The 288,358-nt window shown below is 37.2% G+C and overlaps 1 protein-coding gene across 3 annotated transcripts; it reads right to left on the bottom strand.

The window, feature by feature from the left end:
- Window positions 1-126,019: 126,019 nt before the first annotated feature.
- On the bottom strand, window positions 126,020-237,004 carry LOC139743843 (rab-like protein 6). 3 transcript variants are annotated; one of them, XM_071654300.1, is made up of 15 exons: window positions 236,941-237,004; window positions 222,971-223,132; window positions 219,293-219,427; window positions 216,754-216,955; window positions 203,102-203,242; window positions 195,669-195,774; window positions 189,677-189,780; window positions 185,093-185,178; window positions 163,857-164,126; window positions 156,629-156,866; window positions 153,549-154,200; window positions 138,700-138,820; window positions 130,423-130,565; window positions 128,650-128,935; window positions 126,020-126,498 (listed from the first exon to the last, which is right to left on the bottom strand). In XM_071654300.1, the coding sequence occupies exons 2-15, from the start codon at window positions 223,095-223,097 to the stop codon at window positions 126,491-126,493; spliced, it is 2,619 nt and encodes an 872-aa protein (XP_071510401.1). In that variant the 5' UTR covers window positions 223,098-223,132; window positions 236,941-237,004; the 3' UTR covers window positions 126,020-126,490. The 3 variants fall into 3 exon arrangements, with proteins under 3 accessions (XP_071510401.1, XP_071510398.1, XP_071510400.1); XM_071654297.1 differs by having other exon boundaries at window positions 126,020-128,935; XM_071654299.1 differs by lacking the exon at window positions 236,941-237,004 and adding an exon at window positions 236,755-236,887 and having other exon boundaries at window positions 126,020-128,935.
- Window positions 237,005-288,358: the final 51,354 nt, after the last annotated feature.

Raw genomic sequence — 288,358 nt, 5'->3', positions numbered from 1 at the left:
ATCCCAAGCTATATATTTATACCGACGCAAATATAAGAAAACCATAGCACACGCGATTAAAGATCAAGAAGAAAAAAGACATTTTATTCATTCTGCTATTTTCAAATACTTTGGTACTTGTTTCAAACTAAAGTAATTAGACTGTCAAGCATCTTAAATTGCTCAGTTGTCAGTCACTTGATTTCATAATACACTCTGTTTTGAAATTCAAGCTTCTTTTAAACTTCTGAATTCCGTCATAATAAGAAATGAAAGTTTTGTTTGTTTTGAACAAAACTAGCTTTGATTTCAGATTGACAAAATTGACGGGTGTGTTACAAATCATTTTCAATACATTGCGTCATTAGCAGTAATGACGCAAAGATAAGACACCATAGCACACGCGATTAAAGATCAACAAGAAAAAAGACATTTTATTCATTCTTCTACTCTCAAGTAGTTTGGTACTCGTTTCAAACTGCAATTAGACTATCAAGCATCTTAAATTGGTCATGTATCAGTCATTTGATTTCATAACATACTCTTTCTTGAAGTTCCTGAAGTTTCTTAAGTTTCTTTTTTTAATTTCTGATTTCCGCCATAACAAGAAATGAAAGTTTTTGTTTCTTTTGAACAAAATAGCTTTGTAATCAGATTGACAAAATTGACGGGTTTGTTACAAATCATTTTCAATACATTGCGTCATTAGTAGTAATGACGCAAAGACAAGCGATTAAAGATTAAGAAGAAAAAGACATTTCATTCCTTCTGCTACTTTCAAATACTTTGGTACTTGTTTCAAACTTCAAATGATTAGACTATCGAGCATCCTAAATTGGTCATTTATCAGTGACTTGGTCTCATTACATACTGTTTCTTGAAAACCAATGATTTCGTTTAACCTTGCACGAAAATTTGACGGTTTTACGTTGTAAACGAACTCCCACCCGTTTGCAATGTAATGGTACGATTTAACCAATAACGAACAAAATAGCTTTGGAATCAGATTGACAAAATTGACGGCTTTGTTACGAATAATTTTCAATACATTCAATACAAATGACGCAAAAATAAGAAACCATAGGACGCGCAATTAAAGAGCAAGAAGGAAAAAGGCATTTCATTCGTTCTATTACTTTTAAATACTTTGGTAATTGTGGCAAGCTGCGAGTAACTAGACTATCAAGCATCTTAAATTGGTCATTTATCATTCACTTGAATTCATAACATCCTGTTTTTTTGAAAACCAATGATTTCGTTTCCTTTGCATAAATAAAGGCATTACAAAGTTATGTAGCATTTTATATATGCGACCTTTGTAAATGGCAAGAAGCACCTACATTGCCACTTTAACTGTCAGGCTCCTACAGACTGGGCCACTATGTGAGTGTTCAGATGAGGTTGGTATCATTTTAAGCTACACATTTATACCCACCCCAATATGGCCCAGGCCGTTTCAATGTCTCAAAATAACGAAAAGACAAGGATATGTAGCATTTGATATATAACGTTTGTAAAGTGCAAGAAAACCTATATTGTCACTTTAACTGTCAGGCCCTTACGGCCTGGGCCACTATGTGAGTGGTCAGATGACGTTGTTAACATCCCAAGCTATATATTTATACCGATTTATACTAGTCATTTATACTGATACATTACATTTCAATACATTGTGTCACTTGATTTCCTAACATACGCTTTCTTGAAGTTCCTGAAGTTTCTTAGTTTCTTTTCAACTTCTGAATTCCGTCATTATAAGAAATGACAATTTTGTTTCTTTGGAACAAAATAGCTTTCTAATTAGTTTGACAATATTGACGGGTTTGTTAAAAATCATTTTCAATACATTGCGTCATTAGTAGTAATGACGCAAATATAAGAAACCATAGCACACGCGATTAAATATTAAGAAGAAAAAAGACATTTCATTCCTTCTGCTACTTTCAAATAGTTTGGTACTTGTTTCAAACTGCAAATGATTAGACTATCAAGCATCTTAAATAACGAATAAAATAGCTTTGGAACCAGACTGACAAAATTGACGGGTTTGTTACGAATCGTTTTCAATGCATTGCGTCAGACATTACTAGTAATGTCGCAAAGATAAGAAACCATAGCACACGCGATTAAAGATCAAGAAGAAAAAAGACATTTTATTCATTCTGCTATTTTCAAATACTTTGGTACTTGTTTCAAACTAAAGTAATTAGACTGTCAAGCATCTTAAATTGCTCAGTTGTCAGTCACTTGATTTCATAATACACTCTGTTTTGAAATTCAAGCTTCTTTTAAACTTCTGAATTCCGTCATAATAAGAAATGAAAGTTTTGTTTGTTTTGAACAAAATAGCTTTGATTTCAGATTGACAAAATTGACGGGTGTGTTACAAATCATTTTCAATACATTGCGTCATTAGCAGTAATGACGCATCGCGTCATTGGTAGTAATGACGCAAAGATAAGACACCATAGCACACGCGATTAAAGATCAACAAGAAAAAAGACATTTTATTCATTCTTCTACTCTCAAGTAGTTTGGTACTCGTTTCTCAGTCATTTGATTTCATAACATACTCTTTCTTGAAGTTCCTGAAGTTTCTTAAGTTTCTTTTTTTAATTTCTGATTTCCGCCATAACAAGAAATGAAAGTTTTTGTTTCTTTTGAACAAAATAGCTTTGTAATCAGATTGACAAAATTGACGGGTTTGTTACAAATCATTTTCAATACATTGCGTCATTAGTAGTAATGACGCAAAGACAAGCGATTAAAGATTAAGAAGAAAAAGACATTTCATTCCTTCTGCTACTTTCAAATACTTTGGTACTTGTTTCAAACTTCAAATGATTAGACTATCGAGCATCCTAAATTGGTCATTTATCAGTGACTTGGTCTCATTACATACTGTTTCTTGAAAACCAATGATTTCGTTTAACCTTGCACGAAAATTTGACGGTTTTACGTTGTAAACGAACTCCCACCCGTTTGCAATGTAATGGTACGATTTAACCAATAACGAACAAAATAGCTTTGGAATCAGATTGACAAAATTGACGGCTTTGTTACGAATAATTTTCAATACATTCAATACAAATGACGCAAAAATAAGAAACCATAGGACGCGCAATTAAAGAGCAAGAAGGAAAAAGGCATTTCATTCGTTCTATTACTTTTAAATACTTTGGTAATTGTGGCAAACTGCGAGTAACTAGACTATCAAGCATCTTAAATTGGTCATTTATCATTCACTTGAATTCATAACATCCTGTTTTTTTGAAAACCAATGATTTCGTTTCCTTTGCATAAATAAAGGCATTACAAAGTTATGTAGCATTTTATATATGCGACCTTTGTAAATGGCAAGAAGCACCTACATTGCCACTTTAACTGTCAGGCTCCTACAGACTGGGCCACTATGTGAGTGTTCAGATGAGGTTGGTATCATTTTAAGCTACACATTTATACCCACCCCAATATGGCCCAGGCCGTTTCAATGTCTCAAAATAACGAAAAGACAAGGATATGTAGCATTTGATATATAACGTTTGTAAAGTGCAAGAAAACCTATATTGTCACTTTAACTGTCAGGCCCTTACGGCCTGGGCCACTATGTGAGTGGTCAGATGACGTTGTTAACATCCCAAGCTATATATTTATACCGATTTATACTGGTCATTTATACTGATACATTACATTTCAATACATTGTGTCACTTGATTTCCTAACATACGCTTTCTTGAAGTTCCTGAAGTTTCTTAGTTTCTTTTCAACTTCTGAATTCCGTCATTATAAGAAATGACAATTTTGTTTCTTTGGAACAAAATAGCTTTCTAATTAGTTTGACAATATTAACGGGTTTGTTAAAAATCATTTTCAATACATTGCGTCATTAGTAGTAATGACGCAAATATAAGAAACCATAGCACACGCGATTAAATATTAAGAAGAAAAAAGACATTTCATTCCTTCTGCTACTTTCAAATAGTTTGGTACTTGTTTCAAACTGCAAATGATTAGACTATCAAGCATCTTAAATAACGAATAAAATAGCTTTGGAACCAGACTGACAAAATTGACGGGTTTGTTACGAATCGTTTTCAATGCATTGCGTCAGACATTACTAGTAATGTCGCAAAGATAAGAAACCATAGCACACGCGATTAAAGATCAAGAAGAAAAAAGACATTTTATTCATTCTGCTATTTTCAAATACTTTGGTACTTGTTTCAAACTAAAGTAATTAGACTGTCAAGCATCTTAAATTGCTCAGTTGTCAGTCACTTGATTTCATAATACACTCTGTTTTGAAATTCAAGCTTCTTTTAAACTTCTGAATTCCGTCATAATAAGAAATGAAAGTTTTGTTTGTTTTGAACAAAATAGCTTTGATTTCAGATTGACAAAATTGACGGGTGTGTTACAAATCATTTTCAATACATTGCGTCATTAGCAGTAATGACGCATCGCGTCATTGGTAGTAATGACGCAAAGATAAGACACCATAGCACACGCGATTAAAGATCAACAAGAAAAAAGACATTTTATTCATTCTTCTACTCTCAAGTAGTTTGGTACTCGTTTCAAACTGCAATTAATTAGACTATCAAGCATCTTAAATTGGTCATGTATCAGTCATTTGATTTCATAACATACTCTTTCTTGAAGTTCCTGAAGTTTCTTAAGTTTCTTTTTTTAATTTCTGATTTCCGCCATAACAAGAAATGAAAGTTTTTGTTTCTTTTGAACAAAATAGCTTTGTAATCAGATTGACAAAATTGACGGGTTTGTTACAAATCATTTTCAATACATTGCGTCATTAGTAGTAATGACGCAAAGACAAGCGATTAAAGATTAAGAAGAAAAAGACATTTCATTCCTTCTGCTACTTTCAAATACTTTGGTACTTGTTTCAAACTTCAAATGATTAGACTATCGAGCATCCTAAATTGGTCATTTATCAGTGACTTGGTCTCATTACATACTGTTTCTTGAAAACCAATGATTTCGTTTAACCTTGCACGAAAATTTGACGGTTTTACGTTGTAAACGAACTCCCACCCGTTTGCAATGTAATGGTACGATTTAACCAATAACGAACAAAATAGCTTTGGAATCAGATTGACAAAATTGACGGCTTTGTTACGAATAATTTTCAATACATTCAATACAAATGACGCAAAAATAAGAAACCATAGGACGCGCAATTAAAGAGCAAGAAGGAAAAAGGCATTTCATTCGTTCTATTACTTTTAAATACTTTGGTAATTGTGGCAAACTGCGAGTAACTAGACTATCAAGCATCTTAAATTGGTCATTTATCATTCACTTGAATTCATAACATCCTGTTTTTTTGAAAACCAATGATTTCGTTTCCTTTGCATAAATAAAGGCATTACAAAGTTATGTAGCATTTTATATATGCGACCTTTGTAAATGGCAAGAAGCACCTACATTGCCACTTTAACTGTCAGGCTCCTACAGACTGGGCCACTATGTGAGTGTTCAGATGAGGTTGGTATCATTTTAAGCTACACATTTATACCCACCCCAATATGGCCCAGGCCGTTTCAATGTCTCAAAATAACGAAAAGACAAGGATATGTAGCATTTGATATATAACGTTTGTAAAGTGCAAGAAAACCTATATTGTCACTTTAACTGTCAGGCCCTTACGGCCTGGGCCACTATGTGAGTGGTCAGATGACGTTGTTAACATCCCAAGCTATATATTTATACCGATTTATACTGGTCATTTATACTGATACATTACATTTCAATACATTGTGTCACTTGATTTCCTAACATACGCTTTCTTGAAGTTCCTGAAGTTTCTTAGTTTCTTTTCAACTTCTGAATTCCGTCATTATAAGAAATGACAATTTTGTTTCTTTGGAACAAAATAGCTTTCTAATTAGTTTGACAATATTGACGGGTTTGTTAAAAATCATTTTCAATACATTGCGTCATTAGTAGTAATGACGCAAATATAAGAAACCATAGCACACGCGATTAAATATTAAGAAGAAAAAAGACATTTCATTCCTTCTGCTACTTTCAAATAGTTTGGTACTTGTTTCAAACTGCAAATGATTAGACTAACAAGCATCTTAAATAACGAATAAAATAGCTTTGGAACCAGACTGACAAAATTGACGGGTTTGTTACGAATCGTTTTCAATGCATTGCGTCAGACATTACTAGTAATGTCGCAAAGATAAGAAACCATAGCACACGCGATTAAAGATCAAGAAGAAAAAAGACATTTTATTCATTCTGCTATTTTCAAATACTTTGGTACTTGTTTCAAACTAAAGTAATTAGACTGTCAAGCATCTTAAATTGCTCAGTTGTCAGTCACTTGATTTCATAATACACTCTTTTCTGAAATTCAAGTTTCTTTTAAACTTCTGAAATCCGTCATAATAAGAAATTAAAGTTTTGTTTCTTTTGAACAAAATAGCTTTGTAATCAGATTTACAAAATTGACGGGTTTGTTACAAATCATTTTCAATACATTGCGTCATTTGTAGTAATGACGCAAAGATAAGAAACCATAGCACACGAGATTAAAGATCAAGAAGAAAAAAGACATTTCATTCCTTCTGCTGCTTTCAAATTCTTTGGTACTTGTTTTAAAATGTCAGTAATTAGACTATCAAGCATCTTAAAACGGTCATTTATCAGTCACTTAATTCCTTAACATACTCTTTCTTGAAGTACCTGAAGTTTTTTAAAGTTTCTTTTAAACTTCTCAATTCCGTCATAATAAGAGATGAAAGTTTTGTTTCTTTTCAACAAAATAGCTTTGTAATGAGATTGACAAAATTGACGGCTTTGTTACAAATAATTTTCAATACATTGCGTCATTTACTAATGACGCAAATGACGCAAAAATAAGAAACCATAGGAAGCGCAATTAAAGAGCAAGATGGAAAAAGGCATTTCATTCGTTCTATTACTTTTAATTACTTTGGTACTTGTGGCAAGCTGCGAGTAACTTGACTATCAAGTATCTTAAATTGGTCATTTATCATTCACTTGAATTCATAACATCCTGTTTTTTTGAAAACCAATGATTTCGTTTCCCTTGCACGAAAATTTGACGGTTTTACTTTGGAAATGGTTTCAATCCCGTTGGCAATGTAATGTACGATTTCCCCAATAACAGATTCTTTATTTCGTCGAACCTTCCCCGGATTTCTAGCGAGTAACAAAAATCGACATAACAAATACAAGGAATTTTCTCTCCTTGTACAACACATCGAATATACTGCCCGATGTTTCTTTACTTTGCGTTGTTACTGCCAAATACCCAATTTACTGGGAATTCAATGAAACTTTCAGTATGGACTAATTTGATTTCATCACCGTTATAATGCCGAGACTCATTACACACACTAATTTCTCAACTGGTTTCAACTGGTTTGAACTAGTCTCAACTGGTTTTAACTGCTTTCATCTGGTTTCAACTGAATTGAACTGATCGCAACTGGTTTTAACTGGTTTCGTCTAGTTAAACTGGTTTTAACTGGGTTCAACTGGTGTTAACTAGTTTCAACTGATCTCAAGTATTCAAAAAGTTCAACCCACAAAAACAAAAGGTTTACAAAATAGAGCGTTCATTAAAAGACAATGGAAGGGAAGAAGAGAAACTTGTATTATAAAGCAAAGCAAGGGAGAGATGGATAAGTTTGAAAAGAAATGATGAAAGCAATTACTATAAAGAAATGCAAATTGAAAACAAAAAAGATGAATCAAACCTGGATGAATGCAAAGATGAATATCAAGGAAAGAAGTTGAAACAAGTTAAAACCAGTTGAGATCAGTTTAAACCAGTTCAAACCAGATGAAACCAGTTGAAACCAGTTGCGACCAGTTGAAACTAGTTAAAACCAGTTAAAATCAGTTGAAAACAGTTGAAACTAGTTGAAACCAGTTGAGACCACTTGAAACTAGTTAAAACCGGTTAAAACCAGTTGAAACCGGTCAAAATCAGTTGAAACCAGTTGAGATCAGTTGAAACCCGTTGAAAACAGTCGAGAACAGTTCAAATCAGTTGAAACCAGTTGAGATCAGTTGAAACTAGTTAAAACCAGTTAAAATCAGTTGAAAACAGTTGAAACTAGTTGAAACCAGTTGAGACCATTTGAAACTAGTTAAAACCGGTTAAAACCAGTTGAAACCGGTCAAAATCAATTGAAACCAGTGGAGATCAGTTGAAACCCGTTGAAAACAGTCGAGAACAGTTGAAATCAGTCGAGAACAGTTCAAATCAGTTGAAACCAGTTGAGATCAGTTGAAACCAGTCGAAAAAAATCGAGAACAATTGAAACCAGATGACCCAGTGGAAACTAGTTTAAATCAGTTGAAACCAGTCAAAATCAATTGAAACCAGTTTAGATCAGTCGAAACCTGTTAAAATTACTTGAAACTAGTTAAAACCAGTTGAAACCAGTTGAAAAAGTTAAAACTACTTGAAACCAGTTGAAATTAGTTAGAAACAGAGACCAGTTGAAAACCAGTGAAAACCTGTTAAAACCAGTTGAGACATTTCATACAAGTTGAAACCAGTTGAAACCAAATGAAACCACTTGAGATCAGTTGAAACTACGTACTTAAAACCAGTGAAAACCAGTTGAGAGTAGTTGCACCCAGCTGAGAACCATTGAACCAGTTAAAACCAGTTGAGACCAGTTTAAACCAGTTCAAACCAGATGAAACCAGTTGAAACCAGTTGCGACCAGTTGAAACTAGTTAAAACCAGTTAAAATCAGTTGAAAACAGTTGAAACTAGTTGAAACCAGTTGAGACCACTTGAAACTAGTTAAAACCGGTTAAAACCAGTTGAAACCGGTCAAAATCAGTTGAAACCAGTTGAGATCAGTTCAAACCAGTTGAAACCAGCTAAAACCAGTTGAGAACAGATCAAATCAGTTGAAACCAGTTGAGATCAGTTGAAATAACTTGAGATTAGTTGAAACTAGTCCATACCGGTTGAGACCAGTTCTAACCAGTTGAGACCAGTTCAAAAAAAGTTGAAACCAGTTGAAACGAGTTAAAACCAGTTGAAACTAGTCAAGAACAGTTGAAACCAGTTGAGACCATTTGAAACTAGTTAAAACCAGTTAAAATCAGTTGAAAACAGTTGAAACTAGTTGAAACCAGTTGAGACCACTTGAAACTAGTTAAAGCCGGTTAAAACCAGTTGAAACCGGTCAAAATCAGTTGAAACCAGTTGAGATCAGTTGAAACCCGTTGAAAACAGTCGAGAACAGTTCAAATCAGTTGAAACCAGTTGAGATCAGTTGAAACTAGTTAAAACCAGTTAAAATCAGTTGAAAACAGTTGAAACTAGTTGAAACCTGTTGAGACCACTGGAAACTAGTTAAAACCGGTTAAAATTAGTTGAAACCGGTCAAAATCAGTTGAAACCAGTTGAGATCAGTTGAAACCCGTTGAAAACAGTCGAGAACAGTTGAAATCAGTCGAGAACAGTTCAAATCAGTTGAAACCAGTTGAGATCAGTTGAAACCAGTTGAAAAAAATCGAGAACAATTGAAACCAGATGAGACCAGTGGAAACTAGTTTAAATCAGTTAAAACCAGTTGAAACCAGTCAAAATCAGTTGAAACCAGTTGAGATCAGTTGAAACATGTTGAAACTACTTGAAACTAGCTAAAACCAGTTGAAACCAGTTACAAATAGAGACCAGTTGAAACCAGTTGAAATTGCTTACCCCACCCCCACTTTAAATGTCAGGCCCCTAAGGCCTGGGCCACTATGTGAGTCGTCAGATGAGGTTGCTAACCTCCTAAGCTACACATTTATACCGACCCCAGTGTGGCCCACGCCGTTTCAATGTCTCAAAATAACGAAAATACAAGGATATGTAGCATTTTATATATAACGTTTGTAAATGGCAGGAAACACCTATATTGTCACTTTAACTGTCAGGCCATTTTACAGCCTGGGCCACTATGTGAGTGGTCAGATGAGGTTGCTAACATCCTACGCTCCACATTTACAGCGTTTCAACTTACAACTAGTTCCAACTGATCTCAACTGGTTTCAACTGATTTGAACTGTTCTCGACTGTTTTCATTGTTTTCAACGGGTTTCAACTGATCTCAACTGGTTTCAACTGATTTTGACCGGTTTCAACTGGTTTTAACCGGTTTTAACTAGTTTCAAGTGGTCTCAAGTGGTTTCAACTAGTTTCAACTGTTTTCAACTGATTTTAACTGGTTTTAACTAGTTTCAACTGATCTCAACTGGTTTCAACTGATTTGAACTGTTCTCGACTATTTTCAACGGGTTTCAACTGATCTCAACTGGTTTCAACTGATTTTAACTGGTTTTAACTAGTTTCAACTGGTTTTAACTAGTTTCAAATGGTCTCAACTGGTTTCAACTGTTCTTGACTAGTTTCAACTGGTTTCACCTTTTTTCGAACTGGTCTCAACTGCTTAGAACTGGTCTCAACCGGTATGGACTAGTTTCAACTAATCTCAAGTTATTTCAACTGGTCTCAACTGGTTTCAACTGGGTTGATCTGTTCTCAACTGGTTTTAGCTGGTTTCAACTGGTTTCAACTGATCTCAAGTGGTTTCAACTGATTTTGACCGGTTTCAACTGGTTTTAACCGGTTTTAACTAATTTCAAATTGTCTCAACTGGTTTCAACTAGTTTCAACTGTTTTCAACTGATTTTAACTGGTTTTAACTAGTTTCAACTGGTCGCAACTGGTTTCAACTGGTTTCATCTGGTTTGAACTGGTTTAAACTGGTCTCAACTGGTTTTAACTGGTTCAATGGTTCTCAGCTGGGTTCAACTACTCTCAACTGGTTGTCACTGGTTTTAAGTACGTAGTTTCAACTGAACCCAAGTGGTTTCATTTGGTTTCAACTGGTTTCAACTTGTATGAAATGTCTCAACTGGTTTTAACAGATTTTCACTGGTTTTCAACAGGTCTCTGTTTCTAACTAATTTCAACTGGTTTCAAGTAGTTTTAACTTTTTCAACTGGTTTCAACTGGTTTTAACTAGTTTCAAGTAATTTTAACAGGTTTCGACTGATCTAAACTGGTTTCAACTGATTTTGACTGGTTTCAACTGATTTAAACTAGTTTCCACTGGTCTCATCTGGTTTCAATTGTTCTCGATTTTTTTCAACTGGTTTCAACTGATCTCAACTGGTTTCAGCTGATTTGAACTGTTCTCGACTGATTTCAACTGTTCTCGACTGTTTTCAACGGGTTTCAACTGATCTCAACTGGTTTCAACTGATTTTGACCGGTTTCAACTGGTTTTAACCGGTTTTAACTAGTTTCAAGTGGTCTCAACTGGTTTCAACTAGTTTCAACTGTTTTCAACTGATTTTAACTGGTTTTAACTAGTTTCAACTGATCTCAACTGGTTTCAACTGATTTGAACTGTTCTCGACTGTTTTCAACGGGTTTCAACTGATCTCAACTGGTTTCAACTGATTTTGAACGGTTTCAACTGGTTTTAACCGGTTTTAACTAGTTTCAAGTGGTCTCAACTGGTTTCAACTAGTTTCAACTGTTTTCAACTGATTTTAACTGGTTTTAACTAGTTTCAACTGGTTTCATCTGGTTTGAACTGGTTTAAACTGGTCTCAACTGGTTTTAACTTGTTTCATCTTCTTTTCTTGATATTCATCTTTGCATTCATCCAGGTTTGATTCATCTTTTTTGTTTTCAATTTGCATTTCTTTATAGTAATTGCTTTCATCATTTCTTTTCAAACTTATCCATCTCTCCCTTGCTTTGCTTTATAATACAAGTTTCTCTTCTTCCCTTCCATTGTCTTTTAATGAACGCTCTATTTTGTAAACCTTTTGTTTTTGTGGGTTGAACTTTTTGAATACTTGAGATCAGTTGAAACTAGTTAACACCAGTTGAACCCAGTTAAAACCAGTTTAACTAGACGAAACCAGTTAAAACCAGTTGAGATCAGTTCAATTCAGTTGAAACCAGATGAAAGCAGTTAAAACCAGTTGAGACTAGTTCAAACCAGTTGAAACCAGTTGAGAAATTAGTGTGTGTAATGAGTCTCGGCATTATAACGGTGATGAAATCAAATTAGTCCATACTGAAAGTTTCATTGAATTCCCAGTAAATTGGGTATTTGGCAGTAACAACGCAAAGTAAAGAAACATCGGGCAGTATATTCGATGTATTGTACAAGGAGAGAAAATTCCTTGTATTTGTTATGTTGATTTCGTCGATTTTTGTTACTGGCTAGAAATCCGGGGAAGGTTCGACGAAATAAAGAATCTGTGATTGGGGAAATCGTACATTACATTGCCAACGGGATTGAAACCGTTTCCAACGTAAAACCGTCAAACTTTTTATGCAAAGGAAACGAAATCATTGGTTTTCAAAAAAACAGGATGTTATGAATTCAAGTGAATGATAAATGACCAATTTAAGATGCTTGATAGTCTAGTTACTCGCAGTTTGCCACAAGTACCAAAGTATTTAAAAGTAATAGAACGAATGAAATGCCTTTTTCCTTCTTGCTCTTTAATTGCGCGTCCTATGGTTTCTTATTTTTGCGTCATTTGCGTCATTAGTAAATGACGCAATGTATTAAAAATTATTCGTAACAAAGCCGTCAATTTTGTCAATCTGATTCCAAAGCTATTTTGTTCGTTATTGGTTAAATCGTACCATTACATTGCAAACGGGTGGGAGTTCGTTTACAACGTAAAACCGTCAAATTTTCGTGCAAGGTTAAACGAAATCATTGGTTTTCAAGAAACAGTATGTAATGAGACCAAGTCACTGATAAATGACCAATTTAGGAAGCTCGATAGTCTAATCATTTGAAGTTTGAAACAACTGCCAAAGTATTTGAAAGTAGCAGAAGGAATGAAATGTCTTTTTCTTCTTAATCTTTAATCGCTTGTCTTTGCGTCATTACTACTAATGTCGCAATGTATTGAAAATGATTTGTAACAAACCCGTCAATTTTGTCAATCTGATTACAAAGCTATTTTGTTCAAAAGAAACAAAAACTTTCATTTCTTGTTATGGCGGAAATCAGAAATTAAAAAAAGAAACTTAAGAAACTTCAGGAACTTCAAGAAAGAGTATGTTATGAAATCAAATGACTGATAAATGACCAATTTAAGATGCTTGATAGTCTAATTAATTGCAGTTTGAAACAAGTACCAAACTACTTGAGAGTAGAAGAATGAATAAAATGTCTTTTTTCTTGTTGATCTTTAATCGCGTGTGCTATGGTGTCTTATCTTTGCGTCATTACTACCAATGACGCGATGCGTCATTACTGCTAATGACGCAATGTATTGAAAATGATTTGTAACACACCCGTCAATTTTGTCATTCTGAAATCAAAGCTATTTTGTTCAAAACAAACAAAACTTTCATTTCTTATTATGACGGAATTCAGAAGTTTAAAAGAAGCTTGAATTTCAAAAAAAGAGTGTATTATGAAATCAAGTGACTGACAACTGAGCAATTTAAGATGCTTGACAGTCTAATTACTTTAGTTTGAAACAAGTACCAAAGTACTTGAAAATAGCAGAATGAATAAAATGTCTTTTTTCTTCTTGATCTTTAATCGCGTGTGCTATGGTTTCTTATCTTTGCGACATTACTAGTAATGTATGACGCAATGCATTGAAAACGATTCGTAACAAACCCGTCAGTTTTGTCAGTCTGCTTCCAAAGCTATTTTATTCGTTATTGGTTAAATCGTACATTACATTGCAAACGGGTGGGAGTTCGTTTGCAACGTAAAACCATCAAATTTTCGTGCAAGGTAAGCGAAATCATTGGTTTTCAAGAAAGAGTATGTTATGAAAATGGCAAGAAGCACCTACATTGCCACTTTAACTGTCAAGCTCCTACAGACTGGGCCACTATGTGAGTGTTCACATGAGGTTGGTATCATTTTAAGCTACACATCTATACCCAACCCAATATGGCCCAGGCCGTTTCAATGTCTCAAAATAACGAAAAGACAAGGATATGTAGCATTTGATATATAACGTTTGTAAAGTGCAAGAAAACCTATATTGTCACTTTAACTGTCAGGCCCTTACGGCCTGGGCCACTATGTGAGTGGTCAGATGAGGTTGCTAACATCCTACGCTCCACATTTACAGCGACCCCAATGTGGCCCAGGCCGTTTCAGTGTTTGTTTGGAATAAAGGCAGTATAAGGTTATGTATATATCATTTAATATGCGATCTCTGTAAAAGCTACACAGTTATACCGACCAAAATGTGGCTAGGCCGTTTTAGTATTTCTTTTTTAAAATAAAGGCATTACAAAGTTACGTAGCATTTTATATATGCGACCTTTGTAAATGGCAAGAAGCACCTACATTGCCACTTTAACTGTCAGGCTCCTACAAACTGGGCGGCCACTACGGAGTGGTCAGATGAGGTTGGTATCATTTTAAACTACACATTTATACCCACCCCAACATGGCCCAGGCCGCTTCAATGTCTCAAAATAACGAAAATACAAGGATATGTAGCATTTGATATAATAACGTTTGTAAAGTGCAAGAAAACCTATATTGTCACTTTAGCTGTCAGGCCCTTACGGCCTGGGCCACTATGTGAGTGGTCAGATGACGTTGTTAACATCCCAAGCTATATATTTATACCGATTTATACTGGTGATTTATACTGATACATTACATTTCAATACATTGTGTCACTTGATTTCCTAACATACGCTTTCTTGAAGTTCCTGAAGTTTCTTAGTTTCTTTTAAACTTCTGGGGGGCATTTCATGAAGCATTTTGTCCGACAACTTGTCGGACAAAATTTGCCTTCAGCCAATCAGAAGCAAGGATTTCAGTAGCTTTTAACAGTTTGTCAGACGAAATATCTGACAAATTGCTTCATGAAATGCCCCCCTGAATTCCGTCATTATAAGAAATGACAATTTTGTTTCTTTGGAACAAAATAGCTTTCTAATTAGTTTGACAATATTGACGGGTTTGTTAAAAATCATTTTCAATACATTGCGTCATTAGTAGTAATGACGCAAATATAAGAAACCATAGCACACGCGATTAAATATTAAGAAGAAAAAAGACATTTCATTCCTTCTGCTACTTTCAAATAGTTTGGTACTTGTTTCAAACTGCAAATGATTAGACTATCAAGCATCTTAAATTGGTCATTAATCAGTCACTTGATTTCATAACATACTCTTTCTTGAAAACCAATGATTTCGCTTACCTTGCACGAAAATTTGATGGTTTTACGTTGCAACCGAACTCACACCCGTTTGCAATGTAATGTACGATTTAACCAATAACGAATAAAATAGCTTTGGAACCAGACTGACAAAATTGACGGGTATGTTACGAATCGTTTTCAATGCATTGCGTCATACATTACTAGTAATGTCGCAAAGATAAGAAACCATAGCACACGCGATTAAAGATCTAGAAGAAAAAAGACATTTTATTCATTCTGCTATTTTCAAATACTTTGGTACTTGTTTCAAACTAAAGTAATTAGACTGTCAAGCATCTTAAATTGCTCAGTTGTCAGTCACTTGATTTCACAATACACTCTTTTTTGAAATTCAAGCTTCTTTTAAACTTCTGAATTCCGTCATAATAAGAAATGAAAGTTGTGTTTGTTTTGAACAAAATAGCTTTGATTTCAGAATGACAAAATTGACGGGTGTGTTACAAATCATTTTCAATACATTGCGTCATTAGCAGTAATGACGCATCGCGTCATTGGTAGTAATGACGCAAAGATAAGACACCATAGCACACGCGATTAAAGATCAACAAGAAAAAAGACATTTTATTCATTCTTCTACTCTCAAGTAGTTTGGTACTTGTTTCAAACTGCAATTAATTAGACTATCAAGCATCTTAAATTGGTCATTTATCAGTCATTTGATTTCATAACATGCTCTTTCTTGAAGTTCCTGAAGTTTCTTAAGTTTCTTTTTTTAATTTCTGATTTCCCCCATAACAAGAAATGAAAGTTTTTGTTTCTTTTGAACAAAATAGCTTTGTAATCAGATTGACAAAATTGACGGGTTTGTTACAAATCATTTTCAATACATTGCGTCATTAGTAGTAATGACGCAAAGACAAGCGATTAAAGATTAAGAAGAAAAAGACATTTCATTCCTTCTGCTACTTTCAAATACTTTGGCACTTGTTTCAAACTTCAAATGATTAGACTATCGAGCTTCCTAAATTGGTCATTTATCAGTGACTTGGTCTCATTACATACTGTTTCTTGAAAACCAATGATTTCGTTTAACCTTGCACGAAAATTTGACGGTTTTACGTTGTAAACGAACTCCCACCCGTTTGCAATGTAATGGTACGATTTAACCAATAACGAACAAAATAGCTTTGGAATCAGATTGACAAAATTGACGGCTTTGTTACGAATAATTTTCAATACATTGCGTCATTTACTAATGACGCAAATGACGCAAAAATAAGAAACCATAGGACGCGCAATTAAAGAGCAAGAAGGAAAAAGGCATTTCATTCGTTCTATTACTTTTAAATACTTTGGTACTTGTGGCAAACTGCGAGTAACTAGACTATCAAGCATCTTAAATTGGTCATTTATCATTCACTTGAATTCATAAAATCCTGTTTTTTTGAAAACCAATGATTTCGTTTCCTTTGCATAAATAAAGGCATTACAAAGTTATGTAGCATTTTATATATGCGACCTTTGTAAATGGCAAGAAGCACCTACATTGCCACTTTAACTGTCAGGCTCCTACAGACTGGGCCACTATGTGAGTGTTCAGATGAGGTTGGTATCATTTTAAGCTACACATTTATACCCACCCCAATATGGCCCAGGCCGTTTCAATGTCTCAAAATAACGAAAAGACAAGGATATGTAGCATTTGATATATAACGTTTGTAAAGTGCAAGAAAACCTATATTGTCACTTTAACTGTCAGGCCCTTACGGCCTGGGCCACTATGTGAGTGGTCAGATGACGTTGTTAACATCCCAAGCTATATATTTATACCGATTTATACTGGTCATTTATACTGATACATTACATTTCAATACATTGTGTCACTTGATTTCCTAACATACGCTTTCTTGAAGTTCCTGAAGTTTCTTAGTTTCTTTTCAACTTCTGAATTCCGTCATTATAAGAAATGACAATTTTGTTTCTTTGGAACAAAATAGCTTTCTAATTAGTTTGACAATATTGACGGGTTTGTTAAAAATCATTTTCAATACATTGCGTCATTAGTAGTAATGACGCAAATATAAGAAACCATAGCACACGCGATTAAATATTAAGAAGAAAAAAGACATTTCATTCCTTCTGCTACTTTCAAATAGTTTGGTACTTGTTTCAAACTGCAAATGATTAGACTATCAAGCATCTTAAATAACGAATAAAATAGCTTTGGAACCAGACAAAATTGACGGGTTTGTTACGAATCGTTTTCAATGCATTGCGTCAGACATTACTAGTAATGTCGCAAAGATAAGAAACCATAGCACACGCGATTAAAGATCAAGAAGAAAACAGACATTTTATTCATTCTGCTATTTTCAAATACTTTGGTACTTGTTTCAAACTAAAGTAATTAGACTGTCAAGCATCTTAAATTGCTCAGTTGTCAGTCACTTGATTTCATAATACACTCTGTTTTGAAATTCAAGCTTCTTTTAAACTTCTGAATTCCGTCATAATAAGAAATGAAAGTTTTGTTTGTTTTGAACAAAATAGCTTTGATTTCAGATTGACAAAATTGACGGGTGTGTTACAAATCATTTTCAATACATTGCGTCATTAGCAGTAATGACGCATCGCGTCATTGGTAGTAATGACGCAAAGATAAGACACCATAGCACACGCGATTAAAGATCAACAAGAAAAAAGACATTTTATTCATTCTTCTACTCTCAAGTAGTTTGGTACTTGTTTCAAACTGCAATTAATTAGACTATCAAGCATCTTAAATTGGTCATTTATCAGTCATTTGATTTCATAACATACTCTTTCTTGAAGTTCCTGAAGTTTCTTAAGTTTCTTTTTTTAATTTCTGATTTCCGCCATAACAAGAAATGAAAGTTTTTGTTTCTTTTGAACAAAATAGCTTTGTAATCAGATTGACAAAATTGACGGGTTTGTTACAAATCATTTTCAATACATTGCGTCATTAGTAGTAATGACGCAAAGACAAGCGATTAAAGATTAAGAAGAAAAAGACATTTCATTCCTTCTGCTACTTTCAAATACTTTGGCAGTTGTTTCAAACTTCAAATGATTAGACTATCGAGCTTCCTAAATTGGTCATTTATCAGTGACTTGGTCTCATTACATACTGTTTCTTGAAAACCAATGATTTCGTTTAACCTTGCACGAAAATTTGACGGTTTTACGTTGTAAACGAACTCCCACCCGTTTGCAATGTAATGGTACGATTTAACCAATAACGAACAAAATAGCTTTGGAATCAGATTGACAAAATTGACGGCTTTGTTACGAATAATTTTCAATACATTGCGTCATTTACTAATGACGCAAGTGACGCAAAAATAAGAAACCATAGGACGCGCAATTAAAGAGCAAGAAGGAAAAAGGCATTTCATTCGTTCTATTACTTTTAAATACTTTGGTACTTGTGGCAAACTGCGAGTAACTAGACTATCAAGCATCTTAAATTTGTCATTTATCATTCACTTGAATTCATAACATCCTGTTTTTTTGAAAACCAATGATTTCGTTTCCTTTGCATAAATAAAGGCATTACAAAGTTATGTAGCATTTTATATATGCGACCTTTGTAAATGGCAAGAAGCACCTACATTGCCACTTTAACTGTCAGGCTCCTACAGACTGGGCCACTATGTGAGTGTTCAGATGAGGTTGGTATCATTTTAAGCTACACATTTATACCCACCCCAATATGGCCCAGGCCGTTTCAATGTCTCAAAATAACGAAAAGACAAGGATATGTAGCATTTGATATATAACGTTTGTAAAGTGCAAGAAAACCTATATTGTCACTTTAACTGTCAGGCCCTTACGGCCTGGGCCACTATGTGAGTGGTCAGATGACGTTGTTAACATCCCAAGCTATATATTTATACCGATTTATACTGGTCATTTATACTGATACATTACATTTCAATACATTGTGTCACTTGATTTCCTAACATACGCTTTCTTGAAGTTCCTGAAGTTTCTTAGTTTCTTTTCAACTTCTGAATTCCGTCATTATAAGAAATGACAATTTTGTTTCTTTGGAACAAAATAGCTTTCTAATTAGTTTAATATTGACAGGTTTGTTAAAAATCATTTTCAATACATTGCGTCATTAGTAGTAATGACGCAAATATAAGAAACCATAGCACACGCGATTAAATATTAAGAAGAAAAAAGACATTTCATTCCTTCTGCTACTTTCAAATAGTTTGGTACTTGTTTCAAACTGCAAATGATTAGACTATCAAGCATCTTAAATAACGAATAAAATAGCTTTGGAACCAGACTGACAAAATTGACGGGTTTGTTACGAATCGTTTTCAATGCATTGCGTCAGACATTACTAGTAATGTCGCAAAGATAAGAAACCATAGCACACGCGATTAAAGATCAAGAAGAAAAAAGACATTTTATTCATTCTGCTATTTTCAAATACTTTGGTACTTGTTTCAAACTAAAGTAATTAGACTGTCAAGCATCTTAAATTGCTCAGTTGTCAGTCACTTGATTTCATAATACACTCTGTTTTGAAATTCAAGCTTCTTTTAAACTTCTGAATTCCGTCATAATAAGAAATGAAAGTTTTGTTTGTTTTGAACAAAATAGCTTTGATTTCAGATTGACAAAATTGACGGGTGTGTTACAAATCATTTTCAATACATTGCGTCATTAGCAGTAATGACGCATCGCGTCATTGGTAGTAATGACGCAAAGATAAGACACCATAGCACACGCGATTAAAGATCAACAAGAAAAAAGACATTTTATTCATTCTTCTACTCTCAAGTAGTTTGGTACTCGTTTCAAACTGCAATTAATTAGACTATCAAGCATCTTAAATTGGTCATGTATCAGTCATTTGATTTCATAACATACTCTTTCTTGAAGTTCCTGAAGTTTCTTAAGTTTCTTTTTTTAATTTCTGATTTCCGCCATAACAAGAAATGAAAGTTTTTGTTTCTTTTGAACAAAATAGCTTTGTAATCAGATTGACAAAATTGACGGGTTTGTTACAAATCATTTTCAATACATTGCGTCATTAGTAGTAATGACGCAAAGACAAGCGATTAAAGATTAAGAAGAAAAAGACATTTCATTCCTTCTGCTACTTTCAAATACTTTGGTACTTGTTTCAAACTTCAAATGATTAGACTATCGAGCATCCTAAATTGGTCATTTATCAGTGACTTGGTCTCATTACATACTGTTTCTTGAAAACCAATGATTTCGTTTAACCTTGCACGAAAATTTGACGGTTTTACGTTGTAAACGAACTCCCACCCGTTTGCAATGTAATGGTACGATTTAACCAATAACGAACAAAATAGCTTTGGAATCAGATTGACAAAATTGACGGCTTTGTTACGAATAATTTTCAATACATTCAATACAAATGACGCAAAAATAAGAAACCATAGGACGCGCAATTAAAGAGCAAGAAGGAAAAAGGCATTTCATTCGTTCTATTACTTTTAAATACTTTGGTAATTGTGGCAAGCTGCGAGTAACTAGACTATCAAGCATCTTAAATTGGTCATTTATCATTCACTTGAATTCATAACATCCTGTTTTTTTGAAAACCAATGATTTCGTTTCCTTTGCATAAATAAAGGCATTACAAAGTTATGTAGCATTTTATATATGCGACCTTTGTAAATGGCAAGAAGCACCTACATTGCCACTTTAACTGTCAGGCTCCTACAGACTGGGCCACTATGTGAGTGTTCAGATGAGGTTGGTATCATTTTAAGCTACACATTTATACCCACCCCAATATGGCCCAGGCCGTTTCAATGTCTCAAAATAACGAAAAGACAAGGATATGTAGCATTTGATATATAACGTTTGTAAAGTGCAAGAAAACCTATATTGTCACTTTAACTGTCAGGCCCTTACGGCCTGGGCCACTATGTGAGTGGTCAGATGACGTTGTTAACATCCCAAGCTATATATTTATACCGATTTATACTGGTCATTTATACTGATACATTACATTTCAATACATTGTGTCACTTGATTTCCTAACATACGCTTTCTTGAAGTTCCTGAAGTTTCTTAGTTTCTTTTCAACTTCTGAATTCCGTCATTATAAGAAATGACAATTTTGTTTCTTTGGAACAAAATAGCTTTCTAATTAGTTTGACAATATTGACGGGTTTGTTAAAAATCATTTTCAATACATTGCGTCATTAGTAGTAATGACGCAAATATAAGAAACCATAGCACACGCGATTAAATATTAAGAAGAAAAAAGACATTTCATTCCTTCTGCTACTTTCAAATAGTTTGGTACTTGTTTCAAACTGCAAATGATTAGACTAACAAGCATCTTAAATAACGAATAAAATAGCTTTGGAACCAGACTGACAAAATTGACGGGTTTGTTACGAATCGTTTTCAATGCATTGCGTCAGACATTACTAGTAATGTCGCAAAGATAAGAAACCATAGCACACGCGATTAAAGATCAAGAAGAAAAAAGACATTTTATTCATTCTGCTATTTTCAAATACTTTGGTACTTGTTTCAAACTAAAGTAATTAGACTGTCAAGCATCTTAAATTGCTCAGTTGTCAGTCACTTGATTTCATAATACACTCTGTTTTGAAATTCAAGCTTCTTTTAAACTTCTGAATTCCGTCATAATAAGAAATGAAAGTTTTGTTTGTTTTGAACAAAATAGCTTTGATTTCAGATTGACAAAATTGACGGGTGTGTTACAAATCATTTTCAATACATTGCGTCATTAGCAGTAATGACGCATCGCGTCATTGGTAGTAATGACGCAAAGATAAGACACCATAGCACACGCGATTAAAGATCAACAAGAAAAAAGACATTTTATTCATTCTTCTACTCTCAAGTAGTTTGGTACTCGTTTCAAACTGCAATTAATTAGACTATCAAGCATCTTAAATTGGTCATGTATCAGTCATTTGATTTCATAACATACTCTTTCTTGAAGTTCCTGAAGTTTCTTAAGTTTCTTTTTTTAATTTCTGATTTCCGCCATAACAAGAAATGAAAGTTTTTGTTTCTTTTGAACAAAATAGCTTTGTAATCAGATTGACAAAATTGACGGGTTTGTTACAAATCATTTTCAATACATTGCGTCATTAGTAGTAATGACGCAAAGACAAGCGATTAAAGATTAAGAAGAAAAAGACATTTCATTCCTTCTGCTACTTTCAAATACTTTGGTACTTGTTTCAAACTTCAAATGATTAGACTATCGAGCATCCTAAATTGGTCATTTATCAGTGACTTGGTCTCATTACATACTGTTTCTTGAAAACCAATGATTTCGTTTAAAGGGATTGTACAGTTATGGTTGCGACCTAATTTCAGGTTTCTATCAATTTTTGGTGAGATAAGGAGAAACCTCTTATAAAATGTGAAAGAGCATGTAATTCTATGAGGAATTCAACGTTTATTTGATGAAAATTGGTTTTGAAATGGCTGAGATATAAAAAAAGAGCGATTCTAATAAAGTGTGGGACCCACACTTTATTACGATCGCTTTGTTTTACTTTGTTTTTTGATGATTCAGTCATTCCAAACCCGATCTTCGTCAAATAAACTTTGAATTCCTCTTAAAATGGTATTTTCTGTACTATATCATAAGTGTTTTCTTGGTATCTTGCAAAAAGTCGAAAACCCAATTCTCATCTCCACCAAAACTGTACTATCCCTTTAACCTTGCACGAAAATTTGACGGTTTTACGTTGTAAACGAACTCCCACCCGTTTGCAATGTAATGGTACGATTTAACCAATAACGAACAAAATAGCTTTGGAATCAGATTGACAAAATTGACGGCTTTGTTACGAATAATTTTCAATACATTCAATACAAATGACGCAAAAATAAGAAACCATAGGACGCGCAATTAAAGAGCAAGAAGGAAAAAGGCATTTCATTCGTTCTATTACTTTTAAATACTTTGGTAATTGTGGCAAACTGCGAGTAACTAGACTATCAAGCATCTTAAATTGGTCATTTATCATTCACTTGAATTCATAACATCCTGTTTTTTTGAAAACCAATGATTTCGTTTCCTTTGCATAAATAAAGGCATTACAAAGTTATGTAGCATTTTATATATGCGACCTTTGTAAATGGCAAGAAGCACCTACATTGCCACTTTAACTGTCAGGCTCCTACAGACTGGGCCACTATGTGAGTGTTCAGATGAGGTTGGTATCATTTTAAGCTACACATTTATACCCACCCCAATATGGCCCAGGCCGTTTCAATGTCTCAAAATAACGAAAAGACAAGGATATGTAGCATTTGATATATAACGTTTGTAAAGTGCAAGAAAACCTATATTGTCACTTTAACTGTCAGGCCCTTACGGCCTGGGCCACTATGTGAGTGGTCAGATGACGTTGTTAACATCCCAAGCTATATATTTATACCGATTTATACTGGTCATTTATACTGATACATTACATTTCAATACATTGTGTCACTTGATTTCCTAACATACGCTTTCTTGAAGTTCCTGAAGTTTCTTAGTTTCTTTTCAACTTCTGAATTCCGTCATTATAAGAAATGACAATTTTGTTTCTTTGGAACAAAATAGCTTTCTAATTAGTTTGACAATATTGACGGGTTTGTTAAAAATCATTTTCAATACATTGCGTCATTAGTAGTAATGACGCAAATATAAGAAACCATAGCACACGCGATTAAATATTAAGAAGAAAAAAGACATTTCATTCCTTCTGCTACTTTCAAATAGTTTGGTACTTGTTTCAAACTGCAAATGATTAGACTAACAAGCATCTTAAATAACGAATAAAATAGCTTTGGAACCAGACTGACAAAATTGACGGGTTTGTTACGAATCGTTTTCAATGCATTGCGTCAGACATTACTAGTAATGTCGCAAAGATAAGAAACCATAGCACACGCGATTAAAGATCAAGAAGAAAAAAGACATTTTATTCATTCTGCTATTTTCAAATACTTTGGTACTTGTTTCAAACTAAAGTAATTAGACTGTCAAGCATCTTAAATTGCTCAGTTGTCAGTCACTTGATTTCATAATACACTCTGTTTTGAAATTCAAGCTTCTTTTAAACTTCTGAATTCCGTCATAATAAGAAATGAAAGTTTTGTTTGTTTTGAACAAAATAGCTTTGATTTCAGATTGACAAAATTGACGGGTGTGTTACAAATCATTTTCAATACATTGCGTCATTAGCAGTAATGACGCATCGCGTCATTGGTAGTAATGACGCAAAGATAAGACACCATAGCACACGCGATTAAAGATCAACAAGAAAAAAGACATTTTATTCATTCTTCTACTCTCAAGTAGTTTGGTACTCGTTTCAAACTGCAATTAATTAGACTATCAAGCATCTTAAATTGGTCATGTATCAGTCATTTGATTTCATAACATACTCTTTCTTGAAGTTCCTGAAGTTTCTTAAGTTTCTTTTTTTAATTTCTGATTTCCGCCATAACAAGAAATGAAAGTTTTTGTTTCTTTTGAACAAAATAGCTTTGTAATCAGATTGACAAAATTGACGGGTTTGTTACAAATCATTTTCAATACATTGCGTCATTAGTAGTAATGACGCAAAGACAAGCGATTAAAGATTAAGAAGAAAAAGACATTTCATTCCTTCTGCTACTTTCAAATACTTTGGTACTTGTTTCAAACTTCAAATGATTAGACTATCGAGCATCCTAAATTGGTCATTTATCAGTGACTTGGTCTCATTACATACTGTTTCTTGAAAACCAATGATTTCGTTTAACCTTGCACGAAAATTTGACGGTTTTACGTTGTAAACGAACTCCCACCCGTTTGCAATGTAATGGTACGATTTAACCAATAACGAACAAAATAGCTTTGGAATCAGATTGACAAAATTGACGGCTTTGTTACGAATAATTTTCAATACATTCAATACAAATGACGCAAAAATAAGAAACCATAGGACGCGCAATTAAAGAGCAAGAAGGAAAAAGGCATTTCATTCGTTCTATTACTTTTAAATACTTTGGTAATTGTGGCAAACTGCGAGTAACTAGACTATCAAGCATCTTAAATTGGTCATTTATCATTCACTTGAATTCATAACATCCTGTTTTTTTGAAAACCAATGATTTCGTTTCCTTTGCATAAATAAAGGCATTACAAAGTTATGTAGCATTTTATATATGCGACCTTTGTAAATGGCAAGAAGCACCTACATTGCCACTTTAACTGTCAGGCTCCTACAGACTGGGCCACTATGTGAGTGTTCAGATGAGGTTGGTATCATTTTAAGCTACACATTTATACCCACCCCAATATGGCCCAGGCCGTTTCAATGTCTCAAAATAACGAAAAGACAAGGATATGTAGCATTTGATATATAACGTTTGTAAAGTGCAAGAAAACCTATATTGTCACTTTAACTGTCAGGCCCTTACGGCCTGGGCCACTATGTGAGTGGTCAGATGACGTTGTTAACATCCCAAGCTATATATTTATACCGATTTATACTGGTCATTTATACTGATACATTACATTTCAATACATTGTGTCACTTGATTTCCTAACATACGCTTTCTTGAAGTTCCTGAAGTTTCTTAGTTTCTTTTCAACTTCTGAATTCCGTCATTATAAGAAATGACAATTTTGTTTCTTTGGAACAAAATAGCTTTCTAATTAGTTTGACAATATTGACGGGTTTGTTAAAAATCATTTTCAATACATTGCGTCATTAGTAGTAATGACGCAAATATAAGAAACCATAGCACACGCGATTAAATATTAAGAAGAAAAAAGACATTTCATTCCTTCTGCTACTTTCAAATAGTTTGGTACTTGTTTCAAACTGCAAATGATTAGACTAACAAGCATCTTAAATAACGAATAAAATAGCTTTGGAACCAGACTGACAAAATTGACGGGTTTGTTACGAATCGTTTTCAATGCATTGCGTCAGACATTACTAGTAATGTCGCAAAGATAAGAAACCATAGCACACGCGATTAAAGATCAAGAAGAAAAAAGACATTTTATTCATTCTGCTATTTTCAAATACTTTGGTACTTGTTTCAAACTAAAGTAATTAGACTGTCAAGCATCTTAAATTGCTCAGTTGTCAGTCACTTGATTTCATAATACACTCTGTTTTGAAATTCAAGCTTCTTTTAAACTTCTGAATTCCGTCATAATAAGAAATGAAAGTTTTGTTTGTTTTGAACAAAATAGCTTTGATTTCAGATTGACAAAATTGACGGGTGTGTTACAAATCATTTTCAATACATTGCGTCATTAGCAGTAATGACGCATCGCGTCATTGGTAGTAATGACGCAAAGATAAGACACCATAGCACACGCGATTAAAGATCAACAAGAAAAAAGACATTTTATTCATTCTTCTACTCTCAAGTAGTTTGGTACTCGTTTCAAACTGCAATTAATTAGACTATCAAGCATCTTAAATTGGTCATGTATCAGTCATTTGATTTCATAACATACTCTTTCTTGAAGTTCCTGAAGTTTCTTAAGTTTCTTTTTTTAATTTCTGATTTCCGCCATAACAAGAAATGAAAGTTTTTGTTTCTTTTGAACAAAATAGCTTTGTAATCAGATTGACAAAATTGACGGGTTTGTTACAAATCATTTTCAATACATTGCGTCATTAGTAGTAATGACGCAAAGACAAGCGATTAAAGATTAAGAAGAAAAAGACATTTCATTCCTTCTGCTACTTTCAAATACTTTGGTACTTGTTTCAAACTTCAAATGATTAGACTATCGAGCATCCTAAATTGGTCATTTATCAGTGACTTGGTCTCATTACATACTGTTTCTTGAAAACCAATGATTTCGTTTAAAGGGATTGTACAGTTATGGTTGCGACCTAATTTCAGGTTTCTATCAATTTTTGGTGAGATAAGGAGAAACCTCTTATAAAATGTGAAAGAGCATGTAATTCTATGAGGAATTCAACGTTTATTTGATGAAAATTGGTTTTGAAATGGCTGAGATATAAAAAAAGAGCGATTCTAATAAAGTGTGGGACCCACACTTTATTACGATCGCTTTGTTTTACTTTGTTTTTTGATGATTCAGTCATTCCAAACCCGATCTTCGTCAAATAAACTTTGAATTCCTCTTAAAATGGTATTTTCTGTACTATATCATAAGTGTTTTCTTGGTATCTTGCAAAAAGTCGAAAACCCAATTCTCATCTCCACCAAAACTGTACTATCCCTTTAACCTTGCACGAAAATTTGACGGTTTTACGTTGTAAACGAACTCCCACCCGTTTGCAATGTAATGGTACGATTTAACCAATAACGAACAAAATAGCTTTGGAATCAGATTGACAAAATTGACGGCTTTGTTACGAATAATTTTCAATACATTCAATACAAATGACGCAAAAATAAGAAACCATAGGACGCGCAATTAAAGAGCAAGAAGGAAAAAGGCATTTCATTCGTTCTATTACTTTTAAATACTTTGGTAATTGTGGCAAACTGCGAGTAACTAGACTATCAAGCATCTTAAATTGGTCATTTATCATTCACTTGAATTCATAACATCCTGTTTTTTTGAAAACCAATGATTTCGTTTCCTTTGCATAAATAAAGGCATTACAAAGTTATGTAGCATTTTATATATGCGACCTTTGTAAATGGCAAGAAGCACCTACATTGCCACTTTAACTGTCAGGCTCCTACAGACTGGGCCACTATGTGAGTGTTCAGATGAGGTTGGTATCATTTTAAGCTACACATTTATACCCACCCCAATATGGCCCAGGCCGTTTCAATGTCTCAAAATAACGAAAAGACAAGGATATGTAGCATTTGATATATAACGTTTGTAAAGTGCAAGAAAACCTATATTGTCACTTTAACTGTCAGGCCCTTACGGCCTGGGCCACTATGTGAGTGGTCAGATGACGTTGTTAACATCCCAAGCTATATATTTATACCGATTTATACTGGTCATTTATACTGATACATTACATTTCAATACATTGTGTCACTTGATTTCCTAACATACGCTTTCTTGAAGTTCCTGAAGTTTCTTAGTTTCTTTTCAACTTCTGAATTCCGTCATTATAAGAAATGACAATTTTGTTTCTTTGGAACAAAATAGCTTTCTAATTAGTTTGACAATATTGACGGGTTTGTTAAAAATCATTTTCAATACATTGCGTCATTAGTAGTAATGACGCAAATATAAGAAACCATAGCACACGCGATTAAATATTAAGAAGAAAAAAGACATTTCATTCCTTCTGCTACTTTCAAATAGTTTGGTACTTGTTTCAAACTGCAAATGATTAGACTAACAAGCATCTTAAATAACGAATAAAATAGCTTTGGAACCAGACTGACAAAATTGACGGGTTTGTTACGAATCGTTTTCAATGCATTGCGTCAGACATTACTAGTAATGTCGCAAAGATAAGAAACCATAGCACACGCGATTAAAGATCAAGAAGAAAAAAGACATTTTATTCATTCTGCTATTTTCAAATACTTTGGTACTTGTTTCAAACTAAAGTAATTAGACTGTCAAGCATCTTAAATTGCTCAGTTGTCAGTCACTTGATTTCATAATACACTCTGTTTTGAAATTCAAGCTTCTTTTAAACTTCTGAATTCCGTCATAATAAGAAATGAAAGTTTTGTTTGTTTTGAACAAAATAGCTTTGATTTCAGATTGACAAAATTGACGGGTGTGTTACAAATCATTTTCAATACATTGCGTCATTAGCAGTAATGACGCATCGCGTCATTGGTAGTAATGACGCAAAGATAAGACACCATAGCACACGCGATTAAAGATCAACAAGAAAAAAGACATTTTATTCATTCTTCTACTCTCAAGTAGTTTGGTACTCGTTTCAAACTGCAATTAATTAGACTATCAAGCATCTTAAATTGGTCATGTATCAGTCATTTGATTTCATAACATACTCTTTCTTGAAGTTCCTGAAGTTTCTTAAGTTTCTTTTTTTAATTTCTGATTTCCGCCATAACAAGAAATGAAAGTTTTTGTTTCTTTTGAACAAAATAGCTTTGTAATCAGATTGACAAAATTGACGGGTTTGTTACAAATCATTTTCAATACATTGCGTCATTAGTAGTAATGACGCAAAGACAAGCGATTAAAGATTAAGAAGAAAAAGACATTTCATTCCTTCTGCTACTTTCAAATACTTTGGTACTTGTTTCAAACTTCAAATGATTAGACTATCGAGCATCCTAAATTGGTCATTTATCAGTGACTTGGTCTCATTACATACTGTTTCTTGAAAACCAATGATTTCGTTTAACCTTGCACGAAAATTTGACGGTTTTACGTTGTAAACGAACTCCCACCCGTTTGCAATGTAATGGTACGATTTAACCAATAACGAACAAAATAGCTTTGGAATCAGATTGACAAAATTGACGGCTTTGTTACGAATAATTTTCAATACATTCAATACAAATGACGCAAAAATAAGAAACCATAGGACGCGCAATTAAAGAGCAAGAAGGAAAAAGGCATTTCATTCGTTCTATTACTTTTAAATACTTTGGTAATTGTGGCAAACTGCGAGTAACTAGACTATCAAGCATCTTAAATTGGTCATTTATCATTCACTTGAATTCATAACATCCTGTTTTTTTGAAAACCAATGATTTCGTTTCCTTTGCATAAATAAAGGCATTACAAAGTTATGTAGCATTTTATATATGCGACCTTTGTAAATGGCAAGAAGCACCTACATTGCCACTTTAACTGTCAGGCTCCTACAGACTGGGCCACTATGTGAGTGTTCAGATGAGGTTGGTATCATTTTAAGCTACACATTTATACCCACCCCAATATGGCCCAGGCCGTTTCAATGTCTCAAAATAACGAAAAGACAAGGATATGTAGCATTTGATATATAACGTTTGTAAAGTGCAAGAAAACCTATATTGTCACTTTAACTGTCAGGCCCTTACGGCCTGGGCCACTATGTGAGTGGTCAGATGACGTTGTTAACATCCCAAGCTATATATTTATACCGATTTATACTGGTCATTTATACTGATACATTACATTTCAATACATTGTGTCACTTGATTTCCTAACATACGCTTTCTTGAAGTTCCTGAAGTTTCTTAGTTTCTTTTCAACTTCTGAATTCCGTCATTATAAGAAATGACAATTTTGTTTCTTTGGAACAAAATAGCTTTCTAATTAGTTTGACAATATTGACGGGTTTGTTAAAAATCATTTTCAATACATTGCGTCATTAGTAGTAATGACGCAAATATAAGAAACCATAGCACACGCGATTAAATATTAAGAAGAAAAAAGACATTTCATTCCTTCTGCTACTTTCAAATAGTTTGGTACTTGTTTCAAACTGCAAATGATTAGACTAACAAGCATCTTAAATAACGAATAAAATAGCTTTGGAACCAGACTGACAAAATTGACGGGTTTGTTACGAATCGTTTTCAATGCATTGCGTCAGACATTACTAGTAATGTCGCAAAGATAAGAAACCATAGCACACGCGATTAAAGATCAAGAAGAAAAAAGACATTTTATTCATTCTGCTATTTTCAAATACTTTGGTACTTGTTTCAAACTAAAGTAATTAGACTGTCAAGCATCTTAAATTGCTCAGTTGTCAGTCACTTGATTTCATAATACACTCTGTTTTGAAATTCAAGCTTCTTTTAAACTTCTGAATTCCGTCATAATAAGAAATGAAAGTTTTGTTTGTTTTGAACAAAATAGCTTTGATTTCAGATTGACAAAATTGACGGGTGTGTTACAAATCATTTTCAATACATTGCGTCATTAGCAGTAATGACGCATCGCGTCATTGGTAGTAATGACGCAAAGATAAGACACCATAGCACACGCGATTAAAGATCAACAAGAAAAAAGACATTTTATTCATTCTTCTACTCTCAAGTAGTTTGGTACTCGTTTCAAACTGCAATTAATTAGACTATCAAGCATCTTAAATTGGTCATGTATCAGTCATTTGATTTCATAACATACTCTTTCTTGAAGTTCCTGAAGTTTCTTAAGTTTCTTTTTTTAATTTCTGATTTCCGCCATAACAAGAAATGAAAGTTTTTGTTTCTTTTGAACAAAATAGCTTTGTAATCAGATTGACAAAATTGACGGGTTTGTTACAAATCATTTTCAATACATTGCGTCATTAGTAGTAATGACGCAAAGACAAGCGATTAAAGATTAAGAAGAAAAAGACATTTCATTCCTTCTGCTACTTTCAAATACTTTGGTACTTGTTTCAAACTTCAAATGATTAGACTATCGAGCATCCTAAATTGGTCATTTATCAGTGACTTGGTCTCATTACATACTGTTTCTTGAAAACCAATGATTTCGTTTAACCTTGCACGAAAATTTGACGGTTTTACGTTGTAAACGAACTCCCACCCGTTTGCAATGTAATGGTACGATTTAACCAATAACGAACAAAATAGCTTTGGAATCAGATTGACAAAATTGACGGCTTTGTTACGAATAATTTTCAATACATTCAATACAAATGACGCAAAAATAAGAAACCATAGGACGCGCAATTAAAGAGCAAGAAGGAAAAAGGCATTTCATTCGTTCTATTACTTTTAAATACTTTGGTAATTGTGGCAAACTGCGAGTAACTAGACTATTAAGCATCTTAAATTGGTCATTTATCATTCACTTGAATTCATAACATCCTGTTTTTTTGAAAACCAATGATTTCGTTTCCTTTGCATAAATAAAGGCATTACAAAGTTATGTAGCATTTTATATATGCGACCTTTGTAAATGGCAAGAAGCACCTACATTGCCACTTTAACTGTCAGGCTCCTACAGACTGGGCCACTATGTGAGTGTTCAGATGAGGTTGGTATCATTTTAAGCTACACATTTATACCCACCCCAATATGGCCCAGGCCGTTTCAATGTCTCAAAATAACGAAAAGACAAGGATATGTAGCATTTGATATATAACGTTTGTAAAGTGCAAGAAAACCTATATTGTCACTTTAACTGTCAGGCCCTTACGGCCTGGGCCACTATGTGAGTGGTCAGATGACGTTGTTAACATCCCAAGCTATATATTTATACCGATTTATACTGGTCATTTATACTGATACATTACATTTCAATACATTGTGTCACTTGATTTCCTAACATACGCTTTCTTGAAGTTCCTGAAGTTTCTTAGTTTCTTTTCAACTTCTGAATTCCGTCATTATAAGAAATGACAATTTTGTTTCTTTGGAACAAAATAGCTTTCTAATTAGTTTGACAATATTGACGGGTTTGTTAAAAATCATTTTCAATACATTGCGTCATTAGTAGTAATGACGCAAATATAAGAAACCATAGCACACGCGATTAAATATTAAGAAGAAAAAAGACATTTCATTCCTTCTGCTACTTTCAAATAGTTTGGTACTTGTTTCAAACTGCAAATGATTAGACTAACAAGCATCTTAAATAACGAATAAAATAGCTTTGGAACCAGACTGACAAAATTGACGGGTTTGTTACGAATCGTTTTCAATGCATTGCGTCAGACATTACTAGTAATGTCGCAAAGATAAGAAACCATAGCACACGCGATTAAAGATCAAGAAGAAAAAAGACATTTTATTCATTCTGCTATTTTCAAATACTTTGGTACTTGTTTCAAACTAAAGTAATTAGACTGTCAAGCATCTTAAATTGCTCAGTTGTCAGTCACTTGATTTCATAATACACTCTTTTTTTGAAATTCAAGCTTCTTTTTAAACTTCTGAATTCCGTCATAATAAGAAATGAAAGTTTTGTTTGTTTTGAACAAAATAGCTTTGATATCAGATTGACAAAATTGACGGGTGTGTTATAAATAATTTTCAATACATTGCGTCATTAGTAGTAATGACGCAAAGATAAGACACCATAGCACACGCGATTATAGATCAACAAGAAAAAAGACATTTTCTTCATTCTTCTACTCTCAAGTAGTTTGGTACTCGTTTCAAACTGCAATTAATTAGACTATCAAGCATCTTAAATTGGTCATGTATCAGTCATTTGATTTCATAACATACTCTTTCTTGAAGTTCCTGAAGTTTCTTAAGTTTCTTTTTTTAATTTCTGATTTCCGCCATAACAAGAAATGAAAGTTTTTGTTTCTTTTGAACAAAATAGCTTTGTAATCAGATTGACAAAATTGACGGGTTTGTTACAAATCATTTTCAATACATTGCGTCATTAGTAGTAATGACGCAAAGACAAGCGATTAAAGATTAAGAAGAAAAAGACATTTCATTCCTTCTGCTACTTTCAAATACTTTGGTACTTGTTTCAAACTTCAAATGATTAGACTATCGAGCATCCTAAATTGGTCATTTATCAGTGACTTGGTCTCATTACATACTGTTTCTTGAAAACCAATGATTTCGTTTAACCTTGCACGAAAATTTGACGGTTTTACGTTGTAAACGAACTCCCACCCGTTTGCAATGTAATGGTACGATTTAACCAATAACGAACAAAATAGCTTTGGAATCAGATTGACAAAATTGACGGCTTTGTTACGAATAATTTTCAATACATTCAATACAAATGACGCAAAAATAAGAAACCATAGGACGCGCAATTAAAGAGCAAGAAGGAAAAAGGCATTTCATTCGTTCTATTACTTTTAAATACTTTGGTAATTGTGGCAAACTGCGAGTAACTAGACTATCAAGCATCTTAAATTGGTCATTTATCATTCACTTGAATTCATAACATCCTGTTTTTTTGAAAACCAATGATTTCGTTTCCTTTGCATAAATAAAGGCATTACAAAGTTATGTAGCATTTTATATATGCGACCTTTGTAAATGGCAAGAAGCACCTACATTGCCACTTTAACTGTCAGGCTCCTACAGACTGGGCCACTATGTGAGTGTTCAGATGAGGTTGGTATCATTTTAAGCTACACATTTATACCCACCCCAATATGGCCCAGGCCGTTTCAATGTCTCAAAATAACGAAAAGACAAGGATATGTAGCATTTGATATATAACGTTTGTAAAGTGCAAGAAAACCTATATTGTCACTTTAACTGTCAGGCCCTTACGGCCTGGGCCACTATGTGAGTGGTCAGATGACGTTGTTAACATCCCAAGCTATATATTTATACCGATTTATACTGGTCATTTATACTGATACATTACATTTCAATACATTGTGTCACTTGATTTCCTAACATACGCTTTCTTGAAGTTCCTGAAGTTTCTTAGTTTCTTTTCAACTTCTGAATTCCGTCATTATAAGAAATGACAATTTTGTTTCTTTGGAACAAAATAGCTTTCTAATTAGTTTGACAATATTGACGGGTTTGTTAAAAATCATTTTCAATACATTGCGTCATTAGTAGTAATGACGCAAATATAAGAAACCATAGCACACGCGATTAAATATTAAGAAGAAAAAAGACATTTCATTCCTTCTGCTACTTTCAAATAGTTTGGTACTTGTTTCAAACTGCAAATGATTAGACTAACAAGCATCTTAAATAACGAATAAAATAGCTTTGGAACCAGACTGACAAAATTGACGGGTTTGTTACGAATCGTTTTCAATGCATTGCGTCAGACATTACTAGTAATGTCGCAAAGATAAGAAACCATAGCACACGCGATTAAAGATCAAGAAGAAAAAAGACATTTTATTCATTCTGCTATTTTCAAATACTTTGGTACTTGTTTCAAACTAAAGTAATTAGACTGTCAAGCATCTTAAATTGCTCAGTTGTCAGTCACTTGATTTCATAATACACTCTGTTTTGAAATTCAAGCTTCTTTTAAACTTCTGAATTCCGTCATAATAAGAAATGAAAGTTTTGTTTGTTTTGAACAAAATAGCTTTGATTTCAGATTGACAAAATTGACGGGTGTGTTACAAATCATTTTCAATACATTGCGTCATTAGCAGTAATGACGCATCGCGTCATTGGTAGTAATGACGCAAAGATAAGACACCATAGCACACGCGATTAAAGATCAACAAGAAAAAAGACATTTTATTCATTCTTCTACTCTCAAGTAGTTTGGTACTTGTTTCAAACTGCAATTAATTAGACTATCAAGCATCTTAAATTGGTCATTTATCAGTCATTTGATTTCATAACATACTCTTTCTTGAAGTTCCTGAAGTTTCTTAAGTTTCTTTTTTTAATTTCTGATTTCCGCCATAACAAGAAATGAAAGTTTTTGTTTCTTTTGAACAAAATAGCTTTGTAATTAGTTTGACAATATTGACGGGTTTGTTAAAAATCATTTTCAATACATTGCGTCATTAGTAGTAATGACGCAAATATAAGAAACCATAGCACACGCGATTAAATATTAAGAAGAAAAAAGACATTTTATTCATTCTGCTATTTTCAAATACTTTGGTACTTGTTTCAAACTGCAAATGATTAGACTAACAAGCATCTTAAATTGCTCAGTTGTCAGTCACTTGATTTCATAATACACTCTGTTTTGAAATTCAAGCTTCTTTTAAACTTCTGAATTCCGTCATAATAAGAAATGAAAGTTTTGTTTGTTTTGAACAAAATAGCTTTGATTTCAGATTGACAAAATTGACGGGTGTGTTACAAATCATTTTCAATACATTGCGTCATTAGCAGTAATGACGCATCGCGTCATTGGTAGTAATGACGCAAAGATAAGACACCATAGCACACGCGATTAAAGATCAACAAGAAAAAAGACATTTTATTCATTCTTCTACTCTCAAGTAGTTTGGTACTCGTTTCAAACTGCAATTAATTAGACTATCAAGCATCTTAAATTGGTCATGTATCAGTCATTTGATTTCATAACATACTCTTTCTTGAAGTTCCTGAAGTTTCTTAAGTTTCTTTTTTTAATTTCTGATTTCCGTCATTATAAGAAATGACAATTTTGTTTCTTTGGAACAAAATAGCTTTCTAATTAGTTTGACAAAATTGACGGGTTTGTTACAAATCATTTTCAATACATTGCGTCATTAGTAGTAATGACGCAAAGACAAGCGATTAAAGATTAAGAAGAAAAAGACATTTCATTCCTTCTGCTACTTTCAAATACTTTGGCACTTGTTTCAAACTTCAAATGATTAGACTATCGAGCTTCCTAAATTGGTCATTTATCAGTGACTTGGTCTCATTACATACTGTTTCTTGAAAACCAATGATTTCGTTTAACCTTGCACGAAAATTTGACGGTTTTACGTTGTAAACGAACTCCCACCCGTTTGCAATGTAATGGTACGATTTAACCAATAACGAACAAAATAGCTTTGGAATCAGATTGACAAAATTGACGGCTTTGTTACGAATAATTTTCAATACATTCAATACAAATGACGCAAAAATAAGAAACCATAGGACGCGCAATTAAAGAGCAAGAAGGAAAAAGGCATTTCATTCGTTCTATTACTTTTAAATACTTTGGTAATTGTGGCAAACTGCGAGTAACTAGACTATCAAGCATCTTAAATTGGTCATTTATCATTCACTTGAATTCATAACATCCTGTTTTTTTGAAAACCAATGATTTCGTTTCCTTTGCATAAATAAAGGCATTACAAAGTTATGTAGCATTTTATATATGCGACCTTTGTAAATGGCAAGAAGCACCTACATTGCCACTTTAACTGTCAGGCTCCTACAGACTGGGCCACTATGTGAGTGTTCAGATGAGGTTGGTATCATTTTAAGCTACACATTTATACCCACCCCAATATGGCCCAGGCCGTTTCAATGTCTCAAAATAACGAAAAGACAAGGATATGTAGCATTTGATATATAACGTTTGTAAAGTGCAAGAAAACCTATATTGTCACTTTAACTGTCAGGCCCTTACGGCCTGGGCCACTATGTGAGTGGTCAGATGACGTTGTTAACATCCCAAGCTATATATTTATACCGATTTATACTGGTCATTTATACTGATACATTACATTTCAATACATTGTGTCACTTGATTTCCTAACATACGCTTTCTTGAAGTTCCTGAAGTTTCTTAGTTTCTTTTCAACTTCTGAATTCCGTCATTATAAGAAATGACAATTTTGTTTCTTTGGAACAAAATAGCTTTGTAATTAGTTTGACAATATTGACGGGTTTGTTAAAAATCATTTTCAATACATTGCGTCATTAGTAGTAATGACGCAAATATAAGAAACCATAGCACACGCGATTAAAGATCAAGAAGAAAAAAGACATTTTATTCATTCTGCTATTTTCAAATACTTTGGTACTTGTTTCAAACTAAAGTAATTAGACTGTCAAGCATCTTAAATTGCTCAGTTGTCAGTCACTTGATTTCATAATACACTCTGTTTTGAAATTCAAGCTTCTTTTAAACTTCTGAATTCCGTCATAATAAGAAATGAAAGTTTTGTTTGTTTTGAACAAAATAGCTTTGATTTCAGATTGACAAAATTGACGGGTGTGTTACAAATCATTTTCAATACATTGCGTCATTAGCAGTAATGACGCATCGCGTCATTGGTAGTAATGACGCAAAGATAAGACACCATAGCACACGCGATTAAAGATCAACAAGAAAAAAGACATTTTATTCATTCTTCTACTCTCAAGTAGTTTGGTACTCGTTTCAAACTGCAATTAGACTATCAAGCATCTTAAATTGGTCATGTATCAGTCATTTGATTTCATAACATACTCTTTCTTGAAGTTCCTGAAGTTTCTTAAGTTTCTTTTTTTAATTTCTGATTTCCGCCATAACAAGAAATGAAAGTTTTTGTTTCTTTTGAACAAAATAGCTTTGTAATCAGATTGACAAAATTGACGGGTTTGTTACAAATCATTTTCAATACATTGCGTCATTAGTAGTAATGACGCAAAGACAAGCGATTAAAGATTAAGAAGAAAAAGACATTTCATTCCTTCTGCTACTTTCAAATACTTTGGTACTTGTTTCAAACTTCAAATGATTAGACTATCGAGCATCCTAAATTGGTCATTTATCAGTGACTTGGTCTCATTACATACTGTTTCTTGAAAACCAATGATTTCGTTTAACCTTGCACGAAAATTTGACGGTTTTACGTTGTAAACGAACTCCCACCCGTTTGCAATGTAATGGTACGATTTAACCAATAACGAACAAAATAGCTTTGGAATCAGATTGACAAAATTGACGGCTTTGTTACGAATAATTTTCAATACATTCAATACAAATGACGCAAAAATAAGAAACCATAGGACGCGCAATTAAAGAGCAAGAAGGAAAAAGGCATTTCATTCGTTCTATTACTTTTAAATACTTTGGTAATTGTGGCAAACTGCGAGTAACTAGACTATCAAGCATCTTAAATTGGTCATTTATCATTCACTTGAATTCATAACATCCTGTTTTTTTGAAAACCAATGATTTCGTTTCCTTTGCATAAATAAAGGCATTACAAAGTTATGTAGCATTTTATATATGCGACCTTTGTAAATGGCAAGAAGCACCTACATTGCCACTTTAACTGTCAGGCTCCTACAGACTGGGCCACTATGTGAGTGTTCAGATGAGGTTGGTATCATTTTAAGCTACACATTTATACCCACCCCAATATGGCCCAGGCCGTTTCAATGTCTCAAAATAACGAAAAGACAAGGATATGTAGCATTTGATATATAACGTTTGTAAAGTGCAAGAAAACCTATATTGTCACTTTAACTGTCAGGCCCTTACGGCCTGGGCCACTATGTGAGTGGTCAGATGACGTTGTTAACATCCCAAGCTATATATTTATACCGATTTATACTGGTCATTTATACTGATACATTACATTTCAATACATTGTGTCACTTGATTTCCTAACATACGCTTTCTTGAAGTTCCTGAAGTTTCTTAGTTTCTTTTCAACTTCTGAATTCCGTCATTATAAGAAATGACAATTTTGTTTCTTTGGAACAAAATAGCTTTCTAATTAGTTTGACAATATTGACGGGTTTGTTAAAAATCATTTTCAATACATTGCGTCATTAGTAGTAATGACGCAAATATAAGAAACCATAGCACACGCGATTAAATATTAAGAAGAAAAAAGACATTTCATTCCTTCTGCTACTTTCAAATAGTTTGGTACTTGTTTCAAACTGCAAATGATTAGACTAACAAGCATCTTAAATAACGAATAAAATAGCTTTGGAACCAGACTGACAAAATTGACGGGTTTGTTACGAATCGTTTTCAATGCATTGCGTCAGACATTACTAGTAATGTCGCAAAGATAAGAAACCATAGCACACGCGATTAAAGATCAAGAAGAAAAAAGACATTTTATTCATTCTGCTATTTTCAAATACTTTGGTACTTGTTTCAAACTAAAGTAATTAGACTGTCAAGCATCTTAAATTGCTCAGTTGTCAGTCACTTGATTTCATAATACACTCTGTTTTGAAATTCAAGCTTCTTTTAAACTTCTGAATTCCGTCATAATAAGAAATGAAAGTTTTGTTTGTTTTGAACAAAATAGCTTTGATTTCAGATTGACAAAATTGACGGGTGTGTTACAAATCATTTTCAATACATTGCGTCATTAGCAGTAATGACGCATCGCGTCATTGGTAGTAATGACGCAAAGATAAGACACCATAGCACACGCGATTAAAGATCAACAAGAAAAAAGACATTTTATTCATTCTTCTACTCTCAAGTAGTTTGGTACTCGTTTCAAACTGCAATTAATTAGACTATCAAGCATCTTAAATTGGTCATGTATCAGTCATTTGATTTCATAACATACTCTTTCTTGAAGTTCCTGAAGTTTCTTAAGTTTCTTTTTTTAATTTCTGATTTCCGCCATAACAAGAAATGAAAGTTTTTGTTTCTTTTGAACAAAATAGCTTTGTAATCAGATTGACAAAATTGACGGGTTTGTTACAAATCATTTTCAATACATTGCGTCATTAGTAGTAATGACGCAAAGACAAGCGATTAAAGATTAAGAAGAAAAAGACATTTCATTCCTTCTGCTACTTTCAAATACTTTGGTACTTGTTTCAAACTTCAAATGATTAGACTATCGAGCATCCTAAATTGGTCATTTATCAGTGACTTGGTCTCATTACATACTGTTTCTTGAAAACCAATGATTTCGTTTAACCTTGCACGAAAATTTGACGGTTTTACGTTGTAAACGAACTCCCACCCGTTTGCAATGTAATGGTACGATTTAACCAATAACGAACAAAATAGCTTTGGAATCAGATTGACAAAATTGACGGCTTTGTTACGAATAATTTTCAATACATTCAATACAAATGACGCAAAAATAAGAAACCATAGGACGCGCAATTAAAGAGCAAGAAGGAAAAAGGCATTTCATTCGTTCTATTACTTTTAAATACTTTGGTAATTGTGGCAAACTGCGAGTAACTAGACTATCAAGCATCTTAAATTGGTCATTTATCATTCACTTGAATTCATAACATCCTGTTTTTTTGAAAACCAATGATTTCGTTTCCTTTGCATAAATAAAGGCATTACAAAGTTATGTAGCATTTTATATATGCGACCTTTGTAAATGGCAAGAAGCACCTACATTGCCACTTTAACTGTCAGGCTCCTACAGACTGGGCCACTATGTGAGTGTTCAGATGAGGTTGGTATCATTTTAAGCTACACATTTATACCCACCCCAATATGGCCCAGGCCGTTTCAATGTCTCAAAATAACGAAAAGACAAGGATATGTAGCATTTGATATATAACGTTTGTAAAGTGCAAGAAAACCTATATTGTCACTTTAACTGTCAGGCCCTTACGGCCTGGGCCACTATGTGAGTGGTCAGATGACGTTGTTAACATCCCAAGCTATATATTTATACCGATTTATACTGGTCATTTATACTGATACATTACATTTCAATACATTGTGTCACTTGATTTCCTAACATACGCTTTCTTGAAGTTCCTGAAGTTTCTTAGTTTCTTTTCAACTTCTGAATTCCGTCATTATAAGAAATGACAATTTTGTTTCTTTGGAACAAAATAGCTTTCTAATTAGTTTGACAATATTGACGGGTTTGTTAAAAATCATTTTCAATACATTGCGTCATTAGTAGTAATGACGCAAATATAAGAAACCATAGCACACGCGATTAAATATTAAGAAGAAAAAAGACATTTCATTCCTTCTGCTACTTTCAAATAGTTTGGTACTTGTTTCAAACTGCAAATGATTAGACTAACAAGCATCTTAAATAACGAATAAAATAGCTTTGGAACCAGACTGACAAAATTGACGGGTTTGTTACGAATCGTTTTCAATGCATTGCGTCAGACATTACTAGTAATGTCGCAAAGATAAGAAACCATAGCACACGCGATTAAAGATCAAGAAGAAAAAAGACATTTTATTCATTCTGCTATTTTCAAATACTTTGGTACTTGTTTCAAACTAAAGTAATTAGACTGTCAAGCATCTTAAATTGCTCAGTTGTCAGTCACTTGATTTCATAATACACTCTTTTTTTGAAATTCAAGCTTCTTTTTAAACTTCTGAATTCCGTCATAATAAGAAATGAAAGTTTTGTTTGTTTTGAACAAAATAGCTTTGATATCAGATTGACAAAATTGACGGGTGTGTTATAAATAATTTTCAATACATTGCGTCATTAGTAGTAATGACGCAAAGATAAGACACCATAGCACACGCGATTATAGATCAACAAGAAAAAAGACATTTTCTTCATTCTTCTACTCTCAAGTAGTTTGGTACTCGTTTCAAACTGCAATTAATTAGACTATCAAGCATCTTAAATTGGTCATGTATCAGTCATTTGATTTCATAACATACTCTTTCTTGAAGTTCCTGAAGTTTCTTAAGTTTCTTTTTTTAATTTCTGATTTCCGCCATAACAAGAAATGAAAGTTTTTGTTTCTTTTGAACAAAATAGCTTTGTAATCAGATTGACAAAATTGACGGGTTTGTTACAAATCATTTTCAATACATTGCGTCATTAGTAGTAATGACGCAAAGACAAGCGATTAAAGATTAAGAAGAAAAAGACATTTCATTCCTTCTGCTACTTTCAAATACTTTGGTACTTGTTTCAAACTTCAAATGATTAGACTATCGAGCATCCTAAATTGGTCATTTATCAGTGACTTGGTCTCATTACATACTGTTTCTTGAAAACCAATGATTTCGTTTAACCTTGCACGAAAATTTGACGGTTTTACGTTGTAAACGAACTCCCACCCGTTTGCAATGTAATGGTACGATTTAACCAATAACGAACAAAATAGCTTTGGAATCAGATTGACAAAATTGACGGCTTTGTTACGAATAATTTTCAATACATTCAATACAAATGACGCAAAAATAAGAAACCATAGGACGCGCAATTAAAGAGCAAGAAGGAAAAAGGCATTTCATTCGTTCTATTACTTTTAAATACTTTGGTAATTGTGGCAAACTGCGAGTAACTAGACTATCAAGCATCTTAAATTGGTCATTTATCATTCACTTGAATTCATAACATCCTGTTTTTTTGAAAACCAATGATTTCGTTTCCTTTGCATAAATAAAGGCATTACAAAGTTATGTAGCATTTTATATATGCGACCTTTGTAAATGGCAAGAAGCACCTACATTGCCACTTTAACTGTCAGGCTCCTACAGACTGGGCCACTATGTGAGTGTTCAGATGAGGTTGGTATCATTTTAAGCTACACATTTATACCCACCCCAATATGGCCCAGGCCGTTTCAATGTCTCAAAATAACGAAAAGACAAGGATATGTAGCATTTGATATATAACGTTTGTAAAGTGCAAGAAAACCTATATTGTCACTTTAACTGTCAGGCCCTTACGGCCTGGGCCACTATGTGAGTGGTCAGATGACGTTGTTAACATCCCAAGCTATATATTTATACCGATTTATACTGGTCATTTATACTGATACATTACATTTCAATACATTGTGTCACTTGATTTCCTAACATACGCTTTCTTGAAGTTCCTGAAGTTTCTTAGTTTCTTTTCAACTTCTGAATTCCGTCATTATAAGAAATGACAATTTTGTTTCTTTGGAACAAAATAGCTTTCTAATTAGTTTGACAATATTGACGGGTTTGTTAAAAATCATTTTCAATACATTGCGTCATTAGTAGTAATGACGCAAATATAAGAAACCATAGCACACGCGATTAAATATTAAGAAGAAAAAAGACATTTCATTCCTTCTGCTACTTTCAAATAGTTTGGTACTTGTTTCAAACTGCAAATGATTAGACTAACAAGCATCTTAAATAACGAATAAAATAGCTTTGGAACCAGACTGACAAAATTGACGGGTTTGTTACGAATCGTTTTCAATGCATTGCGTCAGACATTACTAGTAATGTCGCAAAGATAAGAAACCATAGCACACGCGATTAAAGATCAAGAAGAAAAAAGACATTTTATTCATTCTGCTATTTTCAAATACTTTGGTACTTGTTTCAAACTAAAGTAATTAGACTGTCAAGCATCTTAAATTGCTCAGTTGTCAGTCACTTGATTTCATAATACACTCTGTTTTGAAATTCAAGCTTCTTTTAAACTTCTGAATTCCGTCATAATAAGAAATGAAAGTTTTGTTTGTTTTGAACAAAATAGCTTTGATTTCAGATTGACAAAATTGACGGGTGTGTTACAAATCATTTTCAATACATTGCGTCATTAGCAGTAATGACGCATCGCGTCATTGGTAGTAATCACGCAAAGATAAGACACCATAGCACACGCGATTAAAGATCAACAAGAAAAAGGACATTTTATTCATTCTTCTACTCTCAAGTAGTTTGGTACTTGTTTCAAACTGCAATTAATTAGACTATCAAGCATCTTAAATTGGTCATTTATCAGTCATTTGATTTCATAACATACTCTTTCTTGAAGTTCCTGAAGTTTCTTAAGTTTCTTTTTTTAATTTCTGATTTCCGCCATAACAAGAAATGAAAGTTTTTGTTTCTTTTGAACAAAATAGCTTTGTAATTAGTTTGACAATATTGACGGGTTTGTTAAAAATCATTTTCAATACATTGCGTCATTAGTAGTAATGACGCAAATATAAGAAACCATAGCACACGCGATTAAATATTAAGAAGAAAAAAGACATTTTATTCATTCTGCTATTTTCAAATACTTTGGTACTTGTTTCAAACTGCAAATGATTAGACTAACAAGCATCTTAAATTGCTCAGTTGTCAGTCACTTGATTTCATAATACACTCTGTTTTGAAATTCAAGCTTCTTTTAAACTTCTGAATTCCGTCATAATAAGAAATGAAAGTTTTGTTTGTTTTGAACAAAATAGCTTTGATTTCAGATTGACAAAATTGACGGGTGTGTTACAAATCATTTTCAATACATTGCGTCATTAGCAGTAATGACGCATCGCGTCATTGGTAGTAATGACGCAAAGATAAGACACCATAGCACACGCGATTAAAGATCAACAAGAAAAAAGACATTTTATTCATTCTTCTACTCTCAAGTAGTTTGGTACTCGTTTCAAACTGCAATTAATTAGACTATCAAGCATCTTAAATTGGTCATGTATCAGTCATTTGATTTCATAACATACTCTTTCTTGAAGTTCCTGAAGTTTCTTAAGTTTCTTTTTTTAATTTCTGATTTCCGTCATTATAAGAAATGACAATTTTGTTTCTTTGGAACAAAATAGCTTTCTAATTAGTTTGACAAAATTGACGGGTTTGTTACAAATCATTTTCAATACATTGCGTCATTAGTAGTAATGACGCAAAGACAAGCGATTAAAGATTAAGAAGAAAAAGACATTTCATTCCTTCTGCTACTTTCAAATACTTTGGCACTTGTTTCAAACTTCAAATGATTAGACTATCGAGCTTCCTAAATTGGTCATTTATCAGTGACTTGGTCTCATTACATACTGTTTCTTGAAAACCAATGATTTCGTTTAACCTTGCACGAAAATTTGACGGTTTTACGTTGTAAACGAACTCCCACCCGTTTGCAATGTAATGGTACGATTTAACCAATAACGAACAAAATAGCTTTGGAATCAGATTGACAAAATTGACGGCTTTGTTACGAATAATTTTCAATACATTCAATACAAATGACGCAAAAATAAGAAACCATAGGACGCGCAATTAAAGAGCAAGAAGGAAAAAGGCATTTCATTCGTTCTATTACTTTTAAATACTTTGGTAATTGTGGCAAACTGCGAGTAACTAGACTATCAAGCATCTTAAATTGGTCATTTATCATTCACTTGAATTCATAACATCCTGTTTTTTTGAAAACCAATGATTTCGTTTCCTTTGCATAAATAAAGGCATTACAAAGTTATGTAGCATTTTATATATGCGACCTTTGTAAATGGCAAGAAGCACCTACATTGCCACTTTAACTGTCAGGCTCCTACAGACTGGGCCACTATGTGAGTGTTCAGATGAGGTTGGTATCATTTTAAGCTACACATTTATACCCACCCCAATATGGCCCAGGCCGTTTCAATGTCTCAAAATAACGAAAAGACAAGGATATGTAGCATTTGATATATAACGTTTGTAAAGTGCAAGAAAACCTATATTGTCACTTTAACTGTCAGGCCCTTACGGCCTGGGCCACTATGTGAGTGGTCAGATGACGTTGTTAACATCCCAAGCTATATATTTATACCGATTTATACTGGTCATTTATACTGATACATTACATTTCAATACATTGTGTCACTTGATTTCCTAACATACGCTTTCTTGAAGTTCCTGAAGTTTCTTAGTTTCTTTTCAACTTCTGAATTCCGTCATTATAAGAAATGACAATTTTGTTTCTTTGGAACAAAATAGCTTTGTAATTAGTTTGACAATATTGACGGGTTTGTTAAAAATCATTTTCAATACATTGCGTCATTAGTAGTAATGACGCAAATATAAGAAACCATAGCACACGCGATTAAAGATCAAGAAGAAAAAAGACATTTTATTCATTCTGCTATTTTCAAATACTTTGGTACTTGTTTCAAACTAAAGTAATTAGACTGTCAAGCATCTTAAATTGCTCAGTTGTCAGTCACTTGATTTCATAATACACTCTGTTTTGAAATTCAAGCTTCTTTTAAACTTCTGAATTCCGTCATAATAAGAAATGAAAGTTTTGTTTGTTTTGAACAAAATAGCTTTGATTTCAGATTGACAAAATTGACGGGTGTGTTACAAATCATTTTCAATACATTGCGTCATTAGCAGTAATGACGCATCGCGTCATTGGTAGTAATGACGCAAAGATAAGACACCATAGCACACGCGATTAAAGATCAACAAGAAAAAAGACATTTTATTCATTCTTCTACTCTCAAGTAGTTTGGTACTCGTTTCAAACTGCAATTAGACTATCAAGCATCTTAAATTGGTCATGTATCAGTCATTTGATTTCATAACATACTCTTTCTTGAAGTTCCTGAAGTTTCTTAAGTTTCTTTTTTTAATTTCTGATTTCCGCCATAACAAGAAATGAAAGTTTTTGTTTCTTTTGAACAAAATAGCTTTGTAATCAGATTGACAAAATTGACGGGTTTGTTACAAATCATTTTCAATACATTGCGTCATTAGTAGTAATGACGCAAAGACAAGCGATTAAAGATTAAGAAGAAAAAGACATTTCATTCCTTCTGCTACTTTCAAATACTTTGGTACTTGTTTCAAACTTCAAATGATTAGACTATCGAGCATCCTAAATTGGTCATTTATCAGTGACTTGGTCTCATTACATACTGTTTCTTGAAAACCAATGATTTCGTTTAACCTTGCACGAAAATTTGACGGTTTTACGTTGTAAACGAACTCCCACCCGTTTGCAATGTAATGGTACGATTTAACCAATAACGAACAAAATAGCTTTGGAATCAGATTGACAAAATTGACGGCTTTGTTACGAATAATTTTCAATACATTCAATACAAATGACGCAAAAATAAGAAACCATAGGACGCGCAATTAAAGAGCAAGAAGGAAAAAGGCATTTCATTCGTTCTATTACTTTTAAATACTTTGGTAATTGTGGCAAACTGCGAGTAACTAGACTATCAAGCATCTTAAATTGGTCATTTATCATTCACTTGAATTCATAACATCCTGTTTTTTTGAAAACCAATGATTTCGTTTCCTTTGCATAAATAAAGGCATTACAAAGTTATGTAGCATTTTATATATGCGACCTTTGTAAATGGCAAGAAGCACCTACATTGCCACTTTAACTGTCAGGCTCCTACAGACTGGGCCACTATGTGAGTGTTCAGATGAGGTTGGTATCATTTTAAGCTACACATTTATACCCACCCCAATATGGCCCAGGCCGTTTCAATGTCTCAAAATAACGAAAAGACAAGGATATGTAGCATTTGATATATAACGTTTGTAAAGTGCAAGAAAACCTATATTGTCACTTTAACTGTCAGGCCCTTACGGCCTGGGCCACTATGTGAGTGGTCAGATGACGTTGTTAACATCCCAAGCTATATATTTATACCGATTTATACTGGTCATTTATACTGATACATTACATTTCAATACATTGTGTCACTTGATTTCCTAACATACGCTTTCTTGAAGTTCCTGAAGTTTCTTAGTTTCTTTTCAACTTCTGAATTCCGTCATTATAAGAAATGACAATTTTGTTTCTTTGGAACAAAATAGCTTTCTAATTAGTTTGACAATATTGACGGGTTTGTTAAAAATCATTTTCAATACATTGCGTCATTAGTAGTAATGACGCAAATATAAGAAACCATAGCACACGCGATTAAATATTAAGAAGAAAAAAGACATTTCATTCCTTCTGCTACTTTCAAATAGTTTGGTACTTGTTTCAAACTGCAAATGATTAGACTAACAAGCATCTTAAATAACGAATAAAATAGCTTTGGAACCAGACTGACAAAATTGACGGGTTTGTTACGAATCGTTTTCAATGCATTGCGTCAGACATTACTAGTAATGTCGCAAAGATAAGAAACCATAGCACACGCGATTAAAGATCAAGAAGAAAAAAGACATTTTATTCATTCTGCTATTTTCAAATACTTTGGTACTTGTTTCAAACTAAAGTAATTAGACTGTCAAGCATCTTAAATTGCTCAGTTGTCAGTCACTTGATTTCATAATACACTCTGTTTTGAAATTCAAGCTTCTTTTAAACTTCTGAATTCCGTCATAATAAGAAATGAAAGTTTTGTTTGTTTTGAACAAAATAGCTTTGATTTCAGATTGACAAAATTGACGGGTGTGTTACAAATCATTTTCAATACATTGCGTCATTAGCAGTAATGACGCATCGCGTCATTGGTAGTAATGACGCAAAGATAAGACACCATAGCACACGCGATTAAAGATCAACAAGAAAAAAGACATTTTATTCATTCTTCTACTCTCAAGTAGTTTGGTACTTGTTTCAAACTGCAATTAATTAGACTATCAAGCATCTTAAATTGGTCATTTATCAGTCATTTGATTTCATAACATACTCTTTCTTGAAGTTCCTGAAGTTTCTTAAGTTTCTTTTTTTAATTTCTGATTTCCGCCATAACAAGAAATGAAAGTTTTTGTTTCTTTTGAACAAAATAGCTTTGTAATTAGTTTGACAATATTGACGGGTTTGTTAAAAATCATTTTCAATACATTGCGTCATTAGTAGTAATGACGCAAATATAAGAAACCATAGCACACGCGATTAAATATTAAGAAGAAAAAAGACATTTTATTCATTCTGCTATTTTCAAATACTTTAGTACTTGTTTCAAACTGCAAATGATTAGACTAACAAGCATCTTAAATTGCTCAGTTGTCAGTCACTTGATTTCATAATACACTCTGTTTTGAAATTCAAGCTTCTTTTAAACTTCTGAATTCCGTCATAATAAGAAATGAAAGTTTTGTTTGTTTTGAACAAAATAGCTTTGATTTCAGATTGACAAAATTGACGGGTGTGTTACAAATCATTTTCAATACATTGCGTCATTAGCAGTAATGACGCATCGCGTCATTGGTAGTAATGACGCAAAGATAAGACACCATAGCACACGCGATTAAAGATCAACAAGAAAAAAGACATTTTATTCATTCTTCTACTCTCAAGTAGTTTGGTACTCGTTTCAAACTGCAATTAATTAGACTATCAAGCATCTTAAATTGGTCATGTATCAGTCATTTGATTTCATAACATACTCTTTCTTGAAGTTCCTGAAGTTTCTTAAGTTTCTTTTTTTAATTTCTGATTTCCGTCATTATAAGAAATGACAATTTTGTTTCTTTGGAACAAAATAGCTTTCTAATTAGTTTGACAAAATTGACGGGTTTGTTACAAATCATTTTCAATACATTGCGTCATTAGTAGTAATGACGCAAAGACAAGCGATTAAAGATTAAGAAGAAAAAGACATTTCATTCCTTCTGCTACTTTCAAATACTTTGGCACTTGTTTCAAACTTCAAATGATTAGACTATCGAGCTTCCTAAATTGGTCATTTATCAGTGACTTGGTCTCATTACATACTGTTTCTTGAAAACCAATGATTTCGTTTAACCTTGCACGAAAATTTGACGGTTTTACGTTGTAAACGAACTCCCACCCGTTTGCAATGTAATGGTACGATTTAACCAATAACGAACAAAATAGCTTTGGAATCAGATTGACAAAATTGACGGCTTTGTTACGAATAATTTTCAATACATTCAATACAAATGACGCAAAAATAAGAAACCATAGGACGCGCAATTAAAGAGCAAGAAGGAAAAAGGCATTTCATTCGTTCTATTACTTTTAAATACTTTGGTAATTGTGGCAAACTGCGAGTAACTAGACTATCAAGCATCTTAAATTGGTCATTTATCATTCACTTGAATTCATAACATCCTGTTTTTTTGAAAACCAATGATTTCGTTTCCTTTGCATAAATAAAGGCATTACAAAGTTATGTAGCATTTTATATATGCGACCTTTGTAAATGGCAAGAAGCACCTACATTGCCACTTTAACTGTCAGGCTCCTACAGACTGGGCCACTATGTGAGTGTTCAGATGAGGTTGGTATCATTTTAAGCTACACATTTATACCCACCCCAATATGGCCCAGGCCGTTTCAATGTCTCAAAATAACGAAAAGACAAGGATATGTAGCATTTGATATATAACGTTTGTAAAGTGCAAGAAAACCTATATTGTCACTTTAACTGTCAGGCCCTTACGGCCTGGGCCACTATGTGAGTGGTCAGATGACGTTGTTAACATCCCAAGCTATATATTTATACCGATTTATACTGGTCATTTATACTGATACATTACATTTCAATACATTGTGTCACTTGATTTCCTAACATACGCTTTCTTGAAGTTCCTGAAGTTTCTTAGTTTCTTTTCAACTTCTGAATTCCGTCATTATAAGAAATGACAATTTTGTTTCTTTGGAACAAAATAGCTTTGTAATTAGTTTGACAATATTGACGGGTTTGTTAAAAATCATTTTCAATACATTGCGTCATTAGTAGTAATGACGCAAATATAAGAAACCATAGCACACGCGATTAAAGATCAAGAAGAAAAAAGACATTTTATTCATTCTGCTATTTTCAAATACTTTGGTACTTGTTTCAAACTAAAGTAATTAGACTGTCAAGCATCTTAAATTGCTCAGTTGTCAGTCACTTGATTTCATAATACACTCTGTTTTGAAATTCAAGCTTCTTTTAAACTTCTGAATTCCGTCATAATAAGAAATGAAAGTTTTGTTTGTTTTGAACAAAATAGCTTTGATTTCAGATTGACAAAATTGACGGGTGTGTTACAAATCATTTTCAATACATTGCGTCATTAGCAGTAATGACGCATCGCGTCATTGGTAGTAATGACGCAAAGATAAGACACCATAGCACACGCGATTAAAGATCAACAAGAAAAAAGACATTTTATTCATTCTTCTACTCTCAAGTAGTTTGGTACTCGTTTCAAACTGCAATTAGACTATCAAGCATCTTAAATTGGTCATGTATCAGTCATTTGATTTCATAACATACTCTTTCTTGAAGTTCCTGAAGTTTCTTAAGTTTCTTTTTTTAATTTCTGATTTCCGCCATAACAAGAAATGAAAGTTTTTGTTTCTTTTGAACAAAATAGCTTTGTAATCAGATTGACAAAATTGACGGGTTTGTTACAAATCATTTTCAATACATTGCGTCATTAGTCGTAATGACGCAAAGACAAGCGATTAAAGATTAAGAAGAAAAAGACATTTCATTCCTTCTGCTACTTTCAAATACTTTGGTACTTGTTTCAAACTTCAAATGATTAGACTATCGAGCATCCTAAATTGGTCATTTATCAGTGACTTGGTCTCATTACATACTGTTTCTTGAAAACCAATGATTTCGTTTAACCTTGCACGAAAATTTGACGGTTTTACGTTGTAAACGAACTCCCACCCGTTTGCAATGTAATGGTACGATTTAACCAATAACGAACAAAATAGCTTTGGAATCAGATTGACAAAATTGACGGCTTTGTTACGAATAATTTTCAATACATTCAATACAAATGACGCAAAAATAAGAAACCATAGGACGCGCAATTAAAGAGCAAGAAGGAAAAAGGCATTTCATTCGTTCTATTACTTTTAAATACTTTGGTAATTGTGGCAAACTGCGAGTAACTAGACTATCAAGCATCTTAAATTGGTCATTTATCATTCACTTGAATTCATAACATCCTGTTTTTTTGAAAACCAATGATTTCGTTTCCTTTGCATAAATAAAGGCATTACAAAGTTATGTAGCATTTTATATATGCGACCTTTGTAAATGGCAAGAAGCACCTACATTGCCACTTTAACTGTCAGGCTCCTACAGACTGGGCCACTATGTGAGTGTTCAGATGAGGTTGGTATCATTTTAAGCTACACATTTATACCCACCCCAATATGGCCCAGGCCGTTTCAATGTCTCAAAATAACGAAAAGACAAGGATATGTAGCATTTGATATATAACGTTTGTAAAGTGCAAGAAAACCTATATTGTCACTTTAACTGTCAGGCCCTTACGGCCTGGGCCACTATGTGAGTGGTCAGATGACGTTGTTAACATCCCAAGCTATATATTTATACCGATTTATACTGGTCATTTATACTGATACATTACATTTCAATACATTGTGTCACTTGATTTCCTAACATACGCTTTCTTGAAGTTCCTGAAGTTTCTTAGTTTCTTTTCAACTTCTGAATTCCGTCATTATAAGAAATGACAATTTTGTTTCTTTGGAACAAAATAGCTTTCTAATTAGTTTGACAATATTGACGGGTTTGTTAAAAATCATTTTCAATACATTGCGTCATTAGTAGTAATGACGCAAATATAAGAAACCATAGCACACGCGATTAAATATTAAGAAGAAAAAAGACATTTCATTCCTTCTGCTACTTTCAAATAGTTTGGTACTTGTTTCAAACTGCAAATGATTAGACTAACAAGCATCTTAAATAACGAATAAAATAGCTTTGGAACCAGACTGACAAAATTGACGGGTTTGTTACGAATCGTTTTCAATGCATTGCGTCAGACATTACTAGTAATGTCGCAAAGATAAGAAACCATAGCACACGCGATTAAAGATCAAGAAGAAAAAAGACATTTTATTCATTCTGCTATTTTCAAATACTTTGGTACTTGTTTCAAACTAAAGTAATTAGACTGTCAAGCATCTTAAATTGCTCAGTTGTCAGTCACTTGATTTCATAATACACTCTTTTTTTGAAATTCAAGCTTCTTTTTAAACTTCTGAATTCCGTCATAATAAGAAATGAAAGTTTTGTTTGTTTTGAACAAAATAGCTTTGATATCAGATTGACAAAATTGACGGGTGTGTTATAAATAATTTTCAATACATTGCGTCATTAGTAGTAATGACGCAAAGATAAGACACCATAGCACACGCGATTATAGATCAACAAGAAAAAAGACATTTTCTTCATTCTTCTACTCTCAAGTAGTTTGGTACTCGTTTCAAACTGCAATTAATTAGACTATCAAGCATCTTAAATTGGTCATGTATCAGTCATTTGATTTCATAACATACTCTTTCTTGAAGTTCCTGAAGTTTCTTAAGTTTCTTTTTTTAATTTCTGATTTCCGCCATAACAAGAAATGAAAGTTTTTGTTTCTTTTGAACAAAATAGCTTTGTAATCAGATTGACAAAATTGACGGGTTTGTTACAAATCATTTTCAATACATTGCGTCATTAGTAGTAATGACGCAAAGACAAGCGATTAAAGATTAAGAAGAAAAAGACATTTCATTCCTTCTGCTACTTTCAAATACTTTGGTACTTGTTTCAAACTTCAAATGATTAGACTATCGAGCATCCTAAATTGGTCATTTATCAGTGACTTGGTCTCATTACATACTGTTTCTTGAAAACCAATGATTTCGTTTAACCTTGCACGAAAATTTGACGGTTTTACGTTGTAAACGAACTCCCACCCGTTTGCAATGTAATGGTACGATTTAACCAATAACGAACAAAATAGCTTTGGAATCAGATTGACAAAATTGACGGCTTTGTTACGAATAATTTTCAATACATTCAATACAAATGACGCAAAAATAAGAAACCATAGGACGCGCAATTAAAGAGCAAGAAGGAAAAAGGCATTTCATTCGTTCTATTACTTTTAAATACTTTGGTAATTGTGGCAAACTGCGAGTAACTAGACTATCAAGCATCTTAAATTGGTCATTTATCATTCACTTGAATTCATAACATCCTGTTTTTTTGAAAACCAATGATTTCGTTTCCTTTGCATAAATAAAGGCATTACAAAGTTATGTAGCATTTTATATATGCGACCTTTGTAAATGGCAAGAAGCACCTACATTGCCACTTTAACTGTCAGGCTCCTACAGACTGGGCCACTATGTGAGTGTTCAGATGAGGTTGGTATCATTTTAAGCTACACATTTATACCCACCCCAATATGGCCCAGGCCGTTTCAATGTCTCAAAATAACGAAAAGACAAGGATATGTAGCATTTGATATATAACGTTTGTAAAGTGCAAGAAAACCTATATTGTCACTTTAACTGTCAGGCCCTTACGGCCTGGGCCACTATGTGAGTGGTCAGATGACGTTGTTAACATCCCAAGCTATATATTTATACCGATTTATACTGGTCATTTATACTGATACATTACATTTCAATACATTGTGTCACTTGATTTCCTAACATACGCTTTCTTGAAGTTCCTGAAGTTTCTTAGTTTCTTTTCAACTTCTGAATTCCGTCATTATAAGAAATGACAATTTTGTTTCTTTGGAACAAAATAGCTTTCTAATTAGTTTGACAATATTGACGGGTTTGTTAAAAATCATTTTCAATACATTGCGTCATTAGTAGTAATGACGCAAATATAAGAAACCATAGCACACGCGATTAAATATTAAGAAGAAAAAAGACATTTCATTCCTTCTGCTACTTTCAAATAGTTTGGTACTTGTTTCAAACTGCAAATGATTAGACTAACAAGCATCTTAAATAACGAATAAAATAGCTTTGGAACCAGACTGACAAAATTGACGGGTTTGTTACGAATCGTTTTCAATGCATTGCGTCAGACATTACTAGTAATGTCGCAAAGATAAGAAACCATAGCACACGCGATTAAAGATCAAGAAGAAAAAAGACATTTTATTCATTCTGCTATTTTCAAATACTTTGGTACTTGTTTCAAACTAAAGTAATTAGACTGTCAAGCATCTTAAATTGCTCAGTTGTCAGTCACTTGATTTCATAATACACTCTGTTTTGAAATTCAAGCTTCTTTTAAACTTCTGAATTCCGTCATAATAAGAAATGAAAGTTTTGTTTGTTTTGAACAAAATAGCTTTGATTTCAGATTGACAAAATTGACGGGTGTGTTACAAATCATTTTCAATACATTGCGTCATTAGCAGTAATGACGCATCGCGTCATTGGTAGTAATGACGCAAAGATAAGACACCATAGCACACGCGATTAAAGATCAACAAGAAAAAAGACATTTTATTCATTCTTCTACTCTCAAGTAGTTTGGTACTTGTTTCAAACTGCAATTAATTAGACTATCAAGCATCTTAAATTGGTCATTTATCAGTCATTTGATTTCATAACATACTCTTTCTTGAAGTTCCTGAAGTTTCTTAAGTTTCTTTTTTTAATTTCTGATTTCCGCCATAACAAGAAATGAAAGTTTTTGTTTCTTTTGAACAAAATAGCTTTGTAATCAGATTGACAAAATTGACGGGTTTGTTACAAATCATTTTCAATACATTGCGTCATTAGTAGTAATGACGCAAAGACAAGCGATTAAAGATTAAGAAGAAAAAGACATTTCATTCCTTCTGCTACTTTCAAATACTTTGGTACTTGTTTCAAACTTCAAATGATTAGACTATCGAGCATCCTAAATTGGTCATTTATCAGTGACTTGGTCTCATTACATACTGTTTCTTGAAAACCAATGATTTCGTTTAACCTTGCACGAAAATTTGACGGTTTTACGTTGTAAACGAACTCCCACCCGTTTGCAATGTAATGGTACGATTTAACCAATAACGAACAAAATAGCTTTGGAATCAGATTGACAAAATTGACGGCTTTGTTACGAATAATTTTCAATACATTCAATACAAATGACGCAAAAATAAGAAACCATAGGACGCGCAATTAAAGAGCAAGAAGGAAAAAGGCATTTCATTCGTTCTATTACTTTTAAATACTTTGGTAATTGTGGCAAACTGCGAGTAACTAGACTATCAAGCATCTTAAATTGGTCATTTATCATTCACTTGAATTCATAACATCCTGTTTTTTTGAAAACCAATGATTTCGTTTCCTTTGCATAAATAAAGGCATTACAAAGTTATGTAGCATTTTATATATGCGACCTTTGTAAATGGCAAGAAGCACCTACATTGCCACTTTAACTGTCAGGCTCCTACAGACTGGGCCACTATGTGAGTGTTCAGATGAGGTTGGTATCATTTTAAGCTACACATTTATACCCACCCCAATATGGCCCAGGCCGTTTCAATGTCTCAAAATAACGAAAAGACAAGGATATGTAGCATTTGATATATAACGTTTGTAAAGTGCAAGAAAACCTATATTGTCACTTTAACTGTCAGGCCCTTACGGCCTGGGCCACTATGTGAGTGGTCAGATGACGTTGTTAACATCCCAAGCTATATATTTATACCGATTTATACTGGTCATTTATACTGATACATTACATTTCAATACATTGTGTCACTTGATTTCCTAACATACGCTTTCTTGAAGTTCCTGAAGTTTCTTAGTTTCTTTTCAACTTCTGAATTCCGTCATTATAAGAAATGACAATTTTGTTTCTTTGGAACAAAATAGCTTTCTAATTAGTTTGACAATATTGACGGGTTTGTTAAAAATCATTTTCAATACATTGCGTCATTAGTAGTAATGACGCAAATATAAGAAACCATAGCACACGCGATTAAATATTAAGAAGAAAAAAGACATTTCATTCCTTCTGCTACTTTCAAATAGTTTGGTACTTGTTTCAAACTGCAAATGATTAGACTATCAAGCATCTTAAATAACGAATAAAATAGCTTTGGAACCAGACTGACAAAATTGACGGGTTTGTTACGAATCGTTTTCAATGCATTGCGTCAGACATTACTAGTAATGTCGCAAAGATAAGAAACCATAGCACACGCGATTAAAGATCAAGAAGAAAAAAGACATTTTATTCATTCTGCTATTTTCAAATACTTTGGTACTTGTTTCAAACTAAAGTAATTAGACTGTCAAGCATCTTAAATTGCTCAGTTGTCAGTCACTTGATTTCATAATACACTCTGTTTTGAAATTCAAGCTTCTTTTAAACTTCTGAATTCCGTCATAATAAGAAATGAAAGTTTTGTTTGTTTTGAACAAAATAGCTTTGATTTCAGATTGACAAAATTGACGGGTGTGTTACAAATCATTTTCAATACATTGCGTCATTAGCAGTAATGACGCATCGCGTCATTGGTAGTAATGACGCAAAGATAAGACACCATAGCACACGCGATTAAAGATCAACAAGAAAAAAGACATTTTATTCATTCTTCTACTCTCAAGTAGTTTGGTACTCGTTTCAAACTGCAATTAGACTATCAAGCATCTTAAATTGGTCATGTATCAGTCATTTGATTTCATAACATACTCTTTCTTGAAGTTCCTGAAGTTTCTTAAGTTTCTTTTTTTAATTTCTGATTTCCGCCATAACAAGAAATGAAAGTTTTTGTTTCTTTTGAACAAAATAGCTTTGTAATCAGATTGACAAAATTGACGGGTTTGTTACAAATCATTTTCAATACATTGCGTCATTAGTCGTAATGACGCAAAGACAAGCGATTAAAGATTAAGAAGAAAAAGACATTTCATTCCTTCTGCTACTTTCAAATACTTTGGTACTTGTTTCAAACTTCAAATGATTAGACTATCGAGCATCCTAAATTGGTCATTTATCAGTGACTTGGTCTCATTACATACTGTTTCTTGAAAACCAATGATTTCGTTTAACCTTGCACGAAAATTTGACGGTTTTACGTTGTAAACGAACTCCCACCCGTTTGCAATGTAATGGTACGATTTAACCAATAACGAACAAAATAGCTTTGGAATCAGATTGACAAAATTGACGGCTTTGTTACGAATAATTTTCAATACATTCAATACAAATGACGCAAAAATAAGAAACCATAGGACGCGCAATTAAAGAGCAAGAAGGAAAAAGGCATTTCATTCGTTCTATTACTTTTAAATACTTTGGTAATTGTGGCAAACTGCGAGTAACTAGACTATCAAGCATCTTAAATTGGTCATTTATCATTCACTTGAATTCATAACATCCTGTTTTTTTGAAAACCAATGATTTCGTTTCCTTTGCATAAATAAAGGCATTACAAAGTTATGTAGCATTTTATATATGCGACCTTTGTAAATGGCAAGAAGCACCTACATTGCCACTTTAACTGTCAGGCTCCTACAGACTGGGCCACTATGTGAGTGTTCAGATGAGGTTGGTATCATTTTAAGCTACACATTTATACCCACCCCAATATGGCCCAGGCCGTTTCAATGTCTCAAAATAACGAAAAGACAAGGATATGTAGCATTTGATATATAACGTTTGTAAAGTGCAAGAAAACCTATATTGTCACTTTAACTGTCAGGCCCTTACGGCCTGGGCCACTATGTGAGTGGTCAGATGACGTTGTTAACATCCCAAGCTATATATTTATACCGATTTATACTGGTCATTTATACTGATACATTACATTTCAATACATTGTGTCACTTGATTTCCTAACATACGCTTTCTTGAAGTTCCTGAAGTTTCTTAGTTTCTTTTCAACTTCTGAATTCCGTCATTATAAGAAATGACAATTTTGTTTCTTTGGAACAAAATAGCTTTCTAATTAGTTTGACAATATTAACGGGTTTGTTAAAAATCATTTTCAATACATTGCGTCATTAGTAGTAATGACGCAAATATAAGAAACCATAGCACACGCGATTAAATATTAAGAAGAAAAAAGACATTTCATTCCTTCTGCTACTTTCAAATAGTTTGGTACTTGTTTCAAACTGCAAATGATTAGACTATCAAGCATCTTAAATAACGAATAAAATAGCTTTGGAACCAGACTGACAAAATTGACGGGTTTGTTACGAATCGTTTTCAATGCATTGCGTCAGACATTACTAGTAATGTCGCAAAGATAAGAAACCATAGCACACGCGATTAAAGATCAAGAAGAAAAAAGACATTTTATTCATTCTGCTATTTTCAAATACTTTGGTACTTGTTTCAAACTAAAGTAATTAGACTGTCAAGCATCTTAAATTGCTCAGTTGTCAGTCACTTGATTTCATAATACACTCTGTTTTGAAATTCAAGCTTCTTTTAAACTTCTGAATTCCGTCATAATAAGAAATGAAAGTTTTGTTTGTTTTGAACAAAATAGCTTTGATTTCAGATTGACAAAATTGACGGGTGTGTTACAAATCATTTTCAATACATTGCGTCATTAGCAGTAATGACGCATCGCGTCATTGGTAGTAATGACGCAAAGATAAGACACCATAGCACACGCGATTAAAGATCAACAAGAAAAAAGACATTTTATTCATTCTTCTACTCTCAAGTAGTTTGGTACTCGTTTCAAACTGCAATTAATTAGACTATCAAGCATCTTAAATTGGTCATGTATCAGTCATTTGATTTCATAACATACTCTTTCTTGAAGTTCCTGAAGTTTCTTAAGTTTCTTTTTTTAATTTCTGATTTCCGCCATAACAAGAAATGAAAGTTTTTGTTTCTTTTGAACAAAATAGCTTTGTAATCAGATTGACAAAATTGACGGGTGTGTTATTTGATTTTTATTCATTCTTCTACTCTCAAGTAGTTTGGTACTCGTTTCAAACTGCAATTAGACTATCAAGCATCTTAAATTGGTCATGTATCAGTCAATTTCATAACATACTCTTTCTTGAAGTTCCTGAAGTTTCTTAAGTTTCTTTTTTTAATTTCTGATTTCCGCCATAACAAGAAATGAAAGTTTTTGTTTCTTTTGAACAAAATAGCTTTGTAATCAGATTGACAAAATTGACGGGTTTGTTACAAATCATTTTCAATACATTGCGTCATTAGTAGTAATGACGCAAAGACAAGCGATTAAAGATTAAGAAGAAAAAGACATTTCATTCCTTCTGCTACTTTCAAATACTTTGGTACTTGTTTCAAACTTCAAATGATTAGACTATCGAGCATCCTAAATTGGTCATTTATCAGTGACTTGGTCTCATTACATACTGTTTCTTGAAAACCAATGATTTCGTTTAACCTTGCACGAAAATTTGACGGTTTTACGTTGTAAACGAACTCCCACCCGTTTGCAATGTAATGGTACGATTTAACCAATAACGAACAAAATAGCTTTGGAATCAGATTGACAAAATTGACGGCTTTGTTACGAATAATTTTCAATACATTCAATACAAATGACGCAAAAATAAGAAACCATAGGACGCGCAATTAAAGAGCAAGAAGGAAAAAGGCATTTCATTCGTTCTATTACTTTTAAATACTTTGGTAATTGTGGCAAACTGCGAGTAACTAGACTATCAAGCATCTTAAATTGGTCATTTATCATTCACTTGAATTCATAACATCCTGTTTTTTTGAAAACCAATGATTTCGTTTCCTTTGCATAAATAAAGGCATTACAAAGTTATGTAGCATTTTATATATGCGACCTTTGTAAATGGCAAGAAGCACCTACATTGCCACTTTAACTGTCAGGCTCCTACAGACTGGGCCACTATGTGAGTGTTCAGATGAGGTTGGTATCATTTTAAGCTACACATTTATACCCACCCCAATATGGCCCAGGCCGTTTCAATGTCTCAAAATAACGAAAAGACAAGGATATGTAGCATTTGATATATAACGTTTGTAAAGTGCAAGAAAACCTATATTGTCACTTTAACTGTCAGGCCCTTACGGCCTGGGCCACTATGTGAGTGGTCAGATGACGTTGTTAACATCCCAAGCTATATATTTATACCGATTTATACTGGTCATTTATACTGATACATTACATTTCAATACATTGTGTCACTTGATTTCCTAACATACGCTTTCTTGAAGTTCCTGAAGTTTCTTAGTTTCTTTTCAACTTCTGAATTCCGTCATTATAAGAAATGACAATTTTGTTTCTTTGGAACAAAATAGCTTTCTAATTAGTTTGACAATATTAACGGGTTTGTTAAAAATCATTTTCAATACATTGCGTCATTAGTAGTAATGACGCAAATATAAGAAACCATAGCACACGCGATTAAATATTAAGAAGAAAAAAGACATTTCATTCCTTCTGCTACTTTCAAATAGTTTGGTACTTGTTTCAAACTGCAAATGATTAGACTATCAAGCATCTTAAATAACGAATAAAATAGCTTTGGAACCAGACTGACAAAATTGACGGGTTTGTTACGAATCGTTTTCAATGCATTGCGTCAGACATTACTAGTAATGTCGCAAAGATAAGAAACCATAGCACACGCGATTAAAGATCAAGAAGAAAAAAGACATTTTATTCATTCTGCTATTTTCAAATACTTTGGTACTTGTTTCAAACTAAAGTAATTAGACTGTCAAGCATCTTAAATTGCTCAGTTGTCAGTCACTTGATTTCATAATACACTCTGTTTTGAAATTCAAGCTTCTTTTAAACTTCTGAATTCCGTCATAATAAGAAATGAAAGTTTTGTTTGTTTTGAACAAAATAGCTTTGATTTCAGATTGACAAAATTGACGGGTGTGTTACAAATCATTTTCAATACATTGCGTCATTAGCAGTAATGACGCATCGCGTCATTGGTAGTAATGACGCAAAGATAAGACACCATAGCACACGCGATTAAAGATCAACAAGAAAAAAGACATTTTATTCATTCTTCTACTCTCAAGTAGTTTGGTACTCGTTTCAAACTGCAATTAATTAGACTATCAAGCATCTTAAATTGGTCATGTATCAGTCATTTGATTTCATAACATACTCTTTCTTGAAGTTCCTGAAGTTTCTTAAGTTTCTTTTTTTAATTTCTGATTTCCGCCATAACAAGAAATGAAAGTTTTTGTTTCTTTTGAACAAAATAGCTTTGTAATCAGATTGACAAAATTGACGGGTTTGTTACAAATCATTTTCAATACATTGCGTCATTAGTAGTAATGACGCAAAGACAAGCGATTAAAGATTAAGAAGAAAAAGACATTTCATTCCTTCTGCTACTTTCAAATACTTTGGTACTTGTTTCAAACTTCAAATGATTAGACTATCGAGCATCCTAAATTGGTCATTTATCAGTGACTTGGTCTCATTACATACTGTTTCTTGAAAACCAATGATTTCGTTTAACCTTGCACGAAAATTTGACGGTTTTACGTTGTAAACGAACTCCCACCCGTTTGCAATGTAATGGTACGATTTAACCAATAACGAACAAAATAGCTTTGGAATCAGATTGACAAAATTGACGGCTTTGTTACGAATAATTTTCAATACATTCAATACAAATGACGCAAAAATAAGAAACCATAGGACGCGCAATTAAAGAGCAAGAAGGAAAAAGGCATTTCATTCGTTCTATTACTTTTAAATACTTTGGTAATTGTGGCAAACTGCGAGTAACTAGACTATCAAGCATCTTAAATTGGTCATTTATCATTCACTTGAATTCATAACATCCTGTTTTTTTGAAAACCAATGATTTCGTTTCCTTTGCATAAATAAAGGCATTACAAAGTTATGTAGCATTTTATATATGCGACCTTTGTAAATGGCAAGAAGCACCTACATTGCCACTTTAACTGTCAGGCTCCTACAGACTGGGCCACTATGTGAGTGTTCAGATGAGGTTGGTATCATTTTAAGCTACACATTTATACCCACCCCAATATGGCCCAGGCCGTTTCAATGTCTCAAAATAACGAAAAGACAAGGATATGTAGCATTTGATATATAACGTTTGTAAAGTGCAAGAAAACCTATATTGTCACTTTAACTGTCAGGCCCTTACGGCCTGGGCCACTATGTGAGTGGTCAGATGACGTTGTTAACATCCCAAGCTATATATTTATACCGATTTATACTGGTCATTTATACTGATACATTACATTTCAATACATTGTGTCACTTGATTTCCTAACATACGCTTTCTTGAAGTTCCTGAAGTTTCTTAGTTTCTTTTCAACTTCTGAATTCCGTCATTATAAGAAATGACAATTTTGTTTCTTTGGAACAAAATAGCTTTCTAATTAGTTTGACAATATTAACGGGTTTGTTAAAAATCATTTTCAATACATTGCGTCATTAGTAGTAATGACGCAAATATAAGAAACCATAGCACACGCGATTAAATATTAAGAAGAAAAAAGACATTTCATTCCTTCTGCTACTTTCAAATAGTTTGGTACTTGTTTCAAACTGCAAATGATTAGACTATCAAGCATCTTAAATAACGAATAAAATAGCTTTGGAACCAGACTGACAAAATTGACGGGTTTGTTACGAATCGTTTTCAATGCATTGCGTCAGACATTACTAGTAATGTCGCAAAGATAAGAAACCATAGCACACGCGATTAAAGATCAAGAAGAAAAAAGACATTTTATTCATTCTGCTATTTTCAAATACTTTGGTACTTGTTTCAAACTAAAGTAATTAGACTGTCAAGCATCTTAAATTGCTCAGTTGTCAGTCACTTGATTTCATAATACACTCTGTTTTGAAATTCAAGCTTCTTTTAAACTTCTGAATTCCGTCATAATAAGAAATGAAAGTTTTGTTTGTTTTGAACAAAATAGCTTTGATTTCAGATTGACAAAATTGACGGGTGTGTTACAAATCATTTTCAATACATTGCGTCATTAGCAGTAATGACGCATCGCGTCATTGGTAGTAATGACGCAAAGATAAGACACCATAGCACACGCGATTAAAGATCAACAAGAAAAAAGACATTTTATTCATTCTTCTACTCTCAAGTAGTTTGGTACTCGTTTCAAACTGCAATTAATTAGACTATCAAGCATCTTAAATTGGTCATGTATCAGTCATTTGATTTCATAACATACTCTTTCTTGAAGTTCCTGAAGTTTCTTAAGTTTCTTTTTTTAATTTCTGATTTCCGCCATAACAAGAAATGAAAGTTTTTGTTTCTTTTGAACAAAATAGCTTTGTAATCAGATTGACAAAATTGACGGGTTTGTTACAAATCATTTTCAATACATTGCGTCATTAGTAGTAATGACGCAAAGACAAGCGATTAAAGATTAAGAAGAAAAAGACATTTCATTCCTTCTGCTACTTTCAAATACTTTGGTACTTGTTTCAAACTTCAAATGATTAGACTATCGAGCATCCTAAATTGGTCATTTATCAGTGACTTGGTCTCATTACATACTGTTTCTTGAAAACCAATGATTTCGTTTAACCTTGCACGAAAATTTGACGGTTTTACGTTGTAAACGAACTCCCACCCGTTTGCAATGTAATGGTACGATTTAACCAATAACGAACAAAATAGCTTTGGAATCAGATTGACAAAATTGACGGCTTTGTTACGAATAATTTTCAATACATTCAATACAAATGACGCAAAAATAAGAAACCATAGGACGCGCAATTAAAGAGCAAGAAGGAAAAAGGCATTTCATTCGTTCTATTACTTTTAAATACTTTGGTAATTGTGGCAAACTGCGAGTAACTAGACTATCAAGCATCTTAAATTGGTCATTTATCATTCACTTGAATTCATAACATCCTGTTTTTTTGAAAACCAATGATTTCGTTTCCTTTGCATAAATAAAGGCATTACAAAGTTATGTAGCATTTTATATATGCGACCTTTGTAAATGGCAAGAAGCACCTACATTGCCACTTTAACTGTCAGGCTCCTACAGACTGGGCCACTATGTGAGTGTTCAGATGAGGTTGGTATCATTTTAAGCTACACATTTATACCCACCCCAATATGGCCCAGGCCGTTTCAATGTCTCAAAATAACGAAAAGACAAGGATATGTAGCATTTGATATATAACGTTTGTAAAGTGCAAGAAAACCTATATTGTCACTTTAACTGTCAGGCCCTTACGGCCTGGGCCACTATGTGAGTGGTCAGATGACGTTGTTAACATCCCAAGCTATATATTTATACCGATTTATACTGGTCATTTATACTGATACATTACATTTCAATACATTGTGTCACTTGATTTCCTAACATACGCTTTCTTGAAGTTCCTGAAGTTTCTTAGTTTCTTTTCAACTTCTGAATTCCGTCATTATAAGAAATGACAATTTTGTTTCTTTGGAACAAAATAGCTTTCTAATTAGTTTGACAATATTGACGGGTTTGTTAAAAATCATTTTCAATACATTGCGTCATTAGTAGTAATGACGCAAATATAAGAAACCATAGCACACGCGATTAAATATTAAGAAGAAAAAAGACATTTCATTCCTTCTGCTACTTTCAAATAGTTTGGTACTTGTTTCAAACTGCAAATGATTAGACTAACAAGCATCTTAAATAACGAATAAAATAGCTTTGGAACCAGACTGACAAAATTGACGGGTTTGTTACGAATCGTTTTCAATGCATTGCGTCAGACATTACTAGTAATGTCGCAAAGATAAGAAACCATAGCACACGCGATTAAAGATCAAGAAGAAAAAAGACATTTTATTCATTCTGCTATTTTCAAATACTTTGGTACTTGTTTCAAACTAAAGTAATTAGACTGTCAAGCATCTTAAATTGCTCAGTTGTCAGTCACTTGATTTCATAATACACTCTTTTTTTGAAATTCAAGCTTCTTTTTAAACTTCTGAATTCCGTCATAATAAGAAATGAAAGTTTTGTTTGTTTTGAACAAAATAGCTTTGATATCAGATTGACAAAATTGACGGGTGTGTTATAAATAATTTTCAATACATTGCGTCATTAGTAGTAATGACGCAAAGATAAGACACCATAGCACACGCGATTATAGATCAACAAGAAAAAAGACATTTTCTTCATTCTTCTACTCTCAAGTAGTTTGGTACTCGTTTCAAACTGTAATTAATTAGACTATCAAGCATCTTAAATTGGTCATGTATCAGTCATTTGATTTCATAACATACTCTTTCTTGAAGTTCCTGAAGTTTCTTAAGTTTCTTTTTTTAATTTCTGATTTCCGCCATAACAAGAAATGAAAGTTTTTGTTTCTTTTGAACAAAATAGCTTTGTAATCAGATTGACAAAATTGACGGGTTTGTTACAAATCATTTTCAATACATTGCGTCATTAGTAGTAATGACGCAAAGACAAGCGATTAAAGATTAAGAAGAAAAAGACATTTCATTCCTTCTGCTACTTTCAAATACTTTGGTACTTGTTTCAAACTTCAAATGATTAGACTATCGAGCATCCTAAATTGGTCATTTATCAGTGACTTGGTCTCATTACATACTGTTTCTTGAAAACCAATGATTTCGTTTAACCTTGCACGAAAATTTGACGGTTTTACGTTGTAAACGAACTCCCACCCGTTTGCAATGTAATGGTACGATTTAACCAATAACGAACAAAATAGCTTTGGAATCAGATTGACAAAATTGACGGCTTTGTTACGAATAATTTTCAATACATTCAATACAAATGACGCAAAAATAAGAAACCATAGGACGCGCAATTAAAGAGCAAGAAGGAAAAAGGCATTTCATTCGTTCTATTACTTTTAAATACTTTGGTAATTGTGGCAAACTGCGAGTAACTAGACTATCAAGCATCTTAAATTGGTCATTTATCATTCACTTGAATTCATAACATCCTGTTTTTTTGAAAACCAATGATTTCGTTTCCTTTGCATAAATAAAGGCATTACAAAGTTATGTAGCATTTTATATATGCGACCTTTGTAAATGGCAAGAAGCACCTACATTGCCACTTTAACTGTCAGGCTCCTACAGACTGGGCCACTATGTGAGTGTTCAGATGAGGTTGGTATCATTTTAAGCTACACATTTATACCCACCCCAATATGGCCCAGGCCGTTTCAATGTCTCAAAATAACGAAAAGACAAGGATATGTAGCATTTGATATATAACGTTTGTAAAGTGCAAGAAAACCTATATTGTCACTTTAACTGTCAGGCCCTTACGGCCTGGGCCACTATGTGAGTGGTCAGATGACGTTGTTAACATCCCAAGCTATATATTTATACCGATTTATACTGGTCATTTATACTGATACATTACATTTCAATACATTGTGTCACTTGATTTCCTAACATACGCTTTCTTGAAGTTCCTGAAGTTTCTTAGTTTCTTTTCAACTTCTGAATTCCGTCATTATAAGAAATGACAATTTTGTTTCTTTGGAACAAAATAGCTTTCTAATTAGTTTGACAATATTGACGGGTTTGTTAAAAATCATTTTCAATACATTGCGTCATTAGTAGTAATGACGCAAATATAAGAAACCATAGCACACGCGATTAAATATTAAGAAGAAAAAAGACATTTCATTCCTTCTGCTACTTTTAAATAGTTTGGTACTTGTTTCAAACTGCAAATGATTAGACTAACAAGCATCTTAAATAACGAATAAAATAGCTTTGGAACCAGACTGACAAAATTGACGGGTTTGTTACGAATCGTTTTCAATGCATTGCGTCAGACATTACTAGTAATGTCGCAAAGATAAGAAACCATAGCACACGCGATTAAAGATCAAGAAGAAAAAAGACATTTTATTCATTCTGCTATTTTCAAATACTTTGGTACTTGTTTCAAACTAAAGTAATTAGACTGTCAAGCATCTTAAATTGCTCAGTTGTCAGTCACTTGATTTCATAATACACTCTTTTTTTGAAATTCAAGCTTCTTTTTAAACTTCTGAATTCCGTCATAATAAGAAATGAAAGTTTTGTTTGTTTTGAACAAAATAGCTTTGATATCAGATTGACAAAATTGACGGGTGTGTTATAAATAATTTTCAATACATTGCGTCATTAGTAGTAATGACGCAAAGATAAGACACCATAGCACACGCGATTATAGATCAACAAGAAAAAAGACATTTTCTTCATTCTTCTACTCTCAAGTAGTTTGGTACTCGTTTCAAACTGCAATTAATTAGACTATCAAGCATCTTAAATTGGTCATGTATCAGTCATTTGATTTCATAACATACTCTTTCTTGAAGTTCCTGAAGTTTCTTAAGTTTCTTTTTTTAATTTCTGATTTCCGCCATAACAAGAAATGAAAGTTTTTGTTTCTTTTGAACAAAATAGCTTTGTAATCAGATTGACAAAATTGACGGGTTTGTTACAAATCATTTTCAATACATTGCGTCATTAGTAGTAATGACGCAAAGACAAGCGATTAAAGATTAAGAAGAAAAAGACATTTCATTCCTTCTGCTACTTTCAAATACTTTGGTACTTGTTTCAAACTTCAAATGATTAGACTATCGAGCATCCTAAATTAGTCATTTATCAGTGACTTGGTCTCATTACATACTGTTTCTTGAAAACCAATGATTTCGTTTAACCTTGCACGAAAATTTGACGGTTTTACGTTGTAAACGAACTCCCACCCGTAATGTAATGGTACGATTTAACCAATAACGAACAAAATAGCTTTGGAATCAGATTGACAAAATTGACGGCTTTGTTACGAATAATTTTCAATACATTGCGTCATTTACTAATGACGCAAATGACGCAAAAATAAGAAACCATAGGACGCGCAATTAAAGAGCAAGAAGGAAAAAGGCATTTCATTCGTTCTATTACTTTTAAATACTTTGGTACTTGTGGCAAACTGCGAGTAACTAGACTATCAAGCATCTTAAATTGGTCATTTATCATTCACTTGAATTCATAACATCCTGTTTTTTTTGAAAACCAATGATTTCGTTTCCTTTGCATAAAAAGTTTGACGGTTTTACGTTGGAAACGGTTTCAATCCCGTTGGCAATGTAATGTACGATTTCCCCAATCACAGATTCTTTATTTCGTCGAACCTTCCCCGGATTTCTAGCGAGTAACAAAAATCGACGAAATCGACATAACAAATACAAGGAATTTTCTCTCCTTGTACAACACATCGAATATACTGCCCGATGTTTCTTTACTTTGCGTTGTTACTGCCAAATACCCAATTTACTGGGAATTCAATGAAACTTTCAGTATGGACTAATTTGATTTCATCACCGTTATAATGCCGAGACTCATTACACACACTAATTTCTCAACTGGTTTCAACTGGTTTGAACTAGTCTCAACTGGTTTTAACTGGTTTCGTCTAGTTGAACTGGTTTTAACTGGGTTCAACTGGTGTTAACTAGTTTCAACTGATCTCAAGTATTCAAAAAGTTCAACCCACAAAAACAAAAGGTTTACAAAATAGAGCGTTCATTAAAAGACAATGGAAGGGAAGAAGAGAAACTTGTATTATAAAGCAAAGCAAGGGAGAGATGGATAAGTTTGAAAAGAAATGATGAAAGCAATTACTATAAAGAAATGCAAATTGAAAACAAAAAAGATGAATCAAACCTGGATGAATGCAAAGATGAATATCAAGGAAAGAAGTTGAAACAAGTTAAAACCAGTTGAGACCAGTTTAAACCAGTTCAAACCAGATGAAACCAGTTGAAACCAGTTGCGACCAGTTGAAACTAGTTAAAACCAGTTAAAATCAGTTGAAAACAGTTGAAACTAGTTGAAACCAGTTGAGACCACTTGAAACTAGTTAAAACCGGTTGAAACCAGTTGAAACCGGTCAAAATCAGTTGAAACCAGTTGAGATCAGTTGAAACCCGTTGAAAACAGTCGAGAACAGTTCAAATCAGTTGAAACCAGTTGAGATCAGTTGAAACTAGTTAAAACCAGTTAAAATCAGTTGAAAACAGTTGAAACTAGTTGAAACCAGTTGAGACCACTTGAAACTAGTTAAAACCGGTTAAAATTAGTTGAAACCGGTCAAAATCAGTTGAAACCAGTTGAGATCAGTTGAAACCCGTTGAAAACAATCGAGAACAGTTGAAATCAGTCGAGAACAGTTCAAATCAGTTGAAACCAGTTGAGATCAGTTGAAACCAGTTGAAAAAAATCGAGAACAATTGAAACCAGATGAGACCAGTGGAAACTAGTTTAAATCAGTTAAAACCAGTTGAAACCAGTCAAAATCAGTTGAAACCAGTTTAGATCAGTCGAAACCTGTTAAAATTACTTGAAACTAGTTAAAACCAGTTGAAACCAGTTGAAAAAGTTAAAACTACTTGAAACCAGTTGAAATTAGTTAGAAACAGAGACCAGTTGAAAACCAGTGAAAACCTGTTAAAACCAGTTGAGACATTTCATACAAGTTGAAACCAGTTGAAACCAAATGAAACCACTTGAGATCAGTTGGAACTACGTACTTAAAACCAGTGAAAACCAGTTGAGACTAGTTGAACCCAGTTGAGAACCATTGAACCAGTTAAAACCAGTTGAGACCAGTTCAAAGCAGTTGAAACTAGCTAAAACCAGTTGAGACCAGTTCAAACCAGTTGACAACAGATCAAACCAGTTGAAACCAGTTGAGACCAGTTGATATAACTTGAGATCAGTTGAAACTAGTCCATACCGGTTGAGACCAGTTTTAACCAGTTTAGAGCAGTTCAAAAAAGTTGAAACCACTTGAAACGAGTTAAAACCAGTTGAAACTAGTCAAGAACAGTTGAAACCAGTTGAGACCATTTGAAACTAGTTAAAACCAGTTGAAACCAGTTAAAATCAGTTGAAACCAGTTGAGATCAGTTGAAACATGTTGAAACTACTTGAAACTAGTTAAAACCAGTTGAAACCAGTTACAAATAGAGACCAGTTGAAACCAGTTGAAATTGCTTACCCCACCCGCACTTTAAATGTCAGGCCCCTAAGGCCTGGGCCACTATGTGAGTGGTCAGATGAGGTTGCTAACCTCCTAAGCTACACATTTATACCGACCCCAGTGTGGCCCACGCCGTTTCAATGTCTCAAAATAACGAAAATACAAGGATATGTAGCATTTTATATATAACGTTTGTAAATGGCAGGAAACACCTATATTGTCACTTTAACTGTCAGGCCATTTTACAGCCTGGGCCACTATGTGAGTGGTCAGATGAGGTTGCTAACATCCTACGCTACACATTTACAGCGACCCCAATGTGGCCCAGGCCGTTTCAGTGTTTGTTTGAAATAAAGGCAGTATAAGGTTATGTATATATCATTTTATATGCGATTTTTGTAAAAGCTACACAGTTATACCGACGCAAATGTGGCTAGGCCGTTTTAGTATTTCTTTTTTTAAATAAAGGCATTACAAAGTTATGTAGCATTTTATATATGCGACCTTTGTAAATGGCAAGAAGCACCTACATTGCCACTTTAACTCTCAGGCTCCTACAGACTGGGCCACTATGTGAGTGTTCAGATGAGGTTGGTATCATTTTAAGCTACACATTTATACCCACCCCAATATGGAACAGGCCGTTTCAATGTCTCAAAATAACGAAAAGACAAGGATATGTAGCATTTGATATATAACGTTTGTAAAGTGCAAGAAAACCTATATTGTCACTTTAACTGTCAGGCCCTTACGGCCTGGGCCACTAGGTGAGTGGTCAGATGACGTTGTTAACATCCCAAGCTATATATTTATACCGATTTATACTGGTCATTTATACTGATAATTACATTTCAATACATTGTGTCACTCGATTTCCTAACATACGCTTTCTTGAAGTTCCTGAAGTTTCTTAGTTTCTTTTCAACTTCTGAATTCCGTCATTATAAGAAATGACAATTTTGTTTCTTTGGAACAAAATAGCTTTCTAATTAGTTTGACAATATTGACGGGTTTGTTAAAAATCATTTTCAATACATTGCGTCATTAGTAGTAATGACGCAAATATAAGAAACCATAGCACACGCGATTAAATATTAAGAAGAAAAAAGACATTTCATTCCTTCTGCTACTTTCAAATAGTTTGGTACTTGTTTCAAACTGCAAATGATTAGACTATCAAGCATCTTAAATTGGGCATTAATCAGTCACTTGATTTCATAACATACTCTTTCTTGAAAACCAATGATTTCGCTTACCTTGCACGAAAATTTGATGGTTTTACGTTGCAAACGAACTCCCACCCGTTTGCAATGTAATGTACGATTTAACCAATAACGAATAAAATAGCTTTGGAACCAGACTGACAAAACTGACGGGTTTGTTACGAATCGTTTTCAATGCATTGCGTCATACATTACTAGTAATGTCGCAAAGATAAGAAACCATAGCACACGCGATTAAAGATCAAGAAGAAAAAAGACATTTTATTCATTCTGCTATTTTCAAATACTTTGGTACTTGTTTCAAACTAAAGTAATTAGACTGTCAAGCATCTTAAATTGCTCAGTTGTCAGTCACTTGATTTCATAATACACTCTTTTTTTGAAATTCAAGCTTCTTTTAAACTTCTGAATTCCGTCATAATAAGAAATGAAAGTTTTGTTTGTTTTGAACAAAATAGCTTTGATATCAGATTGACAAAATTGACGGGTGTGTTATAAATAATTTTCAATACATTGCGTCATTAGTAGTAATGACGCAAAGATAAGACACCATAGCACACGCGATTATAGATCAACAAGAAAAAAGACATTTTCTTCATTCTTCTACTCTCAAGTAGTTTGGTACTCGTTTCAAACTGCAATTAATTAGACTATCAAGCATCTTAAATTGGTCATTTATCAGTCACTTGATTTTATAACATACTCTTTCTTGAAGTTCCTGAAGTTTCTTAAGTTTTTTTTTTTAAATTTCTGATTTCCGCTATAACAAGAAATGAAAGTTTTTGTTTCTTTTGAACAAAATAGCTTTGTAACGAGATTGACAAAACTGACGGGTTTGTTACAAATCATTTTCAATACATTGCGTCATTAGTAGTAATGACGCAAAGACAAGCGATTAAAGATTAAGAAGAAAAAGACATTTCGTTCCTTCTGCTACTTTCAAATACTTTGGTACTTGTTTCAAACTTCAAATGATGAGACTATCAAGCATCCTAAATTGGTCATTTATCAGTGACTTGGTCTCATTACATACTGTTTCTTGAAAACCAATGATTTCGTTTAACCTTGCACGAACATTTGACGGTTTTACGTTGTAAACGAACTCCCACCCGTTTGCAATGTAATAGTACTATTTAACCAATAACGAACAAAATAGCTTTGGCATCAGATTGACAAAATTGACGGGTTTGTTACAAATCATTTTCAATGCATTGCGTCATTTGTAGTAATGACGCAAAGATAAGAAACCATAGCACACGAGATTAAAGATCAAGAAGAAAAAAGACATTTCATTCCTTCTGCTGCTTTCAAATACTTTGGTACTTGTTTTAAACTGCCAGTAATTAGACTATCAAGCATCTTAAAACGGTCATTTATCAGTCACTTAATTCCTTAACATACTCTTTCTTGAAGTACCTGAAGTTTCTTAAAGTTTCTTTTAAACTTCTCAATTCCGTCATAATAAGAAATGAAAGTTTTGTTTCTTTTGAACAGAATAGCTTTGTAATCAGATTTACAAAATTGACGGCTTTGTTACGAATAATTTTCAATACATTGCGTCATTTACTTATGACGCAAATGACGCAAAAATAAGAAACCATAGGACGCGCAATTGAAGAGCAAGATGGAAAAAGGCATTTCATTCGTTCTATTACTTTTAAATACTTTGGTACTTGTGGCAAGCTGCGAGTAACTAGACTATCAAGCATCTTAAATTGGTCATTTATCATTCACTTGAATTCATAACATCCTGTTTTTTTGAAAACCAATGATTTCGTTTCCTTTGCACGAAAATTTGACGGTTTTACGTTTGAAACGGTTTCAATGCCGTTGGCAATGTCATATACGATTTCCCCAATAACAGATTCTTTATTTCGTCGAACCTTCCCCGGATTTCTAGCGAGTAACAAAACTCGACGAAATCGACATAACAAATACAAGGAATTTTCTCTCCTTGTACAACACATCGAATATACTGCCCGATGTTTCTTTACTTTGCGTTGTTACTGCCAAATACCCAATTTACTGGGAATTCAATGAAACTTTCAGTATGGACTAATTTGATTTCATCACCGTTATAATGCCGAGACTCATTACACACACTAATTTCTCAACTGGTTTCAACTGGTTTCAACTATATAGTCTCAACTGGTTTTAACTGGTTTCATCTGGTTTCAACTGAATTGAACTGATCTCAACTGGTTTTAACTGGTTTCGTCTAGTTAAACTGGTTTTAACTGGGTTCAACTGGTGTCAACTAGTTTCAACTGATCTCAAGTATTCAAAAAGTTCAACCCACAAAAACAAAAGGTTTACAAAATATAGCGTTCATTAAAAGACAATGGAAGGGAAGAAGAGAAACTTGTATCATAAAGGAAAGCAAGGGAGAGATGGATAAGTTTAAAAAGAAATGATGAAAGCAATTACTATAAAGAAATGCAAATTGAAAACAAAAAAGATGAATCAAACCTGGATGAATGCAAAGATGAATATCAAGGAAAGAAGTTGAAACCAGTTAAAACCAGTTGAGACCAGTTTAAACAAGTTCAAACCAGATGAAACCAGTTGAAAACCAGTTGCGACCAGTTGAAACTAGTTAAAACCAGTTAAAATCAGTTGAAAACAGTTGAAACTAGTTGAAACCAGTTGAGACCACTTGAAACTAGTTAAAACCGCTTAAAACCAGTTGAAACCGGTCAAAATCAGTTGAAACCAGTTGAGCTCAGTTGAAACCCGTTGAAAACAGTCGAGAACAGTTGAAATCAGTCTAGAACAGTTGAAACCAGTTGAAAAAAATCGAGAACAGTTGAAACCAGATGAGACCAGTGGAAACTAGTTAAAATCAGTTAAAACCAGTTGAAACCAGTCAAAATCAGTTGAAACCAGTTTAGATCAGTCGAAACCTGTTAAAATTACTTGAAACTAGTTAAAACCAGTTGGAACTAGTTGAAAAAAGTTAAAACTACTTGAAACCAGTTGAAATTGGTTAGAAACAGAGACCAGTTGAAAACCAGTGAAAACCTGTTAAAACCAGTTGAGACATTTCAAACAAGTTGAAACCAGTTGAAACCAAATGAAACCACTTGAGATCAGTTGAAACTACGTACTTAAAACCAGTGAAAACCAGTTGAGACTAGTTGAACCCAGTTGAGAACCATTGAACCAGTTAAAACCAGTTGAGACCAGTTCAAAGCAGTTGAAACTAGCTAAAACAAGTTGAGACCAGTTCAAACCAGTTGAAAACAGCTAAAACCAGTTGACAACAGATCAAACCAGTTGAAACCAGTTGAGACCAGTTGAAATAACTTGAGATCAGCTGAAACTAGTCCATACCGGTTGAGACCAATTCTAACCAGTTGAGACCAGTTCAAAAAAAGTTGAAACCACTTGAAACGAGTTAAAACCAGTTGAAACTAGTCAAGAACAGTTGAAACCAGTTGAGACCATTAGAAACTAGTTAAAACCAGTTGAAACCAGTTAAAATCAGTTGAAACCAGTTGAGATCAGTTGAAACATGTTGAAACTACTTGAAACTAGTTAAAACCAGTGGAAACCAGTTACAAATAGAGACCAGTTGAAACCAGTTGAAATTGCTTACCCTACTCCCATTTTAAATGTCAGGCCCCTAAGGCCTGGGCCACTATGTGAGTGGTCAGATGAGGTTGCAAACCTCCTAAGCTACACATTTATACCGACCCCAGTGTGGCCCACGCCGTTTCAATGTCTCAAAATAACGAAAATACAAGGATATGTAGCATTTTATATATAACGTTTGTAAATGGTAGGAAACACCTATATTGTCACTTTAACTGTCAGGCCATTTTACAGTCTGGGCCACTATGTGAGTGGTCAGATGAGGTTGCTAACATCCTACGCTACACATTTACAGCGACCCCAATGTGGCCCAGGCCGTTTCAGTGTTTGTTTGAAATAAAGGCAGTATAAGGTTATGTATATATCATTTTATATGCGATCTTTGTAAAAGCTACACAGTTATACCGACGCAAATGTGGCTAGGCCGTTTTAGTATTTCTTTTTTTAAATAAAGGCATTACAAAGTTATGTAGCATTTTATATATGCGACCTTTGTAAATGGCAAGAAGCACCTACATTGCCACTTTAACTGTCAGGCTCCTACAGACTGGGCCACTATGTGAGTGGTCAGATGAGGTTGGTATCATTTTAAGCTACACATTTATACCCACCCCAACATGGCCCATTTTGTTTCTTTTGAACAAAATAGCTCTTTAATTAGTTTGACAATATTGACGGGTTTGTTAAAAATCATTTTCAATACATTGCGTCATACATTAGTAGTAATGTCGCAAATATCAGAAACCATAGCACACGCGATTAAATATTAAGAAGAAAAAAGACATTTCATTCCTTCTGCTACTTTCAAATAGTTTGGTACTTGTTTCAAACTGCAAATGATTAGACTATCAAGCATCTTAAATTGGTCATTAATCAGTCACTTGATTTCATAACATGCTCTTTCTTGAAAACCAATGATTTCGCTTACCTTGCACGAAAATTTGATGGTTTTACGTTGCAAACGAACTCCCACCCGTTTGCAATGTAATGTACGATTTAACCAATAACGAACAAAATAGCTTTGGAACCAGATTGACAAAATTGACGGGTTTGTTACGAATCGTTTTCAATACATTGCGTCATACATTAGTAGTAATGTCGCAAAGATAAGAAACCATAGCACACGCGATTAAAAATCAAGAAGAAAAAAAAACATTTTATTCATTTTGCTATTTTCAAATACTTTGGTACTTGTTTCAAATTAAAGTAATTAGACTGTCAAGCATCTTAAATTGCTCAGTTGTTAGTCACTTGATTTCATAATACACTCTTTTTTGAAATTCAAGTTTCTTTTAAACTTCTGAATTCCGTCATAATAAGAAATGAAAGTTTTGTTTCTTTTGAACAAAATAGCTTTGCAATCAGATTGACAAAATTGACGTGTGTGTTACAAATCATTTTCAATACATTGCGTCATTAGTAGTAATGACGCAAAGATAAGACACCATAGCACACGCGATTAAAGACCAACAAGAAAAAAAGACATTTTATTCATTCTTCTACTCTCAAGTAGTTTGGTACTCGTTTCAAACTGCAATTAATTAGACTATCAAGCATCACAAGTTTTAAAAAAATTGAGTGAATACAAGAAAATAGTGATTCTATAGCCTGATTTTGATTTTCCAAATTATAATGAAAGTAGAGAATTTGGTTCACGATCATGTTTTAAATCGAAATTAGTCTGCGTAATGAGTCTCTGCATTATTACGGTGATGAAATTGAATTCGAAGAATTTTGAAAGTTTCATTGAATTCCCAGTAAATTGGGTATTTGGCAGTAACAACGCAAAGTAAAGAAACATTGGACAAGTATATTCGATGTGTTCTACAAGGAGAGAAAATTCCTTGTATTTGTTCTGTCGATTTAGTCGATTTTGTTACTCGCTAGAAATCCGGGAAAGGTGCGACAAAATAAAGAATCCGTTATTGGGGAAATCGTTCATTACATTGGAAACGGGTTTGAAACCGTTTCCAGCGCAAAACCGTCAAATTTTCGTGCAAGGTAAACGAAATCATTGGTTTTCAAGAAAAAGAACGTTATGAATTCAATAAACGACCAATTTAAGATGTTTGATAATCTAATTACTTGTAGTTTGCCACAAGTATCAAAGTATTTGAAAGTAATAGAACGAATGAAATGCCTTTTTCTCCTTGATCTTTAAATGCGTGTCCTATTGTTTCTTATCTTTGCGTCATTACTACTAATGACACAAAGTATTTTAATGATTTGTAACAAACCCGCCAATATTATTTCTTATGATGGCGTAACTCACAAGTTTCCAAGAAACTAACAGATTTCGATCTTAGCTATTTCTACATACGGGTCATTCAAGGAAACTCCTCAACTCAAAATTGAAATGAATGTGTAGAATGACGTTTTATCGCAAAAAGATGCCAATAAGCGCGCAACGGTGACGAGGCTTCCTCAGACCATAGTAACCCACATTCGTACAATTCGCCTTTGGTAAATTTCTTTTCAATGTGACAGCTTTAAACGCCTTTTCCTCAGAAACTTGTGCGTTCGATACCTGCGTAAGGGAAATTGATATAACGGTGATGAAATCGAATTAGCGTTTTACTAATGTTTCCCTGAATTTCCTGCAAATTTTGTATTTGAGAGTAATAACTGGAAGGAAAGAAACTAGAAATCCGGGGAAAGTTCGACAAAAAAAAAAAAAAATCCGTTATTGGGTAAATAGTACATTACATTGCAAACGGGTTTGAAACCGTTTCCAAAGGAAAACCGTCAAATTTTCGTGCAAGGTAAACGAAATCATTGGTTTTCAAGAAAGAACGGTTTTGCGTTTGAAACGGTTTCAAACGCAAAACCGTCAAATTTTCGTGCAAGGTAAACGAAATCATTGGTTTTCAAGAAAGAGAACGTTATGAATTCAAGTGAGTGATAAACGACCAATGTAGGATGTTAGATAGTCTCATGACTTGCAGTTTGCCACAAGCACCAAAGTATTTGAAAGTAGTAGGACGAATGAAATGCCTTTTTCTTCTTGATCTTTAATTGTTTCTTATCTTTGCGTCATTACTACTAATGACGCCATATATTTTAAATGATTTGTAACAAACCCGCCAATTTTATTTCTTATCATGGCGTAACTCACAAGTTTAAAAGAAACTTTTACAGATTTCGATCAAAGTAGACAGTTTGGGCCACGATAATGTTTCAAAGAGAAATTAGTATGTGTAATGAGTTTCTTCATTCTTAATATACAATATTGTGCTCCTTTCTCCAAACTACTTCAAATCGAATTAGCGTTTAATGAAAGTTTCCCTGAATTTCCTGAAGATTTTACATTTGACAGGAATAACGCAAGGACAGAAACATCGAGGAAGCATTTTCGATGTGTTCTTTAAGGAGAGAAAATTCCTTTGATTCGTTCTGTCGATTTTTTTCTACTTTGTTACTCTCTCTAAATCCAGGGAAGGTTCGACAAAATAAAGAAATCCATTATTGGGGAAATCGGACATTACATTGAAAATGGGTTTGTGAACCGTTTCCAACGTAAAATCGTCAAATTTCCCTACAAGGTAAACAAAATAATTGGTGTTCAAGTATAAAAAAAAGTAATAGAACGAATGAAATGTTTTTTTTCTTCTTGATCTGTTATTGCGTGTCCTATGGTTTCTTATCTTTGCGTCGTAATGACGCAAAGATAAGAAATCATAGGACACAATAAATTAAATGTCAAAATGTTTTCACACACCCTGAATTTTGTGAATCTGGTACAAAACTCCTCCTTCTTTGTTGAAAGGAAACAAATCATTAAATTGTGATTTTTGTTTTTCATTTCTTATGACGCAATTCACAAGTTTTAAAGAAAGTGAGTGAATACAAGAAAATAGTGATTCATGTTTTAAATCGAAATAAGTCTATGTAATGAGTCTCTGCATTATTACGGTAATGAAATCGAATTCGCAGAATTTTTAAAGTTTCATTGAATTCCCAGTAAATTTGGTATTTGGCAGTAACGACGCAAAGTAAAGAAACATTGGACAAGTATATTCGATGTGTTCTACAAGGAGAGAAAATTCCTTGTATTTGTTCTGTCGATTTCGTCGATTTTGTTACTCGCTAGAAATCGGGAAAAGGTTCGACAAAATAAAAAATCCGTTATTGGGGAAATCGTACATTACATTGGAAATGGGTTTGAAACCGTTTCCAACGCAAAACCGTCAAATTTTCGTGCAAGGTAAACGAAATCAAGAAAAAGAACATTATGAATTCAATAAACGACCAATTTAAGATGTTTGATAGTCTTATTACTTGCAGTTTGCCACAAGTACCAAAGTGTTTGAAAGTAATAGAACGAATGAAATGACCTTTTCTTCTTGATCTTTAATTCCATGTCCTATTGTTTCTTATCTTTGCGTCGTTACTACTAATGACGCAAAGTATTTTAATGATTTGTAACAAACCCGCCAATTTTATTTCTCAGAAGTTTAAAAGATACTTCTACAGATTTCGATCAAAGTAGGCAGTTTGGACCACGATAATGTTTGAAAACGAAATAAGTCTCTACATTCTTAATATACGAAATTGTGATACTTTCTCCAAACTATTTAGAATTGCCGTAACAATTAGAAATCAAGCTATCCTGATTACAAGAATAAATAACTTATTCACTTGTTAAACCAGATTTCATTTGTTACGTGTTGAAGTCTTAGCTATTTCTACATACAGGTCATTCAAGGAAACTCCTCAACTCAAAATTGAAATGAATGTGTAGATTGACATTTTGTTGCAAAAAGATGCCAATAAGCGCGCAACGGTGACGAAGTTTCCTCAGACCATAGTAACCCAAATTCGTACAATTCGCCTTTGGTGAGTTTTTTTCAATGTGACAGCTTTAAACGCCTTTTCCTCAAAAACTTGTGCGTTCGATACTTGCGTAAGGGAAATTATTATATAACGGTGATGAATTCGAATTTTCAAGTAAAAAAAAAAAGTAATAGAACGAATGAAATACTTTTTTCTTCTTGATCTCTAATTGCGTGTCCTATGGTTTTCTTATCTTTACGTCATTATGGTTGTAATGACGCAAAGATAAGACATCATAGGACACAATAAATTAAATGTCAAAATGTTTTCACACACTGCCAATTTTGTGAATCTGGTACAAAACTTCTTCGTTGAAAGGATACAAATCATTAAATTGTGAATTTTGTTTTTCATTTCTTATGACGCAATTCACAAGTTTAAAAAAGAACTGAGTGAATACAAGAAAATAGTGATTCTATAGCCTGATTTTGATTTTCCAAATTATAATGAAAGTAGAGAATTTTGTTCACGATCATGTTTTAAATCGAAATTAGTCTGTGTAATGAGTCTGTGCATTATTACGGTGATGAAATTGAATTCGAAGAATTTTGAAAGTTTCATTGAATTCCCAGTAAATTGGGTATTTGGCAGTAACAACGGAAAGTAAAGAAACATTGGACAAGTATATTCGATGTGTTCTACAAGGAGAGAAAATTCCTTGTATTTGTTCTGTCGATTTCGTCGATTTTGTTACTCGCTAGAAATCAGGGAAAGGTTCGACAAAATAAAGAATCCGTTATTGGGGAAATCGTTCATTACATTGGAAACGGGTTCGAAACCGTTTCCAACGCAAAACCGTCATATTTTCGTGCAAGGTAGACGAAATCATTGGTTTTCAAGAAAAAGAACGTTATGAATTCAATAAACGACCAATTTGAGATGTTTGATAGTCTAATTACTTGCAGTTTGCCACAAGTACCAAACTATTGAAAGTAATAGAACGAATGAAATGCCTTTTTCTTCTTGATCTTTAATTGCGTGTCCTATTGTTTCTTATCTTTGCGTCATTACTACTAATGATGCAAAGTATTTTAATGATTTGTAACAAACCCGCCAATTTTATTTCTTATAATGGCGTAACTCACAAGTCTAAAAGAAACTTACAGATTTCGATGAAAGTAGGCAGTTTGGGCCACGATTATGTTTGAAAACGAAATTAGTCTCTACATTCTTAATATACGAAATTGTGATACTTTCTCCAAACTACTTAGGATTGCCGTAACAATTAGAAATTAAGCTATCCTGATAACAAGAATAAATAACTTATTCACTTGTTAAACCAGTTTTCATTTGTTACGTGTTGAAGTCCTTAGCTATTTCTACATACGGGTCATTCAAGGAAACTCCTCAACTCAAAATTGAAATGAATGTGCAGAATGACGTTTTGTCGCAAAACGATGCCAATAAGCGCGCAACGGTGACGAAGTTTCCTCAGACCATAGTAACCCAAATTCGTACAATTCGCCTTTGGTGAATTTCTCTTCAAAGTGACAGCTTTAAACGCCTTTTCCTCAGAAACTTGTGCGTTCGATACTTGCGTAAGGGAAATTGATATAACGGTGATGAAATCGAATTAGCGTTTTACTAATGTTTCCCTGCATTTCCTGCAAATTTTGTATTTGAGAGCATCAACTGGAAGGAGAGAAACTAGAAATCCGGGGAAGGTTCGACAAAAAAAAAAAAAAAAAGTTATTAGGAAAATCGTACATTACATTGCAAACGGGTTTGAAACCGTTTCCAACGGAAAACCGTCAAATTTTCGTGCAGGGTAAACGAAATCATTGGTTTTCAAGAAAGAACGGTTTTGCGTTTGAAACGGTTTCAAACGCAAAACCGTCAAATTTTCGTGCAAAGTAAACGAAATCATTGGTTTTCAAGAAAGAGAACGTTTTGAATTCAAGTGAGTGATAAACGACCCATTTAGGATGTTTGATAGTCTCATGACTTGCAGTCTGCCACAAGTACCACAGTATTTGAAAGTAATAGGACGAATGAAATGCCTTTTTCTTCTTGATCTTTAATTGCGTGTCCTATTGTTTCTTATCTTTGCGTCATTACTACTAATGACGCCCTATATTTTAAATGATTTGTAACAAACCCGCCAATTTCATTTCTTATAATGGCGTAACTCACAAGTTTAAAAGAAACTTTTACAGATTTCGATCAAAGTAGACAGTTTGGGCCACGATAATGTTTCAAAGAGAAATTAGTATGTGTAATGAGTTTCTTCATTCTTAATATACAAAATTGTGCTACTTTCTCCAAACTACTTCAAATCGAATTAGCGTTTAATGAAAGTTTCAACGAGGAAGCATTTTCGATGTGTTCTTTAAGGAGAGAAAATTCCTTTGATTCGTTCTGTCGATTTTTTCTACTTTGTTACTCGCTGGAAATCCGGGGAAGGTTCGACAAAATAAAGAAATCCGTTATTGGGGAAATTGTACATTACATTGAAAATGGGTTTGTGAACCGTTTGCAACGTAAAATCGTCAAATTTTCCTACAAGGTAAACGAAATAATTGGTTTTCAAGTAAAAAAAAAAGTAATAGAACGAATGAAATACTTTTTTCTTCTTGATCTCTAATTGCGTGTCCTATGGTTTTCTTATCTTTACGTCATTACGGTTGTAATGACGCAAAGATAAGACATCATAGGACACAATAAATTAAATGTCAAAATGTTTTCACACACTGTCAATTTTGTGAATCTGGTACAAAACTCCTTCTTCGTTGAAAGGATACAAATCATTAAATTGGGTATTTGGCAGTAACGACGCAAAGTAAAGAAACATTGGACAAGTATATTCGATGTTTTCTACAAGGAGAGAAAATTCCTCGTATTTGTTCTGTCGATTTCGTCGATTTTGTTACTCTCTAGAAATCAGGGAAAGGTTCGACAAAATTAAGAATCCGTTATTGGGGAAATCGTTCATTACATTGGAAACGGGTTCGAAACCGTTTCCAACGCAAAACCGTCATATTTTCGTGCAAGGTAGACGAAATCATTGGTTTTCAAGAAAAAGAACGTTATGAATTCAATAAACGACCAATTTGAGATGTTTGATAGTCTAATTACTTGCAGTTTGCCACAAGTACCAAAGTATTGAAAGTAATAGAACGAATGAAATGCCTTTTTCTTCTTGATCTTTAATTGCGTGTCCTATTGTTTCTTATCTTTGCGTCATTACTACTAATGATGCAAAGTATTTTAATGATTTGTAACAAACCCGCCAATTTTATTTCTTATAATGGCGTAACTCACAAGTTTAAAAGAAACTTACAGATTTCCATGAAAGTAGGCAGTTTGGGCCACGATTATGTTTGAAAACGAAATTAGTCTCTACATTCTTAATATACGAAATTGTGATACTTTCTCCAAACTACTTAGGATTGCCGTAACAATTAGAAATCAAGCTATCCTGATTACAAGAATAAATAACTTATTCACTTGTTAAACCAGTTTTCATTTGTTACGTGTTGAAGTCCTTAGCTATTTCTACATACGGGTCATTCAAGGAAACTCCTCAACTCAAAATTGAAATGAATGTGTAGAATGACGTTTTGTCGCAAAACGATGCCAATAAGCGCGCAACATTGACGAAGTTTCCTCAGACCATAGTAACCCAAATTCGTACAATTCGCCTTTGGTGAATTTCTCTTCAATGTGACAGCTTTAAATGCCTTTTCCTCAGAAACTTGTGCGTTCGATACCTGCGTAAGGGAAATTGATATAACGGTGATGAAATCGAATTAGCGTTTTACTAATGTTTCCCTGAATTTCCTGCAAATTTTGTATTTGAGAGCATTAACTGGAAGGAGAGAAACTAGAAATCCGGGAAAGGTTCAACAAAAAAAAAAAAAAAAAAACCGTTATTGGGAAAATCGTACATTACATTGCAAACGGGTTTGAAACCGTTTCCAAAGGAAAACCGTCAAATTTTCGTGCAAGGTAAACGAAATCATTGGTTTTCAAGAGAGAACGGTTTTGCGTTTGAAACGGTTTCAAACGCAAAACCGTCAAATTTTCGTGCAAGGTAAACGAAATCATTGGTTTTCAAGAAAGAGAACGTTTTGAATTCAAGTGAGTGATAAACGACCAATTAGGATGTTTGATAGTCTCATGACTTGCAGTTTGCCACAAGTACCACAGTATTTGAAAGTAATAGGACGAATGAAATGCCTTTTTCTTCTTGATCTTTAATTGCGTGTCCTATTGTTTCTTATCTTTGCGTCATTACTACTAATGACGCCATATATTTTAAATGATTTGTAACAAACCCGCCAATTTCAATTCTTATAATGGCGTAACTCACAAGTTTAAAAGAAACTTTTACAGATTTCGATCAAAGTAGACAGTTTGGGCCACGATAATGTTTCAAAGAGAAATTAGTATGTGTAATGAGTTTCTTCATTCTTAATATACAAAATTGTGCTACTTTCTCCAAACTACTTCAAATCGAATTAGCGTTTAATGAAAGTTTCAACGAGGAAGCATTTTCGATGTGTTCTTTAAGGAGAGAAAATTCCTTTGATTCGTTCTGTCGATTTTTTCTACTTTGTTACTCGCTGGAAATCCGGGGAAGGTTCGACAAAATAAAGAAATTCGTTATTGGGGAAATTGTACATTACATTGAAAATGGGTTTGTGAACCGTTTCCAACGTAAAATCGTCAAATTTTCCTACAAGGTAAACGAAATAATTGGTTTTCAAGTAAAAAAAAAGTAATAGAACGAATGAAATACTTTTTTCTTCTTGATCTCTAATTGCGTGTCCTATGGTTTTCTTATCTTTACGTCATTACGGTTGTAATGACGCAAAGATGAAACATCATAGGACACAATAAATAAAATGTCAAAATGTTTTCACACACTGCCAATTTTGTGAATCTGGTACAAAACTCCTTCTTCGTTGAAAGGATACAAATCATTAAATTGTGAATTTTGTTTTTCATTTCTTATGACGCAATTCACAAGTTTAAAAAAGAACTGAGTGAATACAAGAAAATAGTGATTCTATAGCCTGATTTTGATTTTCCAAATTATAATGAAAGTAGAGAATTTGGTTCACGATCATGTTTTAAATCGAAATTAGTCTGCGTAATGAGTCTCTGCATTATTACGGTGATGAAATTGAATTCGAAGAATTTTGAAAGTTTCATTGAATTCCCAGTAAATTGGGTATTTGGCAGTAACAACGCAAAGTAAAGAAACATTGGACAAGTATATTCGATGTGTTCTACAAGGAGAGAAAATTCCTTGTATTTGTTCTGTCGATTTAGTCGATTTTGTTACTCGCTAGAAATCCGGGAAAGGTGCGACAAAATAAAGAATCCGTTATTGGGGAAATCGTTCATTACATTGGAAACGGGTTTGAAACCGTTTCCAGCGCAAAACCGTCAAATTTTCGTGCAAGGTAAACGAAATCATTGGTTTTCAAGAAAAAGAACGTTATGAATTCAATAAACGACCAATTTAAGATGTTTGATAATCTAATTACTTGTAGTTTGCCACAAGTATCAAAGTATTTGAAAGTAATAGAACGAATGAAATGCCTTTTTCTCCTTGATCTTTAAATGCGTGTCCTATTGTTTCTTATCTTTGCGTCATTACTACTAATGACACAAAGTATTTTAATGATTTGTAACAAACCCGCCAATATTATTTCTTATGATGGCGTAACTCACAAGTTTCCAAGAAACTAACAGATTTCGATCTTAGCTATTTCTACATACGGGTCATTCAAGGAAACTCCTCAACTCAAAATTGAAATGAATGTGTAGAATGACGTTTTATCGCAAAAAGATGCCAATAAGCGCGCAACGGTGACGAGGCTTCCTCAGACCATAGTAACCCACATTCGTACAATTCGCCTTTGGTAAATTTCTTTTCAATGTGACAGCTTTAAACGCCTTTTCCTCAGAAACTTGTGCGTTCGATACCTGCGTAAGGGAAATTGATATAACGGTGATGAAATCGAATTAGCGTTTTACTAATGTTTCCCTGAATTTCCTGCAAATTTTGTATTTGAGAGTAATAACTGGAAGGAAAGAAACTAGAAATCCGGGGAAAGTTCGACAAAAAAAAAAAAAAATCCGTTATTGGGTAAATAGTACATTACATTGCAAACGGGTTTGAAACCGTTTCCAAAGGAAAACCGTCAAATTTTCGTGCAAGGTAAACGAAATCATTGGTTTTCAAGAAAGAACGGTTTTGCGTTTGAAACGGTTTCAAACGCAAAACCGTCAAATTTTCGTGCAAGGTAAACGAAATCATTGGTTTTCAAGAAAGAGAACGTTATGAATTCAAGTGAGTGATAAACGACCAATGTAGGATGTTAGATAGTCTCATGACTTGCAGTTTGCCACAAGCACCAAAGTATTTGAAAGTAGTAGGACGAATGAAATGCCTTTTTCTTCTTGATCTTTAATTGTTTCTTATCTTTGCGTCATTACTACTAATGACGCCATATATTTTAAATGATTTGTAACAAACCCGCCAATTTTATTTCTTATCATGGCGTAACTCACAAGTTTAAAAGAAACTTTTACAGATTTCGATCAAAGTAGACAGTTTGGGCCACGATAATGTTTCAAAGAGAAATTAGTATGTGTAATGAGTTTCTTCATTCTTAATATACAATATTGTGCTCCTTTCTCCAAACTACTTCAAATCGAATTAGCGTTTAATGAAAGTTTCCCTGAATTTCCTGAAGATTTTACATTTGACAGGAATAACGCAAGGACAGAAACATCGAGGAAGCATTTTCGATGTGTTCTTTAAGGAGAGAAAATTCCTTTGATTCGTTCTGTCGATTTTTTTCTACTTTGTTACTCTCTCTAAATCCAGGGAAGGTTCGACAAAATAAAGAAATCCATTATTGGGGAAATCGGACATTACATTGAAAATGGGTTTGTGAACCGTTTCCAACGTAAAATCGTCAAATTTCCCTACAAGGTAAACAAAATAATTGGTGTTCAAGTATAAAAAAAAGTAATAGAACGAATGAAATGTTTTTTTTCTTCTTGATCTGTTATTGCGTGTCCTATGGTTTCTTATCTTTGCGTCGTAATGACGCAAAGATAAGAAATCATAGGACACAATAAATTAAATGTCAAAATGTTTTCACACACCCTGAATTTTGTGAATCTGGTACAAAACTCCTCCTTCTTTGTTGAAAGGAAACAAATCATTAAATTGTGATTTTTGTTTTTCATTTCTTATGACGCAATTCACAAGTTTTAAAGAAAGTGAGTGAATACAAGAAAATAGTGATTCATGTTTTAAATCGAAATAAGTCTATGTAATGAGTCTCTGCATTATTACGGTGATGAAATCGAATTCGCAGAATTTTTAAAGTTTCATTGAATTCCCAGTAAATTGGGTATTTGGCAGTAACGACGCAAAGTAAAGAAACATTGGACAAGTATATTCGATGTGTTCTACAAGGAGAGAAAATTCCTTGTATTTGTTCTGTCGATTTCGTCGATTTTGTTACTCGCTAGAAATCGGGAAAAGGTTCGACAAAATAAAAAATCCGTTATTGGGGAAATCGTACATTACATTGGAAATGGGTTTGAAACCGTTTCCAACGCAAAACCGTCAAATTTTCGTGCAAGGTAAACGAAATCAAGAAAAAGAACATTATGAATTCAATAAACGACCAATTTAAGATGTTTGATAGTCTTATTACTTGCAGTTTGCCACAAGTACCAAAGTGTTTGAAAGTAATAGAACGAATGAAATGACCTTTTCTTCTTGATCTTTAATTCCATGTCCTATTGTTTCTTATCTTTGCGTCGTTACTACTAATGACGCAAAGTATTTTAATGATTTGTAACAAACCCGCCAATTTTATTTCTCAGAAGTTTAAAAGATACTTCTACAGATTTCGATCAAAGTAGGCAGTTTGGACCACGATAATGTTTGAAAACGAAATAAGTCTCTACATTCTTAATATACGAAATTGTGATACTTTCTCCAAACTATTTAGAATTGCCGTAACAATTAGAAATCAAGCTATCCTGATTACAAGAATAAATAACTTATTCACTTGTTAAACCAGATTTCATTTGTTACGTGTTGAAGTCTTAGCTATTTCTACATACAGGTCATTCAAGGAAACTCCTCAACTCAAAATTGAAATGAATGTGTAGATTGACATTTTGTTGCAAAAAGATGCCAATAAGCGCGCAACGGTGACGAAGTTTCCTCAGACCATAGTAACCCAAATTCGTACAATTCGCCTTTGGTGAGTTTTTTTCAATGTGACAGCTTTAAACGCCTTTTCCTCAAAAACTTGTGCGTTCGATACTTGCGTAAGGGAAATTATTATATAACGGTGATGAATTCGAATTTTCAAGTAAAAAAAAAAAGTAATAGAACGAATGAAATACTTTTTTCTTCTTGATCTCTAATTGCGTGTCCTATGGTTTTCTTATCTTTACGTCATTATGGTTGTAATGACGCAAAGATAAGACATCATAGGACACAATAAATTAAATGTCAAAATGTTTTCACACACTGCCAATTTTGTGAATCTGGTACAAAACTTCTTCGTTGAAAGGATACAAATCATTAAATTGTGAATTTTGTTTTTCATTTCTTATGACGCAATTCACAAGTTTAAAAAAGAACTGAGTGAATACAAGAAAATAGTGATTCTATAGCCTGATTTTGATTTTCCAAATTATAATGAAAGTAGAGAATTTTGTTCACGATCATGTTTTAAATCGAAATTAGTCTGTGTAATGAGTCTGTGCATTATTACGGTGATGAAATTGAATTCGAAGAATTTTGAAAGTTTCATTGAATTCCCAGTAAATTGGGTATTTGGCAGTAACAACGGAAAGTAAAGAAACATTGGACAAGTATATTCGATGTGTTCTACAAGGAGAGAAAATTCCTTGTATTTGTTCTGTCGATTTCGTCGATTTTGTTACTCGCTAGAAATCAGGGAAAGGTTCGACAAAATAAAGAATCCGTTATTGGGGAAATCGTTCATTACATTGGAAACGGGTTCGAAACCGTTTCCAACGCAAAACCGTCATATTTTCGTGCAAGGTAGACGAAATCATTGGTTTTCAAGAAAAAGAACGTTATGAATTCAATAAACGACCAATTTGAGATGTTTGATAGTCTAATTACTTGCAGTTTGCCACAAGTACCAAACTATTGAAAGTAATAGAACGAATGAAATGCCTTTTTCTTCTTGATCTTTAATTGCGTGTCCTATTGTTTCTTATCTTTGCGTCATTACTACTAATGATGCAAAGTATTTTAATGATTTGTAACAAACCCGCCAATTTTATTTCTTATAATGGCGTAACTCACAAGTCTAAAAGAAACTTACAGATTTCGATGAAAGTAGGCAGTTTGGGCCACGATTATGTTTGAAAACGAAATTAGTCTCTACATTCTTAATATACGAAATTGTGATACTTTCTCCAAACTACTTAGGATTGCCGTAACAATTAGAAATTAAGCTATCCTGATAACAAGAATAAATAACTTATTCACTTGTTAAACCAGTTTTCATTTGTTACGTGTTGAAGTCCTTAGCTATTTCTACATACGGGTCATTCAAGGAAACTCCTCAACTCAAAATTGAAATGAATGTGCAGAATGACGTTTTGTCGCAAAACGATGCCAATAAGCGCGCAACGGTGACGAAGTTTCCTCAGACCATAGTAACCCAAATTCGTACAATTCGCCTTTGGTGAATTTCTCTTCAAAGTGACAGCTTTAAACGCCTTTTCCTCAGAAACTTGTGCGTTCGATACTTGCGTAAGGGAAATTGATATAACGGTGATGAAATCGAATTAGCGTTTTACTAATGTTTCCCTGCATTTCCTGCAAATTTTGTATTTGAGAGCATCAACTGGAAGGAGAGAAACTAGAAATCCGGGGAAGGTTCGACAAAAAAAAAAAAAAAAAGTTATTAGGAAAATCGTACATTACATTGCAAACGGGTTTGAAACCGTTTCCAACGGAAAACCGTCAAATTTTCGTGCAGGGTAAACGAAATCATTGGTTTTCAAGAAAGAACGGTTTTGCGTTTGAAACGGTTTCAAACGCAAAACCGTCAAATTTTCGTGCAAAGTAAACGAAATCATTGGTTTTCAAGAAAGAGAACGTTTTGAATTCAAGTGAGTGATAAACGACCCATTTAGGATGTTTGATAGTCTCATGACTTGCAGTCTGCCACAAGTACCACAGTATTTGAAAGTAATAGGACGAATGAAATGCCTTTTTCTTCTTGATCTTTAATTGCGTGTCCTATTGTTTCTTATCTTTGCGTCATTACTACTAATGACGCCCTATATTTTAAATGATTTGTAACAAACCCGCCAATTTCATTTCTTATAATGGCGTAACTCACAAGTTTAAAAGAAACTTTTACAGATTTCGATCAAAGTAGACAGTTTGGGCCACGATAATGTTTCAAAGAGAAATTAGTATGTGTAATGAGTTTCTTCATTCTTAATATACAAAATTGTGCTACTTTCTCCAAACTACTTCAAATCGAATTAGCGTTTAATGAAAGTTTCAACGAGGAAGCATTTTCGATGTGTTCTTTAAGGAGAGAAAATTCCTTTGATTCGTTCTGTCGATTTTTTCTACTTTGTTACTCGCTGGAAATCCGGGGAAGGTTCGACAAAATAAAGAAATCCGTTATTGGGGAAATTGTACATTACATTGAAAATGGGTTTGTGAACCGTTTGCAACGTAAAATCGTCAAATTTTCCTACAAGGTAAACGAAATAATTGGTTTTCAAGTAAAAAAAAAAGTAATAGAACGAATGAAATACTTTTTTCTTCTTGATCTCTAATTGCGTGTCCTATGGTTTTCTTATCTTTACGTCATTACGGTTGTAATGACGCAAAGATAAGACATCATAGGACACAATAAATTAAATGTCAAAATGTTTTCACACACTGTCAATTTTGTGAATCTGGTACAAAACTCCTTCTTCGTTGAAAGGATACAAATCATTAAATTGGGTATTTGGCAGTAACGACGCAAAGTAAAGAAACATTGGACAAGTATATTCGATGTTTTCTACAAGGAGAGAAAATTCCTCGTATTTGTTCTGTCGATTTCGTCGATTTTGTTACTCTCTAGAAATCAGGGAAAGGTTCGACAAAATTAAGAATCCGTTATTGGGGAAATCGTTCATTACATTGGAAACGGGTTCGAAACCGTTTCCAACGCAAAACCGTCATATTTTCGTGCAAGGTAGACGAAATCATTGGTTTTCAAGAAAAAGAACGTTATGAATTCAATAAACGACCAATTTGAGATGTTTGATAGTCTAATTACTTGCAGTTTGCCACAAGTACCAAAGTATTGAAAGTAATAGAACGAATGAAATGCCTTTTTCTTCTTGATCTTTAATTGCGTGTCCTATTGTTTCTTATCTTTGCGTCATTACTACTAATGATGCAAAGTATTTTAATGATTTGTAACAAACCCGCCAATTTTATTTCTTATAATGGCGTAACTCACAAGTTTAAAAGAAACTTACAGATTTCCATGAAAGTAGGCAGTTTGGGCCACGATTATGTTTGAAAACGAAATTAGTCTCTACATTCTTAATATACGAAATTGTGATACTTTCTCCAAACTACTTAGGATTGCCGTAACAATTAGAAATCAAGCTATCCTGATTACAAGAATAAATAACTTATTCACTTGTTAAACCAGTTTTCATTTGTTACGTGTTGAAGTCCTTAGCTATTTCTACATACGGGTCATTCAAGGAAACTCCTCAACTCAAAATTGAAATGAATGTGTAGAATGACGTTTTGTCGCAAAACGATGCCAATAAGCGCGCAACATTGACGAAGTTTCCTCAGACCATAGTAACCCAAATTCGTACAATTCGCCTTTGGTGAATTTCTCTTCAATGTGACAGCTTTAAATGCCTTTTCCTCAGAAACTTGTGCGTTCGATACCTGCGTAAGGGAAATTGATATAACGGTGATGAAATCGAATTAGCGTTTTACTAATGTTTCCCTGAATTTCCTGCAAATTTTGTATTTGAGAGCATTAACTGGAAGGAGAGAAACTAGAAATCCGGGAAAGGTTCAACAAAAAAAAAAAAAAAAAACCGTTATTGGGAAAATCGTACATTACATTGCAAACGGGTTTGAAACCGTTTCCAAAGGAAAACCGTCAAATTTTCGTGCAAGGTAAACGAAATCATTGGTTTTCAAGAGAGAACGGTTTTGCGTTTGAAACGGTTTCAAACGCAAAACCGTCAAATTTTCGTGCAAGGTAAACGAAATCATTGGTTTTCAAGAAAGAGAACGTTTTGAATTCAAGTGAGTGATAAACGACCAATTAGGATGTTTGATAGTCTCATGACTTGCAGTTTGCCACAAGTACCACAGTATTTGAAAGTAATAGGACGAATGAAATGCCTTTTTCTTCTTGATCTTTAATTGCGTGTCCTATTGTTTCTTATCTTTGCGTCATTACTACTAATGACGCCATATATTTTAAATGATTTGTAACAAACCCGCCAATTTCAATTCTTATAATGGCGTAACTCACAAGTTTAAAAGAAACTTTTACAGATTTCGATCAAAGTAGACAGTTTGGGCCACGATAATGTTTCAAAGAGAAATTAGTATGTGTAATGAGTTTCTTCATTCTTAATATACAAAATTGTGCTACTTTCTCCAAACTACTTCAAATCGAATTAGCGTTTAATGAAAGTTTCAACGAGGAAGCATTTTCGATGTGTTCTTTAAGGAGAGAAAATTCCTTTGATTCGTTCTGTCGATTTTTTCTACTTTGTTACTCGCTGGAAATCCGGGGAAGGTTCGACAAAATAAAGAAATTCGTTATTGGGGAAATTGTACATTACATTGAAAATGGGTTTGTGAACCGTTTCCAACGTAAAATCGTCAAATTTTCCTACAAGGTAAACGAAATAATTGGTTTTCAAGTAAAAAAAAAGTAATAGAACGAATGAAATACTTTTTTCTTCTTGATCTCTAATTGCGTGTCCTATGGTTTTCTTATCTTTACGTCATTACGGTTGTAATGACGCAAAGATGAAACATCATAGGACACAATAAATAAAATGTCAAAATGTTTTCACACACTGCCAATTTTGTGAATCTGGTACAAAACTCCTTCTTCGTTGAAAGGATACAAATCATTAAATTGTGAATTTTGTTTTTCATTTCTTATGACGCAATTCACAAGTTTAAAAAAGAACTGAGTGAATACAAGAAAATAGTGATTCTATAGCCTGATTTTGATTTTCCAAATTATAATGAAAGTAGAGAATTTGGTTCACGATCATGTTTTAAATCGAAATTAGTCTGCGTAATGAGTCTCTGCATTATTACGGTGATGAAATTGAATTCGAAGAATTTTGAAAGTTTCATTGAATTCCCAGTAAATTGGGTATTTGGCAGTAACAACGCAAAGTAAAGAAACATTGGACAAGTATATTCGATGTGTTCTACAAGGAGAGAAAATTCCTTGTATTTGTTCTGTCGATTTAGTCGATTTTGTTACTCGCTAGAAATCCGGGAAAGGTGCGACAAAATAAAGAATCCGTTATTGGGGAAATCGTTCATTACATTGGAAACGGGTTTGAAACCGTTTCCAGCGCAAAACCGTCAAATTTTCGTGCAAGGTAAACGAAATCATTGGTTTTCAAGAAAAAGAACGTTATGAATTCAATAAACGACCAATTTAAGATGTTTGATAATCTAATTACTTGTAGTTTGCCACAAGTATCAAAGTATTTGAAAGTAATAGAACGAATGAAATGCCTTTTTCTCCTTGATCTTTAAATGCGTGTCCTATTGTTTCTTATCTTTGCGTCATTACTACTAATGACACAAAGTATTTTAATGATTTGTAACAAACCCGCCAATATTATTTCTTATGATGGCGTAACTCACAAGTTTCCAAGAAACTAACAGATTTCGATCTTAGCTATTTCTACATACGGGTCATTCAAGGAAACTCCTCAACTCAAAATTGAAATGAATGTGTAGAATGACGTTTTATCGCAAAAAGATGCCAATAAGCGCGCAACGGTGACGAGGCTTCCTCAGACCATAGTAACCCACATTCGTACAATTCGCCTTTGGTAAATTTCTTTTCAATGTGACAGCTTTAAACGCCTTTTCCTCAGAAACTTGTGCGTTCGATACCTGCGTAAGGGAAATTGATATAACGGTGATGAAATCGAATTAGCGTTTTACTAATGTTTCCCTGAATTTCCTGCAAATTTTGTATTTGAGAGTAATAACTGGAAGGAAAGAAACTAGAAATCCGGGGAAAGTTCGACAAAAAAAAAAAAAAATCCGTTATTGGGTAAATAGTACATTACATTGCAAACGGGTTTGAAACCGTTTCCAAAGGAAAACCGTCAAATTTTCGTGCAAGGTAAACGAAATCATTGGTTTTCAAGAAAGAACGGTTTTGCGTTTGAAACGGTTTCAAACGCAAAACCGTCAAATTTTCGTGCAAGGTAAACGAAATCATTGGTTTTCAAGAAAGAGAACGTTATGAATTCAAGTGAGTGATAAACGACCAATGTAGGATGTTAGATAGTCTCATGACTTGCAGTTTGCCACAAGCACCAAAGTATTTGAAAGTAGTAGGACGAATGAAATGCCTTTTTCTTCTTGATCTTTAATTGTTTCTTATCTTTGCGTCATTACTACTAATGACGCCATATATTTTAAATGATTTGTAACAAACCCGCCAATTTTATTTCTTATCATGGCGTAACTCACAAGTTTAAAAGAAACTTTTACAGATTTCGATCAAAGTAGACAGTTTGGGCCACGATAATGTTTCAAAGAGAAATTAGTATGTGTAATGAGTTTCTTCATTCTTAATATACAATATTGTGCTCCTTTCTCCAAACTACTTCAAATCGAATTAGCGTTTAATGAAAGTTTCCCTGAATTTCCTGAAGATTTTACATTTGACAGGAATAACGCAAGGACAGAAACATCGAGGAAGCATTTTCGATGTGTTCTTTAAGGAGAGAAAATTCCTTTGATTCGTTCTGTCGATTTTTTTCTACTTTGTTACTCTCTCTAAATCCAGGGAAGGTTCGACAAAATAAAGAAATCCATTATTGGGGAAATCGGACATTACATTGAAAATGGGTTTGTGAACCGTTTCCAACGTAAAATCGTCAAATTTCCCTACAAGGTAAACAAAATAATTGGTGTTCAAGTATAAAAAAAAAGTAATAGAACGAATGAAATGTTTTTTTTCTTCTTGATCTGTTATTGCGTGTCCTATGGTTTCTTATCTTTGCGTCGTAATGACGCAAAGATAAGAAATCATAGGACACAATAAATTAAATGTCAAAATGTTTTCACACACCCTGAATTTTGTGAATCTGGTACAAAACTCCTCCTTCTTTGTTGAAAGGAAACAAATCATTAAATTGTGATTTTTGTTTTTCATTTCTTATGACGCAATTCACAAGTTTTAAAGAAAGTGAGTGAATACAAGAAAATAGTGATTCATGTTTTAAATCGAAATAAGTCTATGTAATGAGTCTCTGCATTATTACGGTGATGAAATCGAATTCGCAGAATTTTTAAAGTTTCATTGAATTCCCAGTAAATTGGGTATTTGGCAGTAACGACGCAAAGTAAAGAAACATTGGACAAGTATATTCGATGTGTTCTACAAGGAGAGAAAATTCCTTGTATTTGTTCTGTCGATTTCGTCGATTTTGTTACTCGCTAGAAATCGGGAAAAGGTTCGACAAAATAAAAAATCCGTTATTGGGGAAATCGTACATTACATTGGAAATGGGTTTGAAACCGTTTCCAACGCAAAACCGTCAAATTTTCGTGCAAGGTAAACGAAATCAAGAAAAAGAACATTATGAATTCAATAAACGACCAATTTAAGATGTTTGATAGTCTTATTACTTGCAGTTTGCCACAAGTACCAAAGTGTTTGAAAGTAATAGAACGAATGAAATGACCTTTTCTTCTTGATCTTTAATTCCATGTCCTATTGTTTCTTATCTTTGCGTCGTTACTACTAATGACGCAAAGTATTTTAATGATTTGTAACAAACCCGCCAATTTTATTTCTCAGAAGTTTAAAAGATACTTCTACAGATTTCGATCAAAGTAGGCAGTTTGGACCACGATAATGTTTGAAAACGAAATAAGTCTCTACATTCTTAATATACGAAATTGTGATACTTTCTCCAAACTATTTAGAATTGCCGTAACAATTAGAAATCAAGCTATCCTGATTACAAGAATAAATAACTTATTCACTTGTTAAACCAGATTTCATTTGTTACGTGTTGAAGTCTTAGCTATTTCTACATACAGGTCATTCAAGGAAACTCCTCAACTCAAAATTGAAATGAATGTGTAGATTGACATTTTGTTGCAAAAAGATGCCAATAAGCGCGCAACGGTGACGAAGTTTCCTCAGACCATAGTAACCCAAATTCGTACAATTCGCCTTTGGTGAGTTTTTTTCAATGTGACAGCTTTAAACGCCTTTTCCTCAAAAACTTGTGCGTTCGATACTTGCGTAAGGGAAATTATTATATAACGGTGATGAATTCGAATTTTCAAGTAAAAAAAAAAAGTAATAGAACGAATGAAATACTTTTTTCTTCTTGATCTCTAATTGCGTGTCCTATGGTTTTCTTATCTTTACGTCATTATGGTTGTAATGACGCAAAGATAAGACATCATAGGACACAATAAATTAAATGTCAAAATGTTTTCACACACTGCCAATTTTGTGAATCTGGTACAAAACTTCTTCGTTGAAAGGATACAAATCATTAAATTGTGAATTTTGTTTTTCATTTCTTATGACGCAATTCACAAGTTTAAAAAAGAACTGAGTGAATACAAGAAAATAGTGATTCTATAGCCTGATTTTGATTTTCCAAATTATAATGAAAGTAGAGAATTTTGTTCACGATCATGTTTTAAATCGAAATTAGTCTGTGTAATGAGTCTGTGCATTATTACGGTGATGAAATTGAATTCGAAGAATTTTGAAAGTTTCATTGAATTCCCAGTAAATTGGGTATTTGGCAGTAACAACGGAAAGTAAAGAAACATTGGACAAGTATATTCGATGTGTTCTACAAGGAGAGAAAATTCCTTGTATTTGTTCTGTCGATTTCGTCGATTTTGTTACTCGCTAGAAATCAGGGAAAGGTTCGACAAAATAAAGAATCCGTTATTGGGGAAATCGTTCATTACATTGGAAACGGGTTCGAAACCGTTTCCAACGCAAAACCGTCATATTTTCGTGCAAGGTAGACGAAATCATTGGTTTTCAAGAAAAAGAACGTTATGAATTCAATAAACGACCAATTTGAGATGTTTGATAGTCTAATTACTTGCAGTTTGCCACAAGTACCAAACTATTGAAAGTAATAGAACGAATGAAATGCCTTTTTCTTCTTGATCTTTAATTGCGTGTCCTATTGTTTCTTATCTTTGCGTCATTACTACTAATGATGCAAAGTATTTTAATGATTTGTAACAAACCCGCCAATTTTATTTCTTATAATGGCGTAACTCACAAGTCTAAAAGAAACTTACAGATTTCGATGAAAGTAGGCAGTTTGGGCCACGATTATGTTTGAAAACGAAATTAGTCTCTACATTCTTAATATACGAAATTGTGATACTTTCTCCAAACTACTTAGGATTGCCGTAACAATTAGAAATTAAGCTATCCTGATAACAAGAATAAATAACTTATTCACTTGTTAAACCAGTTTTCATTTGTTACGTGTTGAAGTCCTTAGCTATTTCTACATACGGGTCATTCAAGGAAACTCCTCAACTCAAAATTGAAATGAATGTGCAGAATGACGTTTTGTCGCAAAACGATGCCAATAAGCGCGCAACGGTGACGAAGTTTCCTCAGACCATAGTAACCCAAATTCGTACAATTCGCCTTTGGTGAATTTCTCTTCAAAGTGACAGCTTTAAACGCCTTTTCCTCAGAAACTTGTGCGTTCGATACTTGCGTAAGGGAAATTGATATAACGGTGATGAAATCGAATTAGCGTTTTACTAATGTTTCCCTGCATTTCCTGCAAATTTTGTATTTGAGAGCATCAACTGGAAGGAGAGAAACTAGAAATCCGGGGAAGGTTCGACAAAAAAAAAAAAAAAAAGTTATTAGGAAAATCGTACATTACATTGCAAACGGGTTTGAAACCGTTTCCAACGGAAAACCGTCAAATTTTCGTGCAGGGTAAACGAAATCATTGGTTTTCAAGAAAGAACGGTTTTGCGTTTGAAACGGTTTCAAACGCAAAACCGTCAAATTTTCGTGCAAAGTAAACGAAATCATTGGTTTTCAAGAAAGAGAACGTTTTGAATTCAAGTGAGTGATAAACGACCCATTTAGGATGTTTGATAGTCTCATGACTTGCAGTCTGCCACAAGTACCACAGTATTTGAAAGTAATAGGACGAATGAAATGCCTTTTTCTTCTTGATCTTTAATTGCGTGTCCTATTGTTTCTTATCTTTGCGTCATTACTACTAATGACGCCCTATATTTTAAATGATTTGTAACAAACCCGCCAATTTCATTTCTTATAATGGCGTAACTCACAAGTTTAAAAGAAACTTTTACAGATTTCGATCAAAGTAGACAGTTTGGGCCACGATAATGTTTCAAAGAGAAATTAGTATGTGTAATGAGTTTCTTCATTCTTAATATACAAAATTGTGCTACTTTCTCCAAACTACTTCAAATCGAATTAGCGTTTAATGAAAGTTTCAACGAGGAAGCATTTTCGATGTGTTCTTTAAGGAGAGAAAATTCCTTTGATTCGTTCTGTCGATTTTTTCTACTTTGTTACTCGCTGGAAATCCGGGGAAGGTTCGACAAAATAAAGAAATCCGTTATTGGGGAAATTGTACATTACATTGAAAATGGGTTTGTGAACCGTTTGCAACGTAAAATCGTCAAATTTTCCTACAAGGTAAACGAAATAATTGGTTTTCAAGTAAAAAAAAAAGTAATAGAACGAATGAAATACTTTTTTCTTCTTGATCTCTAATTGCGTGTCCTATGGTTTTCTTATCTTTACGTCATTACGGTTGTAATGACGCAAAGATAAGACATCATAGGACACAATAAATTAAATGTCAAAATGTTTTCACACACTGTCAATTTTGTGAATCTGGTACAAAACTCCTTCTTCGTTGAAAGGATACAAATCATTAAATTGGGTATTTGGCAGTAACGACGCAAAGTAAAGAAACATTGGACAAGTATATTCGATGTTTTCTACAAGGAGAGAAAATTCCTCGTATTTGTTCTGTCGATTTCGTCGATTTTGTTACTCTCTAGAAATCAGGGAAAGGTTCGACAAAATTAAGAATCCGTTATTGGGGAAATCGTTCATTACATTGGAAACGGGTTCGAAACCGTTTCCAACGCAAAACCGTCATATTTTCGTGCAAGGTAGACGAAATCATTGGTTTTCAAGAAAAAGAACGTTATGAATTCAATAAACGACCAATTTGAGATGTTTGATAGTCTAATTACTTGCAGTTTGCCACAAGTACCAAAGTATTGAAAGTAATAGAACGAATGAAATGCCTTTTTCTTCTTGATCTTTAATTGCGTGTCCTATTGTTTCTTATCTTTGCGTCATTACTACTAATGATGCAAAGTATTTTAATGATTTGTAACAAACCCGCCAATTTTATTTCTTATAATGGCGTAACTCACAAGTTTAAAAGAAACTTACAGATTTCCATGAAAGTAGGCAGTTTGGGCCACGATTATGTTTGAAAACGAAATTAGTCTCTACATTCTTAATATACGAAATTGTGATACTTTCTCCAAACTACTTAGGATTGCCGTAACAATTAGAAATCAAGCTATCCTGATTACAAGAATAAATAACTTATTCACTTGTTAAACCAGTTTTCATTTGTTACGTGTTGAAGTCCTTAGCTATTTCTACATACGGGTCATTCAAGGAAACTCCTCAACTCAAAATTGAAATGAATGTGTAGAATGACGTTTTGTCGCAAAACGATGCCAATAAGCGCGCAACATTGACGAAGTTTCCTCAGACCATAGTAACCCAAATTCGTACAATTCGCCTTTGGTGAATTTCTCTTCAATGTGACAGCTTTAAATGCCTTTTCCTCAGAAACTTGTGCGTTCGATACCTGCGTAAGGGAAATTGATATAACGGTGATGAAATCGAATTAGCGTTTTACTAATGTTTCCCTGAATTTCCTGCAAATTTTGTATTTGAGAGCATTAACTGGAAGGAGAGAAACTAGAAATCCGGGAAAGGTTCAACAAAAAAAAAAAAAAAAAACCGTTATTGGGAAAATCGTACATTACATTGCAAACGGGTTTGAAACCGTTTCCAAAGGAAAACCGTCAAATTTTCGTGCAAGGTAAACGAAATCATTGGTTTTCAAGAGAGAACGGTTTTGCGTTTGAAACGGTTTCAAACGCAAAACCGTCAAATTTTCGTGCAAGGTAAACGAAATCATTGGTTTTCAAGAAAGAGAACGTATTGAATTCAAGTGAGTGATAAACGACCAATTAGGATGTTTGATAGTCTCATGACTTGCAGTTTGCCACAAGTACCACAGTATTTGAAAGTAATAGGACGAATGAAATGCCTTTTTCTTCTTGATCTTTAATTGCGTGTCCTATTGTTTCTTATCTTTGCGTCATTACTACTAATGACGCCATATATTTTAAATGATTTGTAACAAACCCGCCAATTTCAATTCTTATAATGGCGTAACTCACAAGTTTAAAAGAAACTTTTACAGATTTCGATCAAAGTAGACAGTTTGGGCCACGATAATGTTTCAAAGAGAAATTAGTATGTGTAATGAGTTTCTTCATTCTTAATATACAAAATTGTGCTACTTTCTCCAAACTACTTCAAATCGAATTAGCGTTTAATGAAAGTTTCAACGAGGAAGCATTTTCGATGTGTTCTTTAAGGAGAGAAAATTCCTTTGATTCGTTCTGTCGATTTTTTCTACTTTGTTACTCGCTGGAAATCCGGGGAAGGTTCGACAAAATAAAGAAATTCGTTATTGGGGAAATTGTACATTACATTGAAAATGGGTTTGTGAACCGTTTCCAACGTAAAATCGTCAAATTTTCCTACAAGGTAAACGAAATAATTGGTTTTCAAGTAAAAAAAAAGTAATAGAACGAATGAAATACTTTTTTCTTCTTGATCTCTAATTGCGTGTCCTATGGTTTTCTTATCTTTACGTCATTACGGTTGTAATGACGCAAAGATGAAACATCATAGGACACAATAAATAAAATGTCAAAATGTTTTCACACACTGCCAATTTTGTGAATCTGGTACAAAACTCCTTCTTCGTTGAAAGGATACAAATCATTAAATTGTGAATTTTGTTTTTCATTTCTTATGACGCAATTCACAAGTTTAAAAAAGAACTGAGTGAATACAAGAAAATAGTGATTCTATAGCCTGATTTTGATTTTCCAAATTATAATGAAAGTAGAGAATTTGGTTCACGATCATGTTTTAAATCGAAATTAGTCTGTGCAATGAGTCTGTGCATTATTACGGTGATGAAATTGAATTCGAAAAATTTTGAAAGTTTCATTGAATTCCCAGTAAATTGGGTATTTGCCAGTAGCAACGCAAAGTAAAGAAACATTGGACAAGTATATTCGATGTGTTCTACAAGGAGAGAAAATTCCTTGTATTTGTTCTGTCGATTTCGTCGATTTTGTTACTCGCTAGAAATCAGGGAAAGGTTCGACAAAATAAAGAATCCGTTATTGGGGAAATCGTTCATTATATTGGAAACGGGTTCGAAACCGTTTCCAACGCAAAACCGTCATATTTTCGTGCAAGGTAGACGAAATCATTGGTTTTCAAGAAAAAGAACGTTATGAATTCAATAAACGACCAATTTGAGATGTGTGATAGTCCAATTACTTGCAGTTTGCCACAAGTACCAAAGTATTGAAAGTAATAGAACGAATGAAATGCCTTTTTCTTCTTGATCTTTAATTGCGTGTCCTATTGTTTCTTATCTTTGCGTCATTACTACTAATGATGCAAAGTATTTTAATGATTTGTAACAAACCCGCCAATTTTATTTCTTATAATGGCGTAACTCACAAGTTTAAAAGAAACTTACAGATTTCCATGAAAGTAGGCAGTTTGGGCCACGATTATGTTTGAAAACGAAATTAGTCTCTACATTCTTAATATACGAAATTGTGATACTTTCTCCAAACTACTTAGGATTGCCGTAACAATTAGAAATCAAGCTATCCTGATTACAAGAATAAATAACTTATTCACTTGTTAAACCAGTTTTCATTTGTTACGTGTTGAAGTCCTTAGCTATTTCTACATACGGGTCATTCAAGGAAACTCCTCAACTCAAAATTGAAATGAATGTGTAGAATGACGTTTTGTCGCAAAACAATGCCAATAAGCGCGCAACGGTGACGAAGTTTTCTCAGACCATAGTAACCCAAATTCGTACAATTCGCCTTTGGTGAATTTCTCTTCAATGTGACAGCTTTAAACGCCTTTTCCTCAGAAACTTGTGCGTTCGATACCTGCGTAAGGGAAATTGATATAACGGTGATGAAATCGAATTAGTGTTTTACTAATGTTTCCCTGAATTTCCTGCAAATTTTGTATTTGAGAGCATTAACTGGAAGGAGAGAAACTAGAAATCCGGGGAAGGTTCGACAAAAAAAAAAAAAAAAAACCGTTATTGGGAAAATCGTACATTACATTGCAAACGGGTTTGAAACCGTTTCCAACGGAAAACCGTCAAATTTTCGTGCAAGGTAAACGAAATCATTGGTTTTCAAGAAAGAACGGTTTTGGGTTTGAAACGGTTTCAAACGCAAAACCGTCAAATTTTCGTGCAAGGTAAACGAAATAATTGGTTTTCAAGAAAGAGAACGTTTTGAATTCAAGTGAGTGATAAACGACCAATTTAGGATGTTTGATAGTCTCATGACTTGCAGTTTGCCACAAGTACCACAGTATTTGAAAGTAATAGGACGAATGAAATGCCTTTTTCTTCTTGATCTTTAATTGCGTGTCCTATTGTTTCTTATCTTTGCGTCATTACTACTAATGACGCCATATATTTTAAATGATTTGTAACAAACTCGCCAATTTCATTTCTTATAATGGCGTAACTCACAAGTTTAAAAGAAACTTTTACAGATTTCGATCAAAGTAGACAGTTTGGGCCACGATAATGTTTCAAAGAGAAATTAGTATGTGTAATGAGTTTCTTCATTCTTAATATACAAAATTGTGCTACTTTCTCCAAACTACTTCAAATCGAATTAGCGTTTAATGAAAGTTTCAACGAGGAAATTTTTTCTACTTTGTTACTCGCTGGAAATCCGGGGAAGGTTCGACAAAATAAAGAAATCCGTTATTGGGGAAATTGTACATTACATTAAAAAATGGGTTTGTGAACCGTTTCCAACGTAAAATCGTCAAATTTTCCTACAAGGTAAACGAAATAATTGGTTTTCAAGTAAAAAAAAAGTAATAGAACGAATGAAATGCCTTTTTCTTCTTGATCTTTAATTGCGTGTCCTATTGTTTCTTATCTTTGCGTCATTACTACTAATGACGCCCTATATTTTTAATGATTTGTAACAAACCCGCCAATTTCATTTCTTATAATGGCGTAACTCACAAGTTTAAAAGAAACTTTTACAGATTTCGATCAAAGTAGACAGTTTGGGCCACGATAATGTTTCAAAGAGAAATTAGTGTGTGTAATGAGTTTCTTCATTCTTAATATACAAAATTGTGCTACTTTCTCCAAACTACTTCAAATCGAATTAGCGTTTAATGAAAGTTTCAACGAGGAAGCATTTTCGATGTGTTCTTTAAGGAGAGAAAATTCCTTTGATTCGTTCTGTCGATTTTTTCTACTTTGTTACTCGCTGGAAATCCGGGGAAGGTTCGACAAAATAAAGAAATCCGTTATTGGGGAAATTGTACATTACATTGAAAATGGGTTTGTGAACCGTTTGCAACGTAAAATCGTCAAATTTTCCTACAAGGTAAACGAAATAATTGGTTTTCAAGTAAAAAAAAAAGTAATAGAACGAATGAAATACTTTTTTCTTCTTGATCTCTAATTGCGTGTCCTATGGTTTTCTTATCTTTACGTCATTACGGTTGTAATGACGCAAAGATAAGACATCATAGGACACAATAAATTAAATGTCAAAATGTTTTCACACACTGCCAATTTTGTGAATCTGGTACAAAACTCCTTCTTCGTTGAAAGGATACAAATCATTAAATTGTGAATTTTGTTTTTCATTTCTTATGACGCAATTCACAAGTTTAAAAAAGAACCGAGTGAATACAAGAAAATAGTGATTCTATAGCCTGATTTTGATTTTCCAAATTATAATGAAAGTAGAGAATTTGTTTCACAATCATGTTTTAAATCGAAATTAGTCTGTGCAATGAGTCTGTGCATTATTACGGTGATGAAATTGAATTCGAAAAATTTTGAAAGTTTCATTGAATTCCCAGTAAATTGGGTATTTGGCAGTAACGACGCAAAGTAAAGAAACATTGGACAAGTATATTCGATGTGTTCTACAAGGAGAGAAAATTCCTCGTATTTGTTCTGTCGATTTCGTCGATTTTGTTACTCGCTAGAAATCAGGGAAAGGTTCGACAAAATTAAGAATCCGTTATTGGGGAAATCGTTCATTACATTGGAAACGGGTTCGAAACCGTTTCCAACGCAAAACCGTCATATTTTCGTGCAAGGTAGACGAAATCATTGGTTTTCAAGAAAAAGAACGTTATGAATTCAATAAACGACCAATTTGAGATGTTTGATAGTCTAATTACTTGCAGTTTGCCACAAGTACCAAAGTATTGAAAGTAATAGAACGAATGAAATGCCTTTTTCTTCTTGATCTTTAATTGCGTGTCCTATTGTTTCTTATCTTTGCGTCATTACTACTAATGATGCAAAGTATTTTAATGATTTGTAACAAACCCGCCAATTTTATTTCTTATAATGGCGTAACTCACAAGTTTAAAAGAAACTTACAGATTTCCATGAAAGTAGGCAGTTTGGGCCACGATTATGTTTGAAAACGAAATTAGTCTCTACATTCTTAATATACGAAATTGTGATACTTTCTCCAAACTACTTAGGATTGCCGTAACAATTAGAAATCAAGCTATCCTGATTACAAGAATAAATAACTTATTCACTTGTTAAACCAGTTTTCATTTGTTACGTGTTGAAGTCCTTAGCTATTTCTACATACGGGTCATTCAAGGAAACTCCTCAACTCAAAATTGAAATGAATGTGCAGAATGACGTTTTGTCGCAAAACAATGCCAATAAGCGCGCAACGGTGACGAAGTTTTCTCAGACCATAGTAACCCAAATTCGTACAATTCGCCTTTGGTGAATTTCTCTTCAATGTGACAGCTTTAAACGCCTTTTCCTCAGAAATTTGTGCGTTCGATACCTGCGTAAGGGAAATTGATATAACGGTGATGAAATCGAATTAGTGTTTTACTAATGTTTCCCTGAATTTCCTGCAAATTTTGTATTTGAGAGCATTAACTGGAAGGAGAGAAACTAGAAATCCGGGGAAGGTTCGACAAAAAAAAAAAAAAAACCCGTTATTGGGAAAATCGTACATTACATTGCAAACGGGTTTGAAACCGTTTCCAACGGAAAACGTCAAATTTTCGTGCAAGGTAAACGAAATCATTGGTTTTCAAGAAAGAACGGTTTTGGGTTTGAAACGGTTTCAAACGCAAAACCGTCAAATTTTCGTGCAAGGTAAACGAAATAATTGGTTTTCAAGAAAGAGAACGTTTTGAATTCAAGTGAGTGATAAACGACCAATTTAGGATGTTTGATAGTCTCATGACTTGCAGTTTGCCACAAGTACCACAGTATTTGAAAGTAATAGGACGAATGAAATGCCTTTTTCTTCTTGATCTTTAATTGCGTGTCCTATTGTTTCTCATCTTTGCGTCATTACTACTAATGACGCCATATATTTTAAATGATTTGTAACAAACTCGCCAATTTCATTTCTTATAATGGCGTAACTCACAAGTTTAAAAGAAACTTTTACAGATTTCGATCAAAGTAGACAGTTTGGGCCACGATAATGTTTCAAAGAGAAATTAGTATGTGTAATGAGTTTCTTCATTCTTAATATACAAAATTGTGCTACTTTCTCCAAACTACTTCAAATCGAATTAGCGTTTAATGAAAGTTTCAACGAGGAAGCATTTTCGATGTGTTCTTTAAGGAGAGAAAATTCCTTTGATTCGTTCTGTCGATTTTTTCTACTTTGTTACTCGCTGGAAATCCGGGGAAGGTTCGACAAAATAAAGAAATCCGTTATTGGGGAAATTGTACATTACATTGAAAATGGGTTTGTGAACCGTTTCCAACGTAAAATCGTCAAATTTTCCTACAAGGTAAACGAAATAATTGGTTTTCAAGTAAAAAAAAAGTAATAGAACGAATGAAATACTTTTTTCTTCTTGATCTCTAATTGCGTGTCCTATGGTTTTCTTATCTTTACGTCATTACGGTTGTAATGACGCAAAGATAAGACATCATAGGACACAATAAATTAAATGTCAAAATGTTTTCACACACTGCCAATTTTGTGAATCTGGTACAAAACTCCTTCTTCGTTGAAAGGATACAAATCATTAAATTGTGAATTTTGTTTTTCATTTCGTATGACGCAATTCACAAGTTTAAAAAAGAACTGAGTGAATACAAGAAAATAGTAATTCTATAGCCTGATTTTGATTTTCCAAATTATAATGAAAGTAGAGAATTTGGTTCACGATCATGTTTTAAATCGAAATTAGTCTGTGTAATGAGTCTGTGCATTATTACGGCGATGAAATTGAATTCGAAGAATTTTGAAAGTTTCATTGAATTCCCAGTAAATTGGGTATTTGGCAGTAACAACGCAAAGTAAAGAAACATTGGACAAGTATATTCGATGTGTTCTACAAGTAGAGAAAATTCCTTGTATTTGTTCTGTCGATTTCGTCGATTTTGTTACTCGCTAGAAATCAGGGAAAGGTTCGACAAAATAAAGAATCCGTTATTGGGGAAGTCGTTCATTACATTGGAAACGGGTTCGAAACCATTTCCAACGCAAAACCGTCATATTTTCGTGCAAGGTAGACGAAATCATTGGTTTTCAAGAAAAAGAACGTTATGAATTCAATAAACGACCAATTTGAGATGTTTGATAGTCTAATTACTTGCAGTTTGCCACAAGTACCAAAGTATTGAAAGTAATAGAACGAATGAAATGTCTTTTTCTTCTTGATCTTTAATTGCGTGTCGTATTGTTTCTTATATTTGCGTCATTACTACTAATGATGCAAAGTATTTTAATGATTTGTAACAAACCCGCCAATTTTATTTCTTATAATGGCGTAACTCACAAGTTTAAAAGAAACTTACAGATTTCGATGAAAGTAGGCAGTTTGGGCCACGATTATGTTTGAAAACGAAATTAGTCTCTACATTATACGAAATTGTGATACTTTCTCCAAACTACTTAGGATTGCCGTAACAATTAGAAATCAAGCTATCCTGATTACAAGAATAAATAACTTATTCACTTGTTAAACCAGTTTTCATTTGTTACGTGTTGAAGTCCTTAGCTATTTCTACATACGGGTCATTCAAGGAAACTCCTCAACTCAAAATTGAAATGAATGTGCAGAATGACGTTTTGTCGCAAAACGATGCCAATAAGCGCGCAACGGTGACGAAGTTTTCTCAGACCACATAGTAACCCAAATTCGTACAATTCGCCTTTGGTGAATTTCTCTTCAATGTGACAGCTTTAAACGCCTTTTCCTCAGAAACTTGTGCGTTCGATACCTGCGTAAGGGAAATTGATATCACGGTGATGAAATCGAATTAGCGTTTTACTAATGTTTCCCTGAATTTCCTGCAAATTTTGTATTTGAGAGCATTAACTGGAAGGAGAGAAACTAGAAATCCGGGGAAGGTTCGACAAAACAAAACAAAAAAAAACCCGTTATTGGGAAAATCGTACATTACATTGCAAACGGGTTTGAAACCGTTTCCAACGGAAAACCGTCAAATTTTCGTGCAAGGTAAACGAAATCATTGGTTTTCAAGAAAGAACGGTTTTGCGTTTGAAACGGTTTCAAACGCAAAACCGTCAAATTTTCGTGCAAGGTAAACGAAATCATTGGTTTTCAAGAAAGAGAACGTTTTGAATTCAAGTGAGTGATAAACGACCCATTTAGGATGTTTGATAGTCTCATGACTTGCAGTTTGCCACAAGTACCACAGTATTTGAAAGTAATAGGACGAATGAAATGCCTTTTTCTTCTTGATCTTTAATTGCGTGTCCTATTGTTTCTTATCTTTGCGTCATTACTACTAATGACGCCATATATTTTAAATGATTTGTAACAAACCCGCCAATTTCATTTCTTATAATGGCGTAACTCACAAGTTTAAAAGAAACTTTTACAGATTTCGATCAAAGTAGACAGTTTGGGCCACGATAATGTTTCAAAGAGAAATTAGTATGTGTAATGAGTTTCTTCAATCTTAATATACAAAATTGTGCTACTTTCTCCAAACTACTTCAAATCGAATTAGCGTTTAATGAAAGTTTCAACGAGGAAGCATTTTCGATGTGTTCTTTAAGGAGAGAAAATTCCTTTGATTCGTTCTGTCGATTTTTTCTACTTTGTTACTCGCTGGAAATCCGGGGAAGGTTCGACAAAATAAAGAAATCCGTTATTGGGGAAATTGTACATTACATTGAAAATGGGTTTGTGAACCGTTTCCAACGTAAAATCGTCAAATTTTCCTACAAGGTAAACAAAATAATTGGTTTTCAAGTAAAAAAAAAAAGTAATCGAACGAATGAAATGCTTTTTTCTTCTTGATCTCTAATTGCGTGTCCTATGGTTTTCTTATCTTTGCGTCATTACGGTTGTAATGACGCAAAGATAAGACATCATAGGACACAATAAATTAAATGTCAAAATGTTTTCACACACTGCCAATTTTGTGAATCTGGTACAAAACTCCTTCTTTGTTGAAAGGAAACAAATCATTAAATTGTGAATTTTGTTTTTCATTTCTTATGACGCAATTCACAAGTTTAAAAGAAACTGAGTGAATACAAGAAAATAGTGATTCTTTAGACTGATTTTGATTTTCCAAATTATAATGAAAGTAGAGAATTTAGTTCACGATCATGTTTTAAATCGAAATTAGTCTGTATAATGAGTCTCTGCATTATTAAGGTGATGAAATCGAATTCGAAGAATTTTGAAAGTTTCATTGAATTCCCAGTAAATTGAGTATTTGGCAGTAACGACGCAAAGTAAAGAAACATTGGACAAGTATATTCGATGTGTTCTACAAGGAGAGAAAATTCCTTGTATTTGTTCTGTCGATTTCGTCGATTTGGTTACTCGCTAGAAATCAGGGAAAGGTTCGACAAAATAAAGAATCCGTTATTGGGGAAATCGTTCATTACATTGGAAACGGGTTCGAAACCGTTTCCAACGCAAAACCGTCAAATTTTCGTGCAAGGTAGACGAAATCATTCATTTCAAGAAAAAGAACGTTATGAATTCAATAAACGACCAATTTAAGATGTTTGATAGTCTAATTACTTGCAGTTTGCCACAAGTACCAAAGTATTGAAAGTAATAGAACGAATGAAATGTCTTTTTCTTCTTGATCTTTAATTGCATGTCCTATTGTTTCTTTTCTTTGCGTCATTACTACTAATGACGCAAAGTATTTTAATGATTTGTAACAAACCCGCCAATTTTATTTCTTATAATGGCGTAGCTCACAAGTTTAAAAGAAACTTACAGATTTCGATGAAAGTAGGCAGTTTGGGCCACGATTATGTTTGAAAACGAAATTAGTCTCTACATTCTTAATATACGAAATTGTGATACTTTCTCCAAACTACTTAGGATTGCCGTAACAATTAGAAATCAAGCTATCCTGATTACAAGAATAAATAACTTATTCACTCGTTAAACCAGTTTTCATTTGTTACGTGTTGAAGTCCTTAGCTATTTCTACATACGGGTCATTCAAGGAAACTCCTCAACTCAAAATTGAAATGAATGTGTAGAATGACGTTTTGTCGCAAAACGATGCCAATAAGCGCGCAACGGTGACGAAGTTTTCTCAGACCATAGTAACCCAAATTCGTACAATTCGCAGTTGGTGAATTTCTTTTCAATGTGACAGCTTTAAACGCTTTTTCCTCAGAAACTTGTGCGTTCGATACCTGCGTAAGGGAAATTGATATAACGGTGATGAAATCGAATTAGCGTTTTACTAATGTTTCCCTGAATTTCCTGCAAATTTTGTATTTGAGAGTAATAACTGGAAGGAGAGAAACTAGAAATCCGGGGAAGGTTCGACAAAAAAAAAAAAAATTGTTATTGGGGAAATCGTACATTACATTGGAAACGGTTTTGAAACCGTTTCCAACGGAAAACCGTCAAATTTTCGTGCAAGGTAAACGAAATCATTGGTTTTCAAGAAAGAACGGTTTTGCGTTTGAAACGGTTTCAAACGCAAAACCGTCAAATTTTCGTGCAAGGTAAACGAAATCATTGGTTTTCAAGAAAGAGAACGTTATGAATTCAAGTGAGTGATTAACGACCAATTTAGGATGTTTGATAGTCTCATGATTGCAGTTTGCCACAAGTACCAAAGTATTTGAAAGTAATAGGACGAATGAAATGCCTTTTTCTTCTTGATCTTTAATTGCGTGTCCTATTGTTTCTTATCTTTGCGTCATTACTACTATTGACGCCATATCTTTTAAATGATTTGTAACAAACCCGCCAATTTTATTTCTTATCATGGCGTAACTCACAAGTTTAAAAGAAACTTTTACAGATTTCGATCAAAGTAGACAGTTTGGGCCACGATAATGTTTCAAAGAGAAATTAGTATGTGTAATGAGTTTCTTCATTCTTAATATATAAAATTGTGCTACTTTCTCCAAACTACTTCAAATCGAATTAGCGTTTAATGAAAGTTTCAACGAGGAAGCATTTTCGATGTGTTCTTTAAGGAGAGAAAATTCCTTTGATTCGTTCTGTCGATTTTTTCTACTTTGTTACTCGCTGGAAATCCGGGGAAGGTTCGACAAAATAAAGAAATCCGTTATTGGGGAAATCGTACATTAGATTGAAAATGGGTTTGTGAACCGTTTCCAACGTAAAATCGTCAAATTTTCCTACAAGGTAAACGAAATAATTGGTTTTCAAGTAAAAAAAAAAGTAATAGAACGAATGAAATACTTTTTTCTTCTTGATCTCTAATTGCGTGTCCTATGGTTTTCTTATCTTTACGTCATTACGGTTGTAATGACGCAAAGATAAGACATCATAGGACACAATAAATTAAATGTCAAAATATTTTCACACACTGCCAATTTTGTGAATCTGGTACAAAACTCCTTCTTCGTTGAAAGGATACAAATCATTAAATTGTGAATTTTGTTTTTCATTTCTTATGACGCAATTCACAAGTTTAAAAAAGAACTGAGTGAATATAAGAAAATAGTGATTCTATAGCCTGATTTTGATTTTCCAAATTATAATGAAAGTAGAGAATTTGGTTCACAATCATGTTTTAAATCGAAATTAGTCTGTGTAATGAGTCTGTGCATTATTACGGTGATGAAATTGAATTCGAAGAATTTTGAAAGTTTCATTGAATTCCCAGTAAATTGGGTATTTGGCAGTAACAACGCAAAGTAAAGAAACATTGGACAAGTATATTCGATGTGTTCTACAAGGAGAGAAAATTCCTTGTATTTGTTCTGTCGATTTCGTCGATTTGGTTACTCGCTAGAAATCAGGGAAAGGTTCGACAAAATAAAGAATCCGTTATTGGGGAAATCGTTCATTACATTGGAAACGGGTTCGAAACCGTTTCCAACGCAAAACCGTCATATTTTCGTGCAAGGTAGACGAAATCATTGGTTTTCAAGAAAAAGAACGTTATGAATTCAATAAACGACCAATTTAAGATGTTTGATAGTCTAATAACTTGCAGTTTGCCACAAGTACCAAAGTATTTGAAAGTAATAGAACGAATGAAATGTCTTTTTCTTCTTGATCTTTAATTGCGTGTCCTATTGTTTCTTATCTTTGCGTCATTACTACTAATGACGCAAAGTATTTTAATGATTTGTAACAAACCCGCCAATTTTATTTCTTATAATGGCGTAGCTCACAAGTTTAAAAGAAACTTACAGATTTCGATGAAAGTAGGCAGTTTGGGCCACGATTATGTTTGAAAACGAAATTAGTCTCTACATTCTTAATATACGAAATTGTGATACTTTCTCCAAACTACTTGCAGTAACAATTAGAAATCAAGCTATCCTGATTACAAGAATAAATAACTTATTCACTTATTAAACCAGTTTTCATTTGTTACGTGTTAAAGTCTTTAGCTATTTCTACATACAGATCATTTAAGGAAACTCCTCAACTCAAAATTGAAATTAATGTGTAGAATGACGTTTTATCGCAAAAAGAAACCAATAAGCGCGCAACGTTGACGAAGTTTCCTCAGACCATAGTAACCAAAATTCGTACAATTCGCCTTTGGTGAATTTCTTTTTAATGTGAAAGCTTTAAACGCCTTTTCCTCAGAAACTTGTGCGTTCCATACTTGCGTAAGGGAAATTGATATAACGGTGATGAAATCGAATTAGCGTTTTACTAAAGTTTCTCTGAATTTCCTGCAAATTTTGCATTTGAGAGTAATAACTGGAAGGAGAGAAACTAGAAATCCGGGGAAGGTTCGACAAAATAAAAGAAATCCGTTATTGGGGAAATCGTACATTACATTGTGAACGTGTTTGAAACCGTTTCGAACGCAAAACCGTCAAATTTTTGTGCAAGGTAAACGAAATCATTTGTTTTCAAGAAAGAGAACGTTATAAATTCAAGTGAGTGATAAACGACCAATTTAAGATGTTTGATAGTCTCATGACTTGCAGTTTGCCACAAGTACCACAGTATTTGAAAGTAATAAGACGAATGAAATGCCTTTTTCTTCTTGATCTTCAATTGCTTGTCCTATTGTTTATCTTTGCGTCATTACTACTAATGACGCAATGTATTTTAAATGATTTATAACAATCCCGCCAATTCTATTTCTTATCATGGCGTAACTCAAAGGTTTAAAAGAAACTTTTACAGATTTCGATCAAAGTAGACAGTTTGGGCCACGATAATGTGTAACGAGTGTCTTCATTCTTAATATACGAAATTGTGCTACTTTCTCCAAACTACTTCAAATCGAATTAGCGTTTAATGAAAGCTTCCCTGAATTTCCTGAAGATTTTATATATGACAGGAATAACGCAAGGACAGAAACATCGAGGAAGCATTTTCGATGTGTTCTTTAAGAAGAAAAAATTCCTGGTATTGTGACAAAGCAAGAGCATTTCAACCTACTATTGTAAATGCGGAAATTTTTGTGGTACATTAATTTGCTACTTTTTTGTGACGCAAAATCTAAAGCCTGTGAAAACATGTTCACAAGTTTCTCTGCACAATATGAATAGGTTAAATTGTCAGTAGTTCCTCTCTGGTACCAGCGTAGTGTATGTGTGTGTGTCTGTGTGTGTGTGTGTGTGTGTGCACGTGCACTGGTAATGTTCATTTGAGCGCATAATATGTATGCATGCAGTACTCAAGCAGTAAATGGTCACAAGCTTTTCCGAACGAAGCACAGTGTTTCATTGGTCATAAGAATGACACATCCAGCATTCAGATAACCAATAGACAAAGTTCTTAGCCACTTTTGCTGTCTTTATTTTATGTATGAGGAGGCACAGTGGGAGGAAACATTTACACCACAGTCTGCAGAATTAAAGTAATAATTTAATGATATTCCTGTTAATCTGAACTTGTTTTTAGTGTGTACATTCTTATCTGTAGATATTTCAATCTGTACATGTCCATCTCCATTTGTTGTCTAGAAATCAGTTACATATTAGAATATTTCCCCAAATGAACCTCTGTATCAATTTTCCATTTCTGTACAACTCGTGAAACTCCAGGCTTTTCTAAGATTCAAAATGAATTTGTATTAGAAATGAATTTGTTTTGAAAGGGAATGACAGTAATTTAAAATTATTGCTTGAGTGCTATTGTATTAACTTCCTACAAATATTGGAGAGAGGCACCTTCCTCTCTTTTTTAATCTCTATACTTCATCACTATTCTCTTTTCTCTTTCTCTTCCATTCTCCTCTCTTCATCCTATCAATTCTTATCTGTTCTTCAAGCTCCTCCCCATCCTTGACATGTTTTCCTTATTTCTGCCACCCTTTTTCTGCATCACATGGGTACATTCAATTTATTGGTGTATTGACTGCACCTGTGTGTAATTAATATATTCCAGGATTCTGGCAAGTCTACTGAAACTTGTAACACCTTCATTTACACTTTATGGTGAAAATTTCATTTCATCCAGATTTAGTTCAATGGTAATTGAGTTTTATTACTTACAGTCATGAACGCAGTACACAACACATGGTAGTCAAAATCTCATTGGAAATGGAAAGTGGTTGGCAATTCTTAACCTTTAGATCACAAAATAGTATTATTCGATATGCCACTAATGAGCATTAGAGAGCTAACTTTTGTTAACAAAAAGTACTATAGGCATATATACCACGATGATCTCCTGTATACATAGACAAATTAAGTGGCGTATACATCTTTTTTTGTGTGAATGTGCACTACCGGTAACAGCATTCTCATTGAGGGTCATTCAGTCTGCACATAAGTGTTGGCAATATTGTAAAAAGCTGTTATTTTCATGAGGGATGCAAACTTAACAACACACCAAATATCGCGAATGGGCAGGCATTAGTGCACTTTCACATTTTTGTAAGATAGCCTAGGTGTCAAATCACAAAAAACAACATCTCACAAAAATGGCTGTAACCTACTCATTCGCAAAAATATCTTCATGTGATAACAGCTTTTACAGTACACTGAAACATACAGCATATCTTTCTTATGTACACAATTCATTGATTCATATTGTTGTCTAGATGATGTCTTCGAGGACCTTACTTGTAGGATTATGCTTCTACACTGGAAATCATCGTGGATGGTATTTTGTTTGCTAGTTCTGATATTTTCTGTATGAAACAAGATTTGTTTAGCATTTTCTGGACACGAACTGTGTTATCAGCAATGTACTTAAATAAGATTGTATCAATTCTGCCATGCTAAATAAATAAAGCAAACACCAAGTGATGTCTCGCCTCGCCTCGCCACAATTGGTAAGCACATTTTTTCATGTGAGTTCATTGACCTATTGACCTTGTCAGACTTCACCAATATTTGAACTCAACTGGCATCATAAGGTAATGCACCTGTGGTGTGAGTTTCATGCTCATAGCTCAAAATTGTGGAAAATTATTGAGAGCATATCACAATACTGCCAAAGCGTGCATATCAGGGAAAGTTCATTGACCATTTGACCTTCGAACTTGTCAGACTTCACCTATATTCAAACTGGCAGCTTTAGGTTATGTACTTAGGGTGTTTGCATTTGGTGGTCATACATGTAGCTCAAAGCTGTGGAAAGCTATTGAGTATGCCATAAGACTAAGAGTACAGTGCATCCCAAGCAAAGTTGAATGACCTTTTGACCTTTTACATTGTCAGATTTCATCTATGTTGGAACATGACTAGCATCTTAAGGTGATACACCTGCAGTACAAATTTGGTGGTCATAGCTCAAATCTGTCAAAATTTACTGAGTATACCACAATTCTGTGATGTACAGTGCATATTTGGTAAAACTCATGCAAACCATTTGACCTTTGAACTTGTTGGACTTAACCAATATTTGAACTTTACCAGTATCATTAGGTGATGTACATGTACCTGTGGTGTGAATTTCATGGTCATATCAAACTTTTGGAAAGTTATGGAGCATACACCACATTACTGTGAGTAAAGTCCATATTACGGAAAGTCTATTGACTTTTTGGCCTTTGACGTACAATTTGTAGTCAGACTTCACCCATATTCAAACTTGGCCTGCATTTTTAGCACATGTACCTGTGGTGAGTGTGGTTGTTACAGCTGCAACCCACAGAAAGTTTCTGAGAGTACACCATAACACTGTATACTCTATACACCATATATTTCGTGAGGTTTTTATTTTTGCAAATTTCGTGAGTTGGGTGCTATTTGCCACATGAACAACAGGCAAAAATATTAACTGTGATCCTGACATGAATGTAACATGCACGGATACATTTTTCCCATTCATCACTGTACATCCTGATTGCGAATTTAACCCCTTGCGACTGTCCGGGTCTCCTGATTTGCAAAAATTTAGACTTACTAAATATATGGCATATACAGTATGCAGTGCTCATCAGGGAAAGTTCATTCACCTTAGAACCTTGTCAGATTTTACCCATATTTGAACTTGATCTGTATTTTCAGGTTATGCAACTGTGGCGTATGTTTGGTGGTCATAGCCCAAAGCTGTGGAAAGTTATCGAGTGTACACCACATTGTTTATGGCACCGACACCAGAATAGAGACAAAAATCAAATCAAGTACATCAAAATTTAAGCAGCTATCAATTAAAAATTCACCTAGATATACAGGATTTGAATAGTTATATTTCACTTCATTTAAATTCAGGTTTTGGTAAAAAGGTTTATCAGCCTTTGTTTTGCACTGAAAATATCACGTGGCATTGAAGTGGAAGTCTATACTTTGATAATTTTCCAAAGGAATACATGAAATGGTAGTGAGACAAATTTGAATTTCACCCTTCTCCATATAATGTGCCAAAAATTACAACATACAATTCCAACCATATACATTGTATACTGTTCTTCAGATGCTGCAACATTGAAATAATACTTGCAAACATACTTGAATAGAAGGGTATATGAACAAGATGTACAAGAAATATTCATTACGTTCCCTTCAGGTAGGGTATATACATGATATGCTTCACATAATTATACTTACGTACTCTTATGCACATGTACAGATGTACTTATTGACTAAAAAGAACATTGATGCCCCTTGATAATATTTGAGAAAAAGGAAGGAGAAGACATAAACAGATTATGCATGGATATGCCATCAAGTGATATGAGCTATGTGCAGCAGTAGTGTTCATTACCAAACAAAATTTCCACTGCATGGACATTGTGATGATAGAAGTGACTTGAGCTAATAATCAATCATTCCAAATGAAGAGATTAAACAAAAGAACGTCTACATGGATACAACAATCACTCACAATTTGACAATGACAGATTGGACGGAATGTAACGGAACTTAATAGTGGATAATAGTATGCTTGATGACAATGGGAAGAGAGCCTCAGGGCAATTCCTGCATCAATCACAATCTTTATTCTAAAGCAAACAATATGAAAGAGATGAGGGCAATCCCTCTGATATTGAACATACATACAGGACTTGAAACTGGCGATGGCCCGAGGCCACTACAAATTGATGTCGGGAGACCAAGTTTTCAAAAAGGTTATCTTTTGGTGGCTTGATTGGGCAGCCCAAATTTGAAATGAATTTTCATGTTTCCTATTATTTAGGGCCAGTACAATAACAGATTCAAAGAGTGTAGTGGGCTGAATGGGCCACCAGAGAAAATGAAGGTTATAGTGTCAAACCTGATATCTATCTACTTATCTATCTATATATCTATATTTATACATATATGTATATACATATATATATATATATATATATATATATATATATATATATATACACATGTGTATATATACATACATGTATATATACGTAATATATATATAAATTGCATTTGCTCCACATATTGGCAGTACTAGAAATAGCAATAGTAAAGTCAAAATAGAGGAATGCATTAAATGCCAATTGCCTTGGTTTTTATTCAAAATCCAATTTTTGGGGCCTCCCTCTTCATCCAGGATGAAAGTGCTTTCATCCTTGATGAAGAGGGAGGCCCCTGAAAATTTGGATTTGAAATAAAAACCAAGGCAATTGGCATTTTAATGCATTCCTCTATTTTGACTTTACTATTACTATATATATATATATATATGTATAGATATATATGGGCCATGACGCGAGAAAAGGGCCCTTAGCGCCCCTGCGCGCAAACGCCAGAAAACGGCGCGGAAGTTTAACAAAGCAATACGCGCAAAAAAGATAAACTAGCTAACTACGCGGAAATGCACAGACGCATCAAAAAGTGACATGATTTTGGACAAAACATGCTGTTTTGAATGTCGTAATTGGAGCATTTAGGAGTAGAATTTCAGACAAAGGTTTGCATATCCAAATACGTCAGAGTTTCCTCTACAATATGGAGGTGAAAACTCATTTTCGGTATATAATGCCCTAAGGGCCCTTTTCTCGCGTCACAGCCCATATGTATATATACGTGTATATCTGAAAAATGATTACATTGTATTTTCAATACTTGAGTAAAGTGGATGGTACATCTGAATCCACTCTTTTTTTTATTACAGAAACATGAGAACAATGTGACAGTCTTGCACTCTTACAGTTTGTAAATTAAAGTTACACATTACAGCAAAACTTGCTGTCAGAATGATACATGTTTTGACACAGAAATGCATACACACAATTTGTCATACCAGAACTAATTCTATGTTTATATAAAAAGTGTTAGCTTAGGCTATTGTATATTGTTGCACATCATCAAAGAATAGCTCAAAGAGAATGAACTGCTGCATAAATCTTGTATGACTACTCCAGAAACTACAAACACAGAAAAATTCAATGTGCTTATTTCTGTAAGGTTACTAAGTCTTGCATTAATTTTGTTATGAACTTAACAGTGGCGGATCCAAAGGGGGGTGTACTGGGCGCACCCCCTCTTAATTTTTGGTTAAAACAAAAGAAAAAGAAACAAATGGGGGGTGCGGGGTGCGTGCGCCCCCTTTAATTTTGCAAAGGTGTCTCCCCTTCACAGAATTCCTGGATCTGCCCCTACTTAATATGAATAATGGGGAATTCATACTCAATCATCATTCAATCACTTATAGTCCTTATAGACATTTTACTTTTATTATTTGCCTTAGCAGGATTGGAGACAAATCTGTTGACACACAGTAAAAGGCTTCAACATCATGACATGGAGGTAAAAAAAAAAAGAAGAGAGAAGCAAAAGACAGATCTTCATTCAAATCTAATCTTAACTTACATGTGACAACCAACATGCAATACTACTTCCTGAAGAGAGTGCTTAATGCCCCCCTAAAAAAAGAAAAAAAATGCAACATCACACTATGCCAGCTACATTTACTGGTGTTATAATGATGCTACAGTGACAGTAGACTGTTTCTTTTTTTTTTTTGCATTTTTTTTCTTCAACATGATTGCAGCTTGCCTCATAAAGCACACATCACTTCTTTGAGGATTTGTTTGTTTTTCCCACAAATAATTCTTAAATATTATAATGGGACTGCCTTAGTACAAGCCTGATTTCTATTTGATTTCTTGATTAGATGCAGCAATTGGTCTATGATTGATGATCACAGAAAAAATGAAGTTCTTTATAGTGAAGACTCAGAAAACTAAAACATGCAAATGCACAGGCAATGGCATATTCCCATACACACCTGGCTAATGGTTGTTCAATGTCAAATTGGATTGCTGTATATCAAGGCTTTGTTTGTATTCAGTTTGATTTAAAATAAAGCAAGAAAACTTTCAAAAGATTCAACAAGATAGCTATACATAGCAGATAGTACTTTAAAAATGATAATCTGAGGATTGCTGACATATTTGGTAATGGCTAATTATCTGCCAAATGCAGATGGTGCTATTTTGGAGTAACATTACAACTAGAGAAGATTGGAAATAATGTACATTTTCTCCATTGAATTTTGCATGTAGTGCAAGCAAAAGTATAGACCGATTCAAGCTACTGTTCATGGAAGTGCGCCCTCTTAAGACGACGCCATAACTGGGGGCCAAACAGGCCGGGTCGGCAAGCGTCCTGCGTGCGTGGCAAGGGTGCCAGCGGCAGCCAGTGCTTTTGCCACCCGGTGCCAGCCGGCCAGATAGCTATCTCTGGCGCTGGCAGCGATCGACGCATCTGGCTTTGTGACAACTAGAGTCTACTTTTTTTTTTTTGCTAGCTAATTAAAAATAAATAAAATCAAACAACTTATACTGACTATGAGCGAATGGGTAGGTGACATACGGCTGTAGCCAAAACTTGAATTTCAAGGTAAATATTGGTACGATCCGTGAATGTTTGTAGACTCTATTTCTTTGGTGATGACTTGGGTACTCGCGTGTAAGCCCGTTTATTCACATTTGTGTAAGAGAATAAAAACCGCTGGGGAGAATTATTGCTAGGCGCAGGCAGACGTCTTGCTAATAAGCCTGGGCTGTTGACAAGTTAACTGATATAACCAAATACAAATAATGAATAAGAATCTTGAGCTAGATAAGGCGCAATAAATTGCCAGCTATCAGTTAACTTAACCTTTTTAGGGCAGGCTTTTGCCTTTACTCAGGAGTGTCGGGCCAGCAGGGTAGAATCTGTCTAACGTTAGATCTTGTCTAGAAATCTAGGCAAGAGTCCAGAATCGATCTAGACCTATTGACTTCTAGAACCCTACATCCTATATCATTTTCGGTTGTCGAACTTCAGGCAAGCCTAGCTAAGTTAGGTAAACCAAACGGAATATAAATCTAGGCGTTTCTAGGCCGTATATGCCTAAACTTACGTTACGACTACGTCGCCTGATGTCTACAACCAAAACTTCTACTGTTTTAGGTCTAAGTAACCTTGCATAACATCACGCTAACGCCTAATATTATAATCTACAGAGGTGATTTCTAAATCATACTTTCTTAGTACGATTATGAAACGGATGTTTGCCACCATCCATGGTTTAATATTTATAAGTATCACTTTATCAAAAGTCAAATTCAGAGTTCCAGGCCAAAATTGAATAGGCCTATGGTCAATTCAGTGCTGAGCATTGAAGAAGTGAAAACAATATTATAAGAATTCAACGCATCTTGAAACATTTATTTAGCTGTAGTGTAGGCTGTAAAATGTTTGTCATAATAATAAAGTCCAGCTGTGTTTTTCTGATCCTTCCTTTGAAGCTTTCAAAGTAGATCAATATGTCTGAATCACTCAATTTGTCCAAAAGAAAGGCATTGAAAGCCGCTGAATGACTTTTCCACAGTGAGTAAACAATCACAATATTAGCGGTTGCCGGCCGCGGCACAGAGGCCGCGCCCAACTAACTATGCGCGATGGGTACGCTAGGCTGCTGAGCTGCCAGTGCAACTTGCTGGGTAGCTAGCTCGCTGGAAGCCCCCATTGGCCCCCAGTTATGGCGACCATTATAGCGCCGCTAGCGGCGGTAGGTGAATAGGTCATCAAAATTGAATTGGTCTATAGATAAGACATTAACGCAAATAGTGCATGAAAAGTTATTAATAGGGCATTTACCTTTGCAGATAGGGTGGTCAAAATCACCAATGGTAATGGGTACAAAGTGCAACCAACTTTGCTTGTGAAACACCCATGAGCTAAATTAGAGCATTCAAGTTGCAAAGCGTAACATGCAAAGCGAAATTTGAACTTAAAGAATACAGTGCAACATTCATGAAGAAACAAAAAATATTTGTTGCCACGTAATTAAGTGTATCCCTCAGGACATTAAACTATAGGTGTTAATGGTATAACATAATGGATTTGCATTCAAGTAAAAAAGTCAAGAGTGTGGGCCAGTATCTAAAGTGCATACAAGTCAACACCCTGAACATGACCTCTGACCACATAATAGGTGGAACACTTGAGGACAGCATCACTGAAAATGATTAGGGTCTCACACCTGTAAATAATCTCTTCACTTTTTAATACTTGAGGACAGTATCATTTAAAAAAAAAAAAGTGAGGAAAAAAAATCTACAAAATATAACATTCAAGCAATTACATGATTGGTTTCCAAATAAACAAATTTGTTTCAATATGGTAATCAGAACTGCAAATATTTCTTTTTGCTCAAATCCTGCAAAGAGGTACTAAAAGCTGGACTACCAGTATGTGCTGTTTCACTCACACTTCCCAATACAGTCAAACCTGCCTCAGTCAGCACCTAGCTGCGCAGTATGCGACCACTGAACCCCCACCCCGAGAGAAAAGCCCTGTTAAAGACCCTGTGTATAGCGCCCACCTGTTTAACGCAGCCAGCAGCCACACATAAAAAATCTTTTTTTATTTTTTTAAATATACTTTTTTATAATTTTTATTGCTATATACAGTCCGACCACCTCTCTATCTGGTCTCTCTTTATCCGGACCCCTCTGTTATCCAGATGCAATCTCGGCATAGGGGGATTTCGAAATCAAATGAAATTCCTACACAAACTCATATGAATTACATATCAAACCCAACATTATTAACGTATATCCACATCTAATTTCATATAAATAAAACGCAAACAGACATTCACTACCCCCAAACCACTGCAGTATATGCTACGCGACTGGTATTCTGTAACACCGCACGTAGGAGGAGAAATAGGATAGTGACGTCAGGGATCCTTATTTCTCTCCCAGTTTAGGATAGGGGCGTAACTTGATATGTAAATTAGATGCAATTAGATGTTAATGAGCTCTTAAGATAAGTGGTATTCTGTAAGCACAAGTAGGATCAAGTTTAGGAGCAAAAGTAAGGATAGCCTCTAGGCAATCTTTCTCTGGCGCTTTATGCCGGGCTATTGAGTGTATAGGCCTGCTGACGACCTACTGTCTCTTATTTTGTATGTTCATGAACAAGAAAATAAATACATGAATCGTATAACAGAGTTATCTGTTCCTTTCATACTGAGGATTCTAAAACTGCAGTCTATGATGTTCGAAACAATTGTATTCTTTATCTAGCTGGTACGTGACATTTATTTGTTTGTTGTTCTCCATTTTCAATTCAATTAACACTTCATTTTATTCGGCACAAAATAAATAAAAAGTACATTATGTACACAATAACAACAAAAGCTATAAAATAATTTTTATTAATATTGTAATAATGATAGTAGTAATTTTTATTATCATTATTAATATCATTGTTATTATTATTATTATTATGGTTATCAATTATTATTATTATTATTATTACTATTATTATTATTACTATTATCATCATTATCAATTATTATTATTATTATCATTATTAATATTATTATTATTATTACTGTCATTATTGTTGTTATCATTATTCCTATGCTCAACGTCTGCCCGAACGTCATGCGGACGCAGTGCAAGTAGCCTTTCTCCGCCGCCGACATTACGTGACCCTCGAAGTCGTTGCTATGAAGATCTAGTAACCAAAGAAAGAGAAACGTACGCAGTGTGCTTCTAGGTCGCGTGAGGAATAAAAGTACTAGTAACGCAATGATCCATACGCGCACTTTATTGTTAAGACGTACGTAGTGTGTGACGCAACCCAGTGACCTAACAGTCCATGTGCATGGGTTAACATTTTTTTTTCAAAATGTTGTGAACTTACATGTTAATACAAGGATATCATGGAGCTATAGTAGCTCCATGTTTATATCTTCGTTTAATCTGTCAGTAATCTCCTTCATTCATTCTGTTATCATTGCCCTGCATGTAAGTCTATACTACCATAAAGGTAGGGGAGAGCTAGCGGGGTGAATTAAGTGGGACAAAAATTGTGATTAGATGAAGTTTCTCGAATAACTTTCTGATATTTAGAATGGGGCACACATGTTCTGGACCAAAAGACTTTTGATGCTAGCCACATAACGGGTTGCTACGCTATATTCCTATAAGCGCCATATTTGTGTTATCATTGGTTTTTTTTTCCCCCTGGGAGAAGCCACATGGTTTGGTTTAAAAACAGTAACTATAAGCAAGATATTATTATTACAAGCATATATCGATCATAGAATAATGTGAGCGCATGTGTGTGTGTGTGCATCTATTATCATTATTATTCTTTATAATTATTTAAGAAAATCTTATATATTTCATAATAACTTTGAATTAAGGGCGAAGTTTGGCATGCAGTGATGATATCCCAGTTTACCCCAACATCCTCCAAAAGTTCAAAACTTGAGCTAATTTCTGCAAAAACTTAAAATGCAAATAACTGGAACTCGTAAGGTCACATTTATTATGGTGGGCTAAATGCGTGCTAAAGCTTTGATTATCAAACTTGTATTCTTAACTGTAAAATTAGACTAGCCATGTCTACACCTATCCAAAAACTTGTAGTTATACTAACTACAAGCGCAAAAATTCCTTCCCCTAACCACGACAAAACTTCGATGCCGTTCACACCTACATGCAGTTAGCAAAACCTCAAGGTAATGCTAACTACGATAGAAAATACAGGGTGCCTAGTTCGCACATAGGGTTGCGCGCTATTGTGGAAAAAATTGAGCGTCGTGGTTAACAAAACTCCGTTCACATCTGTCATAGTTTAAGCGCGCTGTGGGGGGCATTCCTAAAACCACGACGAAACTACGACAAAACCCTAAGAAATCTTATGGTGTTGTTGTGGTTTTCAAAACTACATGCGTCTACATCTACGCTAACTTGGAGTTTAGTGCCTCGTAGTTTACAAAACCTCCAGGTAAAGGGATCTAGGTGTGAACCTCACTACTGACAATACATTTTTAGCTCCTCGCACAGTAGAGCTGCGTGAAGCGCACTCTTGAGCAATGTAGATCTTGGGCGCGCATTGCGTAAAATTAGCCAGATGATTGGCTTATAGATCCTGCATCGGGCGTGTCCTGTCTTTCCTCATTAATATTCATTATTCATAAATGACTGTCCTAGGATAGGCTTAGGACAGGCTTACAGAATACCAATTTTGCCTGTCCTAAGGGTATCCTATTTTCTCTCTTACGCGCGCTCCTAGGATCGAAATAAGGATCGCGCTTACAGAATACCACCCCAGTTTTCTAGGATCTTCACATTCACAGAGAGAAAAAAAGACACTCTTAATTAAAAATATCAGCTGACAATCTGAACAACTGAAGTATGTGCTACTGATGGCATGCAGGCTGTTGCTTCTGTTAGGATGCTAAGAAGCACTTAATGCAGGCATTTTGATGGTGCTGAAGCTTAATCTAAGTATACCTCATGCTAGGACAACATAATACACCTCAGGCATGCAGTGAGAGAACAGAGTGTGTTGTTAGTACCAAAAAAAATATACACATCCATCATTAGGTCTATCTTTTAGCCTCTCCTTTTAAATGAAATTACAAGGGGGAAAAGCAAAATAAACCTGGGGGGTGTTTCATAAAGCTGTTCATAAAGTTACGAACAACTTACGAGCAACTGGTGATCAGTTCTTGTGCTGAATTATTGAAATTCTGATAAGTATAGCACATCAGAACTGATCACCAGTCGCTAGTAAGTTGTTCGTAACTTTACGAACAGCTTTATGAAACACCCCCCTGGTATTTATGAAACTACTATATTGTATAATGTGACAAGATTTAAACACCCTGTTACTGAAAAACCCCACCACACAAGCCAGAAATTGACCAATAATACCGGCTGATTAAAAAACATGGAACTCATAAATGTGAGCAATACAATGAAAATGTAAAGCAAAAGGGTGCCATACAAAAGAGTTAGTATATACTAGCTTTGGCAATACCTTGTGTCAGAACTATCGGTATAATGCTGTGTTAAATTAATTGGCTTAATAAAGAAAGATTAATTATACGTAATGCACAACAAATCAAAATGTAAGTAATAACTATGGAAGGCAATGAAAGAGCATTAAACATCTCCCACAAGTACACACACACACACACACGCACACACACCTACACCATATTGTATAAAATTTGTCTGGTGAGCTGACGTAAAAGCATATTATACCTCTTTCACACCCAAAATCAAAAACCTGCAACAAGACAGAAGGAAAATGGAAAGGACAAAAAAAATGGTAAGATGAAAATCTTTGCATGTGGTAAACAGATGCAGAGATGATCACTGTCTGTAACACTGCTTTGGTGGCCACTAAAACCAAGGATTTTATTACACTTGATTTGTTGCACACATATCATTTGTTTATGTGACACTATCTGAATGTTCTTAGCTTACAAAAGTGCTTTCCATCTTTGACAAGAGAAAGGTCAAAATTAATTAGCTTTAGAAATAACAAATAAAAATGTCACTATGGCGACTGGTATGCCTCCGCCATAATGCATGGTTTTCCCACTAGGTCTATGTATGACTTGACAATGTGTGATGACATTTTCACATGAATGGCAAAAAAATTTAAATGACATGATTATCACAAATGTGTTGAGTACTTACTTTTCTGGAACTAAATTTAATTTTGGATGAATGGGTATACCAGGTATTTGGGATTTGATGAATTTTTTACTTTACCTCTGACTCTTTTATAAGTTTATGCATTCAGTAATCTCCAAGTTATGGAAAAAGCGTAATTTCAGCATTACAAAGTGGAATTATTTAGCATTATAACCTGCCCTCTGACCCTTGACCTTTGACCACATGACCCTTTAATTCCCAAGAGATTCACTCTAAGGCAGTACATGCATACAAATGTATGAACTACACTTTAGTACAGGTAAGTTTTATGACGATAACTTCAGCCACTTCCAAGATATCGGGGAAGAGGAGAGATTTAGCATTTTCACTTGACATGGCTTTTTGGTCAAAAAACTTTCCAGAGAATCTCTAGCTGGTAATACATGTATACAATAGGTTTCAAGAAAATACCTTCAGACATAGCATAGATGTAGGGGAAATGGTGAAATTTTGAGGATTTGACCTTCACCTTTGACCCAATAACCCCCACATTCCCAAGAAAATCACTGTCAGGCAGCACATGCACATGTACCAAGTTCCATGAAGATACTCTGAACTATTTCCAAGATATAGAGAAAAAGTAAAATTTTAGCATTTTCACTTGACTTTTGACCTCATGGCCTGAACTTTCTCTAAAGAATCCTTGGTGGGTAGTACATGTATTCACTACAAAGTTTCAAAAAATACCTTCAGGGATTGCAGAGATATGGGGGGAATAGTGAAATTTTGAGCAATTGACATTGATCTTTGACCTCCAGCATGTGCACCCAAAAGTTGAAAGGCACGACTTTGTCCACTAATACACATATATGCTAAGTTTCATCAGGATACCTCAAACGGTTTTTGAGTTGCACTGTCCACAAAATTGAATACGGACGGAAGAGCGGACGGAAGGATGGACAGACAGCCCGAAAACATAATGCCTCCGGTGACACTTCATGGCAAAGGCATAGAAGATAATGATAATTGACACCAATCAATTTGTCTATTTGCTCATAAATCTCCATTGCAAGGAATGGATTCTGATGCTTTGATAGTATCTTGTACATGAAAGACAATGCAACAGCATAAAAGTAAAAAGATACATTGTATGAAGAGGTATGAAGTATGACTACACAAATTCACTCTAAGTAGTGCAATGTGTCTCCCTTCAAAGTAAAGAAAAGTGAAAAAAGAACAGTTAAGAAAGAAAACAGCAGTTCAGACAAAGGTATTTTGCTTTACATTACATCACAATACAGTGTATGTCATTGTCTAGTAAAGGTTGTATTTGCAAGAGTATGAGCAACTTCATAACTGTTGAAAATTACATACAAACTTACACAGCCATTAGATTCTTTGAAGTCAAATAGAAGTCAAAAAGGTGTTGGCACAGCAGAATGTGATATGGGAGTACTGTACAACCATCTCAAAACTTACTAATATATATAACAAAACTGTAGAGGAAATTTGTGATATTGCACAATGCAAAATTCCCAGCATCTTTCCACAGACCATGCAGAGTGTTTACCACTTGCATTGATTCCTACATTACCCAGTGGTTGAATATCTCTTGGTGCACTCCAGTGTCAATTTCCACCCTTTGTCTTGCTTGATCCCTACAAAAATATTCCACATAAATGAGCTATGACTCACTGTCAAAGTATTAAAGGGAAGGTGACAATGATTACAATGTTTCAAAACTGCTCATAATTCCCCATTGTTGCCTCATCCATACCTTCTAGAAAGGCCTCTAAGGCAGCTGTGTCTTCCATTTCTCTGCCCCCTGCTGCTTCTTCAACTCCTCCAGCTTCACTTCCTCTTTTTTCCTTCTTCTCAGAAGAGTTCTTCCTTTTGCTGCTCTTGCTTGAATTGCTCACACTGCTGCTGCTGTTTTTCTTCTTCCTCCTTTTCTGAGCATCATCATGAACAGCCTCCTGACCATGCCCCTCTACTGTATCCCGTTTTCTATCATGATCACGATGCTTTTTGTGCTTCTCTTTCTTATGGCTTTTCTCTTGATCCTGGCAGTTGAAGAGAAAGTTTTTATCTAGCTTGTTGTTTTATTTTCATGAATTAAAGAATGTTTGACATAAGAGTAACTGCTGTCATTGCAAAAATCTAAAAAAGACATTTTAAGGAGTTATGAACACTGTATTTTAAACACATCCACTAGCACTTTCTGATGGGCAGAAAATATTATGTATTTTTACATGAATCACAAATTCACATAAATGTATTAAAAAGCACTTGACAGCAGTAAAACAGGAAAATCAAATGAGCAGAAAGAGAAAGAAAAAATCTAAATGAAATTTTTGAAAATGCTCATTATAACTGCACTCTATAGGCCCACAGCTCCTTGGCGTATTTAATTCATCCAAACATTTGTAGTAAAGAGTTTCAAGATTTCGAATATGGATGTAGAGGACTCTGACTTCTTCCCTCTCTCTAAGAGCAATAGTGTTGAAAACAAGCCACAAGAAAAAGCACGGTCAGACTGGCAAAAGATTGAGAAGTTTAAAGGGACCCTGAAATCCGAATACATGTTGATTTGTGTTGCTTTATGATACCCTCAACATCACTTTTGCGGTGAAAAGAATATCTAGAAACATTCCATACATTTTTAAAGATTTTTTTCTTCTATTTTTCTTCAGATTACTTGGGAAAGCCCACAAAAAATCCTTCCAAACCAATATTCCTTTAACAAAAGACATTGGAATGCACCTTCCCCATCGACTCAGCATATTAAGTTACATGTTTTTGTGATATTAATATGAGTAACAAAAGACATGGCGAGGGAACAATGGTCATGTAACTTATGCTGAGTCGAGGGTAAGGTGCATTCCAATGTCTTTTGTTAAACATTTCAGTACTTTAGCAATGATTGACAGATGAGGTCATCTGAGGAATATTGGTTTGCAAGGATTTTTTGTGGGCGTTCCCAAGTAATCTGAAGAAAAATAGAAGAAAAAAAAATCGTTAAAAATATATGGAACGTTTCTAGATATTTGTTTCGCCGCAAAAGTGATGTTGACGGTATCATAAATCAACACAAATCAACATGCATTTGGATTTCAGGGCCCCTTTAAGATTGCGAAGTTTGGGCCATTGGTACGGGCCCAAGCAAGAGTGCGCTGTCTGATGGCTAGTGAATGTGACGTGACACTGCACATCTGTACATGAGAAGTTTCGCTGAAGTTTGCAGTCACACTGGCAAAACTTAGAGATCTTAAAGATTGCAATCTTAAACTTTTCGATCTTTTGCCAGTCTGACCGTGCCTAAAGAGTGCTTAAACTTCTGTGAGTCATACCTTGGAAAATACTTAAAGATTGCCATTTACACATTATATATCAATGATAAGCAGCTGGTGTACGTTACTGAAATGCAGAATGCTATACATGTATTGGCACAACAATTTTCATCAGGGAGAGAACCAAAACTGTCATGCCACTATTTCTTTATGTGAATAGTCAATATGTGTGTGTGTGTGTGTGGGTGTTTTTTTTTTACCTTTTCTCTGTCCTTGCTCTTGTGCTTTTTCTTTCTAGCAGAGCTGCTGGTGCTAGTACTGGTATTTGTCTCACTCTCACTGATGTCATCTTGTACCACATCAACTAAGACATCAAACTCATCACTGGCCCTTGAAACATTTCCTGCAAGTAAGTGAAAGCCACAGATCTCATTGCCACAGGAATGATGACATGTAAGTTTTCGAGACAAATGTCTAGAATGTCAAGAATGAACAATGGAAAAAAGATTCTTAGCTTTAAAATATCATACTTGTCAAAATTGGATGTTCGTACTTCTTGCATTAAGAGACAAAACAAAATTAGAACGAGATATGAAACTCATCCCTTTAAGACGAGTTAGGTGATGCTCTGGAGGGTCATCAGATATCGGTCGCCCATGATCGACACATCTTAAAAGGGGACAGTTAGCAATCGAAGCAGTACTATGTACATGTATGGTGTTATTAATTAAAAAGCAATGACACTCTTATATATTAAAGCAAATCTCAAAGTCGACTCTCATTTTCACGGAAAGGATGTGATATACAGACTTGAGGTATACTGAAAAATGTTAATAACAATTTAGGTGAGTCTATGTAAATGCAAAAGTTACAATATGTTTAGACAAGTTGTTTCTGTAATGCAAGACAAAAGAAAATTATGTAATCATATGTGTGTGTAGATGTGGGAGTAATTTACAAGCTACCTAACTGTATATTTACCAAGAGATCTTCGACACGAACAAAATGAAGCATGACAATAAAATGTTTTCAGGGCATTCTCAGCTTTAAAGGGACTGTTTACCATTGTGAGCAGTAATTTAAAAATGTTCAAGTTAACACATTTACTAACCAATATTTATACAGCCCTTATTCTATACAGACTCAAAGCGCTTCAAGAATTTTAACAAAATATATGAAATCAACATTTACAAAACAAAACAAAACAAAACAGAGAAAGGACAAAGCAAAACAAATAAATAGTGACTTTAAACTGTCAGATCACTTGCACTGGAATTAAGTAAGAGCTATAATGAGGTCTTACTTTTGAAAAAAAAAAAAAGGTTTTCGACATTTTTTTTTTTAAAATTGATCTGTGTTAACTGCTGATTGGATGTTTATGGGGAGAGTGTTCAGGATTGTGGTGCTGCAATACTTAACCCTATTCTAACTGGGGGGGGGTCAAATTGACCCCCCCCCTCGACGCTTCGCGCCACGATTTCGCAACGTGCAAAGCTTTTGCCACGTCGTTTCACGACTTTTTTCATTGAAGTCTCCCGCATATTTTGAGACCGAATTTGCGACGTCCGCGTACACCGTTTTGAAGTTACGTAATGTTTTGCATATGCATGTCAACCAAAAAACAGCTCAAATTCATGATATCGTGTGCAAATCCAATGCAAATTGTGTTTTTTGGTTAAATTGATATAAATTAGATTATTTCAACTTTTAACCATTGAAATTAATCAATTCTAGTGTAGATAAGCCTGAAAAAGTGCCTGCAACAAGTTTTGGCAAAAACACAATAGAAAACAAAAGGTTGAAAAAACAATAAAATACATAAGAAATTAACAAAACAATGAAAAACAAAAGAAATTAATTTCAATTGAGCTATTTTTTTACACAAAAATTGTTTGATGTGTCTTGAGGAATTCTGACACAAAAATTTAGCAATCCTCCAGTCTTTTTAATGGAGTTATAGGTGAAAATATGATTTCATGCACAAATTTGCATAATTAATTTATTAAAAATAGAAAGGCAATATTTTTCTATTGTATGACAATGTAATCTTGTAGTTGACATCCAGCTCTATCTTAAGGCAAAATTTCGCAGCGATCGCGTGATCGGTGGCCGAGATCTGAAGGGGGGGTCAAATTGACCCCCCCTCAGTAAAAACTTGGTCTCAAATAGCCCAGTTTAGGCCATGGGGTGAGCTGGTTTTTTCGCTTGTTTCGTTCCGACAACTGCGGCACTAAAATTTCTCCACAGCTACATGTAAACAAATAACCAAAAAGGATACAGGAAAAAGTTCGACACAAACCCTCCTGCAGTATTTTGGTAATTTAGGGGGAAACAGTGAACTTTTTTGTCACTGAGGAGCTGAATATGTACACTTTGCCGCGTACGATATTCATCCGCGAACGATCATGTGATGTATGTTATCCAATCCGAATCGAGAATTATTGTTTACGAGTCAAAATGGCCGCCCCCTGTGAGCCTGTCGACGCGTCTACGTCGTCTGCTCTGCCGAAACTTTTAAGATGCGTTATCATGCATGTAACATCGATGAAGTTTGAAAATTTCACGGCTATGACAAACCTAAGATAGACGAAACCTATTTTGTGTGCCAAAGAGTGGATCAAATTGAGTGGGGGAGACCGTGAAATCGCAGACCAGAACGAAGTGATTCAGCTGCTCAGGGGGACTGACTGCAACCTACATAGGATAATTTACGGGTTAGTTTACGTGCGTACAGTCGTAGCAGTCGACACTGCAGTGCAGTCTCTCTCATATGCATAATGTTAATGACCATGATGACTACAAGTACAACGTTAGCTATGTTATGAACGTTGCTTGTGTATGTTATAATGGGCGCTAATGCAGTAGCTTAGCCGTTAGCCTGTCTGTTACATTTTAGATAAATTATCTTGAATTTCACCTTGGCATGGCATAGCCCCGTTATAATGTAGCCTAGATGTAATTTTACATGTTGTTCTATGTACAGCCCAGGTTGTAGGTTGATGTAGCTGATCGGTGATATTGTTTTGTAAAAGCCTTGACACACAGGACTGGATTGAAAAAGGTTTAAACTGCATGTAAATTTATATTTTCATAATCATGGCCATGGAGTATTAATATTAAATATCCATCCTGTTTCTCTCACCCCGAAATTGGCGAATCTCCCCTCAAAACACACATTTAGCATCTCATTAAATTAACTTATTAATATTTGATATAAATAGGTCTAAAAAACCAACAATGACAATAACATAATTTCAACAATTAAACTCCCTAAAACATATGATTACCATTATGTTGTGCCAAACTATAAAGCAGTGGGTGGTGGTGATAGTGAAAGGCCAAGGATTACTAGTATTAATGATGATAAGGCAGTTGTATTCATAATTATGATAATTGATATTGCATGTGATCAGGTGCTGAAAGCTGTAGATGTAATTTAAAATCAGTAATTGCACTGCAAGTACAAGTTGAAGTAGTTGATGATGACAATGATCATGAGGTGTTAACGATTACCTGGCATAGTACTAGGGCTTATTGGTAATTACAAGATTCAAATATATTTGCAGTCAATAGTCTACTGTACATTTAATGATATATTGAGTGTAATGTTCAACCCCTCCCTCTAGCGTTTAGCCTTTTTTTCCCCCTAACAAAATCCAACGGCTAATCATTGCTGTTCATTTCTCCATTGTATTAAATAGGATTCCATGAAACGTGCTACAAGAGGTTTATAGATAGCAAACGCCTGAATCTCGCTAGGAAACGAAAGCTGAAGGAGGAGCCTGGTCCGTCAGCAGGAGCATCTGTTTCCTCCCCTAAGACGCTCACAGCAAGATCAAGATTTTCTTCTGGAAGCTGTTCAGGTTCTGCTGTGTTGCCTGTAAAATGCATCATTTGCAACAGAGTCAACCTGCTCATTACCGGTACTTGCCAAGGGAAATAGGTTAATATGATTGATATTGAAGCATGAAAACATCGTCATGTTACTATAAGTTGTCCTTGATAAAATGGAGCAATATATATATACACCACTGAAACATTCACACACATACACAAAGAACTTCAGTGCAAAGTTCAGAAACAACAGAATGTACTGTATATGCACCAATGCTTTGGTCAATGTGATTGATATTCAAGAATTGACATCTTACCAAAGTTGTGCATGATAAAATGTCTTTGTAATACAGATTGCTTCCTGTATTTTGAATGCCAATGTTTATGCAACATGTTTTGACTCCTTGCCTCAGTATGTGATTGTTCGCCCTTTAGCAAACATTTCTGCCCACTATTATGATTTGATTAGGGTTGAATTATTTTAAGAACAAAGATGTTTTCCTAAGTGTGGTTTTTTCATAAAACTGAATGACTACGATTAAAATTTGTTTCTCCCACTCTGGGGAAAAAAAATGTAACTATTATTGATACTGAAACAGAATGTTCATGTAGAAAGGTCAGTACAATGTAGGTGTGAGTACAAAATCAGTTTGCTAAAACTAATACCAGCCAAATGAAAATTGTGCATAAGTTGAGTCAGGTTTGCACAGATCCTCTGATATTGGAAGTTAATTGCAATGTTATCATAATTTTTAATGCCAAACCTGTTTTATTCTCTCCAAGATTTTCAGGTACACATTGCCTCCAATACAGAATCCTACATGTTTCACTCATGAATGGGTAAACTATAATTTTGCCTTTATTTTATATATTGGCATTTTTCAAAACTTTTACACCCTTTCAAGGATATTTGGACCATGGAATGTTCCAGGAAATTTATTAAAACTAGAAAATTTGACTGATTATCATTTTGAGCTATCTTACATGAAAGGAGGTAGTGTCCCACCATGTTGTAACCTAATAATAGCAATGAAAACTTCAGGAAATTTTATGAAGATTAAATTTTCTAAAGTACTGTATAATATTTCATGAACAACGTGATTGCTATGTGATCTAAGTATATTAAAGCTTCTTAAGAAGAAGAAGAAGAAGAAGAAAATAAAAACATGTTTACTGATAAACAATATGATCTGTTTAATAGTAATGTCTCATGTGTGTAAATGAGTTTGTATGTGTGCGTGTGAGTGTATATAATATGTCAGCGTTTTTATGCACCTGTGTATGTGTAATGCACTGATCAATACATGTATTATATCATTGTGTGTGTTCATGTTTATGATAATCTTTTTTATGATGCTGATGTGATAAATGGCAAAGGCATGTAGAATAATATTTTAATACACTTGGGTATATTGAATCTTCATAACTATGTGTGTGCGTATGTGTGTGTGCATGTGAGGGTGTGTGTGTGTGTGTGTGTGTGTACAATAAGATTCTCCCACATGCACGCGGACACACACACAAACAAACGCACTGATTTTTTTTTCTTTCTTTTTTTGCCTTGAATGATTAGTCATTTGATTAATAACATGTCTTTGAACAGAATATAAGGCATTTGCCTTGACCTCTGACGGTCAGTCAGTGCTCTCTCTCATACGGTCTCGAACCACTTTGCTCTTGTCCTCCTTTGCATAGCCAGCATCAGGAAAAACTGAAACATGAGATACAATGCAACTATTAAACCAAAACTTCACTTTTTTTTCTAGGTATATGGCTAAAAGCAGTGCTTTACAAATGTGCATATGTATTTCAGCTTAGAAACACTATGGGAACTATACTGCGGCGAGCAGCCCCATACGCATAACTGCGGCCAGCAGCCCCATACGCATAGCGTCATGGGGCTGTGAACTGTAGCATACAGGATCATGACGGATGTTTTATCGCGGACAAATATCAACTTAAAATCCGGAAAAAATCTTCAATTTGAAGACTTATTAATAAATTTGAAGTATTGATAACAGAGTTCGTGCAAGGTTTGCTTCTGCAAATAGTTCCTTTCTGTTCAAATTGATGACTAAATGTGACTCGGTCGAGAGGAAACTGGCAGAGCTACACTGAATTGACGGCCAGCGCATGCACACACAGACATCTACATCCAGTCAATGGATTCGAAATTTGTGCGCAGTGATGTGTGCGCCTGCGCTGACCGTCAATTCTGCGTAGCTCTCCCAGATTCCTCTCGACCTAGTCATATTAAGTCATCAATTCGAACAGAAAATGACTATTTGTAGAACCAAACCTTGCACGAACCCTGTTGTCAATACTTCAACCTTACTTGTAAGTCTTCAAATTGAAGAATTTTTGTTCGATTTAAGGTTGACATTTGTCCGCGATACTATTCTGTCATAATCCTAAATGCTACAATCCGCAGCCCCATTACGATATGTGTATTGGGCTGCTGGTCGCAGTTTATAAAATATGGATTTTCGCAAAAACTGCAGGATATTTCGAGGAGAACTTTTTACAGTATATTTAGGATGTACAAAACATCACATTTCCGCATTCAGAAAGTAGTGCCAGTGTTGCTGGAACGAAACCCATTTTCTAAGCCTCTTTTTCAGCTTCACCCCATGGCCTAGTTAGAATAGGGTTAAGGCTGACGTCAAGCTGTTATTCAGGTTCTTGGGATGGTAAGCACAGTACGTGTGGTGGGCCTAAGGTTATATGTTGCCTGACGGATGTGGAGGAGCTCAGAAAGATACGCTGGTATTTATTATGAAGGGCTTTACATGCAAGTGTAGCAGTCTTGAATTCAGTTCTCTTAGAGATGGAAAGCCAATGCAGATTATTCATAAGGGGTGTCACATGGATAAACCTCGGTTTGTTATACACTAGTTTAGCAGTATGATTTTGGAGAAGCTGTAAACATTAGAGATTTTGTGATGTAGTGCCATGTAGCTTTACACTATAATCTAGTCTGGAGAGTACAAGCCCTCTCACTGCATCATGCACAGAAGACTCATCAAGATATTTTATAATGTGACCCAGGTTCTTCAAATGATATCTGATAGTACACGACATATTGGTGACCTCGTTATCTAATTATCGGTAGTCATTTGGCTGTTAAAGACAACTCCCAGTCCCAGTATGCGAACAGATGGCGAAGGCTTCAGCACTACATCATCCAGTCAAATGCTCACATTTTGCAGATGTGTTTGGTGTGATCTGGAAAATATGACAAAGAACTGCTTCTTCTCTTGGTTCAATTTCCAATTATTCCTCAGCATCCACTTTCTAATCTCAGACATAACAGTTGACATCTTCCTTAATGTCTGGTTTACATTGTCTCTCTGAGATGGGTCACATGTCAGGTAGATTTGTATGTCATCTGCATACATGTGATAACGAATTTTATGCTTATAAAAAATATCAGCTACAGGTTTGAGATACAACGTAAACAGGAGAGGATCCATCATCGAGCCCTGTGGGACTCCAAATTCAAGTGGAACATCCACTGATGATTTGCCATCAATTCGCACGTTGGACCTTCTGTGAGCGAGATATGTCTTGAGCCAATTCTAAGCAAGATCTCTTACACCATAAACTTCTTAAATTCTGGTCAACAACAAGGAATGATCATTTGATGCATATGTGTAGGTCAATTGTATCACTAAAAGTTTTACCATATAAATATTTTGTAATAAGGCTTTACGATAAAATCCTAACTGTAGACGGTTTTACAAGTCTAGAAACAAATTTAAAATAACTACATGTATTGGTCACATTTTGTATAATTATTTAACAATACCTAACAATGATTATATTGATTACCTTTTTTTACAATGGTAGTTTCTATCCTAACTCACATTTTAGAACTATTTTGAAGCACTACAGCTGGGTTTTTGTTTTATCTGCAAATGGTAAATGACTTAACATTGACCTTTTCAAATAAGAACTTTGACCCTTATTTGCATAATCAAGATGACTGTATAATCTTGCCGTCATTATACACTTGTAGTGTGTTATTCTAGACATATTTGTGGACCTCTCCTGAAAAAATCAGCTTTTTACTAAAAATATCCAGGTTAAAGCTTATGCTCTTCGCTGATATGCGGATAGCCTATCACCTAAAACACTGCTAACCCTTTGCATGCCAGATCAATCTCCTGTCCATAGGTTTGTGTGTGAAATGTGTGCACATTTGACTCTATGGCACATAAAAGGTTAAATTAACTGGTATGTGATACTTGTATAAGAAAGATCAATATAGCTGCCTACAAATGTATGTCTGTGTTGGATATATCATAGAAGCCTCATTTGCAATTTCATGAACTATCCACATGATTTTATTTGCTACGTAACTAGTAAGAGTTTAACTTGTAATCTTTTTCTTCTGAATATATTCATGTCAAACTGATATTAACGCATATACCTTTATAGATGTGGTTCTCTACCACACTGAGAAGAGATGTCATGCTGAGGTATTGGTAAAATATCCTCTCTTTTTTTCCAGGAGCCCTGCCTTCCAGGTGATTTGATCAAGGAGGAAGCTTTTCTACACATACGAGCTCATACAAGACATACATCACACATCCCAATTGAGTATATTCTCATAGAAAATGTGCAGTATAAAATTCACAATTTACAATCACTAAAGAGACTATAAGTTTCTCAGAGTATTTGTAGACATATGATGTTCTTACGTGAAACAGGTTTCTTAGCAGGATTTGAGGTAACACTCTCCAGGAAGTTCAGATCTGCCAACTCGAGTGTCAGACCAAGGCTTGTAGGAGAGGACATTCCCTGACTGGACATTCTTGATGCCTGTAGGTACTCCATAACAATAAGAGACAAAGCGGGGAAGAAGAGAGGGAGATAGAGGGAAAGAGAAAAGTTGGAGAGAGGAAAGAGTTTGTCAACACAATGCTGGCAGTGTTTTGTCAGTAGCATAATGTATGAGCCATACATTTTGCTAGCATAAGATTTCACTAGTAAGAACTCATCAGACAATTTCACAAGTGGTTAAAGTTGTGACCACAGCAATGACACAAGCCAATAAATACTATCCTTATTCAAGAGACAAAGCAACAGTGTCCCACTTTCATTGACAACTGCATTTCTCCTACAAGAGGCTACACTGAAGTAAGCTGTTAAAGGGGAAGTCTAGGCAATTTTTATAATTTCACATCATGTAGTACATAACTTGACAGCTCTATGTTTAGATTTGTGGGAGTTTATTGTGGCCTTTGAGCAGAGAACCAAGGCTCTAAAAAATGAAATCAAATTACACTGAACAAGGATGATTACATAGCAGCTTCCCTCTACGAATGCATGAGCAGGATGTTTACATATTTTAGAAAATATATTGCAGCAATGTAATTACTTTACGATACCGCTTGTGTAAGAAGGCCACCTGTGTAGAATATATGCATGCTTTCTTTTGTTCTGCTTCATAGAGCCAACACTCATGCATTCTCATGGTGAAGCTACTTTGTTATCCTCCTTGTTCATTATGATTTGTCATCAATTCTGAAAACATTCTTATTCCTTATTCACATAGCAAATCACTATAAATTCTGTAACTCTGTATCCACTATAACCAATTTATAGTTGTTCAAATGTGAAAGTGTGAAAATTATCCGGAGTTCTCCTTTAAATTTGAATATATAAGCTGACCCACAAAATTAACAATAAAAGCAGTACAAAGTACATAACATGTACAGTATGTACAGCTACAAAATATCTTAAGGGTGTTTAAAAAAAAAAATCTATTTGTGTACCTACACTTCTTTCCTTTCAGCTACAAATTAATGGAGACACAAATCAGTTGTAAACAAATACAAGAATAATGATGATTATTTTTATAATGAAAGTAATACTACAGATAAAAATAAAAGCCAGAAATGTTCATGCTTCATGTATTGTATATTTATTATACTTGGGAGAATTAAGGTTGGTCTTTGGGATGCAATTGTTGTTGAGTAACCAGGATTGATGAATCTCATTAAAATTGTTATATAAAGCTAAAGCCCAAAGCCCACTGTGTGACCTGAGCCTGCATCTGGCATGAGTTGAAATTGACCTTGAACTTGCACCAGCTTCCACCAGATCGCCACGAGTTTGAAATTTCATAATTTTTTTGTTTTGTTAAAAGTTCGTTAACAGTCAATATGAATATGCAAATAGTGTAGTTATGATTCCATTTTTTCAAAATTTGCCACATATGTTGTTAATAGATTTTCACATTTCCAGTTTATCATTTAAGCACTATTTTGCTTGGTTCTCAAATCCTGATGATAGTGTCTAACTGCACCATTATTCAAGCTATTCAACTAGGTATAACATCATATGTTATGCTTTAATAACAGAAACATTGAATAAATGTCATTACTTTTGTACACAAGCAATGAAAAATTGGGGTGCCGACATTATGAACTCATTTGCATACAAGAAATATCGCTACGGCGACTGATATGCCTCCGCCATAATGCATGGTTCTCCTAATAGGTCTATAGCACAATGAGTGATGACAGTTTCACACAATTGGCAAAATATTAAAATGACAGGTTTGCCACAAATGTGCTAGATGTTCACTTTCCTAGAAGTAGGTTCAATTTGACGAATGATTAAAACGTCAGAGTGCAGGTATTTGGGGAACTGATGATTTTTACTTGACTTTTGACCCTTTTATAAGTTTATGCATTGAGTAATTTTCAAGGTATTGAGAAAAAGTATAATTTCAGTATCAAATGGTAAAAGAGCATTATCTAAACCTGGCCTTTGACCTTTGACCTCACAGTTCCAAAGAGAATCACTGTTAGGTTGAACATGCATAAATATGTAAGTTTCATGATGATACCTTGAGTTACTTTCAAGATATGGAGGAAAAGGTGCAATTTAGCACTTTCACTTGACCTTTGACCTTTTGGCAAGAAACTTCCCACAGAATATATATTGGGTAATACATGCATACATCAAGTAAAAAAAACACAAAACTTCAGGCATGGCATAAATATAAGAAAAGGAGTGATATTTTGAGGAGTTGACCTTGATCTTTGACCCCCTGACCTTTGAACCATGACCCCAAATTCCCTAGATAATCACTGCCCATTGGAACAAGCATATATACTAAGTTCCATGAAGATACCTTGAACCATTTGCGAGATACAGAGAAAAACATGAATTTTTCAACTTTTTTTCACAAAATAACCTGTGACCTTTGACCTTTGACCCTAAAATCCAAACAAAGTATTATCCCCCCAGGATATACCCTCATACCAAGTTTGATGTAAAACCACCACACGGTTCTTGAGATATCGACAAAAACAAAACGGAGCGGACGTACGTAAGGACGGACGGACAGACGACCCGAAAACATAATGCCTCCGGCCACTTCGTTGGCGGAGGCATAATAAATATAAACTGTACAAGAACTGTTCTGCAGAAATTGGTGAAATTTAACAATGTCATAATTTTCTTCTTTGATTCTGGTCAAATTTTCACTGTTATAATTGAGAGATCTTAATCTTTCTCATCAGACAACTTGTAACTGGACTTGACTTTGTCTTTAAAACTCAACTTTCCCACAAATTCTCTGAGTTTTCTACCCTTTTGGAAGGACGAGCAGTTAGGCTAGAATGCTTGTGATCTAGGCCGAGCTGGGGTCACTCAATGTGCGCCCAGATTGCAAGTTGGTGCAACCGAACCGCAGGTCTCAACATTTTTTGAATGTGTCCAAAACCCTGCAAGCTCAAGTGACCTCACCTTTGCAGTGGCGAGCTGATGCAAGCTTTTGTTTGGTCGTCGCCCACTGTGCGACCTCACTGCAGCTCTCGCAAGAGATTGCTCCAGTTCGCGCCAGCTCGCACAAAGGGCATTGGGCTTTATGCACTATGTTGCTTTGAAAATGAGTGAAGTGCCCCTAACTGACTGAGGAAAAAAGAAAGGCAGAGACTCCAACTCTCCCACTTTCCACGGGAGATCTCCCGCCGAAAGCCCATTTTTGCAAAATCTCCAGTTCTCTCGCTTGAGATTTAATTTCTCCCACCCTGGCTCTGTGTCTCCCACTCGAAATGATTTCTTACTTATTGCCATCGTCAGCTGATCGTATGATCAAAAATAAGCCTTGGATAGCATGAGAAAGCATCGAGAATCTTAGAGCTTCCAGGGCCCTTGAGTGGGCCCTGGCCCCTGGCCACAAGGAACTTCGCGCTTCATGCTCGTTAGCGCACATCAAGTTGGAGTCTCCCGTATGCTAGGGGTTTCAGGTGGGAGAATCTCCAGATCAGAAGGTGGTTGGGGTTGGAGCCTCTGGAAAGGTCATTTGTATCAATGTGCCTATGAGCTAACTCCAAACTGGCTTATAGTGTTATCTCACGGATTACATCGGCTTCTGCATAGCACACTACACAGCATGTGTGTATGAAAACATGAACCTATTTCACAATTTGATACATTTCACAATTTCATACATCAACATCTGTGCAGACATGCTCAATCATTCTTCATGTTACAAGCTCAATTATTCTTCAGAATCTTGGCATAAAGCTTGCATCATTCAGTTTGTACTGTTTGCTTTCAAAGTTCAGGAAAGTGACAACAATTTTGATTGGAATAGATTTCTTCTGTATTTTTTTTTTGACGCCAAATGCGGGATGTGGCTTATGCAGTGGTGCAGCCTTATTGCCAGTGAATACAGTAATCAGACCTTCCACTATACATCTTCTTGCCTATAAAGAATTAAAGGCACCATCATAAAAAAACAACAGGCACATAACTCATCTATTTCAATGAAATTTGGCAGTCTGTACAGGTCAGATCAAAGGGAACAGTATCACATAATATTAAATGCTTTAATTCTATCTCTCTCTAGGGTGGTACTTTGGCTCATTTGGTAGCGCGTCTGCCCCCCAAACCATAGGACCTGGGTTTGATTCCCAAGTCTAGCTGAGCAATGTTGTATGTAATCATACCACTCCTTCCAATAGGAGGCAAAACACAGTCCCTTGGATAGGGCATTAAATGAACGTCCCATGTCTGAGTTACTCAAACTCACTCATGTAAAACACCCACTTCATTCATTCATTGAAATAAGCAATGTGGTAACGCGCTGAAGAGGTCCATCTAGATGTACCTACGCTGTACCATGCAAGAAACAAGAGACCCGGGGGTCTCACGCTCACCCGAGTATCGCAAATTCACCTTCCATGCATTCTTGCAGACTCTTACCTGAGATCATTGGAAACTTGAGATGGGGGGGGGGGGTAGCTTTGAGAGCTGGGGACATGGTGTCCATTTGCATATTCCATCACACTGGTAAGAATAATTGCCGAGTACATTGTATTCTACAGAAGGTTGGACTATGCAATTTTGAAAAAAAAACAAGGAAAAGTAGAAATTACGCGGTGCGTAACATATGTCCCCGCCGGAAGTAGCATTTTGTAACAAAATGTGCAATATAGGTAAAAAATCAAGGTCAAAGGTCAAAGAAGTCAAAGGTCAAAATAAAGCAAATGGAATCGAAATTGGGTTAGAAATGGCGAAGGAGTAGCATTTTGTAGCCAATGTACAATATAGGTAAAAAATCAAGGTCAAAGGTCAAAGAAGACAAAGGTCAAAATTCTGTGTTGAAGTTTTGAAGCCCTCACCTAGTGCTATCACATAAAGCAAACGGAATCGAAATCAGGTTAGAAATGGCGAAGGAGTAGCATTCTGTAGCAAAATGCACAATATAGGTCAAAAATCAAGGTCAAAGGTCAAAGAAGTCAAAGGTCAAAATTCTGTGTAGAAGTTTTGAAGCCCTCAACTAGTGCCATCATATAAAGCAAACGGAATCGAAATCGGGTTAAAAATGGCGAAGGAGTAGCATTTCGTAGCAAAATGTACAATATAGGTCAAAAATCAAGGTCAAAGGTCAAAGAAGTCAAAGGTCAAAATTCTGTGTAGAAGTTTTGAAGCCCTCACCTAGTGCCATCACATAAAGCAAACGGAATCGAAATCGGGTTAGAAATGGCGAAGGAGTAGCATTTTGTAGCAAAATGTACAATATAGGTCAAAAAATCAAGGTCAAAGGTCAAAGAAGTCAAAGGTCAAAATTCTGTGTACAAGTTTTGAAGCCCTCACCTAGTGCCATCACATAAAGCAAACGGAATCGAAATCGGGTTAGAAATGGCGAAGGAGTAGCATTTTGTAGCAAAATGTACAATATAGGTCAAAGGTCAAGGTCAAAGGTCACGACTGAAATTCTGTGTAGAAGTTTCAAAGCTCCCATGTAGTGCTATCATATAAAGCAAACAGAATCAAAATTGGCTCATAAATGACAGAAGTAGCAAATTGAAGATTTTGATCACACACGGACGCACACACGGACACACGGACGGACGGACGGACGGACGGACGGACGGAAGGACACACGGACGGACACACGGACACACACACGTACGGAGCCCGTTTCATAGTCCCCTGCTCGAACTCGTTCGGCGGGGACAAAAAAGACTTAAAGCTCTTTCACTTATGATTCCACAGAAGAATATCATTGAATATTCCTTAATTTAGGACAATTTAGGTCTGCATATGAATCCCTCCCCCCCCCCAACTCCAAGGGGGGGGGGGGGAGCCCTGGATGTGCAATGAAAAACTTAAAACTAAAGTCATCAGTGTACAAACTCATGGTATAAACTTTCCTTCATCACTTCCGGTTCTAGAGAAGAAGATTTGTAAATATTCATTAAAGGAGAAGTCCGGACGATTTTGAAAAAAATTAACCAAAATCTACATAAATAAAGGACCATAATGACTAAGTTTCCTTGAAAAAGACCCTCCCAACTCGCCACAATCGATTTTTTAGCATCACTAATTTTGAATCGTAACCGTTCGATTTCTGTACGCCGGCGAGAAAGATCACGTGACAGCGTGACGTTTCATCCTCACATTGCTTTTGCTTGGAGCATCAGCTGGCTCGGGGGAGCCCTGCTTGAGCAACGGTGATACGGGCCAAGCAAGCGGTAGTAGCGTACCGCTCAACAGTCTCTGACCACACAGCGGATGCACGCGGCATGATCTATTGCTTCATTAAAAAAATGCCGATGTGTCAAGTGTTAGGGTGTTGTCAATACTTCAACTTTACTAGTAAGTCTTCAAATTGAAGAAATATTTCGATTTTAAATTGATATATATCCACGATACTACCTTTACATGATCCTGAATGCAACAACACGCAGCCCGATTACGCTGTGTGTATTGGGCTGCTGGTCGTAGTTACCGGCGCGGCGCGGCGGCGGTACCAAGCTGGCGCTGGCGTTTCTTCCTCGGTTCAAGTTACATGTATACTGTCGTATTTTATCACCGTCAGACACACTTTTCAACAGTCTCGGACAACAAAAGAGGCAATAATTCTGACATTGACAGACTGATTTCAGACTGTTCACACTCAGAAGTCGAAAAAACGATCGCGGATTGTGATAGCACTTGGCAGCAGCAGACGTAAATGTATGCCTGCACAGCCCGACAACAGCTAATGCATTGTAAGTGATGGGGTGGACACTAATAAGTACGGCAGTATTATAATACATACATATTTCAATTTAAACGAAAATGTTATAGCATTGCAACTATTTTACATTAATCTTTGAAGATTTTATATAGATATATAACGAAGATTATTTGAATAAAGGAATACAGCGTTTGGCAACAGCACTCCTAAATCGGTGTACGGTCTCCTGCAGTAGCGCCGACAAGGCACACCTATGCAGGCATGCAGATACCGCCCGCAGTCAGCAGTGCAATGGGATATCGATGCGTAGCTGGGCTTCGCTCGCGGTGCTCTCAGCTGAGGAAACTGCGCCCGATACGTCACGCGCAATGCATCCTGGGACAGATAGTACGAAGGGCAGCTCGCGACGGATTCGAACATGAAGAATTACCTTATTTAAAAAAAAAATCATAGTAAATGTATCTGATGGTCTTTTCTCGTCGGGAAAAGGGTAATAGGTTCATGAAATATTGTTCTTTACACACGAAACGGCTGATAATCGTCCGGACTTCCCCTTTAATATACGGTGTTGGGAGGGGGAGCATGGTGCCCTGTTGAACAAATTGAGATCTTAACTCCCTGGCATGCTACCTGTCAAGTTTGGTGAATATTCATTAAGGGGTTTTCAACGGTTATGAACATGTACAATCTACATCACCATTTGGACCCATCCCATCCAACCCCCTTGGCTCCCAAGGGTGGGGGGGGGGCACCCCTGATTTTATCATGAGCAAACTTAAAACAATTGTCATCAATATACTGACTCATTGTATTAACTTAGCTCAATCACTTCTGGTTCTAGAAAAAATCTTTAAAGATTCCTTACTGGGGGGGTGGGTTGGATGTGCAATGAACAAGAGACCTGGGGGTCTTGCGCTCACCTTTCACGCAGTCACTAATCTTAATTACTCACAGCTCTACCAAAATTTGACCAGGCATTCTCAAGTAGAAAATTAAAATGTGCATAAGGGCCCATATTTTTAAAGATTCCTTAATTTTGGGGGATTGGGGGAGCCCTGGGCCCCCCGGTTGGGGCATGGTGCCCATTTTGATGAATTGAGATCCTAACCCCCTAGGGATGCTACCTGCCAAGTTTGGTGAAAATCCATCATGAGGTTTTCACGAAGAAGATGAAAATGTACAATTTAGGCCCCCATTTGGACCTCCCCACCCCTCCCCTCTGAACCCAAGGGGAGGGGGGAGGGGCACCCCTGGATCTGCTATGAACAAACTTAAAACTGAGTTGTCATTAATGTACTACCTCATTGTATTATCTTAGCTCTATCACTTCTGATTCTAGAGAAGATTTTTTTAATTAAAGATTCCTTCATTTTTGGAGGTTTGGGCCCCTTGGGGCCCTCCAGGTGGGACACGGTGCCCATTTGAACAAATTGAGACCATATGCCCCTAGGGATACTACCTGATAAGTTTGGTGACAATTTGCCATGGGGCTCTCAAGAAGAAGATGAAAATGTACAATTAAGGCCCCATTAGGACCCCTCCCCTACCCCCTCCCCTGGGTCCCAAGGGGGGGGGGGTGCAACCCTGATTCTGCCATGAACAAACTTAAAACTACAGTCATCAATGTACCAACTCATAGTATTAACTTAGCTCTATTACTTCTTGTTCTAGAGAAGAAGATTTTTAAAGATTTCTTAATTTTGGGGGGTTTGGGCCCCCCTGGGGGCGCCCTTGGTGGGGCATGGTGCCCATTTTAACAAACTGAGATCCTAACCCCCTAAGGATGCTACCTGCCAAGTTTGGTGAAAATCAGTTTTGGGGTTTTTTAGAACAAGATGAAAATGTAAAAAGTTTACACAAGACGGACAACAGACGACGGATGCCGGACGAAGAACGATCGCAATAGCTCACTTGAGCCTTTGGCTCAGGTGAGCTAAAAACTTTGAACTAATGTCATCAATGTAAAAACTCAAGGTATTAACTTTGCTCTATCACTTCTGGTTCTAGAGAAGAAGATTTGGAAATAACCATTAATGTTGGGGGAAGGGGATTGGGCCCCCTAGGGGCCCCCAAGGGGAGCATAGTGCCCTGTTGAACAAATTGAGATCTTAACCCCTGGGATGCTACTTGTCAAGTTTGGTGAATATTCATCAAGGGGTTTTCAATGGTTATGAACATAGTACAATCTACATCACCATTTGGACCCATCCCATCCCACTCCCTTGGGTCCCAAGGGGGGGGGGGGGGGGGTGGCACCCCTGATTTTATCATGAACAAACTTGAAACAACAGTCATCAATATACTGACTCATTGTATTAACGTAGCTCATTACTTCTGGTCTGAAAATTCATGTCATTTGGGGATGTACAATGTACAATTTGGGAACCATTAGGACCCCTCCCCACCCCCTCCCCACCCCCTCCAATCTCCTTGGTTCCAAGGGGGGGGGGGCACCCCTGATTCCACCATGAACACTTTGGAAACTACAGTCATCAATGTACCAACCCATAGTACTAACTTAGCTCTATCATTTCTGGTTCTAGAAAAGAAGATTTTTTAAGATTCCTTAATTTTGAGGGGTGTGGGCCCCTCTGGGGGGCCCTCAGGTGGGGCATAGTGCCCATTTGAACAAATTGACATATCCCCCTATAGTCAGGTCGCTTAATGTCAAAATTTGGGCTTACCGTTACAGGGCGGATAAAAGCACCAAATATGGAAAGGTGATCCCCTAGGACCTACTCATTGATACTAGAGTAGGAGCCCTCTGGAATTTTTCGATTTTTAGGGTGAAAATGCTGAATTTTTATATTTCTTTATAATATGATATAATATACTGTATTGCGTAAGTATGATTTAATAGGTCGCTTAATAGCGAAATTACCATTACACGACAGATAAAAGCATCATTTTTTTTTTTCACGCGGATTCCTTGAGGACTATTAAACAGTATTACAGTAGGAGCCCTCCGGGATTTTTGTAGAAAAACACTAAAAAGATCAAATTTCAAAATGGCCGACACTTAATTGGCAAAACCTTCACTTTTCATGTCATATGGGTGATGCGATGACAATATATTACATTTGTTTTTGTATTTTTGGTTTGCTTTAGAACCTTGGCTTGAACATTGCGTTAGGAGTATTATATTCTTGTATAATGTAAAGTCTCTGAACTGCTTGGGTAGGGGTAGGGCAAAAGGGGCGGGACCCCCCCCCCCCCCCTTACAAAAAAAATATGGTTGTTCGCTTGTTCTTTTGCATGCTTTTTTTTTTCTCGTTTTGCTCTATACGCGGGGATAATAACACAAAATTTGGAGCACGGATTCCTTGAGGACTAGGAAACAATATTAGACTAACCACACACACACACACACACACACACACACACACACACACAAGATCAAATTTCAAAATGGCGGACACTTATGGCAAACCCTTCACTTTTCATGTAACATTCCAGATAGGTGATACGATGACAATATTAGTATATATCTTTATTTTTGGTTTGGCTTAAAACCTGAATTTGGACATTGCGGTAGAAGCATTGTTTATATTCTTGCGTAATGTAAAGTCTCTGAACGGCTGGGGGAGGGGTAGAGCAAAGGGGGCGGCCCTCAACTTAAAAAGTGGTGGTTCGCTTGTTCTGTTGCACACTTTTTTTATCGTCTTGCTTTATACACGGCGGATAAAAGCATCAAATTTGGTGGACGGATTCCTTGTGAGAGTAAGAGTCCTGCAATCTTTAAGGAAAACGCACATACACACATACACACACACACATGAAATCAAATTCGGAAATAAATAAATTCACAACAGATGTGAACTTATGATATGTTATCACATTCCCTTAGTCAGGTCGCTTAATGTCAACATTTGGGCTTACTGTTAGTTAGAGCGGATAAAAGCACCAAATTTGGAAAGGTGATCCCCTAGGACCTACTCATTGATATTAGAATAGGAGCCCTCTGGAATTTTTCAATTTTTAGGGTGAAAATGCTGAATTTTGATATTTCTTTATAATATGATATGTATACTGTATTGCATAAGTAAGGGGAATGTGATAACATGTAAGTTCAGATCTGTAGTGAATTGATTTATTTGTCATGGAACTGAAAACGTAAACCAAAACTTGAGACCATGATTAACATCAAAGCATCTGAAACATGGAGTGGGTAGAATTAATTACTGATCAGATATTATATACTAATTAAATGTAATGTATATAGTTTAAACAGACAGAAGATAGTTTCTAAAATAAACAGTTTTCCTACTCAGTGGCGGATCTGGGTGCATGGAGGCGCACCGGGCGCCCCTTTCTATTCTTTGTTAAAACAAAGAAATAAAAAGAAAAAATGGACGGGGAGGGCATGCGCCCCCTTTAATTTTGTAAAGGCGCCCCTCCCCCTCACGGAATTCCTGGATCCATCCCTGCTACTCCCATGCTCTGAGACTCTAAGAATCATTTTACACTGAAATAATTTTTCAGTGCAGTAAGATTTATTTGTGGATACAGTGCACTCCCGTTATGACGAACGCGGTAAGAATTTTCGTAACAACTAAGTAAAAATCAGGACCCAAAACTCTCATCTTTTGCCCTAATACCTCTCCCCCAGCACTTCAGAGACTTTATCTTACGCAAGAATATAATGCTCCTAACGCAATATTCAAGCCAAGGTTCTAAAGCAAATCAAAAATACAAAAACAAATGTAATATATTGTCATCGTATCACCCATATGACATGAAAAGTGAAGGTTTTACGTCGGCCATTTAGAAATTTGATCTTTTTAGTGTTTTTCTACAAGAATCCTGGAGGGCTCCTACTGTAATATTGTTTAATAGTCCTACAGGAATCTGTGTGAAAAAGAAATTATGCTTTTATCCGCCGTGTAATGGTAATTTCACTAAGCTACCTGACTATTACTTACGCAATACAGTATATCTATCAAAATGAAATATCAAAATGTAACATTTTCACCCTAAAAATCGAAAAATTCCAGAAGGCTCCTACTCCAATATTGTTTAATGGTACTAGAGGAATCCGTGTGAAAAAAAAAATGCTTTTATCCGCCGTGTAATGGTAATTTCACTATAAAGCGACCTGACTATTACTTAAGCAATAGACTATATATATCATATTCTAAAGAAATATCAAAATTCAGCATTTTCACCCTAAAAATCTAAAAATTCCAGAGGGCTCCTACTCTAATATTGTTAAATAGTCCTAAAGGAATCCGCGTGAAAAAAAAAATTGATGCTTTTATCCGCCGTGTAATGGCGATTTCACGAAGCGACATATTACTTACGCAATACAGTATATAAAGAAATATCAAAATTCAGCATTTTGACCCTAAAAATCGAAAGATTAGAGGGCTCCTACTCTAATATTGTTTAATAGTCCTAAAGGAATCCGCGTGAAAAAAATGCTTTTATCCGCCGTGTAATGGTAATGTTCACTAAGCGACCTGACTATTACTTACGCAATACAGTACATATATCATATTATAAAGAAATATCAAAATTCAGCATTTTCACCCTAAAAATCAAAAAATTCCAGAGGGCTCCTACTCTAATATTGTTTAATAGTCCTAGAGGAATCCGTATGCCAAATTTGATGCTTTTATCCGTCGTGTAACGGTAATTTCACTAAGCGACCTGACTACTAGGGATGCTACCTGCCAAGTTTGGTGAAAATCAGTCATGGGGTTCTCAAGAACAAGATGAAAATGTAAAAAGTTTAAGCACGACGCATGACACAGGCCGGACGCCAGACGAAGAGCGATCGCAGTAGCTCACTTGAGCCTTCGGCTTAGGTGAGCTAAAAATGGGCGAATGACGGTGAACCAATGTCACTAGCAATGGTATCACCCAAATGTATCACCCAGGGCACGTTGTCAATGGCACATTGTGCCATTTGAGAAACAGAAGATATCTCTCTCTCTGTTTCTGGACATCCGTTGTGTTGACAAAAACTTGTCACCACCAGTAAGTTATGAAACTAATGCTGCGTTTACACCATGTTCCTGGTGGCCACGGCATTCATGTTTATGGCCATGGTGGACAAAATGAGATGGACGCGAGACAACGCGGTGAGACTGGAAAGGCAATGTGACAGGCCGTGATTGCCTTAAATGCCGTGTCAGACTTTTAAAATGTCAAAAAATTTGCCATGGCAGCCCCGGCACTAACGAGATACCTTGTATGCTGTAGTAAAAAGGGGTGAATGCAACAAAACATGATGGCACGTAATGGGCCATAACAAAACTTGGAGGTGGTCCGTAGCTGGCTGTGACAGAAAATATTGATAGTCTAGCCTGACCAGACATGAGAACAGAGTCTGAAAGCTATACAGCATGTATGTTCACCAGACCAAGGAATGCAACGAACAAGACTAGAATATAAAGAGGGGAAAACAGGAGAATGTCTCATACAAAATCTACCCTCAGCGCATTACACATTTCGGGCAAAGGGGGCTGCTGTGGCCGCCAGGAACATGGTGTAAATGCATTATAATGCTGGTTGGTACGATGGTGACTATGGACACCTATTCTTGAAGTAGACCAGTGAAAGAAATCTATGGAATTGATCAATTTCATCAAATTATATACAGTTCTTTGGAAAGCTAGGACCCTTGTGAACAACAATTAAAAAAAAAAAAAATACAATCAAAAGTCACGAAAATATCCCAAAAATGTGAAATGAGGCATTTTGTCAACCCTTCTCAGAACCTCCAATCAGAGCGAAAGCGGAATGATTATTACATATATTAACATTCAAAAATGCAAGTTGTGCTCAGCCTCAGAGGAGGTCCATTCCAATGTCTTTTGTAAATATTTGTACTTTAGCAATGATAGACATATGTTGTTAGGGTAATCTGAAGAAAAATTATAAAATATATGGCACAGTCATAGTTGTTCATTTGACTACAAAGGTGATGTTGATGCATCATGAATCAATGCAATTCAACATGAGTTTGCACTGCATAGTCCCTTTAATTGTGTTATGAACAACAAATAAATCAGGCATCAAGAATATTTATATCCCAGCTGCCTGAACAAGACACGACAAGCATACACTGTAAATGCATATACAGGGGAAACTCGGTATAATGAACACTGCTAGAACGAGATATTGGTTATTATGAGGAAATTACGAGATCCCAAATTTCCTTCCACACAAGTCTATGTAAAATGCTACTCTTATAGAGAGATCGGCTATAATGAAATAACTGCTATAACGAGATAAATTTTGTGATTTCCAAACAAAGAAAAACATAGCCAATCAAACCTGTTATAGCAAGGTAAAGCAAAATGTCTTCGGGTAAAGCTTTACTTCGCCTGTACTATCATGTTCCGAGATTGTAAAGCTCGATGCGCCAAAAACTGTCTTTTACACACATTTTCTTCAGTGCACTCTACAGCTAGCACCGCATGTTCTACGTGTATGTATGTGTGTGCGCGCACTGATACATGCAGAAAATGTGGTGGGACGGCCGTATGTATTACATGACATTATCATGACGTTTAGCATGTGTGAAGCAATCTGATGCTGTGATTGGCTTTCTACGTAGGGAATTTCCCATCTTCATACACACGCAGTCATAATATACATGCAGAATGTATCACATACATGTACACACACAGCATTGTGCAGACCATATTCAAGCTTTCCACACACAACACACACCCATACCAAAACGACATACCAATCCACAGACGATCTTGACACAATCGCAAGCTATATATATTTACAAATTAAAACATCTACAATTGATAAGAAACACATTCTTGATACTGGATTTCATTGGCGAAAAACATCTTCTTGAAGAACCTATAAAGGGGAGTAATTCCCTCACACACATTACCAAGTTATCAGTATTGATTGAAAGATGATGGGCAGTCCCACATGCGCAAATTAATGTCTTTATGTTATGCTTTCTTTTATGTCTACTGATATAACGAGATATCGGCTATAACACAAGGAAAATGACTCGGTCCCGACCATCTCGTTATATCGGGTTTCCCCTGCAATGGCATTATTCCACATTTATGTAGATCTATTTATCACCTTTGGATGATTTGTTTCCTCCTCATTGCTGTCATCTATAGGTACTCCTTTCTTGCTTACAGTTTTACTTTTAGACTGCTCATCATCTGAGATGTCCACACAGTCTTGGAGAACTGTTATCTCATCTCCCCCATCTTCTGCTTCCTCAGGAGAGGAATCGATTTCTTGGTGTGATGGTGTTGACATTATTTTGGTTGTAGGTTCCATACATTTTGCATGCTGATTCTCGGAAGATGATGATGGTAATGAGAACAGAGATGACTGAATTCCCCCGTTTTTGTTCTTGTCACCACCACAGGCCATGGACTTTGTTGATGACTCAGTTACATTATGTCCTGAATATGCACTGTACATTGAGGGTAATGAGTCAGAGGTTTGACTGGCACGCAGGGACTTTATTGGATGATTGTCTGTGTCAGAGTCTAAGTCAACATCACCAGCAACAACTGGTCTGCTGTCCTCTCCACTTGAGCTCATTGACTTGTCCCATCTTGGAGGCTCCCGCGAAAAATGGTCATGGGAATCTGGGGAGTCCAACTCATAATCAACCTCCTCATTTCCTGGTGACATGGCAGGAGTGTTTACTGTGGCCTCATCTTCAGAATCCAACTCTTCCTGAAAACCTGCAACCATGGGGTTGGCACCATCATCACTAAAAAAGAAAGAGATGATTGAACACACAAATTCAGCTTGTATTTGACATAAAGCTGTTTTTTTTATATTATTATCGAAATCTGCATGAATGATTTGATGAAGATAAAGAGGCATAATGAGGTGGGAAACTTTTTCCAGTGAAAAACCATTTGTTCAGATTGAACATTAATTCACTGATATTCTAGAAAGCATTTAAAGGATTGTGTGATCGCACAGTTGTCCTATAGTTTAAAGCAGTAATAACAAATGGATATCCACCATGAAGAGATCTATAATTTATATCTATGATTTCATGAGTTATTGGTTTCTAATTTTTTAGGATGCAATAATTCAACAGTTTGAATTTATGTTACAAAGACAATTGTATCGTTTGAAAATTGTTTTGAATAAAAGTGTACCTGAAGCATTCCATGACTCTAACCATGTTAACGAAAGTGCGTTTCCAGCAAAATATGAAGATACAGACATACACTGGCAGTCAAACTTCAAATAGGCTGATATAACATAAATCAATGAAACTGTTTTGAAGTTTGAATTTCTTGCTTGTGTCATTTCTAATGAAATTCTTAAATGTAAGTTAACATTTACAAATCTGTATGTTTTGGGGTCCCAATTTGAGAAATCCTGTGTAAATTGCCTCACACAGTCTACAGCCTGTACTCTGATTCCATAACTGCATGTAACAGCAAAGAATATAACAAGAATGCTTGTTCAACAGCAATGTGATGCAATTTTCTCAGGTGTTTACGTATGCCCATGATTTATGATACTGCAGACAGTTGTTACTACTCTTGGAGTGTGTGTGTGTGTGTGTGTTTATGTTTTGTGTGGGTCTCATGCTCCTTGACATGTGGTGTATGGTCAGCTGTTTCTGAAGTTGAACTGAAGTCAGTGTGGGGGAAATTATCAACAAACTAGAGAGGGGCCGTCAAAGGCGGCAGACCCACGCCTTGTACAAAGTCGGGGTAAACATACTGTGCATTCGGTCATCTACCAGAATTCGGTCACTTGATTGCCAGTGTCCTTTATCACCAGCCAGTGCGTTCTACCAAAGATCGTACACTGAAGTGTACGATCTTTGGTTCTACAGTCACATCACACGCAAATCACATCATTTCACATACGGTAACACTCATTAACCACAGGAAAGTCCTTTAGTCTCCTCCAAAAATCCATCGAAAATCCCAAATTCCACCGTCAAAAGTGCAGATTCGGAACTTTTCCAAGCGTCGCGAATTAAGTCCAGTTTTAAGAGTATTGTCTACGCGACGGGTCGCCGAAAAAGAGCTAAAATTCGAGAAATACGCCGTTTTCTTGCGGGATATTTTGCTTATAGCAAGCCGAGAGTGTGTTGATATCAAAGGTCGTATGAGTGTACGATCTTTGATGGTATCCACAAAAGCGCAAAAGAAAAACAAAATTTACGTACCCCCTAGGCAATTACCCCTATGATTAGTGTCTACGGGAATTATTCAATGCAAGGGTTAAATGCAAATGTCTACTGCACCAGTATTCGGTCACCAACGAGCGCCGCAACGTCCCCGATGCTATTTTGCACCAACAGGGTAGAGCGCGATGCATTTTCGGCGGCCTTGCACACGCATTGACATTGAGCGCGCATATCGTGCAGTGTGACTGCGACCGAGCAAATGCTCCTCCAACGAAAAAAACAATCAATTTTAATTTGAAAAATCATCAAAATACGGGCCAGTTTGTGACGACGGAGAACGAACTTTCATAAATCCAGAAGGACATAGTCCTTCAAATAGGCCTAAACGTAAATTTCGGAATTCTTACGAACATTTGAGCAGCGAAGTCCGATCGTTTGGGAGTTTATGTTTTCGTATGGTAGCGGAAAATCGCAAAGTGAGAAACGGGAAATTTTCGGAGTGGTCACTATACCATAGGGTCAAAACTTAAAGGTCGCACAGAATTTGCAAGGGTCAACCGATTATCACCAAAATCTAATTGATTCTTTCCTGTCATTATCCAGACATCCCCTGAACATTTCGTGCAAATCCATTTACCCGTTCTCTTGTTATCTTGTACACAAACAAACAAACAAACAAACAAACAAACAAACAAACACACAAACAAAAAAAACAAAAAAACAAACAAACAAACAAACAAACAAACAAACATACGGAACCCTTTACATAACCCCCTGCCGATTTTCATCGGCGTGGGTAAAAAAAAGTTAAAAACCTGTCTCTATCAATACAAGCAACAACAGTCATTGTGATGATGTACAATGTCTGGTGGGATTGTTGACAAGAAGAGTTTTTGGTTGAAGTGATTTATGATTTTAGACTGGGATGCAGCACATTTCAGGGATGAGGACTGATACCTTGTGACCCTGATAAGACTTATGCAAGACATTGTGTTTGCATTACTCTCTCATGTATCTACAGTGACAAGCTCCCAACCTGTCAGAATCTACTTCAGGTGTGACTGGTGTTACAACAGGGAGTGGCGTAGGCTTGGGTTTGGTTTTCCTCCCAAAGCTGAATATACTCTTCTTGGGGGGTGGGGCTGCAGCTCTTGTTTCTGTGTCATCAAAGAAACCCTTATCCAGTCCTTCATCTGGGATGAAGTCATCTACAGTGTTGATTTTTGATGGTGGCCTCTGATGTGAAAGCATGATTTCAGCAGGTGACTCTATAACTGGAGGTAATAAAGGCACAGAGAAAGAAGTAGTTATTTGTAATTAACAAAGTGAGTCTGAAATATTTCTGAAAGCAGTTTTTTTTAAATTTCATACCTGCTCTGCCTTTGATACACTTTCTAGTGTAAGTATAATTGTACTGGTAGGCAGGTTTGGTAGGTACATTAACAATAACGCAGTGACTGCTAACCCTCCATAATTTGAACAGGTAAGATATTCCTAAGGCCGTGTTTATGCTTCGCCCTTTCGGGATCAGCGTTTTGATACGCATTTAGTTCAAAACGCGGTTGCGTCCTTGCTCATTTTGATATAATTATAAACGGCGTTTCAAAACGTCATTTCAAAACGCACAAATTAGTGCGTTTACGATCGGCGTTTCTGACTAATCACGTTTGACGGGGAAGCATAAACGCAACTCACATCACAAACGCGTTTAAATTACGTCATCTCCATTGCCTTTCCGGTTCACTTGAAATTTGCGCGCCAGGCCAGCCGACCTTGTACTGTGCTGGAAGTGCTGATCCCTCGAGCTCCCTGTTGGTACATTACTGCACATGGTGACAGACATATTAATGCATGAAGAGCTCACTATTATATCATACATTCCAATTTTGTCAAAATTTGTAGATGAAATAAATACTCGTATTTCCTATCATTGTCTACAGTTCATGTACGTGTGTATTAGTAAAGCGACTGAAATTTTATTAGACATGCTATGGAACATGAACAACACACACACTCAAGCCAGAACTTCCAAAAAAGCGCGCGCCCCAATTTGACCTGCCTCTGCTGAGGTCAGCAAAGCAATCGCAAACGCTCTTTCCAAGACTCGAAGAAAGTGAGCATAAACAGTGCTCCCATGAATGGCGTTTTGAATCAGCATTTCGAAACGCTGATTCTGCCTTCACAAATTGAGCATAAACACACCCTTACATTATTTGCTGGCATATGAATTGCATCAGTGTACAATGTACTTACCACATCCAAAATCTGGCAAGTTAAAAAAAAAAAAGGCAAATGCCAAGCAAAGTCTCACCTGAATATAGCAATTTGTGATTATAGTGTTTTTCAATATACATGTAAGTTCACTGACCTTGGACTTTGTCAGAATTAGCCAATATTTGAACTTGGCAGGTATCATTAGGTGATGTACCTGTGGTGTGAGTTTTGTGGTCATAGCTCAAAGTTGTGGAAAGTAATTGAGAGCACACAATATACAGGTGGGGCATGGTGCTCATTTGAAGGAACTGAGATTCTACCCCCTAGGGATGCTTCCTGCTAAGTTTGGTAAAAATTCATCGTAGCACTTTCAAGAAAAAGCTGAAAATGTACAATTTAGGCCCCAATTGGACCCCTCCCCACCCCCCTCCCCTGGATCCCAAGGGGGTACTCCTGATTCCGCCATGAACAAACTTGAAACTGCAGTCATCAATGTACGAACTCATAGTATTAACTTAGCTCCACCACTTCTGGTTCTAGAGAAGAAGATTTTTAAGATTTCCTAATTTTTGGAGGTTTGGGCCCCCTGGGGCCCCCCACGTGGGGCATGGTGCCCATTTGAATAATTGACATCCTATCTCCCTAGGAATGCTACCTGCCAAGTTTGGTGAAATTGGTCATGGGGTTCTCAAGAAGAAGATGAAAATGTACAATTTAGGCCCCATTAGGACCACTTCCCTGAGTCCCAATGGGGACACCCCTGATTAGGCCACGAACAAACTTGAAACTACAGTCATCAATGTACAGCTTGTATTATTAACTTAGCTATATCACTCCTTGTTCTAGAGAAGGAGATTTTTTAAAAGTCCATAATTTTGGGGGGTTTGGGCCCCCCTGGGGGCCCCCAGGTGGGGCATGGTGCCCATTTGAACAAATTGAGATCCTATCCCCCTAGGTATGCTACCTGCCAAGTTTGGTGAAAATCAGTGATGGGGTTCTCAAAAAGGAGATGATAATGTAAAAAGTTTATGCACGACGGACACCCGATGTCGGATGCCGGACAAAGAGCGATCGCAACAGCTCACTTCAGCCTTCCGCTCAGGTGAGCTAAAAATGGTATTCTGTACATCTACCTATGATAGAGGTCACACATGCCAACTTTTGGGGTCAATTGCTCCAAAATTGAGGGATTTGGGTCAATCCATTAACTTTTGTATGATTTGTGTAAAAACTGCTGTTGCCATGGCAACAGACTTCTGAACACTCACAGATAAGGTGTCTTGCACCACTCTACATGCCACTGATCGCATGTGCCAAAATTCAGCTGAATTGTTTTATCACTGAGAGCAGTTTGATCCACATTTTGTGATTTTTACAAAAATTTGTCGGTGCCACGGCAATACATGAAAAAGGTGTCTTGCAAATCTACCTATGATAAGAGTCATGCCCGTCAAATTTTAGGTAAATTGCTCAAAAAATGAAAGGGTAATTTGAGCCACATTTTGCATGACTTTATGAATATTTGACGGTACCATGGTAATGCATTACTCCATACCAGGGAGGAGTGAGAGAAGGAGATACAACTCCTGCTCTCCTTTGAAGTCACGCGCGGCACCGCCGAGAAGTTATACGCTTAACTACAGGTGGGAGCCAGGTGCTTTGACAAGAGAGTGAGCATGCAATAATCGAGACTAGGGCTCTCACACCAGGAAAAACTTCTCCCTAATACAGTTTGCTCTCTTTTTGAATGTGACGGCAACAATGAATTTGGGTGGCGTGAATTGGAGCAGTGAATCAAAATGCAGTGTAAAACCGACAATTTTAACAGTAAAAAGTTTAAAAGCACGCTGGAACATGCTTTAGCACAGGACTTTATTTGAAAGATCAATATATCCCAGATTGAAAGATCAAAAATAACATGCGTAATTGTGCGCATCATAGAAAAAATATCAGATTTTAAGAGGACCTAATTTTCATTTCATGTTGATTTGCACATTACGAAGAAACTAGAAATATATCTTTTATAATATCAAATTCTTTCCTCAACTCTTCTCAATCAATTCGAGCATTTCAATTCAGATTTTACGGTGAAATATAGCTCGTAATACGATGAAAAGTGAAATGCATTCGTTGTCTCCAAACTTCTTCTTGCATCTAGAGTGGTGCCGAGCATGACTTAAAAGCATAGTGGAATGTTAGACATCCCACTGTCAACACTTTGAATCCAGGCATGTGTCTGCATGAATTATGAAGAGTTGCCACTCCATCTATGTAACACATCCCTGCTCCATACAGACGAAAAGGGTGACTTGCACACCTACCTATGATAGTGGTCACAAATGCCAAATTTTAGGTCAACTGCTCAAAAATTAGATAGTTTGAGCCACAAGATTTTGCATCAATCGCACAACCAACCAACCGCCCGACCAACCAACTGCCAGGTCACTCGATCTTAGAGTGATTTCTTCATTATTTGTACATGTATATATACCCCCAATATACACTTTGTGTGGGCGGGGTACATAAGATAGTACCAGAGAGCATCTAAGACACTAGAGCTTCCTTGACTCTGGGGTAGTATTCTGAGACCATTTTATCTCTGTTTTAAGCCTGTTGTAACAATTCAGTATTCTGAACAACATTCTCACTCTGTTGTAACTTTTGTTGTAACATCTGTTGTAACTGTGTTCTATCTTATGCTCTCTTTGCCTGCGTATGCCTTTGTCAATAGTTTACATATTAATGTGTGTGCACACATGTAACTCTGGCGCAAGCCTACAGCCATTCTGTTGAATACAAGGTACTTTGGAGATCGTTTTATCTTCTGTTGTAACTCTTACCACTGGCAAATTCATGCTTCTGAGATAAAACAGAGTGAGGAAGGTGTTTCAACTCTGTTGCGACTTTTGTTCTAACTTCTGTTTGATGCATGTAGTTAGTTTAATCCTTCTGGTAAGGAAATTAAATCCCTGCAGTTTAAAAAAAAAAAGATTACTTAATCTTTAGACATTAATACATGGACAATGAAAGTGTTTCAGCCAGATTTGTCCTGATAAAGCGGTTTATGGTTCCGATTAAGCTCTGGATATAACATGTGAAAATTTGGTTGCATCAAGTTTTGTTGGACATAAGTGGGGTTTTTGCTAAAGCGGTAAGTAAAGTGGCTTGCCATGGTCACCCCGGCACCTGGACGCGGCACAGCTCTCACTTTAGGTCTCCCATCCAACTGCTAACCTCGCTAAGTGACACTTGACTTGGCATGATGGTGAGACCTACCAATCAACTACTAACCATGCTTGATGCCACTTAAATTTGGGGATGGCTCTATCAAATTGTCCTACAAGGCACAACACCTGCTTCAACTGATGGAAAAGTACTGGTTACATCTTCCCCCTGCGTAACTACGGAGCGGAGGGTTAGGCTGAATAAGGGGGAGGCAGCAAGGTAGTAGTTTAACTAATTCCCTTAAATGACCTGCTAAGTGTATCTTTAGCACTTCATGTTTATTGGCCACACATTTTTTTTTTTTGGGGGGGGAAATTATTCATAAATATTATATTTCTGGTGTTTATGTCATGTCATACATCAATTTGAAGAAGATAAATTGTAATTTTTCACTGGCAAAATTTCCTTTTAATAAAGTACATACTCAATATGCCATGCCAAACACAAATTTCATATTGAAAAAAGCATACTTTTTGTAAAAATATTACAAATTGCGATATTTTTCAAATTTTCCTGGACAGTTTCCCAAAGTTTCTACCTAATTTATTAGTATCTTAGAAAACCAGTGCAGAAATTTAGGTTATTTATCTCTTTTCACTGCTGAGATATTTGCATAATTGTGAGTCATGTTTGCAATGTCTGTGTGGTCCCATATGATGACTTATACGTGGTACTTTCAGCCCCGGCGATAGGGTGCAATTAACTCACTGATAAGAAGCCAAAGCTTTTGAATTCGTAATGGTCATCGAAGCAATGTGCGGAGGGAAGGACAAAAAAAAACTCGAAAGTTCACCTCCTCGTATCTTCACACATATATCTAATATGGATATATCATCCTTCATATGATTTTTTGGCGAAAATGCTGATGTATTTTGATGAGATGAGATATGTGTGTTTTTCTGTTTGAGTCGACCGTGGGAAAGGGTTACAATTTTTTCTGGATGTAAGTCTGCGCCTCAATGAATATGCATTTGATTAACATATTGCTAGTCTGTATACACCAGACTCACTACCTGCAAAGTTTTGTGTTTGCGCAATTAATAGTTTAGGTGGAAATAAGAGCAAAAAGACACCCAAATTTAAGAGAAAATACTGGACATGCACAACTAGGTCATCCTCCTGTGCATGCGTTCTCTCCTGGTCAGTGCACGCTTAGCCAATCAGCGGTGTCAGGTTTGGCGCAATGCGACAGGGTTTGGTTTTATGTCCACAGGGTGATACATCGGACTGTGTACTGCTTACGCTATGGATTTTACGTGGGTCACAAGTGACAGTGATCTTGATTTTTTTCTGGACATACCAATGCGCCAAATGATACAGAAAAGATATTTGGAACACAGCATGGATACACTACCATAAGTCCTATACCGAAGTTTCATTTTTGGGCAGTAAAGGAAAATTTGAAAAAATACCACTTGATTTGAGACCAAAATTTCTGTTTTGGAAGCTAAGTTTCGACGTGATTTTCACAGGTTCTTCAATTTGCTGTATAGATTTGATCATTTGATGGCTTCTGGGGTCAGATATTGTGATTGCAAATGAGGCTCCGAGGTCAAATACTTTTGGCGAGTTAATTGCACCGCGTCGCCATGCCTGCTTTGTACAAAAACAAATATTTTGACATCAATTTTAGCTGTAAAATTTCATTTTTATGATGAAACCTATTTTTTCTGCATTAGTTTGACAAAACTAAATATGTTTCAGTGAAATACCATGGGTTTTCACCTAAATACATGTTCATGATAACAAAAAGACACAAAATGTAGCTAAGGGCCAGAAGAGTGGCCCTTAGCAGTTTACGGGTTTTAACTAAGTTTAAGGGCTGCAGAGGGATAAGAGGGGATTGTACTGAGTGTAGCGAATCCCTGAGAGAATTACGTGTGAAGACTCGGTCCGCTGTGGATTTCAAGGGGTGCTGCTAGTCAAAAGTAATTCAGTTGAAATTTGGTACAGATTATTGATGTTATGTGCGGCTGTCCAAAACGAATCCATACTCAAAACCATTACTTGGCGTACGCACAAAGGAAATCCACATTCAGGAACTTGACTATATTCTTAAAAACACATTCAACCACTTGAGGTTTGAAGTTTCTGCAATTTGTCTCCCTCTAAGAAATGAAATTTGTAAGATCGCAACTGCTGATCTGCAATTTAACAGACATGTTGGAAAAAAAGGAACGATGGGACTCAAACCTGTTACCTACTGCTTTCCGGGCAGCGACACTACCACCAGGCTATCCCTGGTTGCCGGCAGTGACACGATGAACTTTGAACAAATACCCAAGCTCCAAAATTCTGACATTGTTAAGTAGTCCAAGGTGGACAAGGCATTGATACATTTAAATGCAAGAGAACGTTTGTTTCATTTCATAGAGGGAGACAAATTGAGGAACATTCAAGCCTCAACCTTCACCCCTCTACATAATATTCTCTTGCATATTCACCCACTGTTTCAGTGGTTGAATAGGCATATTCACCCACTGTTTCAAAGTGGTTGAATAGGCATATTAACACATGCATATACACAAAGTGGGCATCTGCAAGGCCTGAGTATAGTTTCCTGACAGTTTAGTGGAAAAGTGGAATCAAAATTTAGTGAATCATCAAATAAACTTGACTTTCAGGACAAAAATAACTCTTTTAATGTCCAAATAAATTCCTAATGAACAAAGATAGCCTTGCAATGCAAATATCAGTCTTTCAATGCAGTATAGAGCATACAGGAAACCTATAGTAATATCTTGCTGACATAATGCATTTGGCACTTCATCGAATAGACTATGCACTAAGCAGAGTCATCTACAGAAGTCATAAGTAGACCTTACCAGCCCGCTTCTCATCTTCTACTCTTGTTCCTTGCTTGACCTTTGACTCACTGGGTGTGAACCATTTACTGAAGCGGTTGCCTAGAGATTGGTCCTCTGGCTGCTTGGCAAGAGAAGGGCCTTCTGCTGGCTGTGGTGCAACTTTGTGCTGCACTGGCGGTTTTGGTTGTGTTGGGGGTGGGGTTGAACTTGGTGTGAGCTGAGAAGGAGTATGAGCAGGACTGACACAGACAGGGGTTGCTGATGTCGGGCTGACATTACCACTTGTGTCTGCAAAATAGAGAAATAAAAAAATGTACAATATTGAGGGCACCACTCCATCACAATACAATCAGCTAATCTGTCTCTTCACTTTAGCTCTACTTTCACTGCATTTCCTCAATGTGGTAGCAGTTTGCTTGATTATGCTAATCACTATCAAGAAAACACCGCAACTATCCTGTTGCTGTTGTTTGTGACTGTTTGGCGTATATTTTCTACCACTTTTTTACCGGAAAGTTAAGCTACCACTAATATAGCCCTGTCTACACCATCCTCAACCTCCATGCTCTATGTCACTAAGCCCGGACAGTCAAAGCAGCCCGGTACAATAGCTTCCTTAGCAACAAAAAGCCATGGAAAGGAGGAAAGTGGGGGGGGGGGGGGGGGGGGAGTCATAGTTTGTGCTAGTAGGAGGGGTTCCAAACCACTCCTACCGACATCCTTTTAGGAAACGTGAGATCATGGCTAAAAAGACTGATGAGCGGCATATGAGATACCATTTGCGCATGTGCAGTCATCCTTCAAATGATGTAACCACTTCTAATTTGATAAGATAAAAACTAATCAGAGCTTCCTGAAGCTCAAATCACTGGGAGGGAGTGGAGGGCATATATTCACTCCCTTCTATATTGCTATTAGGATAACAATTAAACTTCTAATGGTAAGTTCTCATTTGATTTTTTATTTTGTCATGCAATTCTCCGTCAAGAATATATGAGCCTTCAAAGTGCAGTGGTCATAGAAATTAAGTACCATCACGAGAAAGTGACTTGACTGACCCGAGTGGCCTGGTCAATGTCCCAAAATGGTGCGGGTGATGCCAGTGCCTGTATCTACAGGATTAAGGCAGAAGTTCTGGAAAGTCTGTTCATTTGTCCACCCAGCCTAGTCAGGTATGTCCTTGATGGGCAGGTGCTTTTGCTTAGCTGAAGATGTAGCCGCTGCTCTAGATGAATGTGACTTATACTGACTGGTATTGACACCAGATTTTTGCATAATTGTTCTGATCCAACTAGTGATTGTTGATCTAGTTACCCTCCTGGGTGGTTTCTGTTAAGTGATAAGGAGGTGCCTCTCCGTTCCACGAATAGAGCTGGTGAGGTGGATAGACTGCTTCAGATATCTAACAACGCATAAACGTTTCTCTCCAGGAAATGCTTTTAGGCGTACAATTGTTCCAACACTCCCTGGTCTACTTTGTTTGAGTAGTTCGTCAACATTAAATTCCACGGTATCTTCCATAAGGCTCATCTTGTCTAGCTGAAAGCTGTGAATGGTTTGCACTCTTTGTGCTGTAGTCAGAGCTAATAACATGGTTGCTTTAAGTGTTAACATCTGTAGAGTTAGCTTGCTGGCTGGTGACACACCACGGAGGTACAAATTGTAGTCAAGTACCACATGTACATCCCATATGCGACTGTACCTAGGCGTAGGTGTCCCAAGTTTAAAGATACCTTTCAGATATCTGCCTATTACAGGGTGTGTTCCAACGGTGTAATCATCTAACTATAGGAATGAGGCCATTGCACTTCTTGCTGCATTGATGGCGCTAAAACTTGCTCTTTCCCTGTGGAATAATTTATTGAAGAATTCCAGCGATTTACCAACATTGGTGTTGGTCCATGGAACTTTGTGGATCTTGGTGAATTTTCTCCATTTCTTGACATATATGTTGTACTGTCTTTCTGTGGAGTCTCTCAATGATGCACCCAAAATATTCAGTTTCGGGATTTAGTCCTTGGTAAGAGTAGTATTCCCGCCAAGCCTGCAACAAAGAGATTAAGCTTGTTAGTGAGTGTGCAGCCCCTGAAACAGGCTGTGTGAGCAGAGTCACTCTTATAAAGGACAAGTGGTTCCTCTAGCAACAAATCATGTAGAAGTGGGAACCACGTCTGTGTAGGCCAATTGGGTGTTTATCAGTAGCCCCTGTGCTCGATCTGACCTAATTTTTTTGCAAACATTTGAAGATAGGGTTGATTGGTGGGAAAGCACAGAAATTGAAGTTTCTCCAATCTAATGAGAATGCATCTACTATCCACACACTGGGTCTGGCTTCCATGAGACATACACTGGCAATTGTGTGTTAAGCCTAGATGCAAACTTGAAGTCTATGTCAGGCTTCCTAAACCTTCCTACTATATCTCTGAAGATGCCTTTGTTGCGACATGAATTGTTGCCCCGTCAAAAATTGTCGTCTGGCAACAATTTTTGATGCTTGTGCAGTTCCCAATTTTTGACCTCAATGGCGACAATTTGTGATGGCAAAAACAATTGTTGCGACATAAATTATGTCGCCCCGTCAAAAATTGTCGCCGGCCATGCACTGTGAATTATGTGGTTGGGGTGGTTGCTCTGGTGTTATGCTAGGTGGGGTGGGTATGACTGGTAAGTTATGCATATGTGTGTGTGTGCATGTGTGTGTGTGTGTGTGTGTGTGTTGGGGGGCTGCATGGTATGTGCTGTGTATGATTTGTAGGTGCGTATAATATGTGACTCGTGTATGCGTTTGCGTATAGCTGTGTGCGTGTGTGTGTGGGTGTGTGTGCATGTGTGGGTGTGTGTTTGGAGTATAATAATACAATATGTGGAAACTGTGCATGTGAGGTGGCTGTATAGTGGTAGTAGTTTTTTTGTCTGTGTGTATACGTGTGCCTGTATGCGTACGTGTGTCTGTTTGTGTTTTTGTTTTGATGTTTGTGCGAACGAACTTTTTGAGCAGCAGGCACTACTGTGGCAATGAAAATGCCTTCAACATGTATGATCACGTGTTTATAGAGTTCACAGCGGCGTTGATTTCAAAATAGTATGGGTGTGTCAATTTCAGCGGTGAGGCGGGCTAGGTGAGAGAGGCTGAGAGAAAAGGCATACGAGGGAGGTACCCTCCCTAAATGTTATCTGTCTTTATATTCATTTTTTTTTTCACTGCAGTCATATTCTTCCATCAGTCGTAACTTCAACTTTCATATCACTATTCTTTGTCCCAGAATAAGTTTGGCATGCTTTATGCATGAACGAATAATTTCGACACGCCGTAAATAATTTCTCAATCGTTAGTTGATTTTAGCACAAACAAACTGCCACATGCACACTGCAAATACATACAAATTTATAAACAAACACCAACAAGCACTCAAACAAATCCTCATAATGCATATAAACCACCTCAACATTTTTTTCCCTTGATATTTATTGATTTCATTCAAATCATTCATAAATCAACCCATTCTTGATGTAACATAAACAAAAATGGCACAAATGCAATTCAAAACACAAACAAATCCATTTGTCGATTTATACTACTAATAACCTCACTTCAACATACATAACTCGATTATGAATCAACCCTACTGTAGTGGTGGCCGGCCTACTACAAATATTGAGGAAACTATCCTGCAACATTTCCTACCTTTGACTGGCGTGTTACTCCGCTCCAGCTAGGTGGAAATCTTGTCGCCCAAGGCCCAAGGAACATGTAGGTCTTGTTTCGTTGGGCTCGTACAGTTCTCTCTCGAGGCACTGCAGGTTTGCGCCCTCGGAAACCGAGGGCAGACCGACGGTCGTCGAGTCGGTCCGAGTAAGTCCGAGTCAGTCCGAAGTCGCTCCCCACTACACTCTTCCCCGTCGCATTGAAGCTTCCTGGTGGGGACGTGAGTCCCCAAGGTGAGCTCCACCCTGGTAAATGCGACCAAATTGGGAAGCAATACGGGGATAGAAAGTCCTGAGGGATATCGTCAATATCCCTCTGAGTACCTATGACCTTCGAACTGAATAAACTGTCCAAAAATATAAAGCTACAAAATATAGATGAGGTAACTGACCCCCCTTAATCAACAGCAGTAATAAAATAATTGCATCCTCACTGAGGATATAAAAAGACTCCACAATAAATTTCAAAAATCAATAACAGCATAATAAATGAACTTAATCCTCCTCTCACTCCCCCCTCCGCCATGCGAAGGGGCTACAGCCTGCACCTGCCCCACCTTCTAGGGGTGGGGCACCTGGGCCGCTGGGACAGCCGATATGTGGGCCTTAAGACTGTCCCTTGGGCTACTGACCCCCTGCTAAACAGGAAAGACAGAGCCCGCAAGCAGATAAATTGCCTAACCTTAAGGTTAGCCGGGGCTTTACTGGCCAACCTATGTGCACACACTGAGCTCTTAGTATGTCTCCAGTTCCTCTGTGACTGGTCCCTCTTTGATCATTCCTGATTGACCATGCGGACCAGCCTGTTAACACTCCCTTCCTGATGCCTTCAAAGAGTCTGGGTCCAAACCTGTAGCCCATCTACCAGCCTGTTGGCCAAGTCTTCAGCTCGGCCGAGGACTGATCAGTAACTACTAGGGAAAAGCACAGACCTCTACCTTTATGGCTGGTGTGCTGGGACCTCCTTGGGACTGGTGACATCCCAAGTGCAGGATCACTTCTGGCATGGGGGTGACCTCAAATTCTGCAAAGTATCAGAACTTCTGTCACACTGGGGGAAACATATCTTTGAATATACCTTCTGCAGGACTCGTACCAATCAGGCAAACCTGCTGAAGCAAAAGAGTGAGTCACTGGAGAAGTGGGTGCAGGGTGGCCTGCTGGGTCCCCACCTGTCGATTGGAGGGATGGGACCATAGAGATACCCCCGCTAGGGGTGTTTCTGGGCACCTCATAGCCCAGACCCTTTCCGAGGAGGACCCTTTGGGCCTTGATCCTCCCATGCCCCAAGCAGTGCAAAACAGCTTTTGGGGGCCTTACCTGCCTTTATTCCCTTACCATGTCATCGGAGGATGACTCCCCTCCATTTGTCCTTCCCCCGATTGTATTGGGGGTGGTCTTGCTTGACCGAACCTGAAGGGGAACCACATTGTCTACGTCTTCCGCAAAGGATGACCAATTTTGGTGCGCCCTCTGACAATATTGGCAACCCCCACACGGCAAATCCCCGGGGGTTATACCCATGCGGTAATCTTCGCACAGGTTGGATTGCTCTGGGATACGGGAGAGTGCATTCGCATTGACATGGTGACATCCTGCTCTGTACTCGATCCGCATATCATATTGGCCAAGTTCTTCCAGCCACCTCGCTAGTTGCCCCTGGGGGTACCTGAACCCCAAGAGCCACCTCAAGCTACTGTGATCTGTACGCACAGTAAAAGAGCGACCCAAAATATAATGCCGATATTGCCTTGTGAACATGACTACGGCTAGCAGTTCCCGTCTGGTGACACAGTACCGACGTTGAACTGGAGTTAGGGCAATGCTACCATAAGCAATAACCCTCTCCTTGCCCTCCTGTATTTGGCTGAGCTCCGCTCCAATTGCATAGTTAGATGCGTCTGTATCTAACATGAACGGATCCGTTAGGTTGGGCATGGTCAGTACTGGGGCCTGCATCATTAGATCTTTGATCTTCTGGAAAGCCTGATTCTGTTCTGGTCCCCAGTGGAACTGCTTTTTGCCAGTGATTTCGTAGAGTGGAACCGCCACTGCTGCATAGTCCTTGAAAGAGCGGTGGTAATTAACCAAGCCTAGAAACTGCTCGACCTGCTTGGTCGTGGTGGGAACTGGCCACGCTTGAACTGCTTCTACATGGTCAGCTTTGAGGTCGCATTTCTTGGGCTTCAGTTTCAGCTGGTAGTTCCGAAACCGCTCTAACACATGCGTGAGATTCCGCACATGATCCTCAAAGGAAGTACCAAGCACTATCACATCGTCTAGAAAGGCCAACACTTTCTCCCAAGTCAGCCCCCGAAGGATCAAATCCATGGCCCTCGAAAAAGTGGCCGGGGCATTACATAGGCCGAAACCCATGCGGACAAATTCATAGAGGCCATACTTCGTTATGAAGGCGGTCTTATGGCGGTCCTGATCCTGGATGCGCACCTGCCAATAGGCTGAATTTGCATCCAGTTTCGAAAACCATCTGCTGCCGCACAGAGTGTCCAGGCACTCCTCTATGTTTGGGAGTGGATAGGTGTCCTTCCTGGTGACAGCGTTAAGTGCCCGATAATCTATGCACCAACGGACGCCCCCATCTCTCTTGCGAACCAACACCGGAGCTGACGCCCATGCAGACTGGGATGGCTGGATCACTCCAGCATGTTCCATTTTGTCCAAGTGGGCTCTCTCCTCTGCTGCAAAGCTAAGAGGAGTTCTTCGCATACCCTGCTCGATTGGGTTAGCAGCTCCAGTGTCAATTGGGTGCGTGATAGCTGTGAAATTGCCAAGGTCGAATTCGTTCCTGGCAAACACATCGCTTATATGTTATTAGCAAACGCTTAAGCTCCTGCTCCTGGTCCAAAGAGAGGGAACTCGATGAACGTTGGAAAAGGTCTGCAATGTGTTCTGGGAGTTCTAACTGTTCTCCAGATTCCACAGCTTGTGACACACTAATGTTGTCACCTTCTGCTGGTGTAGGTGTCTGAATTTCAAACACCTCGCGTGCCTCTCCAATTACACTATTTCTTGGAATATGCATGTTCCTGTCAGTTGGATTGACCACGTAGGTGTGACATGAAATTCCCCCATCATGTAAAGTGTATGGGATAAGCGTTGGTAGCCCTGCAGAAGGTTCAACCACGAATGTATTCATCTGCTGGTCAATCACCCCAGTAATTCTTTTCGCGGCGTTGGGAGGCACCACTACTCGGTACTGGAGTGTGACTGTGGCCACCCGGTCCTTGTCTGGAGTAATTCCAAACTCAAGTGGGATGGCCTGGTTCTCCATGACGAGCTCCATGTCCTTGATGTGGACATCAATTCGATGGCGTCGGAGAAAGTCTAGCCCAAGAAGCATATCATCTTCTATGGGAGCAACGTGGACATCCTCGTCAAAGAAATGCTGGCCCAGCTGAATACTAACTGGGCCTACCACCAACCCCTTCATAGTGAGGTCGCGGCCTGCATTCCTAAGAGTGACTTCTCGGATTGCACATGGCTGTGGGTCCAGTTTTTTATAGACCCTGTCGGAGATCAAAGTGACCTGGGCTGCCGTGTCTACTACAGCTCGTATTAGTCTATTGCCGATCTTAAGGCGAACTCTGAGCAGTGAAGTAGAACTCAGCTGGCAGACAATTGACTGCTTCCCATGGTCCTTGACTTCCTCCTCCGCACCAACCTTCTGGGTGGGAGGCATGCCTTCACCCGTGATGTTGGCTGTACCCATGACAGGTTGGGATTCATTGGGATCTCCCAGTCCAAGTATCTCGGGACCGGCAGCGGGCTCTGTTGCACTGTGTGCAGGCGAGTCCAACTGGTCCACGAAATCAATGAAAGTCCTCACCTGATCATCGGTCAAGGTTTGATTGCCATCCGAGAGAGGTTCTTGCCCCTCCTGATCTGAAAAGGGGCTCTTAGACGAGGAATTGCCTACTGGTAAAAGCCGGCCAGATCTAGGCCAGGCCAGGGGTCGGCCTCCTCCCCTGACCCCTCCTCGTTTAACTCATCCCTTTCATCCTCTACCACGGCTGACACTGTATCCGCAGCTTGGGGTGTATTACCCTCCTTGCGCGGTGAAGGAAATGCCCTTGCCCCCCACAATTGAAACATGCACTTGATGTAGGTGCACGCTGGGCAGGGGTATTGGTACGAGGTGCCACCCGAGGAGAAGGAATGGGAGAGGAACGATGTGGAGGACGAGATGGTCCAGGAGATAAAGCGCGCGCAGGGGCACGCCGAGGAGCTGGCGAAGGGGGCCATGCCTGTTGGCACAGCTGCTTCACCATGATGGTAAGCTGCTCCACCTGATTGGTCAATGGAGCAATCTGCGACTGGACCTCTCATCGCAAGTCTGCCTGAGACTGATCCAGCCTTTTCTTGATCGTGGCTAGGTCCTGTTCGACACGGTTTAACCGATCATCCTGTGTCTCAGGAGACGTGTGGTCTGTGGGACGTGCCTCTACTCTCTGTACCAAATGAGTTGGCTCATCCTCCGAGGCCACAAAGCCCACTTCTTTGCGGTGCTTACCGAAAGCGCGCGCTGTCTGCTGAACCCATTGAGCATGGAGGGTGGCATCCTTGAGGGTAGCAAACCGTTGGTTCAACACTTGTTGACCTACCTCCCAATCAGAGCAGCCTTGACAGAAGCGAGTGATGATCTGTCGCTCCAGTTGCTCCGTTGGGATAACCAGAAATGCGTCAGACGCTAGCTGGGTAAGGCGGTCAGCCCACTCCAACAATGATTCGGTTGGGCCTTGGCGTGCACCAGTGAACTCCACATGGGAGAATTCAGGTTACAGTTGCCCGTCAAACCTTTCCTTCATCTGCCGCGCTAGGTCGTAAAACTGCGGGGCAGGTTCACGGTGCACAAGTGTTGTATAATAATCTGCAGCTTTACCCTTAAGGCACCAGTAGAGCTGCGAAGTACATTCTTCGGCCGACCAGCCACTTTGAGTGGCAAACGCCTCGAATTGGCCGAAGAATGTACGCCACTGACCGGTCCCATCATAAGTTATGGACTTTGGGACGTGTCGTGGCGGCCAGGCCATGCGAAAATTCTCTCGCCGACTCAGGCCATTGCCATCCTGAACATATTCTGCTGGTGGATTTCCAACAGGATACAACGTGTGCCTTGATTCCGAAGAATTGGCAGACGTTGATGGCTGAGGGCAAACAGGCTCTCGCGCATCACGGTAGGGCTGGTAAGGTGTACTAGAATAGTTCGCACCTGGCCTAGCCTGTGACTGCGAAAAGTGCGACCCCCCTTCGGCCGACTGGAATGGTCGGGGAGGAGCTTCCCTTCCTGCCTGGTAATCAGGCTGTGTGGAAATTGGGAAAGCATCACGCCTACTCCCTGCCTGATAAGACTGGGAAGGTGCCTGCTCCCTCTCCGCCTGTGCAAACTGTTGCACAGGCGGTGGGTAGCGATCATGCATATAGACCTGCGGGCCTGTTGCAGTACCCCCGGCTACAGGCAGAGGACCGAAAGCGGAACCGCCTGAAGTGGACGGTGAACTTCCGGAAGTAGGACCCCCACCCTGTGTGGGAGTAACCCCACTGGATGGGTCCTTTTCTGCCCTTAGCACGGAAAAATCTAAGGAGGGGATAATCTCCTGGGGGCAAAATATGCCTGCCAGGTCCGCCATGTCTTGGAATGAGCTTGGCGTAAACACCCCTACCTGTGCTCTTATGCGTAGGAGCCGCTGGGCCTGTCCCACGTCGACTCCTGGGAGTGCAGCCAACTCTGCAGCAGAGCACAAATTAATGTGCACCTTCTCCATGATGTAGCGAAGACAGGTATCCGAAGTATACCCGTCAACAACCCCCAGAGAGAAGACTATAGTTAATTACTGACAGTAAGCACTATTCCTAAAAACCCTAGTCTAACTTAACCAGAAAAAACATACAATTACACATCAGTGAGAAACAAAACCTCACTTGAAAAAACACGAACTAGGTCTAACTCTACACCCCTTGTAAAAAAAATAAATAAAAGAGGTGCAAGTAGAAACAAATGGCACGGAAATTAAAAGCGATGGCGTTCACCTGGACGGCGATAATCTGAAAAGCCTTCTGTACAACACAGCAGATAAAAAAGGAAATCGATAAATAATTACTCAGTTGTTAAGATCTCAACTAAACACAAAATAAGCTGCCCCCAGCTGATAAACCCGTGCCGGTAGGCATCTACTAATGACAAAATCACTTGAACCTTGGTTTCAACATCAATGGATGGGAGTTCTATCCCACTATCCTCATCCATCCCCCCATGGAAAGAATGATATAAAAATAAACCAAAGGAATGAGGAATACCTAACAAACCTGCCGAAACTAAACACACACAGAAAAATGTACCGCTACCAAGTAATGACATCAGAATGAAAGCCAAAAAATGACACTGTCCGTTATCGCCCATAAAAAAAATAAACTACACACTTAATCCTGTTGATATAAAAAATCTACTAAAATATTCACTAATTCAGGCAAAGAAAGAATCTCAGCCTTGTAGGCCTCAATCACTAAAAGCAAAAAGTTAAGCTTCCCTACTACTTCAATCTCAAAACTGCTCGTCCTCACTGTCCATGAAGACAAACAGAAAAATAACCAAAAGCCCAATCCCAATAAAAGTATACTAGAAGCCTACTTAATTCCACAATACGAAGATAAAAATAAAGAGAATATAAACCTATATGTACACTATTAATTCGTATAAATCAGAAAACGGCAAATACAATAAACGTCTTACCGTACCTGCTTCTCTACAGCTCACTAGCCTGATGTGAAGACGATGACAGCTTCACAGTGAATGGCAATGAACGGGCTGTAGCGTTGGCGTCGGGAACGCAAGCGTCGCACAGGCGGCCGTACGGTACACAAACCGTTGTGCTGGCTCTAGCGTTCTATGCAGTGCACACACGCACGGTCGGGCAATGCGGACGTAGTTGGGGGACTCGAAAATACAGTACGCGTGTGTAGCACAGCACAGATGAGCACCATACAATGCCCGTTGCGCCAGCTTCAGCGTTCCGTAGGCCACCCTCCCCCGCACTACCGTGCCGCAAAACACGCGACGTACGTGTGCAATCCCAACGCACACCACTATTGGCGTGATGCGTGGTATGGGATACTAGTATAAAGCGCGAGTTCTGAATTGCACTTCCCTTGCTGCACTAAGCAGCACGCGTAAGTTCTATACAGAACACCCACAAACAAAACGCAACGAGGACCAGGACCGGCGAATGCCAGTCCGGGCACTTCACACACACAAGACAACGACAATGCAGACCAGCAAGAACACAAACACAAACAACGATAAAAAACCAACGGACTAGAGACTCGCTCGGGAGAAAAGAAAAGAAGAAACGGATAGAACAGACAGAAGAAAAAGCAACTTTATTTGATAGCCCGAGCGGCTCCCCTGACGTGAGCAGGGTGGGCACGTCCCTAGACCAGACACGCAATACAAAAAACACACGTACACACACACACTCGACAGCACTGTCAACAGGCGGCAAAACACACGCGCAATCACAATGCAACTCGCTATCACTTACACACGAAACACGCGGACAACGCGAAGGTGCCTAACATATGTGCTACAGTTCACACTGCAATCGGTGCTAGGATGCCAACGCGGTTGACCAAAACACGCGGACAGTGCGAATGTGCCTAGCATATGGGTTACAGTTCACACTGCAATCGGTGCTAGGACAGCGCAACTGACCGAAAACACAGAAATGTAATAAGAAAATTGGAATAATAATGGGACCAATAAAATATAAACTGTGATTTAATTATATCCTAACCCTAACACTAACTAACCCTACACTAACTTACTAAAATAAGAATTTATTTAGATGCAGCAGTGCAGTGAGCAAAAACGAACACACAACTCACCAACTGACTGAGCGTGGTGGAGAGAAATGGGAAAAAACCACCAGAGAAAAGTAGGCACACCTAGCAAGAAACCGCAAAAAATAAACGCGGATGGAATAAACTACGGAAAAACAACTACAAAAAATCACCCGATTCGATAAATGATTCGAAAACCCAATGATTTCTTCCCATACACGTCACCCCGGGGCAGCTCAACCTCGGCTCCGCAGTGGGCAGAACACCTGCACTTCACCACGCCTGTCGGCTTGAAAGCACCGGTCTGACGAAAAATTAAGACACGAATTACGCGATCCAAAGATCGCTTTATCAATCACTTTTGATTCGAGCGGTACGCCGAAGCAGTCGGACAATCGGTCCGCGACGTACCAAACATAAAAGAAATACAAAAGAATGATTGGCACCTAACACTACTGGACTACAAAAACCCTAACCGAAAATTACTGCAAGTGTCACCGACACAGCGTGACGTGACTTACAGTAAGCCTTACGCTAAAACTAACACTTCGTTATATGGCCCAGTCTCCGCTTCCCCGTGTGCACGTGTGGCGGCAGTCGTGGCAGCTCACTCAGCGTGCCCATGCATGCAATGCACGTAATGCAGGGAAGCGAAGTAAAGAAAGTGTGGGTCCCCCACGTGGAAAATTAGAGTCGGAAAAAAATTGAAAAAATTGCCGACTACGTCATTTGTAGTGGTGGCCGGCCTACTACAAATATTGAGGAAACTATCCTGCAACATTTCCTACCTTTGACTGGCGTGTTACTCCGCTCCAGCTAGGTGGAAATCTTGTCGCCCAAGGCCCAAGGAACATGTATAGGAGGTCTTGTTTCGTTGGGCTCGTACAGTTCTCTCTCGAGACACTGCAGGTTTGCGCCCTCAGAAACCGAGGGCAGTCCGACGGTCGTCGAGTCGGTCTGAGTAAGTCCGAGTCAGTCTGAAGTCGCTCCCCACTACACTTCTAACAATTTCTTCACGAGAAAGTTTTAACATGTACCAAACCTATATCCCTTGAATATATTGGATCATGTAACTCCTTCTCACTTACAAGGGCATATACATAAAAACAAAACAAAAAACCAGAAATGTCGCTATGGCGACTGGTATGCCTCCGCCATAATGCATGATTCTCCGGATAGGCCTACAGCACAATGTCTTGACAATGTGTGATGACAGTTTCACATAACTGGCCAAATATTAAAATGACAGGTTTGTCACAAATGCATTGAGTGTTCACTTTCCTTGAACTAGGTTTATTTGGATGAATGGCTATACTGTCTAAGAGTGCGGGTATTTGGGAATTTGAGGATTTGTACCCAACTTTTGACCCTTTTATAAGTTTAAAGAAGAAGTAAAATTTAGCACTTTCACTTGACCTTTGACCTTTTGGCAAGAAACTTCCAAGAGAATCTGTATTGGATAATACATGCATACACTAAGTTTCAAGAAAAAAATCCTGCAGGCATTGCATAAATAAGAGAGAAATAATGATATTTTGATGAGTTGACCCCGATCTTTGATCCATGACCCCTAAATTCCCTTCATGATCACTGCCAGTCAGTACATGCATATATACTAAGTTCCATGAAGATACCTTGAAATATTTGTGTGATATGGAGAAAAAAGTGAAATTTTAACATTTTTACTTGACCTTTGACCTCATGACCCAAAGCTCTCTCTGGGGAATCTTTATTTGGTAGTTCATGTATACACCAAGTTTCAAGAAAATACCTCCAGGCATTGCATAGATATAGGGGAAATAGTGAAATTTTTAGCATTTGACCTTGACCTTTTGACCTTTGACCTTGAGCATGTGTGCCCAAAAGTTGACAGGCACAACTTCGCCCACTCATACATATACATGCCAAGTTTCAGTAGGATACCTCTAACAGTTTTTTAGATACGTTGTCTACAAAATTGATTACGGACAGAAGGACGGACGGACGGACAACCCTAAAACATAATGCCTCCGGCGACACTTCGTGGCGGAAGGCATTAAAAAAACCACCAAATACATTATACAAATCTAGAATGAAATCATTCATAAACTAGAGCACTCGCAATCGAGCACATGTATCCCCCGAACCCATCTCCCATACCCCATCTGGATTACTTTTTAGGCCAGAATGTTTTATAATATGGCAACTGTTGCAGGATACAATAAAATTCGACGAGAAATGAGGCTAGTATATATAGCACATACAAGGAATATGACATGTCATCCTATAAAAGTTTGAACAATGAGAGCGCTGGCAATGAAAACTTTTGTTACCTAGAATAACTCCACATAAACCTCCATAGCAAATTTGAATAAAATCCGACAAGAAATGTGGCTTATAGAGCATATACAAGAAATGTGACATGGCCTCCAAGTCGGAACACTGAGGGCGCCGTCACCACAAACTGTTGTGTTCTTCATGTAGAATGACCACCCAAACACCTCTTTAGCAAGTCTGCTAAATCCAGTAACAATCAAATTATTGCCTAAATAAGCATGCATTTTTGCAAATTTGGACATGATCAGGGTGACCTTTAACCCTGTAAAAGGTGGAACAGTGAGGGCAGCATTATCAATAGTGGTGTATAGATTTGACTATGATGCATTTACATACCAAATTTGAAAAAAATCGGTCCAGAAACAAGGCCAGTGTTGCACACACAAGCAGACCCTGTTAAATTTACCTTTTCATGTATAAAGACGGAACAAGCGAGGGCGCCACCACCAAAAACAATATAGGCATCTTCATTTCACTAGAATGCACCTTTTTGCCAAATTTGAAGAAAATCTGATAAGAAATGTAGCTGATAGAGCACACACAAGAAATGTCCATTGGCATCCAAGTCGGAATACTGAGGGCGCCGTCACCACAAACTGTTGTGTCCTTCATGTAGAATGACCACCCACACATCTCCTTAGCAAGTCTGAATAAAATCCATTGAGTAACAATCAACTATTGCATAAATAAGCACTTCTGCAAATTTTGACATGATCAGGGTGACCTTTGACCCTGTAAAAGGTGGAACAGTGAGGGCAGCATTATCAATAGGTATAGGTGTTCTTGTGGAGAGGTAGTACCTTTGTTGCCTAGCATGCTGCACCCAACTGGGTGGATGGGTATCACTGGTCCTCACACATCCCCTAAATCTCTCATGTGTTTGGCTCCAAGCGCTATACCCCGGTCAACCGCTTCAGCTGGCGGGCTAAACCACGTGAGGGGGTGGTGTCTTACACTGCACCACTGGGCGGATGAGCAGCAATAGCAGCCAACAGCCAGGGCGGAGAAGGACCCCCAAAGGGAACTCAATGGCCAAGTGTACAAAATCGAGGGCGACCCACACTATATTAGTGGTCTACGGCCTGCGGTAACTAGCTTGGAGAGGAGATGGGCGCCGCCAAGCTATCTCAAGCCCACTGAAAAGACATGAGGAAGAAGAAGCAAAGTACCAACATGCCGGATCGGTCGGGGCCCGGATTAACAACGACCGCGCGTTCCGCTGATTCACTCCAGGGTGGACGTGATAAGTTGACTACTGGAGCGAAAAACACCATCAAGCTGCCAACAAAGGGCATAAGTGTCGGAATGTGGAATGTCCGAACTCTGCACGCCTGCGGGAAGATCCATGAGCTGACCCATGAGCTCGATCGCTATCGTTGGACTATGCAAGGTCAGGTGGACTGGCTTTGGTGAAACCTGCACAGATGAAGGACACAAGATCTGGTTCTCCGGGGATGAGAGGAAGCATCAACATGGTGTGGCATTTATTGTTAGGAAAGAAATTTCCAGCAGTGTCATCAGCTGCACCCCAATCTCCAGCAGGCTGATCTCCATTTGCATCTCAGCCAGACCACACAAATTGACCATTATCCAAGCCTATGCTCCAACTTCAGGCCATGATGAAGAGGAAGTGGAGGAATTCTATGACCAGCTGGAGGCCACAATAGCAAAAGTCCCAAGGAAAGACCTCATGATAGTTCAGGGAGACTGGAATGCCAAGGTAGGCCCAGATGCATATGAGAACTGGGCAGGGACAGTCGGGAGATTTGGCATGGGAGATACTAATGACAGAGGCATTAGGCTACTGGAATTTGCCAAAAGTCACTGCCTCACCCTGGCCAACACTCTGCACCCCCACAAATGGTCCAGAACTGTAACCTGGCACTCACCAAATGGTCAAATGCACAACCAGATAGTCTTCATTCTGGTACCACAACGCTTCAAGTCCACTATTAACAAAGCAAACACGAGAACCTTCCCAGGTGCTGACATTGGCAGTGACCACGACCTTGTGCTTACAACTATCAAGCTGAAGCTGAATTCGAAGTATCAAAAGAATAGCCCTCGCATTCGCTTCGATCTCAAGAAACTTCAAGACCCAGAGGTTGTGGAAATATTCAAAGCTCAAGTTGGAGGAAAGTTTGCAGTGCTCAGTGTACTCGACAATGACATAGACACTCTTGCTGGTAATATCAAGGAAGTGTTACTGACAACGGCTGACGAAGTGCTGGGGAAGCAGCAAAGGAGATCCAAACCTTGGGTCACGAAGGAAGTGCTTGACATCTGTGACAAGAGGCGAGAGCTGAGGCATGCAAAACACACCAGTGATGAGGCAAGAATACAGAACTGAGAGATGAATAGGGAAGTCAGGAAGAAAATGAAAGCTGCCAAGGAGAACTGGATTGAAGCACAGTGCAAAGTCATAGACAAAGGACTGACTGCAGGAAACATCAAGGAGGCTTACAACACTCTTAAAACCCTGACCAAAACCAGCCAGCCAAAGTCTCCTGTCATAGATGATAAAGATGGTAACCTCCTAACAAACAGCGAAAAAATTTTGAAAAGATGGACTGAGTACTGTAGTGACCTCTACAACTATCAGCTTCACCTAGACACCAGTATTCAGGCAGACACACAGGTTAAAGATGAAGGATGAGCCCTCTGTAATAAAGGAAGAGGTAGAAAAGGCAATCCTCAGTTTGAAACCAGGGAAGTCACCGGGAGTGGATAACGTCCCCACTGAGCTCTTAAAGTGCGGAGGAGAAGTCACAGTTCAGACCCTCACAACACTATGTCAAAAGATATGGGAGGAGAAAAGATGGCCAAGAGAATGGACCCAGTCCCTGATCATTCCACTTCCAAAGAAGGGTAACCCAATGCAGTGTCAAAATCACAGGACCATAAGCATCATTAGCCACCCCAGCAAGGTAATGCTCAGAGTTAGGCAAAAAAAAAAAAAATTGTTGCATTGGCGTAACCCACCCGACCCTAAAAATTCCACCGACCCCATGTTTTTTTTATTTTTCTTGCTATCGATATCAAATATCTTGTTGATTGCGATCACGCAAAAACCCGGAAGTGGAAACGGCTCTGGGGATCTATCGGATGTACGAGGGAGAGATCTAGCGCCTCGCATAGCCTCGCTTGATCAGTACGTCATCTGTTTCCAACACGGACGCGTACTCTAACAAGATTTTCAGACTGCGATGTATTGTGCACAGTTTTGCCATAGGTTTCTTGTGTGGAAAACGTACACGAATCTGTATATGTGGGACTGCAATAGAGATCGCCGTGTGCGATGAAAAGATCGTACATATGGGTCAATTTGCATCTATCTTATCTAAGTAAAAATAGTAAAATATGAAGTGAAAACATTCAGGATAGGGATTTCAACATCTTTAAATTCTGTGAAGGGGTATAATTCCAGTAATATTGGCCTCATAAATGATTTGTAGAATAGATGAACACAGCACATTCGGCGCAGCAGTTGTAACTGTTTACTGAGCTGAGCACGAGTTTTACACGTAAACTGCAGGTAGAAAAAAAAAAAAAATCAGCTGGGGGGACTGGGGGCTTTGCTGCTTTGGCTCTGCCTTGGCAGTCAGTGGAGTGTATGTGTGGGGAGGTGGATCCCGCCGTCTTCTCTTGAAGCATTGTCTTTAGCCGTATACTAAAAAAGGCAGCTTGGAGTTTCCTGCTCTTGGGCCACGGTGCCTGGAGAACCCCCCCCCCCCCCCCCCCCCCCGATTTTGCCTTCTGCTTCGAGTTGTCAGTGTGTCGGTGATAAGGATGGTGAGGTGGGGTGTAGTGTATTCTCATCACACCCCCACTATGGTCTTTCTTTGATCCTGCATTTCCTTAACTTGTTTCCGCAAATCGTCACCAAATAGGTTACTTTGTGACTCTGTTGGTAGGTTTGCACAGATGCTGGAAATTAGCATTCAGGTCAGGCCTAATCAGTTCTTTCCGCAGACAGTTCAAGCTGAAATTGGCATCACACAATAGTGCTAGGGCATCTGAGAGCTCCTCTCTCATATTGTTTGGTTCAAGAACTTGTGCTAATGCACACAACCCTTTGGTAAGTGATTTTTGGATAGCCTGAATCTTCAGGTCCCTGCCTCTGACGGCAGAACCGATATTTTCCCATATGGATGTATTGACTTAGGGCATGTCTAATGATTCACAATTCCCAGGGCAGGGGTATTTGTTTGCTGCCTCCTCAAGAGACTTCTCTTCTAATTTTTGTCTCATCATGTATGTGATATTCAAATTTATGAAGTTCTTCCGTCGTGATGTTTTCATTGCAACTGATTGACAAATTGCCCTACATCGACGTAAATAAGCACTGAATTGATCAGTGTTTTAGTAGTAGCCATGATAAAATATCATGGGCGTACATACTCGAGCAGGATTCGAACCCACGACCTCCTGATCACCGGACAGGCGTCATCTCCACTAGACCACCGAGCTTTCGCCCGACAGCAAGTGTTGGTTCTAATCCTTATAGCATGCAACGGGTACTGCTTTTGTTATTCAAATTTATGAAGTTCTTCCGTCGTGATGTTTTCATAAATTTGAATAACAAAAGCAGTACCCGTTGCATGCTATAAGGATTAGAACCAACACTTGCTGTCGGGCGAAAGCTCGGTGGTCTAGTGGAGATGACGCCTGTCCGGTGATCAGGAGGTCGTGGGTTCGAATCCTGCTCGAGTATGTACGCCCATGATTTTTTATCATGGCTACTACTAAAACACTGATCAATTCAGTGTTTATTTACGTCGATGTAGGGCAATTTGTCAATCAGTTGCAATGAAAACATCACGACGGAAGAACTTCATAAATTTGAATAACAAAAGCAGTACCCGTTGCATGCTATAAGGATTAGAACCAACACTTGCTGTCGGGCGAAAGCTCGGTGGTCTAGTGGAGATGACGCCTGTCCGGTGATCAGGAGGTCGTGGGTTCGAATCCTGCTCGAGTATGTACGCCCATGATATTTTATCATGGCTACTACTAAAACACTGATCAATTCAGTGTTTATTTACGTCGATGTAGGGCAATTTGTCAATCAGTTGCAATGAAAACATCACGACGGAAGAACTTCATAAATTTGAATAACAAAAGCAGTACCCGTTGCATGCTATAAGGATTAGAACCAACACTTGCTGTCGGGCGAAAGCTCGGTGGTCTAGTGGAGATGACGCCTGTCCGGTGATCAGGAGGTCGTGGGTTCGAATCCTGCTCGAGTATGTACGCCCATGATATTTTATCATGGCTACTACTAAAACACTGATCAATTCAGTGCTTATTTACGTCGATGTAGGGCAATTTGTCAATCAGTTGCAATGTATGTGATAGTTTGGGCAATTTCATCATCCAAAGGGACCCTGACTGATGATGCAACAGCATATTTGGCTGCAAGAGTTGGACAGGTACTTTTGTCCTAGCCTCAAGGGGCTGGTCATGAGTGTCAGAAAAGGTGGCAATATTTTCACTTTCAGTTTCTCATTCAGAGTCACATTGCATCTCCTCGAGAGGAGAGTTTCCATACTCAGAATCAGAAATGGCATGTGCCACACAGTGGATGGGTTAGCTGCTGATGGAAGCACCTTTTACCATTTGCGTTATCATGCTTTCAAGTTTGTCAATGCGGGAATGAACATCATCCATGGTAGAGCACGGGTTTGACCCACCCAATGTTGACCTAGGAGTCGGAAGATTTGCCTTGCAGCTTGGCTTTGTCTTACTGCCAGTCAAAGTGCTTCCTGTTTTTTCCCTCTCACGATGAACTCGGCTTTGCTTTGCTCAGTGGTTTCTGCTGCATACAGCTTGGCTTTGCCTTATACTGTCGGTAGATATCAGTGGTATTTGTGAGGTTGGCTTCGCCTTGCTTAGTGTTTTTGTAGCATACAGCTCGGCCTTGCCTTACTGTCAGAAGATTTCAGTTGTGAGGTAGGCTTTGCCTTGATAGCACTAGCGGTTTTATTGGCCGGTGCAAGTAGAGCATGCTCCGCAGCGGTGTTCGTCTGGTCTGTTTGCCGGTGCTGACTGGAGGGAAGTGGCCCCGCGCTAGTGCCAGAGGAGTCTGAGGTGGTATTGGCATTTCAACGTGCCAAGGGTGGTGAATTACAATTGTTATTTCTTGAATCTTCATTCATGACTAGAGGTCATAGAAACTCAACTGCCGAACTAAAAATGGATGTCTGCAATTTTCTGATGGGAGTCAGAACAAAATCGATTTGATATACAATGAAACTGAAGATATTTTCTGTGCAAAATTCAGTGGTGTTGCAAAACAAAATGGCTATGAACGATTTGACTGCGCAGGCGCGAACGGGATTTCATATGTTCTCAACCGAGAATTGCGTGATAAAATACATATTAACCTGTTCCTCCCGCAATTCTCTGAGAGACTTCAATGCCTCAAACCAAATTTGTTTTCAGGTCAACAGAGAATGGACAGGTTGGTAATTCACCTGTGTGAAACCACTCAAGCGGTACACGTATCACCTTTCCATGGTCAACTGTAAGTGCCATTGAACAATGCAAAATATCAATCTGGCACAAGGTATGAATAGAGCGTGCACTGATGGGCTCACTTACTCTTTTTGTTCTACACAAAAGAGGCACCTGAATGGGGTCAGTGAAAGGAACTGGAACTATCACTGAAGGTGATTAATACCCCTATTCCAGCAGTTCAGACTCCTATGAAAAAGAATTGAACCATGGTTTGATATAAAAGGTTCTGTTTTGTGTGTGTGTGTGTTGTACCTTGTGAGTACCTTGTGAGTTTGATCGGGTCTGCCATGCTCTTTCTTGTATATAATATGTAAATATCTGATCACACAATTTCTTATTTTGGCAGAGAAAAAATTACAACAATGCTCACTTGACTTTCTCTTTCATTGTTCAATGACTACAAAAGGTTTGTTCCAGTCACTTTTGGAAAAATGATTTCTGATACATGTGTATTAGTCAGACCTCATATCATGTTTTCTGTGTACAAGACATTTTTCATTAAAACTACAATTATTCTTTATTCATTACTTTGTGCAAATATAAGGCTTTCCCTCTGGGGAAAAGTATATCAACATCCTCTAAACTGGAATATACACTATAATCTGCCATACAGCAAATCACCTTTTTTGTTGAAATCTCATGCATATTTTAGTAAATCACAGAAGTTTATCTCCTCTGCCATTATTTGGATACTTTCCATTTGTTCACTTCTAAAGTCACACTGATACTGTGATAAGAAAGTTTGAATTTTCTTCACACAGAAATATAGTGCCAGACAAATGCTGTGAATCATCATCATCATCATCACAAGAACTGAATGTAGGACACTGACAAAAAGTGAAACAATTGGAAGTACAGACCTGACAAACGTCGCAGTGGCTGGCCATTTGGAACAGTCAGAGATACTGATGACCCTTTATGCTTCTGAGAAAAACTGGCAAGATACCTGGAGAGGTATAGTTGATAAAGGACAGAATGGAATTTATTCTAGAATGGCTAAAATGTCTTAAATACAGATGTTCAAGTAAAGAGTGCCTTTCTAAACAACATGCTGCAATTCATCACTTACACCGGGGCTGCACACTAACCCATTTTTTCTACCGGTCCAACATGTCCCTGTTGGACCAGTAAATACCCATTTTTTCCCCAATTCCCCAGAAAATTTACTGGTCAACTAAAAAGAGCATTAAAGGGGATGGCTAGTAACTGATCAGTGGGAATCAGTGGGAATGCTGGGGGATGACTGTTCCAATCCTTGTGGGATTCATTTAAGGGTACATTATATATCTATTGTTGTGTGAAAATTATTTGCTTCAGATTGGTCTCATATTCAAGTAATGTGCAGTTCAATGTTTCCAGGTAAGCATGACTGTACAGTGTTGGGCTGTTAACGATCGCCCCGACACTGTATCATGTGTGACAGAGAATCACAGGTAGAATGTGCATAACTATGCCCTAAGTTCCATGATGATACCTTGAGTCACTTTCAGGATATGGAGGATAAGTGAAATTTAGCACTTTCATTTGACCTTTGACCCTTTGGCAAGAAACTTCCCAGAGAATCTCTATTGGGTAATACATAGCACAGTTTCAAGAAAAATCATGCAGGTATTGCATATATATGAGGGAAATAGTGACAATTTGAGGAGTTGACCTTGACCTCTGACCCGTGACCCCCAATTCCCTAGATAATCACTGCCAGTCAGTACATGCATATGTATGAAGTTCCATGAAGATACCTCGTACCACTTGTGAGATATGGAGAAAAAAGTGAAATTTTAACATTTTCACTTGACCTTGACTAAGTTTCAAGAAAATACCTTCAGGCACTGCATAGATATGGGTGGTAATAGTAAAATTTTGAGTATTTGAACTTGACTTTTTGTCCTTTAACCTTGAGCATGTGCACCCAAAAGTTGATAGGCACAACTTCGTCCACTCATACATATCATATACAAGCACATGCCAAGTTTCATTAGGACACCTCGAATGGTTTTTTAGTTATGCTGTCCACAAATTGATTACAGACGGACAACCCGAAAACATAATGCCTCCTGCGACACGTGGCGGAGGCATAAAAACCCATCGATTATGTTCAATGATTTAAGAACATCGAAAGGTGTACACAATAAACAAAAACTTGCGTAAAACTTGTTAAACCATGCAATTGCAATCTTTTTCTCTCTGATCAGTCCTGTTCTTTCTTTCTGTTTTTCAACTAACCCCGACAATGCTAATCTTTTTTTGCTTTTTTTTACTGGTCATGTCAGACCAGTAACTTTGGCAATTCCTGAAAAATTACTGGCATGACAGTGACTTTTACCAGTCTGGGAACATTGGTGTTGCTTACACAAAGAATTAAGATATCTGCAGCATAACTCATGACCAATTACATTTACTAACCCTAAAGATAAGAAACCCATCTTCATGCTACCTGAAACTTGAAGCATAGAAGCATGATCACTATGTCAAATATATATCTCAAATATTTCACTCTTATGGTGACAACTTAATATCTGTACTAGCCGCACAGAAAAGCTGCAAATATACCGTAGCAGGTTTGTTAGCGCTAGCAAGTTACTAAACAACTCTGCCACTAACACTACAGCATAGGTAAAATGACCGCACAGAAAGCACTGTTAGAGCGCTGTTAGTGGACTTGAGCCAGAGAGTTTGGTAAAATGATACGTGTATCTACTATACTTGTGCAGAGTAATCTATAGATTGATGCATCTTGTTAACGCAGCACTACAGAGAGCATTGTCTTCATGAGTGATGTGTATTTATATCTTAAAACAGTTCAATATCATTTATCGTCTTCTTCATAGAGCTGTATTTGAATTTATCATAATGGTGCAGAATAAACCGTAGAGAGTTTGAGCTCCAGACTACACCGACAAAGAAATAAATGTTATACCAAGTAGTATTATAAAGCACAATGCTACACAGAGGGTTAAAGACATGCATATGCATGCATTACTGCCCAATGATTCTGTAGGGAAACATTTTGGCTGTGGGATCAAACCTCATGGGAAAATGTTTAAATGTCACAATTTTCCCCATATTAATTAGTCATCCATTCAAATGAAACCCAGTTCAAGGGAAGTAAACAATCAACACATTTGTAATAAACATGTCATTTTATTTCTTTGCCACTTTTATTTCTTACATTGTCAAGACGTACAATGCACTCTAGACTTATGGGAGAACCATGCATTATGGCGTAGGCATACCAGTCGCTATAGCATCGTTTCTGTTTTGTTTAAGTTGGAAAGGGCTCTTCACTCAAGATAAGAGTATTTGCCAATGATGATTTTCATTATCACTTGCTTTTAATGCATATGTAGCCTATTACACTATTAAGTTACACTGACTGTACTTAAGGTAGAGTACACGGTTTACTCACCATGGTGTTCTTCTTTCCAATGCAGGGCCTACAATGTCAAAAAAGGTCTTTAAACACTGCTTTGGAAAGCCGATATTTCCTGAAAAAGTCATTTTCATTTCCTTCTTGAAAAGGATCATATCTTGGTTTCCTCATGCTGTTTATCAGCAAAATCTACGTCGCCTGCTACCCATCACATTCTTTATTAGGTCTATGTCTATTTTGAAGTAGGACTACTTGGTATAAAAAAGGAGACAAGTTACAGCGCACGCAAGAAATTATTCACTAACACTGTCAGTATTGGTGCCCCTGTCACTGTTAGTGAATAGTTAAACATTACCACTGCTGTTAGTTTCTGTGCAGCCTTGAAATATTAGGCTAACAGCGCCATTAGTGAATTTGACTATTCAACATTACACGTATGTGCAGCTAAAACATCGCTATCAGTACTGTTAGTGTGCTGTTAGTGCTAACAACATTTCTGTGTGGCTGGTGCTGGTTTTAAAGCCAAAACATAGTTCTGGTACGCCTGCAAAAGTTGTCAAATTTTACTCCCAAATGTGCACGTATGCCTGAGAAATGTGTGGAATAACGCTGTAATAACAAGATATTTGATGGGTAACAATGAAAATGCGAAATAATAACCAAAAAGGTTCGCCGGAGTCGCAGTGTCAGAACTTTACCTGATCGGGGTTAGGCTAAACTCGGACTCAGGGACAACTCGGCCTTGCTTTGACGGCGGGACGAGTTGTCCCTCTGGATTGTAGGCCTACAGTGTTGTACTATGGGAGCGGCCTGTAGCGCTTCGCGTTCTGGCTGGTCACAGTTATGGTCTGAGTTGATACCAAAGACGCTTAACTGAAAAGACAGGAAAGTGCACGCTAATCCTGTACAAAATAAATGGACAGCGCACGGTCCTCAAGCGTATTACGCACATCACCAGAGACGCGCTGTATTTGAAGTTGTTGTTGTTTATCAAGCGTCTTTGTCTATTCAGTATGGCGATCACGAACTGCGTGTAAATTGTCTGAAATAGGGCCGAGTTTTCCCTGAGACCGAGTTAGTCTGGATCCTTCTGGAATAAAAGTTGGTATACCGACTCTTATTTTGGATCTCGAAATACTCCAAAACGACTCCTCATCCCGGCAAATCGCGTCAGCCAGTTAAGTTTCTTGGTAGACTCTTTCGATTTATTGCAAGCAAATATGAAATGGTGCTAGACGGGTTCTCAAACCCTTACCAAAACTATCTTTTCACTTTAAGCACAAGCAAGCTCATATCAACTTGGACAAAGGCCCAAAAGACAGAAATATTAATGGCAGAAGGATTAGTCCACTAGGACAGACTCAGAGAGAAATATAGAGAGAGAAAAAGAGATGAGAACAACTTTTTCATAACAAGGCAAGTGCCAAAATGTGTCTGGCCCATTCGTGTAAAAGAAATTAATATTTTTCTAACTCCCGGAAGTTCATTGACCCCGCCAATGACCTCTGACCTTGGGGTGACCTTCAACTCCCCAAGGGACATTTACCACCCAAACTAGGTCACAAACAGACATAGGGATGAAAGTTATGAGCCATAATCGAAACACGCCTTAAGAACTTAACATTGGGCCCTAAAAGTTCGTTGACCCTGTCTGTGACCTTTGACCTTGTAATGACCTTCAACTCCCCAAGGGACATCTACCATCCAAGTTTGGTCACAAACGTACATAGGGATCAAAAGTTATGAGCCAGAATCGAAACGCGCTGTAAAAACTTAACATTGGGCCCGCAAGTTCATTGACCCCTGTCTGTGACCTTTGACCTTGAGGTAACCTTCATTTTGCCACTTTGTATAACCCCTCTTCCCTCCAAGTTTGATTGAAGTTGAAGTGCTCAGTAGAGAGTTATTCAAGTTTTTGTAGCGTTACGGACGGACGACGGATGGACAGACCCCGCAGGCGATCCCTTAGTTCCCCCTTACCTCCGGTGGGCTTGACAAAAAGGTGACATTTTCTTTTCACCATTTTCAAACAGCTGATTCATGGAATCTTTCTGCTGGCAATGAGATAACCTACATATCATAGTCTTGATCCTCTGACTTCACTCTTGCATCTAGTTCTTCCAGAGTGGCATCAGTCTCCAACTGATTACGCTGCAACTGTTGAAGTAGAGTTTCCCTCTGCAGATTAGACATGAAGAGAAAAAGACATTATACAATAATTCTTTGCATAATAGTCAGCAAAGAGAAATTAAAAAAAAAAATGCAGGACTGAGGTATATGAGGACTGTGCATGCATGGTCTGTAATATCTATTTTTTATGAGCCCTACTAAGAATATCAATCAAAGCCTGCCACTGCTTTGATGTAGGAATGTCTATAGACATGAGAATGGAGTCTGTCACCAGTGTAGGCAAATTCTCCACAGGCAATATGTCTCCCAGGCCTTATCTCCACAAATATATCAGGTCAGCAGGTACTGACTATAACAAGTCGCTTCTGAGCCAGAAGTGATGTAACTCTCAGAGCACAGGTGTAGGTTACTCTGCCTTCTTCAATTTCTGTGGCTAGTATATTATGTCCCTTAACCCTTTCTTGAAGGTTCTGTAATTCTCTCCAACCTGGGGCTACATACTTGTAAGTTCAAGAGCCTTCCAAATACCCTGACTCACTGTCTAGTTATGTGCATAACATCATACCTAAAAATAACTACCAATGATATTGGGCAACAGGTAGAGTGTATGTACTGAATCATTTAGCATAGTATGAAGGCATGTCCTAGAACATTCTGGATTGGGTGAGCTCTTCCCTTTCACATGCATGTAGTGTAGCTATTTGAGTTTTCTTAATTTAATGTCTTTCATTAAGGTTTTTGTGACATTCAGATGATCTAGAACATACTGATTTGTTTTCCTGTCTGACCATGATATACGGCCCAGGCGTCTGAATATCCACATCTCCAATGCAGCCAGCCTTTTCATATCATCCAAGTACAATGTCCATGTTTCACAACAGTAAAGGAGAGAAAACTCATATATTTTGGCCATGTTAAAAGACATCAGAACATCCCAAAAAGTGTAATGGAAGGGATTATAGAAGGCAGGAGATGCAGAGGACGTCAACGCAGTGTGTGGTGTAACAACATAAAGGACTGGACAAGAAAGAGTGTGGCCGCATGTAGTAAGGCGGCCATGAACAGAACAGAGTGGAGGTCCATAGTCGCCAACCTTCGGACTGAAGACGGCACTTGAGAAGAAGAAGTGTAGCTATACCAAATGACTGTTTTTTTCCCACTGATCTGGTCAATCTGTGTTCATGCACACCCAGGGCTGCCAACATTGACTAACAGGGGAGAGTGAGATATTGCGAGGGAGCTGAGCGAACAAGCCGGGGGAGCATGTGGGAGGGGGTTTCCCCCCTCCCACGGTAGGGAGTTTTTGAATTTTCTATCTTAAAATGAGGCCATTTGGTGCATTCTAAAGTGACTTTTTCAGTATACTTATAATGAACATTAATGTTAAAATTGGTGTTAAAACCGCTCTGTTGGCCACTTAGGCCCTACAAGTTCTGCATGGTGTATCAGTAAGCAGTAAGTTAAAATTGCACAGAAAAAACACATTGATGACTAGCTACACATTTCCCATAGGGCTGCCAACATTGCAGTATTGGTCACTTACAAGTTCTCCATATGGTTGATCAGTAAGTTAAAAACTGCATCTAGTAAAAAAAGTTGCTGACCTGAGTTACACCTTCCTAGAATAGTAAAAAGTTTTCCTGACCATTTACAAGTATTCCAGAGTTGACGATACTTCAATAGCTAGTCAATCCTCCTTAACTTTGCCTCCGCATACGTAGTAAGTACAATGTAGAATGTGCACTTCAATCTCAATCCAAAGGACAGGCGTTGAAAACAAGAGTATGAATTATAACATTTCTCCTTCAGCAGGGCAATATTAGACAAACAATTCATTAACTCATCATGATTCAGGAACTCATACGGCAATCCAAGACTTTATTGGCAAGTATATGTTGATGAGTTACACAGCAGCAGATCAATAATTAGTTCCATCAAGATTGAGGGAGTTCCTCGAGTACATTTTGTGGTGACCTACAACTCCCCAAGGGACATCTACCACCAAAGTTCGGTAACAAATGGACATACAAGGGATCAAAAGTTGTGAGCCATAATGGAAACGCGCCGTAAAAAGTTAACATTGGGCCCTAAAAGTTTGTTGACCCCTGCCTTGTGGTGACCTTCAACTCCCCAAGGGACATCTACCATCCAAGCTTGGTCACAAACAGACATAGGGATCAAAAGTTATGAGCCATAATCAAAATGCGCCGTAAAAACATTGGGCCATAAAAGTTTGTTGACCTGTCTGTGACCTTTGACCTCGTGGTGACCTTGAACTCCCAAAGGGGGCATCTACCATCAAGTTTGTTCACAAACGGACATATACATCTAAACTTATGAGCCATAATTGACACGCGCCTTAAAAACTTAATATTAGGCCCTAAAGTTCATTGACCCCTGCCTGTGAGCTTTGACCTTGAGGTAACCTTCATGTTTGGTACAATGTAACTTTGTATAACCACTCTTCCCTCCAAGTTTGATTGAAATTGAAGTCCACAGTAGAGAGTTATTCAAGTTTTTGTAGCGTTATAGATGGATGACGGACGACGGACAGACAGACCCCGCAGGCGATCCCTACGTCTCCCTGCACCTCCGTTGGGCTCCACAAAAATAAGTTTAAGCTTTAGGAAGGCTATTTCTGTTTGAGATTTGAGGGTAGTGCAGACTGGAACTATCACTCAATGTGATTAACACCCCCACCTAAATCTGAGGGAGTTAGCTAAACCAAAAATAAATTTGCATGCGCTTAAATAAATTGAAAAAAAAATGTTGTAAATTTTGCTAAGAAATGTGAACGCATAACCCCAATCCTTTAAAGGGATGGTACAGTATTGGTGGAGATGAGAATTGGGCTTTTAACTTTTTGCGAGATACCAAGAAAACAGTTATGAAATAGTACAGAGCATACCACTCTAAGAGAAACTCTTTGTGGTTTATTTGATGAAAAGTTTATTTGATGAAAATCGGGTTTGGATTGACTGAAACACCCAAAAACAAAGTAAAACAGGGCGATCGTAAAAAAGTGTGGGTCCCACACTTTATTAGAATCGCTCTGTTTTGGATATCTCAGCCATTTCAAAACCAATTTTCATCAAATAAACGTTGAATTCCTCGTGGAATTACATGCTCTTTCATATTTTGTAAGAGATTTCTCATTATCTCACCAAAAAATGATAGAAACCTGAAATTAGGTCTCAACCAAAACTATACGACCCCTTTAAGATCTGCAATTTATGTAATTATGTCAGATGTCCTGGCAAGTTTTACCATTTGTATGTATATGTAAAATGGTTATTGCACAGTAAAATATTGTACTTGCTTGTCTTGGTGAGTTGTATTTTTTTTGGCCATATTTTGGATAATGTTATAATTTGTTTGTAAAGCGCATTGAAATTCTTTAGTCTGAAAGTCTGATATGCACTATGTAAGAATTTGCTACTATTATTACCATGGAAATGCATTGTTCAACATCGAATAAAGATGTATTTAGATCATTTAAGAATTATGGTAGTCACATGTGACATATCTCAAGTCAAATGCTCAAAAACTGAGTGAGATACATAAATACACTGGTAATTTCTATAATTTTCATGAAAGGATGCTGTTTATGGCAACACAATGTTCGACATCAACAAAAGATGAAGTTTGCATAACTTCCATTATGGTGGTAAGACATGTCGAATTTCAAGCCAATTGCTTAAAGGCACATGGTCCCGGTGGTTTAGTCGAATGCGTATGTGGGCACACGGCGCAAGTTTCCTATAGAGACCTATGCTATCGACTCCTCATTAGCGCTTACGCTGTGACCCACTTCCCCCGAGTCCGAAGAAGTCCGATCCACTGTAACCAGTGGTCTGATCACAGTTCGGCTCATGATTCTGCTGAGGGGGATGACAGCTTTAGCAAACTTCTTTTGTGATGTCATAATAAGAAGCACATACATGTAAGCACGCACCCTGGCATTACTACAGACTGCGTGATGCGCAGAGAAGAACGTTACTCGTGGGTTCGAATCCCGCTCGAGTATGTATGCCCACAATTTTTTTTTTATCATGGCTACTACTAAAACACTGATCAATTCAGTGCTTGTTTATGTTGATGCAGGGCAATTTGTCAATCAGTTGCAATGAAAGCATCTCGACGGAAGAATTTCATGAATTCAAATAATTACACAGTACCCGCTGCATGCTAGAAGGATTAGAACCAACACTTGCTGTCGGGCGAAAGCTCGGTGGTCTAGTGGAGATGAAGCCTGTCCGGTGATCAGGAGGTCGTGGGTTCGAATCCCACTCGAGTATGTACGCCCATGATTTTTTTTATCATGGCTACTACTAAAACACTGATCAATTCAGTGCTTATTTACGTCGATGCAGGGCAATTTGTCAATCAGTTGCAAAGAAAGATGAAGTTTGCACATCTCTCTACTATACCGGTTACATGTACCAAATTTCAAGTCAAACACTCAAAAATCCAGGGTTAGGTCAATCTACATATTTTTGTATTACTTGTATGAATACTGCTATTGCCATAGCAACTGATTTCCTAACACTCGTGAAAAAAAGATGTCTTGCATAACTACATACAATTGATATCATGTGCCAAATTTCAGCTCAATTGCTTTAAAACTGAAAGAGAAATTTGATCCAAAAACATTTTGTAACCTTCATGAAAATTTGCTGTTGCCATGGCAACACACTGAGTGATCCCGACAAAAGAGACGTTTTGCAAGTCTATCCATGATAGCGGCTACATGTGCCAAATTTGAGGCCAATTGGTCAAAAATTGACGGGGTTACGTCAATCGACATATTTTTGTGGGATATGTATAAAAACTGCTGTTGCCATGGCAACAGATTTCTCAACACCCATGAAAAGGTGTCTTGCACAACTACACATTACATTGATAACATGTGCCAAATTTCAGCTGAAGTGCTTTAAAACTGAAAGAGTAGTTCGCTCCACTAATTTCTACTAAAATTTGCCATTGCCATGACAATGCATTATGGGATACTGACGAAAAAGGTGTCTTGCACATCTACGTACCTATGATAGCGGTCACACATGCCAAATCTTAGATCAATTGCTCAAAAAATGAGAGTAGTTCGTGCCAGAACATCTGCATGATTCTTTCTTTGAATTGGCTGTTGATTACCATGGTAATTCATAGCTCCATACAGACAAAAAAAAAGGTGTATTACACAGCTAGCTATGATGGCGAATACACATGCCAAATTTGAGGTCAATTGCTCAAAAAATTGAAGAGTAGTTTGAGCCTCAAGACCGCCCAACCAACCACCCGATCTCAGAGTGATTCCTATACACACTATGTGTGGGTGGTGGTATAGTTACTCTTTATCATCAGAATCTTCACAAGTTGTCACCTCTTGAGCTGTAACCTCAAAATACCCCTTGTACTCCTTCTATTGACTGCTACCATTGTCTTTCACTTTATTTCTTCTTGGATACTAAGCCACTTCACATGCTACAGCAAACACAAAGCAAACAGGAAACAGATGACTAAGTGAAACCCTGTAATGCTATAAGTGTCCTACATGAAATACATGATGACTTGTCAATATGATTCCCTGAAGAGACATTTCACAACTTACAATTGATATTTAAAATATCATGGCAGTCTGATACATAGACTCCTTTGGCAACTGACAACTGACATGTTTTGAGCATAAACAAAAAATGGGAAGAATTGGATATTATGATTTTGGTCTGTCTTCACAATAAGGAAATACCCAAAGCATGGACATTATGAGTAATATGTCAGGAACTAAACATGATATCACACTGGGCACTGTAATATCTATCAATATTGAATAGTTTTCCCTATCTACTCTTCCATATCTTTAAAAAATTTGCTTGACATTCATTCAATTTTGTAAGGGAAAATAATTATTACTCCTCAGGATAATGCGAGATAATTACCTGTAACTGTAGGAATGGAATATTGAAGAAAGAATGCAGATATTTCAGACCAAAGCCATTTTTCATTGATGACTCAGCAACCTTTATGTATGCAGACCCTGGAGGCCTATAGAGCATAAAAGATCAAAAACAGCAATTTGCAAAGTTGGTTTAAGAGAATAGTAGTGACAGATACACAAATGATCAATAGTTAAAACAAAGTCAAACAGACAACTTAAAGGTCATTACTATAAGATTCTTTATAACACTCCAAACATGACATCTAATGGGTACTGTTCATGAAAAGACCATCCACACGATTTTCCTTGATATGTTTGATATTATTCTAATATTGGATGGAGAAGAATGTAATCACCTGATATCTACTGAGCTGAATTAAGGAGAGTGCTTTTGAGAAGAAAAGTTGAAAAGATGATTTCACTGACAAGCCATAATAATAGAACAATGGGCCTGCAATTATGTCACCTATACAGTGGCACAGGTTTTGAAGGATGTTGCATCAAATACCCAAGTGGCACTAATATCCTGATATTTATTTCTTTCACTAAAATTTATATTGAAGTACTGGTTTGATTTCACTACTTTCAATCATCTAACTGTTTTCTGTTAGATAACTATTTTCTTACTGGAAAATGAACTCAAATGAATTATTACTTAAGTATTTAAAAAAAAAAAATCACCTTTGCACATACAGTATACCTGAAATATGGTAACTACAGTATGTCCCCCCAAAAAATTACAATTGGATTTACGCACTGATAACACCCAATATGATTAAACTGTCCAAACGCAACTTCAGGGTCTTAAAATATAACATCTTAGCTCTATTTTGCAGAAAACCCAATTCAATTTGGTTAAGCGGTCACAGAGAAATGTGGATTGTTGTAAAGCATGTCATGAGTCTGATTCTTCCAAGTTTAGCACTTGGATGCTCTTGGAACTGCATATTAATGTGTAAACACAATAGACAGAACTTAGAGGGAAGAGATTCCTGACATGGTCTACAAAATTCCTCATTCCTCTTTAACCATTGAAGCAAATTGGATGGGGTTTTCTGTAAGATGTGGGTAATAAGTTGTAGTATCATACCCTGAAATTTTGTTTGGGTTGATTCACAATTTTGAAAGTAATCATTGCGGAGGGTTCCGGTTGTAATTTTTTTTTGGGGGGGGGACATACGGTACAATGGACAGAGCTTAAGAATTCAAAGTGAGTACTTAAGACAGTCATGACCATTAAGTTGTACCAATGTAAAGATACATCACGGAACAGTTTTTTTTTTTCCTTTTCAATATTCAAAATTAGCTTTCATTTGCTCCAGGTAAGATGACTTATTACATATTCTTTGTTGTCCTCCTTTGCATGCTTCAAATGGGAAAAAAAAATCTAAATGAGAGTTGATAACAGGAAGAAAAACCTTGCAAAAGGTTTTTTCTCTTTAAGTATATGAGAAGTAGATACTGACTTTTCAGCTCAATTAATAAAATGTTGTCTTCTGTTTGCTTTTGTTACATACTCAAAAAGCTTCATCACTTCGATGATCCCTCACATTTATCCCCAAATTGAATTATTCTTCGGGTTTATGCCAGGTTCAAGTACAGTATGTGCGTACACTGCTAATAAAAGCTTCTGACCATCCGAGTATTGAGAATTTAGGGTTTCTGGGATGAACGCTGAACTAGGGCTTTCTACAGCTTAGTTGGTAGAACACCAGGCTAGCAAACCGGAGGTCTCGGGTTGGAATCCCAATGGAATACCATTCTCTTTGCTCATTTTCCACTAATAATTAATATAAGCTAAGATTTAGCTTCATGATTTTAAACTCTATGCTCACACTGTAGAGTGATACAAATCTGTTCATAGCAAATAGGAGTTGTTTAATAGTAAATAATGGGTTTTATGTATGGCAGAATCTCTAAAACTTATATAAAGATTATCTGTGACGGGGCGATCGTTAAAAGCCCGTTAACGATCGCCCCGTCACTGTACAGGCATGCTAACCTGGAAACATTAAAGGGGAAATCCAGTCCAAACATAAGTTATTGTGATAAGAAAGAGTAAAATATTACGAGTTCAACGGTATGAATTTGATTGAAATTGGATGAAAAATAAAGAAGTTATGACATTTTGAAGTTTCACTATTTTGGGGGGAAACAGTTCTTGAACAGTCAATATGACTATGCAAATGGCAAAGTGAGCATGTCATTCCCTCACAACTTACCATATAGTTTGTACAATGTACATAAAATTTTGAAATTTCCAGTTTTTTATTCAAACGCAATTATGCCCGAGGCTCAAATCCTCATATATCTAACTGATTACTATTCTGAAGTTATTCAACCAGGAATAACGTCATGTTTCAGACTTCAATGACAGAAACATTGAATTTTTCGTCATTTTTTGTACACGATCAATGGAAAATCGTGAGGGTATGACACGGTTAGCTCACTCATTTGATTATTCATACCCACTGTACAAGAACTGTTTTGGAGAAATTATCAAAGCTTCAAAATTTCATAACTTCCTTATTTTTCATCCGATTTCAGTCAAATTTTGACAACTGAACTTGTAAAATTTTACTCTTTTTTATCAGACTAACTTATATTTGGACTGGATTTAATCTTTAAACTGCACATTACTTGAATATGAGACCATTCTGAAGCAAATAATTTTCACATTTCAATGTACTCTTAAATGAATCCCACAAGGAATGGAACAATCATCCCCCAGCATTCCCACTGATTCCCATTGATCAGTTACTAGCCAACCCCTTTAAAGTGTGAGCAGTGACTGAACTGGCAGCTGGGAAGTAATGACATGACCCCTATAGAAGGACATATCGTCTGTTGAGAATGATAAGGGCGTTAAGTTGTCACAAAACCCATAGTGTTCAAGACAACTTGACGCCCTTCTCATTCTCAACAGACGATATGATCAGTCAATTACAGCTGGGTTTGTTCAATAAGTTGGGACCCAAAATTTGACACATAGGTCCAAAATTAAACATCAAATTAATGAAAATGACTGACGTTTATAGTTACATCTAGCCATACTATAATATTCCATATAGGATTTGCTTGGAAATCCCATATAATTTTCTTGGATTAGAATGAGATTTATTGTAAATACCGATGTTACATGGACACCACATTGAAAATGTTTTGCATCTTTCTCCTTTTCTCCAAGAAATGGCATGAGAACTGTAATTTAATAGCAGTAATATCACAAATGAATACCATCCACACTATGAACCAAGAATCAAATGCTCATGTCCTCAATTATCTTTTTTAGGGAAAATTTGATCTATCACTCAAAGAATGTGTAAAAATACCGCTGTTACAAAAATAATTTTTTTTTCTTATACAATTTGTAATGCAAGACAGTCTTATGCTATCTGATAATGTGATACAGTGATAATAGGTTATGGTGAACTCTACATTCCTGCACCAAGTAACAGCAAATTTCTTGTGTGTATTTTTGTGTGGCTCCAGTAGTAAAACGATCTACCGATGTTACATGGTCACCGTGTCTTAATTTCAAAAGCAGAAAAGGGGGCCTTTTTAAAACAAAAGGATTATTTCAAAGATATGTTCATAATATACCATGTTGATGTAAAGTATTTGAGCCAAAAACAGAATTATTCAATGATATCTCATGCAATTTTCTGTACCCCTTTCATACCAGTGTTACACAGAGGGCACGGTGTCCATGTAACACTGGTACATGTATTATGTATCATCCCCCAAAAGTTTATTTTCTTGAAGATGTAGAAGTGTTTTTACCTTGGATGCTAAGTGATCCTTACTCAAAGAAAAGTATTCAATGCCAGATGAAAACTGTAAATGTTGAATGCCATAAGAATTGCATACAAGTACATTTAATAATAGTACATACGGATATTGTAACAAACAAATTGGGAGAAGCTGCCCCATAAAAAAATTGATAGTCATCAAAATAGATCCCAAAAATACCGCCGTTACGCTGGACACCATCCTGACACAGCAGAGTTTGAACACAAAGTGTGGAAATACTTGGACTTTCTTGCTTTCATAATAGATGTATTGTGTCACAAATGAAGGAATTCTTTGAATTTATAACCACTTTGGCGCTTCTTATAGCTGAAATAAAAATATGCAGCAGAATACCATCGTTACATCCTTTTTTGATCATTGAACACCACATGTAACATCGGTATTGACAATTTTAAGACCTATATTTAAAAAAAAAAAAAATGTGTTTGGTATGAATTATTTTGTGGGGAAAATTAGCCAAGCAATGGTGTTTGCTTAGATTATTGCAGAATTGCTAGTAACTCGGACAATGTGCTCAACACTCTGTAATCACAATACCCTGTTTAAATTTTACAAAAAAAGAGGCTAAAATGACAGTGGACACCATCAAATAAGTACATTTTTACACAAATTTAAGAACAGGGGAAGCATGTTTAGTATTTCATGGTATAAGCCCTCCTATAACATTGATACTAAATGCAAAAAAAGTTCTGTAAGAACAGAACACTGAGACACAAAATGCTGGGCATGTCGAGTCTGTGCCCAAAAAACCCTGGGTCCCAACTTTTTAAACAGACCCAGCTCCTAAAGCTGGCCTTGAGCAGGGTACTATTTACACATTGGTGACTTGAAGTGGAGGTGGCCTGAGGCTGGCCTGGGTTTTGTGTGACTGTTTACACATAGCCAGGGCTGGCCTCTGGTCAGCTTTATTGTATACGTAACAGGGGTATAACATTCAGCTAAAATGCAATGATGAGACTAATATCATATATTTAAACATGACTAGAAATGTCGCTGGTATGCCTCTATCATATCACATTATTCTCCCATTGGTATGTTGCACAAAGTGTACATCTTGACAGTATGAGATCACAGTTTCATTTGACTCAAGGAGGTTCAAGAGAATAGAGTCACAACCGTCTTAGATCCCGTTACAGTGCGGGGCTGGGCCGAGCCCCGGCCGAGCCCAGCCTCAATTGCGAGGCCGGGCCCCGCAATTTTGTCCGTTTACACTGCCGGGCTCGGCCCCGCTTTTGATTCAAACCTTTCAATATTTTGTCGTAGTGGCGCTCTGCTTGTAAACAAACGCAATTTGGCATTGTCTGGTTTTCAGACCCTTTGCCAAATGAATTCCGTGGCGACGAAGTCGCCGTTCGGGCAAAGGCATTTGCCGAGCCTCGCACTGTAAACGGGGTCTTATTACCTTTGCTAGATGTTCGAAGCCGCCGCTCAAAAATATTTGAAGCATGTGCCAAACAGGATCTGGCTGGCAGATAGGAAGACAATTGACTTGTGTTTCATTGTATAATCACCAGCCACTTTCTAAGGAAGATATGTCTTTGTAATGGTAATTACTTTTTGCTATCCCTTTTCATAAGCGGTAGGTGGTACAGACACGAGGATGCGCAAATAGAAATTGCACAAAAATTGATGAAATAAAGATGAAAATCATTCGACTGGGCATACCCGGGCGCGGATCTGATATATCTATCAATGAAGAATTATACTTGAAGATTATTCCATATTAGTTTTATTTGACGATATTAAGCGGAAAAGTGATAAAACCAGCTTTCCAGGATGGTACAGTTTTCAACATTTTCACATGATACAGCTCTGATTTACACTTTCGCACAAATTTCTGGACGGGACTGACTTTTGTTCTACATGCTTTATCATTAAGTAAAATTTCATTTCATTTAATGAATAGACAAGCAAAATATAGCCAACATTATGTTACAATTCAAAATAAATCTTCAGATTGCTCAGCACAACGGCGGCGTCGAACATTGATCATCAAAGGCACAAATGCACCTGTGAAATTCTTTTGTACATCAATAGCAATCTGACAACTGTTTGAATAATTACAACCAGTTGGAACTCCAACTCTTCAACCTCCTTGCTCGACTGATTAAAAAGTAAAATGACATGTTCGGAAGTTTGATTGCACTACCCTAAATGTGTTTAGGGTTTATGCATTCCTGGAACCAGATTTCATTTGAATGGCTGAATTCGTTCGGAGAGCAAGTATTCAGGAATTTGAACAATTTCACTTCACCTCTGACCCTTGCCCTTTGACCTCTTGGCCCACATCTTTCTTCAAATAACAGCGAACTGGTAATAAACTTGTATCCTGTTTTCATGACAATGCCTTGACTTTTTTTTCAAAATATGGGAAAATAGTGACATTTTAACATTATCACTAAAACCTTTTACCTCATGGCCATAACTTTCCTTGAAGGACAAGTTCACCTTCATAGACATGTGGGTTGAGTGAATGTAGCAATATTAGTAGAACACATCAGTGAGAGTTTGAGCAAAATCGGACAATCCGTTAAAAAGTTATTAATTTTTGAAGTTTCTGCTCAGTCACAGCTGGATGAAAAGACTACTATAGCTTGTGATGTCACATGAGTACAACAATATAAAGAAAGAATAAAGAGAATTCAACATATTTCCATTTTTCTCGCATAACAAAAGAACACTCGACTTCTCTCTTTCAGAAGGCAGGGGGAATAATATTACCCTTAACATACGTCAGTAGCAAGTCGAAGAAATGTGCACTTTATTCAAAAAGTAAAGTTTTGTGAAATTCTCTTTTTATTTTCCTTATATAGTTGTACGCATGTGACATCATACACTGTAGTAGTCTTCTCTTCCAGCAGTGACTGCGCAAATACTTAAAAGATTCGTAACTTTTGAACGGATTGTCCAATTTTCCTCAAACTTTCACTGATGTGTTCTACTAATAGTGCTGCATTCTCTCAATCCGTATGTATATGAAGGTGGACTTGTCCTTTAAAGAATCATTGTGCAGAAAGAATATACAATGTATACCTAATTTCATAAGTGTATGCACAGAGTAATTTACAAGCGAAGGAGAAAATAGTAAAATTTCAGCATTAAATAGCAGATTTGGGGATTTTCACCTGACCTTTGATCCTTGACCTTTAACCCTGTGAACCAAAAATTTAAGAGAATATTTGTCTATTAAGTTTCAAGAAGCTAACAAGACAGTTTGGAGTAGAAGTGACACTATAGCAATTTCATTGACTTTTGACCCCATGGCCCAAAACTTTCCCTAGAGACTCTTTACCTGGTAATACATGTAATATATACTGAATTTCATGAAAATACCTCTAAGTATTGCAGAGATATGGGGAAAATAGTGCAATTTTGAGAATTTGACCTTTACCTTTAGGGTGCACCAATATGTTGATTGGCACAGCTTCATCCACTCATACATATGCCAAGTTTCATTTGTATGTATACCTCAATTGGCTCTTACATGTTGTCCACAAAACAGATTATGAACAAAAGGGTGGAAGGACGGTATACGGACAGAACCTATGGATGGACAACCCGAAAACATAATAGGTCTAGTGACACTTTGTGGCGGAGGCATACAAACAGAAGATACCATACCTATCCAGGGTTTTGATGAAGTAGTCAATTTCTTCAGTATAAACAGCCCGCTTCTCATTCAGATCCCTAAAACTGGCCATGACAAGCACTGGTATATGATGGGGAACCTTCGGAAGCTCTTGTTGAACATATTTCCATGTCCTGTGAATTGGCAAATGGAAAACAATCACATTACTTCTGAGAATGATCATGTCTAATGATTACTGTCATCTGAAACAATAACAACTATCAATACATTTGGTACCAACACATTCTACTCCCTCATGACGAGGTACAAAAAGCGGAGAAAAAAGACCACCATATTCTTCTGCCTGGTTGATGCTACATTTTTACTTAAGGCCATATCTCACCAATGGAGATGTCTCCATGACATCTCCAACTTATCAGTCGCAGCAGTCGCGGAGATGTCTCCAACTTAAAAAAGGCTTGCGGTCTCACCAAGGAGACGTCTCTGAGACGAGTAATGGCAGGTGTCATAAAGTTTCAAATATGATGGAGCCTTTGCAGGATCACCCGACTTTATCTAGGCAGGAAATCAGCACGCAGATTGGTCACGTGGTTTCTAAAGAAGGTCAAACAGCATCAAATAGAGTCGCGGAGACATCGCAAAGACATCGCGGAGAGGTCTCAGCAGTCACGGATATAATAAGTCTCCGCGACGTCTCCGCAACTGATGGAGACATCTCGGAGTCGCGAACCAGTTTCAAGCCCAGTGAGATACCCCCTTTAAACTAACCGTGAATTACTACAAGAAACCACACACACACACACACACACACAAAATAAAGTTTCCTGTCATCATTGCACAGTACATACAGCTCTGTTACAAGAACAGCTACAGTACCTTATATTGCAAACTGAAATCCCTAAATGTGTGATTCTAGTGATACTTCAACTGCTGTTTATCCAATTTAACTAGACAGTCAACCTCACATACCTCGAATAAGTCGGGACTAAAGAAAATGGTTTGACATACGTGAACTTTGAAGTCCGCATACGTCAAATTTTCTTCGACTTATCCAACTTTTATCAATTTTCAACATGGTATCTGTTACAGTGCCTACCAATTGTGTTTGCATGCTTGTCAACTGGAATTGAATCGACTTGAATGAATTAAATGGAAATCTTTCAACACTATTTTCTGGTGGATGATTGAATCACCATAAAAACAAAACAAAACTAGAGCACTCGCACAGGAGACCTGTTCGAGTACATGTATCCCCCGAACCCGTCTCCCATACCCCATCTGGATTACTTTTTAGGCCAGAATGTTGTATAATATGGCAACTGTAGCAGGATACAATAAAATCCGGCTGGTATATAGCACATACAAGGAATATAACGTGTCATCCTACAAAAGTTTGAACAATGAGAGCGCTGGCAAAGAAAACTTTTGTTACCTAGAATAACTCCCCATAAACCCCAATAGCAAGTTTGAACAAAATCCGACAAGAAATGTGGCTGATAGAACATGCACAAGAAATGTGACTGGCATCCAAGTTGGAGCATTGAGGGCACCACTACCACAAACTGTTGTGTCCTATATGTACATGTAGAATGACCATTTGTTCACCAATCGTTAGCAAGTCTGAATAAAATCCCATGAGAAATGAGGTTTCATGTAGTATAGCACATACAAGAAATATGACATGGCATCCTTAAAAGTCGGAACAATGAGGGCGCTGTCAATGAAAACTTTTGTTACCTAGAATAACCCCCTACAGACCTCCATAGCAATTTTGAATAAAATCCGACAAGAAATGTGGCTTATAGAGCATATAAGAGATTTTTCAATTTATTTGTTCAATTCCACCAAGAATAACAAATTACAAAATTGGAATAGTGGGCGAAAAGACAAAAATCAATGATTTGACAATCATGACAGATAGCTGATAAGAGACGTAACATATATATACATCAGGTGGAAAAAAAGATAGGAGATCTGCTGAGAAGCAATGCTTGTAAATTGCAGAAACTCCTATTTACAAATACAAGCATATAACATGCCTCCAAGTCGGAACACTGAGGGCGCCGTCACCACAAACTGTTAAATGTCCTTCACGTAAAATGACCACCCATACACCTCCTTAGCAAGTCTGAGTAAAATCTAGTAACAATCAAGTTATTGCATACATAAGCATTTTTGCAAATTTTGACATGATCAGGGTGACCTTTGACCCTGTAAAAGGTGGAACAGTGAGGGCAGCAGTAGAGGTGTATAGATTTGACTATGATACATGTACATTTACATACAGTTAAACTCGCATAAGTCGATCTTCTCGGGACTGAGCAAAACACATCGACTTAGGCGATTTTCGACTTGTGCGTAAGTCGAAAAAAAAAAATTGACTTACAGTTACACCACACGTACGTACCGGTACATGTATGTTGTCTACACTGGAGCCGAGAGCTGGAGCGGTGTGCCGCAGCACGGGTTGCCCGGCAGGGCCGCGGCTAACTTTGCATGGACAGTGCATTAGTATTGGCACAGGTCCGATTACTTTATACCTTTGTTAAACCTTGGGGAAGTGAATATGAACGATAATTGAGCAGTGATTGATTCCAGTTTACCATACCGTGGCTTGAAATGCGTGTAGAGGTGTAATTCTGATTTACCCGTGCCTTTGTGTACACATACATGTATGTGTGACATGAGCACTGCTGGTGATGTGATTGGCATTACTTGCGTGCATGATCGAAGCGTCAGTCATCTAATAACACAAATGTATGATTACTTTTGGATCGAGATAGTGCTTTGATTTTGATATAAAATTTGAATTAAAGCATTTTCCCACAGAATATTGACAACACAATCATTTCAATGTAAATAATTTTGATTAATATGCCACTCATGTGTTCTTAAGAACCTCTCAAAAAATTGTGTTTACTTAGCTTACTCGACGGAAGATATCGCAACCTCGTGGTTGCTTATTTCCAAAGGCGCAATTATCGCAAGTCCGCATTTAGGCTGTGCATGCGAGATACGCGTGCGTGATATTAGGTCAGACCAGAGCACAACGAAAGAAAAAACTAGAAATGTCGCTATGGCGACTGGTATGCCTCCGCCATAATGCATGATTCTCCTAATAGGTCTATAGTACATGTGGACAATGTGTGATTACATTTTCACAAAATTGGCAAAATATTAAAATGACATGATTGTCACAAATGTATTGAATGTTTACCTTCCTTGACCTATGTTTAATTGGATGAATAGGAGAGCATGTATTTGGGGATTTAAGAACTTTAACTTGACATTGACCATTTCATAAGTTTATGCACTGAGTAATTTTCAAGGTATGGAGAAAAAGCGCAATTTCTGTATTGAACAGTAAATTGTTATCATTTTCATCTGGCCTTTGATTTATAAGAGAATCACTGTCAGGCAGAACATACATAAATTCAGCATGTACTAGGTTTCAAGATAACTTGAGCCACTTCCGAGATATGGAGAAAGAAGTAAGTTCAGCACTTTCACTTGATCTTTGACCTTTTGACCTTTGACGTTCTTGGCAAAAAAAAAAATCCCAGAGAATCTCTATTGGGTTATACATGCATACATTGAGTTAAAAAAAAAAATCCTGCTGGCATTGCATAAATATAAGGAAAATAGTAAAATTTTGAAGTATTGCCCTTGACCTTTGACCCCTGACCTTTGACCCCATGAACCCTAAATTCCCTAGATAACCACTGCCAGTCAGTAGATGCATATATACTATGTTCCATGAAGATACCTTGAACAATTTCCAAGATACAGAGAAAAAAGTGAAATTTTGACATTTTGCTTGACCTTTTGACCTCTGACCTTTTGACCTCATGACCCCAGAGAATTTTAATTGGGTAGTACATGTATACACTAAGTTTCAAGAAAATATCTTCAGGCATTGCATAGATATGGGGGAAATAGTAAAATTTTAAGCATTTGACCTTGACCTTTTGACCTTTGACCTTGAGCATGTGCACCCAAAAGTTGATAGGCACAACTTCACCCCCTAATACACATACATGCCAAGTTTCATTAGGATACCTCAAAAGGTTTTGGTAGTTACCCTGTCCACAAAATTCATTACGGACGGACGGAAGGACGGACGGACGGACGGACGGACGGACGGACGGACGGACACAACCCGAAAACATAATGCCTCCGGCACCACTTCGTGGCGGAGGCATAAAAATGGCACATTCAAAAACTTTTCATGTAGCAACACTTGTGACCAAAAATGGACAATTGAAATGCGTGTGCAACTCATCATTATATACTTTCCAATTTTAGTTCCGCCTTCCAGTTCTTTTGCTGGTTAGCTGAGTGTGGATGATTAAAGCCGAAATAATTAATGAAATCATCGCGATCCCGCCGGTGACAGTAGCGTAAAAATAGTTGAATAACGCATGTTAACCTACTTAATTGGTGTTCAGAAAAAGAAACAAACGCATTTATCAGTTTTAGTAGAACTGGATTTGTTCATTATCATTAAGCAAATGATAATTTAAATATGAGTGTGTATGATTAAAGCCGAAATAATTAATGAAATCATCGCGATCCCGCCGGGTGACAGTAGCGTAAAAAGAGGTTGAATAATGCATGTTGAACCTACTTAATCGGTGTTAAGAAAAAGAAACAAACGCATACTTTTAGTAGAACTGGATTTGTTCATTATCATTTAGCAAATGATAATTTAAATATGAGCATGTATATTTAAAGCAGAAATAACTATTGAAATCATCGCGATCCCGCCGGGTGACAGAAGCATAAAAATAGTTGAAAAACGCATGCTAACCTACTTTAAATAATCGGTGTTCAGAAAAAGAAACAAACGCATTTATTAGTTTTAGTAGAACTGGATTTGTTCATTATCATTCAGCAAATGATAATTTGAATATGAGTGTGTATGATTACAGTCAAAATAATTAATGAAATCATCACGATCCCACCGGGTGACAGTAGCGTATAAGAATAGTTGAATAATGCATGTTGAACCTACTTAATCGGTGTTAAGAAAAATGAAACAAACGTATAATCTAGTTTTAGTAGAACTGGATTTGTTCATTATCATTTAGCAAATTATAATTTGAATATGAGTGTGTATGTTTAAAGCAGAAATAACTAATGAAATCATCATGAATGCCTTACTGCGAGTGGAGCAAGCACGGAGCAAGTGAGAAAAGTGTTCCTTCAGCGAGGCTGCGTGCGAAAACAACAGACCCAAAATATTCGTGCGAATTTGCAACATTTAGACGGCTAAAGAATGGTTGCATAATCTCTCAACTTTCCCACATCACATTCCATCCAAAGTTAGCAAGAGTCGAAAGAGGAGAGAGGGGGAAAGATAGGGAGAGAAGCGTCATGAAGTCTAGGTCTTATGTAAACAAAAACTGGCGTCTCGTGATTTTGACAGTGATTCATTACACAATAAAATCTTATTCGACTTAGGCACAGTGAATTCAATGGTTTTTCCGTGAAAGTCTTGGAATTTCATCGACTTAGGCGAGTATTCGACTTACAAAATTCGACTTGTGAGTGAATTAATACACGTAAGTCAATGGGGAAAAATCGGGACTTGTTAAAATCATCGACTTGCGCGATTATTCGTCATATGCGACATCTACTTAGGCGAGTTTAACTGTACCAAATGTGAAAAAAATTGGGCTAGAAACAAGGCCAGCGTCGCACACACAAGCAGACCCTGTTAAATTCACCTTTTCATGTATGAAGATGGAACAAGAGAGGGCACCATCACCAAACACAATAGGCGTCTTTGTTTAACCATAATACACCTTCATGCCAAATTTGAAGATGATCTAAGAAGAACTGCAGCCGGTAGAGCCCTCAAAAGAAAATCTCTGCGGTGGACGCGGCGGTGCAACGAGGCCAAAACCATAGTATCCTCCGAAATCTGTCCGGGGGATACAAATACCGGTATGTAATCGAGTGCAAGAGTTGCAGCACATGCGTGCTGAATGTACATGTATCTGCGTGTGGATGTTGTGTGTCTGCAGCAGAGCTACCAAGTCTCATGCATTCTGTGTGAGACTAACGCTTTTAGGGTCCATCTCATGCATGGCACCTATTTTTCTCACGCATCAGGATAAGTCTGCAACTTGGATCTGTAAGAAGGAGCATAACTCAGAGGATTACATGTAACCCTATTTTAACTGGGGAGGGGGGGGTCAAATTGACCCCCCTCGACATTTTGCGCCGCGATTCCGCAACTCGCAAAGATTTCGCCGCGTCGTTTCATGACTTTTTTCACAGAAGTCTCCCGCATATTTTGAGACCAAATTTGCAACGTCCGGGTACACCATTCTGAAGTTACATAATGTTTTGCATATGCATGTCAACCCAAAAACAGCTCAAATTCATGATATCGTGTGCAAATCCAATGCAAATTGTGTTTTTTGGTTAAATTGATACAAATTAGTATTTCAACTTATAACCATTGAAATTAATCAATTCTAATGTAGATAAGCTTGAAAAAGCGCCTGCAACAAATTTTCGCAAAAAAACAATAGAAAACAAAAGGTAAAAAAACAACGAAATACATAAGAAATTAACAAAACAATAAAAAACAAAAGAAACCAATTTTGATTGTGCTATTTTTTTACAAGAAAATTGTTCAATGTGTCTTGAGGAACTCTGACACAAAAATATAGCAATCCTTCAGTCTTTTTAATGGAGTTATAGGTGAAAATATGATTTCCTGCGTAAATTTGCATGATTTATTTACTAAAAATAGAAAATCAAAATTTGTCTACTGTATGACCATGTAATATTGTAGTTGATACCCGGCTCTATGTTCAGGCAAAATTTTGCGGCGATTGCGCGATCGGCGGCCGAGATCTGAAGGGGGGGTCAAATTGACATCCCCCCCCCCCCAGTATAGACTTGGTCTCAAATAGCCCAGTTAAAATAGGGTTAAAGTGATAGTTGCAATTGTTGAAGGTATATTTCCCTTATGTCTTTCAAAATAAGTAAAAAATAGTCACTTAAGTATGCACCAGATCGCACCAAAATTGAAAAAGCTCCCTACCGTCCCACGGTCGCTTCACTCTCTCGCTTGCGCGCATGTGCAAGCGCCAAGACGCCGAGTCATGAAAATCTCTCATAAAAATTTTTTGAACTTGGCATCTCTCACAGAATACCGTGTATAAAACAAAGGTTTTTAAAAAAACTTATGCTGGGAGAATTCTGTACAAACTAGAAAGACAAGTCATGTGTTACGTGTAACCACCACTGTGTACTACATACAATGTATTGAAGAGTATTAGTACTGTGCAAAGCTCACTGCAACATAGAGGACGCATCAGCCACATTTTCAAAAATTAACCTCCCCCCCCCCCATTGTCTTTTTTTAAGCCCTCTAGTGTCTCACTTCTACTTTTTTCTTGACCAGGACCTGTTCACTGGAGTCTTATTCACTTATTTCATGGTTAGTGACATTATGGTACACACAGGCTACTTAGTAACGTCACATGGTTAGTAACGTTACACATTTTGACTGCTGTCATTTCTAACTTCTATTATGTATGATTAGTAATACTTATTTTTATCTTCAAGTAGTCATTGGACACAGCAGGAAAAATTGAAATATTATCATTCTTAGACACTTTATACTCTCTGGAGGTAAATAATTTCACTTTTTTGGTTAGTAACATTACATGACTTTCCGAGGGTTGGGAAATGCACACATGTCTGCATTTCGAAGACATGTAAGTTGATTTTACTTAATTTATCCATGAAAGCCTTCCTTTGAGTCTATGAATTCAATATTTGTGGCTAGAAAATGGCATTTAACTTGACTAGCTACCTTCTTTGCCATTATGGAGATTTTTTTGACAAAATTTAATCTGAAGGATTACTTGTTCAAAATTGGTGAATTTCATACCTAAAACTGTCAATATACCCTGAAAAACAGTTTTTCTTGAATTATCAATGTGTTCCGTCTTAAGTCAAACACAAAAATCAAGGGAAAAAACAAACTGAAATTTTATGGTCATGTCCCTGTAACTGCGGAATGGCCCGTATGCATTTGCTTAATACACATACATGTCATATGGAGAAAAATTTGCCTGTAAGCACAGTTTGCATTGAAATTGTACACGAATTCACGTTTTTGAGCAATTTTTTGTCTGACATGCATGTACATATTTATGCGTAACTTCAGAACCGCGCGCCCGGGCGTCGCAAGTTTGGTGTCAAAAGATGCGGGAGACTCAAAAGAAAAATGTCATGAAACGTTGCGGCGATAGCTTTTTGCGATTGCGATACATCGTGCGGAACGTCGAGGGGGGGGGGGCCTCCGAGGCCCCCCCCCTCTAGTTAGGGTTAACGCCCTATCACTTTTGATTCTTGCGAAAAATATTTTTGAATATTCATTAATTTAGGAGGTTTGGAACCCCTGGGGCCCCCAAGGAAAGCATGGTGCCCATTCAAACACTCTGAGATCTTATCCCCTTAGGAATGCTAATTGCCAAGTTTGGTGAAAATCCATTATGTTTGTTTTCAGCAAGAAGAGGAAAATTGAGGCCCGCATTTGGACACCCCCCCCCCCCATCCCACTTCCTTGAGCCCCAAGGGGGGGGGGGCACCTCTGATTCTCCCATGAACAAACTTGAAACAACAGTCATCAATACACTGACTCCTCATTGTGTTAACTTACCTCAATCACTTCTAGTTCTAGAGAAAATCTATAAAGATTCCTTACAAGGAGGGTTGGGACCCCTGTGGGGAATGGTGCCCATTTGATGAAATTAAGATTCTATCCCCCTAGGCAGGGCTCGACACTAAATTTTACTTTTGGTGGCCCGATCGGGCCACCAAAATCATTAATTTTTATTTTTTGGTGGCCTGAAAGTAAAATCTGGTGGCCCGAAAAAAAAATCAAGAAAAACATAAGAAATACTAAATCGGTCCTACTGAACATAGAAAATGAAATATAAGTATTACTGAAGTGATACATGTACCCATGTCTAAAATGAAGAGAAAATTCAATCATCTTACCGTTATTCTGAGTTCTATGATTTAGCAAATAGGCTTATAGATTATTATAAAAGTTGATGCCTATTTAGGTGGTCAAAACTAACGTTTGAAACGATAGAGTGAGAGCATTTGCAGACATTTGTGAACATCCGACATCTGTTTTGGCATTATAAAGAGCTGGAAGTTACCGTTATTCATTTCTGATTGTAAAAGCAATTATCCAACATTTACTAGTATTCTAACATCGTACGGAGCCGAATGTTACTATTAATTTTTTTTTTTTTCAAATGTAAAAGCAAAGAACTGACATTCATTTTAGCATCTTACGGAGCTAATGTTATCCTTATTCATTTCTGAACGTGAAAGCAAACATCCCCAATTTATTTTAGCATCTAACTGAGCCGATTGATACCGTTAATCATTTCCAAATGTAAAAGCAATAATCTGTTATTCATTTTAGCATCGTACGGAGCAGAACATTACCGTTATTCATTTTAAAATTAAATAAGGAAACATCCATAATTTGTTTTATTATCGTACGGAGCCGAATGTTACTGCTGTCCAATTCCGAAAGTGAAATGAATTATCTGACAATTTAGCATTGTACGGAGCTGAATTTTACTGTTTTTCGTTTTTGAACGTCAAGGCAGACATCAGACATTAAATATTTTACTATCAAACGCAGCTGAAAGTTACTGTTATTCATTTTGAAATGTAATAGCAAATATCCGACATTCATTTTAGCATCGTATGCAGCAGAATATTACTGCTATTCACTTCCGAACGTAAAAGCAATCATCTGACATTTGTTTTAGCATCTTCCTTAGCCGAATGTTATTGCTATTTACTTTCGAAAGTAAAAGCAAACACCCGACATTTATTTAATCATCATTCGGGGTTGAATATCAATTGTTATTCATTTCCGAACGTCAAAGGGCAAGGGATCATTCGACATTTATTTTAGCATCTTCCGCAGCTGATCTGTTATTGCTGTTTACTTCAAACCTGAACATGAACATCCGGTATTTATTTTACTATCTATATGGAGTTGAATATTATTGTTGTTCATTTCTGAACGTCAGAGCAAAATTAATATCCGACATCTATTTTAGCATCTTCCAGAGCTGAATGTTGTTGCTATATACATTCGAACATAAAAGCAAACATGAGACGTTATTCTTATCATTCACCTGAACGTGAACATCCGGTATCATATTTTACTATCTATATGGAGTTGAATATCATGTTTATTCATTTCCGAACGTCAAAGGGATCATTCGACACTTACTTTAGCATCTTCTGGAGCTGAATGTTGTTGTTATTTACTTTCCAACGTAAAAGCAAACATCTGGCATTTATTTTCTCATCGTACGGAGTTGAATATTATTAGTATTCATTTCCGAACGTCAAAGCTAACATTCCACATTTATTTCAGCATCTTCTGGAGCCGAATGTTATCCTTATTCATTTCCGAACGCAAAACCAAACATCCAGCACTTCTTTTAGTATCATACGGAGCCGAATATTACCGTTATTCATTTCCAAAATAAAAAGCAAACATCCGGCATTTATTTTCTCATCGTACGGAGTTGAATGTTATTAGTATTCATTTCCGAACGTCAAAGCTAACATTCCACATTTATTTCATCATCTTCTGGAGCCGAATGTTATCCTTATTCATTTTCGAACGCAAAATCAAACATCCGACACTTATTTTAGTATCATACGGAGTCGAATATTACCGTTATTCATTTCCAAAATAAAAAGCAAACATCTGACATTTATTTTAGCATCTTACGGAGCCGATTATTACCGCTCTCCATCAACAAAAGTAAAGGCAATTATCCGACTTTTTGGTGGCCCGATTGGGCCACCAAAATCTTTATTTCTGACATTTTGGTGGCCCGACGCGCGTTTTTGGTGGCCCCGGGCCACCGGGCCACCGTTTGTGTCGAGCCCTGCCCTAGGGATGCTACCTGCCAAGTTTGGTGAAAATTTGTGATGGGGTTTTCAAGAAAAAGATGAAAATTGACAATTTAGGTCCAAATTTAGGCCCCCTGGGGCCCCCAGGTGGGGCATGGTGCCCATTTGATGGGCTTGAGATTATTTCCACCTAGGGATGCTACCTGCCAAGTTTGGTGAAAATTCATAGTGGCATTTTCAAGAAAAAGATGAAAATGTACAATTTGGGCCCCATTAGGACCCCTCCCTACCCCCCTTCCCTGGGTCCCAAGGGGGGAACCCCTGATTCCGCCATGAACAAACTTGAAACTACAGTCATCAATGTACTAAATCATAGTATTAACTTAGCTCTATCACTTCTGGTTCTAGAGAAGAAGATTTTGTCCTTAATTTTGGGGGGTTTGGGCCCCTCTGGAGGCCCCCCAGGTGGGGTATGGTGCCCACTTGAACAAATTGAGATCCTATCCCCCTAGGGATGCTACCTGCCAAGTTTGGTGAAAATCGGTCAAGGGGTTCTCAAGAAGAAGATGAAAATGTAAAAAGTTTACGCACAATGCACGACGCATGACGGATGACGGACGACGCACGACGGATGACGGACGACGCAAGCCGGACGCCGGACGAAGAGCAATCGCAATAGCTCACTTGAGCCTTCGGCTCAGGTGTGCTAACAAAACCAGATGTATTACAACATGTACAGCTGTAATCAGTAATTAGTGCTCCACACCAAGGATGGGCTACTTGGTTGCCAAAAACCAGTAGTGGGTAATATTGCAAGATCAGATTCAGGCTACGACTTCTGAGTACAGTGCTATTACTGTAATCATAAACATTTATAAGTACCCTGTATTATTATTATATTATTATTATTATTAACGAAGAGTGATTGTTCGCATTTAAAAAAAAACTAGATATATCGCTACGGCGACTGATATGCCTCCGCCATAATGCATGGTTCTCCTAATAGGTCTATAGTACAATGTCTTGACAATGTGTGATGACAGTTTCAAACAACTGGCAAAATATTAAAATGACAGGTTTGACACAAATGTGCTGAATGTTCACTTTCCTAGAACTAGGTTCAATTGGATGAATGATCAAAATGTCAGAGTGCAGGTATTTGGGGAACTGATGATTTTTACTTGACTTTTGACCCTTTTATAAGTATATGCATTGAGTAATTTTTCAAGGTATTGAGAAAAAGTATAATTTCAGTATCAAATGGGAAAATAGCATTATCTAAACCTGGCCTTTGACCTTTGACCTCACAGTTCCAAAGAGAATCACTGTTAGGTTGAACATGCATAAATATGTAAGTTTCATGATGATACCTTGAGTTACTTTTGAGATATGGAGGAAAAAGTGCAATTCAGCACTTTCACTTGACCTTTGACCTTTGACCTTTTGGCAAGAAACTTCCCACAGAATATATATTGGGTAATACATGTATACATCAAGTTAAAAAAAAAAACAACCTTCATTCATTGCATAAATATAAGGAAAGTAGTGATATTTTGAGTTGACCTTGACCTTTGACTCCCTGACCTTTGACCCATGACCCCCAACTTCCCTAGATAATCACTGCCCATCGGTACAAGCATATATACTAAGTTCCATGAAGATACCTTGAACCATTTGCGAGATATGGAGAAAAACATGAAATTTCAATTTTTTTTCACAAAATAACCTGTGACCTTTGACCCTGTGACCCTAAAATCCACACAAAGTATTATCCCCCAAGGATATACCCTCATACCAAGTTTGATGTAAAACCACCACACGGTTCTTGAGATATCGACAAAAACAAAACGGGACGGACGGACGTACGGACGTACGGACGACCCGAAAACATAATGCCTCCGGCCACTTCGTTGCGGAGGCATAAAAAAGAGAAACAATCTTATACCATTGTGCTTGAAAAGGGGAAAAATTTAAATTGCCGAAAACTCAAATAAGATACAAGTCAAAACAGGGGTAAGGTTAATAATTGCCTGAAAAATCTTAGTGTATCCTTCAGTAACATCTAAATTTATTTGAATAAACTGTTGGTACAGTAAATCGTATCTACTCTTTATTGTGCTAGGCCTACTTCCAGATCATATACCACAATATTTTCATAATCGCATCGCTGAAAAATATATTCAGTGCTTACACTCTCAGGGGAGAATTATAATGAAACAAACTTTGTGAAAGGAAAAAAGTTAGAAAAGCACTATGCAGGAGATTGATGTTTGGACAGTACACCGTGATTAATGCCAAAGATGCCAGCCGTGTAATACATTGCTTTGGGCGCACAATCGTTTGGTCTCACAATATTTACAATCGAGTGTGAAAAGATTTGTGACATGTCTTCGCTGTCCACGCGCAATGCTGAGTGATGTTTGAATTTCGCTTGGAGCAACATGCTGGGAAAAAAAATAAGTTAATTAAGATCATAACATTAGATTTCTCTTCGAGGTAACCGAACTTCAAGTAAGTTTTTTGAGCTACGCGAGTTTTAACACACGAAAACTCCATAGGAAAAATCGGGACTTTCATCTTGCCTCCAAGGCAAGTGATATTCGGCTAATCCGACGGAGACGTAAGCGAGGTTAACTGTAGTTAAAGTCAGTTTGACCTCGGAGTGGCACTGCAATAACAGCAGAACATCTAATATGGTAAAATGTCATTATCACCTCCAGCATTAAGAGGCCCAGCATTATCTCATACTAACCACTGCTTTGAGATGTCCAGCATCATGACCACACCATTGGTGCCTTTGTAGACATCTAGAAAAGAGGCATCAAGACAAGGATTGCTATCATCTTCTGTTTCTGTCTCTGTATTTTCTATCTTCAGGGTGTTTCTATCCCGCTTCCGAGGTTTCCCCTTGTCCACTACGTCCCACACTTCCACCTTCACAACATCATCGGTAGCTGGAACAGGAAGAAGAGCAATGAGAAAATGTAATATGGAAGCTTCCCATGAATCCTTTTTTGGGAGATTTTATTTTTCCCTGCTTCTTTAAAGGCATTATTTATGATTTGCAGATGAAACAACCAAGGTTTAGTGCGTCAAAATAGTTCTAAAATTTACATATTACAAGCTTCATTTCTTCCTCTCATTTCTAAACCCACAAGAATTACCATTGAGCTCATTCTGCTTATCCTATTGATAACATATAAATATTTTGCTAACCTTAAGCCTTTTCCAAAATCAGGCATAGATGTGGGCAGAATATCAGACTATTTTATGATATTTTGTCACTTTGAAATTGGACCAAAGAGTAAAAGTACAATTGGAAAGCATGTCTTTCATCACAAATTCACATCTGAAAATATCACTCTAATTCAAGAAAAACTTCAATCTGCGAACTGGTTAGATGTGTATGACGGAAATGATGGTATTGACCAAGCATATGATAATTTTCTTGATATTTTAAATACCGAAATTGCTTTGATGCATGCATTCCTTTAAGGAAATGTCGTACACAGGATTACAAATGAATTACAAATAAATTCCCAAACAACCATGGGTTTCCAGAACAATATTACATTCAATAAATCACAAGAGACTTAACATGAGTTACAGAGTATGAGAAACAAACTCTTGTGGGTTCACAGATTTCAAATTCCGTGTAATAACAAATGTTCTTTTTGATACAACATTTAGGGAAGGTTCAATTCACACATTATTGCTGAATGATCAGATATACCTTCCACAACACCAGTATTGCAAAGTTGTAGTGTTATCTTTATGAGTTACAAGCAGATCCAATACATGGCCTCGATTATGAGTTGGCTCCTTAACATGTTGAATCATATTAAGGCTGACAATAATTCAGAGAATTGCTTGAAGGTTTGCATGGTGAAGTAAATGAGGGAGAAAAATTTGCAGTGACACCATGTGTATGTAGTCCTTAACCGGATCGTTGTTTGGCAATTAGAAGAGCCTAGAAAGAGGAGAATTGAAGAGGGAAGCGACATATGGAGGTTGTAAGGAGGGTAAAAAGTGAAGAATGGGGGACAATAATGGGCTGGAAGTTGAAGTTGCACTAGTATAGACGGTAGAGAAATGAACAGGGAGAGTGGTAAGGAAGAATGGAGTGAGAATCAAGTAATATGTTTGGACATCGTTAGGAGGACAAAGATGAAATGGAAGGGAAGAGGAAGAGGGAGGAGTTGAAGGTTGGAAAATCATGGAGATAGGAGAGAGAAAAGAAGATTCATGAAACCAAAAGAATGAAGTCGGCAAACAATGTGGACTATGGAATACGAAATCAATGGAGAAATGATGAATAATCCCGCAAAGGAAAGGTAAGTTGAGGAGAGATGAGACTATGTTGAGAGAAGGGAGAGAGAGGGAGAGAGAAAGGGGGGGGGGGGGGGGGGAGGGAAAACAAAGAGAAGAAGAGGACAAAAAAAACAAAACCCAGAATGAAATTCAAGAAACTCTCTTGAATTTTATTCTTTTTTTGTCTGGTCGTGTTTCTTTAAAATACACCATTTCATTCTCTCCTTTATAATGCATGACCAGATTTCCCCCAAACTTGGTAGAATCATTCATTTATTCATTCATTCAAGTGTATGGCACAGTGTGCCTGGTTGAAACCGTTTGCTGACTAGTACAAGTCACCTGGGGCGAACCATGAGAGGTCGGCATCATTTGCCCATTTTCTTGTGTAGGTGGGTAGGGGAACCACTTCACCGGGTTGGCACCCTGCTCTTTGCGATGAATGAATGAAGTGGGATCTTTTAAGTATGTGTGTGGAGACTAACACATACACAGGACCTCCATTTAATGTCCTATCCAAGGGACAGAGTGTTTTTGCCTCTTACAAGAGGGGACGGAATGCTTACACACAACATTACTCAGTGAGACTCTGGAATCGAACCCGGTACTCTTGGATTGCAAGGTAGACGCCCCACTGACTGAGCCAAATCCCCAACCTTGCCTCCAAAGTAGCTGGATTACAGACGCATGCCACAATGCCCGGCCAGAATCATACAAGTGATATAAAGTCAAATGCTGTGATATGAAAACAATTTTATATGTGTCACAATTTCTTGAAAAAAGTTGTAGGTTCTGAAAATACAACAGTAACAAAAATATTGCAAAGAGATGAATGCAAAGATGGACGGTGAACTGGAGGCATTGTGCCATTAGTAACACAACATAATAGAAGCACAGAAAACAAAGAAACATGCATGTGTTCTTTGACTTCTCGTCTTGTAACTGACATACATGTGTGACAGTCAGAAACAGGTCTTTACCTTTGTAATTCCAGTGTATACTTGCTACTTGAATTTCAGAAGTTGGTGTATATTCTTCCCGAAATTTTTCTCCTTGCAAACGATGAAAGAGGGTTGACTTCCCAGTGTTGCGATCTCCCTTGATGATGACTTTCACTGGAAAGAATAAAAATGTAAAAATTGAAATAACAGCTTATTAAAGGATTAGAATTTGGCATACCTTCATTTCTTTGAAGTTGACTTACAATGCATGCATACAGGAAACAAATCTATTCTTTGTTTTAGTATTGTGTACTTATTGAGTAATATATTCAAATTTACTAAACAAGATGTGCCTACATCTTTGTCCCATTGTAACTACAAAACAGATGTGTATCATACATTTGTACACTTGAGAGGCAGTTTAGTAGCAAAATACAACATATGGGTTAGCCTGTTGACCTCTACTTCAAACCTGTAAAGTACCAAGTATTGTACAACACCATATTACTCTTCTCGTGGGAATATTGTTTTCTCATTCAGTCCTGTACAAAAAAAAAGTGTTCCATTACACTACATTCCTTTCCAAAGGTTAGCAATGTAGAATTACATAATATTCTCATCAGATTAAAAGAATGTAATCGAGAGAGTAGTTGGATATACACTACATAAGTGCTATTTAGCAGAAAAAGAGCATTCCAAGAGCTGGACTGCCCTAGCCCCCTCCCCCCCCCCCCCCAACACACACACACACACCACTCTCATTTATACAAACTACATTGTATGATCCCCTCCTTTAATTTGGGGTACCACCAATATGCAAAGCAATGTTGTAGAGCCCTGCCACAGATGCACTGTTGGATAGCTTGCTAGCATTATCGCTTCCTGTTCACTTCTTCATCCATATGTGATGCAAGGCAGTAAATGAGTGCATTTTGTACATTGCTACTCTTTTCCTACTCTTTTCCTAGGTTTGAAATTGGTATAAGAGTTCACAGATTTGAATTTGATTGTTTTGTGGTCATTGAAGTCGTGGATTGTCACTACAATGAGCTGGTCAAAAGATCATCAGCAAAGTAGTATTCAAAAATACAACTAGATGAAAGACGTGACCCGGCTTAGTTGGTTTGCAAGCTCTACCACTCACAGTGCTTCTTCCCATACTAATCCCAGTCACAAATATACGCATACCAGTCTGGCAAGCGAGATGTAGCCCAGACCGGCTCCAACTTTGCTACCAAGCCATCCCACAATACATCTGAAACAATGCTGGTTTAGTTATGGTGTGTTGTGGACTTATATAAAAGATCATCATTAATGTCATCTACGGGTAGAAAACAAATCACTTTTGATCGCCAAATCCACATTTATAAGTTAAGTAGTATTCAGAGTTACATCATGGTTCAGAGTAACAAGTAGAGTTCCTTTGAATTACAAGCAGTAATACGCAGTTCTGCATGTGTTACATCATAATCATGATTATGCTGCGTAGCTGGCAGCTCTCACCTTAAAGGACATGTTCACCTTCATAGACATGTGGATTGACTGAATGCAGCAATATTAGCAGAACACATAGTGAGAGTTTGAGGAAAATCGGACAATCCGTTGAAAAGTTATGAATTTTTAAAGTTTCTGCTCAGTCACTGCTGGATGAGAAGACTACTACAGCTGATGATGTGACATGCGTACAATAGTATAAGGAAAATATAAAGAGAATTTCACAAAATGTTACTTTTATTAAAAAAAAGTGCACATTTTCTTGACTTGTCACTGACGTATGTTAAGGGTAATATTATCCCCCCTGCCTTCTGAAAGAGGGAAGTCAAGCATTCTCTTATTATGCGGGAAAAGCGAAAATATGTTGAATTTTCTTTATCATTTTCTTTATATCGTTGTACTCATATGACATCATCAGCTGTAGTAGTCTTCTCATCCAGCAGTGACTGAGCAGAAACTTCAAAGATTCATAACTTTTCAACGGATTGTCCGATTTTCCTAAAACTCTCCCTGATGTGTTCTACTAATATTGCTGCATTCACTCAATCCACATGTCTATGAAGGTGAACTTGTCCTTTAAGCCCCAGTCACATAGACATGCCGGATCACCCCGGATCTGATCCTGGGTGATCCAGGGAGAGATCAATGTTGACGCCTTGGGCACCCTTGGACATCAGGGAGGCCAACATGGCAACTTTTGGAGGTCAAAAACATCCGGTGTCATCTGGGAACTGCCGTGCTGGCAGAGCAATCCAGGATGGTTCGTCTGGCTGTCATGTAGCTGCCGTATTGATCCGTGTAGATGCCGTGTTTGTCTGTGTAGACGCCGCGCTCTTCCAGCCTTATCCATGTAGCTGCCGTGTTGATACCGTGTATACAGCCATATCAATGCTTGTCGACACTCCATCGAGGTTGAAAGTATCCCGGATCTCCCCGGATCATCGTGTAGATCCTTGAGGATCCGTGTTTATACAGTATTCATCGCATAATCGGGCATCTGATAATCGGGATCCTCGCTTAAATGATATACGCTTCCCAGAAACATTTCCAACGCACGTTATTTTCACTGGATAATCGGGCGGGGACCTCTGATAAACGGGACAATTTTTCTTCAAGCGATCTTTGATTTTGTTAATATTTTACACAAAAAATCTACCAAAATACCACAACAATATTTCAAAGATTCCGTATCAGTTGTCGTTTACAACAAACTTACAAAGCAAGCTTCGGATTGGTGTGTTTTGACCTCCGTCCATCCAGTACATGTACATGCATAGCCACGAAAGCGCCGTGTATAAGTATCCATGCCATTGCAAAGCACATGCCTTCGCGAACATTCTTCTCCCCTACATAAGCAAAGCCATGTGCTCGCTTGCAATTCCTACTCGACTCACATCCAATAAAAAACATGCCTCGCTCATACAGCCCAGGCTGTGTGCGTTGTTTAATCTCAGTCATACACACTGAGGGCAAAGTCCATTGTTATCGCGCGCCTTCGTATCTTGTTATCTATTGTCTTTGGTTTCAACTTTCAATACAGCTGTACACTGTGATCTGTGTGTACGTCACAATCTTCCTCAGTTGTGACTGGGCAAAAGTTACATGATTGAAATGAGGGCCATAAACAGTTACGTATTCAGTGAAATGGGGGAGAGAGTGGGAGGGAGAGCGTGAAAGATGAGAAGGGTTCAATGTGTGCGAATACGTAACGTTTTATGAATCTAGACTATGAGCTGACATTGATTACGTGTACACGCGTGTTTGACAGAAGAATCGAACCCAGTTGCGATTACTCGACATCATTGCGAGAATGCAGGGAGAGCTGGAGGGTCGCGCCGAGGGCCTAGGGTAGCGTGTTGTGTATTCATGTACATGTACAGTACGTCAGTATGCGTGTGTGTGTGTGTGTGTGTGTGTGTGCACTACATGTACATGTCGTATGCCGTTAGTGTGTGGTGAGTACTCATCGCGAAATCGGGCACCTCGCTTAAAGGGGCCGTGTTTGCTACTCCCAACCTGTCCCGATTATGCGATGAATACTGTATGTGACTGGGGCCTTATCATTCTTTTATACATAGAGTGTGCTTGGCATTTGAAGCACATGGAATCCTATTACAACAGTATGTGGATGCAGCCACATGAAAAAAAGTAATCATTCTTAACATATAACGAAAACTTTGTACACAGGAAGTGTTATCACCATCATGCAAAAAGTTTACTTACTGTTATATTGGACACCTCTGGCAAACTTTCGCTGTAGACTGACTCCCATGGTCTGCATTCCAGAGGGGATGTTGGGCCTTGTGTCCCCCTGCTCATTGGTGACCAGTTTTTTTAAAGCTGAAAACATCCTGGTAATTTACTCCTACAAGCTCATCAGAAAGTCTGGGGGAAAAAAAAGAAGATAGTTTGAAAAGGCAATGTCCTATCACATATCCAGCTCAGACATGGCAATATAGTGTGACCACTCAATACGTACTGTTGTACATGCATGCATAGTGTGTTTTTGTGTGACAGCATAACAGGAGACATGAATAAGAGAGAAATGTGTTTGTACGATCGTTGCAAACAGTGTTGTTGAAATCTGCATGTTGTTAACATGTTGATCAGCGCATGGAAGTTAGCATACAAGTAGCTGCCTCTTTCTGTGCATTAATATAGTAGGCATCGTGACTTGGTATGTACTTTGAACTCTAAAAGAGGGTTATTTTGTGGATCAAACAAGGAAAAGTAGAAATTACGCGGTGCGTAATATACTGTATGTCCCCGCCAGAAGTAGCATTTTGTAGCAAAATGTACAATACAGGTCAAAAATCAAGGTCAAAGGTCAAAGAAGTCAAAGGTCAAAATTCTGTGTACAAGTTTTGAAGCCCTCACCTAGTGCCATCACATAAAGCAAACGGAATCGAAATCGGGTTAGAAATGGCGAAGGAGTAGCATTTTGTAGCCATGCAATGTACAATATAGGTAAAAAATCAAGGTCAAAGGTCAAAATTCTGTGTAGAAGTTTTGAAGCCCTCACCTAGTGCCATCACATAAAGTAAACAGAATCGAAATCGGGTTAGAAATGGCGAAGGAGTAGCATTTTGTAGCAAAATGTACAATACAGGTCAAAAATCAAGGTCAAAGGTCAAAGAGGTCAAAGGTCAAAGGTCAAAATTCTGTGTACCAGTTTTGAAGCCCTCACCTACTGCCATCACATAAAGCAAACAGAATCGAAATCGGGTTAGAAATGGCGAAGGAGCAGCATTTTGTAGCCATGCAATGTACAATATAGGTCAAAAATCAAGGTCAAAGGTCAAAGAAGTCAAAGGTCAAAATTCTGTGAAGAAGTTTTGAAGCCCTCATGTAGTGCCATCACATAAAGCAAACAGAATCGAAATTGGGTTAGAAATGGTGAAGGAGTAGCATTTTGTAGCTAATGTACAATATAGGTCAAAAATCAAGGTCAAAGGTCAAAGAAGTCAACGGTCAAAATTCTGTGTAGAAGTTTTGAAGCCCTCACCTAGTGCCATCACATAAAGCAAACGGAATCGAAATTGGGTTAGAAATGGCGAAGGAGTAGCATTTTGTAGCAAAATGTACAATACAGGTCAAAAAATCAAGGTCAAAGGTCAAAGAAGTCAAAGGTCAAAATTCTGTGTACAAGTTTTGAAGCCCTCAACTAGTGCCATCACATAAAGCAAACAGAATCGAAATCGGGGTAGAAATGGCAAAGGAGTAACATTTTGTAGCAAAATGTACAATATAGGTCAAAGGTCAAGGTCAACGGTCACAACTGAAATTCTGTGTAGAGGTTTCAAAGCTCCCATGTAGTGCTCTCATATAAAGCAAACAGAATCAAAATCGGCTCATAAATGACAGAGAAGTAGCAAATTGAACATTTTGATCACACACGAACGCACACACGGACACGCGGACGGACACACGGACACACACACATACGGAGCCCGTTTCATAGTCCCCTGCTCGAACTCTTTCGGCGGGGACAATAAATGAAGGTTTGTTTCGATGATGCATTTGCCAAAATTATGAGCCTGCTGTGTCTTTTGTTATTGCTGTTTTGTGTCAGCTTGTCGAACTCATAGCGTGCGTGAATTTGTTGCTGTGGTTATTGGCGGGTTTTATAACTGTGTATGGTTTAGTGTAATGCCCACATACTGGGCTTAATGTTGTGTGGTTTGCACGGGCCAATGTCAGCCACCGCTTTAAAGTGGGAGCATCGCTTAAACGGGAGAAAAAAGGGAAGAAAAATCTCTTTGGTAACCCAATATAGGTAAACTAGCAGCACCCGTGGAAATCCACGGGTCTGAGGGGTTTTATTTTTTTTTTCTCTCATATACGATTTTGCACTTTTTATCGATGAAATAAAAAGAAAAGTTTTCTCATTCTTTCGTCACTCGTGCTCTCTTCTACCCATGACCACCATGCCCCCACACACATTTTCGCCCTCGCAGAACAAACAAACAAACAAACAAACATTCAGGGAAAAATCACCAAAAAACGCTTATGAGATTCTCTGAAAGTTCTGCCCACAGATTCTTCTCATCTGAACTGGGAGATACTATTGACACTATGACTTTGATATTAATTATACCCCCTGCTCTTGCATCCATGCAGGCACCCGAGGGTCAAGGCATCGCATTTTTTTTTAATTCCTATTTCTTTTCCCACGTTATGAGAGAAAAATATATTTTCGTCTTCAATTGCTCCCTGATTTTGTTTTCAATCACCAAAACTTGGTTTGATATATCATAGAACCATCCGTTTATCTGCTTCAGACTAAACATCATAATTATTATAATCATATTATCATTCTTATTATGCCCCTACTGTTACATTATTATTGTGATCATAGTCATTAGGCTTTATAAGTATAAGAAACCCGTGGAAATCCACGGGTCTGAGGGCTTCGTATTCTTTCTTTAATATTTCTTCACCACGTTATGAGAGAAGAAATACACAAAGAATATTTTCGTCTTCATTTGCTCCCTCATTTCTGTTTTCATAATCAAAACTTGGGTTGATGGAGCTAGAACCGCCTGTTTATCTCATTGATACTGTTTATTGTTTTTATTATCATTATAATCACTGATTATGATTATGATTATGATTATTATCATTATCATTATTTTGAGGGAGGGAGATCATAGTCATTCGGTTTCATTATTTTTTATATAATTCATTAACATGGGGATGACTCAAGGGAATTAAGAAAAAAAGTTAATCGGTCAAGGATAGTGAATCTTTTTGTCCGTCATGTCAAGGTTACTCTCAAGGTTACTTATTTCAAAAAGCTTCATTATCATTGATATTTCATAATTCAAACATTGCGTCTCTTCCGCCCACTCTTAGTTATGGATCATAGCACCCCTCCCAATTCATTTGCATTGGCCTATTCTCTTATTATCATTATTTCAGTGTATTATTGTTATTATCATTTTTATTATTACTGATATTATTATTATTATTATTTAGGGGAGAGGAGAGAGTAGAGTCATAATATAGGGATGATCAACATAGGGAGGCGGAAATGTTAATTTGTTAAGAATTGTAAAAGTCTGTTTCCCCCATTTTTCTGCTCTAGATAAAAAGCCTTTCTGAAGACAGTCCTGCACAAACTGTCCAAAACTGCTTCACTGCACTAACATACGTAATATTGTGCTGAGCAGGACTATTGTTGCTATTGTGCTGAGAGAAATAAAATATTTTCGTCTTCATTTGCTCTCTTTTTTTTATCACCAAACCTTGGTTTGATAGATCATAGAACCACCCGTTTATCTGCTTCAGACACAGGTACATTTTATCATCATTATTGTAATTATTATTACCATTGTTATTATTATTATTATTATATTATTATCATTATTATTATTATTATGATTATATTACCACTATAATCTCCAATATTATTTGTGGAGGGGGAGATCATATCATAGTCATTAGGTTTAATAAGTAGGCACCTGTTGGAATTCCATGGATCTCGGGGCCTCGTATTTTCTTTTTATAACGCTTTTCCCACGTTATGGGAGAAAGAAAATAATTTTTGTCTTCATTTGCTCCCTCTTTTTTATTTTTATCACCAAAACTTGGTGTGATGGACCATAGAACTACCCATTTTATTTCCACTTCGAAATTCAAAAAAAAAAAAAAGGCGGTCGGCAAGGCGAGGGTTTCCTCTACGTCCGCTTGATCATCTTATGAATATTCATATTTACAGCAGCTCTGCAGTAAACAAATGGACAGCGGCGCGTGTAATCTAAGGATACGATCGGCAAGGACAAAATTTAAGTGGATATTTAGCCGTCCTATTAACAGTCTGAGTACAATGATAACCGACTTGAGAGTAAACTAAATGACGTACCTGAACTGCATAGTATCCAGCAGTTGTGCAAAATACAATAAAATAACAGCGTTCGTTGTTTTCATTACGGCACGCCACGGCGAACGTCACTGTACGTAAATGCCCCTGTACGACCGCGCCGTGTATTATACCATATGAGAGTCCATATCACGCGCAAGCAGATAGTGTTTCTTGTAACCATCGTCAATACATACACAGGCGCAGGCCACTACACTACTGGCATACCGTACCCACCCGAGAGTACATAGTGTGCGTGCGTGCGTGTCCGCCGGAAAATGTCAGAGATTTCGCTGCACCCATCATCCATATCCCTGCACTGTCTCTGCAAGCTAAAAGATGCACTATCAAGAAAGTAGGAGTCCAGCGCAGGATTGGTGAATATTAAAACGCTCGGCTCTTTCGTCACGCACAAAAATGCATTATGCATCTATCTAATTAATTTTTCTTTTTTGTCCTCGACGTCGACACGGAGGCGGAGCGGGGACGAAACCCGCGCCATTCGATGCAGGATACTCTCCTGCGACCGACGGCACCGGTCGCAGCTGCCCGGAGCCGACGGCTCGGAAGGAGATAGACAATCCAGCAACGCCGGAATAAAACAGGAAATACATAAGGCCGCGACAACAACAACAACTTCGCGTATTATATGTATAGATGTCTATCAATACACAAAAATTGATGCCATTCCTAGGTGGGACTAAGTGTGATCCATGACCTTGAAGTTGGCACATTTTTCATTGTTATCAACTTTGACGGCACTCTTCGTAAAAGCGGCTTGCACAAAATCCGCTGATTTATGGCAGAATTACTGAGCAAGACAAATCTTTAACAGCATAATAGTTTAGAACCTAAGGTGATGAAATGTTGAAGAAATACGCCTCTAAAAATACTTAAAAATTTTCAAAATTTACATTTAACACCATTTTAGGTGAGCTTGTGCATTTTAACGAAAAGTCCATTTTGGGTCACAGTCAATTTTTCTTACAAAGACTACATAGTTCTCTCAATTTTCTGACAATGCGTAATGTGCACATAAAAATCCATGCTCAAACAGTCAATCAAAAATGTATAATTTCCTTTCAACTTATTTTCTGGAACTCGCATCGGTTGCTATGTGAGGCTGTATCTTAGCAACCAATCGACCTTGGGACAAAATATTTGGGGATTTTCTGTCACACACTTTGGGGAATATTTGGTGTGATTTAAAAGAAAATCGGAGGGGGTCAGGTGAAAACTGTGAGATTTGACGTGGATTGACCTATATGCATCTTCTGTATGGGATCCACATCAGTTGAACCTCAAACACAAATTAGAAATGGTCCAACAAAGATCTGCTAGATTTATTAAGAATGATCACTACTGGACTTGGGCAAGTCCAAGCTATTTGATCACACAAGACTGAAAATTCAAAATGGGTCAATCTACATAAACTTGGTATCATTTTAAAGCTAAGAAGTTAAAATACATGAATTTCAAAAAGAAAAAGTAAAAATCCTTCCGCATAACCAGCAATAAATTAATTAATCTGCATAAATTAAAATTTAGAGTAACGCGTGGGACATTAAAAAATTCTGCATTTTAAAATATATCTTTTAATTTTTACAAGTTTTTATGAAAATAAGTATGGTGACCTTAAGTCTGAATAACAAGTTATCATGACTGTGATTTTCAGTTTCTCAACTGATTAGATATGCAAATGAGGGATGGGCCAAAATCAGCATGTCCCACGCGTTACTTTTTTAGGTCATTATTTCTCATTTGCATAAAAGTTATTGATTTAATTGACTTGAAACTTTCAAAAGACCAAATTCACAATGGACCTAATCATATCCAAGAGATAAAAAGTTAGTCTGATAATTATCATACTTGCAATTTTCAATTAAATTTAGTAACGCGTGGGACATTTTAGTAACGCTTGGGACGATTTGTGTACAAGTCAATGGACGTATACTAAATCTTAGTCTTCTATGGGAAATGTGTACATTATTGAGGGATTTTTTTGTAATTTTCTGAATTCTGACTTGAAATTTGGTGAAAAGTTCCACTTTGGATAAATAATTCACAAAAGATCACTACATGCTATTTTCAAGGTCACATTCAAAGTCAAATGTCAAAAAATGAAGGATAACACAGGCATTTCATATTTTTTATTATATCTATTGTTCTGATGGGTCTACCGGTAAATCATTTGAATTTGCAAGAATTTATTAGAAATACATCTATTTAGATAATTAGTACCCCATATTAGTTTCTCTGAGCAAATGTGCAATTCACATCACAATATTCATAGTGACAAAAATGTCCCACACGTTACTTGTCCCACGCGTTACTATACCTATCTTTCTATAATTGACCTTGAGAGAGAACAGTTTCATGATTTTTTCTGAAATGTTTTGTTTCAGGTACAGTTATTATTGTAGAAAAAGATGTTTGCAATGATTTTATAGTTTACCAAGTATTTTCACAGTAATTGAGATAAAAGTAACAGAAGAAAAAAAGGAAAATTTTTGTGGTCCCACGCGTTACTGGAGAATAAATTTGCATAAATTAAATATTGAACGCGTGATTCTCATTATTTCTATTGTTTTGAACGAAGATACCTACTAGCTATCAAAAGCAACCCAACATATGAAGTTTCAATCTTAACAGTGCAATATAGGGCTAAATCTTCTTGTGATGTCTCACGCGTTTTACTGGTGCAAAATAGCTTGGACTTGCCCACTTCCAAGGAAAGTGTGGTAGACATGCCACCCTACATCATAAAATGAGACCATTCAAGAGGAGGCGACAACAAAAGATTTACACCTCTACGGCAGTGTAGAACCAAAACATACCTTCATAGTTTTTGGCCACAAACATCAAAGACTGGAACACCCTGCCTACTGACACCAATAATACGCCATCTTCTACATAATTTAAATCCTCCTTTGAAGAAAATTAATCTGTGTCCACACCACACTGACACTTAGTCATGTCTGGAAGTGATTCTGATGACAGCAATGTCTAGTCAACATTCTGAAGATTCTGAAGTAGTATAGTAAGTCTACTACTCGTTGACCACCTATTTTTAGATCGACCACCCTCGCGTAATGGCTTTCTCGCGTATAAGATCACAAGTACGCATGAGTCGGGGTACAATACGCTGGAACATTCGAACATGAATACAAATTAAGAGAAATTGGGGGATACAGGTAAATAACCTGAGGAAACGGGAGGAAAAAGAGCTGAAGAAAATCCTCATTAGTAATACACTTAATTATTGTTAACATGTATTTGCCCATTCACTTGATTTATGTGCTTTTCAATGGGAAAATGGGTGGTCGATTAAAATGAGCTTGCACCAGTGTTCAGTAAAAAATGTCACAAGTTTGTGCTTCTCGCTGAGAATTCTGTGCGTACAGTACGAGTCTACAATTTGTGCCTGGGATATGAATCTGTGGTATTTTCTGCCTCGAGTGGAATGAAAGATACAAGGCATTTAATCAAGAAGTGGTCGATGGGTAGTAGGTCCAACTATCCTAGTAGAACCTAGTGTACACCTAACTGCGACCAGCCCTAACGCTTCACGTCTGGGCTAGATTTCAACTTAAATACTAAAAATGGCGTCAATTTGAATACATACTGATGTAGTCCAATTATTGACAACAGGATATGGTGAACATTTGGTTCCGCTAATAGTCCATTTCTGTCCAAATTGATGACTTCAAATGATTCGGTCAAGAGGAATCTGTGAGAACGACAACTACTCCGTACGACGATTTGAAACCTATGCACTTGCACTAGCTGGTAGCAGTGTAGACTTTTGACCAGGCACTCTTGCTGTGCGACATCGTGTGGCGCCCATTTGCTCTCTGCTGGTGTGCGAGTTGCACTCAAACAAACACTTTTGTTCGCCATGACACAGCGTGCAGCGAAAGGGCCTTGTTGAAAGGCTAAAAACATTGCGACTCTATGCATATATTCATATCGCCAATGCGCAAAGTGCTACGCAAAGGTTGCATTGAAAAACGAAGGAATGAACGGGAGGAGGTATGGAGATGAACTCGTGAAAAAAAACGTCTTTTCAAGACCATGGGATCAATCTGAAAAGGAGCAAGTGCACAACTGGTATGAATTAGATACGGAATGTACAGTTTAAATGTAAGCCATTTGCTGGAGAAATAGAACACTTTAAGAGGCACTTAAATTTGTTTCTTTTTTCATCATAAAGAGATACCACTCTGTTGACTCGGGGCATTCCCACAGTGTGAAGGAGTGCCCGGGGTTAGTGAACACTTAGACCCCGTTTACAGTGCGGGGCTGGGCCAAGCTGCGGCCGAGCCGCAGCCGAGCCCAACCTCAATTGCAGGGCCGAGCCCCGCAATTTTGTCCGTTTACACTGCCGGGCTCGGCCTCGCTTTTAATTCAAACCTTTCAATATTTTGTCATAGTGGCGCTCTGCTTGTAAACAAACGCAATTTGGTATAGTCTGGTTTTCAGACCCTTTGCCAAATGAATTCCGTGGCGACGAAGTCGCCGTTTGGGCAAAGGTCTTTGCCGAAGGAAAAATCCTTTGCAGGACAAAACCACCTTAAACTATACTAGTTTTCAACGTTGAAGGGGTTAATATCCTGTATAGCAAAATAGTATGGGCAGAATGTTTGGAAGCCAGACTAAAATTGGCCGCGCATTTGGCCCAGTTTGCGTTTACACTGAGAAAAGGCCGGGCTCGAGACCACCTCCAGAGCGTGGCCAAATGTGCGGCCAATTTTGGCCCCGCATTTGGCCTTTTGCGCGTTCACACTGAAATGAAGGCGGGCTCGGCCACGGCCGAGCCGCAGCCTCGCCTCGCACTGTAAACGGGGTCCATGTTTCTGGGGTAAAACCCCCAGTATTTGGTCATTTAAGCTTTTCTACATTATTTTTTAAACTGAAATAATGCACACACATATAATTTCTACAGCAATGTATTCTAAAAATATCAAATTTCTTTAATCTCAATTTTTATTTTGTTAAATACAGCATAAAATTTCATAAAATCCCAAAGTATATCACCTTGAAAATCCCCAAGAATACGGTCACCGCGATCAGAATTCGGTCAGGCGATATGCGCATTCAAAGTCAATGCACATTCCAAGGTTGCTGCAAAATGCGCCCCGCAATACCTTGTTGGCGCAAAATTGCATCGGGACTTTGCAGCGCCCATTGGTGACCGAATAATGGCAAGTCGGCACTTGCATTCAACCCTTGTATATTGAGTCACTGCATCGGCACACATAGAAATTTTGTTTTTCTTTGCGTTTTGGCGGATACCGTAATACTTTGAGCTTGCAATTTTGTAAGCACAAAATCCTGCAAGAGAACTCTTAAAACTGGGCTTAACTCTTTCACGACCAACAGGCTCCGTGCCGGGCTCCACGCCACATCCCAGCCCAACGGCGAGTTAACTCGCCGATATTATACACCTGTCTTGTGAATTAAAGCTCAGTATGCTGCCCCAGCACTGTGGAAGTTCGCAATTTGGGAGTTTGCTGCATCTACCTTATGTAGATACCAAATACAATACAGGTACTATTGAAAATTCTTGAGAAAACTTTCACTAAAGCCCTCCAAGAATTCTCCAAACACTCTAATGCATCGCTGCTTCGCGAGTGTAGCATAGTGTATTTAGCAAGTCTGACTTCATGACTATTTCGCCAGTGGTTAAATTCGAGACTGTGAAGTACAGTGCGTGCAGAATGCAGAACGTATGCGTACATGTCTCATCCAATATTTTTGCGTCTTTTTAGATTCGTGAATAGCACCCGGCTCGCTACATTCGTGAAACTGAAAGCATCGCGAAATATTCAGAGTGAAAATGTGATTATCAGACAGAGAACATCTGTATACAGGAAAATTTTTCATTCGGCCAACAAAACTCCTTCCACTCGAATTCATCGCAAGTCCTGACTCACAGTGGTTCATGAGTGTTATGAAATTATGTGTGAGTCTATGGGAAAGCCGTGTATCGTAAGTTTTTAGCTAGTATCAATTCAGATTTTCTTCGCTAAATATTTATTTTTCTGTCATCTCCAGAGTAAAATACAGCTGAAAGCGTGAAAACATGATCATCAGAGAACATCTTTTATACAGGAAGATTTCTCATTCCTGGCTTCTGAGAAGATGTATTCTCAGGGCTGCCAACTCTCACGCATTGAGCGTGAGACTCACTCATTTTGGTCCTTTCTCACTCTACAACTTTATTTCATTTACATGCATTTCTATTGATCTCACTCATTTTGACTCTTAAATTATAGCATTGGCCTATGGGAGTCTCACTCTCAACTAGTTTCCAGTGTTGGCAGCCCTGTATTCTCAACTTGAAAAGCAATTTGCATTGAGCCCGCTGCTGCACAATTTTATAGTGGTTCTGGTGGATAGGTCTGCGCAATAGAATGTGGTTGCGAAAGGGTTAATTTATGCATGCTCTGGAAATGTTGCGCTGATTCTGCATTTTTGACGGTGAAATTTGGGATTTTAGATGATTTTTGGAGGGGACTAAGGGACTCCAGTTGTGAATGACAGTGCCAGTATGTGAAATGTGATTTGCATATGTTGTGACAGTAGAACTTAATGGCTCATGATTAGTGATAAGTGACCAAATTCCAGTAGGTGACCGAATACTGACTACTGGTAGGCTTACAATTGTACCTTAATTCACTGGGCAATTGAGCACTTTACGGCCCTATATCATCGGCACCTCATTCCCCGTAAGTCAAGGTGATATCCCATGAACCACAACGCACTGAGCAGCTGGCTAGCTTCTCTTGCTGTATGGAATGCCGTTTGACAAGTGTTAAGGTTACTATAAGCCCGCCTCACTCACTGCGTTTCCAGCTGTGTAGCTGACACATCGAACACTGTGCAATCGCGATATCGCTACCGCTGCAGCAGGATTATCGAGCTTTACATTTGTGTAGTTACATTGCAGAAAATTGCCATGATCATGGCGCAAAATGTGAGAAAGTTGGCAGTAAGTCTGTGATACAACAGCTTCCATTTCTGAACATCCTGGCTGGCCACAACAGTTACATAAATATATTTTTATGCCTCCGTCATCCATCCCGACCCCATTACACATCACGCAAACCACCCACACGAGCAAGGCTGGTGCGTGTGATACACAGCCCTGTCACTGTACACAAGTGCGTGCTTCTCACAATGCCTGGTCAGGACCGATCCTCGGGTGAGTAAATTGGTCAGGACCGATCCTCGGGTGAGTAAATTGGTAACTGTGTAGACAATATAAATACAACAAACTAATGAATCTGGACAAGAATCTGGATTTTTTTTTCATTATTTCAAAGAATAATTTTGCCAAAGCCTTGGGCCAAGGCAGTGGACATAATGTCCTCTGCGATAGGTTGATTATGATCCCCTGCATGAAACCCAAATTTTAGTGCCTCTGTAAGTAACGTATTTCTCCAGCAAAAGGCTTCCTTTATACTCTACATATTAAGTCTCTTATCTAATTCACACTTGCCGTTCACTTGCACACTTTGAAACTGATCCTACGGTCTTGAAAAGACGTCTTTCTATGACTAGTAGAAGTCCATCCTCATTTTCCCCGTTCCTCCCTTCGTTTTTCAAAACAACCTTTGTGAAGGCACATAGCACATTGGCAATATGACCCTATATGCATGAAAGGTGCAATATTTTTCGCCTTTGGACAAGGCCCTTTCGCTCTCGCGCTGTCGCCCTCAGCTGGGATATCGCTTCTTCATTGGCACAGAAATTTTGCACTCTGGTTAGCACATGCGCACAGGTTTCAAATCTGTCGAACAGAGCAGTTGTCACTCTCACAGATTCCTCTTGACCGGATCATTTAAAGTCTCCAATATTTTCAGAAAACAACTACCAGAGGAGAAAAAGTTCCACGGCAAGTGTTATCAACAATTGGACCTAATATGTAATGTAAGTATTCAAATTGAAGAAATTTTGAGTAATTACATTTGAATTTCACCGCGATACTCCCCCATACCATGACTCTTGCGTTCGGCGTTTGGGCTGTGTTTCGCAGTTACCATGTGGCGTACCGTAAGTGCTTTCATTACGCAAACTCACATTGACACATTCACACACTGCATCCAAACGCGAAATCTCACACTCATGCATACAGCACAGTGTATACTGAATCGGAACACATGCTGTCGAACCTGCGGTGCCTGGAACACTAGGTACTCGAATTCGCACGCACTGCACTGCTCGATTAGGGTAAAATTTTGCACTGATGTAACTTAGAATCTATAGGGCAGAAAAGTGCACAATTGCCATTCACTGTTAACATGTAGTCTAACAAGTTAGGCCCTACACACACATGTAAGTGAACATCTCTGCTCGCCAGCCAGGTAGGGTCAAGTGAATTTAGACTAGAGTTACCTAGATCTAGACCTACCACTACACCTTGTCCTTGTTACAACCAGCCTGGGGCGCTCCGTAACACATACACTCAGTTACACAACTCTAACGTTAGGCCCTAGACAGAAAGATCTGTCTGTCCGGAGTTTATAGTTTTATTTTTTTGACGTTATTGCTCTCCTCCGAGGGGATCTGTGAAGCCTGACGCAGTCTCCTCGGAACATATCCCCGACGAGCAGATACAGACCGATCTTTCGGTCAAGGTTACAACCAGCCACCATTCGAGTTTTACGTTCTACCAAGGAGGTATTGTAACGTTACATTACTGCTCTATTTATAGCGAGGTGCCCGCACCTCTTCAGGGGCCCGAATACCGTCACCCCACTTAAAATTGTTTTAAGCGCACTAAACAAAAATTTATGCCCGGGACTGTGTTCAGTACGCTTGAAACTTGGCAGGGCTACCACAACCAAGCAAATTGTGGTGAAAACCGAACAGTTTTTGGCGAAAATCTGAAATTTAATCGGAATACGTGTTATAAGTATCACCACTGTCCCCGCACGCATCTTTTACGTGTAGACGTCTATGTCTATGGGAGCATCACGGTCACCCGCACACGTCTTTTACGTGCTTTGTCTATGGGAGCGCGGGTGACGAGTTGCGGGCCCCTTCCTTAGCGCGCAACTTTTTTGCATCGTTCGCGTTTGACGACGATAGTTGCAAATTTTCGATATCGATCAGTGAACTTGTGATTCCATTGGAATTTTCAGCATTTTTCCTGTATGTGAGTTGGATTTCAAAGAATTTCAGTGGCAAAATGTGATTCAAATATGCGCAAACATTAACTATGACGAGGTGCGGGTCACCCAAGTATACTACTTTAGGCTTGGCATAAATTAATTAGAACTAACGTTAGATGTCTAACCGTTAGAATTTCTAGGCAAATAACACATAGCAATGAATAATAGCATATAGGGCCTACATGTAGGCTATGAATGGCCCTAACGCAAGTATACCACACCAAGGTACATTTGTTTGTACACGTAGGTAGGCTCGTCTTGCTACAGCCCGACCAGACGCCGCTTTTACAGCGACTGGGCTGTGTATTGCTAGAGGCATGGCAGTAGATACTTAACGTTAGATCTAGGGACCTTATTAGATCTATTCTAACGTCAAATTATAGTACAACACAGTGCAATGCAGTGTGCCAGTGCAGAGAGCCTGCACTCTAGTCTAGTAATGTAGGTGAGTCTAATAATAACGTTACCGCTATTCGCTCTATGCGTAGGCACCAGGCCAGAGTCCATGTCCATTTCTTCATTTAGCTTGGTTATGAACAGAATACTGTAAGGCTGCCTTCGGTAATTCTGCATAGGTCTAAAGAGAAGCAGTTTGTGCCGTTTCTTCATATTATATAGATACACTGTAGGAAAGGAGTTCAATTATCATTTACCAGCTCTTCTAATTTTTCCGAGAATCCGCAGTTGGCTGTGCCTGTGTGGCGAATGGCAAGTGTGGACGACTTTTCTCATTGAAATGGCTCGCGACGCGACGTACTGTACGTACGTCGACACAAATCGAATCTCACGTACAGTACGTTGTTTTCTTCATAATTTCGCTGAAGACCCCCAGCATGAAATGTTTGTGTACTGCATGCTAATTTCGTATTCTGAACTGTGAACCTACTTACAACCCTCTACATACCGCTTGCAATCCGGACACCAGCGAAGAAAGTGCGTTAACCTAAGCAATACATACTACCTGTACCAGTATACTAGTAGTACCCACAGTAAACAGAAGCGAGAATTTACACTCAGTGAAAAAACAAAAACAAACAAACAAACAAACAAACAAGCAAACAAGATTTAGAAATTTGTCATAATGGACAAATTAGAGGATTCGTTTGTGATTAGGGGCAATTGGCCACGCTATTTCTGATGTACATGTAGGCCTACAGGGTTTTACATAGCCTACTTATCACTCAGAGAAAAGGGTTTTGGGGCTAACCTTGTTATACCGTCCACCAGATGTTTTTAGATGGTATTACCTTAAATTCGAGCAAGATGCTGAAACCGAATCTGAATGACGCAACTCTCGCATCCTTGAGGGTTTTTGGATATTCAAAATGGCCGCTAAAATATGAAATTCCTATAATTATATTTACTTATAAATGGTGATCAATTGGGACACAAAAACGAAATGTTAAATTTCGAGTGTGCTCATAAAGAGTCCGAACCTGGCAGATGTAATTTTTGCATCCTTGAGGATTCTAAGATATTTGACTCTAAATAACATATTATTTTTGTAACAAATGGTAATTCAAAATAGTCATATGAATTAAAGTGTGTGTGTGTGGGGTGGGGGTGGGGTGGGGATAAAGAGCACAGCTTGTATTACTTATAGGCCCCCGATATCAAAAACATAACAAAGTGTATATAAAATGGTTTGAAAAACAACTAAAGCTCCGCTTATGAGAAAGAGATAGAATAAGAAATAAAGCGATAGAGGGTATATGTGGCCTATAAGACAATTAAGTTGAGATGCGAGGAAAAAGGAGACATGGAGACAGGAGAGGATCTAGGAGGAAGATTTATAATTTCAAACAGAATGTCTTTGTAATAAGTTTTATTCCTTTTGTCTCTTAGAGTTAGTCAAAGTAGATATTTCTTTTAAACTTGTGTCTAATTAATTCCAGAGTTTACGCCCGGTATAAATGAAAAATTTTGTTAGCAGATTACGCAAGATATCCAAAGATAAATTTAGTGAATTAGACTATCTTGTGATGGGTAATTATGAACAGAACTATGCTTTTAATAAACATTTCATATGATATTATTGGAAGATCATCGTAACTTATGCATACGCGCTGTCCTTATTGAAAATCATATAAATCATCGATATTGATAATTTTATATTCGTGAAACAAAGGATTGTGTGAATAAAAATCAGTGTTACATAGGGCCTTCTAGGTGTTACAAAAAACAATTCCCACTTTTGATCCTTAATAGTTAAAAAAAAATAAATATATCAGATAACACTGACATTCCTATGAGCAATAGCTGAATATTGTACAATTTTGTTGGAGGTAATTTAAAAATGATAGCATAATCATATTCATTAAATTAAAGACTTATTTTTAAGTTAGGTTTCAGATTTTGCTCTGTTTTCAACCCTCTGTACAAAATTTTAATTTTGCACATGGGTCAATTGGTGTGTATGGGAGTGTGTGGTTAACACCCTAACAATGGTCGTGAACAATGGCCAGGGTTGGGATGCTTTATTACATATTCATGAAAAATTCCACTATCACAGCTAGTGTTTATTCATCCTGAAATGTAGTGTTTGCAAGCACATGAAAACATGGGCTTATTTTTATTTTTCATGTGCATGCATTTTACCCTTTACCATGAATCCAGTCTGCAGTGCCCAGGGCAATCCATCATGAATTATCAATAAAGCATTCTTGTGCCTTGGAGCAAGAGCCCAGAAGCCTTATAGTCAGCAGAGCTCTTAAAAGGTGGTATTCGTGGTATTCGTGGTATTCATGTCTATTGTTCATATCCAGGGTTATTGTAAGCACACACTCACATACACATCGTTGGTTCTTGTGTAAAGTTCAATTTTGTACAGATGGTTCAAATTTGACCAAAAATCTGGAACTTAACTTAAAAATCAATCTTGGATTAAACGAAACTGATTTATTCTCTCATATTCAAATCACCTCCAACTAAATTGTACATTATTTAGCTATTACTCATATCAATGACAGTGTTATCTGATGTATAGTTTTCGAGCTATCAAGGATGAAAAGTGGGACATGTTTTTTTTTTTTTTTTTGTAATACCCAGTATATACGGAGACCCTTCTTTTTAAATGAATAAATTATATCAATCCAAAGTTTACCTGAATCAACCCAAGCCAAATGTCCATAATGAAAATAAGAGAGAATCAAATTAGATTTAAGTTTTAAAAGAACAGAACGAGGAAAATACACGCAATTGATAAATAAACGTTTATGAATGACTCCAGAATTTCTAGATGTAATTTGACTGATATTATCGACATGCTCCTGCCGTTACAACTAACTGTAAAGCCTAGAAATTTAGTGGAGGTCACTTGATCAGGTTTACAATTGTCAAAACATAGGAGAGTGGTAATGGTAATACTAAATAACATGTACAGCTTTAGTTTTGGCACATTCATATATAGTTTATTGTTTTTCAACCTAGTCGGAACATCACAGTTTTGTAAATCATCATTCATTATATGAGCTAATTGATGGGGGTCTGAATAAGATAAAAACATATCAGAATTATACCAGCAAACAAAACAAAGGAAAGCTTTAGGGAAGAATATTACATATCATTAATGTATGGGAATTATTTAGAATAATAGCGGGCCAAGGAGGCTTCCACATGATAGATTGCGCAGGGATGATTTTTTACTCGAGTGAACGTAATGTTTTCTATCTGTACGAAAGTTCCAAGGCCATTGATTCCTCTCACACCATATATTGAGACAATTTTTAAAAGAGTATATTACAGTCAATAGTGAAAAGGCCTTGGAGAGGTCAAGGAAAATTAAGCGATTGCTATAGAATGGTCATCAAATGCTGTATTACAGTTTTTCGTGTATGAATCTTAGTATGGCATATGTTGTGCTGTGTTTTTCTCTGAACCCAAACTGATAATCATAAGATATATATACAGTATATTGTATAGTTATTTAAGGAATTGGCTATTCTGGTACATACTAACTTTTCTAAGATCTCAGGAAAACATTTAAGCAAAGATATAGGCCTATAATTCATACACCCTGTTCGTGGCCCTTTTTGAATATCGAGACAACTTTGACTATTTTCATGTTACTGGAGAGTCGTGAGGGTGACAAATCAAAAGTATAGCTGAGAGGGTTAAGAAAGTGCAATATTATTTCTTTTTTAGTGTTGCTGACATCTCCACAGTTCATTTTAAGCATCAAGGAGGTTATTTTTGCAAGCGATGATTATTTACCTATGCAATTAAACTTTAAAAATCATGAACAAATTTGGATGAAATTTTCAGAAAAAGTTGATAATGACACAATGAACAAATGCTTATTTTGGCAATGATTCGGACCACCGTGTGGATCCCGGATTTTTTTAAAGAATTCTTTATCATTGGGAAAAAAGGTCCATTTTCAGCACATGTAATGTGTATAACCCAGCAATTATCAAAAGCCAAACTACTTAGCATCACCAACGGTCTTTTGTTATATACTATCATCATAAAGACCGTTGTAACCAATTTAACTTTAAGCTTAGTCCCCATTAATTTGCATATTGCTACTGTAGACACAGTATATAGATAGTGGGGGACTTCCAAAACGTGGGAAAGCAGTGGGAAAGTCATTCATTTGCATATTGCTACTGTAGACATACAGCGACAACGGGAATCTAATAATACAGATGATTTGTATGTAGGACTTATAGGGTGGAAATTACAATAATGGGTGGAACTGAGCTGCTAAGTGGAGGTCTGCGCTCTCCGAGTGCTCTTCTGGTTTGCAGCTGTTTGTTCTAATGTTAAGTATAGCGACAAGTCTTTTATTTTCACTATGAATTTTTTAATTTTTTTGTCTCTTAAAAAAGAACTCTCTTTATTTGACAATCCACATGATGAGCCATTATGGTCTTGAAGCATCTCAATATTTTAGGCCCTCTGATAAATAACATTATATGGAGTTGCGAATTTATAGCATTCTATATAGTTATGTAGTTGCAAAGTAATGTACAAGATATTTGTATATCTGTAACGTACCATATTGATACGATCTTCATACACTTTACAAAACTTGAATATGCTTTCCGCAGAGAAGTACACTCTTATCAGTGATTCATTATTTTGTTTAACTTTGCAACACCGACAGCAGCACGAATAGCCATGAGACTTGCTGGATAAGAAGCAATCCCATTCGATTTTTTTTTTCTCGAGAACATGCATTTCTTCTTGAAAAAATGTACATGCATATATGAAAACGTTCTTTCTGTTGTGCGATATTTAATCTTCTGACCAATAATTTGAGAATAAACACCGCTTGAATACATTCACAAACGCTATGTTTCACAATTAGAAGAATATTATTACGAGTGCTATGATTATGCCACTAAAATGCTGATATCTAAAAAGAAGAACAAACAAACAAACAATGGTTTCCTGGCGTACATCACTCTGCGCATTATTTACACACACACACATGGTGTCTGTTTCTCTAATCTTGATAAGACAATAAATTTATATAATACATGCAAATACTCCGCCAGAACATTTCCCCCGAGAAATACTGCCAAATTTGTCTGCACAACGATACAACTACGGAACATAAACGTCATTTAAATCACCATGATTTCACTGGCTTCTTAAAAACCCACGCTTTGACTGGTTTGTCTTAGATTATAAGAGGTGAAGAAACGAAAATGGCATCTATACCCGAGAGATTTTGAACTCTTGCTCTTTACTACGTTGTACTCCCGTTAAAACGAATACAGCTTTAACGAAATTCTCAATTCGACGAAGTAGAATTTAGCTCGAAAATTATCTTCTATATTTCTTTATATACTTAAATGTTTGGACATAATGAAATTTGATATAACAAAAGAAAACTGCCAGTCCCGAGGACTTCGCTTTAACGGGAGTCGCCTGTACAATGAAGTAACAGTAAGCCATATACACTGTATGAAATATAATGTCTTCGTGATAAACCACAGCTCTATGAGTTTTCTCGGAATCGATCTTTTTGAACGAATCTAGACATTTTGTTCATCCATGCGCAAATTACATGAAGTCTTTGTTGGAATTTCTCTGTGCCATTTGCAGGCCATAAATATCTGAAAATTATGGAAGCAATGATACCATCACTGAAATCAAATGAAAGCAAATTATCGTGCACAATAAATAAGCATTTCTATTGAAAATGTTGTAACATGTTGTAACAAAATTTTACTCGCAGTTTAAGGAAGTACATAATTTTATTTCCCTAGTTTACCTTTACTGAATTTGATTAAAAGACCTAAACGAAACATTTAAAATCTTTACCAGGTATAATTTCATTCGGTCGTAAAGTACAGAAAAGATTTGACAATGGTAGTAAATATCTACATTTTTAGACTACGTTTAGAGTAACAGGTAAATAAAAAAATCTTGTGACAATGCATAGTAAAAATCTATACCTTGTTTAAGTCTGTCGATCCTGACAAGTACGCTTATAACTCATTTGCTCATCTGTTGTTCACTTTCTACATTAACTTGTCACACAATAATCCATGACATATTTGCAACATATTAGTTAAAGCATAAATTAAAACCAAGCTTCAAATGGTACGTTTTGATCCCGGGTAGACCTGTAGCCACTATAGTAACTAGGCGCACGACTGGTGTAAGACGGGGGCTCTCTATTGGTCATCCTGTTGTACGACTGTTGTTAAGAAAACGAAAGATAAGAAACAGTTGTAATATTATACAATATGTATACATTGTAAAAAAATCTGCAGTTATACAGGAAAAAATATGCAGATTTGTTTTGTTTTAACTAAATACAGCGATTCTGATGTGATCCCGCAAAAATACCTAATTCTTATTTGTAAAACTGAGTAACATCAGAAACTGTAATTTTGACAAAATATAATCACTTTATACAGATCTGATATAACTTTACAGTTTGAATTGTTTAACTTGCTGTATTTTTACAGAGCTCTGTCTTCATACAAAGATTTCTTAAGTTAACTGACATGATGAAGTTTTACTTCGACGTGAATTAATTTTAATGCAGAAACTGATATTCTTTTACCATTTTATGTAATGAATATTCATGTATAATTATGTTATTCATGCAAATGTGTGTTATGATTTATACGGTATGTACTTTTAAAGCAGATTTTCTGGCGACTCTGCTGCCATCAAATTTCCTGTAGTTTTACAATATTTCTTTTTTATTGTGTATAAGATCAAGATTGTTTGTAACGTTTCGGATTATGCACCACTGAGTATTTCATTATTTTCTCAAGTAGATTTTGAATCCCAAAACCGAATACAACACACTAGAAGATAACATTTTCAAGAAGTGTGGAGCAGTCTACCTAGTAGCATTAGGAACTCTCATGACCTCATTTTTTTTTCAGTCCCGTGTGAAGCATCATCTTTTTATCAAGGAGTATAAGACATCTTATTATCATTTGCCTACATATGTTTTGTCGATGTCTCAATTTATGTAACTTATTCCTTTGAATTATGTTGTTGAGTAATCATAGTGTATGAATTATTGTAGCGCCTTGAGTGACATGTCAGAAAGTGCGCATTAGAAATATGTATGTATGTATTATTATTATTATTATTATCATTATTGTTAAGTCGCTCTATCAAACTGTTTTCATAATATTCAAGACCCAAATCGGCCCTCATGTTCAAAACTAACAATAGGATTGACCTTTATCCCTCTCTATATAAAGGGAATAATTATGTTCCAATAATTGATTTTTATCCGTTACACCGTTACTAACGCACTAGACTTATGATTAGACCATGTCAATGGAATTAAGTAAAAAAATGATAATTTATCTAAACTTTGACCTTTAACCTTTGACTCTTGTCACTTCAGTTAATTCATTAATAATCTATGTCTAATCTTACTTTTCAAATCATTATCAATAGACAATTCTCAGCTGTTGAATGACTTATCATTTAACCTAAGTAAAGTGACCTTTAAACTTAAACTTTGACCTACATCCATAGTCATGCTCACATTGATAACTGTCAATTTATTTTTACCCTGTCCACCGGCTGACATTATCCCTGCCATTCCTAGTTCAGCAGTGGCTGCAAATGACAATTTTGTTGATTTTGCTGTGCAAAGGTACAATGACATTTGACATTGACCGTTGATCTTTCAGCACTGTCATTTCATGGAATATCGTCTATTCATTTCTACCCTCCCACCCAAATCGTGTTAACACTGGACATAGGAAGTCATTTTCGCCTAAGTTCAGTGACCTCTGACGTTTGACCTTGGTGGTTCAGATATATATTTAACGATAATGGCACCTCGAAATTGCCATGTACTGTTCGGCATACCGAATTTCATCATTAGATGTCTTTAATGTATAGTTTACTTGAAGGACGGCAGCCGTTATTGAACGAACACAAATGTTTAAATAGAAACTTGCAGATGTCATAAGGCATTATTGGTGCCTGTGTTTAATTTTTTGATCTGCGTTTTAAAATCATCTCGCGTCAATGCTGAATAAGAAATACAAATACAAAAATACAATGTCAATTGCCAGCGATTTGTATTGTTGGTGTTTCGCTAATTTTAGCCATTTCATCTGAAAGAATGCAATAAAGGCACATATACAGCGGTATGAGTTTACCACGACTTCGTCACCAGTCGCTATGAACGGTGTGCTAAAGTTGTCGCTGGACCCAGTGCTTCCGTCATCCCTGCTAGTGATAGGGGAGTTACTGCTTCGTGTGTAAACGTATGGGAGCTTCATACAAAGACAAGAAACAAGATTAAACAACAACAAGCTACATGTTCAAAATGACAAACAATAACCATTTTGAAAGAAAGATATTATTCAGAGGGGTAAAGGTGAAGGTGTCATCTACTGCTTTTCGGGCAGCAACACTACCACCAGGCTGTCCCTGGTTGCCGGCAGTGACACGATGAACATGGAAAAAATACCCCATGTTCCGAAATTCCGACATTGTTATGTTAAGTAGTCCAAGGCGGGCAAGGCATATTAAATGAAAGAAATATATTATTCAGAGGGATGAAGGTTCAGGTGTGAGTTTCTTCAAAATGTCTCCCTCTACCAATTAAATTTGTTAAGATCGCAATTGCTGATCTGTAAATTAACAAACATGTCAGAAAAGGAACCAGTGGGATTGAACCTGTATCTACAGCTTTCCGGGCAGCGACACTACCACCGGGCTGTCCCTGGTTGCCGGCAGTGACACGATAAACATGGAACAAATACCCCAAGTTCCGAAATTCCGACATTGTTATGTTAAGTAGTCCAAGGCGGACAGGGCATATTACATGAAAGAAAAAAAAAACCACATTTTTATTACAGCTATTGAATGTAATTACCAAGGAAGGATAAAGGTTCATCTATATCTTCCAACCACTTTTTCTTTTCTTTTTTAGACGATGGCCATATGCTTTCAAATTATCTATCGACAGACATTTACAAGGCGACTTTGGTAATTTTGCATAAAGGAGATTAAATCTGTCATGTCATGTAATCTTCAGGCGGTCATATACACTTGTTATGTTATATAACTATTATGATTCATATTTCCATTTGAGAAAATCATCTGGACTAAACAGGTAAGGGGTCAATGGTATAAGCATTATTTCAAGATGCTACAGCGAGTACCTATCATCACCAGCTGTGTATAGAATTGGAGAGTGTATTTTGCGTGGATTGTAGTCAAACTGCGGTAGCCAAGTTACATGTGAAGTGTTGTGATTGTCATGAATTGCATGCCATACTTTCCCTATTAGCGTTAAGAAATTAGAAACCGGCGTTATGCGGAATTTGTAACCCGTTTGAACGACTGAATATACAATACTCGAGATAAATGCATATTGGAATTTACAACATATTTTCCTATTGTCAGCAAAGTTTACCGAACGTATTCTTCCAGCGTTCTGCAGCACTCTGACGAGATGGGCCATTCGCTCTGACTCGGAAGAAGTGAAGCCAAACACTGCCTCCATGCCCTCTTCTTCCAGCCCCAAGACGGCTTGCCGACCTCTGCGGGGAGGTGTGCTTGGAAGAAAACCATGGTTGTAGGCCTGTACAACAGAAACGGTTATGTCTTTATCGTAATTAAGGGTCAGACAGGGAAATGGGTAGTGCAGATATTGCACCACTGACATTTTATATATGCGAAAATGTTTTACATGTGTATCTCCTAGTCTCTTCATGTGTATATATATGATATATATATGATATATATATATATATATATATATATATATATATATATATATAATGTGACTGTATATGCATATTGATGTAATCATGTCTTTATTGATAAGTAAAACAAGGACATGTTGACGTAACAGGTCCATGGTACATGGCAGGTAATGACACACTTACAAATACGTATACAGTGAATAAAGATAGAGCTGTATTCGCAACAGATTTGTGAGGTTGACAACAATTACACAAAAATTAATCACCGTACATTTCCCCACGCAGTACACATACAATGTATTATCAATGACTCATTTCGTTATTTTGTCCAGGATGCTCCATCACATTTTCTAACCGATCAAGTGAAATTCGAATAACTCAGTATGTCCGCTATATATGCATTTCCAAGTAGTCGCGTAGCAATTCAATTTCATTAGTTTATACACTTTTTTGGATAAGTGCCAAATGTCATTCCAGTAAATCCTTACATAATGTAACAATTCTACATAATCACTACATTATTACTAAGTGCCTTTCATTCTTACATGTTACTTTCTAAGTGATTAACGTCCCCCCCCCCCCCAGTTCTGTTCTTTTCTTGCATAGAATATAGTGAACGATGAAACTATTGCATATCTACTCAGGGGCGGATCCTGCAGGAATTCTGTAAAGGGGGGGGGGGGGCGTGACTAATATTTCTGGTGCTACTTCCGGGTTTCATTTCATTGTTTTTCTTTTTATTTCTTTTGTTTTTTACGAAAAATAAAGGGGGGGGGGCGTGCGCCGGTTGCGCCCCCCTCTGGATCCGCCACTGCTACTAATGTCTTGATAGAATGCAGTTGGACTCTGTTTGTATTCATTCGTTTTGAGTAGGCCTCTCAGTCGTTGTTTGTTTTCTAGTGTTATCTGCCCCCTTGCTCCGATCTCGATGGCAAGAAAGGAAGGCTTATAGCCCTTGCGTCTTAGTTCATTCAACAATACTTTGTATTTCTCTACTTTTCTTTCATGAGCGGCCTCAGTGTTAGGTTCGAAAGGTACTGTCAGTTCAACAACTAGGATTCTCTTTACTCTTTCTAGCAAGACCACTAGGTCTGGTCGTTGGTTAGTTGTAACTGCGTGGGGTGGAATCGTTGCGCCTGCCACTTTGCATCCATCTAGATCAGCGTATATGACATGGCCAGTGGAAAGAGACTCTTTGATCGTACGGTAAATATATTGCAATATAATATATACTGTATATATATATATATATATATATATATATATATATATGTATATACATAAGTAATTCGCTAAGGCGACGCAAGCGTCGAGTAGCTTATAATTATGTGATAGAAAAAAATATATATATTCAGAATCCTTGACGAATTAACTTTTTTTCCTTCCCTTGATTAATCCCTATGATATGATATACCCTGTATATATATATATATATATAAGTGCATCATAACCCCATGGTTCTACTCTCCCCTCCCCCCCCCCCCCCCCCACCCCCAAAAGGAGATAAACAACAGTCCGAGGCAGATGAACGGGTAGTTCTATGATCCATAAAAGAAAAATGGGCGGATAAGGGGCACAAACGGGCGGAGGATTTTTTTTACGTTTGAAAAGAAATATTAATGATGATATACGCTATTTGGACCTTTTTGATAAGTCGGAAACGAGTGTATGTGTGACCGCAGGTAAGAACAGGTTCCTGTATATATTATTATTATTATTATTATTATTATTATTATTATTATTATTATTATTATTATTATCATCATTAATAATAAGGTTGGGTGGCTGCGGGGGAATGACGGGGGGGGGGGGGCCTCAAGGGTAAATGTTCAAGTTCAAGTTCAAGTTCAAATTCATTTTCATATTTCCACTTTCTCAATGATGAGATTACAAAATGATTGTCAGTAAAACAAGAATACAAAATATATACAACCATGTCTTTTGATTGAAGAAGAAAGAAGAAAAAAAACCCGAAAAACATATACCTATACACAAATGTAAATGGTCATATCATCTGAGGATGTCACAAGTAAATGTGACAAATATGATAAGGCCTACATAAAAGCTATAACGCTTGTAAAACTGTAGGTTCCCGAATTCATGGGCATGAAATTATACGGAGAACGGATATGTTTATCTTGACAAACTAAAATTATACCAGTGCAAAAATCAATATAAAGAATGAACTAATGAGCCACATGAATATCGCTCAAATGTGTGTGTCAGTATGTGTGTACGTGTCAGAGGGGGCTCCTGTATCTTTTTAAAGGGCGGAGTGGTTGCAAGAGAAATGCTGGAGGGGGGATCAAGGGCAAATGTTAAAGGGGAAATCCAGTCCAAATATAAGTTAGTCAGATAGAAAAAGAGAAAAATCTTACGAGTTCAGCAGTAAAAATATGACTGAAAGTCTGGCATTCATAAGCGCGCAACTTAGCATGCGTTTATTGTTATCATTGATTATTTTTTGTTTTGGTTACACTGAGATTGCGCGAGCTATATAGTAGGATGTTAACACTTCACTCATGGGCGTCACGGGGGGGGGGGGGATGCGCTGGGTGCGAACGCACCCCCCTTCAGACCCTTAAAAAAAAAAAAAATACCACTTCAGTCTGCGAGCGACCTCAACGCCGGAAGCTTAATAATTGTTCTTTATTATTATTATCAATTTTTTTTTTTGGGAGGGGGGGGGGGGGGCACAAGGACACACACACACACACACACACACACACGCACACACACACACACACAATCGCACCCTGGGCTCCGGCAGCACTGGTGTTCCTTTACAGTGTTTAATATCTGTCGACCGTACTGTATCCGTACGGTATTTCACTTATTGTGCAACGGATTATTGAATTTCAATTCTGAAAATGCAAAAGCTCCGTCGCGTGGGAGGGGGATACACATCCCACACCCTCCCCGTTAGGTCTCCAACCATACACTTAGCAAACTTGGGGGATTGACAAATTTCAGAATAATTCATCAAAAAGCATGTTTTGCGGTGTTTGATATGATGATGATAATGATAAGGTCTTATTTACCCAGGGTAGCCTCTTCAGTGTTACCACTGCTCTACCAGAGGGCCCTGCCATTATTATTACCCTAGCGTTGCCAGGTACCCATTTATACACCTGGGTCGAGAGGGACATGGAGGGTAAAAGCATCTTGTCCAAGGACGTAAGCACTGGGCGGGATTCGAACTCGGGTCCTCCGATCGGGAGTCGGGAGTCTTATCCACTATACCACAGTGAATTCATATTCAAAAGTTCCCTCATCCTCTTTGATTTATGTTTCCCCCGCTCGGTTCCTACCCACAGATTAACAAGACTTGCACATTTGGGGACTGACAATTTTCCGGAGTATTTCAAAGAAGTGTGCATCAGACTGTTCTATTTCAATTCTAAAAAATGCAAAAGCTCCGCCGTCTGGGAAGGGGCTACCCCTCCAACACCCTCCCCCTGTCAACTTCCATGTATTACTATGTCTATACACAGTGATGTTGCACACGTGGAAACAAGGGCTGAGATGCCGCGATTTAAGCAGTTATCTTTCACAAGAAGTGTGAAGTTGAATTTCAGGTCTGAAAATGCAAAATCTGCCTGTCGTGGGAGGGGGATACCCCCCTCCCACACCCTGCCCTGCTCGGTCGCTCCGCTCCCTCGCACATAATGCTATATTCCTCCTTCAAGTTTTTGCCTCCCCCCCCCCCCATCATGAAAACGGATCGACGCCGCTGGAGTGGATTATGCAGAGAAAGTCATGTGCTAAAAATGTGTTAAAATGAAGATTCATCATTGATTATTGTGACAATAATTATTATTAGGAGAAATAACTTTGAAAGAGTGGTCCCTATTCACTAAAAATCACGATACCAATTAGCAGTCACTTATACTCTGTGTCTGGAAACATACCAAAAAAGTTCATTGAGACTTGCTTGAATTGACTCATTTCTAAACGGCTTCTTGTGCTTCATGATCAACCGCAATACATTACATATTTTTCTAATCAAATATGTCAATATAGGATTATGTGTTTTATATATATATATATATATATATATATATATCTGCTTATTACAATCTATTGATAATCAAAACAAATGAATATGAATCAGTAAAGTATTTCTGAGAAAAAACAAAACAGAACGGTAAATTTGATAGTGTTGTCCATTGATGTTGGTTAAGAAGAATAAGAGACACAGTGATTTCGGGACTTTAGGATGATCAGTTCATATGTTATCTATCTTTAGTAATGTGTGTGTGGGCGTATGTGTGGGGGATTTTAGGAACACACTGATATATCATCAATAATTATAAGATATAAATGTATAGGGCATATAATGATAAGATATATAATCAATAATTTCTTGTTAGTCAGTCAGTAAGGGCAGTATATATGCATGATATAGGGTGCCCTCTACATTAGCGTATTCTATCTTGTCCCCAGAACCTGTACGGTTAAAAATCATATTGATGTTTTTGTTTTGTTTCTTCGTTGTATGTGTTCGTTCAAAAGTCCCTTAAATCTCCCTCCAGTTTGTGTGTGTGTGTGTGGGTGTGTTTGGAAGCGCGGGGGGGGGGGGCAGAAGGGGCACTTGACCCCCTCCATATTTTTTGTACCCCCTGTAACAAATAATTGATTAATTATTTAAAGACCAAAATGAACAATAAAGGAACTTTTCTCGTCTAAAAGTTGTCAATTTCACAACTGAAAATGCGAAATATTTCTCACATAACAGGGTAAATGATACACTAACAATATACATTATTACATCTATACACTGATATTAAATTGAGTGTATAGATGGTAGCCTCGCGTCCTAGAGTGTGCCCCCTGAATCATACCTGTAGTAAGCCTTACATTTTTCCTTTTCTTCTATGTTCTATGCTCATGCAAGAACAAATTGTATTGCTCGAACAATGCGATCACGTTTAAGCTTTTAATGAATACATTTCAGACGAATAGCAAAGTAAAGTAGCTTGCTCCCTCTGCCCGTACTTAGTAAAATGAATAGTTTTCATAAGTTATGATCATAGTCCTTCGCAATGATTTTTTACTATCTTTTGTTCCCTAGAAATTTGATTGAAAATGCTCTATAAACGCGACTTTTACTCTCTTGTTTTTACAAAAGGTCCCTACCTTGGGAAGGGGTATCACCCTCCCCCGCTCGGTCGCTTCGCTCCCTCGCCGAGGATCTCACACCGTCACATTATGAACCACCGTATGTTATAATCATATACTGTAGTCATTCACAGCGATTTGTTTTTACTATGTTTAATTCCCTAGAAATTTGATTTAAAATGCTCTATAAACGCGACTTTTGCACTCTTGTTTTTACAAAAAGTCCCTACCGTGGGAGGGGGTATCCCCCTCCCATAACCTCCCCCGCTCCCTCGCCGAGGATCTCACACCGTCACATAATGTACCCCCGTATAGGCCTTCATAGCGAAGATTCGTGTATGTATACAATCAGATGTATAATAATATTATATTTTACATTGCACATATTATGTGCAATGTAAAGTGCACATTATGTAAATGTACATGATGACACAGGAGCCAATAAATCATATTAAAATAAAAAGTCTCACAGATTACATTAAGTGTCAAAACGCACCCCCTTGAAACTAAAAAGCTGGTGACGCCCCTGTTCACTGTTAATATCACTGCGAAAATTCATTAGCACTTTCATCCCTGACGAAGGGGAAGGCCCCCGAAAATTCGGATTTTGAATTAAAATCAAGACAATTGGCATTTGATGCATTCCTCTGTTGTGACATTATTATTGCTATATTTATATCTACATCTATCCATCTCCATATCTACAGTCTATATCTAGAGAGAAAGAAGGTGAGAGAGAGGAGGGAGGGAGAGAAATGTATCGCACAATTATTTTCGTCCCTACCACAGGTCCTTTGTCGACGTGTAAAAGTTTCGTCGACTCCTTTGGTTTATTTCATGACGATTCCCTGATGTATTGTTTGAATTCATTCCTATAGTGTTTGATAAACTACTTCAGGTTAGAATACATTACTGATTTATAAGTGAAACATACGGTTTTGCAATGATATCGGAACAGTACACAACTAGATGTTAGGGAGCAAACGTATAGATGGTGATTCCTCTTAGACACATTATGCATTAACTGCCACTTTACATCATACTACTTATTTATGCAATCATCCCTTTGTTCTCCAAAGAAAACCATCGGAAACATCAGTGTCTCTCTGTCCTTACCGCAGCAGATTCTTCTCCTGTAGCTATGAACGGGATTGAAAAATCAGACATCCTTTCCAGACTACCGTTATCTGGAAGCTGTCAGAAGAAACGTTAGCATGAAAAGAAATCGATTAGCCACATAGCTATTCTTAACAATTATACATCTAATACAAGGTATTCGCTTCATTTATCGTGTACTTGTGAATAGTACATTTAACCTGCAAGTTACTGCAAAGTACAGCATGTATAGTTACATTGACAGGACAACGAAAAGCGTGCAGCAAGTGCCTTTTAAAAACTCAGTCAATTAGTGTGCGTAAGTTACATGCTGATGCTCAATTTTCACGTGTGTTTTCTTCTAAGCAAGAGTATACAGACTGCTATATGCTATAATAGTCACATTTGCTCTCCAGAGTAAGATATTTCATCGAACTTACTCAAGATTATGGGCAGAGGCTGTCACACTAAGCTTTAAAATGCACACCTTACGCTCTTGCAACAGGATTCATCCAATGTCGCAACTATTCAATATTCTGCGGCAGTTAATTCCGAAACGAAATTTGAAACGAAATTGTCCTGCAATTGCTGGAAGTTTTAAATCGTTTGAATAATTATCGTCTAACATTTTGTGAGGTGAAATCCAATGGCTCCTGAAGATGTTTCGACTATGAGAATGCGTATCCGGGCAATTACCCCGAGAGGGCAATTACCCCCCGGCTAAATACTGGCTAGTGGTAAGCTTAGAGTAACGATTAGGGTTAGGGTTAGGGTAAGGGTTAGGAGTTTGAGTTAGGGATAGGATTAGGTTCAGGATTAGGATTAGGATTAGGGCCAGGGGAAGGGTGCGGGGTAATTGCCCAGGGGGTAATTGCCCTAGACCCATGAGAATGTGACGCTAGTAGATATTGCAACTTTCTTTTTTCTCCAAGTCTTTACCATGTCTAGTTGTTTGGGGTTTTTTTTTCCTATCTTCTGCAGATGGGCTAGATAGCATGCTTCTTAAACCTTCGCTACAAAAATAAATGGAACGTTGGCATACTGTTTTACTTTGAAGGAAATTTCTCTTGCCTGGTGAGTTTTTTCCCTCTCTCTGTTGTAGTGTCTCTCTTCATTCTTAGGATTTGTCGGGAGCATTTGGCAAGTGGAGAGAGCCACGCCAATTATACCAATACAAACTTGCGCAAATGAACACTTGTCTGCAAGGCTAACAATAAGTCCAATAGACATACCTGTCCACTTTGTCGCAAAACTCGAGTTATATGCTCCATGCGACGTCGATCATTGGTGTCGAACGAAAAAACTGTGTCATGGTCGTGAGGCCAGCGTGTTTCACGAGAGCCCGTTCTGAGTCTCAAGCTTCCGTCTAGAGCGAGGTTTGCCTGTAACGTGGACTTATTCGCTACGTTGTTTCGCAGGACACGTGGATTGATGGCAGTGATGACAGGATAGAGTCCTGGGTCGTTGGTTTCCACATAGTGTGCTGGTCTCTTCCACCTATTACCGTATGATTGACGTTGCCATCTCAACAACTTGCAGAAGAAAAACAAAAAGCCTGTGATCAGCAGGAGGATGACGGCACCTGCTACCAGACTGATGAGTAAACCCAAGTTCGTGACGCCCTCCATTGTCGGAGTAGGAGTTGACGGAAGCTCTGAAGTCAGTGTGACAGCTGCCGGCGTGGTGGGTGCTGCTGTCGTTATATCTTCCCCCCCCCCCCCCCCCCCCCAAAAAAAAAAAAAAAGCAAAGAAAGAAAGAAAGAAAGAAAGAAAGAAAGATAGAAAGAAATATAAAAGAATTAAAAAAAGAATTTGTTCACAAATATCAAGTGTGGTTGGACTATTGTATACTCTATCATGATGAAGAATCTGATCAAGAGTTTGTTCATAATTGCAAAAGAAACACTATATTTTAGTGGCTTTTTCAGATAAAATGCAAGTTGCATTTTATCAGGAAGAGCCACTAAAATAGAGTATATTATATTAAGTTCCGTTAAGTTTGCATGGTGGATTAGTGCTTAATTTGTATGAATTCAAAGTGGTAGCCACGTGACCTATATTTATGCTCATATCTCGGGACATAAACCCAGTAGAAAGTTAATTCTGGTGTCTATTCCAATGTTTTAGAGGTCAAGAAAAACAATATCAGCAGTAATTTTCAAGCGTTTGTTTGTACATCAATTTCCATGAAGTAAATGCAAAACGACCGCACTGTGACTCTTCATGCCACATCTCCGTATATTATTTCGGTAATGTATATCAGCAGGTATAGTTCCATTGGTGTCTGCACTCTGTGGTCATGTTTTCAATGCGAAGGATCACTGCTTTAGTAACTGTAAGGAAAGTCACCAAAAATTGCATAAATTTACATATAAAATGTTTGCCTATTCTAATTGCCTTCGTTTATCCAACAAAATTTCACTTTTATGAAAAGTACACCTTCCATCGACTTGTCACTGAAGTGTTGCTCCCCTCTGTTTTCTAAAAGTATGAAAATAATGAAAATAATAAAATTCTGTTTAAATTTTCTATGTATCGTTGTCCTGCAGTGATGTCTCAAACTGCTGTAGTCTTCTCATCCAGCAATGGCAGCACTGAAACTTTAGAAATTCATAACTTTGAACGGACTGTCCCATTTCCCTCAAACTTTCACTGTCGTGTTTTGCTGCATTTATTCAACCCATACATATTATTATAATCTGGGTGAGCTTGTCCTTTAATCATGACACATGGTAGTAATTTGAATACATCTGTTTGCAATTTTTCAGTGCACGGACTTTTGTGTTCCTTGACCTCAAAAACGTGGATGGGTATATACACCAGAATCTTCTTTCTCCTTGTTTTATCTCCCGATATATTGGCACAACTACATGGTGACCTTTTTTATTCATACAAATTAGGCATCGATCTGCCACTCGAATATTAGGGAACTTTTAATATTATCTTACTTTATTGGCTCCTCCAAATCAAGTGGAATCGTTTCTGCTGCAATATGGTGTGGGTTTACCGATATTACTGTATAGTTTGTCCAAAGTTTCTCGACGAGCTAAGTTCCTCGACGAGCTCCCGTTTGCATCATCACAAACATTGAAGTTATTAGCCTCCTACCGTTCCCATGACATTTGAATCTTGTTTGAATTTTTCAAATCAACGAAAATGAGATGAATTATGATGCTGAGGGTGGCCATCATATCATAAATGATAATAGAAAGAATAAAGTGATGAATTTAAGTTTACTGATGAAACCGGTATTCATGATAGATTGCAATATGCTCTTTTTCTGGTCAAAACATTCATCTAAGTTCAGAGTGATATACCGGTTTTTCATTAGCATTATAAAACATCTTGAGAGGGATATGAAATTGCTATATGCATGTTTTCTCAATTTTGTTTCACGTTGTAAAACCAAAACCCTTGTAACGGTTGAGGCAAAAGGAGTAAATGTTGGTAGCCAAAGGGTTAAAGCTCCACTGATGTTAATCAAAACTAAAAGATGCCTTGTTGGTTTCAAAATGGGGACTTACACATTTCGTGAGTGAAAAGGAATCTGTTGCCGTGACATCGGTTTTTATACAAATCACACAATTTGTAGAGCGAATTATAGCTCACTCAGATTTTGAGCATTCGTGTTGGAATTTTGGACATATGATCGAAAAAGTATGTCATCGTGAAAGACACCTTTTTTTGTGTGCGATCTTCAAAATATAAGTTTCATGGCAACGGCATTTTTGTTTTATACAAGTCGTGTCATACGAAATTATGTGGACTGAACATTACACACTACTTACCAAAGAAGAGTATGTTGTTCAGGTCGAGTAGAAGAGTGAGGTTGGTAAACACGAGATAGGACGTATTGACTAAGGAAGAACGCAGGCCGGCCTCCAAGCTGGCCGAGTTCATGTCGAGATTGTTGTAGACGGTGACGTTGTAATCGACATTCACACTGCCATTACTGAAAGTGACCACGTTGACGGATTGCACAAATTGTGGCAAGCGCCTCTTCAAATTTTGAAACATCTGATAATTTCAAAACAAGTGAAGTAATGACCATAAATGTACAACAAGTATAAAAATATTACAATCATTATTATCATTACTACTACTTACAAATTGTGAAAACAATATAATTTTTTTCTAATCTATCCTTTGTATCTATATTACCTTTTGTTCGGCGGAAATAAAGTAATTGAATTACAAAGTCACAAAAAATTTGAACAATGATCATTATGTATAGTGATATCAAGTTAGTATTATAGTACTTGCCACAAAATGGTACGTAAATGTTCACTGCATGGCAAGTAAATATTGCGAAATGTTAATAAGTTTAACAAACCATACATGCATCATACATACATGTGCTATATATCATGCGTTATTAATGTTGCGTAACAGTGCTACTATTTGCTCAGAAGTTAACCCTGAGCAAGGATTATGATATCTGAGACGGAGTATTGATCAACCACCCCAAGACACATAATCGCATGTATATTCGCAACATATCATTTAGCTATGCAGCTTCTTTTGATATGTACTTTGAACGTGTGTGGTATCAGAATGAAAAAAAAGAAGATAATTTTTGTATTACTCGTCTAATGATGGACACAATATAACAATAGTAGTGATGGCAATAACATGATTGTTATGACCATTGATACCAATAGCACAGATATTCTGATTATGATCATTACCATCAATTACGAGCAGAAGTATTAGCAGTAGAAAACACTTTCTATAATCGCTTGATTGTCATTTACCTTTAAAAACATGCTGAATGGTGATAAATTTATAGACTGGATCAAAACAATTTATTCTGGCAGACAATCATATGTTCTTAATAATGGCTTTTTAACTGATTATATTGCTATGCAAAGAGGTATATTTCAAGGATGCCCTATTTCTCCATATTTGTTTTTATTTTTGATTGAATTGATGGCATCCGTAAGACAGAATAATCAAATTAAGGGCTTAACCGTGAAAGACAAAGAAGTAAAGATTTCTCTTTTAGCAGATGATTCAGTTTGTTTTTTGGATGGTTCAAATTCTTCCTTTAATTGCCTTTTTGAAACTTTAGATATATCTAAATTTGGATCTTGCTCTGGATGCAAAAAGTAATTTAAGGAAATCAGAAGCTGTGCGGATTGGGTCCAAGAGATGGTGCCAAGAATTTCCTTTTTCTGATCAAGGAATCTCATGGAAAACATCAGAATTTAAATCATTGGGGATTAAATTTTCACTCAGCCTGTCTTTGATTTTTGATCTCAATTACAAAGAAAAATTGAAACGAATTAATCAAACCATTAACTGCTGGCGGATGAGAAATCTTTCCTTGATAGGTAACATATGTGTAATTAAATCTCCTGTTTTACCACAGCTAGTATACCTTTTCTCTGTTCTTTGTATAAAGATTCCGGTGAATTTTCAAAGAGTTGAATAAGATATCATATGAATTTATACGGAATGGAGACAGAGTACAGAGAAACTAATGTGTAATGATTATTTAAACTGTGGCCTTCGAATGATTAATCCCTATATCTTTTTTTTTTCTCTTGCCCAAAAGATGACCTGGGTAAATTGTATGGTGGATGATAATTTTGGTAGTAACTGGAAAACAATTGAACTTGCAGTCTTAGAAAATTTTAATAGTGAATCAGATATTCTATGGAAGTCACATGCTCCTGAAAGTATTTTAAATCAGTTAAGAAATACTTAGTTAGCCGAAACTTTGCGTGCCTGGTATAGAGAAGTGGCAGCAAAGGATATTTTGGATTGTAAATATTCAGAGTTCTCTGCCTGCCAGCCATTTTTTTTTTTTGGTGGTACAATAGACACATTCACTTCCGGTCAAAGTGATATTTTTATTATGATTCCTGGCATAATAGGAATGTGCGTACTTAATAGTACTTATTAAATCCCCCATTGACAGGGCACAAACTTTTTGAAGAGTTAGTTTTGGATTATGGAATCTCTAAGTCAGATTTCTAATTTCTCGATGAAAAGTATTCCCCAGGAATGGCTTGAAAATTTTAATGATCAGGTTTTTGATGTTCATGACAGGTTATTAGCCAAGATGATTACTATTAAGAAAATATCCAATTATGCATACCATATTTCTATTAATAAAGGACTCCATATAAACGCTATGAATATTGGATATAGATATAACAAATGTACCTGAGTTAACAAATTGGGAAGAAATACATGAGACTAACTTTAAGTGTACCATTGATTCAAAGCTATACGTTCTTTTTATTTTAAAATTTTTCATAAAACTATTGCCTTGAATGACTTTTTGCATAAAATAAAAAGGAAAGACATTCCTAATTGCAACTTTTTTTTTGGATAAATTCGATGAAACAGTGGTTCATCTTTTTCGTGATTGTGAGAAAGCTCCCCCATCTGGCAAAAGCTCGAATATAAGTTATTATTATCCGTGAAAAAGGTGATAAGTGCTTTTAGATATCAAATTTTAAGAAATTGTTTGGGATTCCTGGTGACAAATTTGTAACCTTTTTATTTTGGTGTCCAAGTATTATATTTGTACATGTAAATTTAGAAATATTCCTCCAAACTTCATAACCTTTAAAATCTTTTTTGAAAACAATTAAAGAAACTGAATATTTTGTTGCTAAAAATTTAGAAACAAGCTTTCTGTTCATTTTGGAAAATGGAAATTTGACCTGTAAGCCTTTTGGTTTTCTAGTACCATTTATTACCCCTGCTATTACATATTTTACATACTCTCGACATGTATGCTATTCTGAACGTTGTAAAACATTATCATCTCAAAAATGCGTTTTATTATGATAATGTTGTGAAACATTATCATTTCAAAAAAGTGTTTTATTATGACCTAGTTGGTTATATTGTTTATGATAATGTCCTGAAGGACCATAATGTTGCGCCCAGCCCCTTTTTTATTATTTAAGATTGAACCTCTTTATTCTTTTTTCTCTCGACCACCCCCTTTTTTACAGTATTATTATGAAATACTGTGATTTCTGATCGTATTCTGTTATGCAACTGTTATGCAAATCAGTAAAGACATAAATAAAAAAAAAGCTGTTTGAAATAAATACGAAACAAGTTCTGAGAGAAAAAAAACATACTGAATACAGTTGTGACAATGAAATGTATCAAAGAGATGTCATAAATAATGTAAACATTCGATGTAAATGTGACTCAGATCCTAGATATGTGAAAAAAAAAATAGGTCGTGAGAACAGAAACTTACGTTTAGTTCAAACTCCATCTTGAATTCGTTGTAGAGCATGCTGCCTTCATCAAGGAAATCAGCTACGAAATCAGAGACCACTCCATTTCTCTCCAATATACGAACTCTAGCGGGTATTATTCTAAGAGCTGATAATGGTTAATAAAAAAAAAAGAAATAGGGAAATCATGTCAAGGCCCGCGAAAGACTTGTGGTTGCACTTTATTCCTTGGGCCTGGGTTTCATGAAGCTTATGAGGAAAGAAATTCATCTATAACTGATTACAGTACACCAGTCATACAAAAGAAAAATAGCCAATGTTACTGGATGAGGACAAAAATGATGTGAATTTACTGTCTTCAACAATGCCAACTACATTTTTTTTTTAACCGGTACGTTCTTGCTGCACTTACCCACAAATAAAACGCTGGTAGGATCAAGTAAAAAGGCAACTCCATTGTTCCCCGCGGTGATTTGATTACTATTCGCCATCAGAGCGTTGTCAAGTGTTGTCGACAGATCATGGTCATTGACGTTCGTTAGAGGGTCAACGATCACCTCGTAAGAAACTTGCACGGTGCCACCCGGGCTTGAAGAGAAACCTAGAATCTCCACATCAAGTACAGCATTCGGTATTTGTTGCAGTATAGGCAGAAGCTAGGATTTAGAATGTGAAAACGGTAAAATAATGATAATAACAATAATAAAGGACAGTTGTATTGCGCAGCTACTTTAATAATGTACTCTACTAATGATAACCAATATGTAGGCCCTATCCATTCCTCATGATGTTTTCACGCAAACATAAACTGCTTTACATCAATATGTCAGACACAGAGATCGAGGCACGTTTAAAGTGAAAGTCCACTCCATAATAAGCCTGTCTGTAATAAAAACAAGCTATCATCAAAAGTTTCACAAGAGTCAACCAATGAATAAGAATTTAAATACAATATTTCGCGTTTATCAAAATAATGATGAGTCACAGTATCACGTTATACAAATCAGACGAGTTGATACAATCATGATGTAACTTGCACACAATCTTCCTTGATTTCAATCATTTTTGTAATCAAAATCGACGGAAAGTAAGAGTAAGATTTCCGTTAAATTATGCGGAGTACGATTTTCACTCTGTACCAAGAATTCATTGCCTTGCCATGAGCAATATCGAAAATTTTTGTGGGACCTCCTATTCGAATATAATGATTCACAAGAGTCATATCAAAAAGAGTGTAAGCGCTTGATATATTCTATGAACGGAGAAAACAGAGTGTCAGATACCAACACTACAATAGAAACTAAATCATGTTAGGATGCATCTGTTCACATCACGTCAGCAAGCTGACACTCAAGCTCAAGCCACCCCTCCTCCAACCATCGAGCTGTCTCAAGGGACTGACCCGGCATTCCCCACGAGCAACCTCCTCCAAGCCAACGATGCGATTCCAAGCTCGCACCCGATACTCACGCTCAAGTTTAAAATCCGTATACCACCTCTGATCTCATGAAAACATTCGACTTCATCGTTTGAATTGATTTATAAAGTCGATTGTGTAACCTCGGAAGCTGGTCAAAAGTATGTACTGTATGTTGAGACGAAGTCTGCGGCACAAAGTGATCTATAGGTCTAAGTGTCTGTAATGGACACATGGTGTCATCGGGAATCGCAACTTCGGTAACCATTCTCAGTATTTGAAAGTCATCAGTGTCATTTAATGACATCTTCAAATCAAACTCATGATACTGCTAGACTTACAACACCAAAATTACTTTGCATGTTTACCAAAATCAAGGATAGTACCAAAGAGGAGGAGGCGTTCAAGATTCAATAAACAAACAATAACTGTCTGCCTTTATCAAGAAACCTCTTGCCAGTGTAGAGCACCCCGAATCATTCTGTTATAGTTCATTTTGCCACATGAGCTCGAGGAACCATGCATGAACGAGAATTTCATGCTTTCGAACGATGAAGGCATCCACAGGGCACTAACGGGAACCTCCAGGCACAGAATGGACACAGCAGTCAACACAACATCCCGAATTGGGTGAAACATGCCCGTAGTCGTCCAGCAAATATCTCCACGAAACAACAACCAAAGAATACAAGAAGTTTCAAACCGAAAGCAGCGTTGCATAGAGCCAATATTAGTCTTCATAAAAACAAGTAATTGTCATAATTATTTAAAAAAAAGATTCTGGGAGATTTCAATCAAATCCTGGTGAAACGAATTTAATGATGACGTGGCACATTAATCTCTTAATAACTTTAAAACGTCACAAATAAAAAGTTAGAATATAAAACGAGGTTTTAGAAGGTCTTTATTATTATTAGAACTATCTGCTTTGCATTTCACATGACACGGAAGACAGTTTACTGTGAAAACAATAAGTTGCATGCAGGTGATAATGGAATCATTCATTTTGTACAAAATCTACTCATTCCTGTCGCACATGGCATCAGATTTACTGAATCCCAATTTACTGAATCCCAATCAGATTTACTGAACGCCCAGTGGTCGTTTCCTGACGATTACAAAGATCACTTCGATGATCTAAAAAGAAGCTGCGTAATCACTTTACTATTCACGTTATCTGGTTTACCGACAGACCGTATGGCAAGTTTATCTTCTACCCACGCTCTCAGACTTACCCAAGAAGAGCAAAGCAAATGTTGTCCTTCAGGTGACATGACGTCAATTTGTATATTTTCTTTCCATCTATCACACTTGCAATAAAACTTGCCAAGTTTGTAGAGAATTTGACCGTGCATTAAAAAAAAAGAAGATCTGCATGCTATAGACAAACTTGACAGCACACTTTAAAAAAAATAATAATAATAATAAAAAAAGATTCTCAGATTTGGGGTATCAGGGGTCATCTGGGACTCCTGAGGCAATGGTGCCAGTTTTCACAAATATCAAGTATATATTCAAATTAATGAATTCTTGCGTAGAGGTGTTTTTATTGTAACTCTTTGACATATTGCTCTACATCAACGTCAATGTAAGGCAATATGTTAATCAGTTGCAATCAAGTATTACACCCTTGGAATAATACAAGTGAAAATTTGACCATACGTTTTCAAGGGTATGAAACTATAGGTTTTCCCGATCAATTTCATACTTTTGTCATTCAAGTTCCATGCCGAGCATTCAATTTCACGCATTCCGCGCTCGCAGCACTGAACCAACAATCAAATTCAAAATCCGGTCATTCGAATTCACTATCGGAGCATTCATATTCACTATCGGAGCACTCAAATTTAAGACAGGAACACGCATTTCAGCAATGCGCATTCAAATTCATGTCAAGCTGGCGACGAAATATTGTCGGTAATTCAAATTCGTGAATAGGTAACCATGTTCCAAATAAATGCATTCAATTTAATAAGAGAAGTTCTGAGTTCAGTTAGTTTGAGGCCGTGTATATTTGCCTTTTTCATTTAGCTTTGAATATATCGGGATCTATGATGTAGGCTATTTATTTTGCAGTATAGAGGTCCACATGTTCATTGAAAAATTTGAACTGTGGCTTCGCGAAGAGGAATATACAGGCACATGTCCCTCGGATAGGACATAAAATGGAGATTCTATGTGTGAGAGAGTCACAACTCATGCACGTAAAATATCCCACTTCATTTATTCATCGCAAAGAGCAGTGTTTAACCCGGTGAAGCGGTTCCACCTTACATCCAACTGGACCCCATGGAAGACCAGCTATTGCAGCTGAATATGGGTTATCCAGCCATCTTCTTAACTGGAAAATGAAACAAATAAACAAACGAACAAACATCAGGCACTTTATACTAGGCCTACATTTTCCTCGTTAAATAATTGCACGAAGTAGGAACTTGAAATTGAACGCCCAAGCGTGAATTTGATTTGACGAAAACGGAATAGCCAGAACCCCCATAACTGGAATTGATCGCTGAATTCTGAATTTGAATGCCCGAATATTTTTGCGTGCGTGCGCTGTGTGAATTTGAATGCACATTAATCAATTTGAATGACAAAAGTATGAAATTGACCGGAAAAAGCAAAATTAAAACTGGCCTCAAATCTCTCCCTCCCATCCCCCCCCCCCCAGCACCGCTTGATCCTCCATGAAAAACGTGAAACTACAGTAACCAATGTACTTTAATAGGCCTATACTCACTAACTTAACTCTATCCTCCAGTTCTAGGGAAGATTCTTAAAAATTCCCTCATTTCGGGGGTATATCACTACCGTAGCGTCCCTATGTGCTTTAAGGGAGAGGGATGAAAGTAGAGGAAATGTAGTGTACAATGTATGTACCATAAATGCAAAACCAAACTCATTCATAATACTTTTTGAACAGAAATGTCTTGAGAGCAGTTTTAAACACACACACACACACACACACACACACACACACACACACACACATACACACACACAACTCAAGTGCTGCATGTCATTCATTTGTGATAGGATCGGTATCTCATGGGCTTTTCCACTGATATATTAGTATTTAGTTATTGTTTATATCTTATCCAATTGCCTATTTATCATGTAATTGTACCCTACTACAAAGAACCCGAGCTTTTGGTATACCGGGAGGTGCCGGAAAGGGGGGGGGGGGGGGGGGGGGGGGAGGGGGTTGACAGGTTCATTGACCGCCTAACGGAAAGAAAACTACACGGTCCAATGAGTCTGGTATGTGGCGTTCAAGCAGGGCAGCATACATTGCTCGCTGTTCTTATGGTATTATAGACATTTATGATTGTTGTAAATCTTCCGAAAGCAATTTCATTTTCGACCATGTATCATACTGTTAACATGGGAGTTAGAAAGTTGCCACCTGGAATGTTTCTTACTTCTCAAAAGAGAACTAGAAATGTCGTTGTGGCTACTGGTATGGATAGGTACAGCTTCGTCCGCTCATACATAAACAATGTCAAGTTTGAAGTGGATACCTCTAACGGTTCTTAAGTTACGCTGTCCACAAAATTGATTACGAACGGACGGACGGACAACCCGAAAATATTCTGCTATCGGGAACACTTCATGCCAAAAGCATTAAAAACTTTTCAGAAATGATATTATATGATTTTTACCTCTCAATTAAACAGTATTAAATGATTTAAAAAGTCAAGCAAATCCTGACTATTTCATTATCCTGAAAACGCAATTTTGACAGCTTAATATGACAAATTATTTCACGTAATATTGGCATTCCCAGTCTCTCTTCTTCCGCAATAATGCTAACTTCTTTCTTGATATTATCAACTAGCACTTTAGTCTGCGAACGTTTATCTTTGAATTCATGAAAGAAAGTGTGATTGTTTCAGAAATCTCTTGTCATTATATGTTATTCAGCCGTGTGCTCGCACACAGATTCTTTATGATTTTTAGATAAGACCTTTGTAGCTAATGCTTTTCCATTTAGGCCAATTCGTGTATACTAACACAATGATACTCTCTCGTAAACTCTTGATACGGAAGGAGAAACGGAAGTCACTCTCTTTAAAATCACAGACTAAAACGTATATGCTATTTCTTGATATCGGCTAATATGATTTTTGTTCTAAAACACATAATAATGCAAATCATTGGCCTCACAAATGTTATGTCTTCTCTTCGCTTTGTTATTTTTCACTTCTTTTGCAAATATTGTTGCTCCCTAATTTATCTTTCCTATTTGTATTTGTCCTCTGCATCATTAGTGCATACGATTATATTCAGTGTGTTTTTATAACGTTGCGATCCTCTAGTTAACGTGGCTCTCTGGAGCAATACAGGATGGATTCCTTGCACAACTTTAAATTGCTCTCTTCATTCCTTTCACGGTATAATGTAACAGCCCCCTTTTTACAGAATGGACAGAAATTAGTCAAGCTGGTTTTTATAGGTCAACGGATCTTCAATTCTCTTTCATAGATCGTTGTTTGCTTTCAATTGTTGTTGTTGGCACGATATTGTCTCGGGACACAATGGAATTGCGCATATAGTCCAGCCTGCATGGTGTTTACTAATGCATGTCTCCTGCTGTGGCTGTGTAGTCCTATCCTGGACAAACACTCCCTCTAGTAGTCGCAGATGTAGCGAATTTGCCTGGCTGGTTGCAATGTCATACTTTCCTGATGTCTTCTTTTCTTTCAGCTTCTCTTCTGTCTTTCTGTCACTCCTTTGTGATCCTTCCTCTATGGTACGTTGCCAATCTCCACGGTTGCAGGCAACCGCTTCCTAGTTGCTAGTATTGATGTCACAGGCCTTAGTGTCCCTATATCCTCGTTACATGCATGTACCGAAGAACGGTTCCTACATAGTCCAGGCTAGGCTCCATAGAAAGTGCACCTAACCTTGTTTTTTGATATATACAATGTTTTTTGATGGTTTCTTGTCAATTCGAGGGTGCTGATTCCAAATCCGATTGATGCCACTCGCGTAACCTTGAGCATTTTCGGCAAAATGCAAAAATCCCAAATGGCCGCCAAATATGCTAATTTGGCCGTGATAATCACAATCATGTGCATTCTGTGACCAATCATTCCACCAAACTTTGTACATTTCTGTTCCGAGAGCTACTTTAAGTGCATTTACAAGAGAATTTTCATTTCATATAGTTTCATTTGGCATGTAAAGCTCATTTTCCATTCAAAATGGCCGCCATTCCTATGCTCATGTGAATGGCAAAAAGTATGCATGGAAATATATACCAAATTAACTGTATTTCCAGTTCCGTACCTATGCTGTTATGAAGTGTTGCATGTGCAATGCAAATCTGATGAGTGCCACTAGCAAAACAAGCAAGCAAACAAACAAACAAACAGAAAATATATTGTTTTTAGGCTTATATACTCTTCTATAAAAGAAAACTTCAAAATGGATGCCACTAATATTCCTCTGTACAATATGAACGGCAAAATGCCCATGGCATTATAAACAATTTTTTTTTTTTTTAGTTTTCTGTCACGCGGCTACACTTGTTATCAATTTGGGTGCTGATTGTAAATCAGAAGGTTGTTACTAACATAACAAAAAGCTGTTTTAGTTGTGATGCAAACATCCAAATTTGTTACATTGTATCTCAATCTGGTTTTTCCCCTTATAGGAATTGGGGAAAAACCCACCAAAACTTAAATTGACGCCAACATCAAGATCTTTTATCAGAAATTATTAGATATGAACATCTGATAATTATTTGCCTTGAGATGTTCAACATCATAATATTCACTGTGTTTATTGAATTAAAAGGCTAAATCTTAGATGATGACACAAATGAAATTTCGAAATAACTGTTCTGTTCTACATTATCTAAAAGCGATATTACACAAACTTTTCAACCCCCTTATCCGAGAAAGAACATGAGGCAGGGGAAAGTGGAACAAAGGGACCACCTCACTTCCTTTCGTCAAATCTCTGAAATAAAAGAAAAAGCGTCACATTTTGCCATGTTAACCCAGAATATGATTTGCTTGAAAACACAAATGACAAATGACCTTCTGTCTTATCTGTATATCGTAGATAAGATTTACCACTGGTTCTGTGCTTGCATGATTTTCCCTACTTGCTCAAGGCTGGTTAAAATGTAACAGCACGGACAAGTGTGTTTGGAGGATTACAAATAGTTTGGTAAAGTATTGCTAGTGGTACCACTATATATTTTTTTATATTTTATTATAGTAAACAGAAAGTCCATCACACCACAGTAGTCCTATTTTGAAATATCCAAGAATGATTTTGTATTTTCTTTAGGAGTGCAATCACTTAAGATTGTAATGGAATTGACGCATATGATGCTGCCACTGTAAAAGGGACTCATTTTCTGTCTGGAGATGAGTACTTTGCTCACACCTTTCCTTAAATGATGAGTTTTGGAATCATGGAATATTCAGCAATGTTAATATAACGCAGAAGATTCATGATGAATATACGTGTAATGGGTCCATTTCAGTCAAGGGGCTTGTTTTACACATGCTTGCCCTCACCTCTGTTACTGCCCAACCCTCGGTTCCGCGACCCCTGCAATCCTGCAATTGCTTTACAAGGGGAAACGTTTTGTCTGACAAGTTCGTCTGACAAATTTGCTCTCAGTCAATCAGATACAAGGATTTTAGTAGCTTATAACAGCTTGTTTAAAAAAAAAACTGACAAAGCGCTTCATGGCATGCCCCCCGAACAACCTGCCATCAATGCGTTTGAAATCCCACAAGCCAACCTATAGATTTCTCTCCTTCGCTTCAAAGCTTTGACCCCAAAACAGGGTGGTGCAGATGCTGGGCTGATGTCATCTCTGATACCACCCAAATTACCTACAACACTGTCTCTTGCCTGGCGACAAAGCTAAAGGGCTTCACAGGTTGGTGAAGCAAGTCTTTGATGACTTCATCCTGTTTCTATGGCAAAAAAAAAAAAAAAAATCACCCTCTGACCCCTGAGGAAGTACTGAACATAATCAGATGTGGTTGCAATTAAGGCAATTGCAGGACTGATATGTATCTTTAACTTGAGAATCTTGCAAATTTGGGGCTGATGTCACCTGCTGCTGATCCAATTAAAGAGATCTTTAAAGACAATGAATATGAAGAAAATCAAGTTTGCTCGATAATATCAAGGCGTTACTCCTAAATCATATTATAACAAAGCGATGGAGGTTATTATCCATTCAAAACTTGCCTCAGGACTCCCCCTCCCCCAACTTCTAACTGAAAAAAAAAACTACATTGTGCGGGGCTGTTAGTTTTGTCATTAATGTTTTTGTCCGCAATCATGAATTTCTACAGTACTGTATATGATTTTTCTGTACCTTATTGATAATGGTTTTAGGGGAATGCATAGAAGCTTTGCTTTTTTAACACTTGATAAATGATATGCATCTAGGCTTCTTAATATGTTTTGTTAGTATTACACTTTTATAATCATATTCAAGCTGCTTGTAGAATATGATGGTACATTATTGAATTTTTGCGTGGTGTTTAGTGCACTTAGTATATATTCTTTGTTGAAACAAAATAAAAGATTTGAAATTATGTTAAACATCGCAAGGTTTATGATTGTTAAATGCTCGAAACTCCATCCGTAATTCTTAGTGAAAATCCTAATTTATGTGGTAAATTGGGACTTTTGCATCACAAAAGAAAAACTTTCTGTTAAGAACATCCTTCAGATAATGATCAGCACTAAATCTTAGACAAACTATGTAGCTGCATGTCAGAAAAAACAGCAAATTAGTTTTCTATTTCCACGTATATTTTTGCTATTCATATTGTACAGGAGAATAAGAGTGGCGACCATTTTGAATTTTTGCATGTAGAAGAATAAAAATGCATGTCGGCCCCCTATACTGTAAGTGGCACCCATCATATTAGTATTGCACATGCAACATTTTATAACAGCATAGGTACGGAACTGGAAATACAGTAAATTTGGTATATATTTCCATGCATACTTTTTGCCATTCATATTGTACATGAGCATAGGAATGGCGGGCATTTTGAATTGAAAATGATCTTTAAATACCAAATGAAACTATATGAAATGAAACTTTTCTTGCAAATGCACATGGAGTAACTCTAGGAACAGAAATGTACAAAGTTTGGTGGAATAATTGGTCACAGAATGCACATGATTGTGATTATCACGGCCAAATTAGCATATTTGGCGGCCATTTTGGATTTTTCCCTTTGCCGAAAATGCTCAAGGTTACGCGAGTGGCATCAATCGGATTTGGAGTCAGCACCCTCGAATTGACAGGAAACCATCAAAAAACATTGTATATATAAAAAAACAAGGTTAGGTGCCTTCTAGCCTGGACTAACAGACTTAGTGCCCTTGGCAAGCTCTCCGTAAGAGCAATGTACTTTGAGATTCTGCCATTGTCCTTACGACTAACACGTATCAGTGCAATTACCCCCCCCCCCCCCCCCCCCCCGAGGGCAATAACCCCGGCTAAATACTGGTTAGTGGTAAGGCAAGAATAAAGATCAGGGTTAGGGTTATAGGTTTAGGGTTAGGTTCAGGATTAAGATTAGGATGAGAGTGAGGGGAAGGGTTCGGGGTAATTGCCCTATATAGACCCGGCCAACATGTTCAAGCTGTCTTACACGTCTTTGTGTAATGAGTGCAAACATGCTGCTGTATGGCAGTGAGACCTGGATGCCATATGCACGCAAAGAGCGTCGAATAAATGTCTTTCACCTAGGTGCTGCCTCCGGAAAATCTTTGGTATCAAATGGCAAAGGTCGTATCCCCAACAAGTTCTCATGCAAGCAGGAATCCCAAACAGTTTCATGCCTGGAAGTTCTTGACATTTATGGTCTTGGTCAGTTTGTTGTTGTCCTATGCCCGTTTGGCTAGTTCAGTCATTACAGCAGCTGCCTTGCCAATGTGTATGTCGAGTTCGGCATCAAGGGATAGATTGTAGGTGATGGTAGAGACAAGATACTAGTAGGTGAGTTTCTCCACCTCTTGTAGACTGCGGTCCAATATGTATGTTTGTTTGAGATGTCTGATGTAACTTTACCCATGATAATGGTCTTCTTGAGGCTGACAACTAAGCCAAAGTTTGTAGGCCCTGTATACATGCTTGCTCAAAGCAGTTGATGAGTCTAGCCTCTGTAAGGCTTCTTCTAAGATACCAGAGCAGCAGCATCAGCGAAGAGTTTCGGTTTCAGTTTGATTTTACTTGTCCACTTGTACAAATACACAGATATACACGCAAATACAAAATGAAAAAGACAAAATCAGAGACTTCTAATCTTACTTGTAACATGATATGGACATACAGGTACATAAAAAGACATGACACAACAGTACGTGTGAACATTTATGTATTTCGAGGTACAAGTGGAGGAGACTGTCATCAATAAGAAGTGTGCTTGACTGGGATGACGGCCTTTAACATAATAAATAAAAGAAAAATCAAAGGTTTAGCTGAAACTGAAGAAGGAACGACAGAAAAAACAAAATCACTTTAGCCTATGGTTTTACACGTGCAGTGAATGGAATGCATGAAGTTAAACGTAGGACTATAACGAGACGAATACGAAGGACAGAGAAAGGGGTTACCTGAAATAGAAAGAAGAGAGAAAAAAAAAGTTATTAACAGTGCTTAAAGGAGTGAAGCCATCTTATCATCGTGTACAAAAAGGATTGTTACCTAGGAATTCTATATACTTTTGAGTTTTCGAGCGTGAAAAATAAAGTGGGTAACAACAGTGGAGATATTACTAAAATATGCAATAAATAAGTGGGATTATTATTCGAATGATACTTTGTTAAGTTTGTTTGTTTGTTGTTAAGATGATTACAACTGCGAAGAGGAACACCGAGTCTATCATCAGCCGAGTTCCATACAACTGGTCCATAATGTCTTATGATTTCTGTTCTACAAGTTTAGAAGGTATAAATAAATATTGCAGTTTACCATATGTGTATATTAGTGATTTTGAGTGTCATGAAACAGTGATTCGGTGTGTGCTAAGTATAAGGTGGGAAAGCTTGATAAGTCGTACTGCATGCACGTTTCTGTAAGAGCAAAAGGGTAATGATTTTGGTAAAACCGCAGATTCCCCATACAATGTTACAGCATATTATGTTAGGTAATATTATACAGAATTAAGAGTGTGTTTTTACCAAGATATTCTCTGAGTTTCCTGAGAATCCCGATATTTCTTGATATTGCTGAGTGGATTTTGTGTAAGATATTATGATAGGACCATTGTAAATGAGCATCAATGGTTATTCCCAGAGACTTTACAAAAGATTTTAAATATGTTCCCGTTTTTGTCCGCGTGTTTAGATAACATTATTTGTATCTGTGTATGATTATTACTAAACATGATATGATTTGTTTTATTGGTATTAAGAGACAGTTTGTTAGTCATAAACCATATTGCAACTTAAAATAATTCTAAATCGATTGACATGATCAATGTCTATAAGTTTTAATGAGAAAAGAAAAATGCTCGTATCATCTGCAAACGAAATGGAATGGAGCAATGACGAAAACTATACGAAATCATTTATATTATAATAAAAAACAAAACAAAAGGGGTCCTAAAATCGATTCTTGCGGGACTCCACAAAGGATGTTTTGCTCAGTGGATTCAATCGATTGGTAAAATTCATATTATTGTTTTCTGTTGTTTATAGCTCGGCCTCGAACACCATATTTTCCCATCTTTTAGCGACTGCTGCGGCTGATAAAGGGGGTATCTCACCGGGCTTGAAACTAGTTCGCGACTAGTTCGCGACTCTAGATTTTGCTAGTTGCAGAGACGTCTCCGCGACGTCTCCTGAAAATTACAGAGTCTCCGATTAGTCGCAAGAAATTTAAACATGTTTAATTTTTCGCGAAGTCTCCGCGACGTCTCCGAGACGTCTCCATCAGTTGCGGAGACGTCGCCGAGACTTATCATATCCGCGACTGCTGAGATGTCTCCGCGATGTCTCCGAGACGTCTCAGAGACGTCGCCGAGACCTGCTGGAGACCAGAAAAACTGGTGAGAGGTCGCGGAGACGTCTCCACGACTCTATTTGACGCTGTTTGACCTACTTTAGAAACCACGTGACCCATCTGTGTGCTGACATCCTGCCTAGATCAAGTCACGTGATCCTGCATATCATTCCCTCATATTTGAATTTTTTTTTGACACCTTCCATAACTCGTCTCAGAGAGGTCTCCTTGGTGAGACCGCAAGACATTTTTATGTTGGAGACGTCTCCGCGACTGCTGCGACTGATAAGTTGGAGACGTCTCCGTTGGTGAGATACAGCCTTATGAGTCGCAGCAGTCGCGGAGACGTCTCCAACATAAAAATATCTTGCGCTCTCACCAAGGAGACCTCTCTGAGACGAGTTATGGAAGGTGTCAAAAAATGTCAAATTTATTATGATGGAGCCGTTGCAGGATCACCTGACTTGATCTAGGCAGGATGTCAACACGCAGATGGGTCACGTGGTTTCTAAAGTAGGTCAAACAGCGTCAAATAGAGTCGCGGAGACGTCTCCGCGACCTCTCACCAGTTTTTTGGTCTCCACAGGTCTCAGCGACGTCTCGGAGACTTCTCGGAGACATCGCGGAGACGTCACAGCCAGTGGCGTACCGTGGGTCAAGACATGGGGGGGGGGGCAGCTTATGGCAGCAACATCAGTATTGCATAACGGTACAATTAAATGCGAGCGAGCGGAGCGAGCGAGCTTGGAAATTTTGACATTTTAGAGTCCCCAAACTGCCGTTTGTAGCTATATATATATATATATATATATATTTTGTGTGTGTGTGTGTGTGTGCTTTAGAAATTAAGGGGGATGCACCGGGCGCAACTGCTGGCAATTGCTGGCAGTAACATCAGGAGAATGGCATAACGATTAAATGCGAGCGAGCTTGAAAATTTTGACATTGTACAGTCCAAAAACTGCCGTTTGTAGCTATATTTTTTCGCTTTGGAAATTAAGGGGAGGGGGCGCACCGGGCGCAACTGCTGGCAATTGCTGGCAGTAACATCAGGAGAATGGCATAATGATTAAATGCGAGCGAGCTTGAAAATTTTGAAATTGTACAGTCCAAAAACTGCCGTTTGTAGCTATATTTTCTCGCTTTGGAAATTAAGGGGAGGGGGCGCACCGGGCGCAACTGCTGGCAATTACAGACAGCAACATCAGGAGAATGGCATAACGATTAAATGCGAGCGAGCTTGAAAATTTTGACATATTACAGTCCCCAAACTGCCGTTTGTAGCTATATTTTTTCGCTTTGAAAATTAAGGGGAGGGGGCGCACCGGGGCGCAACTGCTGGCAATTGCTGGCAGTAACATCAGGAGAATGGCATAACGATTAAATGCGAGCGAGCGAAGCGAGCGAGCTTGAAAATTTTGACATTTTACAGTCCCAAAACTGCCGTTTGTAGCTATATTTTTTCGCTTTGGAAATTAAGGGGAGGGGGCGCACCGGGCGCAACTGCTGGCAATTACTGACAGCAACATCAGGAGAATGGCATAACGATTAAATGCGAGCGAGCGAAGCGAGCGAGCTTGAAAATTTTGACATTTTACAGTCCAAAAACTGCCGTTTGTAGCTATATTTTTTCGCTTTGGAAATTAAGGGGAGGGGGCGCACCAGGCGCAACTGCTGGTAATTACTGACAGCAACATCAGGAGAATGGCATAACGATTAAATGTGAGCGAGCGAAGCGAGCGAGATTGAAAATTTTGACATTTTACAGTCCAAAAACTGCCGTTTGTAGCTATATTTTTTCGCTTTGGAAATTCAGGGGGGGGGGGGGGCGCACCGGGGGCAACTGCTGGCAATCACTGGCAGTAACATCAGGAGAATGGAATATAACGGTTAAATGCGAGCGAGCGAAGCGAGCGAGTTTGAAAATGTCCAAAAACTGTCGTTTGTAGCTACATTTATATATATATTTTTTCGCTTTGTAGGGAGGGGGCGCCCGGTGCGCCCCCTGGATCCGCCACTGGTAGTCAAGGGTGTCGGTTTATGTTCATGATTGGGGGAGGTATGACCAGCGAGGGGGCGTCGAAGTGACCAAGCGGGAGAAGGATGTCCAAAATCTGCACTTTTATATAGAGCATCCCCTAATCGTTTGTGTTTGTGAGTGTGTGTGTTTCATATACGTGTAGATGGAAAATAGATGGAAATAGCCAAGGTCAAGTCTTATTATTAACAATGCAAGGCATTCTAATATAGACTAGTATGTAAAGCAACACTGCAAAATCAATGAGCTAGCTTTGATAGCAAATGTGTACAACCTACATCACATTGCGCAACATTGCAGCGACTCTTTTTGCCGTTCCGATGTTCTGAGTACACTGCGCACATCCTGCTTATATTCAAAGTGCCAACCAGGAATCAAGCTGAATCACAATCTTTTGTCATCTCCGGGCTTTTTTGAACAATGTTCCACTGTACACGTATATACCTCTTTAGTTATATGGTTAAAAAGAAGTCTTAGAAAAATATCTTTTTTCTTGATCACCCTTTCATGTCGATTTCAAAAGCAGTTTACTAACCCTTGAATTACCATGTGGGTAGAGGTTTTTTTTCTTTTTTTTTCTTTTTTCCCTTTTTTTACCAGCGGATGGGGGGGGGGGGGCACGTGCCCCCCCCCCCCCCATGCCCCCCCCCCCCCCCCCCCCCCCCCCCCCCGTAGTTACGCCACTGGTCACAGCAGTCGCGGATATAATTAGTCTCCGCGATGTCTCCGCAACTGATGGAGACGTCTCGGAGACGTCGCGGAGACTTCGCGAAAAATCTAACATGTTTAAATTTCTTGCGACTCCTCGGAGACTCTGTAATTTTCTGGACACGTCTCGGAGACGTTGCGGAGACGTCTCTGCAACTAGCAAAATCTGGAGTCGCGAACTAGTCGCGAACTAGTTTCAAGCCCGGTGAGATACCCCCTTAAGGCCCTATACAGTGCGATCAAACTGCACTGAAACTCATGCAAGGCAATCATGTAGAGTGTTTGATAATGGTCTTTGTCTTGAAACTAGAGCCGAAACTACACTTTTTCCAAATTTGGTGTTTTTTTTTTTGTTTTGTTGTGAGTTTTGGTGATATTTCACATGTCTTTAGGTGATTTTGTTCTGCTGGGACCTGGCAACGCTGGAACGGAACCGTGTAGCTCAATATTATTACACATGTTTTGCCATGTCACCATCGCCATGGCCCATGAGAATTACACAAACTTGTTTTCACTTATAGCGCTACTTTCAGGCGCTGTCGCTAGGGCAAATAAATCTATGTCCGTAGGCAACTCAACTTACCGCACTCTGAATTTCTGAGGCTAGCATCTGGTACTCAATACTTGTTGGGTCTTGTAGAGAAGAAACGAACATCACCACATTTCCGTCTCTTCTGTTGATAACGAGTGAAGCGCTCAACGATACTTGAAAATCTGCAGTGCCTGTGGAAGTTTGGGATTGGAATATCCATGTCAATCAATTTAGATTCTTTTTAAAAACGTCAATCAAAATGTAACGTAGTGTACGTGCACTGAAAAACAGTTGTAACAACTCCTCTTTCCAAAGATAAGTCAATCCCATCGTTCTACGTACCAAAGGTTATAGTTATTCCGAAGTTTTATTGTTATTCCTATCCACTATCCGTTATTTTGTATACAGGGCTGATTTTCCGAAACTTGGAGTTTTCTTAATCCGAATGCTTCGATAATCTGGAAATAAGATACATAGAATTCGAAAAGGGTCCGTTAATCCGAGAATGATATAAATCATTTACAGTTAAATATACATGCAGTGAAAATGTTCGAAATAATGATTTAAAAAGATATCTCAAGCGGAAGGATACATGGGACCCGGATTAAGGAAGGGTGTTCATTCTAATCATTTCATCTAGGCCTAAGCCATAGAGCGAATGGAATACGAATTGTAGAGACTAGGAGCATGGCCGCACACAGGAATATTTGGAGTCATACCACGAGCCCGACACTCACGAGTCACACGGCCCAGGAGACATTGAAAAAAAAGATTGATAAGTCATACACCCACGAGTCATGCAGCTCACAAGCTAGACACCAAGTAAAACAGGCCCACGAGCTCGACACCAAGTAAAAGAGGCTCACGAGCTAGACACTAGGCAAATAAGCCCCATGAACTCGACACTTGATAGGCAAAAGAAGAAAAAGGCCTATAAGATCGACACTGCATCTGCTTTTTCCTTGCTGCTACTCCCTCCCCCCAGGTTTTTTTTTTTCATTTTTTGATCCATAATTCAACGATCAAAGTAAGTCGAAGAATATTCGGAGACAATGTGAATGGCTCCATTGTTGTAGTTGTCACCTCTTTTCCCTCGTCTGCGCACGGTTGTCATTAGACGCGGTCACACTGACAAAAGATCGCGACGTCAAAAAAATTCTTGATCAATAAAGGCAAACATCAAGAAGTGTCTTTCCCGCAAATCGCAATTTATGATTATAGTGGGGTTTTTTCAGAGTAAATTCATAATTTCTTCTGACCTTTGACCTTAGTGGACTTCACCAATATTTGTACTTGACCGGCATCTTCAGGTTACGTACATGTGGTGAAAATTTGGTGGTCATAGTTCAAAGCTACGGAAAGTTTTTGAGAGTATACCACAATACTGTGAATTGTTTGCAGTGCGTATCAGGGAAAGGTCATTGACCGTTTGACATTTGAACTTGTCGGACTTCAACCATATTCAAACATGGCTGGCATCTTTAGCTTATGTACCTGTGGTGTGAGTTTGGAGGTCATAGCCTAAAGCTGAAAGTTAGGGAGAGTAGGCAAAATTTGTTGACGACGCCGCCGACGACGACGACGATGGAAAAGTGACTCCTTTGCCTCGCTCCGTTACGTGAGCAAGACAGGAAGTGAGAAACAGATATTCAGGACAATATGAAGGGCTGAATCGTTGTATTTCCGCGTTTTCTTTTCCGCTTTAGGTTGTGAGAGAGGTTGTTCTCCTCCCACACAAGGAAGCTTTTGCAGCTATAAAAATGAAATTGTATACGATCTAGTGCACACTTTGGGGGGGGGGGGAATTTTTTATCAAAATTCTCTTGGTGGTGGGGCTGCCCCCAATTTTTTCTTTCTTTTGTTTGTTTGGTTTTATTCCTGCATTTTTCCTAATTTCCATTCAAAGTAACATCTTAATATTTTTTTTTTTAATTTTCAATACAAAATAACATCATCAATAATATTTTTCAACATTGCGAACGAAAGAAAATACAGTGCAAACATAACGTACAAATCAATCATCAACGATGATGATAAACGACGCCATTGTAATAGGGAATGTCTATAAGGTGAAAAACGCATCAGACCACGATCGTAAGCGTGTGCTTGAAATGCTAGTGACCTGAGGAAGTGGTAGTGGAAAAAAGAATCGAAAAAGAGTGGGATTGTTAATACAGAAGTTTTGCAGAAGGAACAGGGAGTGAGTGTTTGCTCCCCCACTTTTTTGCACGAAATATAATGTGGAAGGGAAGTAGCAGCAAAAACTATGAAGACTTTTTTGTTTTTGTTTTGTTTTTGCTTGTCAGCCAACTTTCGGCTAAAAATCGCACCTCAAAAATATACAGATTTGTTGTTTTTCCTCTTTTCTTTTTTTTTCTTTTTTTGCTTGACAGACAGTTTTAAGCAATTTCAAAAGCATAATGCGTTCACGCCCGCGATGTGTAGGCCTACGTACAAAAATCAAATGAAGTGAAAACAATAAAATTGTAATATAGATTGTATATAGTATAGATATTTCCTTAGATCTATTGGATTTCTCAATTTTCTTGATTAAAGTCAATTAAGCGATCATCCCCGGGGGCGTCGTTGAGTTTTAATGATGGGGGTGGGGCCAAACTTGGAGAATATGTGCGAGAGAGCGGAACAACCAAGAGGGGGAAGGGTTATATTGGAGGAGCAGGTGGGGCGTAGATCCGTTTTCACGATTGGGGGGGGGGGGGGCTTGGAATTGGAATATCTGTGCGAGGGAGCGTAGCGACCGAGCGGGGGAGGGTGTGGGAGGGGAGTTCCCGACATGAGGAAGATTTTGCATTTTCAGATCTGAAATTCAGCGATTTAGTGCACATTTTTGGTGAAATTTGGGTATTTTTCCTATAAAAAAGTAAGAGAAACAGATATTCACAGATACTAAATCGTGGGATCTCAGCTCTTGTTCCGCGTGTGCGACATCACTGTGTAGGCCTACTAAGTGATACAAGTTGTCAGGGAAAAGGGGAGCACACGACGGAGCATTTTTAGGATTGACAGAACGATTTGATGCACGCTTTTGTGGAATATTCGGAAAATTGTCAATCCCAATAGTGTGTAATGTCTAAATCAATGGATAGAAACCTGGCGAGGAAAAGGTAAATCAAAAGAGGATGGGGGAACCTTTGAATTTATTAGAATTTAAGTGACAGATCTGATGCACATTTTTTGATGAAATACTGTATTCAGAAATTTGTCAATCTTCCAAGTGTACAAGTGTATGCAAAGGAACCAAAAGAAGGTATCCCCTCCCACGCGAGGGGGATTTTGCATTTTGCAATCGAAAATCAACAATAATTATGTTGCACAATGGATGAAATATTTGGAGAGTTTTATATTAAAAGGCAATTTTCCCTCATTTCGGCAATTGTTGGGGGACAAATGACATGTTTGCTACCCCCTCCTCCAGGATAGACGCCCTTGCATACGAGGGAGCTTTTGCATTTTTAGAATTCAGTCAATCTCAAAAATGTACAAAGTCTATCGAAAGAAACCGAGCGGGGAGCTTTTGCATTTTTATGATTCCAGATGGTCCCGAGTTGCGCGCGTCATAGCATGTATATCACTTGGCGTTTTCAAAACCTGGGCCATGCTTTATGCCGATATTACTATTTTTGCAAGCGAGCGAAGAGAGCGAGCGCTTGAGAAAATTATGTTTACAAATCCTAAAAGATAGAATACTGTCAAGCTCTGTTTAGCTCTCCCACACCGGGGGTAGGAACGTCATGTAACATGCCGAAATTAATACAATCAAATTTCTTCTTCTTCCATTTTTTTTTCAAATTTTAGGGGGGGGGGAAGCGAGCGCTTGAGAAAATTATGTTTTACGTTTTCAAAACCTTGACCATGCTTTATGTCGATGTTACTATTTTCGCGAGCGAGCGAAGAGAGCGAGCGCTTGAGATAATGATGTTTACAAATCCTAAAAGACAGATTACTGTCTGCTTCTGTTTGGCTCTCTCAAACCGGGGCTAAGAACGGCATGTAACATGCTGAAATTAATACCATCACATTTCTTCTTCTTCCATTTTTTCATTTTTTTTTTTTTTTTGGGGGGGGGAGTGATTTTACAGGCCACCCCCCTCCGCCATTTCGGGGGGGGGGGAGGGGGGCTTGCATCTGAAGTCATAATTTGAGACACGAACATTCGGCATAACAAAGCCTATTACCATCTTCTGAAAAAAAGTTTGGATTTATCCGACAAAATGCTCGGACAACTGAACCCTATTTCCATTCCAGATTAACAAACCCTCAGGTTTTCATAATAACGGATCTTTGAAATACGAGCATCAACACCAAGAAAGTACGTACAAAGGTATCTTCAAGGTACTAAATATGCTCAATGTGAGCACGAAGAATTTCGACACATGATCATATAGGAAGTTACGAAACTGGACACAACAGTCTCGATGGTTACTTGTCATTGAGGGAGATGCCGAAGTTGTTGATAGGCCAGTGGAAACTTGTGCGGTATTCTGTTCCACATGGTTTGTTGTGGCTGTATCTTTAAAGTCAGTGGTCGGCAAGTCGTCGGTGTTCGTTTCATTAGTAGACGCTGTTTCTTCCGTAGTGGATATGGATCCGTCAGTGAATAGCTCGGTACCTATGAAGTAAACCCCAAATAAATGATAACGAGTCAAGTCTTAACGAAAGATCAGTGATACAGTCACATTCGATTAATCATGATGATGATGAATTTGTGATATTAATCACTATTATCACTATTTTCCTATATGTATAAAGTGTCTCTTTATGATTTTGTGCTTACTACGTGATATTAAGGAAATTTTGAGGAAGTTGTTAGGAGAAAATAATGAATTACGCCAGATTTCATGGTCGAACTCAACTTTTCCTTTGCTTTATCCTTTATTTTAATCACTGATTGAGCGTTTTATCAACGTTTATCTCTTGAAAATTCGAGTTTATGAAAAGTTTAGAAATTGCTACGATAAATATCAGCAAGACCCATAGAAGAAGTTGCCTATTTTAATCCTGTTGGCGCATAGATAATTAGTACATGCTAGTTTGGCTGTACATTAGCTGGTCTTACGTCATTTCCTGACAAAATTGGGACAAACGGATTATGTTTTTACCCAACAGTAAGTGTTAACTCACCTTCAGATTCGATATCGTTCCTCGATGTTCCAGTTGACATCACTGTAATATCCGTGACATGCGTTATACTTTCCGTTGCAAACGTTATATTCTGTCAAGTAAGTCAACACGTAAATTATAGGCGCAAACGTGCATGATTTTTTTTTTTGTTAGTAGAATGTCTTACCATGTCTTTCACAACTGGACTTTATGTCTTTCACAATTGTATTTACGTCTTTCATATCGCAGATTCTACGGATCACTTTACCAGTATTGAAGTTAAAATCCACGATAGTTGACTGCATATGTCTGTTACTGATTCTTTGCAAGCATCTTAAGGCCGTGTCACACCTTTCCGAGCAAGTCTTGCGTGCGACTTGCGAAGAACAATTTTTGCTACCCGGAGGTCCCCGCAGATGAGCCGCACATGACAGTACCTAGCATGTATCCCACCCGTAGCTACCCGTAGTTGCGCAACCAGGTCTTATTTACCCACAACCAAAAAAGGCCCTGTCACACCTTTCCGGGCAAGCTACGCGGGCTTGTTGCGTATGGGGATATTTCAGCACGCAGGACATTTTTTTTTTTTCGGGCGGACAAAGGATTTGGGCGAGTTTCGCGTGCGTCCTACATGCTGGATCCGTCCTACGTATATGTTCTACATGTATTCCATGTGACCTGCGTGTCAGGCGCATGGGTGGCGAGTGAGGGCTGACAATTTGGTGAAGGAATCCCTCTGAAGGAATTTTGTATGGCAGAACTCCCACAGAATGCCATTATCTTGCATAGATGCATTGATGCATAGATCCATGGGCAACCTACGTACTTCAAGAGGTTCAACTGCTTGTGACTTGCAGCAGCTATGGGCATCCTACTGGTGTTCTGCGTGGACTTCTCCCGGCAATCCCCGCGACTCACCCCAAAAAAGTTTTGGTCATGCTCAATACTTTGCTGCGGGTAAATCGGGCTTGCGTGCGCACCTCTGGGCAACTACGGTGAGATACGTGCTAAGTGCTGTCATGTGCGGGCCAATTGTGGAGAGCTCCGGGTAGCAAATTTTATTTCCCCGCAAGTCAAGCCGCAAAACTTCCCTAATTACGGTATGACAAGGCCTAGGGCATGCTCAAAACTTGTTCCAGGTGAGTCGCAGGGGTTTGCCCGCAGAGGTACATGCAAAACACCAGTAGGAGACCCTTACCGGCAGCACGTCGCAGGCGACTCCAAGGCAGGTCCTTCGCAGTACCAGTAAGTCGCTCGCAACAGAAAACGGATTGGTTTCAAAGCTCTTACGCAGGTCACACGGAATACACGCAAGTAGAAGGTAAGTAGCACGCGTTAAGCAGGTAAGACACAAGTGCGAAACTCGCAAACATTCTTGTTGAAATTCTCCTGCGCGCTGGAATATCCCTAATCGCAACAAGCCCGTGTAGCTTGCCCGGAAAGGTGTGACATGGTCTCTACTTTGAAACATGGCCGAACGCAGGAAATTTTTCCTATGGGAGTTCAAGAATAAGTGAAAAATTGGAGGGAAGGGGGACATGCTTGTATTTTTAGGACTGAAATTCAACGATCTGGTGCACACTTTTTGTAGAATATTTGGAAATGTTCTCAATTACAGAAGTAAGAAAATAGATATTCAGGGACAGTGTGATTGACTAAAAATTGTGGTATCTGTCATCTTCAGCTTGTTCCGATATTGCGTCTTCACTGTGTTGTAAGTCGATGTCCATGGGTGTGTGGGGAGGGCACCAGTGGGGGAGGGGGAGGGGTTCCTTCCACACGAGGAAGTTTTCACATTCTTTGGATTCAAATTCTACAAACTGGTGCCCACTTTTTATGCCTCCGCCACAAAGTGGTGCCGGAGGCATTATGTTTTCGGGTTGTCCGTCCGTCCGTCCGTCCGTACGTCCGCATTCGTTTACGCGATAACTTGAGTAATATTGACTGGAATATTACCAAACTTGGTCCAAGTATAAAGTATGATGGGGCAATTACTTGATTAGATTTTGAGTGAAATCGGCCAAAGGCCAAAGGTCAAAGGTCAAGGTCAAATCATGCAATTGTATTTGTTTACGCGATAACTCAAGACTGAATCGAGCAAATTTCACCAAACTTTGTCCGAGGATGATGTATGATGGGACAATTACTTGATTAGTTTTTTAGTGAAATCGGACTGAGGTCAAAGGTCAAAGATCAAGGTCAAATCCTAAAATTTATCTGTTTACGTGATAACTCAAAACTGGATGAAGCAGTTTTCACCAAACTTGGTCCAAGGATGATGTATGATAAGGCAATTAGTTGAGTAGATTTTAGTGACATTGGCAAGAGGTCAAAGGTCAAAAGTTCAAAGTCAAATGCTAAAAATGTTGCTATTTCCCCCATATCTATGCAATGCCCGAAGGTATTTTCTTGAAACTTAGTGTAGACATGTACTACTGCGTAAAGATTCTCCAGATAGAGTTTCATGTCATAAGGTCAAAGGTCAAAAGGTCAAAGGTTAGGTGAAAATGTTACAATTTCACTTTTCTCGCAAATGGTTCAATGTATTTTCATGGAACTTGGTACATACGCATGTACTGACTGGCAGGGATTATCTAGGGAACTTAGGGGTCATGGGTCAATAGTCAGGGGGTCAAGGTCAACTCCTCAAAATTTTACTATTTCCCTCATATACTAGTATATGCAATGCTTGCATTATTAGTTTTAAAACTTGATATATACATGTATTACCGAATGGAGATTCTCTGGGAAATTTCCAGCCAGAAGGTCAAAGGTCAAAGGTTAAGGGTCAAAGGCCAGGTTTAGATGGGGAAAAAATTTATTTTATACTGTAATTACACTCTTTCTTCATACCTTGAGAATTACTCAATGCATAAACTTATAAAAGGGTCGGTCAGAAGTCAAATAAAAATCCTCAATTTCCCAAATATGTGTACCTGCACTCTTAGACAATTATAGCAAATCCAGTTCAAGGAAAATGAACATTCAAGATATTTCTGACAAACCTGTCATTTCAATATTTTGCCAGTTATGTGAAACTGTCATCACACATTGTAAAGACATTGTACTACACCTATTGGGAGAATCATGCATTATGGCGGAGGCATCAGTCGCCATAGCGACATTTCTAGTTAATATTTGGAAAAAGTTTTACATAAAAAGTAAGAAAATAGATATTCACGGGCATTTAAATTAACTAAATCCTGGTATCTGTCACCTCTAACTTTATCTGATTCTACGTTTTCACTGTGTAGAAAGTCGATGTTTCAGTTTCCGCTTGTTTCATATCACCTCTTGTGCAAATAAAAAAATTAACAACTTTCACATCAAAATACAAACAAGAGTACTAACGATAACGATAAACGAAATATATAATTCATTGCATATCAATGTTTACAGGAGGGAGACCATTATCAATAGGCAATTCGTTTGACTGGGCTTACGGCCTATGAGCGATTTGGTCTCTGACAATTAAGTTTTTACTGAATGAACAAACACATCCACACAGATAAACAACTTGAACTTAAGAGCATTTTCGATATCATTTAGCCGAATAGGACGACTTAAATAACAAGACAGAAACGAATTTAAGGGACAAACATGGGGCAATTAACTAATACTGCCTAAGAATTTGTATTTTTTTTTTAAATAAGAGTTTTATAGTACCTCGGTATGCTATATAGGGTCCAATGAGTCTGTGAGCAAAATATCTAATTCGAGTAATACATTGCGCGATTTTTTTTTTTTTTGTATGATGATTCCAAACATTGTAGAGAAGAACTGCATCTAAGATGTCAGACAATGAGCTCATGTACATGAGGTCCATGGTGTCTTATAGATATTTGAGTTATGATAAGGTTAGGGTTTTCTAAATTATAGTTTGTTGCTTGACGGGAAGAATTATGAATAAATGCTGATGCTTAAAACAAACGTATCTGTAAACATTATAGGGAGTGGTGATTAGTTTAATATCAGTGAGTAATAAGTTTGCCATGTTTATATCGGAGATTTGAAGACCTTCTGATTCATGAAACAAACATTCCATGTGTGTGTCATGTAATAAGAACCAGTGATATAAAACTTACGGCACGCTTTTGTAATGACAATATAGAATTGAATTTCCAAACCACAGTTTCCCCATACACTATTACAATAATGTGATATGAGGTATAATGAGTGCATCAGAAAGAATTTACGGAGTGTTTTTAGCAAGACATTTTCTGTCTTTCCAGAGAATCTCGATATTTCTTGATATCGTTGGTATGTGAAGGACTAAATCGTGTTATCTGTCACCACTTGTTCTGCGCATGCGTCTTCAGTGTTTACTAAGTCTACGAAGGTGCGTAGGATTTGAGACCCAGGCGAAATTGCGCTTGAATGATAAACTGGAGTTGTGAAAATTCATGCACAACCTATGTGGCTTATTGTAGAAATATGGAATCATAATTTCACTATTTTGACATTCGTATTGTCTGTTCACTAACCGTTTCCAAAAAATTAATGAAACTTGTTTTGAACTTGTCGAAAATGTCATACCTTCCTAATTTCTTAAAATTTTGATCAACTTTTAATTGCTTTCGCTAGAAAATTATTCCTTCCTTTCAGATCAACTTTTGGCTGCACTGTAGTTCCCCTTTAAAAGCGACATATTCAAAATAACAATGTAAGATGACACTGTATTTTCAATTAAAAGCCACGTTGTCGCTAGATCGTGAGCAAGAAGAGCTGTGCAGTGATACAGGAACCAATTAAAGAATTGCTCTGTACACAGTGTGGAGCCAGTCTGATACCACAATCAACGGCGTAAATCCGTACTGAGGAGTGGGGGGAATGATCGGCGATAGTCACCATTACCACGATTACAAGCCCACAACCGGACCGGCGCAGCCTTGGAGGGGGGGGGGGGGGGGGGAGGGAGAAGCTTGGTGCTCGACGGAGCTTTTGCGTTATTAGAATTGACATAAAGCCAGCTGAAGCACACTTTTTGTTTAAAATTCGGAATTGTCATTCCCCAAAGTGTACTAAGTCTATAGAGGGGACCAAGCAATAGGAGGGTGGCAAGACGCGTCTCCCATATATATTCGAGGGAGCTTTTTTTCAGTTTTAAAACTGAAATTCAACTATCTGGTGCAAACTTTTGTTGGAATATCTGGAAATTAGTCAATCAGAGAAGGTGGGAGAGGATAAGCCCTATTCCCCCTTCCTACACGAGGGAAATTCTGTATTTTCTGATTGCATTTAAACGTTTTTGTGCACACATTTTGTGGCATTTTGTGTTCAAAGTGTAGCCACAGTGTACTTGTATGCATGGGGGCGGGGAGGGGGGAGGGGGAGGGGATGGGGGGAGGGGAAGGACGAGCAGGGAGAAGGCGTGGGCGAGTGCCATCACTACCCTTCCCGTACGAGGGAGCATCAAAGTTGAAATTGAGATATCTCGTATACGCATATTAAATTTTGATGGAATATTTGGGAAATTAAAAAAATGATATGTGATGGGGTAAGTGAGTGTATAAATAGGTGTTTTGTCACCTTTTAATTAAAAGGGCATATTACCCTTGTACATGAAGGAACTTTTCGAGTTTTCAGAATATAAGTGATAAGTCTTGTGCACTCAGAATTATTCAGAATGTTTTGTAAATCTGAAAAGTGTGCTAAAGCTAGGGAAAGGGGCACAGAGGAGGAGAGGACGAGAGATTTTGCATTTGTTTAAAAATTGAAATTCAGCAATCTGGTGCACACTTTGGATAAGATATTTGAACAAAACGCAAGAAAATTTTCCTCATTTCGTGAATTATTGGGGGACAAAATGACATGTTAGCCCCACACCCACCCCCCCCCAGTCCTCCAGGATCGACATCCCTGCATACGAGTGGGCTTTTGCATTCATAGAATACAAATTCAAATGAAAAGTTTTGATGGAAAATTCGGAAAGCTGTCAATCCCCAAAGTGTACTAAAGCTTTTAATGGGAAACAAAGCGGGAAAAGGGTTGATTGAACGAAGATATCCCCTCCCATCCGCGGAGGATCTTTTGTGTTCTTTTTTGTAACTGAAGTGACAGACCTGGTGCACACTTAGATAAAACATTTGGGAATCTTTCAATCTAAAAAGAAAAAAAGGAAAAGGACCGAAAGGGGGAGGGGGTATCCCCCTCCTACGCGAGAGAGATTATTTTTTTATTGCATTTTCAGAATTGAAATTCTGCAATCTGTTGCACACTTTGATATTTGGATAGTTAGATAGATATTTGGACAGTTTTCTATCAAAAACACGCAAGAAAATTTTCCTCATTTCGGGAATCATTGGGGATCAAAATGATATGTTTGCCCCTCCCTCTCTCCCCGTCAGCGCCCCCGTCCTCCAGGATCGACGCCCCTGCATACGAGGGTGCTTTTGCATTTTCAGAATTCAGATGAAAATATCTCGTAAACACATTTATGATGTAATCTGGGAAAATTTCAATCCCAGAAGTGTATGCTATTTTTTTTTTCTGGGGGGGGGGGGGGAACCCTCCGTTAATTGAAAGTATCTGGATATCTTCTCCCACCCACGGAACTTTTGCATTTTTTTAAAATTGAAGTAACAGACCTGGTGCACACTTCAGATGAAACATTTTAAAATCTAAAGTGTATTAAGTAGAAAGGACTGAACGGGGAGGGTATGGAAGGGGTTAGGCCTATCCCCCTCTTACGCGAGGGAGATTTTGTATTTATAGAATTGAAATTAAGCCATCTTTGGGTGAAATATCTAGACAGTTTTCTATCAAAAAAGTAAGAACATTTCCACATCTCGGGAGTTACGAGGAGGAGCAAAATGATATGTTTGTCCCCAATACTTTTAAGGGGGAACCATTCCCCTCCCCCCCCCCCCCCCCCGTCGACGCCTCTGCATATGAGGGAGATTTTGTAAGTAAAAGATCTGCTGCACACTCTTTGATGAAATATTAGGATATACGTCAATCTCAAAAGTGTACAAAGTCTATCGAAAGGGACCCGGTAGCGGAGCTTTTGCATGTTTATGATTGCAATTCAACGATCCGGTGCATAATTTTCCATAAAGAAAGTTTTGTCCTCATCTCGGGAATTGCTTGGGGGACAAATGATTTGTCTGCCCTCAACATTTCCGTAGGGGCGGGGCAAATGCCCCTTTGCCCCCCCCCCCCCCCCCCCCCCGAGATAGATTCGACGCCCCTGATCATCCGTGGGTATGCCCATAGATGATATCCTAACTGAGTCATTAGAGTCATCATCGTTTCAGGAATGATTCAGGAAATGGAGGGGGGTTCAATGATGGCGGTATAGTTTTTGTTACTGTTTGTTTATTTGTTTTCGTACATAATTTGCAGATGGTCCCGAGTTGCTCGCGTCATAGCATGTTTACACGTAGGCCTATACTACTAAGTATTTGACGTTGTCAACGTCACGTTGTCAACGTCTGGACCATACCTTATGTCGATATTACTTTCTTCGCGAGCGAGCGCTTGAGAAAGTTATGTATACATTATCCTACAAGATAAAATACTGTTCAGCTCTGTTATAGCCTGTCTGAAAGCGGGCGTACGAACATCATGCAATATGCCAAAATTGATATAATCACATTTCTGCTTCCTCCATTATTTCCCTCAAATTTCAGGGGGGGGGGCTGATTGTGCAGGCCTTCCCCCCTCC

Source organism: Diadema antillarum, unplaced genomic scaffold (genome assembly GCF_040938485.1).
Source record: "Diadema antillarum isolate AM-2024a unplaced genomic scaffold, OU_Dant_1.0 seq00001115_RagTag, whole genome shotgun sequence".
NCBI classification, from domain to species: Eukaryota; Metazoa; Echinodermata; class Echinoidea; order Diadematoida; family Diadematidae; genus Diadema; species Diadema antillarum.
Note: the sequence above shows the minus strand (reverse complement) of the source record. Positions and strands in the feature narration are given on the sequence as shown.

Coding starts and splice junctions, on each gene's coding strand:
- LOC139743843 (XM_071654297.1), bottom strand. CDS start 223,097: ATGTTTTCAGCTTTAAAAAAACTGGTCACCAATGAGCAGGGGGACACA. Junction 130,566..138,699: donor TGCTAAGAAACCTGTTTCAC/GTAAGAACATCA, acceptor ACTTACTTGCAG/GAAATGTTTCAAGGGCCAGT. Junction 128,936..130,422: donor AGAGCAAGGACAGAGAAAAG/GTAAAAAAAAAA, acceptor TTCAACTGCCAG/GATCAAGAGAAAAGCCATAA.